Source organism: Salmo salar, chromosome 01 (genome assembly GCF_965601325.2).
Source record: "Salmo salar chromosome 01, fSalSal1, whole genome shotgun sequence".
Classification (NCBI taxonomy): domain Eukaryota; kingdom Metazoa; phylum Chordata; class Actinopteri; order Salmoniformes; family Salmonidae; genus Salmo; species Salmo salar.
The window spans coordinates 46,205,709-46,494,066 of NC_138291.1; the positions used below are offsets into that span (position 1 = coordinate 46,205,709).

General features: G+C 43.7%; 2 protein-coding genes across 7 annotated transcripts; both read left to right on the forward strand.

The window, feature by feature from the left end:
* The first annotated feature begins 32,501 nt into the window (after window positions 1-32,501).
* Window positions 32,502-155,932, forward strand: foxn3 (forkhead box N3). 3 transcript variants are annotated; one of them, XM_014196326.3, is made up of 6 exons: window positions 32,502-32,740; window positions 68,872-69,518; window positions 97,338-97,474; window positions 118,681-118,748; window positions 149,479-149,587; window positions 151,231-155,932. In XM_014196326.3, the coding sequence occupies exons 2-6, from the start codon at window positions 68,892-68,894 to the stop codon at window positions 151,769-151,771; spliced, it is 1,482 nt and encodes a 493-aa protein (XP_014051801.2). In that variant the 5' UTR covers window positions 32,502-32,740; window positions 68,872-68,891; the 3' UTR covers window positions 151,772-155,932. The 3 variants fall into 3 exon arrangements, with proteins under 3 accessions (XP_014051801.2, XP_014051846.2, XP_014051810.2); XM_014196371.3 differs by lacking the exon at window positions 32,502-32,740 and adding an exon at window positions 45,535-45,706; XM_014196335.3 differs by lacking the exon at window positions 32,502-32,740 and adding an exon at window positions 66,223-66,486.
* Window positions 155,933-176,784: 20,852 nt separating this feature from the next.
* On the forward strand, window positions 176,785-229,965 carry ston2 (stonin 2). 4 transcript variants are annotated; one of them, XM_014196283.3, is made up of 9 exons: window positions 176,785-176,889; window positions 183,230-183,423; window positions 187,846-187,989; window positions 191,237-191,446; window positions 219,124-220,571; window positions 222,613-222,945; window positions 223,046-223,268; window positions 225,142-225,344; window positions 226,523-229,965. In XM_014196283.3, the coding sequence occupies exons 2-9, from the start codon at window positions 183,333-183,335 to the stop codon at window positions 226,610-226,612; spliced, it is 2,742 nt and encodes a 913-aa protein (XP_014051758.1). In that variant the 5' UTR covers window positions 176,785-176,889; window positions 183,230-183,332; the 3' UTR covers window positions 226,613-229,965. The 4 variants fall into 4 exon arrangements, with proteins under 4 accessions (XP_014051758.1, XP_014051767.1, XP_045574402.1 ...); XM_014196292.3 differs by lacking the exon at window positions 187,846-187,989; XM_045718446.2 differs by lacking the exon at window positions 176,785-176,889 and having other exon boundaries at window positions 187,846-187,982.
* The last annotated feature ends 58,393 nt before the right edge of the window (window positions 229,966-288,358 follow it).

Below are 288,358 nucleotides of genomic sequence, written 5' to 3' on the forward strand. Positions count from 1 at the left end.
TGGAACTGATACAGAGACATGAACGGGGAGAGAGGAAAAGATGGAGAGAGGAACAGATCTAGCTACAGAAATGGGGAGAAATCGAAAAAGAGACAGAGATGATAGTAGCAGAGGTTGTCCAGTAGCAGAGGTTTGGCATGGGTAGGAGGCAGGGAAGGATGCATGCTGGTTTATTGTGCTGCTGTTGCAGGACACTGACTTGGCTGAAACCACAGCACAGACCGGCTCTGGCTGGGTTAGGGGTCTTTGTGTCTTTTTATTTGGCCATTCCTCAAAACTCTTTCCATCCATCCCTCTCTCCTCTTGTCTACTGCCCATGCCAACCCACTGTTGGATAAACTGGGGCTTTGTGCTGTTTTCTGTGCTTTTCCCATCCAACAGAACCTGTTAGCCTAGCCTAGCCACCAACAACCAAACAGCAGGCCAAACACATTTCAGCTGGGCTCAAGGCCAGGCCAGGGAGGTGGGGCTCTAAAGTGGGACAAATGTGGTTGCATATGTGACAGTATTTTGCTGTGTGACCTGGAGTTTTATTTTGGGAGCACCAGTGTGACTAAAAACCCAATTTAAAAAAAAGAGTAGTGGTCTATTCAGCTTGATAAATGTCCATCGGTGTGGTTGGGGGGGGGGGGGGGGGGGGGGGTAGGACGTCTGGGGGGTAGGATGGGACAGGGGGAGCAGGTAGCTGAGTAGTGGTGTCTTCAGCAGCCTGATGGTCTTGGGGTCGACGCTATTGGCCAGTCTTAGTTTTAGCCATGATGCTCCTGTCCTGCCGGCGTCTGAGGGATGGAAGCGGGGAGAACAGGCCGTGGCTCGGGTGGCTGAGGTCCCTGATGATCTTCTTGGCCTTCCTGTGACACCTGGTGTTGTATGTGTCCTGGAGGAAAGGCAGTGTGCGTTCGGCTGAGCATACCATCCTCTGTATTGCCCTGTGGTCAGCGGTGGTAGAGTTGCCATACCAGGCTGATGCAGCCCAACAGTATGTGCTCGATAGTGATCCGGTAGATATATGTCTATCTCAATCAATTGAAAAAAATCTACTTTTCTGGTGCTCCTACATTTTGTACTTTTCTAAGTTAGGACCACCAGTGCTACCAGTGATTTTTTTGTTTGTTTTTGTTTAGAGACCTGGCTGTGGGTTCTATATTTGAATGGAGAATGTGAATAAGCAAAGTCCGTTTCATCTAGTGGCTGATTTAAAACATTATACACTTGTTAAATATGTTATAATGTTATGTTATAGTACATCTCTTAAATAATTATGAATAGATCCACCATTGAGCACAAAAACAACACTTGTTACAGAATATTTTACATAGAAATAACATCTGTCAGACAAACCATGCCTATGTGAGCCTCACACTTTCTTATTGCGGCTCTAGTTCCATTTGATTCTCTTCCCAGCCAATGTTCCCTTCCTACCTACAGTATCAATAGTCGTGAGTGCTATTGCTGCCGTAAAACCATATGCTCTAAATAAATCTATCCGATGAGTCAGCATGTTGGGCTAACACGACAGAGCCACGACACAGAGAGGGAGGGAGAGAAATACATGAATGTATGCTACTAATTGGCTGATTGGCTCTGACTGGTCGTACTTCCTGTGTGTGTGTATGTATGTGTGTGTGTGTACAACACAGTAAGCTATGTAAAGTCCCTGGAGGTGTTGAGATGAGTCAGCAGTTTGACCCGCTTGCACTTGACCCAAGCTGCTCTCTCTCTACATACAGTCCTACACACTTAGAGGGAGGTGAACAGTCACGTACGCACAAAATACACATATGAATACTCTCAAGAACTAACACAATACACACACTTTCCTTTTTTCCTTTTAAACACACAGAAAACTACTCTCATACACTCATACATGCACACTGACAATGTACTGTACAGAAGAATTCTCAGTTCGTAACACACACGTACTCTCTCACACTTGTATTGTGTGTTGTTGCGGTGTTCCTCTCTATAGGGCCCCTAAATGGAGCCATCGCTCCTGTCTGTCAGTGGTGTACCCTACCATCCATGTACTCTTCTCTTTTACTCTCTCCCACCATCCGAATGTAAATGAGGCCTGGGAGAGGAGCGGCGCGAGGGACAACTAGGAGCGGAGGGGAGGGGGGGAGAAGGAGAGAATGGGGAGAGGACGAGATCTCATTAATCAGCTGTGGCAGATACAAATGAGGGACCTTGCTCTCTCTACCTGCTAGCTGCTACAGTGTCACTGCGACTCTCTTGCTCTCCTTCTCTGCCTTCCACTCTACATATTCCTTGCTACATAGATTGCGTCCCAAATGACACCCTGTTCTTTATACAGTATAATGCCGTACTGCTTATGACCAGAGCCCTAAAGGTCCTAGTCAAAAGTAGTGCACTATATTGTCATTAGGGTGCAATATGGGATGCAGACAGTCACTGTTATTCTCTCCCTCTCTTTCTCTCTCTACCTGTATCTGCCCTACCGGCTAGCTGCTACACAGTGTCAGTGCTACCCTCTCTTCTCTGCCTTCAACACTCGTCCACCTGACGAGAAAGGGAGGGAGTGTTCCATTCCTTCTGTTAACTCCCTCAGTCTACACGAATCAGACACACTAATACCCTCACTCCACCCACACACCCACAAAATATGATTTACCTGTCTAACCAGACTCAATTCCATTCTCCACTGACTCACCTGTAGACAGGTAAAGTGCGGATCACTTCGGGGCTCACTCTATCTCTATGTCACAACCTCACACTGGGACTGAAGTTTTTTGATCAGGGGGATTTTAATTCTGCCGATAGAGGACGATGTTAGGAAACAAAATACTACCTACTGTACATATGACATCTTTACCCAATAATAACAGGTTTTCATATGATGCGTTAAAGAACTTCAAGACCATCATGAAAAGGTTAGTATGTTGCCTCTTGTCTCCTTCTTTGGCTGTGTTTAGACAGGCAGCCCAATTCTTTTGACCAATCAGATCAGCTCTGAAAAATATCTGATGTGAAAAGATCTAATGTGGTTGGTCACAAGATCAAATAGTGGAAAAACGATCAGAATTTGGCTGCCTGTGTAAACGCAGCCTATGAGGTTCTCAATCCAACCCCACTGCAGCACTAACTCATGATTTTTCCTGTTGGATAGGATTAAATGCATACAAATAGAATGCATAGAACGGACAAAACATTGACTTGAATGGGGACTCCAGGTCTATTCATTAGATTTCTATGCATTTAATCCTATCCGAGGATCAGAGGGCAGCTGGACTACAAAAGGAGGGAGGTGTCCTTCTACGACATTAAGATGAAATCCCTTTATTGGTCAATGCCACACAAGGTCCAACTGAAATTTGACCTCTTGTGACCCAACCTCTCCGAAAGACACACATATATACATCCACATATACATACAGGTTTTGGAGAGGTGCAGGGGACCTGTTGTCGCGGGGAATTAAGTGCCTTGCTTAAAAGCACAACGGCAGGCGATGGCATATAGGATTAGATACCAGCAACCCGCCAGAGTTTTCCTGTCGGACCCGGGATTCGAACTGACAACCCTCCGGTCGCTGGCTCGCCTCTAGGCTAGGTTACCTTCCTTTGGGCATGACACTCACCTTCACCCATAAAGGCACGTTTACTGAGAGACGTAGGATATTGGATCTGCTGGTCATGCTAACAACACATCAACACATCTGTGAGAGAACAACTAGGCTAATACTGTAATAATGATTAAACCATGAATGGTGACATGTAGCAGTGGGTGGATTTATAAATCTGAATATACTATTATTCATATTATTTACAAACCATGTGCAATTTATTGAACAATTTACTCAGATTGAACAACGAAGCAACACTTCCACAGTATGTGCAGTGATACAAGTGCTTAGGAGATTCATTTATGATTGCTATGTGTAATATTTCTCATATTATACTGAATAACCTACAACATTATGGTTAATATTCTCTTGTGAGTTGAATATGATGTGCTGAGTTTCCAAAGCTAAATATATTGTAATGGCTATTGCTTGAAGTAAGCCCTCTTCAGGTAACTCAAGAAACAAGTAATTACTTGTGTTGTCAGATTTCCATGTTCCACCCTTGATTCAAAAAATGTTTTACTTCATATGATGTTGACGCTGCTATTGGATGAAGGGATATATCCAGAGGTGGGAGAGAAAACAAAACTGGTTGTTTTTCCTGATTCTCAATTTCAAAGGTTTCTATTGTTCACGTGTTGTTCACTCAGTAGTGGTGCGTGGGTAAAATCACTGAGGAAGCCAAGCCAAGTAAGTACAAAATCCATATTACAACCTATGTTTTGATAATTGCGTTGTTTGCTCTACGACCCATTGGTTTATACCCCAGGGTGATATACGATAAGGCCGTAACAACAAAAAGTCAAGTCACACAGTGGTGGAATAAATTCAACTACATATTTCAGCACCATTTCAACTTAAACATTTAAACATAATCAAATCAACAAGGCTATATATGCTTAGATTAATACACTGAAAACAAACTTAAAGTTATCCAAAACAATTTAGTCCAATGTTGCTAAATATCCTTTGGCTGTCCATGGTACGGAATTCTGTCTGTGTGTGTGTGCGTGCATGCAAGTATTTAAATTTTTTGGACTCCCCATACTTGTTGAATGCCAATGCCATCCTCCTCTCTTTCCTGTTGGCAAAACGGTTTATGGCTCTGTCATACAGTACGCTTTAATGTTTGTTGTCATAGGCTACCTGGCTAAAATGCTTGTATGGACAAATATGAACCAGCTACGTTAGATAAATCAAATCAAAGTTTCTTTGTCACGTGCGCCAAATACAACAGGTGTAGGTAGACCTTACAGTGAAATGCTTACTTACAGGCTCTTACCAATAGTGCAAAAAAGGTATTGGGTGAACAATAGGTAATTAAAGAAATAAAAACAACAGTTGAAAAACAGTAGCGAGAATATATACAGTAGCGATGCTATAAAAGTAGCGAGGCTACATACAGACACCGGTTAGTCGGGCTGATTGAGGTAGTATGTACATGTAGATATGGTTAAAGTGACTATGCATATATGATAAACAGAGAGTAGCAGTAGCGTAAAGAGGGGTTGGCGGGTGGCGGGACACACTGAATAACCTACAACATTATGGTTAATATTATCTTGTGAGCTGAATATTGTAATGGCTATTGCTTGAAGTAAGCCCTCTTCAGTTAACTCAAGAAACAAGAAATAAGTAATTACTTGCGTTGTCAGATTTCCCTATTCCAGCCTTGATTAAAAAAATGTTTTACTTCATATGATGTTGACGCTGCTATTGGATGAAGGGATATATCCAGAGGTGGGAGAGAAAACAAAACTGAATGGTTGTTTTTCCTGATTCTCAATTTCAAAGGTTTCTATTGTTCACGTGTTGTTCACTCAGTAGTGGTGCGTGGGTAAAATCACTGAGGAAGCCAAGCCAAGTAAGTAAATAGCTCGTTAACGTGAGCTTAAACGGGCTAGGCTACATATTGAACTTCAATCGTCTCAGGCAAGTGGCACAACATATTAATTTACGGTTAGATCAGAATCGCCATCATAATCATTGGCCTGTGCAGATATTGAAATCAAAACCAAATCCCCATCTCCATCTATGGCTTAGGAAGGGCCAATTTACTAAACTAGCTACTGCAGCACATCAACACAAGCAGACCAGAAACGAAAATGACGTTTTGCTTAGGATGTGATTGGATTGGGGTGAAGCCAAATCCAAACTGGCCTCACTTGGTGGGTGTTTTGTTGCACCAGCCCAGCTCAACGTTGATTGGCCAATTATTTTATAATTTTTTTTTATCAAGGGAGGCCAAATGATTGCTGGACTCCACAGCTGGGCTCAGTGAGCGCTGATAGACATGGCCAAATACCTGGGCAACCTGCAGTTCAGAGTCTGGGAGAAGATGCAGGGGATTGTCTAACATAGTGAGTACAATGGAGCATATTGTAGCCCCGAGCGGGACTAGCAACTGTCAAGCCAACACCTTAACCGTTACGCCAAGAGGGCCAAACCTCTTGACCGGTACAATATTGATGAATGGCGTTAATTGATAGGCCAATATCATGAGACATACATGCATACAATATACCGTTTTCTATTTTGACCCCAACACCGCACATTCCTGTCGCTCACTGTCTGATGATCTGACCTGTGTGAGATGCTCAGACCAAAGGCAGCAGCTCCCTGACAACCCAGAGCGGTGTATGTTCGATGCAGATGTTCTGGGCTCTGAGGGGTTCAGCTCAGGGAAGCATGACTGGGAGGTGGGAAGAGAGAGAGAAATGTTGCATTACATCTGGTGAAAAATGTGGCTAATACTGTACCAATGATTCAACCATTAATAGTGACATACACTACTGGTCAAAAGTTTTAGAACACCTACTCATCGAAGATGGCGTAGCAGTCGGACGTGTGTTTGTCTTGTCCCATGTAAATAGTCGGTCTCATCGTTTTTTTTCATCTCACTTTCCACCTACGATCTAAATATACTTTCCTGCAACCCGCCTCACCCAATGTGGTACAAATCTGCTATTTTTATATGTTTTATTTATTTGACCTTTATTTAGCTAGGCAAGACAGTTAAGAACAAATTCTTATTTTCAATGACGGCCTAGGAACAGTGGGTTAACTGCCTTGTTCAGGGGCAGACCGACAGATTTGTACCTTGTCAGCTCAAGGATTTGAACTTGCAACCTTTTGGTTACTAGCCCAACGCTCTAACCACTAGGCTACCCTGATGGAACCTCCATCAGCAGCTAGCCAGCTAACTAGCTACTAGCTAGTAGTCACTGTTAGCCACGGCTAGCGGTCTTCACCTTTAGCTCGGTCACCAGCCAGCTTTAGCTCGGTCAATACCTGCCAGTCTGCACAGCGCGATATCAACCCAGAGCATATCGGACTGCTTTTCTCCATCACATCACCAGGTTCCTGTCGCAAGCTCTGGGCCATTACACCGGATCATCGCAGCTAGCTGCAATCGAGTGGCTGCTGCTGTCCCGAAGCAAACACCAGTTAGCCTTGAGCTAGCCTCAAGCTAGGCCCATCTCCCGGCTAGCCGAAGAGTATACCCGCTAATTCATGGGCTTCAATACCTCTCTTGCCAATTGGCCTGGACCCTTTATTGCCGACACGGAGCCCCGCTGATCCATCATGACTGGTCTGCCAACGTAATCGTCCGATGGGGTTTCAACAAGCTTTTCCGTTGCAATGTCACCGAAGACCCATCTGCTAGCGCGGCCCGCTAGCTTTCTGACAGTGAGAGAATGACAACCCGAACGGCTCCCGGGCTCACCTATTACTGCTCATTGGACACGATGATCACTCGGCTACACATGCCTCTCTCTAATGTCAATATGCCTCGTCTTCTGCTGTTTCAGTTAGTTATTGTTTTATTTCACTGTAGAGCCCCTAGGCCAGCTCAACATGCCTTAGCTCTTTTGTCACACACCCCACACATAGGGAGACCTCACCTGGCTTAGCTGGTGTCTCCAGAGATGCAAGCTCTCTCATCGTCACTCAATGCCTAGGTTTACCCCACTGTACTCACATCCTACCATACCCTTGTCTGTACATTATGCCCTGAATCTATTCTACCACGCCCATAAATCTGCCCCTTTTATTCTCTGTTCCCAACGCACTAGACGACCAGTTCTTATAGCCTTGAGCTGTACCCTTATCCTACTCCTCCTCTGTTCCTCTGGGGATGTAGAGGTTAACCCAGGCCCTGTTGCCCCCAGCATCACACCTACTCCCCAGGCGCTCTCATTTGTTGACTTCTGTAACCATAAAAGCCTTGGTTTCATTCATGTTAACATCAGAAGCCTCCTCCCTAATGTCTTAGCTGTGTCTGAACCCTGGCTTAGGAAGACCACCAAAAATTCAGAGATTTCCAACTACAACATTTTCCGTCAAGATAGAACCGCCAAAGGGGGCGGAGTTGCAATCTACTGCAGAGATAGCATGCAGAGTTCTGTCATACTATCCAGGTCTGTGCCAAAACAGTTCGAGCTTCTACTTTTAAAAATCCACCTTTCCAGAAATAAGTCTCTCACTGTTGCCGCTTGTTATAGACCCCCCTCAGCCCCCAGCCTTGCCCTGGACACCATATGTGAATTGATTGCCCCCCATCTATCTTCAGAGTTTGTACTGTTAGGTGACCTAAACTGGGATATGTTTAGCACCCCGGCCATCCTACAATCTAAGATAAACTCAGCAAAAAAAGAAACGTCCTCTCACTGTCAACTGCATTCATTTTGTGTAAATATATAAATATATTGTATGTACATAACAAGATTAAACAACTGAGACATAAACTGAACAAGTTCCACAGACATGTGACTAACAGAAATTTAATAATGTGTCCCTGAACAAAGGGGGTTCAAAATCAAAAGTAAAAGTCAGTATCTGGTGTGGCCACCAGCTGCATTAAGTACTGCAGTGCATCTCCTCCTCATTGACTGCACCAGATTTTCCGGTTCTTGCTGTGAGATGTTACCCCACTCTTCCACCAAGGCACCTGCAAGTTCCTGGACATTTCTGGGGGGAATGGCCCTAGTCCTCACCTTTCGATCCAACTGGTCCCAGACATGCTCAATGGGATTGAGATCCGGGCTCTTCGCTGGCCATTGCAGAACACTGACATTCCTGTCTTGCAGGAAATCATGCACAAAATGAGCAGTATGGCTGGTGGCATTGTCATGCTGGAAGGTCATGTCAGGATGAGCCTACAGGAAGGGTACCACATGAGGGAGGAGGATGTCTTCCCTGTAATGCACAGCGTTGAGATTGCCTGCAATGACAACAAGCTCAGACCGATGATGCTGTGACACACCGCCCCAGACCATGATGGACCCTCCACCTCCAAATCGATCCTGCTCCAGAGTACAGGTCTCGGTGTAACGCTCATTCCTTCGACGATAAACGCGAATCCGACCATCACCCCTTGTGAGACAAAACCGCGACTCGTCAGTGGAGAGCACTTTTTGCCAGTCCTGTCTGGTCCAGCGACAGTGGGTTGGTGTCCATAGGCAACATTGTTGCTAGTGATGTCTGGTGAGGATCTGCCTTACTGGGGCAGTAGGTAGCCTAGTGGTTAGAGCGTTGGCCTTGTAACCGAAAGGTTGCAAGATCGAATCCCTGAGCTGACTAGGTATCTATCGTTCTGCCCCTGAACAAGGCAGTTAAACCTAGGCCGTCATTGAAAATAAGAATTTGTTCTTAACTGACTTGCAGAATAAAATAAATGACAACAAGCCCTCAGTCCAGCCTCCCTGTCTATTGCGGACAGTCTGAGCCCTGATGGAGGGATTGTGTGTTCCTGGTGTAACTCGGGTAGTAGTTGTTGCCATCCTGTACCTGTCCCACAGGTGTGATGTTCTGATGTACTGATCCTGTGCAGGTGTTGTTACACGTGGTCTGCCCCTGCGAGGATGATCAGCTGTCTGTTCTGTCTCCCTGTAGCGCTGTCTTAAGTGTCTCACAGTACGGACATTGCAATTTATTGCCCCGGCCACATCTGCAGTCCTTATGCCTCCTTGCAGCATGCCTAAGGCACATTCACACAGATGAGCGGGGACCCTGGGCATTTTCTTTTGGTGTTTTTCAGAGTCAGTAGATAGGTCTCTTTAGTGTCCTACATTTTCATAACTCTGACCTTAATTGCCGACTGTCTGTAAGCTGTTAGTGTCTTAACGACTGTTCCACAGGTGCATGTTCGTTAATTGTTTATGGTTCATTGAACAAGTATGGGAAACAGTGTTTAAACACTTTGCAATGAAGATCTGTGAAGTTATTTGCATTTTTAAGATTTGTTTTTTCAAAGACAGTGTCCTGAAAAGGGGACATTTATTTTTTATGCTGAGTTTAGATGCCCTCAATCTCACACAAATTATCAAGGAACCTACCAGGTCCAACCCTAAACCTGTAAACATGGGCACCTTCTTAGATATCATCCTGACCAACTTTCCCTCTAAATACACCTCTGCTGTCTTCAACCAGGATCTCAGCGATCACTGTACGTTTGTTTATCCCGTGTGTAACTCTGTGTTGTTGTTTTTATCACACTGCTTTGCTTTATTTTGGCCATGTCGCAGTTGTAAATGAGAACTTGTTCTCAACTGGCCTACCTGGTTAAATAAAGGCAAAATAAAAAATATATAAAACATGTTTTTTCTTTATTTTTACTATTTTCTACATTGTAGAATAATAGTGAAGACATCAACACTATGAACTAACACATATGGAATCATATAGTAACCCAAAAAGTGTTAAACATAAATATATTTTACATTTGAGATTCTTCAAATAGCCGCTCTTTGCCTTGAAGACCGCTTTGCACACTCTTGGCATTCTCTCAACCAGCTTCATTAGGTAGTCACCTGGAATGCATTTCAATTAACAGGTGTGCTTTGTTAACCTCTCTAGGGGAGGTGGGACGAAATCGTCCCACGCTATTCAACAGCCAGTGACAAATCAGAGCGCCAAATTTAAAACCACAAAATGTCATAATTCAAAGTTCTCAAACATAGGACTATTTTACACCATTTTATAGATACACTTCTCCTGAATCGAACCACGTTGTCCGATTTCCAAAAGGCTTTACAGCGAAAGCAAAACATTAGATTATGTTAGGAGAGTACATAGACACAAAAAAAACACACAGCCATTTCCAAGCAACTAGCATGCATCACAAATACCCAAAACACAGCTAAATGCAGCATTAACCTTTGATGATCTTCATCAGATAACACTCCTAGGACATTATGTTATACAATACATGCATATACCACAACAGGTTAAAGGTTTGTGGAATTTATTTCCTTCTTAATGTGTTTGAGCCAATCAGTTGTGTTGGTACAAGGTGCATGTGGGGGGTAATACAGAAGATAGCTTTATTTGGTAAAAGACCAAGTCCATATTATGGCAAGAACAACTCAAATAAGCAAAGAGAAACGAAAGTCCATCATTACTTTAAGACATGAATGTCAGTCAATTCAGAAAATTTCTCTGAACTTTGAACGTTTCTTCAAGTGCAGTCGCAAAAACCATCAAACGCTATGATGAAACTGGTTCTCATGAGGACCATCACTGGAAAGGAGACCCAGAGTTACCTCTGCTGCAGAGGAAAAGTTCATGCAGAGGATACGTTCATTAGAGTTACCAGCCTCAGAAATTGCAGCCCAAATAAATGCTTCACGGAGTTCAAGTAACAGACACATCTCAACATCAACTGTTCAGAGGAGACTGTGTGAATCAGGCCTTCATGGTAATTGCTGCAAAGAAGCCACTACTAAAGGACACCAATAAGAATAACAGACTTGCTTGGGCCAAGAAACCCGAGCAATGAACATTAGACCGGTGGAAATCTGTCCTTTGATCTGGTGTCCAAATTTGAGGAATTTGGTTCCTTCCGCCGTGTCTTTGTGAGACGCGGTGTGGATGAACGGATGATCTCTGCATGTGTATTTCCCACCGTAAAGCATGGAGGAGGTGGCGTTATGGTGTGGGGGTGCTTTGCTGGTGACACTGTGATTTATTTAGAATTCAAGGCACACTTAGCCAGCATGGCTACCACAGCATTCTGCAGCGATACGCCATCACATCTGGTTTGCTCTTAGTGGGACTATCATTTGTTTTTCAACAGGACTCCTCCAGGCTGTGTAAGGGCTATTTGACCAAGAAGGAGAGTGATGGAGTGTTCCGTCAGATGACCTGGCCTCCACAATCCCCCGACCTCAACCAAATTCAGATGGTTTGGGATGAGTCAGACCGCAGAGTGAAGGAAAAGCAGCTAACAAGTGCTCAGCATATGTGGGAAGTCCTTCAAGACCGTTGGAAAAGCGTTGTGTCAGTACGTAACACGCCAGTTTGGCATGGAGGAAAAGGAGGAGTAGGGAGATCCGGCTTTCCTATGTCACTGCCTGTCACTGACGTTTCCCATTGTTGTCCTAAGTGAACATCCCCACGGATAGAACTGACCTGCTAGCTAGCTAACTTTATACACTGTTTAAGTGAATTACATGTTATCAGCTTCCTATCGGCTAGCCATCTTGATGTAATCATTGTAAATTAAAAACAGTCTCCAAATGCATAGAAAACAGCCATTGAAGAGGGTGAAATTGCAGCTACAGTTGTCAGTAAAGGGAGAGTGTAGGCTACTGGATAGGGCAGGTAATATTGTGGGAGAACATTATGAAAAGATTCTCCAGTCCCTAGAGGAGAAAACTTTGAGGACAAAGAGATAATAGCAACATAATATTCAGTGCTGTCCAATTTGAGTAGAATAAAGCCTGTTTCTTTGTAGTAATTTCAGATGTGGAAAGCTGTGAAAGTCTGTTCGCAGATGAAGAGAGAGGTCCCAATGAATGTCCCAAGAGACTAAGGATATATACTATATGCCATGGGTTATATGTTAACGTTACACACAATGTATAGACCTATTACAACTAGAGGAGGCCAACCCTGATGGAGGTCTGCTGGGTGTGCAGGGTTCTGTTTCAGCCCAGCAATAACACATCTGATTCAACTTAATAATCAAGTGTGCTATTGCTGGGCTGGAAAATATGTCTGCTCACCCAGTACATCGGGGATCAGTGGAGCAAGGTTGGCCATTGCTGGTGTGGACTTTTACTTGTTCACCTGAAATGATACTTTAGTAATAATAGCCTACTTGTTACTACTCCATGATCTATTGTTGTTTAGACTTATCTAATCTTTCCATATGAGTTAGCTTATTTGTACATTTTGAAGTGATGAAGTGGTGGTTCTTTGAAGTGAAAATCATTATTTAAAATGAACTAGTGTCAATGTTGATTAATCACAGATCACACTCCTGCAATAAAGAGGGGAAGGGGTTCTGTCTCTGTCTGTGTTTCTGTGGGTGTATTGTCTGGTTGTAAGATCTCCAATCTGTTTAATTTGATTGTCACTTTCTCAGCGTATCAGCCATGTGTATCCATTTAGCAGTTTATCATATGGCATGCATCACCAATGCAGCCATAGGCCTATAGTATGAATGCATTATTGGCCTTATTGGTCATATGCAACGCACATTGTTTACATGTTGAGCTATGGTCCCCCCCAAAAAATATTCCAATGCCCCAGGGCAGTGACCGGGGACATTGTCCTGTGCAAAGTGCTGTCTTTCGGATGGGACATTTAACAGGTCCCATGGCACTTATTGCAAGAGTAGGGGTGTTAACCCCGGTGTCCTGGCTAAATTCCCAAACTGGTCCTCATACCATCATGGCCACGGAATCATCCCCAGATTCTAATTGTCTCATTCACGCCACGTCCTCTCCCCTGCAACTTTTCCCCAGGTCGTTGCTGTAAATGAGAATGTGTTCTCAGTCAACTTACCTAGTAAAATAAGGGTTAAATAAATGGTTTTTTTTACCCATTTTCATGGTATCCAATTGGTAGTTACAGTCTTGTCTCTTAGCTGCAACTCCCGTACGGACTCAGGGGAGGCGAAGGTCGAGAGCCATGCATCCTCTGAAACACAACCCAACCAAGCCGCACTGCTTCTTGACACAATGTCCACTTTCCCCGGAATCCAGCCACACCAATGTGTCGGAGGAAACGCCATGCACCTGGCGACTGTGTCAGTATGCACTGCACCTGGCCCGCCACAGGGGTTGCTAGTGCACGATGTGACAAGGACATCCCTGCCAGCCAGCCAAACCCTCCTTGTTGTGGCTAGCTACGTCTTGTCCCTCAAGCTAGCCTGCACACAAATATCACTCCAAAACGACAAATAAAAAATATTGATATGGCCAGCATTGTAGACAATTTCTCCCCTCTTGCTGTGGATTTATAACAATGAAATGCCGTGAAAACCAGCGTGCTGCACCACAATGCAATGAGGAAATAGCCTTCTAAAACAATGCATAGTGGAGACCAACGAGGGCAATAGTGCCGGGATTGAGGAGGACAATGAAGAAGGAGTGAGAAGATGGTGGGGCAGCGGATATGGAGCTTGAGATAAAACTGAAAAAAGGACACAAACTTGTGGAGATGGAGGTGAGCCTAGCTGTCTGCGATGCTTTCCACTAGCTTATAGCCACAAAGTCAGATTCCACAGCCACCTGGCCAAAATTAGCAAAAAATAAATCGGTTTTTTTGTCTTAATTTAAGGTTATTGTTAGGCATAAGGTTAGCATTGTGGTTAAGGTTAGGTTTAAAATCACATTTGAAGGGTTATGACTTTGTGGCTAAAGAAGCGAGTGACGACCATCTGAGTTCAGGATTGGGTCCGACTTGCGCCTTTTCTTGTTTGGGCACAAGTCTGTCCTCCGTCCTCTCTCCTCCGTCTTCTCTCCTCCGTGCCCCCGAAACCGATAACTTGTCGAGTAGTGTGTCAATTCTTTAGTAGGCAAACGGAAGACGGTCCTCTCCGCCTCAATAGCCTCCTTTTGGCGAGGAAGCACAAGTGCATCCTAAAGCGGAAGTTTTGATATCTGCCACCACACCCCCTTTGAATTAGATGTTGTATTGCCAGAGTAGTAAAGCAGCACACATTTAAAAACGATATGCCGTGCACAATTAACTTAATTCATTTTTACCACATTTATTTGGGGATCCACCCCTATAAACACAATTTGCATGATGGCGCATGAGTGGAGAAGGAGCTTCTCTTTTCATACAAGCACATTTTCGTCCCCGTTCACTCTCCTTGCAGCCTCTCCTCGATTACCTTTTGGTCTTTTTCAAAAGGAGGCGAGAGAGGACGGAGGAGAGAGGATGCGGGAGTTGAGAAAATCTAATTGAGAAAAGGCCTCTCATGTTTCAGAGGGGAGGATTTTTCGTGAGCACGAGTTCCCGTTTTCATTTTAAGCCCTGCCTTCCCACACTGGGGCGGCAGGGTAGCCTAATGGTTAGAGCGTTGGGCTAGTAACCGAAAGTTTGCAAGTTCAAATCCCCAAGCTGACAAGGTACAAATCTGTCGTTCTGCCCTTGAACAAGGCAATTAACCCACTGTTCCTAGGCCGTCATTGAAAATAAGAAATTGTTCTTAACTGACTTGCCTAGTTAAATAAAGGTAAAATAAATAAAACTTGTGATTTGTTGGAAGAGTTGTCTGTCACAATTTTTTTGTCCCTTGTTGAAATTGCCCAAATAATCTGTCATTGAAACAGGACCTTAATCACTGTTGCCTAGGGTCTGGTTTTCGAGACTATTCATAATGTCCATGTGTTGTTCCATGCAATAATTGAGTAATAATTGAGTAATGGATGATGAAAAAGGTTGTTTAATGAATATCTTGCCGGTTGGCGCTTGTAATGATATATTTGATAGGTTGATAATGATATATTGTTGATAGATATGTGTGATAAAGTGTGATTACAGAGTCCACAATAAGTGAGAAAAACAAGGTGCAATGCAGAGCTATCACTGGTTTATCAGGCAGAAAGATATCGTAATAGAGGCAAAGGGAGACACGCACACACCCAGTGAACAGTCTAATTCTATAACTTATAGGCCTCCCGTGTGGCGCAGCGGTCTAAGGCACTGCATCGCAGTGCTTGAGGCGTCACTACAGACCCGGGTTTGATCTCCAGGCTGACCGGGAGTCCCATAGGGCGGTGCACAATTGGCTCAGTGTCTCCGGGTTAGGGTGAGGTTTGGCCGGGGAGGCTTTACTTGGCTCATTGCGCTCTAGCGACTCCTTGTGGCGGGCCAAGTGCCTTCGGTAGTCAGTTGCACAGTGTTTCCTCCATTGGTGCGCCTGGCTTCCGGGTTAAGCAGGCCGCTGTTATGAAGCGTGGTTTGGCAGGTCTTGTTTCGAAGGACGCGTGACTCGAACTTCGCCTCTAAAGAGCCTGTTGGGGAGTTGCAGCAATGAGACAAGATCATAATTGGATCACAATTGGATATCACGAAATTGGGGAGAAAAAGGGGGTAAAATACAAAATAATGAAAAAATTATAATAATAATTACTTTTTTTATGTGTAAACAGAGAGTGACCTGTTGAGCTTTAAATGACTAATAGTGTGTGTGTGTGTGTGTTGTGTAGGTGTGTGAGTCTGCTCTGTCTGCTCTGCCTCTATCTCCAGCTCGGTAATGCATTCCCACATCCATTCCCATTTCCCTTGGCAGAAAACACACACACATACACAGTCTGTGCTTTCTGGCGGGACTCCAGTCAAATGGGTTTGGCTCCCACTATGATTAAGTGATTTATTTTGTACCTATCCTGCAGGAGGGAGATGGTTCGGTTGTTGGCAGCATCATGTTTAAATAATGACAGCAACGTTATATTCCTGAGATGAGGATCATTGACACATTGGCAGCCTGTATTTACCTGCTCCATAGCTGTCTAGCTGGTTCATGGCTTTAAGATTAGGGTTGGGATAATAATGGGACTTTATATAATGATAACTCAGTGATGACAATAATATTATGATGATTGACCTTATCACGATAAATGATGCTGACTTTATTTGATTTAATCAGTAAAAATGAATATGAGAGGACAATAAATGAAAGTTGTTATCTGACTGAGCCTGAATCTAAAGTAATTTTGTCACAGATTTAGAAAACATGCCATTGTTCTGCAAGTTGTCTATCCCCTCTAATCATTACATGACCAATCATCCTTCTATATTTAATCCCCAAATATTGAATCTGGAAATCCCTTAGATTGTGTGTGTGTGTGTGTGTGTGTGAGAGAGTTTGTGTTTGTGTGTGTGTGTTTTTGTGTGTGTGTGCACGCACACATGGTGTGTGTGTGGTACTAGTAGGATGTTGAAAAGGCGTGAAAGATGTAATCTTCGTTCTAAGCTGTTAGTGGGTCTCGTGAGAGCGTGTAGGGGGGCCATTGCCAGTCAATCATTTGTCACAAGTGAAAGGTAAAGAGAGATGTAGAGTGAATGGGGGAGGGACTAGAGGCAGGGTGAAACCAGTGATTAATCAAATGGTCAAATCATTCAACTACATCAATCAATGATGTACATCAATCAATCACATTTTACAAGGTGTTTTCCGAAATGCTGACAAAATAAAGGGTGGAGTGTGAACTCCTCTCCTCCTCTGCATGTGTGCCTGTGTTTGTGTGTGTCCCTTATTTGGCCCACTTCTAAAGGCAGGCTGGTTGCGCTGTCTGTGGCTCGAGGAAGCACTGAATCACAAATCTGGAGAGTTAAAGAACTGGAGGAGCTATTGTCATGCCAACGGCTGACTGAGAGAGATGTCTGTTACTCACAGATAGTGCCATAGTAGATGTATAATATTCAAGCAGAAAGATACCCTGGGTAAATGGTTAATACATAAACTAGACTACAGCTTATCTTTTCTTCAGCCAGTTCTGGCAGATTTGACGAAGGTCCAACAATGATCGCTTTTTATTATACAAGCAGAATTGGAGGCTAGCCTGTGTTAACTCTGATCATCATGCCGGTTGGCTCCAAATGGAAACCATAAAACCAGCGACAGTGCCAGAGGGTAGAGTGTGGCTCTTTATTCTTTATACACTGTTATGATAGAAGTAAAAAGGTCTCTTTCTGTCTCTCTCTCTTTGTAAAAGCGTAACAGCATTCAGGAGATGTAGCAGATACACCCAACGAGAGACGGACTCAACGAAAAACATCTTCAGTTATGGGGAGTTTAAAACTGAATAAGACCCTGATAAAGAAACAGACCCTAAGACATGGGCCGGCGCGCGTGCAGAGTTTGGTTGCCATAGAGACAGATTCTTCTGGCATCTGCGTATTCTTTTTTTTTTTTTTTTACACAGCGAAAGAGATCCCAAGGGAGGCTGGCGCTCTTTGGAACTCTCACAAAAACACCTCCATCTAATTATAAACACACATGGTTACCGTGCCGGCCAAGAGAGAGGCCGAGATTAAATGGGGAATGGAGCGTGTTGGTTTTGTATTGCTTCTCTATGTGTATGTGTTTGGGACCTTTAGGGCACAGGAAGTAGTGCACCTGAAACCGCAGGGTCAGTGGTTCATGTCCTGTTACAGATGGGCTATTCCACAATCAATCACAACACATCTTTTTTTGGGGTGTGGGAGGGGACATTGCATGGTTCTCCTGACTTCCCCTGTAATCTTGACCATGGATGACCTTGTCTTGAACAGTTTTCTGTAAACAATATGGCTATTCCACTGCATCCTGTGCAAGTAACCCAGACACTCCCAAACTTCCCCCACGCTTTCACAACCCCAAAAATCCACAAACTTTTACAGTGAGCATTCCACATCGTCAGACAGTGTATGGGCGGGACTACCTCGTTGACCAGAACATACTGGCAGCATGGGCGTTATTATCCGCTTCGTTAGCATCCGTAATATTAATTAAAGAGGAACTCCTCCAGATGTATCGCTCCAGGTTCACTGCTCCTCTCAGCCCCACTCAGTGTGTGTTCAGTGATGAGAGAGCTGAGTTTTAATACGGCGATGTGTTGAATGAGCACAACTACTGGATGAATTTATGTCCAGTACATTTGAGATGTATGATCTATGATGAATGCATGCAAAGGCATTTTTAGTTCAGCATAACCGTATGCATTTTCGACTCTGGAGCATCATTACACATGCATGCATTGCTCCAGTTTGTAACTCTATCTAAGTTGTGTTTTCATTTCAGGAGTCTTCCACTTTTGTGTTTGATTTGATTGGTCCTGCCCACGAGACATTTGGAACTCAATTATTGATTGGCAGATATTATGCTAATAATTAGTCTATGCCAATGATGAGTTTGTAATGAACAAGCTGCTTACTAATTACCTCGAATAAGAACATGGAGCTTTTGAAACTTCTTCAAATCTAATCAGACATTTTTCCACATCGGTTGACATGTCCATGAGGGATTCAGTTCATTAGACTTTGAACGTTTGAGTTGAAAAAGACATGATGCATCTAACTTACCTTTTCTGCTCTACCTTCTTTGTCAGTGGTATGAAGTACACAGTACAGACAGGACATGCATATATAACTATATACTGTGTCGCACTCCACAATATAGACTATAACGAAGGTTTCCCTTTTGTTGATATTTTCATTTATATAAACAAATTCATACTTTCTCAACTTTTGGTTGCTAGAAACGCCACCCAGTCATTCGTTCGATTAGCTAGATATTTATGGACGCGACCCAGTCTTTTGTTCTTTATATTCCGTTGCCATGCTCACTGGCAACGTTCCTATCCCTTGCTTGCCAGATAACCAGCTAGCTACGGCTAACACAACCATGACCTCTGCAGCCAGAATAACAGCAAAGTAGCTGTTTTCTATTGACATTCATTTGGATACACCCATAACAATGAGCTAATGATGTCCGATTGTGCCTATCATAGCTAGGAAAGTTTGCTTTCTCGTCAGGACACTCGTCAACACTGACTGTTAATTACCAGGAGATCGCATTGCATATCAAACACTAGGCTAGTGTCACGCCCTAATCTGTTTCACATTCTGTCCTTGTACCTGTCTCCACCCCCTCCAGGTGTCGCCCATCTTCCCCACTTATCCCCTGGGTATTTATACCTGCGTTTTCTCTCTGTCTGTGCCAGTTTGTCTTGTTTGTCAAGCTTACCAGGGTTTGTCCTTTCAGCTCCTGTCTTTTCCCAGCCTCTCTTTTTCCTCTTCCTTCTGGTTTTTGACCCTTGCCTGTCCTGACCCTGTACCCGCCTGCCTGACCACTCTGCCTGACCCTGAGCCTGCCTGCTGTCCTGTTCCTTTGCTCCACCTCTGGGTTACTGAACTCTGCCTGACCCTGAGCCTGCCTGCCGTCCTGTACCTTTGCTCCTACTCTGGATTATCGACCCTTGCCTGCCTTGACCTGTCGTTTGCCTGTCCCGGTTGTTACAATAAACATTGTTACTTCACACAGTCTGCACTTGGGTCTTACATTGATACCTGATAGGCTAGAAGCTAGCTAAATAGTTTGTTGCTAGCAAACCTGCCAATATGACAACCAAAAAAATAGAAATACCATTGCTGAAAACAGCTGGTCAAACTAGAAACATGTGGTGATGATTTTGACAACGACATGACTGCAACAGTAGGGACCAGAGAAATCCATGTTCATCACTCACCATGTTAGGTCATGAGAGGCTTAAAAAAATATGTCTCTGCAAAAACGAATCATCTAGCTAGCTACGTTTTCCCTCGTTGCACCTGAGTTTACAATGTATCTAATTTCAGATTGTGTGGTTATTGGTTTAGTTTTCTTTAACTTTCTAGTAAGTACGGTCTGCATGTGTAGGCGCTTATTGCGTCATGATTGCAACGTGTCCCGATATTGTTTCCAACTGTCCCGTTACCTGGTTTTAATGTCCATTCTAGAATGCCCTTCAAACCAATCAGAAACGAGTATTCAACAATGCTGTGGTATAAGTATTAATATGTTCCTGCTACCAGTCACTTTTCAGCCCTATTTACATGTATATCCGCCTATCACGCCTAAACTGACACTCACACTAACACCCACACACTTACACTTACAGTACATGCACACACTCACCACCACACACCCACCCACCACTTATGCTGCTGCCATACTGTTTACTATTGTTATTATTATTTATCCTGCCACCAGACACTTTCTCCTAATCCCTTTCTACCTCAGATACTCCAGTATCCCTGCACACTGTAAATGTACATAGTTGTATATAGCTTCCTCTCTTATTTCATATTTCTCGTGTTTTTTAAATATTTTTGTTAGTTATACTTTTATAATATTGAATACTGCATTGTTGGGTAGGGCTCGCAAGTTAAGCATTTCACTGTACTTGTGCAAAAACTTGAAACTTGGAACATGTTGGTGTAAGTGTGTGCCTGTCGGCCCTGTCTGCTATCTACTGTATATATGGTGTTTCTTCCTTCCCCTCCTGTCCCCTTCCTCTGTCTCTAGTCTACAACGTCTTGGTCACACCTCACAAAGCCTGATGCTCTCCATTCATTAAGTAGCCTAACGTCCTTGTGCTCAGTGTCGCTCACAGGGGGAAGTGACAGTACCGTGTAAAGGCCTGTCGCCTGGGACCATGTAGGACGGATGAAGAGAGAGAGACAGAGAGAAAGAGATTGTGTGTGTGTGGCCTGTGTGTGTGTGTGTGTGCGTGAGCATACATGTGTGTGTGTGTGTAGAACTGATGGATAGAGAGAGAAGGAGCATGCCGTATCCTCCTTAGACCTCCAGCATCCCATGATACCTCATTCTAAACGACCCTCCAGGGCCCGGGGCCATTAGTGATGAGAGGAAATGAATGAATGACTCCATCTGTGCCTGCACTTGACCCTGCCACTGCCAGAGTCTGTGTGTGTCTGTGTGTGTGCATAACTGCATGTGTGTGAATGTGCCTGCATATGTGTGTACGTGCACATGCGTACCTGAGTGTGTATGTGTGTGAATGTGCACATGCCACTGTGTCACACAGCCTCTCTGGTTTTGCCACAGCACAACACTCCATAATAATATGGGTTCATAGTCACTCCAGCGATGTGTGTCATTATCGCAGAGAACGGCTCAATCTATCTGACTCTAACATACCAGTCCCTCCCTCTGCTCACTAGAGAGAGAGAGAGAGAGAGAGAGAGAGAGAGAGAGAGAGAGAGAGAGAGAGAGAGAGAGAGAGAGAGAGAGAGAGGAGAGAGAGAGAGAGAGAGAGAGAGAGAGAGAGAGAGAGAGAGAGAGAGAGAGAGAGAGAGAGATGGTCCATGGATCTGATAGTGCTAGACAAAGTGAATGAGAGAGAGTGGTATTCGTCACATGAGGTTTGGCATGACTAGTAATTCTAGAGAAAGAAAGAGATGGAAAGAGTGTGAGAAGCAGAGAGAGAGAGACAGAGGGATACATTGAAATATGGTAATATTACTTCCCTCTACAAGCTGTATTTATGGTGTGAAAAGTGCCTGCACGCTTTTATTGAAAGAGAATCACGCTTGCCTTTTATTGCCTATCGCATTAAGCCGGCATCAAATCAAATCAAATTGTATTGGTCACCTACACAATATTTAGCAGATGTTATTGCGGGTGTAGCGAAATTCTGGTGTTCCTAGCTCAGTGCAGGAATATCAAACAATTCACAACAATACACACAAATCGAAAGAAAAATAATGGAGTTGAGAAATATTTGGGTTTGTGCCCATAGGCCACGTTGTTGCCGGTGATGTCTGGTGAGGACCTGCCTTGCAACAAGCTTACAAGCCCTCAGTCCAGCCTCTCTCAGTGGACAGTTTGAGCACTGATGGAGGGATTGTGCGTTCCTGGTGTAACTCGGGCAGTTGTTGTTGCCATCCTGTACCTGTCCCGCAGGTGTGATGTTCGGATGTACCGATCCTGTGCAGGTGTTGTTACACGTCGTCTGCCACTGCGAGGACGATCAGCTATCCATACTGTCTCCCTGTAGTGCTGTCTTAGGCGGCTCACAGTACGGACATTGCAATTTATTGCCCCGGCCACATCTGCAGTCCTCATGCCTCCTTGCAGCATGCCTAAGGCACGTTCACGCAGATGAGCAGGGACCCTGGGCATTTTTCTTTTGGTGTTTTTCAGAGTCAGTAGAAAGGCCTCTTTAGTGGCCTATGTGTTCATAACTGTGACCTTAATTGCCTACCGTCTGTAAGCTGTTAGTGTCTTAACGACCGTTCCACAGGTGCATGTTCATTTATTGTTTATGGTTCATTGAACAAATATGGGAAACAGTGCTTAAACCCTTTGCAATGAAGATCTGTGAAGTTATTTGGATTTTTAAGTTTTGTCTTTGAAAGACAGGGTCCTGAGTTTATATAGGGAAGCTTAGATGCCCTCAATCTCACACAAATTATCAAGGAACCTATCAGGTACAACCCTAAATCCGTAAACATGGGCACCCTTATAGATATTATCCTGACCAACTTGCCCTCTAAATACACCTCTGCAGTCTTCAACCAGGATCTCAGCGATCACTGCCTCATTGCCTGCGTCCGTAATGGGCCTGCTGTCAAACGACCACCCCTCATCATTGTCAAACGCTCCCTTTACAATGAAGATTTGTGAAGTTATTTGGATTTTTACAAATTATCTTTGAAAGACAGGGTCCTGCATAAGGGACATTTCTTTTTTTTGCTGAGTTTATATAGGGAAGCGGCCTCTAAGGTGCAGGGTTGAGTAACCGGGTGGTAGCCGGCTAGTGATGGCTATTTAACCGTCTGATGGCCTTGAGAGAGAAGCTGTTTTCAGTCTCTCGGTCCCAGCTTTGATGCACCTGTACAGACCTCGCCTTCTGGATGGAAGTGGGGTGAACAGGCATTAGCTCGGGTGGTTGATCTTTTTGGCCTTCCTGTGACATCAGGTGCTGTAGGTGTCCTGGAGGGCAGGCAGTGTGCCCCTGGTGATGCGTTGGGCAGACCACACCACCCTCTGGAGAGCCCTGTGGTTGCGGGCAGTGCAGTTGCCGTACCAGGCCGTGATACAGCCCGACAGGACGCTCTCAATTGTGCATCTGTAAAAGTTTGTGAGAGTCTTAGGGGCCAAGCCAAATTTCTTCAGCCTCCTGAGGTTGAAGAGACGCTGTAGCGCCTTCTTCACCAGACTGTATGTGTGGGTGGACCATTTCAGATTGTCAGTGATGTGTACGCCGAGGAACTTGAAGCTTTTCACCTTTTCCACTGTGGTCCGATCGATGTGAATAGGGTCAAGCTCTCGCTGCGGTTTCCTGAAGTCCACAAACAGCTCCTTTGTTTTGTTGACATTGAGGGAGAGGTTATTTTTCTGGCACCACTCTGCCAGGGCCCTCACCTCCTCCCTGTAGGCTGTCTCGTCATTGTTGGTAATCAGACCTACAACTGTTTTGTAATCTGCAAACTTCATGATTGAGTTGGAGGCATGCATGGCCACGCAGTCATGGATGAACAGAAGGTACCGGAGGGGGCAGAGCATGCACCCTTGTGGGGCCCCTGGGTTGAGGATCAGCGAAATGGAGGTGTTTTTACCTACCTTCACCACCTGGGGGTGCCCGTCAGGAAGTCCAGGATCATGTTGCACAGGGTGTTGTTCAGACCCAGGGCCCGAGCTTAATGATGAGCTTGGAGGGTACTATGGTGTTGAATGCTGAGCTATAGTCAATGAACAGCATTCTTACATAGGCATTCCTCTTGTCCAGATGGGATAGGGTAGTGTTCAGTGCGAGGCAATTGGGGACAGCAGACTGGGATAGAGGGGATTGAATATGTCCGTAAACACTCCAGCCAGCTGGTCTGCGAATGCTCTAAGGACGCGGCTAGGGATGCTGTCTGGGCCGGCAGCCTTGTGAGGGTTAACACATTTAAATGTCTTACTCACGTCGGCCACAGAGAAGGAGAGCCCACAGTCCTTGGGAGCGGGCCACGTTGGTGGCACTATGTTATCCTCACAGCAGGCGAAGAAGGTGTTCAGCTTGTTCGGGAGCAAGGCGTCGATGTCCTCGACGTGGCTGGTTTTCCCTTTGTAATCCGTGATTGTCTGTAGACCCTGCCACATACGTCTCATGTCTGAGCCATTGAATTGTGACTCCACTTAGTCTCTGTACTGACGTTTTGCCTGTTTGATTGCCTTACAGAGGGAATAACTACACTGTTTGTATTCAACCATATTTCCAGTCACCTTGTCATGGTTAAATGTGGTGGTTTGCGTGAATGCTGTGTGAATGCTGCCATCAGTGGGAACAACATCCGCTATACACTTCCTGATTAACTCAGTCACCATGTCCTGATTAACTCAGTCACCATGTCAGTGTATACGTCAATGTTGTTCTCAGAGGCTACCCGGAACATATCCCAGTCCGCGTGATCAAAACAATCTTGAAGCATGGATTCCAATTGGTCATACCAGTGTTACATTTAACATTTACATTTAAGTCATTTAGCAGACGCTCTTATCCAGAGCGACTTACAAATTGGTGCATTCACCTTATAATATCCAGTGGAACAACCACTTTACAATAGTGCATCTGTGCTAAGGTCTATGTTGAATAGACCTTAGCACAGATACTTCCTGTTTGAGTAGGAAGGGATGAGCAAAATAGAGTCATGATCTGATTTGCCGAAGGGAGGGCAGGAGGCCTCCCAGAAGTTGGAGTAGCAGTGGTAGAGTGTTTTAGCAGCGCGAGAACTGCAGTCATGTGTTGATAGAAGTTCGGTAGAGTTTTCCTCAAATTTGCTTTGTTAAATCTCCAGCTACAATAAATGTGGCCTCAGATTATGTGGTTTCCAATTTGCATGAAATCCACTGTAGTTACGTAAAGGCCGTCGTTGTATCGGCTTGAGGGGGATATACACAGCTGTGACTATAACCGAAGAGAATTCTCTTGCGAGGTAATACTGTCGGCTTTTGATTGTGAGGTATTCTAGGTCGGGTGAAGAAAAGGACTTGAGTTTCTGTACATTATCACAATCACACCATGAGTCGTTAATCATGAAACATACACCCCCGCCTTTCTTCTTCCTGGAGAGTTTTTTATTCCTGTCTGCACAATGTACTGAGAACCCAGCCGGCTGTATGGACGGGGACAGTATATCCGGAAAGAGCCATGATTCCGTAGAACAGAGTATGTTACAGTCCCTGACGTCTCTCTGGAAGGAGATCCTCGCCCTGAGCTCATCTACTTTATTGTCCAGAGACTGAACATTAGCGAGTAATATACAGTTGAAGTTGTAAGTTTGCATACACCTTAGCCAAATACATTTAAACTCAGTTTTTCACAATTCCTGACATTTAATCCTCGTAAGAATTTGCTGTCTTAGGTCAGTTAGGATCACCTCTTTATTTTAAGAATGTGACATTTCAGAATAATAGATAATAAATAATTCTCTCCGTCCTGAGCGAAATGACGGCTGTGTGGTCCCATGGTGTTTATACTTGCGTACTATTGTTTGTACAGATGAACGTGGTACATTCAGGCGTTTGGAAATTGCTCCCAAGGATGAACCAGACTTGTGGAGGTCTACAATTTTTTTTCTGAGGTCTTGGCTGATTTCTTTTGATTTTCCCATGATGTCAAGCAAAGAGGCACTGAGTTTGAAGGTAGGCCTTGAAATACATCCACAGGTACACCTCCAATTGACTCAAATTATGTCAATTAGCCTATCAGAAGCTTCTAAAGCCATGACATAATTTTCTGGAATTTTCCAAGCTGTTAACCTCTGGGCGGGCTCCGTCCCGTATGCGGTGAAAAATCCTATCGCCATTAGTATAACGAAATGTAATATTTTTTTTTCCAAATATAGGACTATGTTATATCGTTTTATAGATACACCTCTCCTGAATCGAACCACGTTGTCCTATTTCAAAAAGGCTTTACAGCAAAAGCAAAACATTAGATTATGTTAGAGGAGTATATCGTAAAAGTAGCCACATAGCCATTTTCCGACCAACCACATGCATCACAAATAACCAAAAAACAGCTAAATGCAGCACTAACCTTTGACAATCTTCATCAGATGACACTCCTAGGACATCATGTTACACAATACATGCATTATTTTGTTCGATAAAGTTCATATTTATATATAAAAACAGCATTTTACATCGGCGCGTGACGTTGACTAACTATTTTCCCTCAAATGCATCCGGTGAAACAGCGCTACAATTTACTAAATTACTATTCGAAAACATTTTTAAAATGTAATATTGTCATTCTAAGATTTATAGATGAATACCTCTTGAAAGCACCTGTAATGCCAGATTTAAAAATAACTTTACTGGGTAATCACACTTTGCGATAAAAGGGGATGCGATACTCAGAAAAATAGGCTACCGTTACAGGTCAGCGCCATCTTGGAACAATCGCATATCAAATCTACTCTTGTATACTATTGTCAATAATCCCTTACCTTTGATTATCTTCATCAGAAAGCACTTCCAGGTATCCCAGGTCCACAAAAAAATGTATTTTCGTTCGAAAAAGTTAATACTTTACGTCCCAATAGCTTGTTCTTGTTAGCGCGTTCTGAAGGCTGTTCCAAAAGTTCCGTCGGCCGCGGGACTCCTCTTTCAATAAAATGCATTTTATTTTTATTTAGGTTCGTTCAAACATGTCAAACGTTGTATAACATAAATCTTTAGGGCCTTTTTCAACCACCTTTGTCTTTCTAAACGTTTCGAAAGGGGATGGCGCCGGCGTCATAATGGTGATGGCCCTCCTCATGTGACCACTTTCCACAGCCTCTCATTCTGTCAGTTTTCACAGTAGGAGACTCAAACCACTTTGTAAAGACTGGGGACATCTAGTGGAAGCAATAGGAAGTGCTCAATGAACCATTGCTCACAGTCTGATTTATAGGCAAAGTGATGAAGTTGAGTCCGCAATTCAGAATTCCACATCCTGTTACGATCGGTCTCGGGGTTTTGACTGCCATATGAGTTCTGTTATACTCACAGACACCATTCAAACAGTTTTAGAAACTTTAGGGTGTTTTCTATCCACAAGTATTAATTAAATGCATATCCTAGCTTCTGAGTTTGAGTGGGAGGCCGTTTAAAATGGGCACAATTTTTTTTCAAAAATCGCTGTAGCGCCCCCTATCCTAGGCGACCGTCAAGAGGTTAAAAGGCACAGTCAACTTAGTGTATGTAAACTTCTGACCCACTGGAATTGTGATACAGTGAATTATAAGTGAAATAATCTGTCTGTAAACAATTGTTGGAAAAATTACTTGTGCCATGCACAAAGTAGATGTCCTAACCGACTTGCTAAAACTATAGTTTGTTAACAAGGAATTTGTGAAGTGGTTGAAAAACTAGTTTTATTGACTCCAACCTAAGTGTATGTAAACTTCCGACTTCAACTGTATCTGGTCTCCATAGTACATTATATATTGCTCAAACAACAGACCATACTAAAAGACACTCAACAGACAAACAGGCAGATAGAGAGGGAGAGAGAGAGAGATAAAGAGGGGATGAGAGAGTGAGAGACGAAAGGGAGAGAGAAAGAGAGAAAGACAGGGGAGATAGAAAAAGTGGGTGAGAGGAAGCTATAGTTGAAGGACATTTTAAAATCAACGATTGTCCTCCTGAGGGTTGTCTTGACAAGTGTCACACCTCTGGCCAAGTCGTGGTCAAACACATGGTAAGACTGATCACAGATCATCACACACACGCACACACACACACACCCACAGTAAGTGATGATCATACACACTTGTGATGAGGCCACAGGGACCTTTTACATTCATTACTATCTATTACAGCCTGTGGGCTTCACACTTCTACATAGAAAGGAGGAAAAGAGAGGGATGGCGAAAGAGAGAGACAGAGAGGGGAGAGGGAGAGAGAGGATGGGATGAGACTAAGAGAGGGGGGCATGAAGAGAAGTAGATTGGAGAGAAGGGGGCGAGGGGTAGAAACAGGGCTGGTTTGTTTGCCGATACAGAGATGATTTTGTGGTTATTATTGATGGTGTTGTTGTCGTTGTTTTCTTCTTTTCATACCCTTCACAAACATGAGCGCCAACAAAAGCAAAGAGGGGGGTAAAGGGGAGAAGAAGGTGAATGAGTGGTAAGAATACGGGGAAGAGAGAAGAGGGAGAAGAGAGTGAAAAGGGGAGACCGGAGGGTAGGGGTTGGATTTCACATCGTCATTCATCCCCCTGGCAACAATCAATCATATTAATGAGCAGCCAGGGCTCCCGTATCCACTTCCCTGATGGAACGCCAAATGCCGGAATACAAAACACGGAATATGGAATGCTTCGCAAGATGGCGCAGACAGGCATTGCAGCTCTGCTTCTAGCTCCTAAGAAAATTTGCAGTATTTTGTTTTATTTTGTTATTTCTTACATTATTAGCCCAGAAAGTTTTTTGTATTATTACATACAGCAGTAAAGAACTTTTGGATTTTAGAGCGGCAGTAACTCCCCAGCATTACGACCAAGAATACAACTTTTCCGAATTGGATCCTTTGTTCGTACCCACCAGGGTAATTGAACTTATGCCAGAGGCTGCTCCAAGACGCCGCCGGCGGAGAAGAATTATTCGGAGTGGACTTCTAGTATACTGAGTACAGTTGAAGTCGGAAGTTTACATACACTTACGTTGGAGTCATTAAAATTTGTCATTAAAATCTACTTTGTGCATGACACAAGTCATTTTTCCAACAATTGTTTACAGACAGATTATATCACTTATAATTCACTGTAGCACAATTCCAGTGGGTCAGAAGTTTACATACACTAAGTTGACTGTGCCTTTAAACAGCTTGGAAAATTCCAGAAAATGATGTCATGGCTTTAGAAGCTTCTGATAGGCTAATTGACATCATTTGAGTCAATTGGAGGTATACCTGTGGATGTATTTCAAGGCCTACCTTCAAACTCAGTGCCACATGGGAAAATCAAAAGAAATCAGCCAAGACATCGGAAAAATAATTGTAGACCTGTCACGTTCTGACCAGTAAAGGGGTTATTTGTTATTGTAGTTTGGTCGGGACGTGGCAGGGGGTGTTTGTTTTATGTGGTTTGGGGTTTGTTGGGTTATGTTCTATGTTAGTATATTTCTATGTTTATCTAGTATGTCTAGTTCTATGTTTAGTTTATGGGGTTGACCTTCAATTGGAAGCAGCTGCTCCTAGTTGCTTCTAATTGAAGGTTATATTTAAGAGGGGTGGTTTTTCTATGGGATTTGTGGGTAGTTGTCTCCTGTTTTGTGTCTGTACACCTGACAGGACTGTTTAGTGTTGTTTATTGTTTTTGTATACGTGATTTGTTTGTTTGTTTTCCTTCTTCAACATTAAAAAGAAGTATACACATTCCCGCTGCGTTTTGGTCTGATCATTACGACACCCGTTACAAGACCTCCACAAGTCTGGTTCAATTTCCAAACACCTGAAGGTACCACGTTCATCTGTACAAACGATAGTACGCAATTATTAACACCACGGGACCATGCAGCCGTCATACCGCTGAGGAAGGAGACGCGTTCTGTCTCCCAGAGATTAACGTACTTTGGTGCGAAAAGTGCGAATCAATCCCAGAACAACAGCAAAGGACCTTGTGAAGATGCTGGAGGAAACGGGTTCAAAAGTATCTATATCCACAGTCAAACAAGTCCTATATCGACATAACCTGAAAGGCCGCTCAGCAAGGAAGAAGCCACTGCTCCAAAACCTCCATAAAAAAGACAGACTACGGTTTGCAACTACACATGGGGACAAAGATCGTACTTTTTGGAGAAATGTCTTCTGGTCTGAGGAAACAAAAATAAAACTGTTTGGCCATAATGACCATCGTTATGTTTGGAGGAAAAAGGGGGAGGCTTGCAAGCCGAAGGACACCATCCCAACCGTGAAGCCCGGGGGTGGCAGCATCATGTTGTGGGGGTGCTTTGCTGCAGGAGGGACTGGTGCACTTCACAAAATAGATGGCATCATGAGGAAGCAAAATGATGTGGATATATTGAAGCAACATCTCAAGACATCAGTCATGAAGTTAAAGCTTGGTCGCAAACGGGTCTTCCAAATGGACAATGACCCCAAGCATACTTCCAAAGTTGTGGCAAAATGGCTTAAGGACAACAAAGTCAAGGTATTGGAGTGGCCATCACAAAGCCCTGACCTCAATCCTATAGAAAATTTGTGGACAGAACTGAAAAAGCGTGTGCGAGCAAGGAGGCCTCTGACACCGCCTGTATATACCAGGCGGTGTCAGAGGAAGGCCCAAGAAATTGCCAAGGACTCCAGACACCCTAGTCATAGACTGTTCTCACTGCTACCGCACGGCAAGCGGTACCGGAGCGTCAAGTCTATGTCAAAAATGCTTATTAACAGCTTCTACCCCCAAGCCATAAGACTCTTGAACAGTTAATCAAATGGCTACCCGGACTATTTGTATTGTCCCAACCCCTCATTTTTACGCTGCTGCTGCTACTCTCTGTTTATTATCAATGCATAGTCACTTTACCTCTACCTACATGTACATATTACCTCAATTACCTCAACTAACCTGTGCCCCCGCACATTGACTCTGTAGCGGAACCCCCTGTATATAGCCTCGCTACTGTTATTTTGATGTTGCTCCTTAATTATTTGTTATATTTTTTTAAACTGCATTGTTGGTTTAGGGCTTGTAAGTAAGCATTTCACTGTAAGGTCTACACACCTGTTGTATTCGGCGCATGTGACAAATACATTTTGATTTGATTTGATAGCGAGGAGATGGCCCTCTTTATCATTGATGATTATGCCACTATTTTATTTTTATTTAAACAGTAGACCACATAATGAAATAGAAACTGTTTTAACTCTGTGGAGAAGAGCATGTAGCTATATTCTATTGTGATGTAGAGCCTGGGAAACCGACTGTACATACTGTATGGAATCGACCTCTTACCCTTCCATGGCTTTGAATGAGCACTCTACATACTGTATGTGCTGTGTATGCTACATAGTATGCTATATAGTTCATGTATGCTATATAGTTAATGCCATTACCTCCCTAGTTCACCCTCCCCTCCCCCTACACACATACATGCACACACACACACACACACACACACACACACACACACACACACACACACACACACACACACACACACACACACACACGAATCAAGGTTTACCACCTATTCCCTGAAAGCTGAAAGGATGTTGTACTCCCTTTTGCGTGACTGTTTGTCTCCTGTGTGTGTGTGCGTGTGTGTGCGTGCGTGTGTGTGTGTGTGTGTGTGACTCCAGGCGATGCACTGCCTACGTGTTGTAGCTATAAAGCTTGCTCCACTTCATCACATTATATGGGTCATTGTTCTATTGGTTCTCTCTTTGTTACGTCTCCTAACAGACAGTAATGCTGTCTTTTGGATGAAGAGACGTTGTTGTATCTCTTTCTCTCCATATTTTTCTCTCTCTGTTTCCTTTGCTCCCTCTCTTTTCTCACTCTCCTCTCTCTCCGCTTGCACTCAGCACACATTCATTGCTACAAATTCAGTTGTAACTGATAATCACCAGGTATTATTTGTTAAATCGAGTAAACCAAAAACCCATACCTGGAAAAATGATCCATGTTGTATTGAAGGTAGACTCAGCAAGATGATATTGCCACGAGCAATACCACAGATATTGAGATGAGCATAATGCAAGACTTTGCTTTCAGACAGTCACATGGGCTTTGACGCATGAACACACACACAAACACATTTTGTGATTTTTCCTTATTCTAAAATCCTGCACACGTTGAGTCATTATTCTTGTGCTCTTAAGGATTTTCCCTGTAAGGCGTGTCTCTTTCTCTGTCTGGAAACATTACATTTTAATTATGGCTGTCAGATCACTAACTGCTTTTCTAATTGGTGGAGAAAAAATGACCTAGAGACTTAAGCTCACTTTGTTCTGTGTGACGTTGACTAGTGTGTGTGTGTGTGTGTGTGTGTGTGTGTGTGTGTGTGTGTGTGCGTGCGTGCGTGCGTGCGTGCAAGCCACCGAGCAAGGCGACAAGGAACAATGACATTCTTTCAGTCAACCCAGGAGACACTAGGACCCAGAGAGTTACTGACTCCTGTGTTGGACTGCCTCCTCTGTTCCAGCACAGAGAGAGAGAGACAGAGAGAGAGAGGAAGAGAGCAGGACCCAGAAAGACAGACATATAGAGAGAGCGAGGAAGAGAAGTGAGTGTGGTCATCTCAATGGTCTCTGCTGTGGTCTCTGCTGTAACACTGAATCTGAACGGAATGGAGGGATTAAACGGAGGGATTTAAACCTTTTTGGAGGAAGAAGAAGAACGAGTGACAAAAGAAGGAGTATTTCAGGATCGGGAGAGCAGCAGGATTGAAAGGTTACTATACGCCTTATCTAATCTGACTTGTTCTTGTCAGGGGTCGTGTGTGTGAACAGGTCACGCTCCTGTCCCTGTGAGGGGGTATGTGTGGTAGCTAACAGTTCACACACACACTGTGCGACACTGTGTGAAGTGTGCCTATGGGTCTTTTCCTCTTCTGAATCTTCCATTCTGTCTCCCTCCTCTTTTTTATCGCTGTCACCCACCTCTACTCTCTCTCTCCTTCACCCGTTCGCAATCTCTCATTCTCCTTCCTCCTCTCCCTCCTTCTCGACCCTCTCTCTCCCCCTTTCTCCCTCTCTCTCTGTTGCTTTCCCTCGCTCACGTTCATTGTAGCTGGGGAGTGCTTGTTAAAAGTGTGTTCAAGGTCAGCGTTTGACTCACACTGTAGAACAATTTTCCTCGTAGTAAACTACTGGCTCAACTAAACTATACAGCCTGCCAGTGACAGACCAAACTAGAGTCACACTTACACTGAGAGAGGAGAGATGAGGGAGGCAGGGAGGGAGGAGGGAGGGAGGGAGAGGGAGAGGGAGAGGGGGAGAGAGAGAGAGAGAGAGAGAGAGAGAGAGAGAGAGAGAGGAGAGAGAGAGAGAGAGAGAGAGAGAGAGAGAGAATGAGTTGGGTGAAAGGAAAATACGGAGAGAGTTTGACTCTAACAAACTTTCATCTGAGACCAGGGAAAAGAGAATGAGAGAAATGGAGCGAGTGACAACAAGGAAGGAGAGAGAGACGAGAGGATAAAACACGGCAGCCAGAGCCATGTGAATCCAGCATAGCAGCCAACAAGCCATTGATAGCCTCTCTGTCTTTATGAATGCAGCTCACAGTGGTTAACACACATCTATACGGAGTATACCAAACATTAGGAACACCTTCCTAATATTGAGTTGCACGCCCCATTTGCCCTTAGAACAGCCTCAATTTGTTGGGGCATAGACTGTACAAGTTGTCGAAAGCATTCCACAGCGATGCTGGCCCATCTTGACTCCAATGCGCTCCACAGTTGTGTCAAGTTGGCTAGATGTCCTTTGGGTGGTGGACCATTGTTGATACACACAGGAAACTATTGAGAGTGAAAAACCCAGCTGTGTTTGCCGTTCTTGACACAAACCGGTGCGCTTGGCACCTACTACCATACCCTGTTCCCAAAAGGAACTTAAGTATTTTGTCTTGCCCATTCACCCTCTGAATGGCACACATACACAATTCACGCCGGCAGGTAGCCTAGTGGTTAGAGCGTTGGGCCAGTAACCGAAAGTTTGCTGGATTGAATCCCCGAGCTGACAACGTCAAAATCTGTCATTCTTCCCCTGAACAAGGCAGTTAACCCACTGTTCCCCAGTAGGCTGCCATTGTAAATAAGAATTTGTTCTTAACTGACTTGCCTAGTTAAGTAAAGGTTACATTTAAAACAATGTCTCAAGGCTTAAAAATTCTTATTTAACCTGTCTCCTATCCTTCATCTACACTGATTGAAGTGGATTTAACAGGTGACATCAATAAGGGATCAAAGCTTTCACCTGGATTCACCTGGTCAGTGTGTGTCATGGAAAGAGCGGGTGTTCCTTATGTTTTGTATACTCAGTGTAAGCTCGGCTATCTATGAACACATTGAGACAAGGCTAACTTTCTGTCTGTTTATCTTGGCTTGTTAGTACTGGTACACACCACTTACCATGCTCAACTATACAATAGAGAGATCTACTGTGCCTTCGGAAAGTATTCAGACCCCTTGACTTGTTCCACATTTTGTTACGTTACAGCCTTATTCTAAAATGGATTAAATAAAACAATTTCCTCAGCAATCTCAACACACAATACTCAATAATGACAAAGCGAAAACAGGTTTTTGGAAATGTATTAAAAACAAAAAGCAGAAATACCCTATTTACATTAATATTCAGACCCCTTGCTATGAGACTCGGAATTGAGCTCAGGTGCATCCTGTTTCTGTTGATCATTCTTGAGATGTTTCCAAAACTTGATTGGAGTCCATCTGTGGTAAATTCAATTGATTGAACACGATTGTCTATATAAGGTCTCACAGTTGACAGTGCATATCAGCGCAAAAACCAAGCCATGAGGTTGATGGAATTGTCCATAGAGCTCCGAGACAGGATTGTGTCGAGGCACAGATCTGGGGAAGGTTACAAAAACATTTCTGCAGCATTGAATGTCCCCAAGAACACAGTGGCCTCCATCATTCTTAAATGGAAGAAGTTTGGAACCACCAAGACTCTTCCTAGAGCTGGCAGCCCTGCCAAACTGAGCAATTGGGGGAGAAGGGCCTTGGTCAGGGAGGTGACCAAGAATCCGACGGTCACTCTGACAGAGCTCCAGAGTTCCTCTGTGGAGATGGGAGAAACTTCCAAAAGGACAGCCATCTCTGCAGCACTCCACCAATTAGACCTTTATGGTAGAGTGGCCAGATGGAAGCCACAACAAACTACTGACTGAAGGGTCTGAATAGTTATATAAATGTGATATTTCCGTTTTGTTATATACATTTGCAATTTTAAAAAAAAACAGTTTTTGCTTTGTCATTATGGGGTGTTGTGTTTAGATTGATTAAATAGAATTTAATACATTTTTAGAGTAAGGCTGTAACGTAACAAAATGGAAAAAGTCAAGGGGTCTGAATACTTTCTGAATGCGCTGTAGATGCTGTTGGTCAATGCAATTTAGATGTCCATGTGACTGGGTTTCCCAACCCAGCCAGTTCATATAGTATTTGATCTATTCTGATATTTCATGTGGTGTAAGTGGAGGCATTCTTGAGCTTAGCAGATTCTCTCCCCAGTAACTACAGAGACAGGAATAGCCTTGCTCTGTTCACTGCTTCTGTGAGTGTGTATGTATGTATGTATGTATGTATGTATGTATGTATGTATGTATGTATGTATGTATGTATGTATGTATGTATGTATGTATGTACAGTTGAAGTCGGAAGTTTACATACACTTAGGTTGGAGTCATTAAAACTTGTTTTTCAACTACTCCACAAATTAGTCGGTTAGGACATCTACTTGTGCATGAAACAAGTCATTTTTCCAACAATTGTTTACAGACAGATTATTTCACAATTCCAGTGGGTCAGAAGTTTACATACACTAAGTTGACTGTGCCTTTAAACAGCTTGGGAAATTCCAGAAAATTATGTAATGGCTTTAGAAGCTTCTGATAGGCTAATTGACATAATTTGAGTCAATTGGAGGTGTACTGTGGATGTATTTCAAGGCCTACCTTCAAACTCAGTGTCTCTTTGATTGACATCATGGGGAAATCTAAAGAAATCAGCCAAGACCTCAAACAAATTGTAGACCTCCACAAGTCTGGTTCATCCTTGGGAGAAATTTCCAAACGCCTGAAGGTACCACATTCATCTGTTCAAACAATAGTATGCAAGTATAAACACCATGGGACCACGCAGCCGTCATATCGCTCAGGAAGGAGACGAGTTTTGTCTCCCAGAGATGAACGTACCTTGGTGCGAAAAGTGCAAATCAATCCCAGAGCAACAGCAAAGGACCTTGTGAAGATGCTGGAGGAAACAGGTACAAAAGTATCTATATCCACAATAAAACGAGTCCTGTATCGACATAACCTGAAAGGCCGCTCAGCAAGGAAGAAGCCACTGCTCCAAAACCGCCATAGAAAAGACAGACTACGGTTTGCAACTGCACATGGGGACAAAGATGGTACTTTTTGGAGAAATGTCCTCTGGTCTGATGAAACAAAAATAGATCTGTTTGGCCATAATGACCATCTTTATGTTTGGAGGAAAAAGGGGGAGGCTTGCAAGCCGAAGAACACCATCCCAACCGTGAAGAACGGGGGTGTCAGCATCATGTTGTGGGGTGCTTTGCTGTAGGAGGGACTGGTGCATTTCACAAAATAGATGGCATCATGAGCTAAATGATGTGGATATATTGAAGCATCATCTCAAGACATCAGTCAGGAAGTTAAAGCTTGGTCGCAAACAGGTCTTCCAAATGGACAATGACCCCAAGCGTACTTCCAAAGTTGTGGCAAAATGGCTTAAGGACAACAAAGTCAAGGTATTGGAGTGGCCATCATAAAGCCCTGACCTCAATCCTATAGAAAAATGTGGGCAGAACTGAAAAAGCGTGTGCAAGCAAGGAGGTCTACAAACCTGACTCAGGTATACCAGCTCTGTCAGGAGGAATGGGCCAAAATTCACCCAACTTATTGTGGGAGGCTTGTGGAAGGCTACCCAAAACGTTTGACCCAAGTTAAACAATGTAAAGGCAATGCTACCAAGTACTAATTGAGTGTATGTAAACTTCTGACCCACTGGGAATGTGATGAAAGAAATAAAAGCTTAAATAAATAATTCTCTCTACTGTTATTCTGACATTTCACATTCTTAAAATAAAGTGGTGATTCTAACTGACCTAAGACAGTGAATTTTTACGAGGATTAAATGTCAGGAATTGTGAAAAATGTAGATTAAATGTATTTGGCCAAGGTGTATATAAACTTCCGACTTCAACTGTATGTGACCAGAGGCTCTGTTTGATTTACATATTATTATTTTTTTTGCTTTAGTACCATTTTCGCAAGCATGTGGTAAGTTTTCACAACCCTTAGTACAAAACACAGAACTGGTCACACATGTAACGCAGCCAGTCTTTCATTCAAAACCTGTCATTGTGTATTCATTTGGATTGTAAACATCTCTCAAGTTTTTTGTGAAATGTAATGAGAACATCGGTTTAATCACCAAAACACAACAAGTAGATCTTTTCAATTTAGCTGTTTAACAACCAGTTAATCCAATAGCAAACAATGCAAGATATGCGTTTCAAATCGCCCTTAGATGTGCTGAAAGTAATATGCTATAGCACTAACTTACAGTACATTACACAGTTCACATTAGGCAATACACTTACATTACCCAACAAAATTGACAAAATCTATAATTTCCATATTATCTATCAAATGTGTAATCAAAGGTGTGATTAATGAAGACATCCTCTACAATCATTCATGCAACAAACAAAATGTGTACTGTCTGTAATCAAATGTAAGAAATTAAAGGAAACAAATGAAATGAACGCATTCATTTGCGTCATGCCTGTCTTGAGCATTTGGCCATAAATTCTCATCCATATCACAGTGAATGTCCTCATTGTTCATGCGCCGCGGGAAAAACCTTTTGGAATGGCTATTCCAAGCTTGACATTGATGTCGTCACATGCCTCATCCATGGCCAGAAGGAGGGTGGCACGTCACGGGATCGCGAACGTACACCTTCCACCTCCATGCTGAAGGAAAAGGAGTGTATAAGAGCAGGTATAGGGTCAGAAATCAGGGATTGCCCCAAAACCATGCCTGAACCACCTCTGCATGGTTGAACTTGACATTGTCCCAAACAATGACATAGGTGACCCCTTCACCTTGACAGGCCTGCTCAATTTCATTGAGAAACACAATGAGGTGTGTAGAGTTGTAGGATCCAAGTAATGACTTACTTCCTACCACAGCATCTTCAGAGATAGCTGCGCACATGGAGATATTTGCCCCACGTTGTCCAGGCACTTAGACGGTCGATGAGTTTCCACCCACAGAGCTGAGTTTTGGCCAGATTGCAGCCCACTTCATCAACAAAGATATATACCTGTGATGGTTCACAGCAGCGTCAAGCACCATCATGATCAGAACATATATTTTGGTTAGTTATTTTTTACAGTATAGTTACAATATGATATTGTGAAGTAACATGTGCATTAATAGTAACAATAATACAGTATATAGTGCTGTACCTGAACATACTTGGCCCGTAGTTGTTTCACCTGGTCGTTGTTTCTCTCCAAAGGCACCAGGTAAATGTGTTTCATAGATACCTGGTGCCTCTTCAAAAGGCGGGCGATTGTTGGAAGGCTGACGGATGCCAAACTGGCAAATGTGTCATCATTCTCCTCAATGGTCTGCTTTATTTCAGACAGCCATATGTCATTCCTGGCCCTCACCATTTCCACCAATGCCCACTCCTGCTGGTCGGTCACCACCATGAGGTCTTCTGTCAATTCTGAGGGTAGAACAGTTTACTGTCAATAGATCATACTGGAAGAATACTGTAACATTTTGTGCATTGACATGCATTACAATATGTAATTTACTGTAAATGTAATGGTAAAGCACAGTGCATACCCTGCAGACTTACCGGCCTAGACTTCATTAGACTCAACAGTTCCCTGCCGTCTGCCTCCCCCTCACTCTCTCTCTGATGCCCACCTCCCTGATGGGCCGCTTGTCCACGAGCTCTTTGATTTCTTCCTCTCCCTTGCTGTCTATCCTGCTCCATGTTAAAAGAAATTGCAAGTGTTCACATACCCCCTTTTATATGGTCACCAATTGTGGTTACCACTATCTGAAATCAATTAGCAATAACGAGTAGTCATTATGTATGGTTATCAAGCATCATACATGTCATTTAGATATTTATACTTTACCAACACATTTTATTTACGTAGTTCTCAAAATCCATATATAGTAGACAAACCAGTTTAAATTCTATAGGTTTGCCAAACTGTTAAGTGATTAACCATTAAGCGCAGTTGGATTAAGTGATGGCCAAACGTATTTAAACAAATGAGAAGAGAATCATATGAAAAGTATTGTGAGCAATGCATTGTGTAAGGCAATTACTTTATATTAAAGGTATTTCTAGAAAAAGTTTCTGTGTGATTTTGTGTTGTACTTAGTCAATTAAAAATGTGCTACAAGTTTTGAAAAAACAGCCTTTTTGACGATCTGTTTTGAGTTTTGTACTAAGAGTTGTGAAATTTTACCACGTACTTGTGAAAATAGTACCAAAGCAATAAAAACAACAGTAGTATTTGCATTATGAACTAAGCGTTGGTGTGCTGAAGGACACATACACACATTGGTCTCCCTCCATAAGAACGTTCCCTTTGTAGCGAGACAAAGCTTCCTCACTCAGGAATTCTGGTAGTGTTGGGTGTGCTGACTGAGAGGAACTGTGTGTGTGTGTGTGTGTGTGTGTGCCTGTGCACTGTACACTTGTGTGTGTGATTGCCAGTCTGCTGTTCTTGCTTTTAAAGGGATCTCAGAAGCTGAGCACTGTTTTCCATCACAGTTCCCATCAAATTTAGGAAATCCAAATGCTGCCCAGGAAAATGTGAGCACTTAGTCTCAGGTTTGGAAAACTAGTATTCGACAATCACGGTCATTATCCAGGGATGTGTCTGGGACAGTTTGGAATTGTTAGCCATCCAGGAAAACAAAATGTACAGGTACAAAATGTGAGGGATTCAAAGGGTTGTGCTGTGTTACAGCAACAAATGGAATTAAAACCACAACTATAAACGTAACTCATACTCTAACTGTAGCCAAACCCTAATGCTACAGTATAACAAGACCCAAAAGCTCCTGCACTTGATGGTCATAGTTCTGATGCTATCGCCACTCCTGTCCTTTCTAGCGTGGCCATTAAGTGGTTACCTGACTGTGTAGCAAAGCACAGTACTAACTAGATAGTGCATGACTGTCTCTCTCTCTGTCTCTCTCTCTCTCTCTCTCTCTCTCTCTCTCTCTCTCTCTCTCTCTCTCTCTCTCTCTCTCTCTCTCTCTCTCTCTCTCTCTCTCTCTCTCCAGGGAGTCTGGGGTTGTATCCCAAAGGGCACCCTATTCCCTATATAGTGCACTACTTTTGTCCAGAGCCCAATGGGCCCAAAAGAAGTGCACCAGGGTGTCTTTTGGGGACTCAGGCGTAGCCAGCATGCTCCATAGAGTGGTACTCCTCTATGTGTCCCGGTGAGGTGTTCTTACAAATGGAAAGTGAATAGGCTTTATATCTCTGCTCTCTCAATATAATGCTTTACTAAAAGACCGTTTCTCATCTTCTCAACACCTTCTTTTATTTCCCTCCCTCTGTTTATCTTGTTCTCCTCACTTTCACTCTTTTTTCATATTTTCTTTCATCATGTCTATCTCTAACCTCTCTTCTCTTTCTCCTGCTCCCCCTTCTCTCTCTCTCTCTCTCTCTCTCTCTCTCTCTCTCTCTCTCTCTCTCTATCTGTGTCCATGGCCCCTTGTGGTGATTGAGCTCTGCCTATATAGGACACACTAACCCCACACCTGAAATCTCTGGCTCCTGATTGGATGCTGCCTCCCAAGCAAACAGGAAGTTCAGGGTTTCTACTAAATACCCAGAGGCTCGGTTACCATAGAGACAAAGATAAGTGGGAGAGTGAACAGTGCTCTCTTTATTTCTGCTTTATGAAGGTAATCTCAGGTTCTCTCTTCTCTCCCATCTCTCCTTTATGTTTCTCTTTTGTGTTTCACTGAACCACCTCCATCCATCACACATTCTCCAGTCTAGTGCGTGCCTCTGTGTATGAACGTCCTGGGCTATTCTCCCAGAGACTAACGTTGACGCTGTAAAAACGATGACTGAAAAAAGCTGACGCCCAAACCAATATTTCATTTCAGAATGGATAAAAAGTTGGTTAAGGTTAAGGTTAGGGTAAGGGTTAGGTCAAGGTTAAGGGGTTTGGTTAAGGTTAGGGTTAAGGTAAGGGTTAGGGTTAGGTCATGGTTAAGGTGTTTGGTTGGGGTTAGGGTTAAGGTAAGGGTTAGGTCATGGCTAAGGGGTTTGGTTGGGGTTAGGGTTAAGGTAAGGGTTAGAGTTAGGTCATGGTTAAGGTGTTTGGTTGGGGTTAAGGTTAAGGTTAGGGTAAGGGTTAGGTCATGGTTAAGGTGTTTGGTTGGGGTTAGGGTTAAGGTAAGGGTCAGTTTTAGGTTTTGGCTAGTCGGTTTAAGCGTCAGCTATGTCCTTATAGTCTCTCCCGTTGACCCTGTCCCTGTATGGTTGGTTCACTGACCATGTCCTACTCAGCTCCTCTCCTCTAAAGTCACTGTGTGTGTGTGTGTGTGGTGTGTGTGTGTGTGGTGTGTGTGTGTGTGTGTGTGTGTGTGTGTGTGTGTGTGTGTGTGTGTGTGTTTACTTGCGTATGCGTGTGAATGAATGACATGAACTAATGAATTACATTTTATTTTTGAGTCAAATCTCCAGTTGGCAACCCATCCCTTACGGGATTAATTGACACATAAACAAACATTACAATAGTTCACAGTGATAATTCAGTGATAATTCAATGATAATTCTTCTGGTGCACACCGCATAAAGAATTAAAAATAAATCAATACACAATAGTAAATAAGGTTATTCAAACAGTAATAATAACCCTAGAGCAGTAAAAAATAATACAAATAAATAAATTACAGAAAAACTATGCTGTGATGTCAGGATGGTGTGTGTGTGTGTGTTTTGTGTGTCTGAAACAGTGATACGGCTGGCGGGTCGTTAATTGATTTCATGAGTATTGTGTCCCACAGGCTCTCAAACTGCCTCTCCATTCAATAACGTTTCAAGGTCCCTTTCTCCCTCTCTCCCGCTCTCTTGCTTTCTCTCTCTTTTTCTCAATCTTTCTCGCTTTCTCTCTCTGTAACTACTGGAGTTGGGCAGCATTATCGTTGTTACTGCAGTGCTTCCTGTTGACGTTGTGTTAACGGGGAAAGGCTTCTCGGCAGGAAACCTGTCAGGCACTGTTACATGCGCGTGTATGTGTGTGGCACATCTCTTAGTTAGTCAAAGATAGGTTGGAATGGAGACAAGCCGCATCTCTCTCCTTCTTCCTCTCTATCTTCCCTTTCCCTCTTTCTCTTAACTTCAAGAAATCTCTTCAGTGTTGATGTGGCAATTTTCCCTCTCAGTTGACACACTGTTGTTGCTATGCAGTTTTGTGAGAACAGTTCAGATCTTCCTTCTCTATAAGTTCTAGTGTCTCTCCCCTGGATGTCATGCCATACTCTCAGACACACTTCTACATTCCCTTCATACTAATACCACACTAGCTCGCAAGCTGAAAAGGGGCCATTATAGCTCTGATATGGTTGTCAGTTGCATCCTGCTCCACTGGGAGAGAATGGGAAGAGATGCAACTGCATGCTCAGAGCCACAACACGAGGACCACAGCCTACTGACACAGCATTTGTTTTTTAACCATCAGGCTGTGGTGGGATTTGTTGACTAATTTGACTAGTCCATTCGTTGTTTTTTGTAAAACACACAGATTTAATCAATTTGAATAAGAGTTGACAGATTTGTCCCATCCTCTTTGTCTGATGAGCCTAACCTTGTAAAAACAGCCAATAGCTTGTGAACATACCTTGTCGCCACGCGCCCTTATGAATAGGAAATAAGGAAAGGAATCTGAGGAAAAGAGTGTGTCTGTGCGTGCATGTGTGGGTGTGTGTGTGGGTGTGCGTGCCTGAGTGAGTGTGTGTATGCAGGCACACGCTGGGAGGTTAAACCCATCAATGAAAACTCTTCAGACCATTCACTGCTCTCCTCCTTCGTCCCTCCCTGAGTGTGTGTTCATTCACAGTTACTCCCCGGAGAGACACCACCCTGATTGTCTACGGAAACTGGTAGGCAGACCCTGTCATTGACACACTTAAATGGAGATGCACACACACACACACACACACACACACACACACACACACACACACACACACACACACACACACACACACACACACACACACACACACACACACACACTCCTTACCTCCATCTCATCTGAAGGACTCTGGAGGATCAAGTCAATTCCATCCCCAGTGCAGAGAGCATTGCAGAGCAGACAGCCTATCATCAGTGTCATATTTCACCGGTAGTGCTTTCATTTGGGCTCTGTCACCTAGGAGACAGCTCCACCGAGGAGTGGATAAACAACTCTATTTTACCGCCTGCTCCTCCTCTATCTCACCCAACGCTGAGGGAAGCCGTGAGGGAGGGACTGAGTTAGGGCATATATGATCTCTTCCTGACTGATAGGAGGAATGGCCACATACATGCACGCAGGCACGCACACACGTCACACACACACACACACACACACACACACACACACACACACACACACACACACACACACACACACACACACACCTAACACTGCATCCATCACCATACCCACTCGTGCCACTATATCCTCCCTCCCATTTCTAACCGTTCCCATCTCTCATTCCCTCCTGTTCCTAACCATTCCCATCTCCTCCATACATTCCCGGTGAGACACTCCAGTCTTAACATATCCCAGGCATTGTTTCATATCCGGGATGGGAGGTGCATTGATTCAGCGCTCCAGGAGGTGGTTTGGAAGACTAGTGTTTTATCCTGCCGTGCACTAGCTTCCCATCAGGCAGCGTTATTTATTCAGAAAGGAGAATATCTTGCTGTTGGCGTTGTCAAAGCAGCTCTGCCTTCTTTCCTTTTCATGTGCAAATCACCCTGCAACGATACGGTACAGACGCATTCACAGCATTCATGACATACAGAATAGAACACACACCCAGACACTACAAAGCTCTGTGTCTCTGTGTCTCTGTGTCTCTGTGTCTTCAACATTCCTTTACAACATGTGGTTACACTGCCCTCCTCTCCTTCAACTGCTTTCTGTTTGAGACAGTAAACCTGATACTACACCCCCACCTTTTTGTCTCCTTTCTTCTCCTCTTGTCCCCTCCCCTCTCCCCTCCACTTTCCTGACCTCTCCTTTCCTCTCCTCTCCTCCCCTTTCCTGACCTCTCCCCTCCCCTCTCCCCTCCACTTTCCTGACCTCTCCTCTCCTCCCCTCCACTTTCCTGACCTCTCCTCTCCTCCCCTTTCCTGACCTCTCCTCTCCTTTCCTCTCATCCCCTACCCTTTCCCCTCCACTTTCCTGACCTCTCCTCTCCTTTCCTCTCCTCCTGTAATACCTTTTTCATGTCACAGTGGAGTGTTCACTGCTCCTCTTGACCTGCTCTCAGCTCAATGAGCTCCATCTGGAGAGGAGGGCTGGAGGTTAGGAGGCATTCTTCAAACAGACATAAGCCCAGTCTCGAGCACCCTTGATGGGCTAATCAGATGTCGGAGAGGGCCCTAGGAGTGGTTCTAGACATAAAAGAACCTGCCCAGCTCAGTACAGTATAGTGTAGTGACCTTGGCCCTGTTCAAATAGCTTCCTTTCTTCCTTCCTTCCTTGCCTCTTTCCCTCCTCAGTGATTTTTCTTCAAGAAAAAGAGAAAGGGTACATTTCAGAACTATTAGTACAGGGCCCAAAGCTATTTTGATCGGAAGGAGATACAGTAGGCTGGCCTTGTTCAGAGTATTGTGTCATTGAAGGACTAGACTGAATCTTAGTTACTTGGTCGCTTTCAGAGTGCTGTCTCATTGAGGGCTATTCTTCACTGTGGCTGAGTGGCCATTGTACATAGCTACTGCCTTTCTTCCTTCCGTAGGTAATCGAGAGGCTATCCTGTCACGATGATTATACTATTCAGATGATCTGAGTGAGTCTGCAGAGACTGAGATGATGGGTGGGAGGGACTGAAGAGGAACTAAAGGGTCTAGAGTGGTGATAGAGCTTCCTTGTCAGTCCTCTCTACTTATAATAATATGGGATATGTACACAGCGCTTTTCAAGGACCTCAAAGTCGCTGTTCAGTTGCAGAAACGGCAAGACAAGAAATCAAAATCAAAACAGCAAATCACCAGAATAAACAGGAGGAGTAGGGAGTAGGGTTCAAGGAAGGGAAAGGGTATGATATGTCAGTGGATGAGTGAGCGAGCAGGTGTGTGTGTGTGCGTGTGTGTGTGTGTGTGTGTGTGTGTGTGTGTGTGTGTGTGTGTGTGTGTGTGTGTGTGTGTGTGTGTGTGTGTGTGTGGTGTGTGTGTGTGTGTGTGTGTGTGTGTGTGTGTGTGTGTGTGTGTGTGTGTGAGAGAGAAGACCTTTAGGTGGGACTGAAAGAAGGGGATGGACTCACGGATGACTGAAGGGAGGGAGTCCCAGAGCCTCGGCGCAACCCTGGAGAAGCTCTGGAGCTTGGACCTGGGGATGACAAGGTGGCCTGCTGTGGTAGAACAGAGTGAGTGTGTGGGTTGGTAGGGGACAAGACGGTCTGATAGGTAGGGGTGGACAAGGTGGTGAAGAGCTTTTTAGGCTAGGAGGATGATATTGTAGTCAAGTTTGTGCACGCGTGTATGTGTCTGCTCAGATTTCTCTCCTCATCTCTTTTATTCCCACTTTCTCTCTTTCTCTCTCTCTCTACACCCCTGTCCATCCCTCTATGCCTCTCCTGCCTACCTCTGGGCCTGTACTGTCCACTGCTCCGTATTGCTCTGACTAGGCTGTGCTGTAGCTGGCGTGCTGAGGCTAATGTGATCTGAAATGTAATCATGTTTGCGAGGGAGCTGATTAGTGACTGAATGTTTTCGCAGGCTACCGGTGACCCACACTGTCTGTCGGTCGTTGGCTGATGGATAAATTGTCATCTGACACAAAGATTAACCACCGATAGGTGCTCTGTGATTTACTGTGGCTGCAACTGGATGCCGAGAGATAGAGAGGGAGAGAGAGAGAGCGCTCTTCGCTCATTACACACCGCTTCATACAGGGTTAATTCATCGAAATAGAATGGGATCGCGCCTTCCGTGACACACTGTCCAAATCAAATCAAGCTTTGTCACATGCGCCAAATGCAACAAATGTTATAAAACACACAAAGCGTTGAAAAACGAAGGAACGCCAGCATGCACGTCAGCAAATGAAGATTTGAAGGAAGGAACGTGTCATCCTAAATGTTTTGTAACGCGCTTTATTCCAGAACACCTTTCCAAGATGTCCGCTATAGAATCTATGGTTTCCATTCTATACTGATGAATGAAAAAGCTCTATCTAGTATCTCTATGTGTGATGGGAGCCCTGTAAAGAATCCTGGCAGATCACCAGGCCAAGGTTACAGCTGAGGGGTAATGTAGAGTGAAGTCCCCTGAACATGGCTTAGTGCTGGCCCAGCAGTAATGTTGAACACACACACACACACACACACACACACACACACACACACACACACACACACACACACACACACACTTGTATGCACACACACATACACACACTAACGATCAGGTGGAGGGATCTGCAGTTCTTCGGCGCGTGCGTATGACATTAACCTCTGTGGTGATTGGCTGTGTCAGCGAGAGGAGAGAAAGAGAGAGAGAGAGAGAGAGAGAGAGAGAGAGAGAGAGAGAGAGAGAGAGAGAGAGAGAGAGAGAGAGAGAGAGGAAGAGAGAGAGGAAGAGGGACAGGGAGAGAAAAGAGAGAGAGAAAGAGAGAGAGGGGAGAGAGTTTTATTAGTCTATGTACGGGATACGCATGGTATACAGTACATCGTCTAAGGAAGTGCTTACTTAGATGCTTGCTTATTTTAGAGAGAGACAGGGTGCCTTGATAACTCAATACTGCTCTGATGCTGAAATGATCTCGCCTGCTGACTCTTAAAACCAATTTTCTCCCCATCTTCTCTCTCCATCCCTCCCACCCTCCCACTCTCTCCTCAAGCTCTCCCTAACTCCCTGGACACCGACACAGAAATACAAACAAGATGCCTGTTCTGCAAGTTTATTTTTGTCCATTCTAAATTATTGTTGATGTTGCTGCTGAGTAATTCCAAGAGAGTACTTCTCCTGGGGCCTGTGTCATTGCTTTTTGATTAGGTATTGAATGAATGCGCTTTCTAGTTTTCTACACAGAAGGAATATTATGTGAAATGTGTGGGTGGATATGTGTGTGTGTGTGTTTGCATTGTGCGTGTAGATACTGTAATTGCAGGTAGTTAGAGACCTGAGACAGCCAACAGCTGTCAGTCCTCACGGCTCTTCCTGTCTCGTCTCCAATCCTTGTTTATCCGGCACTAGGCGACAGCAGATGTGTGTTTGTGTGTGTCTGGGCAGAGGTGTCGGCGTCGAGTACACACACCTGTCCTCTTCTCCTCTCATCCCTCCTCTCCTACTCTGATTCACCAATCAGAGGATACGGTGCACTGTAATTAAAGCCACAATGTCTAATCAATGCTGGGATAACTCCTGGACTGTCACATCATTACACCATACGCATCATCACCTGGCGCCCTCCTCAAAATCAGCATCATCAACCTGTGCCTCTGCCAACCCTCACACTTCAATCAAGATGTGCCACTAATCCCTATTCAGCTAGTGTTCCCCTGACCTCGAGTGAACAGCGGGTGGTGAGAGCTGTGTGTGTACACACACTTGCACACACGCACGCGCACACACACACACGATCTCTCTCTCTCTCTCTCTCTCTCTCTCTCTCTACAGTGGGTCCCAGTGGACCCTTTACTTCAAACACACCCAGAGCGTTAAAGACAAAGCAGCTCACTCAGCATCACTGACTGGCTGTGCTCAAATGAAACACACAACCATGAATAAACAGACTGAATGGAAGGATCTTTCTCATCCTCTGGAAGTTGTAGGGCTGTTGGGTATTTAAGTAGCCTAGTGGTTAACAGCATTGGGCCAGTATCCCTGAGCTGACTAAGTGAAAAAACTGCCGATGTGCCCTTGAGCAAGGCACTTAACGCTAATTCCACCTGTAAGTCGCTCTGGATAAGAGCGTCTGCTAATTGATTAAAACGTAAGTCCTTTGCTGTAACTTGTGTTTTGAGGTTGTGAATTGCCTATATCAGTGTCTTGCAGGTTGGCTGAATAAACTACAGTAGGCTATAAATTGTGTTTTGTACAATGTCCTGTTTTGAATCTACTATGTTAGGAAGCAGTGTCTTAGGGTTACAGTCAGTGTCTTGGGGTTATAAATTGACTGTATGAGTAGACTACCGTAGATTAGGCTTTTGAATGGAGTGTTGTGTTAAAAGGACAGTGTCTCCAGTATGTTCCTATTCATTAGTGTGTGTCTCTGGGATCTGGGTGCCCATGGATCCTCTCTAACCATGTTTACATCCCCAGCCGACCCTCTGTTACACAGCCTTATTCAATTTACCTTCCTCAGGGCACGCAGCAAGCCCTGTTTGTGTGTGAGTGAGTGTGTGAGTGAGTGAGTGAGTGTGTGAGTGTGTGAGTGTGTGAGTGTGTGTGTGTGGGGGGGGGGGGAGACTTTATGCATACAACAAGGTGTTTTTCCATCATGTTGCCGTTGTAAACACTGACTAAATGACTTGCTGTATTTCAAATGGTACTGTAATTCCATCCCGCAGAATACAGCAATGTACTGTTTTTGAAGCTCCAAAAACCTTTTGACCACTAGTGGGTGCCTGGTATTGTTATTTCTGACTCATGAACATATTTTGAGGTATTTTGAGGCTATATTTGCTGCACCCGTTAGGTGTGAATGCTGTACCAATTTAACTGGACCTGGTTTCCCAATATGCATCTTAAGGCTAAGCTCATCGTTAGAACTTTTGTAGGCGCATCGTTAAATCTTTTTTTGCCCTTCCGCTTCACTTTAAACACAGAATCAAAATGTTTATCTCTCGCTCTCTGTGACCGATGATAACTTCAGAATTAAGTTGACTACAAATACAAAGTTGCCAATGTCTTTACAATTGTTTTAAACCGAGGATAAAAGTATGCTTCAAATTAAAACTGAGAAGACTGTAGATAAATAGTCCTAAGGTATAGGCTTCATGCCTATATATTTCAATCATTTTAAAATAATTTCATGTTAATTCAATTGAGTTCTATTTTCAAATTGTAGGCTACTGTCTGTAATTTTTGCCTCAATATATTCCATGATGTGTAACATGTGCACAATGATCTTGATTTAGAGCATTTTTATAGGGGAATTATAGGTTAATGCTTATAAGCATTAGAATAAGCCTGCCTCAATATTTGTGGCCATAGGTGATTTCTCTCTAGAAGTTGATCCGTCATCAGTATTATGGAATAATTCTAATGTTAAGGTAATATTTGAATGGAGAAAGCTGATCTGAGAGCATGTAACGCCCGGGCCATAGAGAGGGTTTTTTGTTCTCTATTTTTGGTTAGGCCAGGGTGTGACATGGGTGGGCGTTCTATGTTCCGTTTTGTATGTTGGTGTATTTCTTTGTTTCGGCCGTGTATGGCTCTCAATCAGGAACAGCTGTAGATCGTTGTTGCTGATTGAGAGTCATACATAGGCAGCCTGTTTTTCCTTTGGGGTTTGTGGGTGAATGTTTTCTGTTTTGTACTTTGTGTGACCTAACAGAACTGTAGGCTGTCGTTCATTTTGGTGTTTTGTTTAAGTGTTTCGTTCTATTAAATATTGAATATGAACACTCACCACGCTGCGCTTTGGTCCCCTACTTCCACAGACGACAGTCGTTACAGAGCAACGCTGCGATTCTTTCGATCCTATCAGTATCAACACGTGCTTCAATAATGCACTTGGCGAACGTTCTTTCTGCATGGTGTTTTAGGAAAAGCATGTTACATCTCTGGTTGTTGTAGGAACGATGCATCGTTAAAACACTCGTAAGCCTAAGTTCCATCGCTGTTGGGAAATTGGGCCCTGGTATGTGGTAGTAGTGCCCCATCAATTTAAAATGCATAGAGGACAGATTGGAGTGGCAGCAAGTCTTAAACCTTTATTGGTTGAGCATTTAGCCATGTCCTTTTGGTCTGTTTTGCCTTGTTGTCGCTGCCAGTTTGGAAGCCGTTGCTAAGGCCTTGAGAAGTGCAAGTGATATAAAACAAATCAAATCAAAATCAAATCAAATGTATTTATATAGCCCTTCTTACATCAGCTGATATCTCAAAGTGCTGTACAGAAACCCAGCCTAAAACCCCAAACAGCAAGCAATGCAGGTGTAGAAGCACAATATCAAATACTCATTGATATGCTGTAATGTGTAAACACATTACCTTCCAGCAAACCCGCTTACACCAATCCCATGTAATTACAGTTAAATACTGTGAAATAAAAACCGCATCTCCACTCAGTGAATTTAATGAATCATCCATTCATACATTACAATTACAGTATTTACTTTTTTTTTACAGTATAATCCAGTAAATTCTACATTATTATACTGTGCTTCATTAGACAGTACTTGCTTTGATACTGTATTTTGATTACAGTAGTTGTACCGCAATATACAGTAACTTAATTACCAACAGCTGCCTGTACGTTACTGTTAAACTCACGGCAACCCTTTTACAGTGTAGCTCTGTCTATGAATTTAAAAGTGGTTGCCTTTCTCAAGCCTCATCTCTCAGCTTTTTATCAAAACAATGGTGGGGTGTGGCTTTGTTATTGTTTGAACTGCTGATTGCCCCTTTAACTAACTCCTCTCATGCCTGGATGGTTCTCACTATTAGCGTAGCGAACGCTGGGCACTGGCATTTACGCATGGATGACGAGTGTGTGAATATGTGAGTGCTTGTGCTTTGGTGAGAGAGAGAGAGAGAGTGTGTGTGTGTGTGTGTGTGTGTGTGTGTGTGTGTGTGTGTGTGTGTGTGTGTGTGTGTGTGTGTGTGTGTGTGTGTGTGTGTGTGTGTGTGTGAGAGTGAGCAAGCGCGTGTACGTGTATGAATGTGTGTGTGTGTGTGTGTGTGTGTGTGCATGTGTATGAGCAAGAAAGTGTGTGCGTCTGTATGACCATGTGTGTGTGTGTGTGTGGGTGAGCATGTGTGTGTCTGCATCAGCATGTGTTTCTGTGTGTGTGAGTGTCTATCCATGTGTATATATCTGTACGCACATGTGTGCATGTTGTTTGCGTGCACACATGTCTGTGTCTGTATGAGGTTGTAACAGTAAAGCCCGCAGCCTTTCCCATCTCATTGTGGTCAGTGACCTTCTGTTAAATGTTACAGATGCTCCAAGTGTGCCCAAGTCCTATCCATGTTTCCATCCCATAAGAAGTACATCACTGTCCCCGTACCGCTATCATTTATGTCCCTCTCCTCCCATTGTGAGACAACACGTTCTGTCACAAATTACACCCTATTACACCTATTGTAATATAAATAAGGTGTATATATATAAGGTGTATATATATATATATATGGTAAATACGGTAATGCACATAGTACAATACTGTAAAATTGACTTCATTAAACTTTTTTTTATGCTACTGTAATCGGAATGAATGAATGGATGAGTGAGTGAATGAATGGATGACTGAATTTCATTGAGGGGAGGGGTTTATATTTCACAGAATCTTACTGTAATTACAATGGATTGGTGCAAGTAGGTTAGCTGATAGGTAACGTGTTTACACATAACAGCATATTAATTCATATTTGGTGTTTTATATCACTTAACAAAGGCTTCCAAACTGGCATCAACCAGGGCGAAACAGACCAAGAGGACATGGCAAAATGCTCAACCATTTAAAACTTTCTGCCAATCAAATCTGTCCCCTATACAATTTAAATTGATGGATCACTATAAACACATAGGAGTTAAATTGGTACAGCATTTTCCTCTTAACGGGTGCAACAAATATAGCCTCTTACAAGGTAAGCCTCAAAATATGTTAATGAGCCTGAAACAACAATACAACTAGTGGTCAAAAGGATTTTTGGCACTCAGACTGTGGGATGGAATTACAGTACCATTCGAAATACAGCAATTATCTTTCCCTGCCCACAACATTGCACCATAATATACAGTATATTGCCGCAAAACATTTTAGAGTATTTCAATGTTGATAATACCCAAAATTACTTTATAAATTAAAGTTGGCCGTTACAGTGTTTGTAGTACACTACTTTTGCCCAGGGCGTGATCAAAACGAGTGTACAATAAAGTGAAAAGCGTGCCATTTGGGACACATGTTCAGGTCTGTGTTATTGGGGATATGTACCACTCTGCTGGGCTGTAGGGAGATGTAGAGATCTATATCTGGTCTGGAGAGATGGACATATGGTTGTATAACTAGAGGGGTGAGTGGGCTGGAAGTAAAGGGAAAGAACAAGTACATCTTCACCTTTGATCTTACGGAAGTTGGGAGGAAAGGGGGAGGGAGAAAGAGAGAGAGAGAGAGAGATGGAGCAAGAGAGGAAGGGATTCAAAACAGCTAATATATTAGCAGCGTAAAGGAAATTTGAAGTCTCTACCATTCAAGACTACTAATACAACACACACACACACACACACACACACACACACACACACACACACACACACACACACACACACACACACACACACACGCACAGGCAAAGGAGAGAGGGAGAGAGAGAATGCGTAAAAAAGAGAGCGATGAGTGCATTTAGCCAGACAACTGTGGTTGAATGATATAGTTAATGCATTGGCTGTGGCATACAGACAGCGATCTGACGATGTGTGTGTGTGTGTGTGTGTATGTGTGCGATGAAGACGAATGCCTGCGGTCCCGTGGGGTTCATGGGTGATGGAATTAACACGGCTTGTCACTCGCTGCCCAGCCGCCTCCCGTTGCCCTGGCAACAGACACCTTGGTGTTCCAGAGTAACCATGGTGACACAGTTGCAGAGAGAGGAAGAGAGAGAGAGGGAAAGAAAGAGAGAGGGACAGCTGGAGAGAGATTCAGAGACAGAGAGAGAGGAAGACAGAGAAAGCGGGGGGGGGGGGGGCAGCAGGAGAGAGATACAGAGACACCAAGAGAGAGAGAAAGGAAGAGGCTGCCTGTTGTCCTTAGAGGCACTAATACAGCCAGTGAGGACACACAGAGAAAGAGGGGAGAGGTAGAGTATAGATTAAGGGTAGTGGGGATTTAAATACTGAATCACAAGCAGCAACTCAACACAGATCATTTAATGATCCCTGTTTGGGAGGCGTGTGTGTGCCCCTCTCCGTGTGCTAGCTGGTTGATGCTAACACTGTTGGTCAACTCCTGTAAACTTTTCAACAACATTACGCTGCAGGCGTGATTTTGAGAGAGAGAGAGAGAGAGAGAGAGAGAGAGAGAGAGAGAGAGAGAGAGAGGAGAGAGAGAGAGAGAGAGAGAGAGAGAGAGAGAGAGAGAGAGAGAGAGAGAGAGAGAGAGAGAGAGAGAGAGAGATGGAAAAAGAGCGAAAGATCAATTCTGTGTTGAAAGCAATATTGTTGATGAATGAGAAAGATGCATGAGCCTCCAGGCGAGATGTTTCTGAACAGTTTGAGACAGTAGTGGGAGGGTCCAACTGGGCAGTTTGTTTAACAACCACTTAACTCCCTCACTGGAGCTGGGATCCATGTTATGAGGCATATGCTATCTATCTATATGTGAGTGTGTGCTTGCCTGTCCACATGCAAGCACAGGCAGATTGCTCAAGAGAAATTGGACATCTATCCATGTCCTGAGGACGTCGGGACTGTACGCACATATCCCAACCAGAAGCCACGGATTACAGGCAACATCCGTACTAAGCTCAAGGCTAGAGCTGCCGCTTTCAAGGAGCGGGACACTAATCCAGATGCTTATACGAAATCATTCTATGCCCTCAGACGAACCATCAGACAGGCAAAGCGGCAATACAGGACCAAGAGCGAATCCTACACACCAGCTCTGATGCTCGTCGGATGTGGCAGGGCTTACAAACTGTAACAGATTACAAAGAGAAAGCCAGCTGTGAGCAGTCCAATGATGTGAGCCTACCAGATAAGCTAAATAACCTTCTATGCTCACTTCGAGGCTAGCAACATTGAACCATGCATGAGAACACCAGCTGTTCCGGACGACTGTGTGATCACGCTTTTGGTAGCCGAATGTGAGTAAGATATTTAAACTGTTTAATATTCACCATGCCGCAGGGCCAGACTGATGAGACAGCCTACAGGGAGGAGGTCAGAGAACTGGCAGTGGGGTGCCAGGACAACAACCTCTCCTTCAACGTCAACAAGACAAAGGAGCTGATCGTGGACTACAGGAAATGGAGGGCTGAGCACATCCAGATCGACAGGGCTGTAGTGGAACAGGTCGAGAACGTCAAATTTCTCGGTACCCCCATTATTAAGGAATTAATCTTGGTCCAAACATACCAACAGTAATGGAGATGGAACACTCCCTCAGGAGGCTGAAGAAATTTTGGCTTGGCCCCTAAGACCCTCACAAACTTTTACAGATGCACCATTGAGAGCATCCAGTCAGGCTGTTTCACTGCCCGGTACGGCAACTGCACTGTCTACAACTGCAAGGCTCTCCAGAGGGTCTGCCCAATACCTCACTGGGGGCACACTGCTTAACCTCCAGGACATCTACCGCACCCGGTGTCACAGGGAGAAATCATCAAGGACCTCAGCAGTGTATGCCAAATGCTTGGCATCCGACCGCAAGTCGCGACAGAGTGTAGTGTGTACAGCCCAGTACATCACTGGGGCCGAGCTCCCTGCCATCCATAACCTCTACACCAGGTGGTGTCAGAGGAAGGCTCTAAAAATGTTGTGTTTGGACCATGACAGTTTGTTTGGTGATGTGAACACCAAGTAACTTGAAACTCTCAACCCATTCCACTACAGCCCCGTCGATGTGAATGGGGGCGTGTTCAGCACTTCTTTTCCTGTAGTCCACGATCATCTCCTTTGTCTTGCTCACGTATAGGGAGAGGTTGTTGTCCTGGCACCACATGGCCAGGTTTCTGACCTCCTCCCTATAGGCTGTCTCGTTGTTGTCGGTGATCTGGCCTACCACCGATGTGTTGTCAGCAAACTTAATGATGGTGTTGGAGTCATGCTTGGCCACGCAGTCGTGGGTGAACAGGGAGTTCAGGAGGGGACTAGGCTCGCAGCCCTGAGGGGCCCCCATGTTGAGGATCAGCATGGCAGATGTGTTGTTGCCTACCCTTACCACCTGGGGGGCGGCCCGTCAGGAAGTCCAGGATCCATTTGTAGAGGGAGGTGTTTAGTCCCAGGGTCCTTAGCTTAGTGATGAGCTTTGTGGGCACAATGGTGTTGAACGCTGAGCTGTAGTCAATGAATAGCATTCTCACATAGGTGTTCCTTTTGTCCAGGTGGGAGAGGGCAGTGTGGAGTGCAATTGAGATTGCGTCATCTGTGGATCTGTTGGGAAGGAATGCAAATTGGATTGGGTCTAAGGTTTCCGGCATGATGGTGTTGATGTGAGCCACGACCAGCCTTTAAAAGCACTTAATGGCTACCGATGTGTGCTACGGGGCGGTAGTCGTTTAGGCATGTTATCTTCGCTTTCTTGAGAACAGGCACTATGGTGGTCTGCTTGAAACATGTAGGTATTACAGACTCGGTCATGGAGAGGTTGAAAATGTCAGTGAAGACACTTGCCAGTTGGTCCACGCATGCTCTGAGTACACGTCCTGGTAATCCGTCTGGCCCGAGGCCTTGTGAATGTTGACCTGTTTAAACCTCTTACATCTAGACGTTCCGCTAGCGGAACACCTGCTCCAATATCCAATGATAGGCGTGGCGCGAATTACAAATTCCTCAAAAATACTAAAACTTCAATTTTTCAAACATATGACTATTTCACAGCATTTTAAAGACAAGACTCTCCTTTATCTAACCACACTGTCCGATTTCAAAAAGGCTTTACAGCGAAAGCAAAACATTAGATTATGTCAGCAGAGTACCCAGCCAGAAATAATCAGACACCCATTTTTCAAGCTAGCATATAATGTCACAAAAACCCAGAAGACAGCTAAATGCAGCACTAACCTTTGATGATCTTCATCAGATGACACACCTAGGACATTATGTTATACAATACATGCATGTTTTGTTCAATCAAGTTCATATTTATATCAAAAAACAGCTTTTTACATTAGCATGTGATGTTCAGAACTAGCATACCCCCCGCAAACTTCCGGGGAATTTACTAACAATTTACTAAATTACTCACGATAAACGTTCACAAAAAGCATAACAATTATTTTAAGAATTATAGATACAGAACTCCTCTATGCACTCGATATGTCCGATTTTAAAATAGCTTTTTGGTGAAAGCACATTTTGCAATATTCTAAGTACATAGCCCAGCCATCACGGGCTAGCTATTTAGACACCCGGCAAGTTTAGCCTTCACCAAAATCAGATTTACTATAACAAAAATGTTATTACCTTTGTTGTCTTCGTCAGAATGCACTCCCAGGACTGCTACTTCAATAACAAATGTTGGTTTGGTCCCAAATAATCCATCGTTATATCCGAATAGCGGCGTTTTGTTCGTGCGTTCCAGAAACTATCCGAAATGGTAAATCAGGGTCGCGCGCATGGCGCAATTCGTGACAAAAAAAATCGAAATATTCCATTACCGTACTTCGAAGCATGTCAACCGCTGTTTAAAATCAATTTTTATGCAATTTAGCTCGTAAAAAAGCGATAATATTCCGACCGGGAATCTCCTTTTCGGCAAACAGAGGAAAAATCACAAAGACGGGGGCGGCCAGGGCACGCGCCTAAGCCCACAGTCCCTTGATCGGCCACTTGAGAAAGGCGATAATGTGTTTCAGCCTGGGGCTGGGATGACGACATTCCGGTTTTTCCCGGGCTCTGAGCGCCCATGGAAGACGTAGGAAGTGTCACGTTAGAGCAGAGATCCTTTGTAAAAGATAGAGATGGCAAAGAAGTTCAAGAAATGGTCAGACAGGCCACTTCTTGTAAAGGAATCTATCAGGTTTTGACCTGCCATTTGAGTTCTGTTATACTCACAGACACCATTCAAACAGTTTTAGAAACTTTGGAGTGTTTTCTATCCAAAGCCAATAATTATATGCATATTCTAGTTACTGGGCAGGAGTAGTAACCAGATTAAATCGGGTACGTTTTTTATCCAGCCGTGAAAATACTGCCCCCTAGCCATAACAGGTTAAAGGTCTTGTTCACATCGGCTATGAAGAGCGTGATCACACAGTCATCCAGAACAGCTGGTGCTCTCATGCATGCTTCAGTGTTGCTTGCCTCGATGCGAGCATAAAGAGGCATTTAGCTCATTTGGTAGGCTCGCATCACTGGGCAGCTCGCGGCTGGGTTTCCCTTTGTAGTCTGTTATAGTTTGCAAGCCTTGCCACATCCGACGAGCATCAGAGCCGGTGTAGTAGGATTCAATCTTAGTCCTGTATTGACGCTTTGCCTGTTTGATGGTTCGTCTGAGGGCATAACGTGATTTCTTATGAGTCCGGATTAGTGTCCCGCTCCTTGAAAGCGGCAGCTCTAGCCTTTAGCTCGGTGCGGATGTTTCCTGTAATCCATGGTTTCTGGTTTGGATATGTACGTATGGTCACTGTGGGGATGACATCATTGATGCACTTATTGACTCAAACATATTCCAGTCTGTGCTTGCAAAACAGTCCAGTAGCGTAAAACCTTAACCCTTAACCTTGTAAATTTGAAGTTTTGAGCAACTTTGAAATTTGATGTTTGGAGAAAATGAACAATACTGAGCAGGAGGAGTCAACCCATGGTGTCAAAAACACCTTGAAATTTGTAGAAACGTAGAAAAACATCTTATTCTGCTGTGAGACTGGGTTTTTGTGTGTGTTTGTGAATGTGTTTGTGAATGTGTATGTTTGTGAAAGTGGGCAAGTATGAGTAATGTACGTATGTGTATGTGTATGTGTGTATGTGTTTAAAAGTGGTCAATGCTCTGAGCTATAGCCTATCTCTCTGTCCTGCTCAGATAAGGAGAGTGGATAAAAGATAGCCGTGCATTCAGCAAATTACTACCTCTTCCACTTCAGCTGCACAGCCAATGACCTTCGGCCTCTAGCTCACCCCTCTCCCCTCCGTCCCTCTCCTCCCTCCCCCTCCCTTATCTCACTCCTTCCCTCCCTGCCTTTGTGGAGGACTAGCAAAGCTCCAGTTTGTTGTTGTTGCTCAGACAAAGACACTGTAGCAGCTCTTTTGATTCAAACACAAACACAGACGGCGTGAGTGAGTAAATGCAAGGTGTTGAGAGAGAGAGGCAAGAAGAGTGGAAGATCAAAAAGATAAAACAAAGTGAACTCCTCTCTTTTCTCTTCTCTCTTCCCTTCTGTTTGTTTTCCCCATGTAAACATGTGATGTCATCACAGGGTGCTTTTACGGAGAGTTACTGGTGTGTGTTTGTGTCAGGCCGCTGGACCTGCACCAATCAAACGAGCAAAGGGTTGGCACTCGTCAGACAGGTTACTGGGGCAAGACATGTGACACCTACTCAAGGGGCAGTTACAGAAAAGCACACACACTGGCTCCACACTCCTCTGTCAGGTAAACATAGGGCAGATGAGTCAAGACTTGTCTGAGGTTGAAGCAGGTTTCACAGTGTGTGTGTGCTTTCACTCAGTCACATTGCTATGAGGTTACAGGGTGTTTTGATGAGCTTGTTGTGGGTGTTGATTTCACAGCAGTAGAAAGAAAATCAGGACGTGTTACCAGGACAGGTACTCAGAGCATGCGCTGACTAACTGGCAAGTGTCTTCACTGACATTTTCAACCTCTCCCTGACCCAGTCTGTAATACCTACTTGTTTCAAGCAGACCACCATAGTCCCTGTGCCCAAGAACACCAAGGTAACCTGCCTAAATAACTACCAACCCGTAGCACTCGCGTCTGTAGGTATGAAGTGCTTAGAAAGGCTGGTCATGGCTCACATCAACACCATCATCCCAGAAACCCTAGACCTACTCCAATTTGCATTCCGCCCCAACAGATCCACAGAGTGTATATGAGCAAGGAAAGAAGCCCAAACTCATGTCCAGGTAGGGACTGTTACAGTCTGACTTTTCAGATGTTTTCTAAATGATGATAATAGGTACTGTAGTCAAGCTCTGGAAGTCTATCTGGTTTATAATGACTGCTGTAAAAGGACATTTACTGTAAGTAAAGTACAGTGTGGTTGTTTTTTCTCTCACTGACTACAGTGGGTTAGTCATAGGAGTGAACTAGTGTGCCTCTCAACAGCTGAAAACAAATACATTTAGACCGTGTGTGTGTGTGTGTGTGTGTGTGTGTGTGTGTGTGTGTGTGTGTGTGTGTGTGTGTGTGTGTGTGTGTGTGTGTGTGTGTGTGTGTGTGTGTGTGTGTGTGTGTGTGTGTCAGACCTGGGATAACGATAGTTCAATCGAGTTCAGGCTTAACTGAATGAACAACAGAGACAGAATGCAATGTGGAATTTTATTAAATAGTTTGGGGTATGGCCTTGTCTCTGAGGAAGGGTCCTCGGCGCCAGATGCTGATGACAGGTAGCCCTTTGCTGGGCAACTGGCATCGAAACCCCCCCACTAGGGGAAAGGTATTGGGGGGAATGTGCATTATTGTGCCATGCTTATAGGCCAAAGGTAAACATAACATTCCGCGCATGGCTAATAGGAAGAGGAGGAGAACGAGACACTGTGCTGAGGATGATACATTTGTATTCATTCCCACTATGCCCGTAGAATAGGAAACAGAATGAATTATGTTATGCTGCTAAGTTAAATGAGCATTCAGACCAGCCTTCCTGTTTGAACTTTCGTAAACAAAAATGTTAACTATGCTTTGTGGAAAGTAACTACTTTGGGGGTGATTACAACTATTCCACCCAAAAAATTGAACTTTTAAAAACTATTTCAATACAAATCTCAGAAAGTGACTACTTTTCAAAACTATTTGAATACAGATATGAGAAAGCAATTACTTAAAAAACATATGTGAATATAGATCTCAGGAAGTGACTACTTTTCTGAAACTCTTGAATTTGCTGCCTTCAAGTAATGGCAGGGCTGTATCTGGAACTGTATGTTGCTGTTAGAAATAGAATGAATAGCGTTACTATTCCAATCTATCTGACAGTCATATTTGATCTACACAATACATTTCTATCTGAACATGTTGTAAATGTCCCTTTTCCTGAATGTCTATTGCCACAGGTGTACATAACCAAGTTAAATCAATTAACCAATGATATTTTATTGATAAGTATAAATAAGTTGTGACGCTCAACTGCTGTATGACTCTTTCAACATGCTACTGAAAAGATTGAAAGCTGATATGAAATTAATGATACCTGAAAATACTGCAGAGTAATTCAAAGCCATTTGCAAAAATTGCTAACAGCTAGTTGGATGCTTAGCAAAAACAACTTTGAACCTCTTTGTCCATCTGAGGGTAAGTGTTCTTGTTTCAAACACACACTATACCATCTTTAAAGGGATGGTTTGCTCAGAATACAAACTAACATGATTTTCATCCTACCTTTTCTGTAGTTGATTCAAGGCGGCAGTTTTCGGATATGTAGTTTCCTTTCAACACTTAATAGCCATATTTTGTTAGTGCTAGCATTCTCAGTAACACTTAACATTACACTGTTCTTGTGCCTGTGTAATTGGAGCATCATTTTATTAGCATGTTGTTACATAATACCATGCTAATTCCACTTATGTAATAACTCCATTATTATTGATGGAAAGATCGCATGATCCAAAGAATAGGAGTGTTAACGCTGGTGTCCTGGCTAAATTCCCAGTCATTGCCCTCATACCATCATGGCAACCTAATCATACCCAGCTTCCAAATTGGCTCATTTATCCCCCTTCATCTCTCCTGTAACTATTTCGCAGGTCGTAGTTGTAAATGACAATGTGTTCTCAGTCGACTTACCTGGTAAAATAAGGGTAAAATAAAACATTTCAATAAATATCATGCAATTATATAGCAATTTCCAAAGTTCTATGTAACAACAATGTTGCTATTATAATAAGCAAAGTAACTACACATGTAAAATAACTTAATGTTAAGTCTTACCTTGTATCTCACTCATTATAAAAATATATTTGTTAGTAATTTCGAAGCTGAAAAAGTGCTCTACTCTAATGTTGAGGTGATGTCCCTCGTGTATTTAATTCTTGGCTACAGGCTATATTCAAATTCATATCTAAGAGCCCTCCAAACCATATGCTTATGATCATATTTTTAGACCAATTCAACTAATTGTTGTAGATTTTGGTTCTTCATCAAATACAGTTGAAGTCGGAAGTTTACATACATTTAGGTTGGAGTCATTAAAACTCATTTTTTTTTAACCACTCTACAAATTTCTTGTTAACAAACTATAGTTTTGGCAAGTCGGTTAGGACATCTACTTTGTGCATGACACAAGTAATTCTTCCAACAATTGTTTACAGACAGATTATTTCACATATAATTCACTGTATCACAGTTCCAGTGGGTCAGAAGTTTACATACACTAAGTTGACTGTGCCTTTAAACAGCTTGGGAAATTCCAGAAAAGGATGTCATGGCTTTAGAAGCTTCTGATAGGCTAATTGACATCATTTGAGTCAATTAGAGGTGTACCTGTGGATATATTGTAAGGCCTACCTTCAAACTCAGTGCCTTGACATCATGGGAAAATCAAAAGAAATCAGCCAAGACCTCAGAAAAAAATTGTAGACCTCCACAAGTCTGGTTCATCCTTGGGAGCAATTTCCAAACGCTTGAAGGTACCACATTCATCTGTACAAACAATAGTACGCAAGTATAAACATCATGGGACCATGCAGCGGTCATATCGCTCAGGAAGGAGACGCGTTCTGTCTCCTAGAGATGAACGTACTTTGGTGCGAAAAGTGCAAAATCAATCCCAGAACAACATTACATTTACATTTAAGTCATTTAGCAGACGCTCTTATCCAGAGCGACTTACAAATTGGTGCATTCACCTTATGATATCCAGTGGAACAACCACTTTACAATAGTGCATCTAAATCTTTTAAGGGGGGGAGGGGGGGGGGGGGTTAGAAGGATTACTTTATCCTATCCCAGGTATTCCTTAAAGGATGGGGTTTCAGGTGTCTCCGGAAGGTGGTGATTGACTCCGCTGTCCTGGCATCGTGAGGGAGCTTGTTCCACCATTGGGGTGCCAGAGCAGCGAACAGTTTTGACTGGGCTGAGCGGGAACTGTGCTTCCTCAGAGGTAGGGAGGCGAGCAGGCCAGAGGTGGATGAACGCAGTGCCCTTGTTTGGGTGTAGGGCCTGATCAGAGCCTGAAGGTACGGAGGTGCCGTTCCCCTCACAGCTCCGTAGGCAAGCACCATGGTCTTGTAGCGGATGCGAGCTTCAACTGGAAGCCAGTGGAGAGAGCGGAGGAGCGGGGTGACGTGAGAGAACTTGGGAAGGTTGAACACCAGACAGGCTGCGGCGTTCTGGATGAGTTGTAGGGGTTTAATGGCACAGGCAGGGAGCCCAGCCAACAGCGAGTTGCAGTAATCCAGACGGGACCTTGTGAAGATGCTGGAGGAAACAGGTACAAAAGTATCTATATCCATAGTAAAACAAGTCCTATATCAACATAACCTGAAAGGACGCTCAGCAAGGAAGAAGCCACTGCTCCAAAACCACCATAAAAAAGCCAGACTACGGTTTGCATCTGCACATAAGGACAAAGATCATACTTTTTGGAGAAATGTCCTCTGGTCTGATGAAACAAAATAGAACTGTTTGGCCATAATGACCATCATTATGTTTGGAGGAAAAAGGGGGAGGCTTGCAAGCCGAAGAACACCATCCCAACCATGAAGCCCGGGGGTGGCAGCATCATGTTGCGGGGGTGCTTTGCTGCAGGAGGGACTGGTGCACTTCACAAAATAGATGGCATCATGAGGAAGCAAAATGATGTGGATATATTGAAGCAACATCTCAAGACATCAGTCAGGAAGTTAAAGCTTGGTTGCAAATGGGTCTTTCAAATGGACAATGACCCCAAGCATACTTCCAAAGTTGTGGCAAAATGGCTTAAGGACAACAAAGTCAAGGTATTGGAGTGGCCATCACAAAGCCCTGACCTCAATCCTATAGAAAATGTGTGGGCAGAACTGAAAAAGTGTGTGCCAGCAAGGAGGCCTACAAACCTGACTCAGTTACACCAGCTCTGTCAGGAGGAATGGGTCAAAATTCACCCAACTTATTGTGGGAAGCTTGTGAAAGGCCACCCGAAACATTTGACCCAAGGTAAACAATGTAAAGGCAATGCTACCAAATACTAATTGAGTGTATATAAACTTCTGACCTACTGGGAATGTGATGAAATAAATAAAATCTGAAATAAATCATTCTCTGTACTATTATTCTTACATTTCACATTCTTAAAATAAAGTGGTGATCCTAACTGACATAATACAGGGAATCTTTACTAGGATGAAATGTCAGGAATTGTGAAAAACTGAGTTTAAATGTATTTGGCTAAGGTGTATGTAAACTTCCGACTTCAACTGTATTTGGCAGCCATTTATTATAATTTCTTTTCAAATAACTTTTCAGAGAGGTATTCAAAATGCTTTCAAATATTATTTGTTTTTCTGAGACCTGTATTTGAATATCAAAATAATAGTTGCCTTTTAGTTGAAACTATATAAACTGTATTTGACTACTATACCTCTAGTTTTTTTTAAAGTTGGTCTTTTCAAATAAAGTACAAAATACAAGTATTTTCTGCCCAGGTCTGGTGTGTAGAGTATGTTTTATGTCAAAGGGTCAACTAAAAAGGTGCTGGTTGTTCTTGTCAATGCAAAACATACACCGCTTGAATACATTAGAAGTAAATATCTTGCTGTTTAAATTAGCTGGAGGCCTGCTTACTGGTAGTAGTATTTCTGAGTTGTCTTTACTAATTCTCGTAAACAGCTCCAAAGCCTCCAACGAGCTTCAGAAGTTTGCATTGATTGACGTAGTGTTTTATTAATTAGGGGTTAAAGGTAAACTCAGCAAAATGACGTTGCATGAGCAGCACCGCAGATATTGCAGAGAGCAAGATTCAAAGACTTCAAAGAGTATCTGCATGAGCGTGGGTTCACTTCACGCTCTTACAACGTGGTAGCCACTGGACCAAAACAGTTAAGCCTCGCACTCCAACGCTATTAGTAGTTGCGGAAATTGACCCACTATGCTGTTTACTTTGAGCATCTATGTTGTATTCTGACTCTATCTTTAAGACAAAATAGAGAATAGAGTAATAACGCATCATAAAAAAAACATATTTCCAATGTGGTCCTCACGTGTGCATGTTTGTGTATGTGCGTGTGTGTGTTATATACAAACGTGTCCATGTACTTCTGAAGTACTATCAGTAGCTGAGTTGAGTATTTATTTAGTACTGGCATGAATAGCCTCCTTACACCCCCCCACACACACACACTTATAATTAGTAATGTGGTTGAGTGTGTGTGTGTGTGTGTGTGTGTGTGTGTGTGTGTGTGTGTGTGTGTGTGTGTGTGTGTGTGTGTGTGTGTGTGTGGTGTGTGTGTGTGTGTGTGTGTGACAGTTTGGCAGTTGGTTGGGGGTATGAGAGGGGCAGGCTTGGTCTATTCAGAGGGGATTGGTCCTTTGTATTTGGCTAGGGGCCTGACCTGCAGGAGAGTGGTCTGCCATACTCAAAGAGACACAGAATGGAGGGAGGGAGAGAGAGAGAAAGGGTGAGAGAAAGAGAGAGAGAGAAGGGGAGAGAGAGGTCATGTACTTTAGGTCATGTACTATAGTATAGTTTGCTCTCCCTTTAATGTTTTTTTTGGAATGAGTCAAAAATTAGTGATGCAGTTATTTCTTGTGTAAACTGTTGGTGGTGCGTGTGTGAGCGGATGAGTTGAGTGTGGAGGAGTGTGTGTGCAAATGTAAACAAGTGAGATGAGGAGTGTGGTTGATTAGGAATGTTCAAATGACTTCCCCCGTCATGCTTCTTGATCTAATAACAATCACGTGTCACTATTTCAACCTAAATTACCCACAGGTCTAGTATCAGCTAGTCCTCAAATCCTAACCTTCACTTCATTAGGCGGTAAAACTCCAAACTGACTTTAGGTCAGTTGGACCTGAGCTGCAACAAGCTCTCAGTCTCATGTCAGAATTAGACGTTCATCCATGTTTCTCAAACTTCAAATTTCAATGTTGTTCCAAACGTTACATTTGGAAGTGTTTAAGGTTAAGTTTAGGCATTAGCTCTGAATTATTAAGGTTAGGTTTAAGTTTAGACGTTCATTCCAAAATCTTAAGGGTAGGCATTAACTCCGAATGGTTAAGGTAACGTTTAAGGTTTGGGATAGGCTTAAACATTTTTTCTCAAAAACAACTTTCTATCACTGGATTTGAACATTCAACATTTTGCACCAGAAGTGAACTCTGAATGGTTAAGGTAAGGGTTAAAGTTTGGGATAAGCTTAGAACAAAAATCGCAAAAACTACTTTTTAGCACTGGATTCAAACATGCAACCTTTTGCAGGTGAAGGGAACAGCCACTGTTGCTCCTAGTGGCCGGGTTTCCACATCATCCCAAAGTCCTCAGACATGGATCGTGGTCTAATACTGACTTGTAATCACAGGTGACCTGGCTGCTGAACACATAGACCTACAGTATGAGTGAGGAGATGGTTGTAGCCTACTGGTATGATTGATGAACATGTCAGTATTTAATAACCTACTATTATAAAATAAACCCTGTCTTAATTTAAGTCACTTTTAGACTGATTGAAAATGCTAAATGTAATAACAGAATGAGCCTATAATGTGTTTTCTTTGGCAAAAACAAATGAAAGGCACTCTCGATTTGCAAAAATTGGTTTATTAAAATGATCCAGGGGGCATGACTCCCACGGCACATTTTCGCATGGTCTCCACCTCCTCTCCAAAACAAATGTTGATGTATTTGTACAGCTGCTATTTGTGCCCTAAAACACACTCGACTTCATTATGTTCACTTCTTTACTTTCGAGCTCAACACCACGCTTTGTGTGTGTGTGTACTGCCAGCCCCAAGCTTTGCCACGCGGTCATGTGTGGACTTCTAATTTGCTGACGAGCGACTCTGTTCTCCTCTCTTCACTTGCATGAGCCGACGAAACACACGCTCTCTCTCTCTCACACACACAGTATGCATTGGGGACGGGGAAGAGCTCAAATAACCGCCGAGGACCATGATTTCTGACGGGACTCGGTTCGATTTATCTCTGTAAACCTCGGTGTTTGATTCTGGGTGAGGATTACAATGCAGGATTGTAAAGTAATTTACGCAGAAGCGGCGGTTCCAAAGTCGTGCACTATCTATGCCTCGCAATTCGTATATCGCCAGGTTGCCCAATGAGAGGAAACAGAGCTTGGCATCCTCGTCGGAAATCGGACATTCGTTTTGCTGTTACAATGTGTTGTTGGTGGGATCATTGTGGGATGGATGATTCGAGTTGACGAGTTAATATTTTACGGACCAATTAAATAGGCTCCATATCGCTTCGTCTATGTATTCTATCAATCACAGTCGTAGGGTACATTCCTCAAAATACCCTAAATCGAATATACTTGTATTAAAAACGAGTATAAATGTACACTATATTGTAGCTTATTTACTATAGGGATGACAGTAGACTGGGGCTATAGCGTTGGTTACGGCCTATCGTTCTCCCAAAGTCACTGTTAGAAAATAACGTTATAGGCTTACTGTTTACAACGGTGCTTTGAAGCGTTTGTGTTACACGAGGTCGCAGCGGGCTATGCTCGGCACCCACGGTTGGTTTTGAACTTTTCAACTATAGTCTAGCTCTACAGTCAACGTTTAACAGTTAAATGGCGTAGCGTATTCCTAGTTGAAGTGTTGACGTGCGTACACGAAGATACGCAATGAATAAGACTGCCAGAATATTAACTTTTGTGCGCCTGTCATGTTAGCCAACTGGTTTAGATGGACCGTTGACATAAGGTTTTGCTGTGAACTACCGTGTGGCATCAATGACATGACTTCGCTGCACTCACCTGTGCGCAGTCAGGGGAAAGGCGAGTTTTACAAATGCATATTTTTTTATTTTTTTTAATGAGACAGTCTTTGGAAAAAAGGTGATTTTTCTCGCGGGGTTGTGGTAGATATACAATTCTGATAATTATCTGGCCCCAAAACCGAGTTGTCAAGGCAACCCAGCACAATGAAATGACCTCGACGGTGTGTCAGCTGCTGTAACGTCGTTTATTTTCCCCGTAGAAGAGGCTCCTGGGATTGCTCTTCCAACAGTTCCAAATTGGAAACGGTTGTCCTCATCACTTCTCTCATGTGCCATACTAGTCTATGACTAAAGAGTTAGTGAGTAAGCTATATCGTTTATTTTTTTCACTTCTAAAAGTGATTAAGAGTGCAATAGGCTGCAATCTGTGAGACTGCTACCTGAATAATTACATTGCATGTGTAGTGTAGTGTCGGCCTAGCTGATTATCAATGTTCTTACGCGGGACATGACATTCCCCGCAGCGCCTAGCCTAGTTCAATACACGATGAGCGTGGTGTGCAGCTCAACCACTGTCTTTTAGAAACCATTTCAAGTGAAAACGGTATGGCGTTCAACCATTGCATCCGCAAGACGAACGCGTTTTCTTGCGTCTCTTACATAGCCTATTTTTAGGAAGAAGAAATCAGCTCGCTGTAATTAAAGGGAGCGCAGGGTCCAATCTGGGTGCTGCGTGTTTACCGTGGCGTGTAACTGTTAAACCGGCCCGGGTTTCATCTGCCTCTGGTGGAGCATGACTAGTTTTATAACAGGGGGAATGAGTGTTTTTTTTTCAGAGACTGCTGTGGTTAAACAAATCCTCAGATACCGGCGGATTAAGCCATATAAACATGACTGTTACCTCAATTAAATACGCAGTGGTGAGAGGGAAAGGGAGGGAGAGAGAGAGAGAGAGGGACAGATAGTATAGGGAATTTGAGAAAGGGAGAACGAACGGAGGGGAGAAAGATAGATAGAGAAAGAGTGAGGGAAAAGAGTGGGGAGAGAGTCACTCACTCACTTGATGTACAGTGTTTAGTGACAGCTGTGGGTAAATCAATCATAGAGACACAGGATTTGAAAGGTTGTCTGGTTATTTGAAGGTTAGGGCTACAATGGCCTGGTTATGTGAAGGTTGCAGTTTAGTTATATGATGGTTATGACCTGTGTGTGTGTGTGTGTGTGTGTGTGTGTCATAGAGAAAGGGATCTGCAGTACTTGATTGCATGGTGTCTGTTTTCCACAGACCTCACTGCCTGAAATACTCTACATACCTCCACTGACAAGAGACAGAGAGAGAAAGACAGAGAGATGGGGTTGGGGAACAGAGAGCAGTCATGGACTTAAGTATAGTTTTCAGTATAGGACGGTAGTGTGTAAAGTATGTCAGTGTGAGTGTGTGGGATAAATGTGGAGTGTTTAGAGGAGTCGGGTTACATGAGGTATGTGTGTGTAACATTGTGTTCTCCAGCTAGTTTTGTGCTGTTATGATAGAATGATAATGACAACGATTCTAACAATAGTAACACAAAAATATTTTTTTAAGTCTCTCTCTTTCTCCCTCCATTACCTGACTGTCTAACACTAACCCCCCCTCTCTCTCTGTCCTCCAGGAGTCTAGGTGGTGGTGTCCATGGGTCCCGTCATGCCCCCCAGTAAGAAGCCTGAGGTGTCTGGCATCAGTGTAGCCAGCGCCAGCATGTCCCACCTCTACCAGACCGGCTCGCTGTCCCGCGCCCTGCAGGAGGCTGAGGAACTTGACCTGGTCCTCCCCGTCCACTTGGCCCTCCCCTTGGCACCCCTCCCCGGTGGGGCCGCCAAACCAGAGAAAGGCACCGCCACCCCGGGTATGGAGGACGAGGAGTTGACCAACCTCAACTGGCTCCACGAGAGCAAGAACCTGCTCAACAGCTTCGGAGACCCCGTGCTGCGCAGCGTCAGCCCCGTGGGCGGCGAGGGGGGTGGTACCCGCGACGGGGACCACGACGACACCCCGCCGTCGCCGTCGATGGTGGGCGGGGACCTTCCATACGACGCCCAGCGTAACCCCAACTGTAAGCCGCCCTATTCATTCAGCTGTCTGATTTTCATGGCGATTGAGGACGCTCCGTCCAAGAGGCTGCCGGTGAAGGAGATATACAACTGGATCCTGGAACACTTCCCCTACTTCGCTAACGCTCCCACGGGCTGGAAGAACTCTGTCAGGCACAACCTGTCCCTCAATAAGTGCTTCAAGAAGGTGGAAAAGGACAGGAGCCAGGTAAGAAGTAGGAGGATCACACACAGAAATTAATGTAGCACGCAAGCACACACGCGGGCACACACACGTGCACAAATGCATACATACACATTCACATGATTCACGCACATACAGTTGAAGTCGGAAGTTTATATACACCTTAGCCAAATACATTTAAACTCAGTTTTTCACAATTCCTGACATTTAATCCTTGTAAAAAATTCCCTGTCTTTGGTCAGTTAGGATCACCACTTTATTTGAAGAATGTGAAATGTAAGAATAATAGTACAGAGAATGATTTATTTCAGCTTGTATTTCTTAAATCACATTCCCAGTGGGTCAGAAGTTTACATACACTCAAATAGTATTTGGTAGCATTGCCTTTACATTGTTTAACTTGGGTCAAACGTTTCGGGTAGCCTTCCACAAGCTTCCCATAATAAGTTGGGTGAATTTTGGCCCATTCCACCTGACAGAGCTGGTGTAACTGAGTCAGGTTTGTAAGCCTCCTTGCTCGCACATGCTTTTTCAGTTCTCTCCACACATTTTCTATAGGATTGAGGTCAGGGCTTTGTGATGGCCACTCCAATACCTTGACTTTGTTGGCCTTAAGCCATTTTGCCACAACTTTGGAAGTATGCTTGGGGTCATTGTCCATTTGGAAGACCCATTTGCGACCAAGCTTTAACTTCCTGACTGATGTCTTGAGATGTTGCTTCAATATATCCACATCATTTTGCTTCCTCATGATGCCATCTATTTTGTGAAGTGCACCAGTCCCTCCTGCAGCAAAGCACCCCCACAACATGATGCTGCCACCCCCGTGCTTCACGGTTGGGATGGTGTCCTTCAGCTTGCAAGCCTCCCCCTTTTTCCTCCAAACATAACGATGGTCAATATGGCCAAACAGTTCTATTTTTGTTTCATCAGACCAGAGGACATTTCTCCAAAAAGTACGATCTTTGTCCCCATGTGCAGTTGCAAACCGTAGTCTGGCTTTTTTTATGGCGGTTTTGGAGCAGTGGCTTCTTCCTTGCTGAGCGGCCTTTCAGGTTATGTCGATATAGGACTCATTTTATTGTGGATATAGATACTTTTGTACCTGTTTCCTCCAGTATCTTCACAAGGTCCATTGCTGTTGTTCTGGGATTGATTTGCACTTTTCGCACCAAAGTACGTTCATCTCTAGGAGACAGAACGCGTCTCCTTCCTGAGCGGTATGACAGCTGCGTGGTCCCATGGTGTTTATACTTGCGTACTAGTGTTTGTACAGATGAATGTGGTACCTTCAGGCATTTGGAAATTGCTCCTAAGGATGAACCAGACTTGTGGAGGTCTACAATTTTCTTTCTGAGGTCTTGGCTGATTTATTTTGATTTTCCCATGATGTCAAGCAAAGAGAGGCACTAAGTTTGAAGGTAGGCCTTGAAATACATCCACAGGTACACCTCCAATTGACTCAAATGATGTCAATTAGCCTATCAGAAGCTTCTAAAGCCATGACTTCATTTTCTGGAATTTTCCAAGCTGTTTATAGGCACAGTCAACTTAGTGTATGTAAACTTCTGGCCCACTGGAATTGTGATACAGTGAATTATAAGTGAAATAATCTGTCTGTAAACAAGTGTTGGAAAAATGACTTGTGTCATGCACAAAGTAGATGTCCTAACCGACTTGACAAAACTATAGTTTGTGAACAAGAAATGTGTGGAGTGGTTGATAAATGAGTTTTAATGACTCTAACCTAGGCTACCTCAGATGCCAATCTACTGTCAGTAGGCTAAATGATGAAGCCTTCAATAGAGCAATTGCCACGTCTTGTTTCAGCCAAGGACCCTTCAATAACATTAACATTAGAGCCAACGAAAGAGTGATGTTTTAGGAATTTGATGGTGTTTTCTTTAACAATGAAGGAACCGATTACAGTTTTGTAAAAAAAAAAAAAAAATGCTGCTGTTTAATCAAATGGGCTACCAATCTGATAGCGGGACAAGTGGCCGGAAGTGGCATAGCTGCTCTACTCCCAACAACTGTACCATCCAGCCCAATTGTTTGCATATTTAACTAAACCTGTGCCATCTGAGGTGAAGAGTGAAATAAAAATAGATTGACTTATACAGTACTACCTCTTAGTAAAAAATACATAACAAAATGTTAGTTTTGTTCATGTGTTGTACATGTTCATACAGTATGTGCGCAGTGCTCAGCTGCAGGCTACAGCTTTATGCCGGCGCTGTGCTGAGCAGACCATCCTGCTGGGGTCTAGGTCCTCATCCTCCGGCTTAATCTATCTACATTTAGGTCATTTAGAATACGCTCTTATCCTTAGCGACTTGTTCTCCAGTCAGTGCGTTTAACTAAGATGGGTAAGACAACCACATGTCAGTCGCATATTGCGTTGCTGAAATAATCATTTTCAATACTTCCTGAACAAACACAATAACCTACATATTTCTGTGTGCAGAAATGAGCACGGGACGGGAAGGGAGTGAATTTTATCGGAAAGGGACAGGATGTTCCATTGTTGTAGAACTGTTGCGGGATCAGGACAGTACAGGAAAGTAATTGACAGGACAAGACAGGACAGGAATTCATTTTCACTCCTCAGCCTCTAATACGCACCTGCATGCGAATGCAAACACACACATGCGCACACACACACAGACGCACACACACACACTTGCCATAGTCAAGTACAGACAAAACACTATCCTGGTATCGCTGTGACATGCCTGGTTTTTAAATGTCATTGATGTTTTGTTTGAATTGTAAATTCCTGCACTGCAGCCAAACCTTTATTGAATAATGGACAAGTGTGTTTTCAGATAATTGCTTGATAAATTCATTGCTAATCACTTGTAGAGAGTAAAGTCCCATCTATGTGTCTTTGTTCTTCAAGAGAGATAAATCTGGTACATTGAAAACAAAGGAAACATTCTGTATGATGCAATCCTGCTCTGTGTGCATACATGCATGTGTGTGAACAGTGGCTGACACATTAAGTTAATATGCTTCTGGGAAGTATCACATTTTCTTATGCTAATGGTAAATTCCACTACTTTGACCAATTTCCACAGAACATTTTTCAAAACACATTTACTTGAAGAACATTGCAGATGCAAAGTTTGGTAACAGAATGATGGTATGTGTTTGTTCCGTCATTCGGTTACCAAACTTTGCATTGGTACTGTTCTTCAACTAAATGTGCTTTTGTAACATTTTCAGTGGACGTTGTTTAAAAGTCGTCCTTGTGCATAGTGTTTTATGGTTTGTTTAACTTTGCAATCATTTGTTTATGTTTGAAATACGTTTTAAAGTGAAAAATCTGTCTCAGCATCATTCTGTTAACGTGCAATTGCCCCATATACAGATATTTACTATGACGCCACAATCATCAGTCATTGACTGGAACTGGTTTAATAGATTTACTTGAGTACATTACGTGTGTGTGAGTTTGTGTGTGTGTAGGCATGTGCTTGCATACATGCACGTGATCTTGCATGCATGTGATTTCTTGTGTGTGTGTGTGTGTGTGTGTGTGTGTGTGTGTGTGGAACAGAAAAGCCCTTCCATGTGACTCACAGTCCGCTGCCATCTGCTTAGGGCTGTATACCTGTCTCCATGGCAACACCACTGCCATTGTCATGGAAAGCCAGCAGTTGCTGTAGCAACAGAGAAACGTATATGTGTGTGTGTGTGCAATACTTGTTCTTTTGTTCAGGCATGTTTTTATAAAGTTCATATTTTATGAATAATATTGCATGGATGTGTGTGTTTTGATTTGTTTGTGTGTCTGTGCACTTGTGCGTGCTTGTGTGCATACTAGGCATGCATTCACGCACGCACGCACACAGGTGTAGCATGCATAATACATTCCCTTATCATGCTAGACTGGAAAAATCTGGAAACCAAACATTGAAGGGAAATTGGATGTTGAAACCACTATCGACCAATCAGATTCAATGATAAAAATCCTGTAAGCTTTTACCGCATATACTACTTGGTTTTCTCTTTCGTTGTTCCAATCTTTGTTAATGAGTCATTAACGATGCTAACAGGACTTGTGTGTGTCAATAGGCCACTTTTCAGAGTGGAGTGTTTGAATTGTGTCATTCGCAGAGCTATTCCATCCATACTATTTTTTTATTATTTTTTTATTTCCCCTTTATTTAACCAGGTAGGCTAGTTGAGAACAAGTTCTCATTTGCAACTGTGACCTGGCCAAGATACAGCATAGCAATTTGACACATACAACAACACAGAGTTACACATGGAATAAACAAAACATAGTTAATAATACAGTAGAACAAAAGAAAACAAAAAGTCTATATACAGAGAGTGCAAATGAGGTAAGATAAGGGAGTTAAGGCAATAAATAGGCCATGGTGGCGAAGTAATTACAATATAGCAATTAAACACTGGAATGGTAGATGTGCAGAAGATGAATGAGCAAGTAGGGATACTGGGGCGCAAAGGAGCAAGATAAATAAATAAATACAGTATGGGGATGAGGTAGGTAGATAGATGGGCTGTTTACAGATGGACTATGTGCAGTGATCTGTGAGCTACTCTGACAGCTGGTGCTTAAAGCTAGTGAGGGAGATATGAGTCTCCAGCTTCAGTGATTTTTGCAGTTCGTTCCAGTCATTGGCAGCAGAGAACTGGAAGGAAAGGCGACCAAAGGAGGAATTGGCTTTGGGGGTGACCAGTGAGATATACCTGCTGGAGCGCATGCTACGAGTGGGTGCTGCTATGGTGACCAGTGAGCTGAGATAAGGCGGGGCTTTACCTAGCAGAGACTTGTAGATAACCTGTAGCCAGTGGGTTTCGCGACGAATATGAAGCGAGGGCAAACCAACGAGAGCGTACAGGTCGCAGTGGTGGGTAGTGTATGGGGCTTTGGTGACAAAATGGATGGCACTGTGATAGACTGCATCCAATTTGTTGAGTAGAGTGTTGGAGGCTATTTTGTAAATGACATCACCGAAGTGGAGGATCGGTAGGATGGTCAGTTTTACGAGGATATGTTTGGCAGCATGAGTGAAGGATCCTTTGTTGCGATATAGGAAGCCGATTCTAGATTTAATTTTGGATTGGAGATGCTTAATGTGAGTCTGGAAGGAGAGCTTACAGTCTAACCAGACACCTAGGTATTTGTAGTTGTCCACGTATTCTAAGTCAGAGCCGTCCAGAGTAGTGATGCTGGACGGGCGAGCAGGTGCGGGCAGTGATCGATTGAATAGCATGCATTTAGTTTTACTTGCGTTTAAGAGCAGTTGGAGGCCACGGAAGGAGAGTTGTATGGCATTGAAGCTCGTCTGGAGGTTAGTTAACCTCTTGGGGCTAGGTGGGACGCTAGCGTGCCACCTGTGGTGCACTCCATCAACAGCAGGTGCATTTCAAGAGCGGCAAATTTGAATCCAAATAAATGTCAAAATTCAAATTTTTCAAAAATACAACTATGTTACACCATTTGAAAGATAAACATCTCCTTAATCTAACCACGTTTTACGATTTCAAAAAGGTTTTACGGGGAAAGCATAAATTTAGAGTATGTTAGGACAGTACATTTACAAGAGTTGTGTGTAATGTTTTGTCAAGTCAAAGACAGGGTCACCAAAACCATAAAACCAGCTAAAATGATACACTAACCTTTTACAATCTCCATCAGATGACACTCCTAGGACATTATGTTAGACAATGCATGCATTTTTAGTTCTATCAAGTTCATATTTATATACAAAAACAGCGTTTTACTATGGCATTGATGTTGAGGAAATCGTTTCCCTCCAATAACCGGCAGTCAAGTCAGCGTCACAAATTAAATAATTAAAATTAGAAAACATTGGTAAAATATTATATTGTCATTTAAAGAATTATAGATTTACATCTTTTGAACGCAATCAACTTGCCAGATTTAAAAATAACCTTACTGGGAAATCACACTTTGCAATAATCTGAGCACTGTGCCCAGAAAAATACGCGTTGCGATACAGACTAGACGTCATGTTGGGGAGATCTAAAATCGAAAATACTATGTAAATAATCCATTACCTTTGATTCTCTTCATCAGATGTCACTTCCAGGTATCACAGGTCCATAACGAATGTAGTTTTGTTCAAAAAAGCTCATCATTTATGTCCAAAAATCTCCGTCTCGTTAGCACATGATGTAAGCCAGCCGGACTTCTCGTCATGAACGAGGGGAAAAAATATATTTCCGTTCGTTCAAACATGTCAAACGTTGTATAGCATAAATCATTAGGGCCTTTTTTAACCAGAACATGAATAATATTCAAGGTGGACGAATGCATAGCCTTTTATAACGTATTGGAACGAGGGTACCCAACATGAAGTAGCGCGCCAGGTGTCTAATGGGACATCACCGTTCCATGGCTCTTGTTCGGTCAGATCTCCCTCCAGAAGACTCAAAACACTTTGTAAAGGCTGGTGACATCTAGTGGAAGCAATAGGAAGTGCCAAAATATTCCTAAACCCCTGTGTTTTTCAATGGGATAGGTTTAAAATCAATACAACACATCAGGTATCCACTTCCTGTCAGAAAATGTCTCAGGGTTTTGCCTGCCAAATGAGTTCTGTTATACTCACAGACACCATTCAAACAGTTTTGGAAACTTTAGAGTGTTTTCTATCCATATATAATAAGTATATGCATATTCTAGTTACTGGGTAGGATTAGTAACCAGATTAAATCGGGTACATTTTTTTTATCCAGACGTGCAAATGCTGCCCCCTAGACCCAACAGGTTAACACAGTGTCCAAAGAGGGGCCAGAAGTATACAGAATGTAGAGGTGGATCAGAGAATCACCAGCAGCAAGAGCAACATCATTGATGTATACAGAGAAGAGAGTCGGCCCGAGAATTGAACCCTGTGGCACCGCCATAGAGACTGCCAGAGGTCCGGACAACATGCCCTCCGATTTGACACACTGAACTCTATCAGAGAAGTAGTTGGATTTGGGTGAAGGAGAAATGGTGGGGGCTTTGGCGGGTTGCTGTGGAGGGTGCCGGGCAGTTGACCGGGGTAGGGGTAGATAGGTGGAAAGCATGGCCAGCCGTAGAGAAATGCTTATTGAAATTCTCAATTATAGTGGATTTATCGGTGGTAACAGTGTTTCCTAGCCTCAGAGCAGTAGGCAGCTGGGAGGAGGTGCTCTTATTCTCCATGGACTTTACAGTGTCCCAGAACTTTTTTGAGTTAGACTACAGGATGCAAATTTCTGTTTGAAAAAGCTAGCCTTAGCTTTCCTAACTGCCTGTGTATATTTGTTCCTAACTTCCCTGAAAAGTTGCATATCACGGGGGCTATTCGATGCTAATGCAGAATGCCACAGGATGTTTTTGTGCTGGTCAAGGGCAGACAGGTCTGGAGTGAACCAAGGACTATGTCTATTCCTAGTTCTACATTTTTTGAATGGGGTATGCTTATTTAAGATGGTCAGGAAGGCACTTTTAAAGAATAGCCATGCATCATCTACTGGCGGGATGAGGTCAATGTCATTTCAGGATACCCCGGCAAGGTCGATTACAAAGGCCTGCTAGCAGAAGTGTTTTAGGGAGTGTTTGATAATGATGAGGGGTGGTCGTTTGGTCGCAGACCCATTACGGATGCAGGCAATGAGGCAGTGATTGCTGAGATCTTGATGGAAAACAGCAAAGGTGTATTTGGAGGGCGACTTAGTTAGGATGACATCTATGAGGGTGCCCGTGTTTACGGATTTGGGGTTGTACCTGGTAGGTTCATTGATAATGTGTGTAAGATTGAGGGCATCAAGCTTAGATTGTAGGTTGGCCGGGGTGTTAAGCATGTCCCAGTTTAGGTCACCTAGTAGCACGAGCTCAGAAGATAGATGGTGGGCAATCAATTCACATATGGTATCGAGGGCACAGCTGGGGGCAGAGGGAGGTCTAGCAAGCGGCAACAGTGAGAGACTTGTTTCTGGAAACGGTTACAGGCTTTTACGGTTACAGAAGTCAACAAATGAGAGCACCTGGGGAGTGGGAGTGGAGCTAGGCACTGCAGGACCTGGATTAACCTCTACATCACCAGAGGAACAGAGGAGAAGTAGGATAAGGGTACGGCTAAAGGCTATCAGGACTTGCCGTCTAGCACGTTCGGAACAGAGAGTAAAAGGAGCAGGTTTCTGGGCACGATAGCATAGATTCAAGGCATAGTGTACAGACAAAGGTAAGGTAGGATGTGAGTACATTGGAGGTAAACCTAGGCATTGAGTAATGAGGAGAGAGATATAGTCTCTAGAGACGTTTAAACCAGGTGATGTCATCGCATATGTAGGAGGTGGAACAACATGGTTGGTTAAGGCATATTGAGCAGGGCTAGAGGCTCTACAGTAAAATAAGACAATAATCACTAACCAGGACTGTAATGGACGAGGCATATTGATATTAGAGAGAGGCATGCGTAGCCAAGTGAACATATGGGTCCAGTGAGTGGTTGGGCTGACTGGGGACACGGCGATTCAGACAGTTAGCAGGCCATTGCTAACAAGCTAACAGTTAGTAGGCCGGGGCTAAACAAGCTAGCAGTTAGCAGACCGGGTTAGCAAGCAAGCAGTTAGTAGACCTGGGCTAGCAGTTAGTAGACCTGGGCTAGCAGTTAGCAGACCGATGCAGGCAAGCTAGCAGTTAGCAGACCGGGGCAAGCAGGCTAGCAGTTAGCCTTTGGGGGACGTCGCGATGGGGGTAAGTCTGTTTTTGCCTCTTCATGCGGTGGCGTCGATACGATGGTGGTAGACCAGTCGTGGAATTAGTAGGGTTCCAAGTAGCTCTAGGTAGGTCGTGGTTAGCAGAATGGGCCTTCAGCGGACGTCACACCTGAGGGGCCTGTTGGAATCCTCAGGCAGATTATGTCGGTATTCCAATCGTAGAGGATCGGCGGGGTTCCGTCCCCCGTACCGGCAGTAGAACGGGTCCGGATATTGTTGCCCAGGAGTGGGCTTCCGTGGTAGCACAGGAGCCCTGGCCGGGCTAGCTTCAGGCTAATTGGTGCTTGCTCCGGGATGGAAACGCTAGCCAGGAGTAGTCACCCGGGATTGCGGTTAGTTAGTTGTGAAGATCCAGATGAAAATGTTCAGAGTTTGCGGTGGGAATCTGGGGATATGGAAAAAAATATATATATGTTCTGATTTGAGTCACGTTGTTCGAACTGGCGAGAGGTTAGCTGATGACCGCTAGCAATGGTTTGCTGACTGATAGCTGGTAGGTAGTTAGCTGGCTAGCTTCAGTTGAGGGATTCCAGATCCGAAGTAAATAGAAATACTTTAGAAAAAAAAAACAGATCCACGCCACATTGGGTGAGGCTGGTTGCAGGAGAGTATTTAGAAGTTGAGGTTTAGGAAAATATTTCAAAAAGATATGCGAAGAAAAATATGTAAAAAGATGTATACAAGGGACACGACAGGACAAAGACGTCTGACTGCTTCGCCATCTTGGACTTTTTCTGTTTAATGAATGGCGCTTGTAAACGTTTTCCATGTTTGTGTGTGTGTTATACTGTTTAATGAATGAGTGGGATGATTGTGTCTGTTGTCATTAGACATTCAGTGAAAATGCATGAATCTATTACCTACGTTATAGAGAAGAGGACAGGAAAGGACAGGAGAGGAAGTGTGGATTGGATGAAGATGTGAGGTTTTGTCACTGGTTAAAGTGGTAGTGTGATTGTGGTATGTAGAGGATGTGTTATGTAGAGGTCTTTATGTTGCCTACTGTAAGGGATGTCCTTGTATGGGGTGATGTGATGGTTCAAACTGTGTGTGTATCAGCAGGATTCCTGCAGATGCCTGCTGTGTGCGTGTGTTTGTGTGCGCATGCGCATTTGTGTGTATGTGGCAGTCAAAGTGTCCTTGGTTTCCATGACGCTGTTTATGAACACAATGTTTCAGTTTGACACCTCATGACCGTGTACACACACACACACACACACACACACACACACACACACACACACACACACACACACACACACACACACACACACACACACACACACACACACACACACAGAGTTTTGTATTGCTATCCTTGTGGGAACCAAATAATTTATTTCCATCCAAAATCTCATTTTCCCTAACCCTAAATCTAACCCGAACTTAACCATAAGCCTAACCTTAACCCCAAACCTTTAACCCTAAAACTATACCTAACTCTTAACCCTAACCCTAAACCTAACCGTAACCCCTAACCTTAATTCTAACTCTAACCGTAAACCTAAGCCTAAAATGGGGACCAGCTCGTGGGTCCAGCTAAATGTCCCCACTTGTCCAAATTTTCATTGTTTTACTATCCTTATGGAGAGTTCTGGTACCCACACGGATAGTTACACACACACACACACACCCCACACACACACACACACACACACCACACACACACACACACAGTTTCATGTTTTATTAGTCATATGTACGGGATACACATGGTATACACCGTCGAAATGCTTACTTGCAGGTTCCTTCTTGACAATGCGACAACAATAAGAAATAATAAAAGATAAGAATATGAACATAAAGTAAATGGCTCAATAGAATAGAATAAACATTTTAGCATAAATATAATACAGGAAGGCACAACTATTTACATGTGTATTGGGGAAGGGGCAAGTGTTTAAATTGTGCAGTATTTAGCAAGCAGCATTTTTGATGTGTGTAGCATGAATGTATATGTGTGTGTGTGTGTGGATCAGTGTGTGGGTGTGCTTGTGCGTGAGTGAGTGCATATGGGCTAAGGTGCAGGTGGTCAGTCCAGTTCTGGGGCGGCAGGTAGCCTAGTGGTTAGAGCGTCAATCTGGTATCCCTGAACCAGGCAGTTAACCCACTGTTCCTATGCCGTCATTGAAAATAAGAATTTGTTCTTAACTGACTTGCCTAGTTAAATAAAGGTAAAAAAATGAATAAAAAAAGTGTTCAGCTGTCTGATGGCTTGTAGATAGAAACTGTCTCTGAGCCTGTTGGTATCAGACCTCATGCGCCGATACCTTCTGCCCGACACACACAGTCCTATATCTAAGTGCAAATGCCACTTTAGTGCTCTCTCTCTCGCTCTCTCTCTCTCTCTCTCTCTCTCTCTCTCTCTCTCTCTCTCTCTCTCTCTCTCTCTCTCTCTCTCTCTCTCGTGGTAAATATTGATTTAAACCTTGATTAATGCCACTGTTTTTTCTTGTGTTTCTGTGGTGACCATGGCAACATGCAGATGGAATGTGCTGAGTGCCAGGCCGTAAAGATCAACCAGATAAGATTATCAAAACCAAAACCAACATTTCATCTGCATTGAAATAGAACCTGTAATTTACAAATAGAAGAGTTGGTCTATATTGACCAGTATTTAGAGGTTACCTTGACAATCTGTTTATTGCTGAGTGAGTGCATGTAAATCTCTCTCTGTGTGTTTTTGTGAGTGTGTGTGTGTGTGTGTGTGTGTGTGTGTGTGTGTCATTGAGATGAATGTGTGTAATGCTTGCTAATGGGGCAGGCTTATTACTGTTGTAAAAAGGTGTGGCCTTTTAGCTCTGTCAGTCTGTGAGGTTCAGCTGTGTGTGTGTTTGCGTCCTGTTAGCTGTTTGGTTCAGCGGTTTAATTATTTACACAGGGAACATGGTCGACACAGAGGGATGAGACACCGGGGCAAGAGCATCTGCAATCTCTCTCTCTATCTCAATTAATTACATTGAAAGGGCTTTATTGGCATGGGAAACATGTTTACATTGCCAAAGCAAGTTAAATAAATAATAGATAAAAGTGAAATAAATAATCAAAAATTAACAGTAAACATTACACTCACAAAAGTTTCAAAGGAATAGAGACATTTCAAATGTCATATTATGGCTATGTACAGTGTTGTAACGATGTACAAATAGCTAAAGCACAAAGGGAAAATAAATCAACATAAATATTCCCTGGTTGCCCTTTTCTTGTGGCAACAGGTCACACATCTTGCAGTAGTGATGGCACACTGAGGGATTTCACCTAATAGATATGGAAGGTTACCAAAATTTGATTTGTTTTCGAATTCTTTGTGAGTCTGTGTAATTTGAGGGAAATATGTGTCTCTAACATGGTCATACATTTGGCAGGAGGTTAGGAGGTGCAGCTCAGTTTCTACCTCATTTTGCGGGCAGTGTGCACATAGCCTGTGTTCTCTTGAGAGCCATGTCTGCCTACGGCGGCCTCTCTCAATAGCAAGGCTACGCTTACTGAGTTTGTACATTAGTCAAATCTTTCCTTAAGTTTGGGTCAGTCACAGTGGTCAGGCATTCTGCCACTGTGTACTCTCTGTTTAGGGCCAAATATCATTCTAGTTTGCTCAGTTTTTTTGTTAATTCTTTCCAATGTGTCAAGTCATTATCTTTTTGTTTTCTCATGATTTGGTTGGGTCTAATTGTGTTGCTGTCCTGGGGCTCTTCGGGGTCTAATTGTGTTTGTGAACAGAGCCCCGGGACCAGCTTGCTTAGGGGACGCTTCTCTAGGTTAATCTCTCTGTAGGTGATTTCTCTCGCTCCCTCTCGCATAGTGGGTGTATTACCAGTAGAAGTCATTGAGGTTATGCTGATGCTACTAACAGACATGTACTGCGGCTGTAAACTGCTTAATAATGCAGCAGCAGGTCAGGACCGATCCTGTGGTCGCTCTGCCCATAGTCATCACCCCACCAGGGATCCTCTGCCACTATCCTTGGCCTGCCCTGCTCTCTCACTGATTCCCCTGAGCTACCTGTCCCTCTGCCTCCAGTCCCCTGTCCTCCAGCCTCACACTCTGCCCATCTGTGTACTCTTGGGCTATGTGCCTGCTGATGTGTGCCCAGTCCCTATACCCCCTGTCTCCTGTCCCCTACCCCCAGCCCCCTATTCTCAGTCCCCAGTTCATGGTCTGGGGACTGATCCTGTCTCTTGTCCCCTACCCCCAACCCCCTATTCTCAGTCCCCAGTTCATGGTCTCTCGCTACCACCTCTGCCCACTTGGCTCCCCCCGCCCCCCCGCTTGATGATGTGTGCCCTGGCCAGATGTTATCCTCTGTGTAGACAGATGTTAGCCTGCCAGGGTTCGCTGGTGTTAGCACGCACATCCTCTGCTACGCACCCAACCTCTGTCGTTCTCGCTCCCTCTCGCTCTCCAATGGACATAGATCTGTTACAGGAATATTTCAGATCTTCAAACACTAAAGGGGCAGAACACTCTTCCATTGTTTTGTAGATATTGTTGGTGGAAGGAGGGGTAATGTGATGTGGGTTTTCATTGCCAAAAATACCCTGCAATCAGTCAGTCTGCTCATCACACACATACACACAGATAGGGACTAATTCAATTGGGATGTTTTTAATAGGTCAATTTGAAGGGTGAGACTGTAAAATAGCTGTAGTTAAGAGATCCCCCTCTGTTCTCTGTGTTGTGACTCATAGGCCAAGGGAACTCATGTTAGACTAGGAAAGTCCTTCAGTCTGCTGGTTTATAGACCTCCTTTTATAGAGAGAGGGGGGGTAGAGTGAGAGAGGGTGTAGAGAAAGAGGGAGAGGGATGTTTTTTATTTAAATACCTTTATTGGCCCAATAGTTACATCATTAAAAGCACTAACTTTACTGCATTTTAACGGACCTAGAAAGTTAGAACCAAGCCCCATCCCGTCCAGGAGAGAGAGAGAGAAGGGGAGAGGGATACCCCCGGCAAACACCATCCGACCAGCCTTTTACTCTCTCTCTCTCTCTCAGGAGGAGAGGAGGAGGAGAATGTTGTTGTGACAAGTAAAGATAACTGTGGTGGAATGTCATAGCAGACAATGACAGGGGATGAGATCACCATGCTCCGGGGGGGGGGGGTGTGTGTGTGTGTGTGTGTGTGTGTGTGTGTGTGTGTGTGTGTGTGTGTGTGTGTGTGTGTGTGTGTGTGTGTGTGTGTGTGTGTGTGTGTGTGTGTGTGTGTGTGTGTGCGTACACTCCTATGCTAGGGGAGCCCATGGTATGAAGCCTTTTCTAGCATGGTAACACTGAGTGAGCACTAGTCTGGACAGACTGAAACAGAGGGAGAGAGGATGGGAGAACTAGAGTGACGTTCTAACAGTTGAATTAATGCTAACGAGAGGGGTGATCTCAGTGAAATGTTCACTGTTAATCCTGGCAGCGCGTGCTCAAAGGGGAAAAACTGAAGTGTTGTCATACTGGAGTGAATCTTAATGCTTCATGCTTTCTTCACTTTTGAGTGGATTTCCTTAATGCAAAGACAAGGGAATTGATCCCACAGTACCTTAATACAGCAGAGATTTTAGTGGCTGTGCCAATGTGACAAAATGGAGAATGTATTCCTAGAAATAAACCGTGTGTATGTGTTTGTATGTGTGTGTAGGTCCTCTGTGATCTATCCTCTACCACTACCACTCTTTGAAAGGTGATCTTCACTAATTAGGATGATATAGCTAATTAAATGCAGCTAATAATCCTCAATCTCTCTCCATATCTTTCCCTCTCCTCATTTTCCCATCTCTCTCTTTCTCTGTCAATCTTTCTCCCTGTCTTCCGATTGCCCTCTCGCTCGCTCGCTCTCTCTCTCTCTCCTGGCCCTCCACTGGTTCTAATAGAGGGTGGAAGTCAGACTGGATTCAGGATAGGGTTGGTGTTTCAGAGTTCTTTAGTCTGTCGTTTGCTTTAGGTTTGTTTAGTTTGACCTTCACTTGTACAGTTCAAAGTACCCTGTTAGTTGCTAGTTCACATGGAAAAGTGTTAGGCTGTGTTTTTTAGTTTGGGGAAGCATGGGACTCAGTGACTTTATAATAACATTGTAGAAGGACACTAGACATTAATTAAAGTGATGCACCAGTAAACGTGAAATAAAAAATAAAATAAATAAATAAAAGTAGGGTCACGAGCCAAAGCGGGTCCTTGAAAATTGTGTACTATGTCATCCATTTCGTATTATACAGTATGTTACGTCCTGCAAAAAGATAAATCGTACAATATGTTACGAATTTGTAAGTGCTTAAGATCCCGGACTGCTTCTTTAAGTTAATGATACTTTTGGAAAGTCAACTGCGCAACTAACGCTGTAAGACGCACTAACCGTATACAATTTGATAGAGGCTTGGAGAGATGCTGTTTGGGGTGAGCTATTTGTGCAGATTATTTTGGATGGGCTGTGAAGTTAGTTGAGCTGTCTCTGCTTTTTTTCCCATTGACTCTCTCTCTCACACACTTTTGTTCCACTGTGAAATGGAGGAGATAAAGGTTGTAATTAAGGAATTTAAATATAGGAAGTCGTCAGTGCTCCATAAATGTATTTCACCTTTATCTAGCTAGGCAAGTCAGTTAAGAACAAATTCTTATTTACAATGACGGCCTAGGAACAGTGGGTTAACTGCCTTGTTCAGGGGCAGAACGACAGATTTTTACCTTGTCAGCTCGGGGATTCGATCTAGCAACCTTTCGGTTACTGGCCCAACGCTCTAACCCAGGGGTTCTTAACCTTTTTCAGCCTGAGACCCAAATGAGAAATTCTGTGTTTTTCTGGGACCCAAGCTTAGGAAAATATGCAGCTATACGGAAATATTGGTACATTTCATTGCCCTTTTTATCTGTACTGTTACTTAGGGTTGCACGATCAAAAAGCCTGTGTGTGTGTGTGTGTGTTCTGTTATACATCTCTGTGATGTGATCAATCTGTTCATTCCAGTTCAGAATGAAGTTATTTATTGTATTTTAACAGCAACAGTTCCAACCTAGACCTGTATGTAAGAGTGTTTTTAACTCTCTAGGGTAGGGGGCAGTATTGACACGGCCGGATAAAAAACGTACCCGATTTAATCTGGTTACCAAAACTGCCCAGTAACTAGAATATGCATATAGTTATTGGCTTTGGATAGAAAACACCCTAAAGTTTCTAAAACTGTTTGAATGGTGTCTGTGAGTATAACAGAACTCAAATGGCAGGCCAAAACCTGAGAAGATTCCATGCAGGAAGTGGCCTGTCTGACAAGTTGTGTTTCATCTTGGCTCTTTTTATTGAAGACTGAGGATCTTTGCTCTAACGTGACACTTCCTACGGCTCCCATAGGCTCTCAGAGCCCGGGAAAATCCTGAACGATATCGAGGCAGCCTCTGGTTGAAACACATTATCGCTTTTGGCAAGTGGCCGATCAGAGTACTATGGGCTTAGGCGCGTGCCCGAGTCGACCCCATGCTTTATTTTCTTTCGTCTGTTTACCTAAACGCAGATTCCCGGTCGGAATATTATCGCTTTTTTATGAGAAAAATGGCATAAAAATTGATTTTAAACAGCGGTTGAAATGCCCTCGAAGTACGGTAATGGAATATTTAGATTTTTTTTTGTCACGAATTGCGCCATGCTCGTCACCCTTATTTACCCTTTCGGATAGTGTCTTGAACGCACGAACAAAACGCCGCTGTTTGGATACAACTATGGATTATTTTGAACCAAACCAACATTTGTTATTGAAGTAGAAGTCCTGGGAGTGCATTCTGACGAAGACAGCAAAGGTAATAACATTTTTCTTATAGTAAATCTGACTTTGGTGAGTGCTAAACTTGCTGGGTGTCTAAATAGCTAGCCCTGTGATGCCGGGCTATCTACTGAGAATATTGCAAAATGTGCTTTCACCGAAAAGCTATTTTAAAATCGGACATATCGAGTGCATAGAGGAGTTCTGTATCTATAATTCTTAAAATAATTATTATGCTTTTTGTGAACAATTATCGTGAGTAATTTAGTAAATTCACCGGCAGTGTTCGGTGGGAATGCTAGTCACATGCTAGTCACATGCTAATGTAAAAAGCTGGTTTTTGATATAAATATGAACTTGATTGAACAAAACATGCATGTATTGTATAACATAATGTCCTAGGGTTGTCATCTGATGAAGATCATCAAAGGTTAGTGCTGCATTTAGCTGTGGTTTGGGTTTATGTGACATTATATGCTAGCTTGAAAAATGGGTGTCTGATTATTTCTGGCTGGGTACTCTGCTGACATAATCTAATGTTTTGCTTTCGTTGTAAAGCCTTTTTGAAATTGGACAGTGTGGTTAGATTAACGAGAGTCTTGTCTTTAAAATGGTGTAAAATAGTCATATGTTTGAGAAATTGAAGTAATAGCATTTCTAAGGTATTTGAAAAACGCGCCACAGGATTCCACTGGCTGTTACGTAGGTGGGACGATTTGGTGCCACCTGCCCTAGAGAGGTTAAGTGTGAGAACAGAATAAATGGAATAGAGGAGGGAGGAGGAGAGGAGAGAGGGATAGAGAAGCAGGAGTAAGAGAGGAGGGTGAAAGGAATAGAGTAAGAGAGGAGGAAAATGATAGTGAGCTGTGTTTTTCTTTGCGTGAGAAAAGGAGGAATTCAGGGGTAGGAGGGAGGAGGAGGAGGAGAGGAGGAGGAGGAGGATGATAATAGAGGGCTGTGTTATTTAGCGCGGGGGGCTGATAGGATTAACTGGATGGGCTGTGAGATGGAGGGATGAATCATCAGAGGGAGAGAGGGAGGGAAAGAGAGGGAGAGAGGGCGAAAGAGCCTTCTGCCAGGACCATCAAACACCCGCTTTCACACGCGCACACACACACACAAACGCCACACACTCCGCGCAGCACGCCTGTTGCCTAGGATACCACTGTAATCCAACCGCCTCCTCCCTACATCCTCCATTCATTTCTCTGTCTCTCAGTCTCCCTCCTTTCTTTCTCTCTCAGAAGGGGACGACCGCTGTAATGCAACCAAGCCCCACTTCTTCTTTCTCCACTCTCCCTCACACCTCTCTCTCATTTGCTCTCCCTCTTCATCTCTCTCTCCCTTCTCTCCTTCTCTCCCTTTCTCCGCCTCCTCCCTCAACTGTCTCTCTACCTTTTTCTTTTTCTCTCCTCTCTCTGTCTCTCCATCTGTTTTTTCCCTCTGAAGGGGGTTGTATTGAGTGTACTGTCTCAGAGCAGAGAGTTGTGCGAGGGAAAGAAATGCGAGGGAAAGTGCTCTAAAGCCCATCGATTCTTTCCTGATTACTGAACGTTTGGAATTCCAGCTGGCACAGCCCCTTCTTTCTCTGAGAGACGGATAGAAATAATCCCACAACTCAAGAGGAAACACACACATGCACGCATACACACACACACGTTTGTGTCTTTATGTCTTGTGCATAACTTTCTGGTAGACCTGATTGATATTAAATTGTGGTAGCTTTTCATTTAAGCATCAGACAATAAACATATTTCCACCTAAAGCTGTCACTAAGTTAATGACCCTGTGTGAAATAGGCATTAAAACCTGCCGTCACACTAGCTTTCTCTCAATGCCCCTCCTTTCCTGCGATTAATTACTGGCTGGTAATTAGAGTTGATTATCTTTGTTTAAAGGTAGCACAATAACTTATTTCACATTCAGACACAAACCTGGGCTGGTTGATAATTACAGTAGGGTAGAAAATATGTTGGTTTGAAATGAGAAATGTTTTGTTTGGCTTTGTTTGTATGGTTTATGGTCTGATGTACAATTACTTACCAAAAGTATGTGGACATCTACTCATCAAACATCTCATTCCAAAATCATGGGCATTAATATGGAGTTGGTCCCCCCTTTACTGCTATAACAGACTCCACTCTTCTGGGAAGGCTTTCCACTAGATGTTGAAACATTGCTGCGGGGACTTGTTTCCATTCAGCCACAAAAGCATTAGTGAGGTCAGGCACTGATGTTGGGCGATTAGGCCTGGCTCGCAGTTGGCGTTCCAATTCATCCCAAAGGTCAGGGCTCTGTGCAGGCCAGTCAAGTTTTTACACCCCCGATCGTAACAAATCATTTCTCTATGGACCTCACTTTGTGCACGTGGGCATTGTCATGCTGAAACAGGGAAGGGCCTGCCCCAAACTGTTGTCACAAAGTTGGAGACACATAATCGTCTAGAATGTCATTGTATGCTGTAGCGTTAAGATTTCCCTTCACTGGAACTAAGGCGTTGAGCCCGAAACATGGAAAAACAGCCCCAGACCATTATTCCTCCTCCACCAAACTTTATAGTTGGCACTATGCATTCGGGCAGGTATCGTTCTCCTGGCATCCGCAAAACCCAGATTCGTCCGTCGGACTGCCAGATGGTGAAGTGTGATGCATCAATCCAGAGAACGCATTTCCACTGCTCCAGAGTCCAATGGCGGCAAGCTTTACACCACTCCAGCCGACGCTTGGCATTGCGCATGGTGATCTTAGGCTTGCGTGTGACTGCTCGGCCATGAAAACCCACTTCATGAAGCCCCTGATGAAATGTTATTGTGCTGATGTTGCTTCCAGAGGCAGTTTGGAACTTGGTAGTGAGTGTTGCAACCGAGCATAGATGATTTTTAAGTGCTATGCGCTTCAGCACTCGGCAGTCCCGTTATGAGAGCTTGTGTGGCCTACCACTTCTCAGCTGAGTCGTTGCACCTAGACGTTTCCACTTCACAATAACAGCACTTACAGTTGACCATGGCAGCTCTAGAAGGGCAGAAATTTGACAAACTGACTTGTTGGAAAGGTGGCATCCTAGGATGGTGCCATGTTGAAAGTCACTGAGCTCTTCAGTAAGGCCATTCTACTGCCAATGTTTGTCTATAGAGATTGCATGGCTGTGTGCTCGATTGTCTACACCTGTCAGCAATGGGTGTGGCTGAAATAGCCTAATTGTCACATCTACGGCTGCTCCTCCCCTCCGGCACGCGACGTCGCCGGAATACTAACCTCCTGTCCTGGGATTCATCATTACGCACACCTGGCCTCCTTCATTACGCACCTGCAGATCATCATGATTCACACCTGGACTCCATTACCTCCCCTTTATATGTCCCTCCCAAGAAGGACGGAGGGTTATGCCCATGCACTGACTACAGAGGGTTCAATGAACTTACCACAAGGTATCGGTACCCTCTCCCTCTGGTGCCGGCAGCCATCGAACAGCTTCGCGGGGCCCGGTTCTTCACCAAACTGGATCTGCGGAGTGCTTACAATCTCATCCGCATCCAGGAGGGGCATGAGTGGAAGATGGCATTCAGCACGATGTCTGGCCACTATGAGTACTTGGTGATGCCATTTGACTTAGCCAATGCTCCGTCAGTGTTCCAGTTATTCGTGAATGAGGTGTTCAGGGACATACTCGGACGCCAGGTGGTCATGTATAATGATGACATCCTGGTCTACTCGGCGACCTTGGAGGATCACATCATTCACGTTCGAGCAGTCCTGGAACACCTCCTGGCTAACAACCTGTTTGTTAAGGCTGAGAAGTGCCAATTCTATCAGAATGTTGTCTCCTTCCTAGGGTACCAAATCAGCCCGCAGGGAGTAAGGATGGACGACAAGAAAGTAGATGCGGTTAGGTCATGGCCAGTCCCAACTACCTTAACCTGTTAGGGCTAGGGGGCAGCATTTGCACGTCTGGATAAAAAAAATGTACCCGATTTAATCTGGTTACTAATCCTACCCAGTAACTAGAATATGCATATACTTATTATATATGGATAGAAAACACTCTAAAGTTTCTAAAACTGTTTGAATGGTGTCTGTGAGTATAACAGAACTCATTTGGCAGGCAAAACCCTGAGACATTTTCTGACAGGAAGTGGATACCTGATGTGTTGTATTGACTTTAAACCTATCCCATTGAAAAACACAGGGGCTGAGGAATATTTTGGCACTTCCTATTGCTTCCACTAGATGTCACCAGCCTTTACAAAGTGTTTTGAGTCTTCTGGAGGGAGATCTGACCGAACAAGAGCCATGGAACGATGATGTCCCATTAGACACCTGGCGCGCGAGTTCATGTTGGGTACCCTCGTTCCAATACGTTATAAAAGAGTATGCATTCGTCCACCTTGAATATTATTCATGTTCTGGTTAAAAAAGGCCCTAATGATTTATGCTATACAACGTTTGACATGTTTGAACGAACGGAAATATATTTTTTCCCCTCGTTCATGACGAGAAGTCCGGCTGGCTTAGATCATGTGCTAACAAGATGGAGATTTTTGGACATATATGATAAGCTTTTTTGAACAAAACTACATTCGTTATGGACCTGTGATACCTGGAAGTGACATCTGATGAAGAGAATCAAAGGTAATGGATTATTTACATAGTATTTTCGATTTTAGATCTCCCCAACATGACGTCTAGTCTGTATCGCAACGCGTATTTTTCTGGGCGCAGTGCTCAGATTATTGCAAAGTGTGATTTCCCAGTAAGGTTATTTTTAAATCTGGCAAGTTGATTGCGTTCAAGAGATGTAAATCTATAATTCTTTAAATGACAATATAATATTTTAGCAATGTTTTCTAATTTTAATTATTTAATTTGTGACGCTGACTTGACTGCCGGTTATTGGAGGGAAACGATTTCCTCAACATCAATGCCATAGTAAAACGCTGTTTTTGGATATAAATATGAACTTGATAGAACTAAAAATGCATGCATTGTCTAACATAATGTCCTAGGAGTGTCATCTGATGGAGATTGTAAAAGGTTAGTGCATCATTTTAGCTGGTTTTATGGTTTTGGTGACCCTGTCTTTGACTTGACAAAACATTACACACAACTCTTGTAAATGTACTGTCCTAACATACTCTAAATTTATGCTTTCGCCGTAAAACCTTTTTGAAATCGTAAAACGTGGTTAGATTAAGGAGATGTTTATCTTTCAAATGGTGTAAAATAGTTGTATTTTTGAAAAATTTGAATTTTGACATTTATTTGGATTCAAAATTGCCGCTCTTGAAATGCATCTGCTGTTGATGGAGTGCACCACGGGTGGCACACTAGCGTCCCACCTAGCCAATAGAGGTTAAAGGGGTTACAACAGTTTTTGGGGTTTGCCAACTTCTACCGCCGCTCATCAGGAACTTCAGCTCTGTCGCCGTCCCTCTCTCCTCAAAGGTGGGCCTCGTAGGTTGGTGTGGAGCCCAGCAGCCGACGAGGCCTTTCGTCTCAAGGGACATTTCACCTCCGCCCCATTGCTCAAACACCCAGATCCTATTTTATCCTTTGTGGTTGAGGTGGACACGTCAGAGGTGGGCATGGGGGCAGTTTTGTCTCAACGACAGGGTATCCCATTGAAATTGTATCCATGTGCGTTCTTCTCTAAGAAACTGTCCCCCGCAGAGAGGAATTACGATGTCGGCGATCGTGAGCACTTGGTGGTGAAGTTGGCATTAGAGGAGTGGAGACACTGGCTGGAGGGCGCCAAGGAACCTTTTGTCCTTCTCACCGACCATCGGAAGCTGGAGTACACACGGACAGCGAGGAGACTGAATCCGCGCCAAGCCAGGTGGGCGCTATTCTTCGCCAGTTTCAACATCACGCTGACCTACTGCCCAGGTTCGAAGAACATCAAGGCCGATGCCCTGTCCCATATCTACGATTCGGGAGAGGGTCCTGTCCAGAGTGCCTCTATAATCCCATCCTCCCAAGTTGTAGCTCCAGTGGCCTGAGACGTAGATGTGGACATCCGCCAGGCTTCAGAGAGGGAGCCCACACCCCTGAACTGTCCTCCTGAGCGCATCTATGTTCCCACAGGGATCAGCTACTGACCTGGGCTGTCGTCGCTGGACATCCAGGTATTTCTCACGCTATCAACACCATCGCTGAGAATTACTGGTGGCCCACCTTGGCATAGGATGTAACTTATGTCAACTCCTGTTCTGTATGTGCCCAAACCAAGTCCCCCCAGAATGCACCAGCAGGGAAGCTCCTGCCACTTCCCGTGCCTCAGCGACCCTGGTCTCATCTATCCATTGACTTTGTAACCGATCTCCCCTCTGACGGTTTCACCACCATTCTGATGGTTGTGGATAGATTCTCCAAGTCATGTCGTTTAATCCCTCTTCCTGGTCTCCCCGCTGCTCTCCAAGTCGCTGAGGCACTCTTCCAGCAGGTCTTTTGGCATTATGGCCTTGCGGAGGACATCGTCTCCGACCGTGGCCCCCAATTCACATCACGAGTATGGAGGGCATTCATGGAGAAGCTCAGGGTCACGGTCAGCCTCACTTCTGGGTACCGGCCTCAGTCCAAAGGGCAGGTGGAGAGGATGAACCAGGAGCTTGGGAGGTTCCTGAGGAGTCACTGTCAGGACCGGCAGGGTAAGTGAGCACGATTCCTTCCATGGGCAGAGTATGCTCAGAACTCGCTGCGTCACTCCTCCACTGAGTTGACCCCCTTCCAGTGTATTCTGGGTTTTCAGCCGGCCCTGGCCCCATGGACCCCGGGCTAGACCGAAGCTTCAGCTGTTGATGAGAGACTCCAGCGCACCGTCCATCATAAAAAGGAACAGGCAGACCGCCACCTCAGTGAGACCCCTATGTTCCACCTTGGGGATCGCGTCGGGTTCTCTACCAGGAACCTTCCACTCCGCCTGCCCTGCAAGAAACTGAGCCCCCGGTTTGTGGCGCCATTCAAGGTTCTTCGGAGGGTCAACGAGGTGACGTATAGGTTACAGTTGCCCAGTCACTATCCTATCTCACCCTGGTTTCATGTCTCTCTTCTCAGGCCGGTGGTTCCTGGTCCCCTAGCTGATGCTGTCGCCTATGACACCCCACCACCTCCCCTGGGTGTCGAGGGGAGTCCAGCGTATGCTGTCAGATCCCTACTGGACTCCCGGCGTTGTGGGGGTCGGCTCCAGTATCTGGTGGACTGGGAGGGGTATGGCCCAGAGGAGCAGTGTTGGGTTCCGGTGGAGGACATTCTGGATCCCAACATGATCCGTGATTTCCACCTTCGCCGCCTGGACCGACCCGCCACCTCGACCCTCGAGGTCGACCTCCACTGGTTGCCGCATGTCAGAGGGGGCGTACTTCCCTCTGGCGCGTGACGTCGCTAGTATACTAACCACCGGTCCTGGGATTCATCATTACGTACATCTGGCATCCTTCATTACGCACCTGCAGATCATCATGATTCACACCTGGACTCCATTACCTCCCCTTTATATGACCCTCCCTTATGTTCATTTCTCAGCCGGTATTGTTTCCTGTTCTCAAGCTATCTCGCCACTGTTACACTGTCTTGTTTCATGTTTGTTGTTTTAGTAATTATACAGTGCATTCGGAAAATATTCAGACCCCTTGACTATTTTGTTACGTAACAGACTTATTCTAAAATTGATTAAATAGTTTTTTTCCCTCATCAATCTACACACAATACCCCTTAATGACAAAGCAAAAACAGGTATTTAGACCCTTTACTCAGTACTTTGTTGAAGCACCTTTGGCAGCGATTACAGACTCAGGTCTTTTTGGGTACTACGCTACAAGCTTGGCACACCTGTATTTGGGGAGTTTCTCACATTCTTATCTGCAGATCCTCTCAAGCTCTGTCAGTTTGGATGGGGAGCGTCGCTGCACAGCTATTGTCAGGTCTCTCCAGAGGTGTTCGATTGGGTTCAAGTCCGTGCTCTGGCTGGGCCACTCAAGGACATGTAAGCCACTCCTGCATTGTCTTGGCTGTGTGCTTAGGGTCATTGTCCTGTTGGAAGGTAAACCTTCGCCCCAGTCTGAGGTCCTGAGTGCTCTAGAGCAGGTTTTCATCAAGGATCTCTGTACTTTGCTCCATTCATCTTTGCCTCGATCCTGACTAGTCTCCCAGTCCCTTCCGCTGAAAAACATCCCCACAGCATGATGCTGCCACCAGCATGCTTCACCGTAGGGATGGTGCCAGGTTTCCTCCAGACGTGACGCTTGGCATTCAGGCCAAAGAGTTCAATCTAGGTTTCATCAGACCAGAGAATCTTGTTTCTCATGGTCTGAGTCTTTGGGTGCCTTTTGACAAACTTCAAGCGGGCTGTCATATGCCTTTTACTGAGGAGTGGCTTCTGTCTGGCCACTCTACCATAAAGGCCAGACTGGTGGAGTGCTGCAGAGATGATTGTCCTTCTGGAATGTTCTCCAATCTCAACAGAGTACTCTGGAGCTCTGTCAGAGTGACAATCGGGTTCTTGGTCACCTCCCTTACCAAGGCCCTTCTCCCCCGATTACTTAGTTTGGCTGGGCGGCCAGCTCTAGGAAGGGTCTTGGTGGTTGCAAACTTCTTCCATTTAAGTATGATGGAGGCCACTGTGTTCTTGGGGACCTTCAATACTGCAGAAATATTTTGGTACCCTTCCTCAGATCTGTGCCTCGACCCAAGCCTTTCTCAGAGCTCTACGAGCCTCATGGCTTGGTTTTTGATCTGACGTCCACTGTCCACTGTGGGACCTTATATAGACAAGTGTGTGCCTTTCCAAATCATGTCCAATCAATAAAATGTATCACAGAACTTACTACAATCAAGTTGTAGAAACATCTCAAGGATGATCCATTTAAAAAAATATATATTTCCCCTTTATTTAACCAGGTAGGCTGGTTGAGAACAAGTTCTCATTTACAACTGCGACCTGGCCAAGATAAAGCAAAGCAGTGCGACACAAACAAACAACACAGAGTTACACATGAAATAAACAAGCGTACAGTCAATAACACAATAGAAAAAAGAAAGTCTACATACAGAGTGCAAATGGCTTGCAATGAAAACAGGATGCACCTGAGGTCAATTTTGAGTCTCATAGTATCTGATTCTCATAGTCTCGTTACTTCTCATAGTCTGATTACTTATGTAGATAAGTTATTTCTGTTTATTTTTTTATACATTTGCAAAAAAAAATCTAAATGTCCTGTTTTCACTTTTTCATTATGGGGTATTGTGTGTTGATTGCTGAGGAAAATGTTTTATTTAATCTATTTTAGAAAACGGCTGTAACGTAACAAACTGTGTAAAAAGTCAAGGGGTCTGAATACTTTCCGAAGGCATGATGGCTGAAATGGAGTCAATGAAATGGAATCAAACCATTCCATTGACTCCATTCCAGCCATTATTATGAGCCATCGTCCCCTCAGCAGCCTCCACTGAAGTGTCACACACACACACACACACTTACAGGAGCTGTCAGTAGGATGGTAGCATCATCAGGCTGTCTATACTGCAGCATTTATAAGTATTGCATTTCATGGCCTGATAGAGTTTGTGACAATCTGAGTCATGGCCTTAAAGAAGAAGCCCCACTGATGGAAAGCTGACAGAATAATTAGGGTGTGTGTGTGTGTGTGTGTGTGTGTGTGTGTGTGTCTGAACCTAAAATTACCGCCTGCATCGCTTCTGGCGGAATTGGATCTTTACTCTAAACTTCCTTCAAACAAACAAGTACTCTCCATGGTGAAAAAACTGTTTACCAGTAGAGGCTACTGAGGGGAGGATGTCTCATAATAGTGGCTGGAACGGACCGAATGGAATGGCATCGTGGTATTTCATACCATTCCACATATTCTGCTCCAGCCATTACCATCAGCTCGTCCTCCCCAATTAAGGTGCCACCAACCTCCTATGCTGTTTACATACTGTTGCTGTGATTCTAAGCATATAGCCCTGCAGGCAGATACTGCATATTGTCCATAAATTAGCATATCTATAACAACACATAACAAGTTCAGGTGATTGTCATGACATAATTGATATGAGATGTTAGGAAAGAACCTTCAACAGAAATGTAAGTGTGTGCGTGCAGGCGTGTGTGTATGTGTGGCTGTGCGCACATGCATAATAGCCACCTCTGGCCAGGGAAGGGACATCATATCCCATAATCCCAGTGTTTACCTAGCTAGCGCTGGAACAAATCATTTAGCTTTAGCTTAGCTCCCTGGAGCCCTGGAGCCTAGAGAGAAGAGTAAATATTAGCGGTTATCCGCGTAGCCTAGCACTGTCTTTAAGATCAATAGGGTAGATTTCTGTATTTAGCACCTGATATAACCTGTCCCTCTGTGCAGACTAGTCGCTTCAGTAGATAGGGGCAGAGGTAGTCAGTCACAAGCTCACATACACCCGAGTACACAAACTCTCACAATCTCTCTTTCAATTGGCCTCGCACACACACGGCTGTCTGATATCAAGTCACTGAGCCCAAGGTCATGACTATTGATCTAACTAGAACACAGAGCAGTGCACATTCTGACACACACACACACACACACACACACACACACACACACAGACAGAGAGAGAGGGAGAGAGAGGTTTGGGCGACTATATCATCTGTTGAAGTGACAGACTTTTGACATTGTGAATTTTTTTCCCCAACCGGTCTGGTTGCTTTGAGATGACCTGGCCCTCTCATTGGGTATTCTTCACTATATGTTACTGGAAATTAGAAATCCTCTCCCTGTAGCAAAGTGCTGATGCTGTCATATGGGGACCATTAAAAACAAAACACACATTTGTCCGGGTTCTTTATTTCTTTCTGGCCTGGTTTTTACAAGAGGCAGGTTTATCGCTTTACTTTTTTCTCATAATCAAATCCTGCTGGAGGTGAGGTGCGCACACACACACACACACACACACACACACACAAAGGTGAAGCACCTCTCCCAGAGGTATATAGAGCTTAGAGCGAAATAGGGTAGAATCGGTCTTATCTGACCTCCGTGCACCTCAATAACCAAACCTAGAACAAAAGGAAAGAGAGATGGAGCGAAAGTGGAAAGAAAGAGAGGCTGGTTATTTCACCTGGTGCTAATGCTGTGACAAACACACGTACAGGTGGCTGTCACGGAAAGAGGATAAGAAGGGGGAGGCGAGGGGAAGGAAGGGGTGTGTGCCGTATCGGTAAGTGTCTGTGGGACTCAGTGATCTCTTGTGGATATGTACTGTACAATAATGCGCTATGAAAGTAAATACATCATTTATTGACCTCACGTCGCCAAACAACTGTTCATTCCAACAATTTTCTCTCTCTCCTCCCTCTCCTCTTCCCCCCCCCCCATCTCTCTCTACAGAGCATTGGGAAGGGGTCCTTGTGGTGTGTAGACCCTGAGTACAGGCAGAATTTGATTCAGGCGTTGAAGAAGACACCTTACCACCCTCACGCCCAGGTCTTCTCTACTCCCCCCACCTCTCCTCAGGCATATCAGAGGTAAGACACGCATGCGCACACACCCACACACACAACACCCCAGGCATAACAGAAGTACGGCATAAAAGGCAGACGGACATGGTAACTAGTGATCCACTCCCTCGTGTCAACCTCCTGCCTGGTCTCTCCCTCCCCTCACATGACACCCCGTCGTGGACAGGTTGGCAACGCTGCCCCAGGACACATCAGGCCAGACCAGAGAGAGAGAGGAGGGAGGAGTGTTCATGTCAAACAGTCAGGAGAGAGAGAGGAGGGATAATGTCAAACAGTAGAGCGAGAGAGAGAGATCAGTGTTATACGCCCTGCCGTCTCTCTCCTCTGATCAGTGGTGTGTCCACTGATGTGTGTGTCCAGTCCACTGTAGAACAGAGCAGAGTGGTGTTGGGCCAGCGCCCAGGGTAGCGGAGTCAGCCGAGTGTGCAGGACACAGTAATGGCTTCACTGTAAAACCCATCATCCTTAACAGGATGTGGAACAAATGGGTGGTCAGGGAGGGATACGGAGAGAGACGAGGGGAGAGAGAGAAGAAGAAGAGATGAGAATAGAAGAGATGTTCTCCCAAATGCTTCAACGCTTGAGGCCACCTTATCAAGGTTATAAGTTCTACTCTTCCAAAGACGGAGGAATTTGAATAACACGGCCATTGTTACGCACAGTGGGAAATTCATTCTGTAGCAGTTTAAACTGGAATACATGTACTGCAATAATTGCTTGAATATCTGTCGCAATTGTTTACTTTGTAGAAGGAGTGAGAGAGAGAGTCTTACTAGAGGATGTTTATGTGTGGAAGAGAAAGCTTGTTTGACAACATGACCGAGCGGCGCAGATTACTGTTTGATTTGAGAAGGGCGCTCATCCCTCTCCACTTTCGTGTAATAGAACTCGCTCACTCCCTCCTCAATCTCTCTCTCTCGCTCTCTCTCTCTCTCTGTCCAAATGGTATATTTCTGTGGTAGAGGCTGTAGTAAAGTGTTTCTGGCCACTGGGGCTCAGAGCAGAATGCTGCATTTTGTAGCTGCTTTTTACTCAGCACGGTTACACACGCTGACACAAACGCACACAAACACACGAATGCGCGCACATGCGTCCACGCTCGCACACAAAACAGTTTGCGTTTGTTTACGTATGTGTGTGTGTATCAAGAAGGGTTAGTACAGCAGCTTAGAGCATGCCAGCAATGACTGAAAGGGAGAGAAGAAGAAGAGTCCCCTCTGTACTGCTACTCCAAACGGGCCCTGACCAGGCTGATCACTAGAAATAGACTTTGATTTCGGACGTTTGAAAAGGTCCCCAGAACGTCTACATGTGCCTTACTCGGCTCCTACCCCAAAAATGATTGCCCAGCACTGGCGCGAACTCATGATGCTCAGAGGCGAAGCGTGCTGCTCAGACCACTGCACCACGGCAGGTCACAAAGCTCTAGCAAACCGGGAGGATACTTGATGGTTATTTTGTTTAAGCCTTCCCCAAACCACAGCCCTAACCTTAACCACTCGGGAAATACTACCTAAACTTAAACCTTTGAGTTGTTTCTGTTTTAACCCTGTAACCACGTGGAATTAACCCTGTAACCATGTGGAATGAATGCGTCAAAAATAGACATGAATCCATAATACGTCTAATTTCAAAGTGAAATTATGAGATCTTGTTGGCCTTGACAGAGCTGCATTCCTCCTCTCTCTCTCACTCACTCACTCACTCACTCACTCACTCACTCACTCACTCACTCACTCACTCACTCACTCACTCACTCACTCACTCTTTCGCCGTACTGAACAGCTGGTCTGGCCGAGGCTCTCTGCTGAGTGTTTGCCCTTGCCGGGTGATTATAGCTGCCGTTGCTGCGGCAACAGCGACACCTCCATGGCAACGCGTAACCGAGGGAGAGGCAGGTGCGGTTGCATCACTGTGGCAATTTGTTGCCTGGCAAAAAGGACAGGCCATTAGCGTGCAAAATAAGCCATCGTCAAGGCAACACATGGGCTCACCATGGCAACAGCAGATGGCTTTGAGCCTATTCTGGGGTTGTGTGTGTGTCTGTGTCAGTCGTTAGCTACCTACTTTTGTGCATGTTCATGAGAAGCCATAAAAGCGTGAATTATGGGAGATGACAAGTGGAGGGCGAATCGCTGGAGGAGATACATTTTAGATGGAGAGAAAGAGGGAGGAGAGGAGAGCTATACGCAAGCCCGTACGCATGCGCACACACACACACACACATACACACACACTGCCGAGAGCTAACAGTTAACCAGACCTTCTGCTTCTGTGAACAAGGTGTGTTCAGCCCTGAGATGGGAAAAACAAAGCACACAAACAAGGAGAGAGGAGGACCTACACTGGGTGTGTCGTGCTGCTTTGCTTGTTTTCTCTGGTTACTGTGGTTTGTGTATGTTAAGTCTTCTTTCATTCCACAACTACTGTTTTCTTGACATGTACCTCCAGAAGTTAAAAATCAATTTTTTAAATTGTTTTGATCTTTTTTATGTTTCATGGTTTTCTATTTCCGCTTAGGTCTTTCATTGTCATACTCCCAAAGGAGAGGAACTTTTCCATCGCATTTGCAACAGGTCTTTCAATGTGTGTGTGTGTTAGTTAATGGTTATGTTAGTGTCATGTAAAGGTTAGCGGCGGTCATGTCTGGTGTGTGTGACATGTTGTTTTGGTCTTGATTGATGGTTTAGTTCGAATGTACCAGTCTCCCCTGTTGGTAGCCTGACAACACTACACCATAGTGTTAGGTAATAGGAGGTGACAGCTCAATGGAAAATGTTCTCTGGAGTTTCCCCAATGTGTCACTCCTCTGTGTGAGGTGTGTGTGCGTGCGCGAGCATGCGTGTCTGAAATGAATCAAGTCAGAGATGACGGTTCACTGTCTATCAAAATAGGCACTTCACTATATGACTATATGGAGTTTCTCCTCACTCTCTCTGGCAACCCCCCCCCCCCCCCCCCCTGAAATTCCTTTCTCTGATTGTCCATAAGAAATAAGAATGGCTCCATTGTGACCAGAGCGGTGAGGCTGGAGGTGTGGGCATCCTTGCTAGTTTGCCAGATGAGAAATGAAACGTGATTAAAGGAGTGTTGCAGGAGTCCCTGGCACCAGCGGGTCCTTAGATTAGCTAAAGAGGATTGTGTCTGCTGCCCGTAGGGCGCAGGGCAGCGAGGGAAAGTGGTGGGCAATAGGATTGGAAATTAGATTATGGGAATTAAGAAAAAGGCCTGTTGCCTTCACGTGGGCGGGGTGGAGTGGAGCACTTACAGTCAAGATGAGGACACAATCTGTTTTCCTCAAAGTGTGTGTGTTACTGACCACATGGAGCGAAGAGTTAAAGATAGGCTGGGGCATGGAGAGAGGGAGAGCGAGGGGAATAGAGAGAGAAAGTGGGGGAGATGGAGAGAAAGAGAAAAGAGTAGAGAAGGACAGAAAGATAGACATGGGGAGAAGTAAGAGTTACAGAGAGAGGTATTTAGAAGAGAGAGTTAGAGACAGTGGTGTAAGGTACATAAGTAAAAATACTTTAAAGTACTACTTAAGTCGTTTTTGGGGTATCTGAACTTTACTTTACTATTAATATTTTTGGCAACGTTTACTTTTACTTCACTACATTCCTAAAGAAAATAATGTACTTTTTATTCCATACATTTTCCCTGAAACCCAAAAGTACTCATTACATTTTGAATGCTTATTAGCAGGACAGGAAAATGGTCTAATTTACACACTTATCAAGAGAACATCCCTGGTCATCCCTACTGCCTCTGATCTGGTGGACTCACTAAACACACGTTTCATTTGTAAATGATGTCCGAGTGTTGGAGATAGCCCCTGGCTATCCGTATATTTAAAATATAAGTATATTTTAGCAATTACATTTACTTTTGATCCTTAAGTATATTTACAATCAAATACTTTTAGACTTTTACTCAAGTAGTATTTTACTGGGTGACTTTCATTTTTACTTGAGTCATTTTCTATTAAGGTATCTTTACTTTTACTCAAGTATGACAATTGGGTGCTTTTTCCACCACTGGTTAGAGAGGAGGACAGAAAACGAGGGACGGAGAGAGAGAGAATGAAGGAGAGGATTGTGCCAGAAGCCCATGTGTTTCTCATAAAAACACAAACAAAGAATGCTGTGCTTGCTGGCCTCCTGTGGTGTACACAAATGTTAGCGCTGCGCTCTCTAGTTCCACTCTGCTCTGCTCTACTGCATCCAACCCCCCCCCCCCCCCCCCCCCCCCCTCTCCTCATCCCAGACCTAGTACTTACTGACGCACACAACAACACACTCATTGTGTCAAATCAAATAACATTTTTTGTCACAATGCGCCAAATACAGCAGGTGTAGACTTTACCGTGAAATGCTTACTTACAAGCCCTTTCCCAACAATGCACAGTTAAAAAATGTATGAAAATGTGCAAATAAAAATAGAAAATAGTAATACAATAAATAACAGACCACTTTTTCTTACATTACAGCCTTACATGAAAATGGATTAAATCTGTTTTTTTTTTCTCATCAATCTACATATAATACCCCATAATGACAAAGCAAAAGAGTTTTAGACATTTTTGCAAATGTATTACAAATAATAAACTGAAAAATCACAAGTATTCAGACCCTTTACTCAGTACTTTGTTGAAACACCTTTGGCAGCGATTACAGCCTTGAGTCATCTTGGGTATGACGCTACAAGCTTGGAACACCTGTATTTGGGGAGTTTCTCACATTCTTCTCTACAGATCATCTCAAGCTCTGTCAGGTTGGATGGGGAGTGTCGCTGCACAGCTATTTTCAGGTCTCTTCAGAGATGTTCGATCGTGTTCAAGTCCAGGCTCTGGCTGGGCCACTCAAGGACATTCAGAGACTTGTCCCGAAGCCACTCCTGCATTGTCTTGGCTGTGTGCTTAGGGTCGTTGTCCTGTTGGAAGGTGAACCTTTGCCCCAGTCTGAGGTCCTGAGCGCTCTGGAGCAGGTTTTCATCAAGGATCTCTCTGTATTTTGCTCCATTTATCTTTCCCTCGATCCTGACTAGTCTCCCAGTCCTTGCCGCTGAAAAACATCCCCACAGCATGATGTTGCCACCACCATGATTCACCGTAGGGATGGTGCCAGGTTTCCTCCAGACGTGACGCTTGGCATGCAGGCCAAAGAGTTCAATCTTGGTTTCATCAGACCAGAGAATCTTGTTTCTTTGACAGTCCTTTAGGTGCCTTTTGGCAAATTCCAAGCTGTCTGTCATATGCCTTTTACTGCGGAGTGGCTTCCGTCTGGCCACTCTACCATAAAGGCCTGCTTGGTGGAGTGCTGCAGAGATGGTTGTCCTTCTGGAAGGTTCTCCCATCTCCACAGAGGAACTCTGGAGCTCTGTCAGAGTGACAATCGGGTTCTTGGTCACCTCCCTGGTGGCCAGCTCTAGGAAGAGTCTTGGTGGTTCCAAACTTCTTCTATTTAAGAATGATGGAGGCCACTGTGTTCTTGGGGACCTTCAATGCTGCAGATGTTTTTAGTATCCTTCTCCAGATCTGTGCCTCGACACAATCCTCCAGAACTCTACAGATAATTCCTTCAACCTCATGGCTTGGTTTTTGCTCTGACATGCACTGTCAACTGTGGGACCTTATATAGACAGGTGTGTGCCTTTCCAAATTATGTCCAATCAATTGAATTTACCACAGGTGAACTCCAAGTTGTAGAAACATCTCAAGGATGATCAATGGAAACAGGATGCACCTGAGATCTGAATACTTCTGAGGTCTGAGTATTTCTGTTTTTTGTTTGAAATAAATTTGCTAAAATGTATAAAAATGTGTTTTCGCTTTGACATTTTGGGGTATTGTGTGTAGATTGATGAGGGAAAATGTTTTATTTAATCCATTTTAGAACAAGGCTGTATTGTAACAACATTTTTAAAAAGTCAAGGGGTCTGAAAACTTTCCGAATGCATTGTATATACAAGGAGTACCAGTACTGTGTAAATGTTTAGGGGTATGAGGTAGTTAAGGTAATATGTACATGTAGGTAGGGGTAAAAGTGACTGGCAATCAGGATAGATAATTAACAGAGTAGGAGTAGTGTAAGTGGAGAGTGTGAAAGTGTGTGTGTGTGTGTGTGTGTATGATAATATTCGTGTGTGTGTGTGTGTGTGTGTGTGTGTGTGTGTGTGTGTGTGTGTGTGTGTGTGTGTGTGTGTGGCGTGTCAGTGTAAGTATGTGTGAGTCTGTGGGTAGAGTCCAGTGAGTGTGCATAGAGTCAGTGCAAAAAAGGGTCAATGCAGTAGTCCGGTTAGCCATCTGATGAACTGTTCAGCAGTCTTATGGCTAGGGGGGAATAAGCTGTTCAGGTGCCTTTTGGTCCCAGACTTGGCGATCCGGTACATCTTTCCATGCAGAAGCAGTCTGTGGCTTGGGTCTGTGGCTTAACTGTCTGTGGCTTGGGTCTGAACATTTTCCAGATCTTCCTCTGACACCGCCTGGTATAGAGGTCCTGGATGGCAGAGAGCTCGGCCCCAGTGATGTTCTGGGGCGTCCGCACCATCCTCAGGAGCTCCTTGCGATTGAGGGCAGTGCAGTTGCCATACCAAGAGTCTTGATGCAGTCAAGATGCTCTCAGTGGTGCAGCTGTGGAATGTCTCAACGTCGTCTGTGATGTGGTAAACTCCTTAATGTTATCGGATGAATCCCTGAACATATTCCAGGCCGTGTTAGCGAAGCAGTCTTGTAGCTTAGTGTCCGCTTTGTCGGACCACTTCCGTACTGGGCTTCCTGTTTAGAGTTTTTGCTTGTAAACAGGAAGCAGGAGGATGGAGTCATGGTCTGATTTGTCAAAGGGATGGCGAGGGAGGACCATGTATGTGTTTCTGTGGTTAGGGTAAAAGTGTGTCTGCCAGTTTCACTTCTCTACAACAGTGTGTCTGTAGACTTAAGGATGGATCCTGAGTGGTGGCACTAAGCTCCGTCTTTTGTGTGAATCAGGCATTCTTGTCAAAGGGAGATTTGGAAGGAATCAAATCAAATGTATTTGTCACATGCTTCGTAAAACAACAGGAGAGAGAAACGATGCAGAGATAAACAATAACACAAGGAATAAATACACAATGAGTAACGATAACTTGGCCATATACACAGGGTACCAGTACTTTTATTTTATTTATTCATCCTTTATTTATATAGGAAAGTCAGTTAAGAACAAATTCTTATTTACAATGACGGCCTAGGAACAGTGGGTTAACTGCCTTGTTCAGGGGCAGAACGACAGATTTTTACCTTGTCAGTTCGGTGATTCGATCTAGCGACCTTTCGGTTACTGGCCCAACACTCTAACCACTAGGCTACCTGCCTCCCCAGTACTGAGTCGATGTGCTAGGGTACAAAGTAATTGAGGAAGATATGTACATATAGTTAGGGATAACGTAACTAGGCAACAGGATAGATAATAAACAGTAACAGCAGCGTATTTGATGAGTCAAAAAAAGTTAGTGCAGAAAGGGTCAGTTGTGAGTTCCACGTACATGTTTGAAGACAGGATTCTGCCTTTAGTTAACGCGCGTGTGCACGCACACACAAACACACACAGATCCACTTCTTAGAGGGGCTTCAAATCTGTATAGGGTCACTTCTGTCAAAACAGTAACAGCTGTTTCCATGGTACTGTGAAGCTCCTGGTTCAAGACTATCTCATGTCACTTTTTACCTTTGAAACTCAGCTCTCTGTTGATGTTGCCTTACAGAAGAAAATCCAAACTTCATAGCCTGAACCCAGATGTGTTTGCGCTGTCTTGTCAACTCCTATGGTCATTGTCACTCCAAACAATACAGAGCTATTTTTATTTTACCTTTATTTAACTAGGCAAGTCAGAACAAATTCTTATTTACAATGACAGCCTACCCCGGCCAAACCCGGACGATGCTGGGCCAATTGTGCACCGCCCTATGGGACTCTCAATCACAGCCGGATGTGATGCAGCCTGGATTTGAACCAGGGACTGCAGTGACACCTCTTGCACTGAGATGCAGTGCCTAAGACCGCTGCGCCACTCGGGAGCAGACTACAAGCTTTAGTGTTACTAACATCAGTTCCTCATCAGTTCCTCTGCTGAAAAACAGTTATTGATAAAGCTACGGCCGTAGCTCTCACACAAGTTCTTTCTTTGTTCTAAATTACCATCGGACCTAACCTGCAACCAAGCAAAACTCTTTCTTAAAGGTGAATTCTAAGTTATGGTCAACTCGGGGCTTATTTCTTGATGTGTACAGGAAATCTAAATTACAGACCACAGATACTATTTCTGTCTATCTTGTTGATGCTAACTGCAGTATGAGTTTATATAGCGAGGGAGGAAAAAGAGAGCAGATTGAAAAAGGAGATGTCAAAAGCCCGTCCATGTTTGCATTATTCTGTCCGTACAGCTGAATTGAACGAAACGCTGGGCTCGACTGATACCGCCAGTCATGCTGTTACCATGGCAACAGATACCTGGGTGGTAACCCGACGCCAAGCATATGTGGACTGGGACTATGAACACTGGGCTGGCCCCTGGTGAACTAACCTAAGAACAGACCTGAGCCATGGCTATTGTATCCCTCCACATACTGTACTTTACACTGGGTCCAATTGATATTGTGACTTTAATTACAGTCTCAAAGAAAGTTTATAACTTGCAACTTAATAATAAGTCTGTAGATTTTGTGGAGCAATGGTTAAGTCAGTGCAAACTTTAGGTCACATACACACACACACACTTTTCAACAGAGCCCTCTCTATTTCAGGCGCAGGGGAAAGTAGGGCGCTGTGACTGTGAGAGAGACTCGGCTCTGTAGGAAAACAAAGAGTCTTTTTAAACTTGTGGCAAAGCGGTTGGACCTAGTACAGTCATGTACTAATGGCTCTGTATAATGTAGGCTTTTACTACACTATGTCACTGTATAATGTAGGCTTTTACTACACTATGTCACTATATAATGTAGGCTTATACTACACTATGTCACTGTATAATGCAGGCTTTAACTACACTATGTCACTATATAATGTAGGATTATACTACACTATGTCACTGTATAATGTAGGCTTATACTACGCTATGGTACTGTATAATGTAGGCTTATACTACGCTATGGTACTGTATAATGTAGGCTTTTACTACACTATGTCACTGTATAATGTAGGCTTTTACTACACTATGTCACTGTATAATGTAGGCTTATACTACACTATGTCACTGTATAATGTAGGCTTATACTACACTATGTCACTGTATAATGTAGACTTATACTACGCTATGTCACTGTATAATGTAGGCTTATACTACGCTATGGTACTGTATAATGTAGGCTTATACTACTCTGTCACTGTATAATGTAGGCTTATACTACACTGTCACTGTATAATGTAGGCTTATACTACACTGTCACTGTATAATGTAGGCTTATACTACGCTATGTCACTGTATAATGTAGGCTTATACTACGCTATGGTACTGTATAATGTAGGCTTATACTACGCTATGTCACTGTATAATGTAGGCTTATACAACACTGTCACTGTATAATGTAGGCTTATACTACGCTATGTCACTGTATAATGTAGGCTTATACTACGCTATGTCACTGTATAATGTAGGCTTATACTACGCTATGTCACTGTATAATGTAGGCTTATACTACACTATGTCACTGTATAATGTAGGCTTATACTACGCTATGTCACTGTATAATGTAGGCTTATACTACACTATGTCACTATATAATGTAGGCTTATACTACACTATGTCACTATATAATGTAGGCTTATACTACACTATGTCACTATATAATGTAGGCTTATACTACACTATGTCACTATATAATGTAGGCTTATACTACACTATGTCACTATATAATGTAGGCCTATACTACACTATGTCACTGTATAATGTAGGCTTATACTACGCTATGTCACTGTATAATGTAGGCTTATACAACACTGTCACTGTATAATGTAGGCTTATACTACGCTATGTCACTGTATAATGTAGGCTTATACTACGCTATGTCACTGTATAATGTAGGCTTATACTACGCTATGTCACTGTATAATGTAGGCTTATACTACACTATGTCACTGTATAATGTAGGCTTATACTACGCTATGGTACTGTATAATGTAGGCTTATACTACGCTATGTCACTGTATAATGTAGGCTTATACTACACTATGTCACTATATAATGTAGGCTTATACTACACTATGTCACTATATAATGTAGGCTTATACTACACTATGGTACTGTATAATGTAGGCTTATACTACGCTATGGTACTGTATAATGTAGGCTTTTACTACACTATGTCACTGTATAATGTAGGCTTATACTACACTGTCACTGTATAATGTAGGCTTATACTACACTATGTCACTGTATAATAGACCTATCTGCTGCCTTTGATACTGTGAACCATCAGATCCTCCTCTCCACCCTCTCCGAGTTGGGCATCTCCGGCGCGGCCCACGCTTGGATTGCGTCCTACCTGACAGGTCGCTCCTACCAGGTGGCGTGGCGAGAATCTGTCTCCGCACCATGCGCTCTCACCACTGGTGTCCCCCAGGGCTCTGTTCTAGGCCCTCTCCTATTCTCGCTATACACCAAGTCACTTGGCTCTGTCATATCCTGACATGGTCTCTCCTATCATTACTACACTATGTCACTGTATAATGTAGGCTTATACTACGCTATGGTACTGTATAATGTAGGCTTATACTACACTATGTCACTGTATAATGTAGGCTTATACTACACTATGTCACTGTATAATGTAGGCTTTTACTACACTATGTCACTGTATAATGTAGGCTTATACTACACAGTGGCAGACGGTGCCGTTTAAGATTAGGGAGGATACTTTTTTTTTAATGAACATGGCCTTATTTCTATTACAGCATATTGGATGACTGTCATTCATATTCCATTCAATGTAACATCAATAGGTTTAGGCTACAATGACACTCCAATTTTCCCTATATCCATCATGATGTTGCTACGAATTAAAGTTTATAACGCAGGTGCACAGGTCGAGAGACAAATTGGATCCTACCTTTTTATGTGAGTAAAAAATGTCATGACAGGCCTGATGGAAACAGATTTTTGGGGGGTAAACTTTCCAAATGTCTAGAAAACAAAATACACTATACAAGGTGGGATCTTTTTGTGTCTGTAAAATGAATAATGGGAAAAATGTTGGTGGAAACATTTTTATGCGCAAATATTGACATAATAATCATCATATGGAAGTAAACTTGGAGGCACGCGATGACATGTTGTGTGGTCCTCCCACTACGACTCGTTGGTAAAGCATGCAGTTTATTAGTCTACAGATGAAATAAGTTATGATGAACGTCACAGGGTGGTGAAAGTGCACAGTGATAAGCTTGATGCTCCTTTCCAATAAATATCGAGGGTCTTATTCTGGTGACAGGATGATCAATGCTTGACTGCCATTTGACAAATACAAAGAATCTCTCTCTTTTGTCCATAATAGTCATCTAATCCTGTAGGCTATACAGACGCTTTAGCCAACAGCATGCAGATAGCGCTGTGGGCACACTCACTATATAATGGCACATTTTTGGTGAGAAAACCATCAATAGAGTTTAACTTGTATTTTTTAATTAGGTACATGGGAATTTAACCGCAACAGGTATTTTTATGTGCGCTACATCATCACTCACAGACTTTTATCTGCAACAGTTTGATTTGATGGACACACATTTCTGGTGGGAGTATGTACATGTTTTTATGTGGATTTTAGAGTATTCGCATGAAAATCTGTCGCCAATTGGATGGAAACGTAGCTAGTGACACTTTCAATACCACCTTGCACACTTTTGCCTGCATCTAGTTTACCTAGGGTGTAATCATTAGTCAAAACAGTTGCAAACAAGTTTCTATTGGTTTAACCCCATTTTGTTGCATTTGAGAAATGTTTTTCAACAGAATCGGCTGAATGAATACACCCCTGATCCTCTGCACACACAGTTCACTTTCATAGCAGCCACATACACACATCATCATCACTCTGCTCATTGTATAATTCCTTCTCTCATCTACGTGCTCTCCTCCTCTCACATTTTCCCTTTGCTTGTGGACTTCAGTGCACAACACAACAGCTGCGAAAAAAACATTCCAAGCCAAACATTCATACCATAACCGCTACACACAGCCTACATCGTTGTCACCATATTAGCTAACATCATAGTCAACATAGCTACTAGGACTAACACGTCAGTGAACCCACTACAATCACGTAGTACAGTGTATAGTAATCAGTTTAGCAGTTACACCTGTGGTCCCATCGCTGCAACTCCCGTATGGACTAGGAGAAGGCGAAGGTCAAGAGTCATGCGTCCTCCGAAACACAACCCCACCAAGCTGCACTACTTCTTGACACACTGCTGGCTTAACCCGGAAGCCAGCCGCACCAATGTTTCAGAGGAAACACCGTACAGCTGGCGACCGAAGTCTGCATGTATGTGCTCGGCTGCCACGAGTAGTTGCTAGAGCGTGATGGGACAAGGACATCCCAGCCAGCCAAACCATTTCCTAACCCGGACGACAGTGGGCCAATTGTGTGCCGCCTCATGGGTCTCCCAGTCGCGGCCGGCTGCGACACAGCCCGGGATCGAACCCGGATCTGTAGTGATGCCTCTAGCACTGAAATGCAGTGTCTTAGACCACTGCGCCACTCTGGAGGCCCCTCACTATTAATTTTTTTAAATGAAATTCACTGAGTAGGATGGTCCTGCACTTCCTCCTCCGAGGAGCCTCTACTGACACTATAGTATGTCACTGTATAATGTAGGTTTATACTACACAATGGCACTGTGTAATGTAGGCTTATAATACACTGTGTCACTGTATAATGTAGGTGTATACTACAGTATGCACATACATTAATGGCATTGATGTCTGTACTCCAGATAGAGAGGGAATCAAAGCCCTAATTATTTCAACTTAATGACGAATTGCACTTGTCTGCTTCCCTACAACTGTCTGCTATCACTGCTATTTATTTAATATTTTCTAGCATGTAGAGTTGGTTATATACTGTATCTTTTAGAGTCAAAACAAACTTGTAATATCTCAATAAATTACTCAGTGAGCTCTCATCCCTTTAAATGGTAAACATGATATCACATACAAGACTGTTGGCTGGTGTTGATTTGACCTGGATCCATACACTCTTAAAAAAAAAGATATTATCTAGAACCTAAAAGTGTTCTTGGGCTGTCCCCATAGAATAATCATTTTTGGTTCCAGGAAGAACCATTGTCTCACATCAAATGGTGTCACTCCTCCGCGACACTCGTCCCTCAACCAATCCAAAGACAGTACAGTATGAAGATAGGCAAAAATTGCTTCTCCAATAGAAATCCCCGATCACACTTATAGGCAATGTCATGGTGACGTTGGCTTGCTAAGCTCATGTGTAGAAACGCGTCATCTGGTGTCATGGTTGTCTCGCGCTGAACTGCGCATGTGCAGGCCATCAAATCAAAGGCACTCCTTCGATATGAAATTATTTTGACGAAAATGGAAACGTGTCAGTTTATCACATTCACGAGGTTGGAGTTATAACATGTTAAACTACTTAAGCCATTGGCTCGATTCTAAGTTGTAGATTTTCTCAAAATCTAAAAGGCACAACTAAGGAAGAATCTTTCCCTTCTCTCAAACACCAAACCCCCTGCCTGCTCTGTTTGGTCTGTTTCGCAAGCGTTCCCAGAAGTCTCGCGATGTTGTGCCTCTGGGTTTAGAAACTCTGTGACCGATCTGCCTTGTAGGATGTGGAACTCTTATTCAAATTTGAATATTGAGCATCCGCCATTCAAAAAATGAAAACATAGTTCCTAATTTTGGACATCACTGCACTCTTGTATAACTCTCCATGAAATATGCAGAATAAATAGCTAGCTAAATTCTTAAAATGTTGTGACAGATTTAATAGTTTGTAAATTTGAGAAAATAAAAACAAACCGGTGGCTATCTCCTGCACAAATTCTGTGCAAGGATGTTGGTCGCCAGTGCAGTGACTTGGTCAGCTGTGTAGCTAACAGTTTATTTTCAAATGTTCAGAGGAGACTGTGTAAATCAGGCTTTCATGGTCGAATTGCTGCAAAGAAACCACTACTAAAGGACACCAATAATAAGAGACTTGCTTGGGCCAAGAAACACGAGCAATGGACATTAGACCGGTGGAAATCTGTCCTTTTGGTATTGTACAGTTGAAGTCGGAAGTTTACATACACCTTAGCCAAATACATTTAAACCCAGTTTTTCACAAGTCCTGACATTTAATCCTAGTAAAAATTTCCTGTTTTAGGTTAGTTAGGATCAGCACTTTATTTTAAGAATGTGAAATGTCAGAATAATAGAGAGAATGATTTATTTCAGCTTTTAATTATTTCATCACATTCCCAGTGGGTCAGAAGTTTACATGCACTCAATTAGTATTTGGTAGAATTGCCTTTAAATTGTTGAACTTGGGTCAAATGTTTCGGGTAGCCTTCCACAAGCTTCCCCCAATAAGTTGGGTGAATTTTGTCCCATTCCTCCTGACAGAGCTGGTGTAACTGAGTCAGGTTTGTAGGCGTCCTTGCTCGCACACGCCTTTTCAGTTCTGCCCACACATTTTCTATAGGATTGAGGTCAGGGCTTTGTGATGGCCACTCCAATACCTTGACTTTGTTGTCCTTAAGCCATTTTGCCACAACTTTAGAAGTATGCTTGGGGTCATTGTCCATTTGGAAGACTCATTTGCGACCAAGCTTTACCTTCCTGACTGATGTCTTGAGATGTTGCTTCAATATATCCACATAATTTTGCTTCCTCATGGTGCCATCTATTTTATGAAGTGCACCAGTCCCTCCTGCAACAAAGCACCCCCACAACATGATGCTGCCATCCCTGGGCTTCACGGTTGGAATGGTGTTCTTTGGCTTGCAAGCATCCCCCTTTTCCTCCAAACATAATGATGGTCATTATTGCCAAACAGTTCTATTTTTGTTTCATCAGACCAGAGGACATTTCTCCAAAAAGTACGATCTTTGTCCCCATGTGCAGTTGCAAACCGTAGTCTGGCTTTTTTATGGGGGTTTTGGAGCAGTGGCTTCTTCCTTGCTGAGCGGCCTTTCAGGTTATGTCGATATAGGACTCATTTTTACTGTGGATATAGATACTTTTGTACCTGTTTCCTCCAGCATCTTCACAAGGGCTTTTGCTGTTGTTTTGGGATTGATTTGCACTTTTCGCACCAAAGTACGTTCATCTCTAGGAGACAGAACGCGTCTCCTTCTGTGTGTATGACGGCTGCGTGGTCCCATGGTGTTTATACTTGCGTACTATTGTTTGTACAGATGAACGTGGTACCTTCCGGCGTTTGGAAAATGCTCCCAAGGATGAACCAGACTTGTGGAGGTCTACAATTTTCTTTCTGAGGTCTTGGCTGATTTCTTTTGATTTTCCCATGATGTCAAGCAAAGAGGCACTGAGTTTGAAGGTAGGCCTTGAAATACATCCACAGGTACACCTCCAATTGACTCAAATGATGTCAATTAGCTTATCAGAAGCTTCTAAAGCCATGACGTATTTTTCTGGAATTTTCCAAGCTGTTTAAAGGCACAGTCAACTTAGTGTTTGTAAACTTCTGACCCACTGGAATTGTGATACAGTGAATTATCAGTGATATAATCTGTCTGTAAACAATTGTTGGAAAAATGCACAAAGTAGATGTCCTAACCGACTTGCCAAAACTATAGTTTGTTAACAAGAAATGTGTGGAGTGGTTGAAAAGCGAGTTTTAATTACTCCAACCTAAGTGTATGTGAACTTCTGACTTCAACTGTATATAGGTAACTGTAAAGTAATGAGTGGGACATATAGTGTTTCGTTGCATACTATTTTATGTCAATCATATTGCTGCTTGTAGCCTGTAACTGATGCTTCGTGGTCTTATACTTCAAATCAAATTGTATTGGTGTAACGTTCGTTGTATTGAGTGGACCAAAACGCAGCGGGAACGTGTATACTCATGTTCTTTTATTTAGAAGGAATGGTGAACACTAAACAAAATAACAAACACCGACGAAAAACAGTCCTGTCAGGTGCAACCTACCCAACAGAAACAACTACCCACAAAAACCCAAAGGAAAACAGGCTGCCTAAGTATGGCTCCCAATCAGCGACAACGATGTACAGCTGTCCCTGATTGAGAGCCATACCAGGCCAAAACAAAGAAATACAAAAACATAGAAAAAAGGACATAGAATGCCCACCCTAGTCTCACCCTGGCCTAACTAAAATAGAGAATAAAACCCTCTCTATGGCCAGGGCGTGACAATTGGTCACATACTCATGGTTAGCAGATGTTATTGCGAGTGTAGCGAAATGCTTATGCTTCTAGATCCGACAGTGCAGCAGTATCTAACAGGTAATATCTAACAATTCCACAACAAAATCTAATATCTAACAAATTCCACAACAAAACCTAATACACACAATCTAGTAAAGGAATGGGATAAGAATATATAAATATAAAATATATGGATGAGCAGTGACAGAGCGACTAAGATGCAATAGATAGTATATAATAGATGGTGTAGTGTACTATACATATGAGATAAGTAATGTGAGATATGTAAACATTCTTAAAGTGGCATTATTAAAGTGACTAGTGTTCCATTTATTAAAGTGGCCAATGATATCAAGTCTGTAGGTAGGCAGCCGCCTGTCTGTGCTAGTGCCTTGAGAAAGTGGCTTTGAGTGCTAGTGGCCTTGAGACAATCTGATGGCCTTGAGAAATAATATTTTTTTCAGTCTCTCTGTCCCAGCTTTGATGCACCTGTACTGACCTCGCCTTCTGGATGGAAGCGGGGTGAACAGGCTGTGGCTCGAGTGGTTATTGTCCTTGATGATCTTTTTGGCCTTCCTGTGACATCGGGTGTCGTCGGTGTCCTGAAGGGCAGGTAGTTTGCCCCCGGTGATGCGTTGTGCAGACCACATCACCCTCTGGAGAGCCCTTTGGTTGTGGGCGGTGCAGTTGCCGTACCAAGTGGTCATACAGCCTGACAGGATGATCTCGATTGTGCACCTGTAAAAGTTAGTTAGGGTTTTCGGTGACAAGCCACATTTTTTTTAGCCTCCTGAGGTTGAAGAGGCGCTGTTGTGCCTTCTTCACCACACTGTCTGTGTGAGTGGACCATTTCAGTTTGTCCCTGATATGTACACCGAGGAACTTAAAACTTTCCACCTTCTCCACTGCTGTCCCGTCGATGTGGATAGGGGGGGTACGCCCTTTGCTGTTTCCTGAAGGTTGTTTTCCTGACACCACACTCCGAGTGCCCTCACCTCCTCCCTATAGGCTGCCTCGTCATTGTTGGTCATCAAGCCCACTACTGTTGTGTCGTCTGCAAACTTGATGATTGAGTTGGAGGCGTGCTTGGCCTCACAGTCGTGGGTGAACAAGGAGTACTGGAGGGGGCTGAGAACGCACCCTTGTGGGGCCCCAGTGTTGAGGATCAGCAGAGTGGAGATGCTGTTTCCTACCTTCACCACCTGGGGATGGCCCGTCAGGAAGTCCAGGACCCAGTTCCACGGGGTGGGGTTGAGACCCAGGTTCTCAAGCTTCATGATGAGTTTGGAGGGTACTATGGTGTTGAACGCTGAGCTGTAGTCAATGAACAGCATTCTTACATAGGTATTCCTCTTGTCCAGATGGGATAGGGCAGTGTGATGGCGAATGCATCGTCTGTGGATCTATTGGGGCGGTAAGCAAATTGAAGTGGGTCTAGGGTGACAGGTAGGGTGGAGATGATATGATCCTTGACAAGTCTCTCAAAGCACTTCATGATGACAGGAGTGCTACGGGGCGATAGTCATTTAGTTCAGTTACCTTAGCTTTCTTGGGAACAGGAACAATGGTGGCCATCTTGAAGCATGTGGGGACAGCAGACTGGCATAGGGAGAGATTGAAAATGTCTGTAAACACACCAACCAGCTGGTCTGCGCATGCTCTGAGGACGTGGCTAGTGATGCCATCTGGGCTGGCAGCCTTGCAAGGGTTAACACGTTTAAATGTTTTACTCACGTCGGCCACGGAGAAGGAGAGCCCACAGTCTTTGGTAGTGGTTCGCGTCGGTGGCACTGTATTGTCCTCAAAGCGCGCATAGAAGTTATTTAATTTGTCTGGAAGCAAGACGTCGATGTCCGCGACTGGGCTGGTTTTCTTTTTGTAATCCGTGACTGTCTGTAGAATGTGGCTTGTTTATCAAGTGTTCTGCCTTGCAATAATAAATACCATAAATGAAGAAATAATGGGGAAAAAAACAGCAAATACCTAGAGGTTTTAACTTAAAAAAACAAAACAATGAAAATGCTATTTAGTACTATAATGGTATTAACTAACATAATATTATTACGAAAATACTTTATAAAAATGTTCTAGGCTATCCTACCATTGAATTTAGGTTGTGGCTAGGGTTACTATCTGTTCAGGGTTAGGGTTATTGCAAAATAGTTTATACCTAGGGTTAGGGTTAGGGTTAGGCAAAAAACTGAATGGGTTTATAGTTCACTTTCTCCTCCCCGTGTCCACCTGTGGGTACTACATACCTTTCTGGGCTCACAATCTGAGGTGTCAGATCTACAAATCAACGAGGTAGACCCATCCATTTGGTTGCAACTCAGTGAACCAGCGCAGCATACACTCAATTCGATGCCTACTAATGAACAGATTTCGACGCATATCAAATTACCCAGCAACCATTTATAAACAACAAAACTGGTCCAAAAATCGTTTCGTTTTTCATTCAAATTTTTCTGCCGGTTTCAATTGGCAAAATCTTGAAAAAGAGAACACGGACACGTGTTTTGTTTTAGGTTTTACACCTTTTTCTGGAAAGAATTTGGTAAACCATGACCAGAATTAAAAAAAAACATTTAATCGCTTGGCGTCAGCCATCTCTTCACCGTGGGCCACCGCAACGTGTACTCAGCCGAACAGTGAGATCGCACATCAAGTAGCCGTTACCTGAGGTAAATGTTTAAGGTTTACGTGGGTAAATCTCATTGCTAACAATTGCGAAGCTGGCATTTTGATGGAGAACAGTAGGCTAGGAATAGAAAGTTTGGAAGGTGAGTTGGTGCTACGTGCTCAGTGAACTAATTGGAGCTGGCAGGGTGAAAAATGCCCTAAAATAAGCCCTGTTTTTTTGCGATTACTTCAAAACCATGCCAAGCAGCTGGGACATATGGTAAAATTATGAAACTGGGCTCCATGGCGGATGCAATTAACTAGTTTTTATCAGAACATTTCAGTGACTGGCTCATCTGTTGCCGGACAAATCTATGCTAGCTTTCGTGCCCATAGTCAAGCTTCAGAAATACTGCTCATTGAAGGACAATTATCTTTAGCTAGATGTAAAATGGGGTGACTAAGACTTCCTCACCAAAAGAACATCAACATTATTGACATTTATTGTTCTAGCTTAGATTAATTCAGACATTTTTGAGGCAGAAATGGGATTCAGCAGACGATGTCGCCTAGGTAATATTTTCAAATGTTGTGGCAACACCTTGTAGCCGGACTACTTTTGATCTATCCCATGATCCTTTGCGAGGTACGAGACAGATCAGTGCAGGTGGAACCAACGCACTAGCTGATGTAAGACAATGGGTAGAAGAGCCCTTTTGAGTTCCACCAAAAAGGGGTCTCCTATGGGGACAGCCGAAGAACCCTTTTTTCTAAGTGTGTAGTGGTGTTTAGTAGCTGGTCTCCAAACAAAATACATGAATACCAATAAAGGAAAAAGGAAGTTGACGATGTTGTTTCGGTTGCCAGGCAACACATATGCTAATGAGGCTGTCAGTCAGTCAGAAGGCTTCTGTGTGTGTTTGCCTGTGTGTTTGTATGCGTGTGGCTCAGTGAGTGTGTGTGTGTGTGTGTTCGTGTGTGCACGTCTCAGCATTCAGTGTCTCAGCATTCCGACACAGCTATAATTGAAAGTATCCGTTCTCTGTATGAAGAGTGGAGATGTGATGGCCCTCTCCTCTCCACAGCTAAATTATCCCAAATTGTCAGGTCAGACCTAGCCATCTGTCATCGGCGTAGTGCCCTGCTTATCAGGAGATGGAGATGGAGAAACAGGTCGCTCTGTGCTTGATTAAGGTGCCTGTTGAACACGTTTTTTTTCTCTTCTCCTTCGCTCTCCGTCGTTTAATTGAGACGTGTCTCTCTTTCTGAGGCAACTCATCAAGTGTGTGTCTTAAGCTGGTGGCACACACACACACACACACACACACACACACACACACACACACACACACACACACACACCGTTTTGGGGCTATAATGTGCTGTGCCTTCCTGCTCCACTGTTTGTTCTACAGCTCAATTAGTTAATATGGAGTAAGCAGATTAACATGGAGCATAGCAGTAGACGGCCTGGCTGTGGCTCTGCTATCTGCTGTGTTACAGGGGTGTGTGTGTGTGTGTGTGTGTGTGTGTGTGTGTGTGTGTGTGTGTGTGTGTGTGTGTGTGTGTGTGTGTGTGTGTGTGTGTGTGTGTGTGTGTGTGTGTGTGTGTGTGTGTGTGTGTGCGCCTCCCTATCTATGTGAGAGGATGAAGGACTCAGATGGAGCTCAGTGGAAGATCAGACTACCATCTGATTAGATCGGGGATAGCTCTGTCTGGTCTGAGAGAGAGGTAGAGGGAGGGAGAGCCAAAGAGAGACAACGGGGAGAGAGGATTAAGAGACAACGGGGAGAGAGTGACAGACAGACAAAGAGAGAAAAGTGATAAAGGGAGTAGGAGAGAGAGAGAGTTGTGTCCAGTCCTTATCCCCTCGACTGCAGAGATAAAGGTATTAGGAGTCTGTTAACCCTTTGAACTCTTATCATACACACACATCGACCCCACACACAACCTCTGTGTGTTAGCGTGCGTGTGTGTGCGTGGGCGCTTCGATGACTGCTCATGTGGTTACAACTAAAAGGCCATGGTCTGTTTCTAGTGTGTAAGGGACTGGTTGAAACAACCTTGCTGTGTTTTGCATAGAGATTGAAGAAGTGCTGCTCCAGTGGAATATTTTACAGGGCTGTCATTTGAGCGAATTCAGTCCGAGGCTCTTCCTTACTCATGCTCTCCCTTCTTTCTCTCTCTCTCTCTTTTTCTGCAGCATGTCCAGTCCTCCTATATGGCCAGGGAGTCCCTTCTTCCGAAAAAATGGAGGGGTCCTCCTGCAAGGTACCGTCACATAGACTTTTAATATTATACCTTCTCTTCTCACTCCCTCTCTCTCCCGTATCTCCTCCTCACCCCCACGGTGCACGGTAGGATGGACTTGAAACCCCCATCCTTCACTTTCTGATACACTTCAAAGCTGCCGAAGTGAAGTTGGTTCATTTGCATATGCTCTTTAGATATCATTAACCCAGTCTAACTCTCTCCTTCCTTCCTCTCTCTCTCTCTCTCTCTCTCCCCCTCTCTTTCTCTCTCTCTGTCGATCACCCTCCCTCCATGCAGGCACCTGGCTAGATCACAATAGCCTTAACTCACACTGTATAGATCCGGCATTGGTTCTGCTTTTATAAAAAGGAGCGTCTCTAAGTCTCGAGGTGGCTGCCTTTTTGTGTCTGCTCCTCTCCCCTCCTCTTTCTCTCATTCAGACGTCATTTTTTTTGGCAGGGGGGTATATAGAGATTCTGGCAACATCTCTTCAGCTGCTTCTTCCCTCTCTTGTTTTTCCTGCTGTACTGTAATCCGATGGAATGTCTTTTTCTCCTTTCTTTCTCCTCCTCCCCCGCGGTGCTGGGCATTGAGAAGGGGTTTGGTGCATAAGTCGCCATTGTTCCTTTGTCTCTTGACCAGTTGATCAGTATTCCAAGCTCCTGCTAATATGATACTGCAGATGGTAATGGTAATGCATAGAGAACAGACCTTAATATGGCTATTGTGGAGCAACAGAAAAAGAGAGGGAGGGAAATCCCTTTTCCTGAGGACAATGCTGCAGTTTTTGAAACAGGGGAAGATGGAAGAGGAGTTTTGGAAAGGAGGCATACGGCTTCTAACGTATTGTTTTATCCCGAAGAGGATAAATATATCTATCTTTCCAGGAGTGTTTGAGGAAGAAAAGTAAAAAAGTGTTACAAAGAATGGGCAAATTATTCTACTGAAGTGGTCCAGTGTTGCATTGAGTGTGTGGCTATTGTACAGTGATGTAGAATATCAGAAGGAAGGACACATCTGAAATTGGACCCTATTCCCTATAGGGCTCTGGCCAAAAGTAGTGCACTACATAGGGAACAGGGTGCCATTTTGGATGAAACCCATTGTCTTTGTGTTGAACTTTATTGTCAGTTAATCCCCTAGTCAGTTAGGAAGACATGGAGATTCACCTTCTGAAAGTTGCCATGGTAATGGTTAGAGCTGGCCACCTAAAGTATTGTTGCCATGGCTGCGATACGTCGGTAGACATCTTCCCCAAGCTTTTGTGTCTGTGGGAGAGGGCGTTGAGACTGTCAGGGTTTTTACTATGGGGAGTTTCATCTTCTAGATCAGACAGTGAATTGAGGAGATGAGAACGTAAAGGTATATAGAAGACATAATTGCCTGTTTTGGGTCTTCCCTCTTTCTCCTTTTATTTTGGTCAATTATATTCCTCTCTCTCAATTATTCTGCCTCTCATACTTCCTCTAATCCCTCTCCATCTATTTATCCCCCCCCCCTCTCTCTGCCCCCGCATCTCTCGGATTCTCTTGCATTTAAATGCAGAAGATGCATTCAGTTGATACATTTAATTAAATAAGTTTATAAAAATAAATAAACAACAAAATGTACATGGATGATGGTTACACTATGTATTACTTGTAAGTGATGTACAATGTATATACTTCAGGGAACTAAAGGTCATGGGATGTCCCTCAGGCTATGGAAATCACCCAGAATCATTCCCAGCTTTATGTCATTATTAAAAGCACAGACGTTGGGAATTGATGGATCTTATTTGGGAGGATTTCTTACAGTAGAAGAGAAAGTGCATCTCTGTCTGTACCTCCCCTGTAGTGCAGTGACCACATAGTGTTCCTCTTTGGGAAGCCATGTCTTTTTGTATGGCCCTTTTCTAAAACCTACTGGTGGTCGCTGAGCCTGTGTTTGGTCACTGTTCTGTTTTGGATCTCTGACAGAGTAGAGACATTCTGACAATTTGTATTCTCTTTTGAGGGCCAAACAGCAGTTTAGTTTATTCTTTGTTTTTGTTTAGGAGGTTTTAATTTCTGTAACAATTTGATTGATTTCCTTGTGTGTTTTGGGTAATAGGGTTGTTTAGTGTTTTTAACAGCTGACATAGGGGATTCTTTTCAGGGTTTCACTGTTGGCTTTCCAGTGCTTTGAATAGTAAGGATGTTGGGGCTTAATTTCAGATGGTGCAAAAATGTTTGTGTCCTTTTCTTTATATTTACAATTAAAGGGAATCTTCAGAGTCCTGCTCTGCATACATGATTTGGTATTTAAAAAATATATATGTTAAGGATAATTCTGTATGTTGATTTTCTTTTGGGTTTTTAGCCCAGTGCTTATAATCATAATTACAGATTGGACTCCAAACCTCGCTTCCATATAGTGCAATTGGTAAAATTACACTATTGACTTTTTTGTACCATATTTGGATAGGAAATATTCATTTTTGAAAATGTACTTTTTAAGAAGTAAAATGCTTTGCAGGCTTTTTATGTGAGTGGATTCACTGCCAGACCAAATCTACCAGAGGCACATATTTTTTGTCCTAGGTAGTTGTACCATTGGGCATGTTCAACCATGGTATTTCCTCATTTGAACGAGTGTCTGCTGCTCTGATTCCTGGCCTTTTTCTGGAAAATTACAATTTGGGATTTCTGAAACTTGTGTGTTTTGTCCTATATTTTTATTGTGTTTTTAATTTTTAGTCTCAGCCCCCATCCCCACAGGAGGCCTTTTGGTAGGCCATCATTATAAATAACAATTTGTTCTTAACTGACTTGCCTAGTTAAATAAAGGTAAAAAAAAGAGAAATTATGCTTTATTCCCAAATAATGTTAAGTTGTTCCTGTAGTTGCTCTGTCGGTGACAGTGGGCCAAGGTCATCTGCATAGAGCAGGAATCTGAGTCCAGAGGCTGCAGATGTAGACGTTGAACAGAGTTGGACTTAAACTGCACCCTTGTCTCACCCCTCGCCCTTGTGCAAAAAAACTCTGTTATTTTATTGTTCAGTTTAATACTACTTGTGTTGTTAGAGTAAATAGATTTAATGATGTCGTATACTTTACCCCCTCTCTCTCCCAACCCCGCACCTCTCTGATTCAGAGGGGTTGGGTTAAATGCGGAAGACACATTTTGGTTGAATGCATTCCGTTTTGCAACTGACTAGGTATCCCCCTTTCCTCTCTCTCTCTCTCTCTCCCCCCCCCCTCTTCTCAGTTAGAGATAGCAGGACTATTACGGACAGAGTACAAAAAGTACCCTGCACCTGCAAGTTACTGGATGTTCATAGTACACTCCTTAGACATGTGGAGACCTACTCTACTGTGTCCCTCGTTCTGTCTCCCAGCTGACAGACAGACACACCACTGATACTGGCAGTTAGAGGGAGGAGTGTTTAGTATCAACTCTGCTGCTGTGGAGCCTGGTATTACCTGGAGCGTGAGGGAGGGAGGGAGGGAGAGGGAGGGGAAGGGGGGGTGTAGTGTGTGTGTTGGAGGAACATCTGTTGAGAGCAGCGACCGAAACACGATCTGAACTGCTAGCTAACATATACACTCACACAGATAAGTAGAAAGTTGTGCACGTACGCATGCTGTGGCAGATTCCAGTGTGTGTGTGTGTGTGTGTGTGTGTGTGATTGTATATGTATGTGTGTCTCGCAGCCCATGGCGCAGGCCTTGAGAGAGTTGTTGAGAGGCTGGAGATTTCCAGACAAACTAGCGCTATATTATTGAGCCACTAGTACCATGACACACACACACACACACACACACACACACACACACACACACACACACACACAAACTCAGGTACCCCCCCCCCCCCCCCCCCCACACACACTCCTCCCTCAGCTGTGTGATCCAGCTCCCGTTCTGAAGCCTCTCACACCTGTCCCAGTCTCATGCACAGGTCACTATTGATTTATGGATTTAGGAGCTTCCCCTGACTCCCTGCCAAAAGCCCTCCAAATACACCCTCTCTTTCTTCTCCTCCATCCTGTCTCTCTCACTCTCTCTCTCTCCCCTCCCCTCCTCTCTCCTGAGGAGAGACTCTTGTTGAGTTGTGCCTCTTCAGTTCAAAGTTCTGTGGTGAGGCGTGTCTAGCTTAGGAATGGCTCAGAGAGCTGGAGTCTAGCGCTATACCCATCACTTTCAAACTGAAGAGAGGGGATAGAGGGAGGACAGGAGAGGGGATAGAGGGAGGACAGGAGAGGGGGTAGAGGGAGGACATGAGAGGGGATAGAGGGAGGACAGGAGAGGGGATAGAGGGAGGACAGGAGAGGGGATAGAGGGAGGACAGGAGAGGGGATAGAGGGAGGACAGGAGAGGGGATAGAGGGAGTACAGGAGAGGGGATAGAGGGAGTACAGGAGAGGGGATAGAGGGAGTACAGGAGAGGGGATAGAGGGAGTACAGGAGAGGGGATAGAGGGAGTACAGGAGAGGGGATAGAGGGAGTACAGGAGAGGGGATAGAGGGAGTACAGGAGAGGGGATAGAGGGAGTACAGGAGAGGGGATAGAGGGAGTACAGGAGAGGGGATAGAGGGAGTACAGGAGAGGGGATAGAGGGAGGACAGGAGAAGGGATAGAGGGAGTAGAGGAATATAGAGGGAGGACAGGAGAGGGGATAGAGGGAGGTGAGGAGAGGGGATACAGGGAGGAGAGGAGAGGGGATAGAGGGAGGAGAGAGAATATAGAGGGAGTACAGGAGAGGGGATAGAGGGAGGTGAGGAGAGGGGATAGAGGGAGGAGAGGGGATAGAGGGAGGAGAGGGGATAGAGGGAGGAGAGGGGATAGAGGGAGGAGAGGAGATGGGATAGAGGGAGGAGAGAGAATATAGAGCAGAGAGGAGAGGGAATAGAGGGAGGAGAGGAGAGGGGATAGCGGGAGGAGAGAGAATATAGAACGGAGATGGGATATAAGGAGGAGAGAGAATATAGAGGAGAAGGGATAGAGGGAGGAGAGAGAATATAGAGCAGAGAGGAGAAGGGATAGCGGGAGGAGAGAGAGAATATAGAGCAGAGAGAAGGGATTGGGGTCCAGTAATCCAGACTAGTAATATGACAGCTGTGATACCTAATAGTACAGATTTTACTAACTAAAAATTGTATAGTCCCGTTAAATCATCATCATTGAACTGTATTATTCCCTGTTGTACTCCTGGGTATGATGTCATGCGTGCCTCTAACCCTGTGTGTCTGTGTCTGTGTGTGTGTGTGTGTGTGATACAGGAAGGGTCTCCAGCTGACCATTGAGCCGGGACATTGATTGACATGTGATATCATTGTGTGAGCCGGGACGTTGACGTCATAGCTGTGTGGGTGGGAGTGTGTCATGTGACCACATTATTATTTTTTCAAGAGTGTCCAACGTCTTGGTGTGTGTGTGAGAGACAGTTCCTCTAAGCCCCTAAACCTATATTCCATTCAGGTGGTCTTCTGTATGTTTTTACATATATTGAATGATGCAGGACCAGTTAGAGCAGAAGGCGACAGAGCTGTGTGTGTGTGTGTGTGTGTGTGTGTGTGTGTGTGTGTGTGTGGTGTGTGTGTGTGTGTGTGTGTGTGTGTGTGTGTGTGTGTGTGTGTGTGTGTGTGTGTGTGTGTGTGTCAGTGTGTGTGTGTCAGGTGTGTGTGTGTCAGTGTGTCGCGTGCCTCTGCTGTCTCACAAGTTAGGAGTGAGTCAGAGGAAAAGTCTTTGAAGTATTCCACCCACCACACTGCTCTCAGCAATGAATACATACAATGGACACACACACACACACACATTTCAGCTCTGAGCAATGGCAGAATAAGCCGGGGGATATTTAACTTGCTGATACCGGAGAGAGAAGAATGAAGAGAGGAGTACTGGAGTACTGATGAACAGTTGGAGGAATGGCAGTGGACTGAAGACACAGAATATCACAGTGGAACCACTTTCCACACTACACCCTCTCCTATGGGGACACAGAATATATTGTGAATCCATTTCCACACTACACCCTCTCCTATGGGGACACAGAATATATTGTGAACCCATTTCCACACCACCTTCCACTCCACCTCTGCATGAAACTCACCGTTACCGTTATGTGGGAACTTAGACCGTTGTCGCCTGTTTCAAGACATTCTGGCAGAACCAGTTTTCTCATCACACTTCAATGCTTTTTGAGTTTTCTTATGCAGACAGTTGGACAAGTGAGATAAGAGAGTGTTTAAGATGCTTGCTGGTGTAGTTATAAATAGATGTCATATTTTATACGTAAAGCTTTATTATAGGTATGTATAATATGTGTAATACCGACGTGTCAAACGGGAATGCTGTCTGTCCCTAAACAGAGTAAACAGAGAGCATGAGCATAAACAGGTATCTTTATATTTTTGAAACCTTTATGAGTGCAATGTTTACTGTTCATTTTCAATCGTTTTTTTGTTGTTGTTTTTGGTTTCTTCTTGTTGGTTTATTACAGTTGCTTTGGCAATGTAAACATGTTTCCCATGCCAATAAAGCCCCTCTCTCCGTCATCCTTCTCCTCCTCTCCCCGTAACTTCTAAGAGTTAGTCACTCGTTCTTCTCTTCGCTTCTTCCACAATTAGATATTCAGGAGATGACGGGGGGGGGGGGGGGGGGGGTGAAAGAGAGAGAGAGAGAACAGAGTTTGTAGAAGTGTGTGTGTGTGTGTGTGTGTGTGTGTGTGTTTTCTCATTATTCAACAAAGGAACCCAGTGTGTACTCTGAACGGGGGAATGCCTCCTCCTCTCCTCCCTCCTTTTCCCCTCTCATATTCTCATCCTCCTCTCACTCACTCCTCCTTTTATCTCCTCTTTGTTCCACGAGAGTTGCATCAAAGACTATGGGACTGAAGACTCCCGTGTTTGGAATCCCCCCCCCCCCCCCCCCCCACCTTGTCTTGTTGTTCTGCTCCTTGCTCTCCTCCTATCATAATCTCCTAGCGTGAATGGATTAGGTGGTGTAGTGTGTCCGGTCCAGTTTAAGCCGGAGCAGTTGTCACGTTAGCTACTATTACTGACTTCTCCTACTCTCACACACACTCATCATACACTTGCTCATTAGTAACTACACACACACACACCACTCTGTTATGTCAGAATACCCTGGGGATAAAAGGAAGTGCGAGAGAGGCTGTCGTCACAGCGATCAGTTGGTTACATCACCCCTCCTCTCCTGTCTCTTTCTCTCTCTCTGTGGGTGGTGCTGTCAGGTAGCGTTTCCTGCTTGAAAGCATCTCACTCTCTCTTCCTTTTCTCTCATCCTTTTCCCTCTTTTTACCTTCAGAGTGTCACAGTGACTCAGAGGTGTGTGTGTGTGTCTCCACTAACAGCCTTGACCATGTCTCCTGGGTCTGTTTGTCTGTCTGGGGGATGAAAAGGTGTCGTCACGTCTAGGGGAAATGACACGGCACCGGCAACCCATGTGACAGATCCAGCTGATGGGAGGGAAAGGGGTTGACTGGTTGTCTGGTGTCCTCACACTTATACACCCAGTCAGCATGTCCACAATAAGTACAATTCCACCGCTGCCACCAATGAACCATTGAAAGGCTCTCTGATGCTGCAGGATCTTTATGTAAAGTGGGATGTCATCACACTCGTCTGATGTACAGGGCTTTCCTGTTTCAGACTATGAAATTCTATGCAGTCCTTGGTTCACCTCGAAGTGTGGGGAGGTCTACATTCTGGTTTTAGTTGACTTAGAACACCAGTCTGCTATTGGTCACTCCCACTTAGAACACCAGTCTGCTATTGGTCACTCCCACTTAGAACACCAGTCTGCTATTGGTCACTCCCACTTAGAACACTAGTCTGCTATTGGTCACTCCCACTTAGAACACCAGTCTGCTATTGGTCACTCCCACTTAGAACACCAGTCTGCTATTGGTCACTCCCACTTAGAACACCAGTCTGCTATTGGTCACTCCCACTTAGAACACCAGTCTGCTATTGGTCACTCCCACTTAGAACACCAGTCTGCTATTGGTCACTCCCACTTAGAACACTAGTCTGCTATTGGTCACTCCCACTTAGAACACCAGTCTGCTATTGGTCACTCCCACTTAGAACACTAGTCTGCTATTGGTCACTCCCACTTAGAACACTAGTCTGCTATTGGTCACTCCCACTTAGAACACTAGTCTGCTATTGGTCACTCCCACTTAGAACACTAGTCTGCTATTGGTCACTCCCACTTAGAACACTAGTCTGCTATTGGTCACTCCCACTTAGAACACTAGTCTGCTATTGGTCACTCCCACTTAGAACACCAGTCTGCTATTGGTCACTCCCACTTAGAACACTAGTCTGCTATTGGTCACTCCCACTTAGAACACTAGTCTGCTATTGGTCACTCCCACTTAGAACACTAGTCTGCTATTGGTCACTCCCACTTAGAACACTAGTCTGCTATTGGTCACTCCCACTTAGAACACTAGTCTGCTATTGGTCACTCCCACTTAGAACACCAGTCTGCTATTGGTCACTCCCACTTAGAACACTAGTCTGCTATTGGTCACTCCCACTTAGAACACTAGTCTGCTATTGGTCACTCCCACTTAGAACACTAGTCTGCTATTGGTCACTCCCACTTAGAACACTAGTCTGCTATTGGTCACTCCCACTTAGAACACTAGTCTGCTATTGGTCACTCCCACTTAGAACACTAGTCTGCTATTGGTCACTCCCACTTAGAACACTAGTCTGCTATTGGTCACTCCCACTTAGAACACTAGTCTGCTATTGGTCACTCCCACTTAGAACACTAGTCTGCTATTGGTCACTCCCACTTAGAACACTAGTCTGCTATTGGTCACTCCCACTTAGAACACTAGTCTGCTATTGGTCACTCCCACTTAGAACACTAGTCTGCTATTGGTCACTCCCACTTAGAACACTAGTCTGCTATTCTTCACTGGTACTTGTGTTCTATATTCAGATCTATGGAGGAACATCTGCTATCTTTATTGATCGTTTTTCCTCCCTCTCTCTCTCTCTCTCGTTCGTTATCGGGGTGATTTATTATGTGGGTGTAGCGTCTGCTTTTATGACTGAACAGATATGATCCATAGCTGTTGTGTCTCTTTCTGTTTCTGTCATCAAGTGTGAATTGATGAGAGGGCTGAGTGTTGCGTCATCTCGTTGAGTCTGTGATCTGAGTGAACAGATATGGGTTGTGGGTGTTGTGTCTTTTGTTGTGCCTGGTAAATCTGAAGCTTATTTCCTGGGTGTTGTGTCATAGTTAGGCCTGTTATATGCATGATCATATGAAGTTTGTGGGTGTTTTGACTTGTGATGATGATGATGCCTCTTTCCCTATTCCCCCCCCCCCCCCCTGCTCTCCCTCTCCTTCCCTCTCTCTTCCTCTTTCTTACCCAGTTACTTCTATAAATAGGTTTTGAAGTCAGGGGCTGTGCATTGTAACACTACACTGCCTTCCTTTACACAGAGGGAGAGAGCGGGAGAGGGAGGAAGGATGAGAGAGGGAGTGAGATAGAAAGAGAGAGGGACAGAGATAAAAGGGGGGGTGGAGGGTAAAGTGGAACGCATAGCAGCGTTGAAAGATATATAGAGTAAGAATGACTTTGCTTATAGTCACCACTCGACTGGTTTCAATTATGGACTGTAAACATTGATTATGTCTCCCTCTCTATTTTCACCTATCCTTCTTTCTCTCTTTCTTCCCTACTCCCTCTCTGCATGTCTGTCTCCTCATTTTCTTTTCTCTCTCTCTCTCTCTCTCTCTGGTATTTCCTGTTCTTGGTCATGTGGTGTGTGTGATCCACTCGGGCTCTGAAGTGAAGTATGTGAAATGTGATCGGTTGCCTTGGCGACAGCAATGCCCCAGCCAGAGAGAGTGGCAGGAAGGAAGCAGCAACCCACAGGAAAAAACATTACAGTACATACTACAATGCGCAAAACACTACATTATTTACTATAGTATATTCTACAGTTTTATTTGACTACAGTATACTACAGTTCACTGTAGTGTTTTTGCGGACTTGGACTTTAGTGTATAGTGTAGAATACAGTTAACTATAGTATAAATACTGTAGTATATACAATAGTAAACAATGTAGTGTTTTGCGCATTGTAGTATGTACTGTAGTGTTTTTGCAGACTGTACCATACTGTAGTATTTACTGTGGTATTTTTGCTGACATTTCTGTAATATTTCCTATGGTGTTTTTGTTTTATTATTCTCCTTCAGGAAACCTTCTGGATAAATACTGAAAGAGCACAGTTTCCATAACCTGTAAGTAGGTTGGTCTGGGTTCTGAAGGGATAGTTCAGAGCTTCTGCTCTTTTTCTATAACCTGTAGGGAACACAATATATGGTCTATACTTGGCATGTTGGTTTCTCACTTATGGGTGGCACAAATGTGGATTATGGGGGAGGGGAATGGGCAGGGCAGGGTATATGTAAATTCAATGCTGTAGTATTTACTATAGTTAAAAAAGTGTTGTGTTTTTGCGGACTATAATGTTTTTGCAGACTTTACTGTAGTGTTCACTACAGTATTTAAAAAAAAGTTAATACTGTAGTATTTGCAATAATATTCGACAGTATGCTACAACATTCTAGAATAAGTACTACACATGATTGAGTGATACTACAGTGTGTATTATAGTATACTACAGTTTACTTTAGAATTCTATATTTTTTTCATGTGGGAATCCACATAGACATTCCTTTAGAGGAGGGAGAGGGAAGGAGAGAGAAAAAGATGGAGAGAGAGGGAGATAAAAGGGAAACAATGAAAGAATTGAAGGATTCTGCCCTTTTTTAAGACCCCTTGAATAATTCAGCCACTCTACTTGAAGTAAAAATCCTTGTTTAGAACCTCTCCTCTTTCTAAAAAGGACTTTCTTATTTCTGACAGCTTGTTTCCCAGACCTCTGCTCCTCTATTTCTGTTACACAAGCCTGACAGCTCCCTGTGTGTCTGTTGCTTTGCATGACAGAGGTTGTGGACTCAGAACAGGCCATGGACCCAAGTGGAAAGGAACATCACATTTCTGCTTTAAATGGATAGTGCAGCCTAAAATCTGAGTTAATCAGTTACCTCAATATCCTGTCCATATTCTGTATACTGTTGACAGAGTCCTGGGATTTCATCAAGGGAGATTTGTACAGCAGATGCCACATTTGAGTGAGTGAGTGAGTGAGTGAGTGAGTGAGTGAGTGAGTGAGTGAGTGAGTGAGTGAGTGAGTGAGTGAGTGAGACTCATATGGGAAGTATATGTTAACATTGCCAAAGCACGTGAAGTAAATAATAAACAACAAAAATGAACAGTAAACATTACCCTCAAATGTCATATTATGGCTATGTACAGTGTTGTAGCGATGTGCAATTAGTTAAAGTACAAAAAGGAAAAAATAAATAAACATAAATATGGGTTGTATTTACAATTGTGTTTGTTCTTCACTTGTTGCCCTTTTCTTGTGGCAATAGGTCTTTCACTCACTAGATATGGGAGTTTATCAAAATTGGGTTTGTTTTCGGTTTGTGGATCTGTGTAATCTGAGGGAAATATGTGTCTCTAATATGGTCATACATTTGGCAGGAGGTTAGGAAGTGCAACTCATTTCCACCTCATTTTGTGGGCAGTGTGCATATAGCCTGTCTTCTCTTGAGAGCCAGGTCTGCCTACGGCGGCCTTTCTCAATAGCAAGGCTGTGCTCACTGAGTCTGTACATTAGTCAAAGCTTTCCTTAGTTTGGGTCAGTCATAGTGGTCAGGTATTCTGCCACTTTGTACTCTCTGTTTAGGCCCAAATATCATTCTTGTTTGCTCAGTTTTTTGTTAATTCTTTCCAGTGTGTCAAGTAATTATCTTTTTGTTTTCTCATGATTTGGTTGGGTCTAATTGTGTTGCTGTCCAGCTTGCTTAGGGGCCTCTTCTCCAGGTTCATCTCTCTGTAGGTGCACTAGCGGTTCTGGGTGGGGGCCTCTAACAGTACAACTGGCCCCAGCTTGGCTCCCCCAGTTGAAATGGTCTAGAACCGCCACTGTGTAGGTGATGGCTTTGTTATGGAAGGTTTGGGAATCACTTCCTTTTAGGTGGCTGTAGAATTTAATGTCTCTTTTCTGGATTTTGATAATTAGCAGGTATCGTCCTAATTCTGCTCTGCATGCATTATTTGGTGTTTTACGTTGTACACACAGGATATTTTTTGCAGAATTCTGCATGCATTCTCAAATTGGTGTTTGTCACATTTTGCGAATTCTTGGTTAGTGAGCGGATCCCAGACCTCACAACGATAAAGGGCAATGGGTTCTATAACTGATTCAAGTATTTTTTGCCAGATCCTAATTGGTATGTTGAATTTTATGTTCCTTTTGATGGCATAGAAGGCCTTTCTTGCCTTGTCTCTCAGCTCATTCGCAGCTTTGTGGAAGTTACCTGTGGCGCTGATGTTTAGGCCGAGGTATGTATAGTTTTGTGTGTGGTCTAGGGCAACGGTGTCTAGATGGAATTTGTATTCGTGGTCCTGGCAACTGGACCTTTTTTTGGAACACCATTATTTTTGTCTTACTGAGATTTACTGTCAGTGCCTAGGTCTGACAGAATTTGTGCAGAAGATCTAGGTGCTGCTGTAGGCCGTCCTTGGTTGGGGACAGAACAACCAGATTATCAGCAAACAGTAGACATTTGACTTCAGATTCTAGTAGGGTGAGGCCGGAAGCTGCAGACTGTTCTAGTGCCCTCGCCAGTTCCTTGATATATATGTTGAAGAGGGTGGGGCTTAAGCTGCATCCCTGTCTCACCCCACGGCCCTGCGGAATAAATGTGTGTTTTTTGCCAAATTTAACCGCGCACTTGTTGTTTGTGTACATGGATTTTATAATGTCGTAGGTTTTTCCCCTAACACTACTTTCCATCAATTTGTATAGCAGACCCTCATGCCAAATTTAGTAAAATTATTTTGGGAAATCAACAAAGCATGAAGACTTTGCCTTTGTTTTGGATTTGTCAATTAGGGTGTGCAGGGTGAATACGTGGTCTGTCGTACGGTAATTTGGTAAAAAGCCAATTTGACATTTGCTCTGTACATTGTTTTCACTGAGGAAATGTACGAGTCTGCTGTTAATGATAATGCGGAGGATTTTCACAAGGTTGCTGTTGACGCATATCACACGGTAGTTATTGGGGTCAAATTTGTCTCTACTTTTGTGGATTGGGGTGATCAGTCCTTGCTTCCAAATATTGGGGAAGATGCCAGAGCTAAGGAGGATGTTAAAGAGTTTAAGTATAGCCAATTGGAATTTGTTGTCTGTATATTTTATCATTTGATCATGTATATGTTTTTGCTGTTTGTTCTTTGTTATAGGGCCAAAAAGATTGGAGAAGATTGGAGAAGTGGTTTACCCATACATACAATGGGGGGAAAAAGTATTTGATCCCCTGCTGATTTTGTACGTTTGCCCACTGACAAAGAAAGGATCAGTCTATAATTTTAATGGTAGGTTTATTTGAACAGTGAGAGACAGAATAACAACAAAAATATCCAGAAAAACGCATGTCAGAAATGTTATAAATTGATTTGCATTTTAATGAGGGAAATAAGTATTTGACCCCCTCTCAATCAGAAAGATTTCTGGCTCCCAGGTGTCTTTTATACAGGTAACGAGCTGAGATTAGGAGCACACTCTTAAAGGGAGTGCTCCTAATCTCAGCTTGTTACCTGTAAAAAAGACACCTGTCCACAGAAGCAATCAATCAATCAATCAGATTACAAACTCTCCACCATGGCCAAGACCAAAGAGCTCTCCAAAGATGTCAGGGACAAGATTGTAGACCTACACAAGGCTGGAATGGGCTACAAGACCATCGCCAAGCAGCTTGGTGAGAAGGTGACAACATTTGTGCGATTATTCGCAAATGGAAGAAACCCAAAAGATCTGTCAATATCCCTCGGCCTGGGGCTCCATGCAAGATCTCACCTCGTGGAGTTGCAATGATCATGAGAACGGTGAGGAATCAGCCCAGAACTACACGGGAGGATCTTGTCAATGATCTCAAGGCAGCTGGGACCATAGTCACCAAGAAAACAATTGGTAACACACTACGCCGTGAAGGACTAAAATCCTGCAGCACCTGCAAGGTCCCCCTGCTCAAGAATACATATACATGCCCTTCTGAAGTTTGCCAATGAACATCTGAATGACTCAGAGGACAACTGGTGAAAGTGTTGTGGTCAGATGAGACCAAAATGGAGGTCTTTGACATCAACTCAACTCGCCGTGTTTGGAGGAGGAGGAATGCTGCCTATGACCCCAAGAACACCATCTCCACCGTCAAACATGGAGGTGGAAACATTATGCTTTGGGGTTTTTTTTCTGCTAAGGGGACAGGACAACTTCACCGCATCAAAGGGATGATGGACGGGGCCATGTACCGTCAAATCTTGGGTGAGAACCTCCTTCCCTCAGCCAGGGCATTGAAAATGGGTCGTGGATGGGTATTCCGGCATGACAATGCAAAACACACGGCCAAGGCAACAAAGGAGTGGCTCAAGAAGAAGCACATTAAGGTCCTGGAGTGGCCTAGCCAGTCTCCAGACCTTAATCCCATAGAAAATCTGTGGAGGGAGCTGAAGGTTCGAGTTGCCAAACGTCAGCCTCGAAACCTTAACGACTTGGAGAAGATCTGCAAAGAGGAGTGGGACAAAATCCCTCCTGCGATGTGTGCAAACCTGGTGGCCAACTACAAGAAACGTCTGACCTCTGTGATTGAAAAACAAGGGTTTTGCCACCAAGTACTAAGTCATGTTTTGCAGAGGGGTCAAATACTTATTTCCCTCATTAAAATGCAAATCATTTTATAACATTTTTTACATGCATTTTTCTGGATTTTTTGTTGTTGTTATTCTGTCTCTCACTGTTCAAATAAACCTACCATTAAAATTATAGACGGATCATTTCTTTGTCAGTGGGCAAACGTACAAAATCAGCAGGGGATCAAATACTTTTTTCCCCCACTGTACATATGTCTCTCTCTCTCTCTCTCAATTGAAAGGGCTTTATTGGCATGGGAAACATACGTTTCTTCTGTCTGTTTGTCTGCGTCTCTGTCTCTGTCTCTGTCTCTCTCTCTCTCTCTCTCTCTCTCTCTCTCTCTCTCTCTCTCTCTCTGTGTGTGTCAGTGACAGCAGTAGTTCTGAGTGACTGTGTGTGTGTTTACTCTGTTGAATACGTGTGGTGTTCCTGAATGTAGCTCTTAGAAGGTGGAGAGCTGTTGGTGTGCCTTTAATGTGAAGTGTTGCTAATTTTATTCTCTTGAACACAGCGCTAAAAGGCTGCTTCAGTCAGATTTCGTCTTGATAGCTGGAAGCCGGGTTGTAACACTTAGTGAATAATAGAACGACTCGAACACAGTTTATCATCACTTGATGGGGGGGGGTGGAAGAAAGAGAAATTGGAGTGAGAGGAGAGGTGTCTGCACCTCAAGTCAGTCTGGATGGAGTATTTGGGATGCTTCTGTAATCAGGAGGGGGAAGGGAGGAGGGGAGAGGAGGGAGAGGAGAGAAGAGAGTAGAGCAGAGGAGAGCCAGGTCACATGTATCAACCATAATGTCCTCAACTACAACCTCTTCACTCTGACCTCAAACACCCTGATTCCTGACCACAATGTCTCTGAGCACACTGTGTTTGACCGTATAATTTGTGACCCACACACACACACACACACACACACACACACACACACACACACACACACACACACACACACACACACACACACACACATCCCTGCTCTGACCCAGGAGAAGCCATTCCATTAGTGATAAACACACTCTGTTACCTGGCAACAACATGGATGGCCTATTTTGAACGCTTCAACATCTACATGTCTGAATCTGTCTGCTACTCCCACAAATATATTCTCCTTTTTCCTGGATGAGAGAGATGTGTTTTTTTTGTTGTGTGTGTGTGTGTGTGTGTGTGTGTGATGTGTGTGTGTGTGTGTGTGTGTGTGTGTGTGTGTGTGTGTGTGTGTGTGTGTGTGTGTGTGTGTGTGTGTGTGTGTGTGTGTGTGTGTGTGTGTGTGTGTGTGTGTGTGTGTGTGTGTGTGTATGGACCGCTAAATGGCTACAATGGCTTTGGTATAGAAAGGTTGCAGGTTCGAGTCCCGCTTTGACTGTCCCCCAAATTCACCATGTCTTGGTTAGGAAAAATAGCTTGAGCACTCCTCTTCAGAAGCCTTACCTAAAGTAAGGATCAGGGGAATTGGAGAAGACATGATACATTTAGTCAAACCTCCAATGAATTAAAGACTATTCTGTTAATTTTGTATTTGTGATGTTCACTCAGTAACCATTAAAGAATCATCATGTTTCTCCTCCTAATCGGCCCGAGCAGTGAAATGTGATATTAAAGCTGTTTGTTTGTGTGTGTGTGTGTGTGTGTGTGTGTGTGTGTGTGTGTGTGTGTGTGTGTGTGTGTGTGTACTCCAGAGAGTCGCTGTGTTCTTCAAGGAAGTGCTTTTGTGTGATGTACTAAGATTAAATAATTGAACAGGCTTCAAGACATCCTCTTTCTTTATACATGTCTATTCTTTCACTCTATACATGGCCACAATCAGTACTACTGTATATAGTAATTCTATTGCATTACAGTGGGCTAAACAATTACAGTTACTGCAGTGGGTTAAATCAGGGTCACAGAGTGTTTTCTTGGTAGTTTTAAAGAAATCTACTTTGAAACAAAAGTATACACCTCACACACATGGTTATGGGCTTAAAAAAAGAAGACACCTGTACCATGTCAGAAATAGAGTTGAAATGTATTACATTTTGAGTTTGCATCCCAATATTGCAGAAGACTGAACTATGACATAGAAACCCTGGGGCATCCCGAGTGGCGCAGTGGTCTAATGCACTGCATCGCAGTGCTAGCTGTGCCACTCGAGATTCTGGGTTCGAGTCCAGGCTCTGTCGTAGCCAGCCAAGACCGGGAGACCCATGGGCCGGTGCACAATTGGCTCAGCGCCGTCTGGGTTACGGGAGGTTTTGGATGGCCTTGTCCCATTGCGCACTAGCGACTCCTGTGGCGTGCTGGGCACAGTGCACGCAGACACGGTCGCTAGGTGTACGGTGTTTCCTCTGACACATTGGTGCGGCTGGCTTTTGGGTTTAGTGGGCTTGAAGCAGCACGGCTTGGCTCTTGGCCCGGCACGCACAGCTCTTGGCCTTCCCGAGTCCGTACGGGAGTTGCAGCAATGAGACAAGACTGTAACTACCAATTGGATACCATGAAATTGGGGGTAAAAAAAATACATAAAAACCTTGTATTTTCTGCAAAAATGATGTAATTGTGAAAAATATTAATAACATTCCACCCATGAGGCCTCTAGAGGGAGATTTGGTCATTTGACTGCAGGAAATGAATGGTTAATGTGTCTGTCTGTGCATTCTGTGCATGTGAGCGTTTGTTAGCTTTACATATTTGTGTTTGTGACTCTCTTGATACTGTCGTTACCTAGGAAGTCAATTATCTTCCTAAGAAAGTGCCTGACTGCCTGTCTGTCTGTCTGCTCTGTCTGTGTTTGCCACTGCTTGTCTTTGTGAGTAAAAAAACGTCCTCCCTTGATGTAAAGACCAACTGGAGCGTAGCATAGACCACAGTTTACAAACTCCTCCAGCCCTCTATCTCTCCCTCCACCCCTCCGTCCCTCTCTCTGTGTTTACTCTCTCACTCCATCCAGGTTATTGTGTTGACACAAAGACCCACAGCACTCCCCTGCCTGGACCAGCTTCTCCTTTCCTCTCCTTTTTCCTCTCCTCATCTCTCTCTTCTCCATACCAATAGATAGAGACATTCTAAAGGACAGAGACAGGGCTTTTCAATACAAGGCCAGTCAGCAGTTTGTTTCTATGAATAATCTGTGATTTCTGGGTACAAGGCACTAGGCGAGTCTGTATTGACTGTATTGTGTTAGGTACTAGGGAAAGTGCCTCCTCTACTGCCTACCCTAAAGGTCCATGAAAGAGTTTGTGACGCTCTCTGACTCTGTTGTTGTACTGGTCGTTGTCGATAAAAGCCGAGGTATTCTTGACATGAATGAGGCCAAGGTCCTCATGATGACGGTCTATAGGTCAGTGCATTGACATTACTGTACACCAACAACAGTCAAATGTACAATTATTAATATACTGTTCCTCTCTCCTGCAACTCTTCCCCTTAATTTCCATGATTTGCTTGTAAATAGAATGTGTTTTCTTGGTCAAAATATGAATGCATAGGTTAGATAAAATAGAGAATTCCCATGCTGGTGAAAGCTCCAGTCTTGTATAGAGGATGGACGTGAAAGCTGAATGCTGAAGGTAAATGTGTTACATTGAAGTCTGTGGTGTGAACTGAGGGTTGTCGTGTGTAACCACAGCAACGCCAGCATGGTGTGTGCAACGCCAGGGTTGTGGGTTCGATTCCCACGGGGGGCCAGTACAAAAAAATGCATGATATGAAATGTATGCATTCACTACTGTAAGTCGCTCTGGATAAGAGCGTCTGCTAAATGACTAAAATGTAAAATGTAAATATATAAAGCATCTCCCACCATACCTCAATAGTACTGAAGGTGAAATTACCCTCAACCACAGATCTACAGTCGTGGCCAAAAGTTTTGAGATTGACACAAATATTAATTTCCACAATGTTTGCTGCTTCAGTGTCTTTAGATATGTTTGTCAGATGTTACTATGGAATACTGAAGTATAATTACAAGCATTTCATAAGTGTCAAAGGCTTTTATTCACAATTACATGACGTTGATGCAAAGAGTCAATATTTGCAGTGTTGACCCTTCTTTTTCAAGACCTCTGCAATCTGCCCTGGCATGCTGTCAATTAACTTCTGGGCCACATCCTGACTGATGGCAGCCCATTCTTGCATAATCAATGCTTGGAGTTTGTCAGAATTTGTGGGTTTTTGTTTGTCCACCCGCCTCTTGAGGATTGACCACAAGTTCTCAATGGGATTAGGGTCTGGGGAGTTTCCTGGCCATGGACCCAAAATATCTATGTTTTTTTCCCCGAGCCACTTAGTTATCACTTTTGTCTTATGGCAAGGTGCTCCATCATGCTGGAAAAGGCATTGTTCGTCACCAAACTGTTCCTGGATGGTTGGGAGAAGTTGCTCTCGGAGGATGTGTTGGTACCATTCTTTATTCATGGCTGTGTTCTTAGGCAAAATTGTGAGCGAGCCCACTCCCTTGGCTGAGAAGCAACCCCACACATGAATGGTCTCAGGATACTTTACTGTTGGCATGACACAGGACTGATGGTAGCGCTCACCTTGTCTTCTCTGGACAAGCTTTTTTCCGGATGCCCCAAACAATCAGAAAAGGGATTCATCAGAGAAAATGACTTTACCCCAGCCCTCAGCAGTCCAATCCCTGTACCTTTAGCAGAATATCAGTCTGTCCCTGATGTTTTTCCTGGAGAGAAGTGGCTTCTTTGCTGCCCTTCTTGACACCAGGCCATCCTCCAAAAGTCTTCGCCTCACTGTGCATGCAGATTCACTCACACCTGCCTGCTGCCATTCCTGAGCAAGCTCTGTACTGGTGGTGCCCCAATCCCGCAGCTGAATCAACTTTAGGAGACGGTCCTGGTGCTTGCTGGACTTTCTTGGGCGCCCTGAAGCCTTCTTCACAACAATTGAACCGCTCTCCTTGAAGTTCTTGATGATCCGATAAATGGTTGATTTAGGTGCAATCTTACTGGCAACAATATCCTTGCCTGTGAAGCCCTTTTTGTGCAAAGCAATGATGATGGCACGTGTTTCCTTGCAGTTAACCATGATTGACAGAGGAAGAACAATGATTCCAAGCACCACCCTCCTTTTGAAGCTTCCAGTTTGTTATTCGAACTCAATCAGCATGACAGAGTGATCTCCAGCCTTGTCCTTGTCCACACGTGTGTTAACGAGAGAATCACTGACATGATGTCAGCGGTCCTTTTGTGGCAGTGCTGAAATGCAGTGGAAATGTTTTTGGGGGATTCAGTTCATTTGCATGGCAAAGAGGGACTTTGCAATTAATTGCAATTCATCTGATCACTCTTCATAACATTCTGGAGAATATGCAAATTGCCATCATACAAACTGAGGCAGCAGACTTTGTGAAAATGAATATTTGTGTCATTCTCAAAACTTTTGGCCACGACTGTAGGATCAGATTACCCTATAACCAGTCTCTCCCCCTAGTGGTGAGAGTCTGTAACACATGTTAGTTGGTCAGTTAGACCTGTCAGGATTGTCCAGTCTACCAGCTCTATTTCTACACTCCTCTGTCTGTCATGGAGGGGAAGCATGAAGTGCGCTGCATTGATCGTGAGGTCAAAGTTCAGAGCAGTATTCCATTCCAGTGAGTGTGTATGGATCTAGTTAGGAGCTGTCTGCCAATGTCCCTGGGTCTCAGATTGGCCTTTGACATCTGGCCTCTCTGAGAGCTTCAGTGTTTACCCACATGAGGAAATCCATCCACCATCAGAATGGAAGTAGAGAGCAGACTGCAGGCATAACACAGTCTGTCTCCCAAATCGCAACCGATTCCCTATTTAGTACACTACTTTTGACCAGGGCCCATGGATCTTTGGTCAAAAGTAGTGCACTATATAGGGAATAGGGTGCCAGTTGGGACAAAGAGAGAGATTATTAGAGATGGAGTGAGAAATTGAGATGGGTTGAACGAGAGTGCTGGATGTAGGAGATATAGAAACAGATGGAGTTGTTGAGAGGTTTAGTTCTAGAAGCCTAGACATTAATGTGTGCACACAGACACTCAGTAATATCCGTAACACAGGTCTGATACTATTTGAAACTATACGACTTGATACTACTCTCTACCATTCGATTTGACGCTACTTTATAGCACCATTTCCTATCAACTGTGGCATTCCAGTCATTCTTGTATCTGAGCTTAGATACTCTCGAGTTTAGATACTTTCTCTATAAAGGTCTTTGGCCCATCCCCTGATGCCCCTGTGTGTGAATGGACTGCCCCATTGTGTAACATGGACCCAGCTACAATGGAACTACAAAGGGGATCTCCCACTATCCTTTCACCCTGCTAGCCCAACCACACTAATGCCCTTCCCTCTCCGCGTCTCTCTGTCACTTCACATCCTATCACCACGATAGATGGGCAGTGTGTGTGTTGGGGCGTGGGGTCAGGGTACCTCCTGTCTGAGGGCACCCCTTGTGCCCCTCTCTTTTCGAGTGGTGGGCGATAAAAGAGAAAAGAGGGCATTTTCAGCCCAGCTGTTCTATTTAGCCTTCTTCTGGTTGGTTAGCTAGCTTAGCAACTGTCACTATAGCAACCGCAGGTGTATACGGTTGTCATGGCAGTTCGGGGAGAGGGGGTTGCCAAGACAACAATTCCGACTTGCTTGCTTAATGGGCAGGAAGGTGAGCATGATTCTAAACTGATAATATTTTCCCCCCCTCTTTTCTTCCCCCCTCTCACTCTTATTTTGTTTCTCTCTCTCTACAGTCTGCCATCTGCTTTAGATTAGTTCATCCCTCCATCTTTCTTTTTCCCCATTGTGGGGAGGTTGTGTCTCACGTACACCAACGCTGTCGTGTCGCTGGCCAACCGTCCGCCAGAGAGTGGCAGGTGTGCCTGTCAATGCCCTAGCTGTCCCCAATTTCGCGGTCTGCCTCGTCATCACTGTGCCCTCTCTATTGTACTCAAATATCATTCAAAAGAAAATAATCCAAAGATTATAATCTCACCTAATCCATAAAGTGTCTGGTTCATAGAGGAATACTCGCAGAGATCTGGATCTGTTTGACTAACATGGCTCTTAAATGTAACGTGTTATGCCAGAGGTGAATGGAGTCCAAATCCCCAGACATTGAGGACTGTAATTTGCGGAGACACGATTGACCTGACCCGGTCATGACGGTTTAACAGTCAATTGAACCCCCTCCTTTCTTTTTTCAATAGCATTCTGTCGGGCTCTGTGTGCGCATGTGTGTGTTGAGTCTTGACAGGGGTCTAACTCAGGTCTAACTAATTGAAGCAGTGTGTGAGGGATTGTGCTAGATAGCCACTCGCTGATCGTGTTCGGCTGTCCCTCCTTTCTCTCACTCTTTTAGTTTGTTGTCCAGTCATATCTTTCCACTGGGTTAACTGTGGTTATTGGAAAGTGCCTGGGAAAGAAAGAAACGCACTGTCCCACATCCTTCTTTTCTGTTTACAATCTGTCTCTCTCTCTCTCTCTCTCTCTCTCTCTCTCTCTCTCTCTCCATGGTGTTCTGTGTGTTTACAAGCCGTCTCCGTCTGACCAAACTTAATAAAGCCTTTTATAGATGGAGGGAGGGCCTGGGCCAGGGAGAATCGAGAGTGCATGTTTCCCTGTACGTTTCACTCTGAGCTACAGTACAATGTGTAGTAGAGTCATCCTACTTTGGATTTTCTCTTTTATTTAGACACTATTGATGGTAGGTAGATATAGGGGTGTCGATGTAGTTGGGAGAAAGTCAGAAAATGTCTTGGGTGGGATTGGATCTCATGTCGCTGCTGGGCAATATGTGCTGGGTAGACTGCAGCACCTCAGCTCCGCCAAGCTGCTGCGCGGTCATGGTATAGCATTGTCTGGGCCTGGATTGTCTGGATCTCTGAGTTGGTTGCTTTGCAGTCATTTTCCTTCTTCCCTCTCTATCATCTGTATCCCTCCTTCCCTCTGTTGATGATGAGATTTTGTTTATTTTCCTTCACATGATCTGCAATCTGCTTGGTTATTTGTCATTTGGAGTTTCTATGTGTGAACTGTATCATAAAATAAGAGGGGAAATTTTATTGCACCAGCCAATACATACATTACCAATAAATACGCCATAAAAAATCACAACAAGGACACACAGACACTAAAAGCAGCATCATCATCTAAAAAATGGCTACCCCAGGAATTCTTAAGTCTTATTACATACAGCTGGGAAGAACTATTGGATATAAGAGCGACGTCAACTTACCAACATTACGACCAGGAATACGACTTTCCCGAAGCGAATCCTCTGTTTGAACCACCACCAAGGACAATGGATCTCAGAAGCCGACTCAAAACAACGGCGCTGCAGAAGGGGAAGACGGAGTGGCATCCTGGTCAGGCTCCATAGACGTGCATATCGCCCACCGCTCCCGAGTATACTACTCGTCAATGTCCAGTCTCTTCACAACAAGGTAGACGAAATTCGAGCAAGGGTTGCTTTCCAGAGAGACATCAGAGATTGTAACATTCTCTGTTTCACGGAAACATGGCTCTCTTGGGATATGTTGTCGGAATCGGTTCAGCCACCGGGCTTCTCCATGCATCACGCCGACAGCAGGTGTGTATGCTTTATGATTAATGACTCATGGTGTAATCATAAAGAACATAAGGAACTCAAGTCCTTCTGCTCACCCGACCTACAATTCCTTACGATCAAATGCCAGCCATAATACCTCACAAGAGAATTGTTATCGTCACAGCTATGTACATTCCCCCTCAAGCAGACACCATGACGTCCCTCAAGGAACTCCACGGGACTATGTAAACTGGAAACCATATAGCCTAAGGCTGCATTTACTGTAGCTGGGGATTTTATCAAAGCAAATTTGAGAACAAGGCTACCTAAATTCTATCAGAATATTGATTGCAGTACTCGCGGGGGTAATGCACTCGATCACTGCTACTCTAACTTCCGCGATGTATACAAAGCCCTCCCCCGCCTTCCCTTCGGCAAATCCGACCACGACGCCATCTTGCTCCTACCGTCTCATAGGCAGAAACTCAAACAGAATGTACCAGTGACTAAAACCATTCAATGCTGGTCTGACCAATCGGAATCCACACTTCAAGATTGTTTTGATCACGCGGACTGGGATATGTTCCGGTCAGCCTCAGAGAACAACATGGATCTATACGCTGACTCGGTGAGTGAGTTTATAAGGAAGTGCATTGGAGATGTTGTACCCACTTGTAACGCTTTCCTTTACCGTGGTTGGAGTCGGCCAATTACGCACGGCTGAAATGCGGTCATTCTCCATCTCCACCCCTGACGCGGAAAAACGGTACCCTAGGAAGGAGACGGACTGTTGAAAGAACAGACATTTCTCCGCCTTGACGTAAATGTCATGCTCCAACAGTCGACCAAGCACCATGCGTACAAGGGACACATGTTCAGCTCGGGTAGTGGAGTATATTAGAATGTCATCTATATACACCACTACACCCCGCCCGTGCAGGTCCCTGAAGATCTCATCCACAAAGGATTAGAAGACGGATGGAGCATTCATTAACCCATACGGCATGACGAGGTACTCATAGTGCCCAGAAGTGGTGCTAAATGCCGTCTTCCACTCATCCCCTCCCCGGATAAGCACCAGGTTGTACGCGCTCCTGAGGTCCAATTTTGTGAAGAAGCGCGCCCCGTGCAATGACTCTGTCATACTAGCGATGAGAGGCAGCGGGTGACTGTATTTTACCGTAATCTGGTTCAAACCTCGATAGTCAATGCACGGGCATAAACCTCCATCCTTCTTCTTCACAAAAAAGAAACTCGAGGAGACAGGTGAAGTGGAAGGCCGAATGTATCCTTGTCCCAGAGATTCGGTGACATATGTCTCCATAACCGCCGTCTCCTCCTGTGACAGAGGATACATGTGACTCCTGGGAGGTGCAGCGCCCACCCGGAGATTTATCGCACAATCCCCCGGTCGATGGGGTGGTAATTGTGTCGCCTTCTTTTTACAGATTGCCAAATCGGCATATTCGGGGGGAATGTGCATGGTGGAAACCTGGTTTGGACTTTCCACCGTAGTGGCACCTAAGGAAACACCTACACACCTCCCTGAACACTGACAGGACCATCCCTTGAGAGCCCTCTGTTGCCCCGAAATAGTAGGATCATGAGAAGCCAACCAGGGAAGACCCAACACAATGGGAAACGCAGGAGAGTCGATCAGAAAGAGACTAATTCTCTCCTCATGAGTTTGAGTTTATTTTATTTTATGTATTATTATTTTTTTTTACAGGGACAGTGCACATTAATCAACGTTTCAGTAAAAGCCAGCCGGCTAATTTTCAACCGCAGTCCCCTGCGTTACCATAGCAATGGGAGCTGTGACCTCCCTAATTAGCCCCGACCCTAAAGGACGACTATCTAGGGCACGTACAGGGAAGGGAACATCAACGGGAACAATAGGAATCCCTAATCTATGGGCCAAGGAACGATCAATAAAGTTCCCAGCTGCGCCTGAATCTACTAGCGCCTTATGCTGGGAATGCGGGGAAAACCCCGGAAATCCTATAACCACATGTGAGCAACAGGGGGGTCTGGGTGAGTCGTGTGCCTACTCACCTGAGATGAACCACCAGTGTGCCGCCTGCCGCCTCGACTTCCTGGAGAACCTCCCCAGCACCGACCAGCAGTGTGCCCTCTGCGGCCACAGCAAGTGCAGGGTATGGTCCCCCCTCCGGTCCCCCTCGTCGCAGCCCCTCCCAACTCCATAGGTGTTGGGTCTAAGGGGCTGGGGGATGGAACTAACGGACCCCGATCCGGACATCCGCGGGAGGCCAACAGGTTATCCAGCCGGATAGATAAGTCCACCAGCTGATCCAGGTTGAGGGTGGTGTCCCTGCAGGCTAGCTCCCTACGAACGTCCTCTCGCAAACTACACCTGTAGTGGTCGATCAGGGCCCGCTCATTCCATCCTGCGCCCGCCGCCAGAGTTCTAAAGTCCAGCGCAAACTCCTGAGCGCTCCTCATCCCGTCTTAAATGGAACAAGCGCTCCCCCGCCGCTCTCCCTTCAGGTGGATGATCAAATACTGCCCGAAAGCGGCGGGAGAAGTCCTCGTAGTCATCCAGAGTCAGGCCTTCCCTTCCCCAGATGGCGTTGGCCCACTCCAGGGCTTTACCAGTCAGACAGGAGATGAGGGCGCTCACTCTCTCGCGTCCCGAAGGGGCCGGCTGGACAGCTGCTAGGTAGAGCTCCAGCTGGAGTAGGAACCCCTGGCACCCGGCAGCTGTTCCGTCATACGCTCCCGGGAGCGAGAGCCGAATCCCACTGGATCCTGACAACGGATGGGTGGGCATGGGTGTAGGTAGAGGTGCGGGTGGCGGTGGTGTGGCTGGGTCAAAGGGAAATCCTCTTCTCTCCCATCTTTCCATGGTCTGCAGCATGCGATCCATGGCTGTCTCGAGACTCTGTAACATGTTTGCGTGCTGCTGGACGCGCTCCTCTACTGGGATAGGAGGGCTGGCTGCTCCTGCTGACTCCATTAAAAAGGTCTGGGATTCTGTAACGCTTTTGTTTGGAGAAGTAGCAGAGTCAGGCGCAGGACACAGGGATAAGTGCAAACAAACGTGTTTACTCAAAAAACCACAATCAAAAATTCTCCCACAGCAAAATAACAGGGTTGGGAGAAACACCTCCAACAACCACTAAACATGAACAATCACGGACAAGACAGAAAGGGAAGACAGAGGGTTAAATAAGGAACATAATCAGGGAATTGAAAACAGGTGTGTATAATTAAGACAAAACAAAACGAACAGGGAAACATAGATCGGTGGTGACTAGTAAGCCGGTGACGTCGACCGCCGAACGCCACCCGAACAAGGAGAGGGGCCAACTTCGGCGGAAGTCGTGACACCACTGTGACTATTAAAACCTACCCTAACCAGAAACCGTGGATGGATGGCGGCATTCGCGTAAAACTGAAAGTGCGAACCACCGCATTTAACCATGGAAAGAGGTCTGGGAATATGGCTGAATATAAACAGTGTAGTTCCCTCCGCAAGGCACTCAAACAAGCGAAATGCTGGTACAGGGACAAAGTGGAGTCGCAATTCAATGGCTCAGACACAAGACGTATGTGGCAGGGTCTACAGGAAATCACGGACTACAAAAAGAAAACAAGCCACGTCACGGACACCAACGTCACGCTTCCAGGCAATTTAAACACCTTCTTTACCCGCTTTGAGGATAATACAGTGCCACCGTCGCGTACCGCTAACAAGGACTGCGCCCCCCTCCCCCTTCTTCTCCATGGCCAACGTGAGTAAAACATTTAAACGTGTTAACCGTCACAAGGCTGCTGGCCCAGACGACATCCCTAGCCGCGGCCTCAGAGCGCAGACCAGCTGTCTGGTGTGTTTACGGACATATTCAATCGCTCCTTATCCCAGTCTGCTGTCCCCACATGCTTCAAGATGGCCACCATTGTTCCTGTACCCAAGAAGGCAAAGGTAACTGAACTAAATGACTACCGCCACGTAGCACTTACTTCTGTCATCATGAAGTGCTTTGAGAGACTAGTCAAGGATCATATCACCTCCGTCTTACCGGCCACCCTAGACCCACTTCAGTTTGCATACTGCCCCAACAGGTCCACAGACGATGCAATCACCATCACACTGCACACTACCCTATCCCATCTGGACAAGAGGAATACCTATGTAAGAATGCTGTTCATTGACTACAGCTCAGCGTTCAACACTATAGTATCCTCCAAGCTCATCATCAAGCTGGATGCCCTGGGTCTTAACCCTGCCCTGTGCAATTGGGTCCTGGACTTTCTAACAGGCCGTCCCCAGGTGGTGAAGGTAGGAAACAACATCTTCACTTCACTGACCCTCAACACCCCACAAGGTTGCATGCTCAGACCCTCCTGTACTCCCTTTTCACCCACGACTGCGTGGCCATGCATGCCTCCAACTCAATCATCAAGTTTGCAGACGACACAACAGTAGTGGGCTTGATTACCAACAACGACGAGATAGCCTACAGGGAGGAGGTGAGGAGTGTGGTGTCAGGAAAACAACCTCTCACTCAATGTCAACAAAACAAAGGAGATGATCGTGGACTTCAGGAAACAGCAGAGGGAGCACCCCCCTATCCACATCGAAGGGACAGCAGTGGAGAAGGTGGAAAGTTTGAAGTTCCTTGGTGTACACATCACAGACAAACTGAAATGGTCCACCCACACAGACAGTGTGGTGAAGAAGGCGCAACAGCGCCTAATTTGGCTTGTCACCCAAAACCCTAACATACTTTTACAGATTTGCACAATCGAGAGCATCCTGTCGGGCTGTATCACAGCCTGGTACGGTAACTGCACCGACCTCAACCGTAAGGCTCTCCAGAGGGTAGTGCGGTCTGCACAACGCATCACCGGGGGAAAACTACCTGCCCTCCATGACACCTACAGCACCCGATGTCACAGGAAGGCCAAAAAGATCATCAAGGACAACAACCGAACCACTGCCTGTTCACACTTCTACCATCCAGAAGGTGAGGTCAGTACAGGTGCATCAAAGCTGGGACTGAGAGACTGAAAAACAGCTTCTATCTCAAGGCCATCAGACTGCTAATCAGCAATCACTAACTCAGAGAGGCTGCTGCCTACATTGAGACCCAATCACTGGCCACTTTAATAAATGGAACAATGCCACTTTAAATAATGCCACATCAATAATGTTTACATATCTTACGTTACTCATACACTATGTATATACTGTATTTTATACCATCTATTACACATTGCCTATGCTGCTCGGGCCATCACTCATCCATATATTTATATGTACATATTCTCATTCACCCCTTTAGATGTGTGTGTGTTAGGTAGTTGTTGGGGAATTGTTAGATTACTTGTTTGATATTACTGCACTGTCGGAACTAGAAGCACAAGCATTTTGCTACACCTGCATTAACATCTACTAACCATGTGTATGTGACCAATACAATTTGATTTGATAAAAAACTAAGTGTTCGTGTTAAAAAGCCTCATAGCACATGGTAAAAAAAAATATATATATATGTTTTGGACCTGGGTAAACTAAATCTGTCTGCCATCGCACTGCGATGCTCCAGGCTGAGACTGTGGAGGGGTTGGTAAGTTTTGGCCTCTATACTCCTGAGGTTTTGAGGGTCCGCTTATCCAGGATGGGGTCTAGTTTGTCCTGGTGGGTGCCGATGGTAGATCCAGCCTCCTTGATGATTTAGTTTAGCCTGTATGCATCCACCTTAGTGATGTTACCCTTTGGAGCATTTTTTAGCAGACATCAAAGGATCTGAGCTTCCTTAAAAGGAGTAGCTTTTGTTGAGCCTTTTTAAAAACCATGGAGGTGTTCTCTCTCCACTGCAGCTTATCGTCAATCACCACCCCCAGGTATTTGGTAAATGAAGTCTTTAACCAGCTCATACGTACACTGCATTTGGAAAGTATTCAGACCCCTTCACTTTTTCCGCATTTTGTTACGTTACAGCCTTAATCTAAAATGTATTCAATTGTTTTTTCCCCCTTATCAATCTACACACGATACCCCATAATGACAAAGCAAAAACTGGTTTTTAGAATTTTTTGCTAAAATATTAAAAATAAAAAACAGAAATATTATATTTACTTAAGTATTCACACACTTTACTCAGTACTTTGTTGAAGCACCTTTGGCAGCGATTACAGCCTCGAGTCTTCTTGGTTATGACTCTACAAGCTTGGCACACCTGTATTTGGGTAGTTTTTCCCCTTCCTCTTTGCAGATCCTCTCAAGCTCTGTCAGGTTGGATGGGGAGCGTCATTGCACAACTATTTTCATGTCTCCAGAGATGTTCGATTGGGTTCAATTCCGGGCTCTGGCTGGGCCACTCAAGGACATTCAGAGACTTGTCCTGAAGCCACTCCTGCGTTATCTTGGCTGTCTGCTTAGGGTTGTTGTCCTGTTGGAAGGTGAACCTTTGCCCCAGTCTGAGGTCCTGAGCGCTCTGGAGCAGGTTTTCATCAAGGATCTCTCTGTACTTTGCTCTGTTCATCTTTCCCCTTAATCCTGACTACTCTCACAGTCTCTGCCGCTGAAAATAAACCCCACAACATGATGCTGCTACCACCACGCTTCACAGTAGGGATGGTGCCAGGTTTCCTCCAGACATGACGCTTGGCATTCAGGCCAAAGAGTTACATTTTGGTTTCATCAGACCAGAGAATCTTGTTTGAGTCTTTAGGTTCCTTTTGGCAAACTCCAAGCTGGTTGTCATGTGCCTTTTACTGAGGAATAGCTTCCGTCTGGCCACTCTACCGTTAAGGCCCGATTGGTGGAGTGCTGCAGAGATGGTTGTCCTTCTGGAAGGTTCTCCCATCTCCACAGAGGAACTCTGGAGCTCTGTCAGAGTGACCATGGTTACCTCCTTGACAAACCCCTTTTCCCCTGATTGCTGGGCGGCCAGCTCTAGGAAGATTCTTGGTGGTTCCAAACTTCTTCCATTTAAAAATGATGTGTTGTTGGGGACATTCAATGCTGGAGACATTTTTTGGTACTCTTCCCCAGATCTGTACCTCGACACAATCCTGTCTCGGAGCTCTACAGAAAATTCCTTCAACCTCATGGCTTGGCTTTTGAACTGTCAACTGTGGTACCTTATATAGGCAGGTGTGTGCCTTTCCAAATCAATTGACTTTACCTCCAATCAAGTTGTAGAAACATCTCAAGGATGATCAATGGAAACAGGATCCACCTGAGATCAATTTCGAGTCTTATAGCAAAGGTTCTGAATACTAATGTACATAAGGTATTTATTTGTCTAAAAACCTGTTTTCGCTTCGTCATTATAGGGTATTGTGTGTAGATTTTAGAATAAGGCTGTAACATAACAAAATGTGAAAAAGTCAAGGGGTCTGAATACTTTCTGAATGCACTGTTTGTGTGTGTGTGTGTTACTGACCCTCTCTCTCGCCTCTCTCTTCCCTTTATCTTTAGTCCCTCAGGGAGTGATCCGGAACGGAGCCAGGATGATGAGTCAGGGCCTTTACCCAGGAATACGACCACTGCCCATCAACCCCTTAGAAAGCAGGACAGCCGCAGTCAGGTTGGTATACCTGCCATAGAGAGAGACACACATATATGCACAGTCGCACACACACAGACACACACACTCATGCAAGGGATGGCGTGGAAGCGTTAGGGACAGACATTTAGGAGGGGTGAAAGCTGCATGTTCAGACAGGACACACAGATGCTCATATGCTATTATACACTCTCACACACAGAATGTTCTGGCCTGAGGCGGTGACAGCCTCACGTGGAAACACAGTGATTCCAGCTGAGCTCTGTCTAGCTCGGTGTTATAGATCAAACTGTATTCTGGGATAAGTGGTAGGTAGGGACACAACTGACAGCTGCACACAAACGATAACATTATAGCTCAGCATTTCGCTTCACCCGCAATAACATCTGTTAAATATGTGTATGTGACCAATAAAATTTGATTTGAAAGACTGTGGTACCACAGCAGTGTAGTTTGACATAGTATATACACAGAGAGACAGAATCCACACATAAACAGGTGCCTTTCCCCATCCGTTCTTTGTGTCTTTCATGCAGGCACACAGACGAACACACTCAGTCAGAGCAGAGAGAGAGGGTGAGTGACTGACTGACTGACATGAATAATAGATAGGATTTGTCTTAGACTGCTGTGCTCCTCCTATAATTCATGAGGTTTAAATGCACAGAGCAGCCAGGATGGCCAGATACACTCAGAGCTGGGCTTTTAACAACATGCACACTTGCCAGAGTTAGTTGGGAAGCTGCATGACATGATGCAGAGTGATGGAGGGAACATCTTTGACTTAACTTAGCTGGTTGGGCTGTAATAGCTATAGGAGAATGGAAAAGCATCAAGGGATCGTTCACTTTTGTTGAAGTTTTAGTTCATTTACAACATACCTATTCCTTTATAGGAAAGAACGGAATTGCCTTAACGAAAATAGTATGATAACGTTTATAATAATTAATGACACCACTTCACTGTTAACCCACCTCAGCGCTCTAGCACACAGTATTCATACAACAGTTATAACACTTCATAAAGTTGTTACGACACCAACAAGGTGACATGACATTATGATGATCACCAATGTAGGATATATAGTGCTAACAGCCAGCTACACCGCTGAATTGAATTGAATTAAAGTGAATCGACTCAAATCGAATGTTACTTCATTAATCCCGAGACGGTGATTGATTTGTCACAGGTTTTATTTTGAAATCACAGCTGTTCCAAAAATGCACAGCAAATAGAGCTACTTTGCATTACACGATTCCCACATCTACCTGATGGCAGAGTGTAGGGATAAATCCATTAGAATAATCATCCACGTAGCATTAGCTCTTTAGCTCTGTACTCCGGTCTCTGAAGTGGCCACTCGGAGATGAGCCCAGTCTAATTGAATTAGCTGATGACTCGCTGATTAGCGGTCACAGCTAGCATTGCTCTGTGTGTCTGATGTACTCACTGAAGCTTGTGTGCGTGTGTGTGTGTGTGTGTGTGTGTGTGTGTGTGTGTGTGTGTGTGTGTGTGTGTGTGTGTGCGTGTGCGTGTGTGTGTATGTGTATGTGTGTGACATAAGTCAAACGCAGGTAGCTGTGAAGTGTGTCTAATGTTGACATCAGTGTATCTACGGTTGGCTTCAGTGTATTTATGTGCATTTCATCTCTGTCTCTCTCCAGATCTGTGCTGTCCGGAGGCTGTCGGAAGCATAGCATCAGCCATCCCGCCTGCGACTCCCCGTTGGTCAGCAGCGACCCCAAGGAGGACCACACCTACAGCACCAACCAATCGGATGACGGCAGCGACTACACCAGCGACTCCAGTCTCCGCAGCAACGGCCCCGTCGCCCGGGATGTCGCCAACGATTCAGACTTCGACGACGAGGATGATGAAGATGACAAGAGCAAGATTCAGCTGGAGATCAAGAAGGAAGAGCCGCGCGATTGGCCCATAGACACGATAGACTCCGCCCTTTCCAGCCAGCAGCACAACAAGAAGCGGCATCACTTCCTGAAAGCCAAGCAGCGGATGGGTGTGGCTAGTGATACGCTCCCGCTGAAAAAGCGGCGCACGGAAAAGCCGCCAGAGAGCGATGACGAGGAGATGAAGGAGGCAGCGGGTTCGCTGCTCCACCTGGCGGGCGTCCGCGCCTGCTTAAACAATATCACTAACAGAACCGCCAAGGGCCAGAAAGAGCAGAAAGAACCCACGAAAAACTGACCCCTGAGACTTGAGAGAGAAAGAGAGACTTAGCTGAGAGAGTGAAGATTTTCAAAGAAAAAAAAGGAGATAGAGAGAACGGAAATACAAAACATCACTTTTAATATAGAAATGTATGCTTTCTTTTTTTCAGGATATCAGGTGAATTCTGAATGATTTGTGGCAATATAAAAAACAATCACTTTGTTTTCCTGTATTTAAAGTTACTGTCTATAGGGTTGATTTTCTTTTCTTTTCTTTTCTTTACGTTTTTTAAAAATAATTGTTTATTTGTTTAAAGGAGATTAAAGCCATAGATGAACCTTTTTCTGATATTCAGCTAAGTTAGCAGGTTTCCGTTGGCTGAAAGTAAAGTGAGCGAGAGAAAAAAATTAGCTTTTTGAAAAACTGCCCCATCGTGGATTGGCTTGGATGTATGAATAGGGGATCACCTTGTTAATGTCAAAATGTACCCATTCTGCAGCTATTGCCCTTTACAGTCTCATCAGATGCAGCTAACACTAAGTACATTTCTACAGGCTCATAACTTGTTACTTCAGTAGAATTTACAGGTAAAACGTTATTATGAGGTGCTTATCACGGACTATTTTGTTTTTACAGTGATATACATCAATCAAATGAAATAAAGTTAGTATTCAGGGTCAGATCTTAACTTGATCTGCATTGATGTCTATGGGCTGCATATTTCAGTGATGTGACCATATACATAAATGTCACAATAACCAAGCACAAATCCACATGCTATACTACTGGCTAAAGCAATGTTTATATTAGTCAACTATTCCACTGAAGTAACACAGGTATATGCTGACATGGATAGGAGTGCCACAGATAAACATAGTTTGGCAAACTATCCCCTGTGTTGGGTACCAAACTTTCAAAAACAATGGCATTCTAATTTGCCTTGGAACTTCCGGTGCTAAAAAGGCGGCTATAAAAAAATATATATATATATATAAAACCCAGTTTGCCAACTCTGTCTTGTCTGTGTGCAAGGAAGCTGCCACAGAAAAAATGTTGCATGAAATTCCGGGAAGTTGTTAGCTTTAGTGACTATTAGCCTAGCCAACCCCATAGAAGAGACACTCATCAGTAGCGTAGCCAAGCTCATAGAAGAGACACTAGGTAGTCAGTTTATGTGTGTCAGTGTTGGGACAGTGCCAAAGAGAATCTCTTGGTCAGCCCAGTGATGATGGTAGCACTTGCTTAGCTAACTGTCCTTCTGACCGCTAATCACATTTAGCCACCAGCGCTAGCTAGCGTGCCAATGCGAAGGGGACAGTTATGTTTTCACCTTAATGGTTGACTGTAGGACTGTAGTGGGATGAAGGACACTGGTACAAGTTAGATGTAGGAAAGGCTTGTTTTATTTTGACAGGGTGTTCTCTAAATGTAAACTAATTTAGTTCGCTAAAAGCCATAAGCTAATAGTCTAGCAAGCGCTTATCAGAGAGGGAAATAACTGATAATATGTCAAGATAACCTCAAAACTGCCTGTGTCCTTTTATGAAAGCAATCAACGTGAATCATTGCGTTATAATCCAGTGACATGATGTAGTGATATTTTTCCTGTGGCACAAACACCTGAATACCTTCATTGGTTGGAAAGGAAATGATGCTATGGAACCTGCCAATTATATTTTGTGTGAGAAGAATAATGATATGACTGTGGAGTTGTTAATTTTTGTGTTTGTTTTTTTTTGTTTGTGTTTACTTACCCACTCTCATGACGTAATAAAGCAATTTCATCCAGTCAGGATAACACTGTATAAAAAGTAAAACTAGATTTTGATTTTTTTTTTAAGCAATGTAGCCAGCAGGATTTTTCCAAATCGTGTTGCATGGGTTCTGTAAAGAAAAAGAGAAAAAACTGTTTTCTATTCAGACAAAGTTCATGTTAGGTAAATAATGTATTTAGCATGAAGCATGAATTATTTTCATATAAGTATCCTAGCGAACAAAAAGGTTCTGCCTCGAAGTTCTGCGCCCATAGGTGTAGAATCCTTCTCTGCTGTTTTGTCTTCTTCTTTTTGACTTGATGATTTGTTTCCTGTCGTCCTTACTCATCTTTGTTTTAACGTGGGCTTTGAAAAAATACAGTAATAACATCTTGTTCAGGGACAAAAAGACGGTCTGTGGGGCAAATCTCTTTCTGCAATATGAGGATAACTCGCTCCACCCGTGGATACAGGGATAGATAGCAACTCCCTTCATCCATAGTTGACAAAACCAGAATGTCCCAGTGTTTGTATGTAGTCGCTAGATGGCCATGCTAGAAAAGACAACATTTTAAAAACTTCTTGGCATGAAGATCAGTTATTTGTGGACTGAAAGCACCAAACTTTCAGCGTACCTCTGTCCTCCAGCATGGCTGTATAGTGACTACTGTGTCTGATGGGTTCTCCCTGACGGCAGAATGTTGGAGCCCATGTGATAAAAGAGAGGTTAGGTAGTGAGTGTCAGTCTTCTGTTCCCCATACCCCCCCCCCCCCCCCCCCCTTCTCTGTGCCTGTTCTTCCATCACTTATTTATTTTCTAAGATTTTAGACGTCTTTGATATTTCAGGGTCTTCCATTTTTCAATGACACAAGAGTTTAACCGAGTAAGTGTTTTTATGTCGTTGTTGTTTTGGGTTTATTTTATGTCTCGCTGTGTTTTTGCCATTTCTACTCTAGCAACTCTTCAGGTCTTGTCAGTATTATTAGGCAGGCTACCATAGACTCGTTGCACATGAAAATAACATAAAGTAAATTACACAGTACGATGGCAAGATAAATACAAACTCTATAGTGCATATTTTCACATTATCTCGCCAGATTGCACTAAGATATTAAAATAAAGATATTGTCTAAGTTCAGTGCCAAAGCCTGTAATAATTCCTTATCTACCTGAAATTGATGACACACATATTTGATCTGTATGTCAAGACAAAAAATGACCAGTGAGCTGTAGCATTTCTGTCAGATACCCTTTCTGCGTTATGTGCTACTGATTTTTGTTGAAACCTACCACATTATTTGGATTTTTTTTGCTACCGATCATTGCTCATTGGGATGATTTTCATTTTTAGTTGAATATAACACCCTATATCCCATAGTGCACTACTCTTGACCTGAGCTAACCCAGAGCTAACTAACCCAATGTGGCTCTGGTCAAAAGTAGAGCGCTATATGGGAAATAAGGTATCATTTGATACCTGTGATGAGCTTCTGTCTACTAGACTGCTTCGTATGTCAATGTATCTTCAACTGATAAATATATTATATGATTTATTCCCATTGTTTGTTACGTTATCCTTTGAGGAATACAGCCTTCCTTGGACGATAACAGTCACTAGATAACTCTTCCTCCAATCACAATCCTTCAGGTGCCACAATGTTGGAGGAGGAAGACGTGTTCTCAAAATATTGAATATGAATTATTATTAATGAACTGTCAAAATTAGCCTGGCAAATAATGATATATTGATGAGTCAAAAAAAAATGTTTATTTGTTTCATTGTGTTTTTTGTTGATATTTTGTTTGGTTTATGTCTGTTCAACTGCCATTTTTCAGTTTATTGTTTGGAGGGGTTTTCTGAGGAGGAGGAGAAGAAAGAGCAATGGATCGTCAGTTTCAAGTTATTTGTAGTACACTTCACCTGGTAATCATGGAAACTGCATGGTACCTTATGGCACTTATGGCACAAATTCCAAAAGAATCGGCTACTATTTGGTTTCAAAGGATCCGTAGTTGTGCTAATCGCTGAAATGACTGCCACTGTTATTGGTAACAAAGAAACAAAATACCAAAAAGTCACCATGTAGTTTCTATGTAAATACCAGGTAGGTGGTGTTCTGTAAAAACATGCTACCGATCGTTTCTGTGTCCTGTTTTTGAACCATGTAGTCTTGATGGCATGACCTTACATCTGATCTGTTAATATGGAGACCGACTTCCGTAGGTGCGTTCTGTATTTCCTTGACGTGTATTCATATTGCCAAAGACAAACTACTTCATCAATTCATGTAAATATCACCTTGTCCATTACTATGACGAAAGTATGTTTGTTTAAAAAAAAAATGGTTTTGTTTTTACGAAGAAAACAAAAAGCTAACATAAAGTTTCTGTGTTGTATTGTCTTCCAGTTGCAATAAAAGAAAACCGCATTGCAAAAAGTTACTCCTGTGATCATGTTTCTTTAATAAGTCCACAGCAAATTCTCCACTATTAAATCAACACTGTTCCAGTGTCTATGCGGCTCCACACTTTTCAGTGTTAAATTGACAGTGTAAAGCATAATTATTAGCATAATTCCCGGTGTGCTTTGCCTTTTGAGTGAATTGTAGATGCCACCCATTGTTAGGAGTGTGTATCAGAGGTGAAGTCAGGTGCAGGAAAGCAGAGTGTAGTGAACAGGCGCACTTTTTATTCCGGTCAAAATGACATAAAATGTGCCCAAAATAACATAAAATGTGCCCAAAACACGGAACATAGACAAAAAGTAATGCGCGTAACAATATCCACAATATCAAAATACACGTAACACAAACAATCCTACACAAAGACATGATGGGGAACAGAGGAATAAATACATAAGAATTTATTGGGGAATGAAAACCAGTTGTGCAGGGAACAAGACAAAACAAATGGATACATGAAAAATGGAGTGGCGATGGCTAGAAAGCCGGTGACGTCGACTGCTGAACGCCGCCCGAACAAGGAGAGGAGCCGACTTCGGCGGAAGTCATGACACCCATGACTGTATTTGTTAGTGACATATGTTCTTACAAATATTTATGTTCATACAAATATTTACACATGTTCATTTTGCTGAAAATAAATGCAGTTGACAATGAGAGGACATTTCTTTTTTTGCCAAGTTTACATGGATGTTGCATTTATTCATTTCCAGTCCTATGGCGTTCACCAAGTGCGAGCCTACGCGAATATGATATCATTAAGATACATTATTTAAGATGATACAATACATACAGTCAGATGCGGTCAGGACAGGTGGGGCAGAGCAATTTATAGAAAAACTCAGCAAAAAAAGAAATGTCCTCTCACTGTCAACTGTTTATTTTCAGCAAACTTAACGTGTAAATATTTGTATGAACATAACAAGATTCAACAACTGAGACATAAACTGAACAAGTTCCACAGACATGTGACTAACAGAAATGGAATAATGTGTCCCTGAACAAAAAAGGGGGGGGGGGGGGGGTCAAAATCAAAAGTAAAAGTCAGTATCTGGTGTGTCCACCAGCTGCATTAAATACTTCAGTGCATCTCCACCTCATGGACTGCACCAGATTAGCCAGTTCTTGCTGTGAGATGTGACCCCACTCTTCCACCAAGGCACCTGCACGTTCCCGGACATTTCTGGGGGTAATGGCCCTAGCCCTCACCCTCCGATCCAACTGGTCCCAGACGTGCTCAATGGGATTGAGATCTGGGCTCTTCACTGGCCATTGCAGAATACTGACATTCCTGTCTTGCAGGAAATCATGCACGGAACGAGTAGTATGGCTGGTGCCATTGTCATGCTGGAGGGTCAAGTCAGGATGAGCCTACAGGAAGGGTACCACATGAGGGAGGAGGATGTCTTCCCTGTAATGCACAGCGTTGAAATTGCCTGCAATGACAACAAGCTCAGACCGATGATGCTGTGACACACCGCCCCAGACCATGACGGACCCTCCACCTCCAAATCGATCCCGCTCCAGAGTACAGGCCTCGGTGTAACGCTCATTCCTTCGACGATAAATGCAAATCCGACCATCACCCCTGGTGAGACAAAACTGCGAGTCATCAGTGATGAGCACTTTTTGCCAGTACTGTCTGGTCCAGCGACAGTGGGTTTGTGCCCATAGGCAACGTCGTTGCCGGTGATGTCTGGTGAGGACCTGCCTTACAACAGGCCTACAAGCCCTCAGTCCAGCCTCTCTCAGCTTATTGCGGACAGTCTGAGCACTGATGGAGGGATTGTGCGTTCCTGGTGTAACTCGGACAGTTGTTGTTGCCATCCTGTACCTGTCCCACAGTTGTGATGTTCGGATGTACCGATCCTGTGCAGGTGTTGTTACATGTGGTCTGCCACTGCGAGGACGATCAGCTATCCGTCCTGTCTCCCTGTAGCACTGTCTTAGGCGTCTCACAGTACGGACATTGCAATTTATTGCCCTGGACACATCTACAGTCCTCATGCCTCCTTGCAGCACGCCTAAGGCATGTTCACGCAGATGAGCGGGGACCCTGGGCATCTTTCTTTCATTTTTTTCAGAGTCAGTAGAAAGGCCTCTTTAGTGTCCTAAGTTTTCATAACTGTGACCATAATTGCCTACCGTCTGCAAGCTGTTAGTGCCTTAACGACCGTTCCACAGGTGCATGTTCATTAATTATTTATGGTTCATTGAACAAGCATGGGAAACAGTGTTTAAACCCTTTACAATGAAGATCTGTGAAGTTATTTGGATTTTTTTTAATTATCTTTGAAAGACAGGGTCTTGAAAAAGGGATGTTTCTTTTTTGCTGAGTTTATATAATTGTTTGGCTGTGTGCTTATGGTCATTGTCCTGTTGGGAGGTGAACCTTCGCCCCAATCTGAGGTCCTGAGCGCTCTGGAGCAGGTTTTTATCAAGGGTCTCTCTTTCCCTCAATCCTGACTAGTCCCCCAGTCTCTGCCGCTGAAAAACATCACCACAGCATGATGCTGCCACCACCATGCTTCACCTTAGGGAAGGTGTCAGGTTTCCTTCAGACGTGATGCTTGGCATTCAGGCCAAAGAATTCAATCTTGGTTTCATCAGGTCTCAGAGTCCTTTAGGTGCCTTTTGGCAAACTCCAATCGGGCTCTGATGTGCCTTTTACTGAGGAGTGGCTTCCGTCTGGCCACTCTACCATAAAGGCTTGATTGGTGGAGTGCTGCAGAGATGGTTGTCCTTCTGGAAGGTTCTCCCATCTCCACAGAGGAACTCTGGAGCTCTGTCAGAGTGACCATCGGGTTCTTGGTCACCTCCTAGACCAAGGCCCTTCTCCTCCGATTGTTCAGTTTAGCTATGCAGGCAGCTCTAGGGAAGAGTCGGTGGTTCCAAACTTCTTTCATTTAAGAATGATCGATGCCACTGTCTTCTTGGGGACCTTCAATGCTGAAGGAATTTTTTGGGATCCTTCCCCAGATCTGTGCCTCGACACAATCCTGTTTCGGAGCACTACAGACAATTCCTTCGACCTTATGGCTTGGTTTTTGCTCTGACATGCACTGTCAACTGTGGGACCCCATATAGATAGGTGTGCACCTTTCCAAATCATGTCCAATCAATTGAATTTACCACAGGTGGACTACAATCAAGTTGTAGAAACATCTCAAGGATGATCAATGGAAACAGGATGCACCTGAGCTCAATTTCGAGTCTCATAGCAAAGGGTCTGAATACTTACGTAAATAAGGTATTTATGTTTACTTGTTTGTAATAAATTTGCAAAAATTGCTAAAAAAATATGTTTTCACTTTGTCATTCTGGGGTATTGTGTGTTGAGATTGATGAGGATTTAAAAAAAATTTAATCCATTTTACATTAAGGCTGTAATTTAACAAAATGTGGACAAAGTCAAGGGGTCTGAATACTTTCTGAATGCACTGTTTTCATAAGGCCTTATTTTGAGGGCCTAGTTTACCTTTATAAAGTGGCCTGAAATTCATGATTTTACAGGCCACATGAGCCCTGCAAGTCACATGCTGGCTTGCAAAGTGATGTGTAATTCCTATTGAAATCCAACCAGAGTTAGGATATCCAACATTTGGCATTTTTATTCACCTTCATTCATGATTGTCTACCAGGGTTGGGAAGGCTAAGATTTTAGACTACCTAAAGCATCTAAACTGGATGTAACGGGTGAAATAAGTCCAAGTAACAGAAAAATGTATGTTATTTATATTAGAGTAGCATAAGATTAATTAATCAATGTACATGCAAAAACAGACCTTGAAACAAACAATTTAAAAAATCTACCTGCAATAGAGCATGCTGGGAAATATGATAGTTGTCCTTTTGGTTCAAGTCTGATTTTTAACACTGGCATTCTTTTACACCAATGATTGTTAATTTAACACTTACAGAGTTCATTTAACTCCTGGATAAACACTAGAGTATTAATGGCAAAAACACAGCGAGAGACATAAAATAAACCCAAAACAACAGCGACATGAAAACACTCGGTTAAACTCTTGCATCATCAATCAACACTAGGTAACACTGGCCAATTGGCTGTGCCTTTATGTGTTTTCCACCCTTCAGTCCTACATTTTAGTGCCAGTTTCCCAGACTGTGGAAAGAAAAGATGGGAAGAGGAAAGAAGAACAAGGACAGGAGGAAGAGCGGAGAAGAGGAAGGGATAGATAAGAGGAGAAGGGGTTTGTATGTACTCATTGTCTGATACACTGGGTATCACACAGTGTGCTATGGACCTGTTCCTGTAGAGGAAGAGAGGGAAAGGACAGAGAGGGAAGAGGATAAAAAGAGTATGTTTCTGTGTACACATGTTTTGCGACACAGTGGGTCTCTCACACTGTGTGACATGTTTTCTCCAGCCCCATAACTCACAGCCTGTTTGTGATGCACTGCACACTGTGGACACACTAATTAAAGACCAACAGTCCTAGTCATAGACCACTATAATTCTCTCTCTCTTTCTCTCTCACTCTCTTTCTCTCGCTTACTATCTCTCCTTTTTTCTCACTTTACCTCCCCCTCTTACCCATGCGCCACACCCTCTACCAACCTCCTTAAGCAACAGCCAGCAATAAAGGAAGGAAAGGAAGTGCATTTAACCAGTCGCTGTTCCACCACTCTCTTGTATTTGTCTCCATGCATGGATCTCCACCATGGTAGCCTGACCTATCATCCAACCTGGTTGTTGACTGTTTGTTCTGTCTGTTGTGCTCTTTTTACGTGTTGTGTGGGAAAAATCTTTACAAATGTTCATGTTAAACAAGTAAACTAGACTAGACATTTCTTTTTCAACCATTTTTTTGCCAGTTGATTGGGAATTAATTCTCATTGAGAATTAATTTTCTTTTACAATAGCAACCTAGGTTTACAATAGACCTGCAAACAGAATATTTTGAATATGCCATTCATGTTTTTTGTTAAGGGATCATCTGTCCACTTTCTGACAGTCAACCTCTGTGTGTCACGGGCTGGCTCAAAAAAAGCAGGAGAGGTAGAGTCAGGCGCAGGAGACAGAGAATTCTTGACCACACTTCTTTATTCAAGAAAATGGATGTGGTCGCCAAAAATATAGGGGCGCAGCCCTTAAATACTTCTGCGGTGGTGTACACAATGAAACCAACCACAGGCAGAGGAAAACCAGCACACGTTCCTATAGCACATAAACCGGACAAGAAACACAATCACGCACAAACACAGACATCCTACGCTAAACTAAATAACCCCCCCCTACTAATAACTAACCCAAAACAGGTGCGTGCCTACCTAGACCTAACCAACAGAAGGTGAAACAAAAAAGGATCGATGGCAGCTAGTAGGCCGGCGACGACGACCGCCGAGCTCCGCCCGGCCGAGGAGGGGCGCCACCATCCGTCGGTGTCGTGACACTGTGTCCGAAATCGCACCCTATTCCCTTTGTACTGCACTACTTTTGACCAGACCTCTATGTGGCTAACCAAATGAGGCGCTGGTGAAAAGCAGTGCACTATACACTGAATAGGATGCGATTTCAGTATTCCAGACGAGCCGCTGACCAGTGTAATACTTCCTGCGTGGTGATGTCATCCCATAGGCCCTGTCCTTCCGAGAACGCTTGATTGGACACAGGTCACCGCCACCGACATGCTACCTGACACCAGTCCAATCGCTAATGACGTGTTGCTTGACTTTGATGCCAGGGAAAGAAACAAGAGGTGGCGATCATTTGAGCTTATGTCTTACTTTCTTCCTGGTGCTCTGCTTGGCCTGGCTCTGCTCAGTTGTCATGGATACAAAACACTCGTTTCTGAGAAGGGTGGGGAAAGGTGATAACTGGTGAACATTACTCAAACACTCAGCTATCACTGTTAACTCCTACCTGAAATGCCATGTTGACATTAAAGGGGTATGTTATGGTTTGAGTTAGTATCATCTCAGATGTCATCTTTATTGCTGCTCCCTACACAGATGAGGATTGGGTTTTAAGTGGATACGTGTGTCTGTGTGTGCGTGTGTGCGTGTGTGTGTGTGTGTGTGTGTGTGTGTGTGTGTGTGTGTGTGTGTGTGTGTGTGTGTGTGTGTGTGTGTGTGTGTGTGTGTGTGTGTGTGTGTGTGTGTGTGTGTGTGTGTGTGTGTGTGTGTGATGCCAGATGTCTCATTGTTCACGCCAACACCCCACAATCCTTCACTAGGAGAACCCACACGGAAGTCACCCCACTGCTTTCTCCCGTTGTTGCCAAGGTAGCATAGAAATGGAGGTGTTCATTACATCAACGAATCAATAACCCCCTTCAGAAAGAAACACATACACACCCCAATCCGCAGACACCAGATAATAACCTGACAAATCCGTGCCCGTCCCCCTAATGCGTCCCAGGGTCCCTGTAACTCAGACACAAATACAGCAGTATTACATGAAAGCCCCAGTATTAGGCTGCCTGTGTTTGAATACATTTGCAAGTCTCCCTATCTATGGGAAGAGGGCTTGATTTGCATGGGGCTGCGGGCTAGGGGGATTTGAGAAAAGATTGAAGGCTTTGGTGGCAGCCTTGAGGAACGTGCCATGACTTCATGTAAGGACACCGACTGGAGTCTGGGAGGGAAGGGAGGGTGTGTAATGGATGCTTCAGTACTGGCACTGTGTCACTGTAACTAGACAAGAGGCTTGTAGTGCAAAACAGGGGTGGGCAACTCTGGTCCTGGGGGGCTAAAGAAGGTACTGGCTTTTGTTTCAATAAATCAAAGTGTCATGGTCTTCACTTCGGGTGTGTTAGAGCAAGGCCTGCATACAAAAGCCTGAATACATTGAGCTGTGACTCCAGTCTACCCCTAAGGTTATAAAAAGACAGTTGGTGTCTTCACATTGTGCCCTAAAAACATCACAACACACTATCTATGTTTGTTTACAGTTTGTTTTGGGCTGCCCATGGCCTGGCCTTGAATGCTTTTCTTTTTGTGTGCGCGTATGTGTGTGTTTGTGTGTGTGTGTGTGTGTGTGTGTGTGTGTGTGTGTGTGTGTGTGTGTGTGTGTGTGTGTGTGTGTGTGTGTGTGTGTGTGTGTGTGTGTGTGTGTGTGTGTGTGTGTGTGTGCGAGTGTGGTGCTTGCATCTCTCTGTGTGTGTAAGTGTCTGTGTGTCTGTGCATGTGTGTGTGTACGTGCATGTGTGTGTGGGTGTGTATGGTGTGAATCACGTTGAGGAATGTGACCGTAAGGAGACAGAAGGTAATGAAGCTGGCATTCCAAGCAGCCACTGCTGACAAAGCACCTGCAAATGCCAACCTATGTTACTCCCATTCCCTGCTCTCTCTCTCTCTCTCTCACTCGCTCTCTCTCTCTCTCTCTCTCTCTCTCTCTCTCTCTCTCTCTCTCTCTCTCTCTCTTCCTCTCTTTGCCTCACGCTCTTTCTCTCTCTCTTTCTCTTTCTCTTTCTCTCCCTCTTGCTCTCTGTCTCTCTCCCCCTCCATTACAAATGAGGCTGCAGTAAAGTTAATGTTCTGTGTCGGAGCGTCTAACTGCAGGTAACCCACTTAGCTTTCCGCTGAGCTAATGCCCTTGATCTTTCATTAGGAGTCTACCTACGGCACCTAGGGGGGAGAGGGGCAGCCGAGCGAGGGATGAGACAGAGAGAGAGAGAAAGAAAGAGGGGAGGGGAGGGGGGGAGAGCCCTTCCGTACTCCTCTGCATTTATTTTTCTACACCCTAGTAATACTCAATACTTTAGCTTTCACTGTACCTATCTATATGTGTTGTACGGTCAAGAGATGTGTGTGTTGACAGGGAGAAACTTCCTGTTGAAATAGACTGGTGTTAAGGATTGTTTGTACGACTACACACTTTGTTTTGGTAGCAACCAATGTCCTGAAACCTGTTCAGTGGGCATGAAAGCTGTGTACCGGTAAAGGTGCCAACGATGTCCCCGTGTGTTCTCGTTGGTTACATAAACGGGAATGTTCTTATAACACAGTTGCTACTACATAACAGTTATACTACTGTAATGATCCCTGTGACATCTGGATATGTGTGTGTGTACAGGCTTGGGGAGTAACTGATAACATGTAATCAGTTACATGTAATCTGATTACTATTTTTTTAACTGTAATCAGTTACTAAAATTTGGTCATCAGATTACTAAATACTTTTGAAAAACTTGATGATTACTTCTTGAATGACTTTTAAATTCAGAAAGGATGTTTGCGGAAAAAAATCATGATGTCACCTTTCTGCTTTCTCAATGACATTCATTTCAGCATTAGGTACAAGTTTAAGTTTGTTCCATTTGAGCGAGTCTGACTACAAGTCAGAGACAGGTTTGGGTAGGTTACTTTCTAAATGTAATCCATTAGAGTTACTAATTACCTGTCCAAAATTGTAATCAGTAACGTAATTTTTGGATGACCCAAATTTAGTCAGGTAATTTGTTACTTTTGGATTACTTTCCCCTACAGAGGCATTAAAAGAAGACAAAAGGATTCATCAAACGCAATTGATGTATCATTATAGTGGTCTCTGACACTCAAGAAATTAAACTTGCACCTTTTTTCATTGCTGAAATTAATGTAATTGAGAAAACAGAAAAGTTTCTTTTTTTAACGTGGCATGTCAGTTAAGAACAAATTCTTATTTACAATGACGGCCTACCCCGCCCAAACCTTAACCCGGACGACGCTGGGCCAATTGTGCGCCGCCCTATGTGACTCCCAATCACGGCTGGTTGTGATACAGCCTGGAATCAAACCAGGGTCTGTAGTGACGCCTCTAGCACTGAGATGCAGAGCCTTAGACCGCTGCGCCCCTTGGGAGTCAATGTATTTTTGTTGTTGTTGCAAACATCCTTTATCATTTAAAAAATAATCCAAGGCATAATCATCTAGTTTTTCAAACGTATCTGTAATCTGATTACAATATTTTTGCTGGTAACGTAGCTGAATACTGTGACAGTTTTTACATGTAACTGAGCAGGGTTACTCCCCAACCCTGCTCAGAGACCACTATGATGACACACCAAACGCGTTTGATGGATCCTTTTTGTCTTCTTGTAATGCCAAAGGGAAAAGTAATCCAAAAGTAACAGAAAGTAATCACATTACGCTACTGAGGCTAGGTAATTCAAAAGTAATCCCGGTAACTAGTAACTGTAACCGATTACATTTAGAAAGTACCCTTTACCCAACCCTGTGTGTGTGTGTGTGTGTGTGTGTGTGTGTGTGTGTGTGTGTGTGTGGTGCGTGCGTGCGTGCGTGCGTGCGTGCGTGCGTGCGTGCGTGCGTGCGTGGGAAAGGATAAACTTAATCGGAAAATTACACATTCAACATAATATAGCACTTTATCCACATACACACTACGGACTTCTCACACAGCTACATAGACAATACAGATTGCACATTCCCTTACATTCAGTCAGTGGCGAACTAACGCAGCTCAGCTTTACTTATTGTCGTTCAGGTATTTGATGGACATGGGAATGAAAGAGTGTTTATAACTGTTCAGCTTACACGTATGGACCCTATAGAGTCTGTCTGAGGGGAGGGACCCTATAGCGTCTGCCTGTGGGGGAGGAGGGACCCTATAGTGTCTGCCTGAGGGGAGGAGGGAACCTATAGTGTCTGCCTGAGGGGATGAGGGACCCTATAGCGTCTGCCTGAGGGGATGAGGGACCCTATAGCGTCTGCCTGTGGGGAGGAGGGACCCTATAGTGTCTGCCTGAGGGGATGAGGGACCCTATAGCGTCTGCCTGTGGGGAGGAGGGACCCTATAGCGTCTGCCTGAGGGGATGAGGGACCCTATAGCGTCTGTATGAGGGGATGAGGGACCCTATAGTGTCTGTATGAGGGGATGAGGGACCCTATAGCGTCTGTATGAGGGGATGAGGGACCCTATAGTGTCTGTATGAGGGGATGAGGGACCCTATAGTGTCTGCCTGAGGGGAGGAGGGACCCTATAGCGTCTGCCTGAGGGGATGAGGGACCCTATAGTGTCTGCCTGAGAGGATGAGGGACCCTATAGCGCCTGCCTGAGGGGATGAGGGACCCTATAGCGTCTGCCTGTGGGGAGGAGGGACCCTATAGTGTCTGCCTGAGGGGATGAGGGACCCTATAGCGTCTGCCTGAGGGGATGAGGGACCCTATAGTGTCTGCCTGAGGGGATGAGGGACCCTATAGTGTGCCTGAGGGGATGAGGGACCCTATAGCGTCTGCCTGAGGGGATGAGGGACCCTATAGTGTCTGCCTGAGGCGATGAGGGACCCTATAGCGTCTGCCTGAGGGGATGAGGGACCCTATAGCGTCTGTATGAGGGGATGAGGGACCCTATAGCGTCTGTATGAGGGGATGAGGGACCCTATAGTGTCTGCCTGAGGGGATGAGGGACCCTATAGCGTCTGCCTGAGGGGATGAGGGACCCTATAGCGTCTGTATGAGGGGATGAGGGACCCTATAGTGTCTGTATGAGGGGAGGAGGGACCCTATAGTGTCTGCCTGAGGGGAGGAGGGACCTATAGCGTCTGCCTGGGGGAGAGGGACCCTATAGCGTCTGCCTGAGGGGATGAGGGACCCTATAGCGTCTGTATGAGGGGATGAGGGACCCTATAGTGTCTGCCTGAGGGGAGGAGGGACCCTATAGCGTCTGCCTGAGGGGAGGAGGGACTCTATAGCGTCTGCCTGTGGGGAGGAGGGACCCTATAGCGCCTGCCTGAGGGGATGAGGGACCCTATAGTGTCTGCCTGAGGGGATGAGGGACCCTATAGCGTCTGTATGAGGGGATGAGGGACCCTATAGCGTCTGTATGAGGGGATGAGGGACCCTATAGTGTCTGTATGAGGGGATGAGGGACCCTATAGTGTCTGCCTGAGGGGAGGAGGGACTCTATAGCGTCTGCCTGTGGGGAGGAGGGACCCTATAGTGTCTGCCTGAGGGGAGGAGGGAACCTATAGCGTCTGCCTGAGGGGATGAGGGACCCTATAGCGTCTGTATGAGGGGATGAGGGACCCTATAGTGTCTGCCTGAGGGGAGTCCTGATACTTAATTTTATTTCACCTTTATTTAACCAGGTAGGCCAGTTGAGAACAAGTTCTCATTTACAATTGCGACCTGGCCAAGAGAAAGCAAAGCAGTGCGACAAAAACAACAACACAGAGTTACACATGGGATAAACAAACGTATAGTCAATAACGCAATAGAAAAATCTATATACAGTGTGTGCAAATGTCGTAAGATTAGGGAGGTAAGGCAATAAATAGGCCATCGTGGCACAATAATTGCAATTTAGCATTAACACAGGAGTGATAGATGTGCAGATGATGATGTGCAAATAGAGATATGGGTGCAAAAGAGCAAAAATAAATAACAATATGGGGATGAGGGAGTTGGATGGGCTATTTACAGATGGGCTGTGTACAGGTGCAGTGATCGGTAAGCTGCTCTGACAGCTGATGCTTAAAGTTAGTGAGGGAGATATAAGTCTCCAGCTTCAGTGATTTTTGCAATTTGTTCCAGACACTGGCAGCAGAAAATTGGAAGGAAAGGCGGTCAAAGGGGGTGTTAGCTTTGGGGATGACCAGTGAAATATACCTGCTGGAGCGCGTGCTACAGGTGGGTGTTGCTATGGTAACCAGTGAGCTGAGATAAGGCGGGGCTTTACCTAGCAAGGACTTATAGATGAACTGGAGCCAGTGGGTTTGGCAACGAATATGAAGCGAGGGCCAGCCAACGAGAGCGTACAGGTCACAGTGGTGGGAGGAATATGGGGCTTTGGTGACAAACGGATGGCACTGTGATAGACTACATCCAATTTGCTGAGTAGAGTGTTGGAGGCTATTTTGTAAATGACATCGCCGAAGTCAAGGATCGGTAGGACAGTCAGTTTTACGAGGGTATGTTTAGCAGCATGAGTGAAGGAGGCTTTGTTGCGAAATAGGAAGCCGATTCTAGATCAAATTTGGGATTGGAGATGCTTAATGTGAGTCTGGAAGGAGAGGATACTCAGAGTGAAGTACATGGGAGTCTGTTCAGAAATAGTCTGCAGGGAGGGATGCTGCCTCACACCCATGACCTTCAGGACAGTTTGTATCAGGCAGGCCATTTGAGATTTTAGTTGAACTGATAAACTGCCAAACCAGATACTCTCTCTGACCATATGGGAGATCAGGAGCATCATTTTCTTGTCACCTCCGAAAACTCAGAGTCTACGTAGGAAATAGAGGCATTGTTGGACCTGCAGCAGACACTCTCTACTTGGACATTCCTGCTAAGCACGTTGTCCATATGTACATTCATGTACTTGTATGAACTAACCTATATATGTGTACCACAGGAGGCTGGTGGGAGGAGCTATAGGAGGACGGGCTCATTGTAATGGCTGGGATGGAATCAATGGAACGGTGTCAACCACATCAAACATATGTTTGACTCTGTTTCATTTGTTTCGTTCCAGCCATTACACTGAACCCATCCTCCTATAACTCCTCCCACCAGCCTCCGTGTGTGTGTGTGTGTCACGACTTCTGCCGAAGTCGATGCCTCTCCTTGTTCGGGCGGTGCTCGGTGGTCGACGTCACCGGTCTTCTAGCCATCATTGATCTATTTTTCATTTTCCATTGGTTTTGTCTTGTCTTCCTACACACCTGGTTCCAATCTCATTCATTACATGTTGTGTATTTAACCCTCTGTTTCCCCTCATGTCCTTGTCAGAGATTGTTTTGTTTGTATGCTCGTGTATTATGGATTGGTGCGCGACGGGTTCTTGTACCCACTTTTATTTATTATGTACTTTGGTTTTGGAGTTTTGTTAAACGCTATTAAACTACTCCATTTATACCAAGTTCGATTCTCCTGCGCCTGACTTCCCTGCCACCTACACACACGACATTACAGTGTGATTGGCTGTTTAACTTAATCCAGAGCAGCCACCTGCAGCCCAGGCCTGTGAGGCCCATTGATTGACCGGTGATTTTAATAGTGGTGAATCAGTGTGTCTCAGTGGACAGCTGCAGACACTGGAATCCCCTGTCAACACTTATCAAATCAGGGACTCATCAGACACTGTTTACCAATGCAATGCTGCGGCTCCAATCTCAGCTGTGTGTGTGTGTGTGTGTGTGTGTGTGTGTGTGTGTGTGTGTGTGTGTGTGTGTGTGTGTGTGTGTGTGTGTGTGTGTGTGTGTGTGTGTGTGTCTGTGTGTGTGTGTGTGTGTGTGAGAGAGAGAGAGAGATTCAACTACAATTCCAACTAAGGCAACAGATTTATTATCCCTCAGCAGCCAACCACATTGAGTGTGTACGTTTATATGTGCATGCCTGCATGCGTCCATGCATGTGTGTGCGTATGCATGCATATGTGTGTGTAGTGGAGAACGGGTATGGGGAAGAGATGAGCATGTTTGGACATAGAGTATGTACTTGCCCGCTTGTACAGTTCCTGGTACGGGTATGGGAGCGTGGCTCAGCAACTGTTACTGCATCTTCTCCTGTTCTCCATTCCGTTTCAGAGATGAACACAGGCCTTGTTAGATCAGCCTGTTTATTGACCCTCTCAGGATAGTAAAGGTAAAAGTAGGTGTAAGTTCTCTCTCTCACCTGCTACAATGCTGCACAGTATTGTGTTTTGTGTGTGTGTGTGTGTGTGTGTGTGTGTGTGTGTGTGTGTGTGTGTGTGTGTGTGTGTGTGTGTGTGTGTGTGTGTGTGTGTGTGTGTGTGTGTGTGTGTGTACGGACCTATACAGGCTATAATGTGTGGCTCATCCATACAAATTGGAGGTAATTTAATAAAAAGTTCCCACTGATGTCTCCTTTGATAGTTAGACAGTGTATCAGCGCCTCGCTTGTCCCTAATGTCCTCCTCCTGTTTCATCTATTACACTGGAGAGAACGAGAGAGGGAGAGAGAGGCGAGGGGAGTAGAGGAGAGGAGAGGAGAGGAGAGGAGAGGAGAGGAGAGGAGGAGAAGGGAGGGGAAGGGGAGAGGGAGAGGAGAGGAGAGGAGAGGAGAGGAGAGGAGAGGAGAGGAGAGGAGAGGAGAGGAGAGGAGAGGAGAGGAGAGGAGAGGAGAGGAGAGGGGAAGGGAGGGGAGAGGGGAGGGGAGGGGAAGGGAGAGATGGAAGAAGGAGAGAGGGGGTGAGAGGAAGATGGAAAATGAGATAGATAGAAAGAGGGAAGGAGAGACTAGTGCACAAAGAAAGAGAAGAAATATAGACAAATTGAAAAAGGTTGTGAGAGAGAAAGAGAGAAGGATTGGAGAGAGTGACTGAGATGTCGTAGTGTTGTGTTTTGTGTGCTGTGTTGTTCTGTTCATTTGCATCATTTACATATTGTACTGTACTGGGTATTGAATTGACAACGTTTAGATTTCAACCTACTCCCCATGCCAATAAAGCATGTTTGAATTAGAATTAGATGGGGATATGGAAGGAGAGGTGGAGACAGAGTAAGAGAGATGGAGAAGAGATGGATAGAGAGAGAGAAAGAGTGCCTTGGGCATTTTAATTGCTTTGAAAGTAGGTTAACCAGAGGGATGAATTAGCTGCATGTGGAGTGAATGAAGTACAGAGGAGGAGTGGTAGAGAGGAGGGGAGGAAAGGAGAAGAGAGGAGAGGAGAGGAGCTTGAGAGAAGAGGAAAAGAGAGGAGCTGGAAAGGAGATGAGAAGGGAAGTGAGGAGAGGTGGAGAAGAATGGAGAGCAGAAGTGAGGGGAAGAGAGGAGAGGACAGGAGAGGTAGAGAAAGGAGAGGACAAGCGATGAGAGATAGGAGAAGGGGAGGAAAGGTAGGGCTGGAGAGGAGAGGAGGTTGACAGTATTGTGTGTGTGTGTGTCTGTGTGCACGTGTGCATGAGTCTGTGCATGCCCGCGCACGTGTGAGTTTGTGTGAGGATAAAGGTATATGATAAGACAATAGTGGTCACATCTAACACAACTTTAACTGTAAAGATGGCAGGCAGCTGGTATCCCTCGTAGGCAGCGGCAATGTCACTTTACAGGATTTTGAGCAACGACCTAGTCTCACCAGCTGTCCATAGGTTACATAGTAAGCGTCCCAAATGGCACCCTATTCCCTTATATAGCACACTACTTTTGAACAGGGCCCATGAGGCCGGCCAGGGCCCATAGAGCACTGGTGAAAAGTAGAGCACTACACAGGAAATAGGTTGCCACTGTACAGCAGTGGAGGCTGGTGGGAGGAGCTATAGGAGTACGGGCTCATTCTAATGGCTGTTATGGAATAAATGGAACAGAGTTAAACACGTGGTTTCCGTATGTTTGATGTGTTTGATACCTTTCCATTGATTCCATTCCAGCCATTACAAAGAACCAATCCTCCTGTAGCTTCTCCCATCAGCCTCCACTGGTGTACAGTATGTACAGTACATTTACAAATGCATGTCGAGCAATGAGCTAACCAAGCAGCAACTTGGTAGATGTTGCCCTCAGGCATAGATGGACTTTAGGATCTCAGATCAGCCTGTACTGCACCAATTTAAACATCAGAAACCAGGAGGAGAAAACAGAAATCTGACCATAGATCAGTATGAAGGGAAATTCATTCTACTGCTCCCGCGGATGCTAACCATTCAGGCACTAGATATCTAGCTTTGCCAGAGCAACTTTATCTTATTTAGTGTCGTCTAAGGAGCCAAAACGTATCTTAGCAGGTGGTCTCTTCCATTGAGTGTGTGTCTCTGTGTGCGTGTCTCTGTCCCCCTCCCTCCCTCCCTCTCTCGCTCTCTGTGTGTGTGTGTGTGTGTGTGTGTGTGTGTGTGTGTGTGTGTGTGTGTGTGTGTGTGTGTGTGTGTGTGTGTGTGTGTGTGTGTGTGTGTGTGTGTGTGTGTGTGTGTGTGTGTGTGTGTGTGTGTGTGTGTGTGTGTGTGTGTACTTGTTTGACAGTGAGAGAAGGGGAAGTCACCCCTGAGCTCTTGCCTCTGCTCATGGTGGTAAATGTAGATTGCGTCTTCCGGCAGATAGGCTAACCTTGAGGGGCTCACCTGGGAGGCACAACACAGACAGAGAGGAGATTTAGTGTGTGTGTGCATGCATGTGCGTATGTGCGTGTGTATCCAGGACTGTCATTTTCTCCACCAGTTTAAAGGCTGAGGGTGGAAAGCGGTTTGCTTTCCCTTTCATGTGGATAGATAGATAGTAAGTGGTTCCCTGTAGACGTAAATCAAGTTCAAGTAAAGGAGGTCATTTTATCTCTCTCTCTCTCTCTCTCTCTCTCTCTCTCTCTCTCTCTCTCTCTCTCTCTCTCACACACACACACTTTCTCTCTATGATACCTGATACATGCTTTTATCTGCCTCCTCCCTCCTACCTTCATGAGTCTCCATCCCATTTTCTCTGTACCTCCCTCCCTTTTTCCTTATTTAACCCTCTTTGCCCATGCACAGGATCTATATCCACTTCCTCTCAAACGATAGTCTTGCAATATGGCTTTATTCAGTGGGGGGAAGGGGCAAGTGTCAATCGACATACAATTAATACATAACGGGAAAGATTTCCATGACTCTGGCGCTATCTACTGGCAAATGAGGAATGCACTCAATATTGTTGTTGATAAAGAGTCCTTAATTTCAAACCCACCAGGTGCCGCTAAATATCTACTGAATATGTCAGTAGACCTATCCTACTAGTTTATGAAAAACACATCTAACAGCCTTTTTGCACTGTCAATTGTGGCTAGGTGAAATACATACAAAATACATTTTGACAAAGGAAAAATGGATGTTTAAAATATTTTTACATAGGGCAAAGTACACGAGGTCTGGGAATTTAACAAAAAGAAACATTGGCCTATAGGCTACATTTTAATCAGTAACTCACTTTATTGCAAAATAAAGACTCCACAGTGACACTGAAACAGTGCGATAATACACTACATGGCCAAAAGTATGTGGACACCTGCTCGAATATCTCATTCCGAAATCATGGACATTAATATAGAGTTGGTCCCCCTTTGCTGCATCCTTTCTTCTGGCAAGGCTTTCCACTAGATGTTGGAACATTGCTGCGGGGACTTGCTTTCATTCAGCCACAAGAGCATTAGTGAGGTCGGGCACCAATATTTACCGATTAGACCTGGTTTGCAGTTGGCGTTCCAATTATTCTCAAAGGTGTTCGATGGGGTTGAGGTCAGGCCTCTGTGCAGGCCAGTCAAGTTCTTCCAAACTGATCTTGACAAACCATTTCTGTATGGACCTCACTTTGTGCACGGGGGCATTGTCATGCTGAAAATGGACGGAGCTTTCCCCAAACTGTTGCCACAAAGTTGGAAGCACAGAATCGTCTAGAATGTCATTGTATGCTGTAGCTTAAGATTTCCCTTCACTGGAACTCAGGGGCCTAGCCCGAACCATGAAAAACAGCCCCAGACCATTATTTCTCCTCCACCAAACATTACAGTTGGCATTATGCATTCGGGCAGGTATCGTTCTCCTGGCATCCGCCAAACCCAGATTCGTCTGTCGGACTGCCAGATGGTGAAGCGTGATTCATTACTCCAGAGATCGTGTTTCCACTGCTCCAGAGTCCAATAACATCGAGCTTTACACCCCTCCAGCCGACGCTTTCCATTGCGCATGGTGATTTTAGGCTTGTGTGCGGAAGCTCGGCCATGGAAACCCATTTCATGAAGCTCCCAACGAACTGTTATCAAATCAAATCAAATCGTACTGGTCACATACACATGGTTAGCAGATGTTAATGCAAGTGTGGGTGAAATGCTTGTGCTTCTAGTTCCGACAGTGCAGTAATATCTAACAAGTAATCTAACAATTCCCCAACAACTACCTAATACACACAAATCTAAAGGGGTGAATGAGAATATGTACATATAAATATATGGATGAGCGATGGCCGAGCGGCATAGGCAAGGTGCAATAAATCAAATCAAAGTTTATTTGTCACGTGCGCAGAATACAACAGGAGTAGACCTTACAGTGAAATGCTTACTTATAGGCTCTAACCAACAGTGCAATTAAAAAAGTATTAGGTGAACAATAGGTAAGTAAAGAAATAAAAACAACAGTAAAAAGACAGTGAAAAATAACAGTATCGAGGCTATATACAGTAGCGAGGCTATGACAGTAGTGAGGCTACATACAGGTACCGGTTAGTCGGGCTGATTGAGGTAGTATGTACATGTAGATATGGTTAAAGTGACTATGCATATATGATAAACAGAGAGTAGCAGTAGCATAAAAGAGGGGTTGGCGGGTGGTGGGTGGCGGGACACAATGCAGATAGCCCGGTTAGCCAATGTGCGGGGGAACTGGTTGGTCAGGCTAATTGAGGTAGTATGTATATATAGCATACATAGTTAAAGTGACTATGCATATATGATAAAAAGAGAGTAGCAGTAGCATAAAAGAGGGGTTGGGGGGGCCACACAATGCAAATAGCCCAGGTAGCCATTTGATTACCTGTTCAGGAGTCTTAAGGCTTGGGGGTAAAAACTGTTGAGAAGCCTTTTCGTCCTAGACTTGGCACTCCGGTACCGCTTGCCATGCGGTAGTAGAGAGAACAGTCTATGACTGGAGAGGCTGGGGTCTTTGACAATTTTTAGGGCCTTCCTCCGACACCGCCAGGTATAGAGGTCCTGGATGGCAGGCAGCTTAGCCCCAGTGATGTTCTGGGCCGTTCGCACTACCCTCTGTAGTGCCTTGCGGTCGGAGACCGAGCAGTTGCCATACCAGGCAGTGATGCAACCAGTCAGGATGCTCTCGATGTTGCAGCTGCAGAACCTTTTGAGGATCTGAGGACCCATGCCAAATCTTTTCAGTCTCCTAAGGGGGAATAGGCTTTGTCGTGCCCGCTTCACGACTGTCTTTGTGTGTTTGGACCATTCAAGTTTGTTGGTGATGTGGACACCAAGGAACTTGAAGCTCTCAACCTGCTTCACTACAGCCCCGTCGATGAGAATGGGGGCATGCTCTGTCATCCTTTTCCTCTAGTCCACAATCATCTCCTTAGTCTTGATCACGTTGAGGGATAGGTTGTTATGTTGCACCACCTGGCCAGGTCTCTGACGTCCTCCCTATAGGCTGTCTCGTCGTTGTCGGTGATCATTCCTACCACTGTTGCATCATCTGCACACTTAATGATGGTGTTGGAGTTGTGCCTGCCATGCAGTCGTGGGTAAACAGGGAGTACAGGAGGGGACTGAGCACGCACCCTTGAGGGGCTCCTGTGTTGAGGATCAGCATGGCAGATGTGTTGTTACCTATCCTCACCACCTGTGGGCGGCCCGTCAGGAAGTCCAGGATCCAGTTGCAGAGGGAGGTGTTTAGTCCCAGGATTCTTAGCTTAGTGGTGAGGTTTGAGTGTGGTGTTGAATGCTGAGCTGTAGTTAATGAATAGCTTTCTCACGTAGGTGTTCCTTTTGTCCAGGTGGGAAAGGGCAGAGTGGAGTGCAATAGAGATTGCATCATCTGTGGAATTGTTTGGGCGGTATGCAAATTGGAGTGGGTGTAGGGTTTCTGGGATAATGGTGTTGATGTGAGCCATTACTAACCTTTCAGAGCACTTAATGGCTACGGACGTGAGTGCTACGGGTCTGTAGTCATTTAGGCAGGTTGCCTTCGTGTTCTTGGGCACAGGGACTATGGTGGTCTGCTTGAAACATGTTGGTATTACAGACTCAATCAGGGACATGTTGAAAATGTCAGTGATAGATGGCAAAAAAATACAGTATACACATATGATATGAGTGATGTAAGATATGTAAACATTATTAAAGTGGCATTATTTAAAGTGGCATTGTTTAAAGTGACTAGTGATCCATTTATTGAAGTGGCCAGTGATTGGGTCTCAATGTAGGCAGCAGCCTCTCTGAGTTAGTGATTGCTGTTTAGCAGTCTGATGGCCTTGAGATAGAAGCTGTTTTTCAGTCTCTCGGTCCCAGCTTTGATGCACCCTGTACTGACCTAGCCTTCTGGATGGTAGCGGTGTGAACATGCTGTGGCTCGGGTGGTTGTTGTCCTTGATGATCTTGTTGGCCTTCCCGTGACATCGGGTGCTGTAGCTGTCATGGAGGGCAGGTAGTTGTGTACGCCGAGGAACTTAAAACTTTCCACCTTCTCCACTGCTGTCCCTATGATGTGGATAGGGGGTGCGCCCTCTGCTGTTTCCTGAAGTCCACGATCATCTCCTTTGTTTTGTTGACGTTGAGTGAGAGGTTGTTGGTAATCAAGCACACTACTGTTGTGTCGTCTGCAAACTTGATGATTGAGTTGGAGGCGTGCATGGCCACGCAGTCGTGGGTTAACAGGGAGTACAGGAGGGGGCTGAGCACGCACCTTTGTGGAGCCCCAGTGTTGCGGGTCAAGTTCTTGTGCTAACGTTGCTTCCAGTGGCAATTTGGAACTCACATTGGTTCCAGAGGCAGTTTGGAACTCAGTAGTGTTGCAATAGTGTCTGTAGTGTTGCAACCGAGGACAGACACCCTACGCACTTCAGCACTTGGCTATCGCGTTCTGTGGGCTTGTGTGGCCTACCACTTCCTAGCCAAGCTGTTGTTGCTCCTAGACGTTTTCACTTCCCAATAACAGCACTTGCAGTTGACCAGCCAGCTCTAGCCGGGCATAAATGTTTGTCTATGGAGATTGCATGGTGGTGTTCTCAATTTTATATACATGTCAGCAACGTGTGCTGCAATAGCCGAATCCACTCATTTGAATAGGTGTCCACATACTTTTCGCCATGAAGTGTATAATAATGACCTCCTCCTCACACAGATAAAAAAATAAAAGAGTTGTTTTTATTGTTCACGTCGACGTGTTAGTAGTTCACGTTTAGCGATTGGCCAATCACAAGCCGCGAGGGCAGCGCATGGTGCGTGCCCAATCCTTCCGCGTCACCGGTCTCACTCTCCGCGTCTCGTTCTGGTCGACAGTCTGGCTCAGTGTGAACACGGAGAGACTCCAGCGCTTATAACACCAAACAATATCGGTACGTAACATTGAATTATTTGTTTATCCCAAACCATTTTATATCACCTTTCCCTGTAAGGCTACACAGGGCTACATTGTTGCCAAGTGTTGCTATTTCTCGAAGTTAGTAGAGGCTCTGATTTCGTTGTGTGTGTGTGTGTGTGTGTGTGATACAATGTTGCGTGCAAGTGCGACAGGGCAAATCAGGTCGGTCAGTTGATCAACAGGTTGTTGTAGAGAAAGCAAACTGCAGCGAGTGTCGATGGAGAATCGGTCCGTAACCTGGTTGGCGATTGAGAGGAAGTTATTATTCTGTACCAAGACTGTGGGCAAACTTGAGTCTCTTGATCAATGCTTGCAGGATTCTGTCAACAGTTGCAGAGGAGTAGCCTAAAGCGTGTTTTGGTATTGGGTTATGGCCGCGTAATACATCCCACACTAACTGGTCTATATAGTCAATGGAATACACTAGACTACTTAGCCTACAGTTTAAATTGTGGAGTAGTAGACAACGGTGATAAATTGTGATAGCTCTCCTAGTTTGTACCCTATATGCCAACACAGGCGGAAAGTAGTCTGAAGCAAAGTAAACAGACTCACATACAGACCAACTGCAGTAGTGCTAGTTATTTAGCATGTCCCTGTGACTTTGTCAACATTATGCCAGCAGTATGTTTACATAGTGGAGGTAGGGTGCATGCCACAGCAGAGATGATGATGATGAGGAGGGGGGGTCGGGGTCACTGCCGAATGCTATCACAACTATGTGACAGACTTACTGTTGGAAGTGTGTGTGTGTGTGTTTAGACACTACCCCCACACAAACGCATGGTTGACAGTGCTTGTCTGGACCCTTAGCCTGGCAGTGGTGTGTGTGTCTAGGCTGGGCGCTGAGTCAGGGTTTGGAGTGCGCCCAGGGTTAGAACAATCCACCCGTCTGTTCTCCTCCTTCATTTACTCCCTCTATCCCTCTCTCCTTACCTATCCCTTCATACTCTCACCCCTCTATCCCTACTTTCACTCACATCTCTATCCCTTACACTCTATATCATCTGTGTTATCACTCCTTCCCCGTATCCCTTCATTTACCCATTCCTTTCATTGCATATTAAAATAAAGAAGACCCACCGCATCCAGCCATTTATACTGCATTCATTTCAATGGCTGTGTAGGAACACAGAGCACAGGAGAGGAATCACTGAAGACAATTCAACCATAGCCATCCATTGGATTACATGGTTGTTTTGGTTAGGGTTCATGTCTACTTGCAAAATATGTAGCCTACCCCCTTTTGGCAAACAGATTTGAAGAGGCTTCCCAAGGAGAGACAGTCTTGTAGACCGTCAGATTTGTTCAAGAATCAAAGTTCAGTCTAACCTTGTGTGGTCATTGTGTAGTCATTCATTGCGTAATTATTTTGGGTCAGAGACAGAATAGTAGAGTAGGATATGAGTTGACATGAGTGCAGTTTTGAACGCTTCACTACCTGCCCAATGAGCTGAGAGAGCTTCCGAAGAGCAGTGGGCTAGTCTCTCACAATCACCTTGATCTCTTCAGGGGGGGGGTGTGTGTGTGTGTGTGTGTGTGTGTGTGTGTGTGTGTGTGTGTGTGTGTGTGTGTGTGTGTGTGTGTGTGTGTGTGTGTGTGTGTGTGTGTGTGTGCGTGCGCGTGCGCGTGTACAATTGTTACTGTTAGGCTACTACTCAGTTTCTCAGATATGACACCTTCTTTGTCACATCGAAATCATGCAAATAAGCATGTCAAATGTGTATTGTGGTGGATTTGGAACCATAGTGTCTTTTTGGAGTACGTGTGAGGGTGTGGGCTTGATTGAAACCAAGCCTGGATGTTTGGTCTAGGCCAATACACTGTCAGTTATCATTAGTGACAGGGTGTGTACTTGGTCTGTGTAGCAGACTGTTGGAGGGAGAGAGAATCCACCAGAGAGAGGAAGGAGGGAGCTGGAGAAGTGTCTCTCTCTGTGAGAAAGAGGAGAGACATTGGCAGAACAGATGTGCATGGAGGGATACAGCCAGCCATCCTCCAGAGAAAACGAGCGAGAGCGAGACGGGGAAAAAAAAGAAAATAGAAATGGAATGAGTCAGTAATGTTTATCGGGCAGTTACAGAGGCTGTGTGTTTCCTTTTAACGTTTCCTGTCACTGTCGTCCCGTCCCCCCTCTCTTTACCCCCCCCTCTTCCGCCCAGTATCTTTCTCCTACTCTCTTGCTTTGTTTCTCTCCACCTTGCTCACGTGTATTTCTGCTGCCTCTCCCTGTCTTCTCCCCCCCCCTTTCTCCTCTCACTTTTCTCTCCTTCGGAGTGTAATATGGAATAACTGAATGTGATGGTTTTCGGCCGAATATGTATTTTCCTCTCTCCTGACCTTTCCTGACATTTTGAAGACTTATCTGTGACCTTTGCGGTGCATAGCCGATGTGAATCCTCTGTTACACACACTGTGACTGTGCCCTGGTACAAGAAATATGTATCCTCACTATCCCCAGTATTACAGTGGGAACTCAGTGGGCTTCTAGTATTTAAAGAGCAGGAAAACTCCCATGCTCTTGTTAATGAGGATTTTGATTTGGGATTCTCAGCAAAACATTCTTTTATATTCTGTGAAAGTGTTTCCTGGGGGAGTGGGGGGGGGGGGGGCAGGACAAACAGGTTGATTGTGTCCTACTCAAACTGGGTTAGGGATATTTCATTTGAAAGCTTGTAGGTGGTTCACATCAGTAATGGTTAGGGAGCCACTGCTCCAGCGGACACACTGCGTATTTGTATTCATTATGGATCCCCATTTAGTTCTTGTCAAGGCAGCAGCTACTGTTCCTGGAGTGCAGCAACATTAAGGCATTTATATACAATTAAAATAACATTACATGAGATTAGATTAGATAACAGATTTCATAACGCATTAAGTGTGCCCTCAGGCCACCACTCTACTACCACATACAGTATCTATAACACAACATCTGTGCGTATGTTATTGTATGTGTGTGTATGCGTGTGTGTCTTCACAGTGCCCGCTGTTGCGTAAGGTGTATTTTTATCTGATTTGACTGCTTACATGAGTTACTTAATGTGGAACAGCATTCCATGAAGTCATTGCTCTATATAGTGCTTCCCATAGTTTGTTCTGGACTTAGGGCCTGTGAAGAGACCTCTGGTGGCATGTCTTGTGGGTTATGCAAGGGTGTCTGAGCTGTGTGTTAGTAGTTTTAAACAGACAGCTCGGTGCATTCAACATGTCAATACTTCTCACAAATAGTAATGAAGTCAATCTCTCCTCTACTTTGAGCCAGGAGAGATTGACATCCATATTATTCATGTTAGTTCTCTGTGGACATTTAAGAGCCAGCCTTGCTGCCCTGGGAACCACACATGCGGAGATCATCCGTTCACCTCCTCTGCGTCTCACAAGACTTGTCAGTTGGAATCAAAAATCTCAAATTAGGACTCATCAGACCAAAGGACAGATTTCCACCAGTCTAATGTCCATTGCTTGTGTTTCTTGGCCAAAGCAAGTCTCTTCTTCTTATTGGTGTCCATTAGTTGTGGTTTCTTTACAGCAATTTGACCATGAAGGCCTGATTCACGCAGTCCCCTCTGAACAGTTGATGTTGAGATGTGTCTGTTACTTGAACTCTGTGAAGCATTTATTTTGGCTGCAATTTCTGAGGCTGGTAACTCTAATGAACTTATCCTCTGCAGCAGAGGTAACTCTGGGTCTTCCATTCCTGTGGCGGTCCTCATGAGAGCCAGTTTCATCGTAGCGCTTGATGGTTTTTGCGACTGCACTTTGAAAGTTCTTGACATTTTCTGCATTGACTGACCTTCATGTCTTAAAGTAATGATGGACTGTCGTTTCTCTTTGCTTATTTGAACTGTTCATAGCTGTAATATGGACTTGGTCTTTTACCAAATAGATCTTCTGTATCCCACACTTACCTTGTCACAATTGCTTGGATCAAACGTATTAAGAAGGAAATAAATTCCACAAATTAACTTTTAACAAGGTACACCTGTTAATTGAAATCCATTCCTGGTGACTACCTCATGAAGCTGGTTGAGAGAATGCCAAGAGTGTGCAAAGCTGTCATCAAGGCATCTGAAATATAAAATATATTTCTATTTGTTTAACACTTTTTTGGTTACTACATGATTCCATATGTGTTATTGTCTTCACTATTATTCTACAATTAAGAAAATAGTAAAAATAAAGAAAAACTCTAATGAGTAGGTGTGTCCAAACTTTTGACTGGTTACTATACGTTTTTCCACCAGCAGATTATGATTGATAATCTAAAATGCTCCACTTAACTCAAACAAAACATCTCCCACAATCTCTTTATTATCAATTTGTCTCAGCCAATCATCAGTCATTTGTGGTGATTGTTGAATGCCCTTCTCTATAAGTGTGCTGAAAATATGTGTTTACTTTGAAATAGCATTGTATCTGGTCATTCTTGGGTAGTGGAATTACTCTTTATTCCTTCCAGGCCTGAGGACACACACTTTCTTGTAGGTTTAGATTGAATAGTTGGCCATTAGGAGTGGCAATATCGTCTGATCTCCTCCTCAATAATTTTCCATCCAAATTGTCATACCCAGGTGGCTTGTCATTGTTGATAGACAGCCATATGTTTTTCACCTCTTCCACACTAATTTTACAGAATTCAAAATTGCTATTCTTGTATTTCATAATTTGGTCACTTATGCATGGATGTATAGGTAGTTGGCAATATCAGTGGGGTTTGTGATGAGTAAGCCATCTGATTCAATGAATGATGCAGCCGAGTTCGCCTTTTTGCCCAAAATTTCATTTAAGGTGCTCCAAAACTCAAAACTTTTACTATCATTCTTTATATCATTTATCTTTGTTTCATAGTACAGTTTCTTCTTATTTTGTTCTGTTTAGTCACATGATTTCACATTTTACAGTATGTTTGCCAATCGGCTGTGCAGCCTGACTTATTTCCCATTCCTTTGGCCTCATCCTTCTCAACCATACCATCTTTCCATTCCTCATCAATCCACAGGGATTTAACGTTTTTTTTAACCCGAATAAGCAATTTCATAAATGTGTCAAGTGCAGCGTCTGGTTGCTGTTCATTACACAAATATTCTTTACATCTTCAACATAGAAAATGTTTTGTTGTGATTCCTATGACCTCTTATACGCTATGTTAGGCCCAGGCTTTGGAACTTTGGTTTTCCTAGATATAACTACTATATTATGATCAATACATCCAATGGATTTTGATACTGGTTTAGAGCAGATTTCTGCAACATTAGTAAAGATGGGATCAATACATGTGGATGATTTCATTCCTGTGCTGTTTGTAAATACCCTGGTAGGTTGACTGACAACCTGATCCAGGTTGCAGGCACTGGTTACAGTTTGAAGCTTTTTCTTCCAGATACTGACTGTTCGCATTTGGTGGTCTATAGCAGCTTCCCAAAAGAATGGGCTTTAGGTGAGGCAGCGTTAACCTGTAGCCATATTACTTCAACAGCATTAGAAGTTAAGAACTTAACTCAATGGGAACTGAAGTGGTTAAGTACTCATAAGAGCAGGAAACAACCACTTTAGAAGGTTTTGTATCGAGGATTCTGTGGAAACCAAGTTATTTCATAGCCAGCATCATGGTCACGTCAGATCTGTAGGCTCAGGGTCTGGTAGACTAGGGTTGAGGTCTAGGACTGGCAGGCAGGGGTTGGAGAGCTGAGGCTTCCCGGATTTCAAAAGTTCCTGACACGGACACACTGACAGTGTCTTCCTGTCCTGAAGAGCACGACCCCCCCATAAATAGAATGGACATGTATTGTCAACAGCTCGATGCCGACTTTTGTTACGGCGAACTGAATGCTCATTCTCTCTCTGCTGGTTAGTCAACAGAGAGTCAGTCTATAGCATGCATCCCAAATGGCACCCTCTTCCCTATATAGTGCACTATGTAGGGAGGATGCTACCATGGACTTCCAGAAAGTGTCTGTGTTGTGTTTGAATGCAACACATGGGAAGGGAAGTTTGCTCTCTTGTGGGTGAGACCAACGTCGAATCTTTACCAAGAGTAGCTTATCTAACCAATATGCTTGTTGTCCTGTAGTTAGTGTCTAAGCAACTTTATTACAGGACTGCCTCTGGTACACACACTTCAAACGCTTTAACAGCCTCTCTGACTCCTAGGTGTCACACCTGATGTTGCCCTGGACTGAGGGTTTCTTGCTTCTCAAACAAACCTTGGTCTTCAGACCTATGTCTCAGCAGCAGGTCTATGGCTGCCAAGATTGTGCTTCAGTTTATCATTCCTCCATGTTAACTCTCTCTGTCTCTCTCCGTCTCCTCCTCAGCGTCTCCAGTTGTGCATGGATGCAGACAGGTGTGAGGGCAGGAACTAGTGGAATCTAGTGGAGTGTACACACACACACACACACAAACACACAAACACAAACCATGGCCACTGCCAGCAGAGTGGGCTCGGGAAGAGCTGGTTGGGTGGCGTTCGCAGATGAAGCTTTCGGGACGAGCACAGAGCATCAAGCAGGTACGAGTCATATTGTGAAAATCATTTAAATCCTATACTGTAGGATGAAGTTCAGGAGTAGATGTGTTTTTGTAATGTGATAATTTTATGCCTATATACAATTAAGCACATATCTACCTGGCAAGGAGATCCCTGAACACAATACTGGACCATGAAGCCAGTTCCACTGCATTTTTTCATTGTTCCCCTCCAATCAGGGACTTATTTAGACCTTTGACACCAGGTGGGTGCAATTAATTATCAGGTAGAACAGAAAACCAGCAGGCTCCGGACCTCGTAAGGTAAGAGTTGAGTACCCCTGCTTTAGATTCCCCTGAGGACCTTTGCCTGTGTGTATGGATGTGTGGTAGGGTTGGGCAGTATTCAGATTTCCATACCTTCATACCGGGATATACGGTATTACAGCAGTGCACACAAGGGACCCTATTTCTTTCTTATGCTATCAAAGTACTAGCAAATTCACATTGTGGATGCTAGCTAGCAAGCGCAAGCAAGCATAAACTAATTGCAAGGTCTAGTTGCAACCTAGCTGAAAACGTTATACAACTATTTTAAAAGGCTACTCACAGTTGATCCAGGAGGGAATTGATTGTCTCTGCTCTAACCAAGAAGCGTGATCTTGCAAGCTAGCCACCTATAGCTAGCAAGTTAGCAAACCAAATTAATAGCTGGAGCCCTGAGCTGGAGAAAATATGTTTGACACATCTTAAATAGTTAACTTAGTTATAAGATATTTAGCTGGTAAACATTTAATAGGGAATTTCAAGTGTAACTTGTCCACCTCTCTTGTGGATCCTCACGAAACCTCCGTTTGCTCCATGTGCTCTTCGAAGTGCATCTTTCCCTTTCAAGAGGATTCAACATGTAGCTCGATCGATACGATACAGGTACGATAACTTTTAGTTTGAAACGATTCAGTGCGATTTGGTTTGATTAGAGAACGACTCAATGCGATTTGGTTCAATGCGATTCGATGCACTAACTTTTGTTGCATAAACACATTCATTTTCCATTCTAAATTCAAATCTGCTGCTTATGATTCTCTTGAGCTGGGCCTTTCTGTGCTGGATCTATCTGAGCTGACTTCTCTCTCTCTCTCTCTCTCATGTGTCTGTGTGCCTGCCTCCCTCCCTCCCATATGGGAGACTAGGCGTCTAACACCCCACTAGACCAGGCATCTAACACCCCACTACCAATATCAGATTAGGGGGCGGGGGGAAATTTCACCCCATCTCCAAATCAAAAATGTTTTTTTCCTCTCGCTTCGGCCATGCAGTGCGCCTCACAAAAGTGACTGCTGTCCCCGTTCTGAAATTATTAACTTTACCCTCTATATCAAAAAATCTGTAAACTATTGCTGATGGTGAACCTGAACAATCAAAGTAAAATATGTTGTAAGCCCTGTTCAGCAGGTACTGTACACCCAGGTGAGTTGTCTCTGATCGCTTGTTTTATTCCAGTAAAACAACATTTTCAACAGCGCATAGAGTGCCTTCAGAAAGTTTTCAAACCCCTTGTCTGGTTCCACACTTTGTGTTACAGCTTGATTTTTAAAATGGATTACATTTAGATTTTGTGTCACTACGCACAATACCCTATAATGTCTAAGTGGAATTGCGTTTTGACACATTTTTTCAAATTAATAAAAAATGAAAAGCTGAAATGTCTTGAGTTAATAAGTATTCAACTACAAAGACCAGGGACGGTTTTCCATGCCTCATATAAAAAAAACAGACATTGAATATCCCTTTGAGCATGGTGAAGCTGTTAATTACACTTTGAATGGTTTATCAATCTACCCAGTCACTACAAAGATACAGGCATCCTTCTTAACTCAGTTGCTGGAGAGGAAGGAAACCGCTCAGGGATTTCACCTTGAGGCCAAATTAAAACAGAGTTTAATGGCTGTGATAGGATAAAACTGAGGATGGATCAGCAACATTCTAGTTACTCCACAATACTAACCTAAATGACAGAGTGAAAAGAAGGAACCATGTACAGAATAAAAATATTCCAAAACATGCATCCTGTTTTGCAATAAGGCGCTGAAGTAAAACTGCAACAAATGTGGCAAAGAAATGTACTTTATACACTGAATACAAAGCTGTATGTTTGGGGCAAATCCAACACGTCACTGAGTACCACTCTTCATATTTTCAAGCATGGTAGTGGCTGCATCGTGTTATGGGTATGCTAGAGTTTTTTTGGGGGGAGGGATAAAAAGAAACTGATAGAGCTAAGCACAGTCAAAATCCTAGTGGAAAACCTGGTTCAGTCTGCTTTTCAACAGACACTGGGAGACATTTACCTTTCAGCAGGACAATAATCCAAATATACACTGGAGTTGTTTACAAAGACTACACTGAATGTTCCTGAGTGGCCAAGTTACAGTTTTGACTTAAATCAGCTTGAAAATATATGGCAAGACTAGAAAATGGGTGTGTAGCAATAATCAACAACCAACTTGACAGAGCTTGAAGAATCTGGAAAAAATTATGTGCAAATATTGTACAATCCAGGTGTGCAAAGCTCTTAGACTTACCCAGAAAGACTCACAGCTGTAATCGCTGCCAAAGGTGATTCTAACATGTATTGACTCAGGGGTGTGAATACTTATGTAAATTAGATATTTCTGTATTTAATCTGTAATAAATTAGCAAATTTTTCTAATAACCTGTTTTCACTTTGTCATTATGGGGTATTGTGTGTAGAATGATGAGAGAAAAAAACGATTGAATCCATTTTTAATTCAAGGCAGTAACAGTGGAAAAAGGAAAGGGGTCTGAATATTTTCCGAATGCACAGTATACGGTATATCGCCCAAGCCTAGTGTGATGAGTATACATTTGTGTGTGTGTGTGTGTGTGTGTGTGTGTGTGTGTGTGTGGTTTGGAACATTAGTGTGTGTTATCGCCATGCTGCTACTGTACATTCTCACAATTTTATTGTCCACTCAGCTCTGGAGTCAGAAAGGGCAAGCTAGAGTGAGTTAACCCTTTACATTTGTGGGAATTGGCCTAAATAGATAAGGCTACATTGAAATGTTTCTAACAGAAGAAATATGAAAAGCATATGCATAACCATGGTAGCCATTAAAAGGGAACTGTTTGGAGATAATGGGAAAATGATTAGACTAAAGGTGAGGACACAACAGCTCACATGACAAAAGATTGAATCTTGAATATTCTGTGAATTTTACATTGACTGTACTTTTCGACTAATTTTGTTGATAAGAAATCTGAAAATACTCTGGAGACATTCAGTAACACGATAAAAATATTATTGGAAAATGTAGGGTAGGTGCAACGTGAGACAAATGTGTTAAAGGGTTTGAGTGAGAGGTCTAACTGGTGCCTCCAGGTGGACACCTCCTCTGAAGTCCATTCAATGCACTTTTATGACTCAATGAAGCAGGGGTTGGAACCAGGAGGTTGGAAATGGAAACAGGATGCATCTGAAGTCAATTTTCGAGTCTCATTTTGAGTCTGAAAACGTATGTAAATAAGGTATTTCTGTTTTTTTTATTTCACATTTATTTTTAAATCCTATAAAATCTGTTTTCGCTTTTTCATTATGGGGGTGTTGTTGATGAGGGAAAAAAATAAATAATACATTTTAGTATAAGACTGTAACAAAATGTGGAAAAACTCAAGGGTTCTGAATACTTTTCGAATGAACTGTATACCATGGCTATAATTTAACTAATTTGCTGGTTGAAATGTGTTCAACATCCACTGAAGTAGCTAGCAAGTTTACTAGATAGGACAAGTTGCCTTCCTAACCAAACAAACAGACTTGCTAGTTTAGCTAACCAAACCATCAGTCCAAGCTTTCTGTTATGAAAATCGAAATCAACAATGCCAATAATGTTTTCAATGTGACATTTACTTGCAAAAGCAGCTCAAACATAGAACATGTAAGAATAAACTACATCCATACATTTTTCTACCTGGACTCACAGGTGTTTGGCTTGCTTGTATGACATCAACACAATATTTCTTGTAATCCTCAATGTCTCATCTTTCAAGATGCATCAAGTCCTCTTAAGTTACAGCATTTCCCTCAATCAGACGACAAAACATTTGCAAAAGTTGCCCAATTAGCGGGAGGATGGGGGCAACTTCTTGTAACGAGCGCTGCTCAAGTTCAGAAGACTGTCAGTCAAAACCCATACAGAGCTGTGAAGCGGAGGCCCTGAGCTCTGACATTATGTATAGCATGCTACTGGTACAGCCACCACATTCCAATTTAGGTGCTTATCAGTGTCCAAACCTGCCATTTTCAACCCGCATACGGGTATGAGTTTAAAGGGTTAAACGAGGGATAGGGCAGAAATGTTATCATAGAAAGACATTCCCTTGGTTCATTCTGTGTGTGTGTGTGTGTGTGTGTGTGTGTGTGTGTGTGTGTGTGACACATTAGATGTGGACAGCAGCTTGCAGAGGCCTAGCCCCGCCCCTTCTGAGAACTCTTCCAGTGTTGAGCTGTTAGCCCCTCCCCCTCAGCAGAACGCATGGGTCTTATTCGAAGAGAAGCCCTGGCCCTCGCCCAATCCGCAGGTAAAAGGTAATTACTCACTCACTAGCGCTTTTCTAGCTCTGTAGAATTCTGTACATTGTGAAAGGGACTCTCACGTACTTTTGGTCACAGGTTCCCCCTGTCATGATGATTTGGTCACCTCCTATTTCTCCTTCTGTTCTTCCTCTTCCCTACCGTCCCTCTTCTCTCCGTCCATGCTTTGATCTCCTCCACTGTTGTCTTCTCCTCTGTTGTTTTTGCTTTGTTTCTCCCTGTCATCTTCATCTTAACACGAATGTCTCCCTCCTCTTCGCTCTCCTTCATCTCCACCTCCCTCTGTGTTCACTCGTCCTACTCCTTGGTATTTATCGCTGCCTTCCTTCTTCTCCACCCTCCTCTACTCTCTCCTCCTCTTCACCTCTGGCGTCTCCCTTGAAAACGACAGACCGAGATAGGCGTCTGTTGTCTATTCAGTGCAGTAGAGTATGCTGGGTAATGGCACCCTGCTCGATGGCTGCCACCCAGGAGTGTACAGTATGTGTTGCTCTCTCTGCTGGTCTCTGAAGTGATGCACTAACACACACGACACAGTCAGCACCAACACACACCAAGGCTGAAAAGTAGCCATTGTACCACACATACCCACATGGGGGGGAGGAGGAAAGGGTCAATCAGGGAAATTGACATCTCCAAATATTTGATCTTTAGAAAATTGAAAAACATGTATTTTTGTATAGTGTACACGACCAACGTTAAAAATCACAGAATCGTAATTCCAACAAAACATTTAACATTTTCACCAAAGTTTCTTTTTTTTGTGTGGTTGTTTATGGAAGTCATTCTTGATGACCAAAACTGCATTTAAACTAGCAGACAATCGTCATTGGTATTGGGGGTATCTATGCCCCATACTCATTTGTAAAAGTCTTGGTTAACAAACTAACAGTAGATACTCCCATTGAGTCATTAGAACACTAGCTAACTACATGTAACTTCCAAAATAAAGGAAACGCCAACAAAAACTGTGTTAATGGAGGTCTGAACATTTTCATGGGGGCTTGGTCATTACCTAATGCAGCGGCTATGACTGAAGCCAAATGAGCGCCGTCTTGGGGGTTGGTTTAATGTGGGTGTCTCTTGTGTGTGTTCGCACATGGAAAGCATTTATACATTCAGTACACTCACCCTTCTACACTGAACAAAAATATAAACGCAACACGCAACAATTTCAAAGATTTTACAGATTTACAGTTCAGGAACTCAGTCAATTGAAATAAATTCATTAGGCCCTAATATATGGATTTCACATGACTGGGAATACAGATATGCATCTGTTGGTCACAGATACCTTAAAAAAACAAAAATAGGGGCGTGGGTCAGAAAACCAGTCAGTGTCTGGTGTGACCACCATTTGCCTCATGCAGTGCAACACATCTCCTTCGCATAGGGTTGATCAGGCTGTTGATTATTGCCTGTGGAATGTTGTCCCACTCCTCTTTAATGTCTGTGTGAAGTTGCTGGATATTGATGGGAACTGGAACACGCTGTCGCACATGTCGATCCAGAGCTTCCCACAATTGCTCAATGGGTGACATGTCTGGTGAGTATACAGGCCATGGAAGAACTGAGACATTTTCAGCTTCCAGGAATTGTGTACCTCTGCTTGCAACATGAGGCTGTGCATTATCATGCTGATACGTGAGGTGATGGCGGCGGATGAATGGCACGACAATGGGCCTCAGGATGTCGTTACGGTATGTGTGTGCATTCAATATGCCATTGATAAAATGCAATTGTGTTCGTTGTCCCTAGCTTATGCCTGCCCATACCATAACCCCACCGCCAACATGGGGCACTCTGTTCACAACGTTGACATCAGCAATCCGCGCGCCCACAAGACGCCATGCATGCCGTCTAGTCGGTACTGTTGAAACCTGACATTCATCCGTGAAGAGCACACTTCTCCAGTGTGCCAGTGGCCAGCGAAGGTGAGCATTTGCCCACTGAAGTCAGTTATGACGGCAAACTACAGTCCGGTCATGACCCTGGTGAAGTTGACGAGTTCGCAGATGAGCTTCCCTGAGACGGTTTTTGACAGTTGTGCAGACATTCCTTGGTTGTGCAAACCCACAGTTGTCCGGGGGGCTGGTCTCAGATGATCACGCCGGTGAAGAAGCTGGATGTGGAGGTCCTGGGCTGGCGTGGTTACACTTGGTTTGCGATTGTCAGTCCGGTTGGACGTACTGCCAAATTCTCTAAAAGGACGTTGTAGGCAGCTTATGGTCAAGAAATTTCAATGAATTTCTCTGGCAACAGCTCTGGTGAACATTCCTGCAGTCAGCATGTCAATTGCACGGCCCCTCAAGACTTGATATGCCACACCTGTCAGGTGGATGGATTATCTTGGCAAAGGAGAAATGCTCACTAACAGGGATGTAAACAAATTGTGCACAACATTTGAGAGAAATACGCTTTTTGTGCATATGGAACATTTCTGGGATCTTTTATTTCAGCTCATGAAACGTGGGACCAACACTTTACATATTGCGTTTATATTTTTGTTCATTATAGAATCGTTCCATACTCCAAGTCGATATTTACGTCATAAGAAGGGATGCCCCTCTTATGATATAACCTGGTCAAAAATCCCAATCTACGGTTCGCAATGCTTCCACGTAGGGAAATGGGGCCTGGAAGAAGAGCCCTAGTGGCTTCAGGCTACTCGGCGTGTGAAATGTGGGGAACCGGTGTCCAAGTACGCTACACGTAGCTATGTGTGTGGAAAACATTTCATCACAGGTAAGACATTAGCTGTATAGTCTGTTTGTGTTGTTGGTCTTGGCTAGCTCAATGTTCCGGTCGGTAGCTAGCTAGCACTCACTCGTGGCAGCTAGCACCGTCATAAATGGGGCATAAGGGAAGCCCTACAATATTATGTTTGTCTAAGTAGTGCGAAGGCTCGGGAGCAGGCAGTGTTGAAAGGTCATCTTTAGACATGTACTTTTCTTACATTTTGAAATTGACTAAACAAGCAGACAATGTTTTTCTGTTATGAGAAATCTCCTTTATATGAATCCGTATTTATAAGGCATGCTGGTAGATTGAGTTATTATTATTGTAGGTTCAGTAAGTACAGATAAATGCATGGCCCTCCCATGGCCCTCTCAACAGCAAAGGGGGTTGAATGACTCTCGTATACATTAATTGACTTATGTGGTTTAAAAAAAAGAAGTTTAGTGTTTGCGTGTTTCTGATAGTGTGTGTGTGTAACCATGTGTCTCTGCCTCTTTGTCAGGTACTTCTAGACACAGTGTCTGTTCCACAGCCAGTTTCTGGAGCGCCGTCCCGCCCTCAGAGAGCAGCTGGACCCAATCAGAACCAGGCTCAGTCTGGACCACACAATCAGGGAAGAGCTCTGTGAGCATGGGGGCGTCATCTTGTGATCTTCCCTCCCTAAACGCAGAGGAACGGCACAATGAGTCGTCATCCCGACCCCAGTCACCCAGTGAGTACACATACACACACACAGTCATTGTGTGTATGGTTTGTTGGGAAGTAGTTAGTTATTGGGAAAGAGTACTTGGTCTCTAAGCCCCTCAGGTGTGCTACAGAAAGGAAGTGGGCTGTGGTAGTCATAGATTGCTGCCTACTTAAATGATTAGATAAGGCGCACACACACACACACATTGCGCTTACAAGACCACTCCTTCCTCTGACTCTCTCCCTGTCTGTGACTCAACTCAATTGCTTTCAGCCACTCCCTCCATCAGAAACAGAGAAGATGAAGGGGGAGAAGAGGTAAGGAGAGGGGAAGGAATTTAGATGAGAGCAGAGTCCAGCGGCCTGCTCCCTGAGGATGAGGGGGCTTAGAAGGGAGTTTGGTAGGGATGAGGAGGACATGACTTATACTGGGTGGGACAGAGAGAAGCTGCCTTTAGATATAAATGTTTTTCTATCCATGTTGAATTGATTTGCTACAGCAAGTCAAACAGAAAAGTGAAGTAAAGCATGCGTTGGAACCGATAGGAATAGTGTTTGAGGAAATGTTCTGTGTGTTTAGGGATGTGGTCTGTTGTTGCTGTTTCCCTGCATATTTCAACAGAAAAGAGAGAGACTAAGGGAGAAATCTCAGGCTGATAGGACACACACACACACACGTGTGCAAGTTTCCATAGAGACAGGGTTAGAGGGGACAGAGTCTTGGCGAGTTGAATATTTCTCTTGATGAGATAAATGGGCTTGTCCTCAGAGCCGGTCTCTCACTCACACACACACACACACGAGAATGCTGTTAATTGAATGCAACTAGATCCTGGACTTCCTGACAGGCCGCCCCCAGCTGGTAAGGGTAGGCAACAGCATATCTGCCACGCTGACCCTCAACTCAGGGGGCCCCTGAGGGGTGTGTGCTTAGTCCTCTCCTGTACTCCCTGATCACAGACTACAATGAGACAGCCTACAGGCAGGAGGTCAGAGACCTGGCAATATCGTGCCAGGACAACAACCTCTCCCTTAACGTCAGCAAGACAAAGGAGCTGATTGTGGACTACAGGAAATGGAGAGCCGAGCAATATTTGCTATTTATTTTATATTTTTCTTACTTTTTAACTCTGCATTGTTTGGAAAGGGCTTGTATGAGGCCAATGGTGATTTTAAAACAGAGTTGTAGTAGGAGAAAACTGAGGATAGATCAACAACATTGTAGTTACTCCACAATACTAACCTAAATGACAGAGTGAAAAGAAGGAACCATGTACAGAATAAAAATATTCCAAAACATGTATCCATTTTTGCAGTAAGACGCTGAAGTAAAACTGAAACAAATGTGGCAAAGAAATTAACTTAATGTCCTGAATACAAAGCATTATTTTGGGGGCAAATCCAACACATCACTGAGTACCACTTTTTCATATTTTCAAGCATGGTGGTGGCATTTTATGGGTATCCTTGTCATTGGGGTGGACTAGGGAGTTTTTTAGGATAAAAATAAACGGAATAACACTAAGCACAGGCAAAATCCTAGAGGAATACCTGATTCAGTCTGCTTTCCAACAGACACTGGGAGACAAATTCCCATTTCAGCAGGACAATAGTGTAAAAAAACAAGGCCAAATCTACACTGGACTTGCTTACCAAGATGTTCTTGGGTGGCCTAGTTACAGTTTTGACTTAAATCGGCTTGAAAATCTATGGCATGCCTTCAAAATGGCTGTCTCGCAATGATCAACAACCAACTTGACAGAGGTTGAAGAATTTTAGAAAGAATAATGTGCAAATATTGTACCATCCAGGTGTACAAAGCTCTTAGACTTACCCAGAAAGACTCACAGCTGTAATCACTGCCAAGTGTGATTCTAACATGTATTGACTCAGGAGTGTGAATACTTATGTAAATTAGATATTTATGTATTTAATTTTCAATAAATTTGCACACAAAAATAATACATGTTTTCACTTTGTCAATATGGGTTATTGTGTGTAGATTGGTGAGAGATACTTAATACATTTTGAATTCAAGGCTGTAACAACAAAATGTGGAATAAGTCAAGGGGTATGGATACTTTCTGAAGCCACTAAGTATTCAATCTTTCTCTCACTCATCCTCTTTCGCTCTCTTTTTCATGATATGCTCATTTTCTCTTCCCGGTCCCCCTCTATCACTCCCTTTTTCTCTCTCTCTCTTTCATTAATCCTTCCATAACTAAGCAGTAGTGTTAACAGGAAGTGGATTTGACTGTTGATATGATTATTGTGTATACCCGTCTGGAGTACTAGAGACCCCCAACGTGGGGCTGGCTGGCTGCGTCTCAATAGTCTCCTCTCATGGTCTCCTTTCCTTTTTATAGACTGAGATGAGGAGAGAAAAACACTTTTGATTATTGAGATACAACTTCAATGTTGACTGAGACGTTCTATATTATATGGGACAGACTGCCTTATCTTCTGTCTCTTCTCTGGAGTAACCTAGTCCTAGTATTCGAGACAAGGGAAAGACACACACACACACACACACACACACACACACACACTCCCAGCAAGAGGGGAAGGAAGCGTTGAAATGGCTGCTTCTTCTTTCTTAATGAGGGGTTGTGACAGAACTTCTGTTGTTTTGGAGGGAAGGGTGGAAATTAACCCTATGTTTATGGTGGAAATTGGACAGTGGGAGGTGTGTGTGGTGTGTGTGTGTGTGTGTGTGTGTGTGTGTGTGTGTGTGTGTGTGTGTGTGTGTGTGTGTGTGTGTGTGTGTGTGTGTGTGTGTGTGTGTGTGTGTGTGTGTGTGTGTGTGTGTGTGTGTGTGTGTGTGTGTGTGTGTGTGTGTGTGTGTGTGTGTGTATCTCTGTCATTCCAAAACGCGCTACACTAGTAATGATCCTCTGACAGATGTGTGAGGTTCGGGGCAGAAGTTTGTGTGTGTGTCAATGAATGATGTACTGTGTGTGTGTTCAGCTGTGCTTGTCAGTTCAGCTAGGAAGGCAGCCTTAACAGGGAGAGACATAGTAGAGGAGAATAGAGATGCACAGTCTGGCTCACACTTACTCAATCACTTACTCACTACTACAATGGTTTGGGGCGAGTTCCAACATGAAAATATAGGTTGTCCCGTTACACCGAATCTTCCACCCCTCCCCTGTAATTACCTTTTCCCTAGAGCACGAATTCTATTTTATTTAACCAGGAAGGGCACATTGAGATTTGAAATCTCATTTTCAAGAGCGTCCTGGCCAAGATAGGCAGCACCAAGTCATTACACAATTACAGACAGACAACATGAAATACTACAAGTAATCCAGTAAGAACAATAGAATTCACAAGAGTATAACAAAATCATAAAACAGCAAATTAAAAACATTGACCGGTAAGGGAATCAGCCTCAAAATCCTTCATCAGTGATTTTAAAAGCACCAAGTATTTTGTAAGGCATTCCAAGCCGATGTCGCGGAGTACATAAAAGTCCTTTTACCAAATTCAGTTCGGACATTTGGAATAGTTAGCAGGATAAAGTCCTGCGAACAAAGAGAGTACCCATCACATTTCTGAACAATACAAATGCCCAAATAAAGTGGTATTTAACCCAAAATGGCTTTGTAAATAAAAGTACACCAGTGACTGAGCCTACGAGTGACTAGAGAAGGCCAGCCAACCCTGGTATATAAAGTGCAGTGGTGCGTAAGGGTTTTGCAGTTTAATATAAATCTCAATGTGCCATGGTAAAGGGTGTCAATTGATCTTAAACACTGAGCGGAAGCGTTCATATATAAAATATCCCCATAGTCTAGTAAAGGCATACATGTAGCTGATACTAGCCTCCTCCTGGCTTCAAAAGAAAAACAGGTCTTATTCCTAAAATAAAATCCCAACTTCAGCTTCAATTTTGTTGTAAGTTGTTGAATATGCAATTTAAAGAGAGGCCATCATCAATTAAAATTCCAAGATATTTATGAGGTTACAGTCTCAATCTCATTGCCCTGACAGGCAGTAATAGGTGAAAGGTTCAGAGGTCTATTTCTTTCTTTAGAAAACACCATTACTTTAGTTTTGTCAGTATTGAGTATAAGCTTCAATTGACACAAGGTATGTTGGACAGTATAAAAAGCAGTTTGCAAGTTCTGGAAAGCTTTTGTGAGAGACGAGGCACAACAATAAATAACAGTATCATCAGCATAAAAGTGAAGTTGCGCATTTTGCTAATTTTTGTCTAAATTATTATGTAAATAGTGAATACGAGGGGACCAAGTACAGAGCCCTGGGGCACACCATTACAGACAGAACATTTAACAGACATGAGCCCATCAAATTGAGTGCACTGAGTTCTATCAGACAGACAGTTAGCAAACCATGCAACTGCATGCGCCGAAAGACCTACACTCGACAATCTCTGCCTCAGTATAGCATGAGCAACTGTATCAAAAGCCTTAGAGAGATCAATAAAAAGTTAGACACAGTGCTGTTTTTTGTCAAGGGCTTCAGTGATATCATTTAAAACCTTCATGGCTGCTGTAATTGTGCTATGCTTCTTCCTGAAGCCCGATTGGTACATTGATAAAATAGAGTTAGTGTATAAAAACTCTTTTAGCTGTTCACTCACAAGGGTTTCAAGTATTTTCACCAGGGGTGACAGCTTTGAGATTGGACTATAATTATTTAAAGAGTTGGATCTCCCCCTTTTTAAAAGTGGTAGGTTAGATTGAACAGATATGTAAGTGGTTCAGCTATGAAACCAGCTGCCAGATTTAAAAAGCAGGGATCCAAAAGATCAGGACCTGCAGGCTTTCTCTAATTTAAGGATTTCAGGGCTACGTGTACCTCCTACGTGTACCTCCTGCACTGAGAATGGCAAAAAGCTATATATCAGTGCAACAATCAGAACGGTCTCTCATTGTGTGTGATGGCAAATGTTCTCTGTGCTGTAATAAACACCTAACCTAACGCTTCCTTTTGACTAGAGCTCGGCCCCTACCTCAGTGCCACTCGTTTTGGTTTGGCACCTCTGTCTGTCACACATTCAGTGAGGCACCGCACTGTGGAACGTTCAGAAATATATTGAGCAGAACAGACATGCCTCTCTTGACATGTAGAGTTAAGGAATCATGTCAGTTCTATTCATGACATGTCTATGCAACAGTCAGTATACAGTTGAAGTCGGAAATGTACATACACCTTAGCCAAATACATTTAAACTCAGTTTTTCACAATTCCTGACATTTAATCCTAGTAAAAAATTCCCTGTCTTAAGTCAGTTAGGATCACCACTTTATTTTAAGAATGTGAAATAGTAGAGAGAATGATTTATTTCAGCTTTTATTTATTTCATCACATTCCCAGTGGCTCAGAAGTTTACATACACTCAATTAGTATTTGGTAGCATTGCCTTTAAATTGTTTAACTTGGGTAAAACGTTTTGGGTAGCCTTCCACAAGCTTCCCACAATAAGTTGGGTGAATTTTGGCCCATTCCTCTTGACAGAGCTGGTGTAACTGAGTCAGGTTTGTAGGCCTCCTTGCTCGCACACACTTTTTCAGTTCTGCCCACAAATTTTCTATAGGATTGAGGTCAGGGCTTTGCGATGGCCACTCCAATACCTTGACTTTGTTGTCCTTAAGCCATTTTGCCACAACTTTGGAAGTATGCTTGGGGTCATTGTCCATTTGGAAGACCCATTTGCGACCAAGCTTTAACTTCCTGACTGATGTCTTGAGATGTTGCTTCAATATATCCACATAATTTTGCTTCCTCATGATGCCATCTATTTTGTGAATTGCACCAGTCCATCCTGCAGCAAAGCACCCCCACAACATGATGCTGCCACCCCTGTGGTTCAAGGTCGGGATGGTGTTCTTCGGCTTGCAAGCCTCCCCCTTTTTCCTCCAAACATAACGATGGTCATTATGACCAAACAGTTCAGACTTGAGGACATTTCTCCAAAAAGTACAATCTTTGTCCCCATGTGCAGTTGCAAACCGTAGTCTGTCTTTTTTATAGCGGTTTTGGAGCAGTGGCTTCTTCCATGCTGAGCGTCCTTTCAGGTTATGTCGATATAGGACTCGTTTTACTGTGGATGTAGATACTTTTGTACCTGTTTCCTCCAGCATCTTCACAATGTCCTATGCTGTTGTTCTGGGATTGATTTGCACTTTTCGCACCAAAGTATGTTCATCTCTAGGACACCGGACACATCTCCTTCCTGAGCAGTATGACGGCTGCATGGTCCCATGGTGTTTATACTTGTGTACTATTGTTTGTACAGATGAACGTGGTACCTTCAGGCGTTTGGAAATTTCTCCCAAGGATGAACCAGACTTGTGGAGGTCTACACATTTTTTTCTGAGGTCTTGGCTGATTTATTTACATTTTCCCATGATGTCAAACAAAGAGAGGCACTGAGTTTGAAGGTAGGCCTTGAAATACATCCACAGGTACACCTCCAATTGACTCAAATGATGTCAATTAGCCAATCAGAAGCTTCTAAAGCCATGACATCATTTTCTGGCATTTTCCAAGCTGATTAACCTGTTTAGGATAGGGGGCAGTATTTTCACGGCCGGATAAAAACGTACCTGATTTAATCTAGTTATTACTCCTGCCCAGAAACTAGAATATGCATATAATTATTTCATTTTGATAGAAAACACCCTAAAGTTTCTAAAACTGTTTGAATGGTGTCTGTGAGTACAACAGAACTCATATGGCAGGCCAAAACCTAAGATTCTATATGGGAAGTACCCTGTCTGACCATTTCTTGTCCTTCTATAGCCTCTTTATCGAAAATAGAGGATCTCTGCTGTAACGTGACATTTTCTAAGGCTCCCATAGGCTCTCAGAAGGCGCCAGAACGGGGAATGATGACTCTGCAGTCCCTGGGCGAATAACAGTAGGGGTTTTGGAAAGTGGTCGTTCTGAGAACAATGACACTGGTGCGCGCGTGCATGTGAAAACTCAATTTTCTATTTTCAGTGTTTGAACGAAAACAAGGTCTCCCGGTCGGAATATTATTGCTATTTTACGAGAAAAATCGCATAAAAATTTATTTTAAACAGCGTTTGACATGCTTCGAAGTACGGTAATGGAATATTTGGAATTTTTTTGTCACGATATGCGCATGCGTGTCACCCTTCGGATAGTGTCTTGAACGCAAAAACAAAACGCAGCTATTTGGATATAACTATGGATTATTTGGAACCAAAACAACATTGGGTGTTGAAGTAGAAGACCTGGGAGTGCATTCTGATGAAGAACAGCAAAGGTAATCCAATTTTTCTTATAGTAAATCTGAGTTTGGTGAGTGCCAAACTTGGTGGGTGTCAAAATAGCTAGCCATGATGGCCGGGCTATCTACTCAGAATATTGCAAAATGTGCTTTCACCGAAAAGCTATTTTAAAATCGGACACTGCGATTGCATAAAGGAGTTCTGTATCTATAATTGTTAAAATAATTATGTTTTTTGTGAACGTTTATCGTGAGTAATTTAGTAAATTCACCGGAAGTTTTCGGTGGGTATGCTAGTTCTGAACGTCACATGCTAATGTAAAAATCTGGTTTTTGATATAAATATGAACTTGATTGAACAAAACATGCATGTATTGTATAACATAATGTCCTAGGAGTGTCATCTGATGAAGGTCATCAAAGGTTAGTGCTGCATTTAGCTGTGGTTTTGGTTTTTGTGACATTATATGCTAGCTTGAAAAATGGGTGTGTGATTATTTCTGGTTCGGTACTCTCCTGACATAATCTAATGTTTTGCTTTCGTTGTAAAGCCTTTTTGAAATCGGACAATGTGGTTAGATAAAGGAGAGTCTTGTCTTTTAAAATTGTGTAAAATAGTCATATGTTTGAAAAATTTAAGTTTTGGGATTTTTGAGGTGTTTGTAATTCGCGCCACGTTCTATCATTGGATATTGGCAAGGCGTTCCGCTAGCGGAACATCTAGATGTAAGAGGTTTTAAAGGCACAGTCAACTTACTGTATGTTAACTTCTGACCCACTGGAATTGTGATAGAGTGAATGATAAGTGAAATAATCGGTCTGTAAACAATTGTTGCAAAAATTACTTTTCATGCACAAAGTAGATGTCCTAACCGACTTTCCAAAACTATAGTTTGTTAACAAGAAATTTGTGGAGTGGTTAAAACACTTAGGTTGGAGTCATTAACTTTTTTATGTAAACTTCCGACTTCAACTGAATGTAGCACCCACCTGAACGGAACAGTTTGTGTGTGTGAAGGGTGTGTGTGTGTGTGTGTGTGCGTGTGTGTGAAGGGTGTGTGTGTGTGTGTGTGTGTGTGTGTGTGAAGGGTGTGTGTGTGTGTGTGAAGGGTGTGTGTGTGTGTGACATAATTATAGTGGGGAACTACTGAGTAAATACTACTCAAAATTATAGTGAGAACAGATTAGCCATGGGATGTCCTGAGGTTCTCAGAGTCCCTATAGATCCCTGCAGGGGGCCACTACCAACGTTTTAAAGACTGACCTTTGACCTCAGGTTTGACCTTTGACATTCAGGTTCACTTTAAAATGAGTTTGCGGGTGGGGGTAGTGCAAATATTTTCGATGGATACAGTATGGGCACAATTTTTACTTTGACATTTTAGTCATTTAGCAGACACTCTTATCCAGAGTGACTTACAGGAGAAATTAGGGGAGGGTTTCCCAAACTTGGTCCTGTGAACCCCAAGTGGTGCACATTTAGTTCAGCTGTGTAGTGCTAGGGTAAAAAAGTAAATGTACACTCCTTGGGGTCCCCAGGACTGAGTTTGGGAAATGCTTAATTATGGTTAAGTGCCTTGCTCAAGGGCACATCAACAGATTTTTCACCTCGTCGGCTCGGGGATTCGAACCACCAACCTTACGGTTATTGGCCCCAAGCTCTTAACCGCTAGGCTACCTGTCGCATTCACACACCAATAGCGTTAGCTGGCCCGAGAGTTCTTAGCAACTCTGAACGTAATTTGCGAACTGAGTGCCCACCGATTTTACAAATGGACGCGTGAAAAATGTTGGCTCTCAGACGTCTACAGCAGGTGGTCCCTAAAAGACAGCGTGCTGAACGATCGGCAGGTGAACGCTAGATCCACATTCAGCGCGATATGTGCGAGCCTTAAGTCCTTGTTGCTGACTGTACTGCTCAAGAATGGAGCGCATGGTTAACGCCTGCTAAGGTACACACACTTGTGCACGCACACACACACACGTAATATGCATGTGTAGACCCATGCACATAGATCAACTACTACACAGGTAAGCAACCAGCGGAGGCGTAGATTAAAAGGCTGACAGGCTGTTTAACTGATGAATGTAAGTAGTGAGCGAAAGGGAGAAAAGGGAAGGTAAATAGTGAAGAAAAGTAGTTTGACCGAGAGAAAGCGAATTAGAAAGAGACATGGACAGAGTGTGGGGGAAAATGTGAAAAGAGAGAGGGGCAGAGATTTGAGGTAAATATTCCTGAAGAGAGAAAAGGTACGAGAGAGAGGACCTGAACAAAGTAAACAGAAAGAGGGAGAAGTAGGCAGGGTTCTACCCGCTTCTACATGCCCCTGTTGAACTATGCTGGGTGGCTGCTGAGTCACATGACCTGACCTACAGCCAGCACTATGGAACAGCAGGGAACTCCTCTCCCTAGTCAGCCTTTCATCCAGCTCACACGCACACACCCGACAGACCACACACTCCTTTGCTGTGATACTACTTGGTGAGCGACACTTCATTTTCTTTTGTCTTCACTCCTTTAGTTACATCTTTGTGTGGTGTGGTGTGTATGTGTTTTGGAGGGGGTAGTGTGAAGTGTAGTGCAAGTGTGTAATGTTTGGGTGGAGTGGTTTGCTGTCTTTGTTAGCAGTGTGTGAGTGAATGATCCTGCAGGGTAGCCTTTCCTGTGTAAATGTCCTTGACTTGAGAGTTTGAGAATAGAAGGCAAATCAATTGTGAAAAGCCTTATTGTTGTCTGTCTTTGCTCTGCCACGTTAGTTGCTGATATAACTGAAACATCTCTGCTGACTTCTGAGAAAGCTAAACCGGAGGGAGAGAACAGGGTAGACGGAGTGAGTGAATGAGAGAGAACTGCTGAGAGAGAGTGAGTGGGTGCATGCGTGCGTGTGTTTCTAAATTCCCACTCTGTTAAGTCCTGATGAAGTTTTAGAGGGGTGTTCTCTCTCGCGCCACTGAGTCTTCATTGTGGTCTCTACTTGGCAAGACAGCCTGATCATCTGGCGCTTAGCAACAGGAGCCGGTCTTTTCACAGGGTCTTAGTCCACTGTTGATGAATACTGACACCCTCCCTCCCCTCTCTCTTGCTGTCTCGCGGCTGGTCGCTGATGCAAGAGGTGTGTGCGTGTGTTTGTGCGCATGTGTGTGTACACTTTGCAGTCAATACAAAGTAAATGAAACTAAAACTAGTTAAAGGGATGTTATATCAGTTATTCAGCAACATGTTAGTAAACTGTGTGTGTGTGTTATGTGCCCAAGTTTTATTAGCCGTATGTACAGGGTACGCATGGTATACGTCATCCAACAAAGTACTTATGTGAAGGATCCTTCTCAAGAATGCAACAACAATAAGAAATAATAAAAGATAAGAATATGAACATAAAGTAAATGGCTCAGTAGAATAGAATAAACATTTTAGCATAAATATAATACAGGAAGGCACAACTTATAGTCCAATATTTACACGTGTATTGGGGAAGGGGAGGATGGGGGCAGTGTATAAACTGAGCATTATAAGAGTCTGGTAGCAGCAGTTAAGATATGTGTGTGTGTAGCATGAATGTATGTGTCTGTATATTGTGTTCTGTTGGCTATATTCAATGGCAGTGGATAATGTATGTGTGTGTGTGTGTTAGTAGACTACCATTTGGCAGCCGGTCAGGTGCTGTAAATTTCCACTTTCCCAGTAATCCTCTCCTCTCCCCCAGTCTGGCTAGTTACCGCAATCTTTCTTTCCTTCTGTTTCTTTCTCTGTCTCAACATGAAGAGACTTGTCCTCCAGAGCTCCCGACTGCCACAGAAGTAGCCACAGTAGTTCACATACTTCTTAGGTGGTGTCGGCGGCACTCAAATATTGTATCCCTCTTCCCTGTCCTCCCTTTATCTCCTCCTCCTCTCTCCAGCCCACAGTTACCCGATAAGTCATCACGACTCAGCAGCTCACCCATTTGCTTTGTTTATCCAAAGAAGTTTAAAGCCCCATTTATACCTGGTCCTAACATGTCCTTTGTCTTGATCTTGTCCACATTCTGATTGTGGCCACATTTTTAGACCGGTGTAGAGGATTAAAAGATGCATTGTGATCTGATTGTGGTCAGATCTTCCTGACCACATCCGGAGGTAGTCGTGCACGCGTTGTCTGGATATCTTACATGTGTAGACAGATCTGGACAGTGAAACAATTTAAATGATAATTATCCTGCCTTCTAAAATCATCAATATTTATACAGGTAGACCAGAAGCCACACCCCTTATTGGCAGTTGAGTGGCAACCCTGATTAGAAGCAGCTGCTGGTCATCGGTTGTTCACCTGTGTTCCCTGTAAATGTTGTTTTGAATTAAAGAGTTGTACCTACACATTGAAGAAGGCTGGAAAGCTAAAACATCTGTGTATGCTATCCCTCCTGCAATGAAAAAATATACAGTTGAAGTCAGAAGTTTACATACACTTAGGTTGAAGTCATTAAACAACTTGTTTTTCAACCACTCCACACATTTCTTGTTAACAAGCTATAGTTTTGGCAAGTCGGTTAAGACGTCTACTTTGTTGATGACACAAGTAATTTTTCCAACAATTGTTTACAAACAGATTCATTCACTTATAATGTCAGCAATTGTGAAAGCCAAATACATTAAAATCTGGTTAAGGCGTATGTAAACTTCCAACTTCAACTGTGTATCTATACAGTTGAAGTCGGAAGTTTACATACACCTTAGCCAAATACATTTAAACTCAGTTTTTCACAATTCCTGACATTTAACCCTTGTTGAACTTGGGTCAACATTTTCAGGTAGCCTTCCACAAGCTTCCCACAATAAGTTGGGTGAATTTTGGCCCATTCCTCCTGACAGAGCTGGTGTAACTTAGTCAGGTTTGTAGGCCTCCTTGCTCGCACACACTTGTTCAGTTCTGGCCACACATTTTCTATAGGATTGAGGTCAGGGCTTTGTGATGGCCACTCCAATACCTTGACTTTGTTGTCCTTAAGCCATTTTGCCACAACTTTGGAAGTATGCTTGGGGTCATTGTCCATTTGGAAGACCCATTTGCGACCAAGCTTTAACTTTCTGACTGATGTCTTGAGATGCTGCTTCAATATATCCACATACTTGTCCTTCCTCATGATGCCATCTATTTTGTGAGTTGCACCAGTCCCTCCTGCAGCAAAGCACCCCCACAACATGATGCTGCCACCCCCGTGCTTCACTTTTGGGATGGTGTTCTTCGGCTTGCAAGACTCCCCCTTTTTCCTCCAAACATAACGATGATCATTATGGCTAAACAGTTCTATTTTTGTTTCATCAGACCAAAAAGTATGATCTTTGTTCCCATGTACCGTAGTCTGGCTTTTTTATGGCAGTTTTGGAGCAGTGGCTTCTTCCTTGCTGAGCGGCCTTTCAGGTTATGTCGATATAGGACTCGTTTTACTGTGGATATAGATACTTTTGTACCTGTTTCCTCCAGCATCTTCACAGGGTCCTTTTCTGTTGTTCTGGGATTGATTTGCACTTTTCGCATTAAAGTCTCTAGGAGACAGAAGGCGTCTCCTTCCTGAGCGGTATGACAGCTGTGTGGTCCCATTCAGGCGTTTGGAAATTGCTCCTAAGGATGAACCAGACTTGTGGAGGTCTACAATTTTTTTCTGAGCTCTTGGCTGATTTCTTTGGATTTTTCCATGATATCAAGCAAAGAGGCACTAAGTTTGAAGATAGACCTTGAAATACATCCACAGGTACACCTCCAATTGACTCAAATGATGTCAATTAGCCTATCAGAATCTTCAAAAGCCATGACATAATTTTCCGGAATTTTCCAAGCTGTTTAAAGGCACAGTTAACTTATTGTATGTAAACTTCTGACCCACTGGAATTGTGATACAGTGAATTATAAGTGAAATAATCTGTCTGTAAACAATTGTTGGAAAAATTCCTCTGTCACGCACAAAGTAGATGACTTGACAAAACTGTAGTTTGTTAACTAGAAATTTGTGGAGTGGCTGAAAAACTAGTTTTAATGACTCCAACCTAAGTGTATGTAAACTTCCGACTTCAACTGTATATATACAGTACCAGTGAAAAGTTTGGACACACCTATTCATTCAAGGGTTTTTCTTTATTTTGCTATTTTCTACATTGTAGAATAATAGTGAAGACATCAAAACTCTGACATAACACACATGGAATCATTTACAGTGGGGGAAAAAAGTATTTGATCCCCTGCTGATTTTGTACGTTTGCCCACTGATAAAGAAAGGATCAGTCTATCATTTTAATGGTAGGTTTATGTGAACAGTGAGAGACAGAATAACAACAAAAATATCCAGAAAAACGCATGTAAAAAATGATATAAATTGATTTGCATTTTAATGATGGAAGTAAGTATTTGACCCCCTCCCAATCAGAAAGATTTCTGGCTCCCAGGTGTCTTTTATACAGGTAACGAGCTGAGATTAGGAGCACACTCTTAAAGGGAGTGATCCTAACCGCAGCTTTTTACCTATAAAAAAGACACCTGTCCACAGAAGCAATCAATCAATCAGATTCCAAACTCTCCACCATGGCCAAGACCAAAGAGCTCTCCAAGGATGTCAGAGACAAGATTGTAGACCTACACAAGGCTGGAATGGGCTACAAGACCATCGCCAAGCAGCTTGGTGAGAAGGTGACAACATTTGGTGCGATTATTCGCAAATGGAAGAAACACAAAAGAACTGGGGCTCTATGCAAGATCTCACCTCGAGGGGTAGCAATGATCATGAGAACAGTGAGGAATCAGCCCAGAACTACACGGGAGGATCTTGTCAATGATCTCAAGGCAGCTGGGACCATAGTCACCAAGAAAACAATTGGTAACACACTACGCTGTGAAGGACTGAAATCTTGCAGCGCCCGCAAGGTCCCCCTGCTCAAGAATACATATACATGCCTGTCTGAAGTTTGCCAATGAACATCTGAATGATTCAGAGGACAACTGGGTGAAAGTGTTGTGGTCAGATGAGACCAAAATGGAGCTCTTTGGCATCAACTCAACTCGCCGTGTTTGGAGGAGGAGGAATGCTGCCTATGACCCCAAGAACACCATCTCCACCATCAAACATGGAGGTGGAAACATTATGCTTTGGGGGTGTTTTTCTGCTAAGGGGACAGGACAACTTCACCCTATCAAAGGGACGATGGACGGGGCCATGTACCGTCAAATCTTAGGTGAAAACACATGGCCAAGGCAACAAAGGAGTGGCTCAAGAAGAAGCACATTAAGGTCCTGGAGTGGCCTAGCCAGTCTCCAGACCTTAATCCCATAGAAAATCTGTGGAGGAAGCTGAAGGTTCGAGTTGCCAAACGTTAGCCTTGAAACCCTAAAGACTTGGAGAAGATCTGCAAAGAGGAGTGGGACAAAATCCCTCCTGAGATGTGTGCAAACCTGGTGGCCAACTACAAGAAACGTCTGACCTCTGTGATTGAAAAACAAGGGTTTTGCCACCAAGTACTAAGTCATGTTTTGCAGAGGGGTCAAATACTTATTTCCCTCATTAAAATGCAAATGTTTTTATAACATTTTTGACATGTGTTTTTCTGGATTTTTTTTGTTATTCTGTCTCTCACTGTTCAAATAAACCTACCATTAAAATTATAGACTGATCATTTCCTTGTAAGTGGGCAAACGTACAAAATCAGCAGGGGATCAAATACTTTTTTCCCCCCACTGTAGTAACCAAAAAAGTGTTAAACAAATCAAAATATGTTTTATGTTTGAGGTTCTTCAAAGTAGCCACCCTTTGCCTTGATGACAGCTTTGCACGCTCTTGGCATAAAATTAATTCTGAAACTCACTGGCAGCCAGTGCAGAGACCTTAAAACCGGTGTAATGTGTGCTCTCCATCTGGTCTTGGTCAGTACCCGTGCTGCTGCAACATTCTGTATGTTTTGCAGTTGACCAATGTCTTTCTTGGGTAGACCAGACAGGAGAGCATTACAGTAGTCAAGCCTGCTTGTAATAAAAGCATTGATGTGTCTCTCTGTATCAACCTGAGAGAGAAATGCAACTTGGCAATGTTCCTCAGGTGGTAAAAAGCTATTTTGTTCACATTCCTAATGTGCGATTTGAAATTTAGGTCAGAATCTAAAGTAACACCTTGTTTTTTTACCTGGTGTTTTATCTTTATTGTATGTGAATTAAGATGTGTGGCCAGATTCTCTCTGTGCTTTGGCTCCAACAATAAGTACCTTGGTCTTGATTTAGCTAGAGGAAGTTGTGTGCCATCCAAGTATTTAAATCACTAATACAGTCTAATTTATCCGTGAAGCTAAAATCCTGTAGTGACACAGAATTGTGAAGTTGTGTATCGTCTGCGTAGCAGTAAAAATCAATGCTGTGCGTTCTGATAACGATGTCAAGGGGTTATATATATATATACTGCTCAAAAAAATAAAGGGAACACTTAAACAACACATCCTAGATCTGAATGAAAGAAATAATCGTATTAAATACTTTTTTCTTTACATAGTTGAATGTGCTGACAACAAAATCACACAAAAATAATCAATGGAAATCCAATTGATCAACCCATGGAGGTCTGGATTTGGAGTCACACTCAAAATGAAAGTGGAAAACCATACTACAGGCTGATCCAACTTTGATGTAATGTCCTTAAAACAAGTCAAAATGAGGCTCAGTAGTGTGTGTGGCCTCCACGTGCCTGTATGACCTCCCTACAACGCCTGGGCATGCTCCTGATGAGGTGGCGGATGGTCTCCTGAGGGATCTCCTCCCAGACCTGGACTAAAGCATCCGCCAACTCCTGGACAGTCTGTGGTGCAACGTGGCGTTGGTGGATGGAGCGAGACATGATGTCCCAGATGTGCTCAATTGGATTCAGGTCTAGGGAACGGGCGGGCCAGTCCGTAGCGTCAATGCCTTCCTCTTGCAGGAACTGCTGACACACTCCAGCCACATGAGGTCTAGCATTGTCTTGCATTAGGAGGAACCCAGGGCCAACCGCACCAGCATATGGTCTCACAAGGGGTCTGAGGATCTCATCTCGGTACCTAATGGCAGTCAGGCTACCTCTGGCGAGCACATGGAGGGCTGTGCGGCCCCCCAAAGAAATGCCACCCCACACCATGACTGACCCACCGCCAAACCGGTCATGCTGGAGGATGTTGCAGGCAGCAGAACGTTCTCCATGGTGTCTCCAGACTTTGTCATGTGCTCAGTGTGAACCTGCTTTCATCTGTGAAGAGCACAGGGCGCCAGTGGCGAATTTGCCAATCTTGGTGTTCTCTGGCAAATGCCAAACGTCCTGCACGGTGTTGGGCTGTAAGCACAACCCCCACCTGTGGACGTCGGGCCCTCATACCACCCTCATGGAGTCTGTTTCTGACCGTTTGAGCAGACACATGCACATTTGTGGCCTGCTGGAGGTCATTTTGCAGGGCTCTGGCAGTGCATCTCCTGCTCCTCCTTGCACAAAGGCGGAGGTAGCGGTCCTGCTGCTGGGTTGTTGCCCTCCTACGGCCTCCTCCACGTCTCCTGATGTACTGGCCTGTCTCCTGGTAGCGCCTCCATGCTCTGGACACTACGCTGACAGACACAGCAAACCTTCTTGCCACAGCTCGCATTGATGTGCCATCCTGGATGAGCTGCACTACCTGAGCCACTTGTGTGGGTTGTAGACTCTGTCTCATGCTACCACTAGAGTGAAAGCACCGCCAGCATTCAAAAGTGACCAAAACATCAGCCAGGAAGCATAGGAACTGAGAAGTGGTCTGTGGTCCCCACCTGCAGAACCACTCCTTTATTGGGGGTATCTTGCTAATTGCCTATAATTTCCACCTGCTGTCTATTCCATTTGCACAACAGCATGTGAAATTATATATATATATATATATATATATATATATATACACATACACACACACACACACACACACACACACACACACACACACACACACACACACACACTGCTCAAAAAAATAAAGGGAACACTTAAACAACACAATGTAACTCCAAGTCAATCACACTTCTGTGAAATCAAACTGTCCACTTAGGAAGCAACACTGATTGACAATAAATTTCACATGCTGAACAGTACCAGACCCAAAATGTAACCTTGTGGAACGCCACATGTGATTTGTATTTTCTCTGAGTTATGTTCACTAAGGGTGACAAACTCTCAACCGGTTAAATAGGTCCTGAACCAATTTAGAAATGGACCCACCTGTCCAGAAGGACATCATGGTCAAGTGTCGAATGCAGCACTTAAATCCAAGAGTACAAGATCAGAGAGCTGTTTGGCATCTGTGTTGGCGCACTTTAAGTAAGGTCGAGAGTTTGTCTATGTTTGTCTATGCTGTGGTGTGCCAGATTGGAATTTTTCAAAAATACAGTTGGCACTTAGGCAAAATTATGGAGAAATTATTTTTTAAGAATGGACGTTTGGATATTGCTAAAAGCTGAAGAATCAAGATTACTTTTCTTCAGAAGGGGTTTCACCATAGCAGTTTTTAATGCAGTGGGGAAAGTGCCTGTGAACAGGGAGTGATTTAACAAAAGCTTGTACTTCATCAGATATGCAATTAACGACTGTTTTGAAGAAGGTGGTGGAAGTAGGATCTCAAGAAGGGAGATAGAAGGCTTAAGTTGTGATGTCACTTTCCTGAGCATTTCTGTGTCAACCAGCGAAAATAACTCCATAGTGCCTTCATGTGATAGGCTAGGGCACATACCATCAAACTTCTCATAATGTCTTGCTTGACTGATACCCATCTTAATGTTTTTTTATATTATCTCTGAAATATGCCTCAAACTCATCACATTTAGATGTCGTGGAAAGTTCACATAGGTTTGCAGAGGTAGGATTTATCAGGCCATTAATGATCGAAGCACACACTCAGATTATTCTGATTTATTAGCGATCAACTTGAGCCCGTCTGGCATTTCTAATGGCCTTGTTATATATGCCAAGTTGCTTTCTCAGAATATCCTAATGGACCTGCAACTTTGACTTTCTCCACTTCCGCTCTGCCTTTCTGCAATTTCTCCTCGATCATCCAAGGGGTTCTCTGTTTGGATGTGGCCCTTTTCAGCTTTACTGGAGCTGTGGCATCAATGGTTACCCTTAATTTGCTATTAATGTTATCAACTAAATCATCACGAAGAAGGCATAATAGGTGGTGGAGTATTGTTCACACACGCAATAAAATCTGTAGCAACTTCAGAGGTAAGGTAGTGTTTCTTAATAATGCGTTCAGTATTACCCTGTACAAGGTAGTAAAAAACACACAGTGGTGATTACATTTACATTTACGTCATTTAGCAGACGCTCTTATCCAGAGCGTCTTACAAATTGGTGCATTCACCGTATGATATCCAGTGGAACAACCACTTTACAATAGTACATCTATATCTTTTTTTTTTGGGGGGGGGGGGGGGGGGTTAGAAGGATTACTTTATCCTATCCCAGGTATTCCTTAAAGAGGTGGGGTTTCAGGTGTCTACGGAAGGTGGTGATTGACTCTGCTGTCCTGGCGTCGTGAGGGAGCTTGTTCCACCATTGGGGTGCCAGAGCTGCGAACAGTTTTGACTGGGCTGAGCGGGAACTGTGCTTTCGCAGAGGTAGGGGGGCCAGCAGGCCAGAGGTGGATGAACGCAGTGCCCTTGTTTGGGTGTAGGGCCTGATCAGAGCCTGAAGGTACGGAGGTGCCGTTCCCCTCACAGCTCCGTAGGCAAGCACCATGGTCTTGTAGCAGATGCGAGCTTCAACTGGAAGCCAGTGGAGTGTGCGGAGGAGCGGGGTGACGTGAGAGAACTTGGGAAGGTTGAACACCAGACGGGCTGCGGCGTTCTGGATTAGTTGTAGGGGTTTAATGGCACAGGCAGGGAGCCCCGCCAACAGGGAGTTGCAGTAATCTAGATGTGAGATGACAAGTGCCTGGATTAGGACCTGCGCCGCTTCCTGTGTAAGGCAGGGTCGTACTCTGCGAATGTTGTATAGCATGAACCTACAGGATCGGGTCACCGCCTTGATGTTAGCGGAGAACGACGCTGTTGTCCAGGGTCACGCCGAGGCTCTTAGCACTCTGGGAGGAGGACACAATGGAGTTGTCCACCATGATGGCGAGATCATGGAAAGGGCAGTCCTTCCCCGGGAGGAAGAGCAGCTCCGTCTTGCCGAGGTTCAGCTTGAGGTGGTGATACGTCATCCACACTGATATGTCTACCAGACATGCAGAGATGCGATTCGCCACCTGGTTATCAGAAGGGGGAAAGGAGAAGATTAATTGTGTGTCGTCTGCGTAGCAATGATAGGAGAGACCATGTGAGGATATGACAGAGCCAAGTGACTTGGTGTATAGCGAGAATAGGAGAGGGCCTAGAACTGAGCCCTGGGGGACACCAGTGGTGAGAGCACATGGTGCGGAGACGGATTCTCGCCACGCCACCTGGTAGGAGCGACCTGTCAGGTAGGACGCAATCCAAGAGTGAGCCGCGCCGGAGATACCCAACTCGGAGAGGGTGGAGAGGAGGATCTGATGGTTCACAGTATCAAAGGCAGCAGATAGGTCTAGAAGGATGAGAGCAGAGGAGAGAGAGTTAGCTTTAGCAGTGCGGAGAGCCTCCGTGACACAGAGAAGAGCAGTCTCAGTTGAATGACCAGCCTTGAAACCTGACTGATTTGGATCAAGAAGGTCATTCTGAGAGAGATAGCAGGAGAGCTGGCCAAGGACGGCACGTTCAAGAGTTTTGGTGAGAAAAGAAAGAAGGGATACTGGTCTGTAGTTGTTGACATCGGAGGGATCGAGTGTAGGTTTTTTGAGAAGGGGTGCAACTCTCGCTCTCTTGAAGACGGAAGGGACGTAGCCAGCGGTCAAGGATGAGTTGATGAGCGAGGTAAGGTAAGGGAGAAGGTCTCCGGAAATGGTCTGGAGAAGAGAGGAGGGGATAGGGTCAAGCGGGCAGGTTGTTGGGCGGCCGGCCGTCACAAGACGCAAGATTTAATCTGGAGAGAGAGGGGAGAAAGAGGTCAAAGCATAGGGTAGGGCAATGTGAGCAGGACCAGCGGTGTCACGTGACTTAACAAAGATAAAGCAACATCAACAATAGAGGATATGTCAATAGAAAGCCCTTTGGTAATATCCAGGTCCAGAGTATGGCCGCGGTTATGGGTGGGTCCAGTAACATGGGATTAGAATGTGCAGAGTGAGTAGTACAAGAAGGGATTCCTGTAGAGAGCCCAACAGCAGTGAATCATGGGTAATGTAGTGTGAATGGGGGTGAATAGACTACAAAGGCAGCAGCTAGTTGAAAGCCCAGCGGATTAGTATTGTGTTGGTTTGAATGGAACCTTGTTGTACTGTAGGGTTAGTTTGCTTGCCTGGGGGAACTGTGAATTGTGAGCTTGTCAGGTATGTATCTCTATGTCAACATGACCTTGGAGCCTCAACAGCCTTGCATGGCCTTATGTGTGTCTATGTGTGTCCCTCTGCTTGGCAAATTAGTTTGCCACACTCGTACAGCAGAGTTCGGCCTGTATTGTCTGTGCTCAGAGGCCGAACATTTATCCACTGTCTGTCTGTCTGTCTGTCTGTCTGTCTGTCTGTCTGTCTGTCTGTCTGTCTGTCTGTCTGTCTGTCTGTCTGTCTGTCTGTCTGTCTGTCTGTCTGTCTGTCTGTCTGTCTGTCTGTCTGTCTGTCTGTCTGTCTGTCTGTCTGTCTGTCTGTCTGTCTGTCTGTCTGTCTGTCTGTCTGTCTGTCTGTCTGTCTGTCTGTCCCCTCCCTATTTCTCCCTCCCGCTCTTCTCCTTATCTGTCCCTCCCTCTCTTCCTCAATCTCTTATCCTCTCTCACGCTCTCCCTCTCTATTAGAACAGAGTGTGGAAGACTGATACATTCTGAGTGGAGGAATGGAGGGGAAAGAGAGAAAGGAGAAGACATTCAGTTCATTCACAAGGAGCCTTGATACTAATCTATAGGAAGAGAAAGACGGACTGACAGACAGAAAACCTATGCCACACTGAGATATCTCACTTTGTACTAATTGGTATATATGTTCAACTTTTAGTAATGGTCTAAAGGAATTCCTTAGCAATTTTACAACAGTTGGTTTCCTTCAGTTCAAGTGTGATTTTCCTCCGCTTTTCCTTTTGAATGTCTGTAATCTATAGTATGTAGTAGAAGTTTAGAGAGCGGTATGGGGAAGACCTGTGGCTGCTGACACAGAAGGATTCAACCAAACACAACTTCCCGAGTCAGCGATCCTATTGTGATTGTACAATATGCACACACGCATGCATACATGCGCGCAATCACTCACACACACACACGCACAGTATAAACACTCAACCCCCTCCTGTACTCCCTGTTCACCCATGACTGCGTGGCCACAGGTCAAGCTCAGTCATCAAGTTTTCTGATGACATAACAGTGGTAGGCCTGATTACCATCAATGAAGAGATAGCGAGAGCCCTGGCGGAGTGGTGCCAGGAAAATAACCTCTCCCTCAATGTCAACAAAATGAAGGAGATGATTGTGGGCGACAGGAGACAGCAGAGAGAGCACGCCCCTATCCACATCAACAGGGCTGCAGTGGAGAGTGTGAAAAGCTTCAAGTTCCTCGGAGTGTATGTCACTGACGACTTGAAATGGTCCATTCACACAAACAGTATGGTGAAAAAGGCGCAACAGCGCCTTTTCAACCTCATTAGGCGGAAGAAATTTGGCTTGGCCCATAAGACCCTCACAAACTTCTACAGATGTACCATTGAGAGCATCCTGTCGGGCTGCATCACCCGGGTTATATCATCATACTGTTTTAACCACTTCATATGTAAATACTGTATTCTAGTCATGGTCATCCTATATAACTACTGCTGTACACACCTTTTCTATTCATATACTGTCTAAACACACCATTATATTATACAAAACATTAAGGACACCTACTCTTTCCATGACATGGACTGACCAGGTGAATCTAGGTGAAAGCTTTGGTCCCTTATTGACGTCACTTGTTAAATTAACTTCAATCGGTGTAGATGAAGGGGAGGAGACAGGTTAAAGAAGGGTTTTTTTAAGCCTTGAGACATTTGGGACGTGGATTGTGTATGTGTGCCATTCAGAGGGTGAATGGACAAGACAAAAGCGCTGCTGGGTTTTTCACTCAACAGTTTCCCTTGTGTACAAAGAATGGTCCACCGCCCAAAGGACATCCATCCCTGACCTCAACCCCATCGAACATTTTTGGTATGAATTGGAACACCGACTGCATGCCAGGCCTAATCGCCCAACATCAGTGTCTGACCTCACTAATGCTCTTGTGGCTGAATGAAAGCAAGTCCCGCAGCAAAGTAGGGGGAGTAAATAAAATACTCCTTCTACAATGTTAAAACATTCTACATTGTGACATCCTTAAAATACTCCTACTACAGAATACTCCTACTAGACACTGATGTTGGGCGATTAGGCCTGGCATGCAGTCGGCGTTCCAATTCATCCCAAAAATGTTCGATGGGGTTGAGGTCAGGGATGGATGGATGTCCTTTGGGCTGTGGACCATTCTTCGTACACACAGGAAACTGTTGAGTGTGAAAAACCCAGCAGCACTTTTGTCTTGTCCATTCACCCTCTGAATGGCACACATACACAATCCACATCCCAAATGTCTCAAGGCTTAAAAAAACCCTTCTTTAACCTGTCTCCTCCCCTTCATCTACACCGATTGAAGTTAATTTAACAAGTAACGTCAATAAGGGACCAAAGCTTTCACATTGATTCACCTGGTCAGTCTATGTCATGGAAAGAGTAGGTGTCCTTAATGTTTTGTATAATATAATGGTGTTCGACAAGCAGGTGTCCATATACTTTTGGTCATGTAGTGCATATGTATACAGCGAATTTCGGAAAGTATTCAGAACCCTTGACTTTTTACACATTTTGTTATATTACAGCCTTATTCTAAAATGGATTAAATTATTTGTTTCCTCGTCAATCTACGCACAATACCCCATAATGACAAAGCAGAAACAGGTTTGTAGAAATATTAGCTAATTTATTAAAAATAAAAACTGAAATATCATATTTACATAAGTATTCAGACTCTTTACTCAGTACTTTGTTGAAGCACCTTAGGCAGTAATTACAGCCTTGAGTCTTCTTGGGTATGACGCTACAAGCTTGGCACCTCTGTATTTGGAGAGTTTCTCCCATTCTTTTCTGCAGATCTTCTCAAGCTCTGTCAGGTTGGTCGGGGAGCGTTGCTGCACAGCTATTTTCAGGTCTCCAGAGATTTTCGATTGGGTTCAAGTCCGGGCTCTGTACTTTGCTCCGTACTTCTTTGTCTCGATCCCGACTAGTCTCCCAGTTCCTGCCTCTGAAAAACATTCCCACAGCATGCTGCTGCCACCACCATGCTTCACTGTAGGGATGGTGCCAGGTTTCTTCCAGACGTGACGCTTGGCATTCAGACCAAAGAGTTCAATCTTGGTTTAATCATATGAGAGAATCTTGTTTCTCATGGTCTGAGAGTCTTTAGGTGCCTTTTGGCAAACTCTAAGTGCGCTATCATGTGCCTTTTACTGAGGAGTGTCTTCCGTCTGGCTACTCTACCAAAAAGGCCTGATTGGTGGAGTACTGCAGAGATGGTTGTCCTTCTGGAAGATTCTCCCATCTCCACAGAGGAACTTTAAAGCTCTGTCAGGGTGATCATCGGGTTCTTGGTCACCTCACTGACCAAGGCCCTTCTCCCCCGATTGCTCAGTTTGTAATGTGACAAAATGTTGAAAAAGTCAAGGGGTCTGAATATTTTACGAATGCACTGTATGTATGTCTCTCTCTCTCTCAATTCAATTACAATTGAAGGGCTTTATTGGCATGGGAAACATATCTTTACATTGCCAAAGCAAGTGAAATAGATAATAAACAAATTTGAAATAAACAATGAATAAAAAAATAACAGCAAACATTACACTCACAAAAGTTCCAAAACTATAAAGACATTTCAAATGTCATATTATGTGCAAATAGTTAAAGTACAAAAGGGAAATAAACATAAATAATGGTGGTATTTACAGTGGTGTTTGTTCTTCACTGGTTGCCCTTTTCTTGTGGCAACAGGTCAGAAATCTTGCTGCTGTGATGGCACACTGGTATTTCACCCAATAGATATGGGAGTTTATCAAAATTGGGTTTGTTTTCGAATTCGTTTTGGATCGGTGTAATCTGAGGGAAATATTTGTCTCTAATATGGTCATACATTTGGCAGGAGGTTGGGAAGTGCAGCCCAGTTTCCACCTCATTTTGTGGGCAGTGTGCACATAGCCTGTCTTCTCTTGAGAGCCAGGTCTGCCTACGGCGGCCTTTCTCAATAGCAAGGCTATGCTCACTGAGTCTGTACATTAGTCAAAGCTTTCCTTAAGTTTGGGTCAGTCACAGTGGTCAGGTATTGTGTGTGTGTCTCTCTCTCTCTCTCTCTCTCTCTCTCTCTCTCTCTCTCTCTCTCTCTCTCGCTCTCTCTCTCTCTCTCTCGCTCTCTCTCTGACATTGCTCGTTTTGCTAGTTCTTTATTTTTTGGATGTGTGCGTATTGTTTTGTATTGCTAGGTATTTCTGCACTGTTGGAAGTAGAAACACAAGCATTTTGGTGCACCGGCGATAACATCTTCAAATATGTGTATACGACCAATAAACGTTTTATTGGATTTGAACACACAATCCAGGCCTCTCTGTCCATTTAAAGGCACAATATGTAGCTTTGGGCACAACTTTGTGTATTGGAATCTGCCAGTATTCCTTTGAATCCTCCTAGTAGTTGTTTTCAATCAATCAAATTAATTTCTAAAGCCATTTTTACATTAGCAGATGTCAGAAAGTGCTACACAGAAACCCAGCCTAAAACCCCAAACAGCAAGCAATGCAGAAGCACGGTGGCTAGGAAAAACTCCCTAGAAAGGAAGGAACCTAGGAAGAAACCTAGAGAGGAACCAGGCTCTGAGGGGTGGTTAGTCCTCTTCTGGCTGTGCCAGGTGGAGATTCTAAGTGTAAGTACATGACCATTAAAGCCAGATTGTTATTCAAGATTTTCATAGGTGTCCAGCTGGGTCAAATAATAATCACAGTGGTTGTAGAGGGTGCAACAGGTCAGTACCTCAGGAGTAAATGTTAGTTGGCTTTTCATAGCCAAGCAGTCAGAGGTCGAGACAGCAGGTGCGGTAGAGAGAGAGAGAGAGAGTAAGTCGAAAACAGCTGGTCCGGGAAAAGGTAGCATGTCCGGTGAACAGGTCAGGGTTTCATAGCCGCAGGCTGGGTCAGCAGTACGACAAGGTGGACTGGGGACAGCCAGGAGTCATCAGGCCAGGTAGTCCTGAGGCATGGTCCCGGGGCTCAGGTTCTCCGCGAGGGGCGGGAGAGAGGGAGAATTAGAGGAAGCATACTTTAATTCACACAGGACACCAGATAAGATGGGAGAATTACACCAGCTATAACAGCCTAAACCTATCCCCCCGGCACATGTGACTATTGCAGCATAGATACCGGAGGCTGAGAGGGGGAAGTCTGGGACGATTGATTGATTGTGGTTGTATTCTCTTGGATTGGGAAGTGTGTTTTTGTATGTTTGTGTGTGTCATACTTTAAATACCAGGGTATAAGGGTGACCGTGCAGCAGCAGTTAGCCTTCATCGTATCTGTTGCCTTCATCACATGAGCTGACTCATACAATACGAGGTCATGTGGTATAAATAAAGTTGCCCACTTATTTTTGGATTGTTCGGTTTAAATAAAGAGGTCTCACTCACCTAATCATTCTTTTACTAATCTCTCATGGACAGACTACTAGATACGTCATGATGGGATGCACGAGATAATGAGCCGCATTAGTCACTCAGTTTCAAGAAATGGTTTCATACTATGTACAGTCGTGGCCAAAAGTTTTGAGAATGACACAAATATTAATTTTCACAAAGTTTGCTGCTTCAGTGTCTTTAGATATTTTTGTCAGATGTTACTATGTAATACTGAAGTATAATTATAAGCATTTCATAAGTGTCGAAGGCTTTTATTGACAATTACATGAAATTGATGCAAGAGTCAATATTTACAGTGTTGACCCTTCTTTTTCAAGACCTCTGCAATCCGCCCTCGCATGCTGTCAATTAACTTCTGGGCCACATCCTGACTGATTGCAGCTCATTCTTGCATAATCAATGCTTGGAGTTTGTCAGAATTTGTAGGTTTTTGTTTGTCTACCCGCCTCTTGAGGATTGACCACAAGTTCTCAATGGGATAAAGGTCTGGGGAGTTTCCTGGCCATGGACCCAAAATATTGATGTTTTGTTCCCCGAGCCACTTAGTTATCACTTTTGCCTTATGGCAAGGTGCTCCATCATGCTGGAAAAGGCATTATTCGTCACCAAACTGTTCCTGGATGGTTGGGAGAAGTTGCTCTCGGAGGATGTGTTGGTACCATTCTTTATTCATGGCTGTGTTCTTAGGCAACATTGTGAGTGGGCCCAGTCCCTTGGCTGAGAAGCAACCCCACACATGAATGGTTTCAGAATGCTTTACTGTTGGCATGACACAGGACTGATGGTAGCGCTCACCTTGTCTTCTCCAGACAAGCTTTTTCCGGATGCCCCAAACAATTGGAAAGGGGATTCATCAGAGAAAATTACTTTACCCCAGTCCTCAGCAGTCCAATCCCTGTACCTTTTGCAGAATATCAGTCTGTCCCTGATGTTTTTCCTCCAAAAGTCTTCGCCTCACTGTGCGTGCAGATGCACTCACACCTGCCTGCTGCCATTCCTGAGCAAGCTCTGTACTGGTGGTGCCCCGATCCCGCAGCTGAATCAACTTTAGGAGATGGTACTGGCGCTTGCTGGACATTCTTGGGGGCTCTGAAGCCTTCTTCACAACAATTGAACCGCTCTCCTTGAAGTTCTTGATGATCCGATAAATGGTTGATTTAGGTGCAATCTTACTGGCAACAATATCCTTGCCTGTGAAGCCTTTTTTGTGCAAAGCAATGATGATGGCACGTGTTTCCTTGCAGATAACCATGATTGACAGAGTAAGAACAATGATTCCAAGCACCACCCTCCTTTTGAAGCTTCCAGTCTGTTATTCAAACTCAATCAGCATGACAGAGTGATCTCCAGCCTTGTCCTCGTCAATACTCACACCTGTGTTAACGAGAGAATCACTGACATGATGTCAGCTGGTCCTTTTGTGGCAGGGCTGAAATGCAGTGGAAATGTTTTTTGGGGATTCAGTTCATTTGCATGGCAAAGAGGGACTTTGCAATTAATTGCAATTCATCTGATCACTCTTCATAACATTCTGGAGTATATGCAAATTGCCATCATACAAACTGAGGCAGCAGTGTGTCATTCTCAAAACTTTTGGCCATGACTGTATATTATGCATATGATATGGTTTTATAATGTAATATGAATTTATATATTTTAAATATCTGTTTGTTTTTGTGTAGATTCGTCAGTGTTCCAAGAGGATGAAGGTATAGAGATGGATTCAGTCAGCTGGACTTCCAACACTAAACTCCCCGGCACCCAATCAGAGACCCCCATTTCCTCTGGACGCTTCTCATCCTGGGTGACCTTCGACGATGACGAGGAGGACAAGCCCCACCTCCACCACCGGGAGCAGCCATCCCACATACGATTTGATGATCTCAGCCACTTCCAGGATGCCAACAGTAACCTGATTGGTTCTCCTCCCAACATTTGGAAGCAGAACGGGAACCAGCAGAACCAGAACCGCCACCTCCTGGACCTGACGCCGGATGGAAACCCTCCTAGAACCCTTCTGACTCAACCTAGAACCGCTCCCCTGCTCCCCGGTAGGACTAAACCTTACACCAAGAAGAACCCTTTCCTGTGTGAAGAGTTCAATGACATCCAGCCCTCTCCCATCAACCCCTTTAGTTCCTACTTTGACTGTAAACAGGAAGTGGCATCACAGACGATCCAGAGTAATGGCTCCGCCAACCACCTGGAGAGCTCTCCCTGTGCCTTCTCCTTTAGCTCTCCTTTCTTCCAGTCTTTCAGCTCTCACAGCCAAGAGGCCAAACGAGAGTCCATTCTAGTCTTCTCCTCCGAGTTTGAGCCCACCGGAGGAGGAGGGGAAGAGACAGTCAGCCATGTCACTCCTCCCTTAGACAGACTAGACCTGGATCAGCTGAGAAACCTCCAGATCACAGACCCAGACGATCCAGGCAGCCCAACTCTGCCTGATGACTTAGTGGAGGATACGGAGGAGGCGAAGGAAGATGGGTTGGAGGGAGAGGATGAGAGCGCCCCCTACCTCCCAGATCATATGACCCCCCAAGATGGCTGGGCCATGCTGCTCCGTATACCAGAGAAGAAGAACATCATGTCGTCACGCCACTGGGGGCCTATCTATGTCCGTCTGTCTGACGACGGCGTGCTCCAGATGTTCTACGAGAAAGGTCTGGAAAAACCCTTCAGGACCCTGAAACTGGACCCTCGCTACGAGGCAGCTGAACACCGCCTGCAGAACTACGAAGAAGCCGGCCGCGTCCACACGCTCAGTGTGGACCTCGTCCAATACCGCGAGAGGAGGCGAATCCAGCCGAAGTCACCCGTCACCCACCAGCCAATCCGTGAGCAGCTGGTGAAGCTGGGCACCACCTGTTACCACGACTTCCTGAGTTTTCGTCATGCGCTGGTGGAGGTGCTGAGGCGGTTGCCGGCAGTGACGGGTGGGGCGTTGACGGGGTCGCCCATAGGGGCGGGGCTGACAGAGGAGGAGGTTCAGGTGGAGGTGAGGGACGAGTTCTACGGGACGGTCGCTGCGGGAGATGGGAGGATTCTGAAGCAGCTTGTGATGACTCGTGTGCACGTGCTGGCCTTCCTCTCTGGGTCGGCAGGCTGCCGCCTCGGACTCAATGATGTGCAGGTAAAAGAGAAGGAGAGCGTGTTAAAATAGACGTCCAGTTACGAGTGAAAGGGGAGGGTGGTTCATGTTGGGTAGCTTATAGGTGTGTGAAAGATGGATTTTTGTAGGGATCAAATTGGGATCCATTGCTGAGTGGGAGACAGCTCATAATATTGGCTGGAATGGAGTCAATGGAATGTTATTACACGCATCAAACACGTGGTTTCCATGCGTTTGATGCCATTCCGTTGACTCCATTCCAGCCATTATTATGAGCCGTCCTCCCCTCAGCAGCTTCCACTGAATCATTGGTATGAGAGGAGGATTTGGATGGTGAGATGTGTACACATCAGAATATTGGCCCTGGAGTTCTGCAGACACTTATTCAGACAATGGTACAAACATTGAAATGCATGTACAGTTGAAGTCGGAAGTTTACATTCAACTTAGCCAAATAAATTTAAACTCAGTTTTTCACAATTCCTGACATTTCATCCTAGTAAAAATTCCCTGTCTTAGGTCAGTTAGGATCACCACTTTATTTTAAGAATGTGAAATGTCAGAATAATAGTAGAGAGAATTATTTATTTTAGCTTTCATTTCTTTTATCACATTCCCAGTAGGTCAGAAGTTTACATACACTCAGTAAGTATTTGGTAGCATTGCCTTTAAATTGTTGAACTTTGGTCAAACGTTTCGGGTAGTCTTCAACAAGCTTCCCACAATAAGTTGGGTGAATTATGTCCCATTCCTCCTGACAGAGCTGGCGTAACTGAGTCAGGTTTGTAGGCCTCCTTGCTCGCACACGCCTTTTCAGTTCTGCCCTCAGGGCTTTGTGATGGCCACTCCAATACCTTGACTTTGTTGTCCTTAAGCCATTTTCCACAACTTTGGAAGTATGCTTGGGGTCATTGTCCATTTGGAAGACCCATTTGCGACCAAGCTTTAACTTCCTGACTGATGTCTTGAGATGTTGCTTCAATATATCCACATAAATGTTCCTTTCTCATGATGCCATCTATTCTGTGAAGTGCACCAGTCCCTCCTGCAGCAAAGCACCCCGACAACATGATGCTGCCACCCCCGTGCTTCACGGTTGGGATGGTGTTCTTCGGCTTGCAAGCCTCCCCCTTTTTCCTCCAAACATAACCATGGTCATTATGGCCAAACAGTTCTATTTTTGTTTCATCAGACCAGAGGACATTTCTCCAAAAAGTAGCATCTTTGTCCCCATGTGCAGTGGCAAACCGTAGTCTGGCTTTTTTTATGGCGGTTTTGGAGCAGTGGCTTCTTCCTTGCTGAGCGGCCTTTCAGGTTATGTCGATATAGGACTCATTTTTACTGTGGATATAGATACTTTTGTACCTGTTTTCTCCAGCATCTTCAGAAGGTCCTTTGCTGTTGTTCTGGGATTGATTTGCAGTTTTTGCACCAAAGTACGTTCATCTCTAGGAGACAGAACCTTCCTGAGCGGTATGACAGCTGCGTGGTCCCATGGTGTTTATACTTGCGTACTATTGTATTGTTTGTACAAATGAATGTGGTACTTTCAGGCGTTTTGAAATTCCCCCCCATTTTGAACCAGTCATGTGGAGGTCTACAATTTCTGAGGTCTTGGCCGATTTCTTTTGATTTTCCCATGGTGTCAAGCAAAGAGGCACTGAGTTTGAAGGTAGGCCTTGAAATACATCCACAAGTACTCCTCCAATTGACTCAAATGATGTCAATTAGCCAATCAGAAGCTTCCAAAGCCATGACATTATTTTCTGGAATTTTCCAAGCTGTTTAAAGGCACAGTCTATTTAGTGTATGTAAACTTCTGATCCACTGGAATTGTGATACAGTGAAATAATCTGTCTGTAAACAATTGTTGCAAAAATTACTTTTGTCATGCACAAGTAGATGTCCTAACCGACTTGCCAAAACTATAGTTTGTAAATAAGAAATTTGTGGAGTGGTTGAAAAACGAGTTTTAATGACTCCAACCTAAGTGTATGTAAACTTCTGACTTCAACTGTATACATGAAAGTATTAAACCCCCTTCCCGATGTTGTTCCTCTAGGTCAAAGGTAAGGAGGTGGTCTCCAGACATGACATCATCCCCAACACCACCACACGCTGGATCCGCTTGCGTGACTGCGAGCTTCATGACGAACACGCAGATGAACTAGAGTTCCTGTCGTCACGCCAAGTTGTCTTCACACCGCCGCCCTGCCGCCGCTTCCAGCTGCTGGCCTTCCGCACGGCCTTCGCTGAGAAGACCCTCCCCTTCACGCTGCGCACTGTTGCCTCCGTCCGCGGTGCCGAGGTCACCCTGCAGTCCTGGCTGCTGATGTCACAGGGGTTCTCGTCCAATCGGGACACGTTGAACCTCATCCCCTGCGAGAATGTGGCGGTAAAATAATAATAGAATATTGTGTCTCTTGCAGTTTTTTATTATTGAACTTCACTTCCCTCAGTCATTTGCTAACATTGATTATCATGCCTACCCCTAGATCCGCTACCCCATTCCTGAGATTTGGGCCAAGAACTTCCGTCGGGACGGGGTGATGGGGGAGAGGTCACTGAAGGCGAGGTTCAACAAGGGTGCCAGCTTCGGCACGGCGAGTACTTCCGGGTCAGAGCCAGTGATGAGGGTGACCCTTGGCACGGCCAAGTATGAACAGGCTTTTAAAGCTGTGGTGTGGAGGCTCAGCCGCCTGCCTGACAAAAACTCTGGTAAGAAGTTGTTGGAGTCATATTCAGTAAGAGAACTATTTCTATTCTCACTGTATAAATGCAAAAATACACTGCTATTTCACTAGCGGTGCACAAGCCTTTGTTAAGGAGGGAAGGAGTTTGAGGTGATACCCTGCTATTGTCACTGTGAAAAGGGCTAGGTCTATAGTTGTTTTACCAGTCATACCTGACAGCGGATGGCTCATTTCAGACACTATGGGTAGGTTTCACGGACACAGATAAAGCCTGGTCTAAAAACGAATGTTCAATGGAGAATCTCTATTGAAATAGCTCTTTAGCTATTTCACTAGGCGTAATCTGTGTCTACATGTGTGGAGGATCAGGGCCATTCCCTTGTATTCTCATTCTTCTGACGATCCATTTGAGGTTTCATCACAGTGCCAGTCAGTATTAGTGGAGCTGGTTTATATTTCACCCAGCTCAGAGGGACAGGACATGGGGGATGTCTCTATTTCACCCGGCATTGAGAGATTATGAACATTGATCTGTTTCTGCTGTCATTACACTGTGCAGACTGTCAATAGTCCTTACTCCAGGCACTGTCAATATCCTAGTGTGCGTATGTGTTGTAGAGTTGTTTGTGTGTGTACATGCAGGCATGTATCCGTGAATGATTGCGTGCATCTGCGCCTCTGCGTGTGTGTATGCGCCCGTGTGTGTGTGCACCCATGCACGTGTCTGTGCGTGTGCATGAGTTCGCCCTTGTGTGTGTTCTCCCTGGCCCCAGTCCAGTGTTGGTATGTCTCTGTCAGAATGCGGCCCCCTTCAGGCCTTTCAATAGGCTGTCAGCATGGCTGCCTGTCCTGAGTACTGATTGGCCAGTCAAAGCCCTGGCTGTCACCATGCATTACCTCACAAACCCACAGGCCACAGGCTTCTATTGTAAATACATGCTCTGCCACGGGCTGCCCCCTCCCCCCCACCCCCCTTCTATTGTGGGCCCCTCTTTTTTTCTCTCCCCTCATTCTCTCCCCCTTTCTTCTTTCTCTCTTTACCCTCTGCCTCTCGTCCCCCTCTCTCACTTTTCGTCCCTCTCTCACTTTTCTTCCCCTTTCCCCTCTCTTTAGCCCTTGCTTCAGCTCCTCTCCCTCCTCCTCATCTCCCCCTCTCTACTTAACTGGGCCAAGCCTGCCCTGCATTTTCTGTCTCTCTTTCTTTTGTTTGCACCGTCTTTTGTCATTCTGTCTGCCTTGCTTTTTCTTTCTCTCTCCTTCTTTGTGTTCCTTCTTCTTTCTTCATGCTCATTCGTCCCATCGTTCTATGTGTGCTACAGTCCACACAGTGATGCCAACTCTGGGGCTGTAATTCCCTGCACCAGAAATGAGAGAAACATGGTGGTATGCTGGTTAACATTTCACTGCTACAGTCCTCTTCTCCAAAAACAGTGTGTACAACAGAGGATATTCTCTCTGACCTCACGGCACTTCCTGTTTTGACCCCTCTTGGTGGCCCGTCCCGTCCGTGCTCAGTGTTGTGATGTTCTTGGCACAACTCTCACCCTCTCTGTGGCCCTGTCCAGAGACAACTGCTAGCCCCTTCCCCTAAGCACTTCATGAAGACCTGAACAAATTGGATAGGCATAGCAATAGTTGTGTTGTCACCTGATAAGTTTGATGTAGATTTCAATATTGCTTACAACTATCCAATCTACACGTGTTTAAGGGAAAGGATTTGCTCTCCCTTTCTGTGCTCTGTGTGTGTGTGCGTGTCTGCGTGTGCGGACCCACCGGGAGGACAATCCTACTCGACCCAGAGTGATCGCTGATGATGAACATGTATGTTTGCGTGCGTGGTGTGTGTTGTGTTCGTCTGCATGTGTGTTTAAATGTACGTTTGTGTCTCCCCCTGGCAGCGTTGGGTCACCCCCACACCTTCTTCTGTCGTCTGGAGCTTGGTTCGGACCGGGAAGTGCCAGCCTCGCTGCAGAGCCACCTAGAGGTAGAGTTTGACATGCCTGCCGCCTCTGCCTCCAAAGCCACCGTCCGCTCCCTCTCTGTAGAGGACAGGGCAGACGCCAAGAAGTGGATCAACTACAAATCACACTACTCCTACCAGGTAATAGACCAGGGTGTTTGTGCGTGGAGTTGTAGCCTTTTGTGAATGGGCTGACATGGTAAAATTACATACACACACGTTGGTTGTCCTCCATAACCTGAGCTGTTTTCTGTGTGTGTTTGCCCGTCCAAACATGTAATTAGGCACAATGAGCAACCCCCTCTGGCTCCCACTAACAGTAGCTAACACAGTAGTCCACACAGTTGCTGCAGATCAACACAAACAACAATTTAACGCAGGGCCTGTATCCACAAAGCATCTCAAGAGTTGGAGTGCTGATCTAGGATCTGTCCTTATAGTCTTATTCATAATGATCTAAAATGCTAAACTGATTGTAGGTTAGCGCTCGTACTCTGAGACGCTTTATGGATACGGTCCCAGGCCACACGTATAGTACAGTAAGAAAGCCCTGTTATCATACAGTACAACAGTAGGATAGCCCTGTTATTATACAGTGAGCTAACACTATAGTAGTAATTATAGCAGTGGTTCGGTTCTCCTAGAAGTACTTTAGGTGAGTCACAAGGACCATTCAAATGAACGATTTTTAAACAAGGTCAATGTCCTTCACATTGGTTAATATAAGGTATATTGTAAAGACTGTGTGTACAGGTTAATTCCCACGTGTACAATTAGTAGAATGCTTCAGGAGCACAGTGAGCGTTAGACAGATGACAGCTGGCAAGGATCAGCTACTAGTGGTCCTATAACTGGCGTGGCTAGCCAGAGCCGAGTCCAACCCAGGGGTCTATATCTATATCCAAGGCATCAGCCAGGGTAGACACCTCACCAGAACAACCTGGTTTACGTGGTAGGCAGCGCTACGACACCAACCTCTGCTCAGACCTTCCGCAACCTCCGACTTCTCTCTTCTCTAAACGGAGACTGCCTCGATTGTGTGTGGGATGTAGCATATTATTTATCTATCTCATGACTGATCTCACTGTATGGGCTATGATCACCATCTTGTGGCCAAAGACAATCACACCTTCATTTAAGTAGGCCGTGTCTCTCACTGACGTTCTTATACAATACAACTTTATGTCCATTTAGTTACAGCAAACAACAGCACACATCCACAACAGATCTATAGAGATTTTTTAGTGCTTATAAGCAGTAGGCCTCCATAGGTGTCCTTGTGTTTGCCTTTCTGACCGTTGTCCCTCCTGTTCCCCCAGGTGCCTATAGAACAGAAGACAGGCAGCCTCTCAGAGAGCAGCAGCCCTGCACTGGACCAGGACCAGCCTGGAGAATGTGCTCAGCAGTGAACACACACACACAGACAGACGGATGTTGGGAGGGAGGATTTGATGACTGCTTTTTTAACAGGAGAAGGGAGAAAAGTCACTTTTTGCACTTTGAAGAACTGTACCGGAGGACTAGTTGGCCGATGTTTGTGCATAGATTGGATGTAGACTGAATGTACACTGGACATAACTGATTCTCGATAGGACATCAACTTGACATAGAATGGGTCTAGACTGGAAGTACAGTGGTCGTAGACTGGACATAGACTAGATCTACACTAGACCAACTGGTTATAGAAGGGTCGTAGACTGGTATGACTAGATGTACTACCACCGGACAGTTTATTAGGTACACCACCCCGTTCACGAAAATGGATCGCTCCTACAGACAGTGAGTCACATGGCCGTGGCTTGCTATATAAAGCAGGCAGGCAGGCATCGAGGCATTCAGTTACTGTTCAGTTGAATGTTAGAATGGGCAAAACAAGTGACCTAAGCAACTTTGATTGTGTTATGATCGACTGTGTCAGGAGCGCCAGTTCCAGTATCTCAGAAACAGCCGGCCTACTGGGCTTTTCACGCATAACAGTATCTAGGGTTTACAGATTATGGTGCAACAAACAAAAAACATCCAGTCAGCAGCAGTCCTGTGGGCAAAAACAGCTTGTTGATCAGAGAGTTTGAAGGAATCAGCAAGAGTCGTGCAAGCTATCATGCGGGCCACAATCAGGCAAATAACGGCTCAGTACTACAGTGGTTTGCAGAACGGCATCTCGGAAGGCACAACACGTCGGTCCTTGTCATGGATGGTTCTATTGCAGCAGACGACCACACCGGGTTCCACTCCTATCAGCTAAAAACAAGAAGAAGTGGCTCCAGTGGGCACACGATCACCAACACTGGACAATTGAGGAGTGGAAAAACATTACCTGGAATATGACAGTGAGTTCAGTTTACTTGAGTGGCCTGGTCAGTCCCTGGACCTGGACAGTCCCCAGACCTCAACCCAATATAACATCTTTGTGATGAGATGGAATGGGCTGTTCACAGCATGAATATACCGCCATCCAATCTGCAGCAACTGCGTGATGCCATCGCGTCCACATGGACCAGCATCCCTGTGGAATGTTTCCGACACCTTGTAGAATGCCCCAAATAATCCAGGCTGTTCTGGAGGCAAAGGGGGGTCCGACACCGATACTAGATGGGTGTACCTAATAAACTGGTCGGTGAGTGTAGACTGGACTTTTTTGTAGACTAGATATAAACTGGACTAAACTTGTTGTAGAATGGATATGACTAGATGTAAACTGGATATAGACTAGTTGTAGACTAGGGAAACTCAGCAGACTGGAGGCTAGTTAATGATCTTGCTTTATTAATTTGTTTGTTTTCTTAAAAATGCTGATTTGGCCAGACTAGTCTTACTGAGAGAGAGCTATTAGTTTTATATGATGATTCGTTTATTGTGAGTGGATCGGCTTGGCCTTGTGGCCTTACCCCATTGGGATACAGCGTACAGCAAGGGCAACATTACAGATCGTTCAGATAGAAATGTATTGTGTAGAACAGATGATTGTCTGTGAGAGTCAAATATCGTGGTATGATGGGGATTAGTTTGACATTGTAAATCCTGGCATTTCAGTAAACCAGGACTTTGAGATAAGTGAAATAAGTGCCCTTATTTCAGTACAGTCATTACAGTCTTAGTGGATTTCATGCACTCTGAGACTAATCGAAGCACCAACTAATGTGCTTCTACAGTACGTGTTTGCTTCAGTGTTCATTGACCTTCCACACAATTCTCAATCAATAGATTTAAGAGGCTTACATTAGTTTACATAGTAGAGACAAAATGGCTCTTCAGTATGCCACCTAGATAAAAAAATATCCTTTCATGCAGTGTAGACCTTGAAACTTACTAGTTCTATGTATTTTCAACAGTTCTTTTTTTCCCCCCCAGTGTCAGTGTTGGTTCACTATTCAGTATTCGACGGAATGCTCTTGTGTTCAGTCAGGTGTTAGGTAAGCATAAAAGCTTTCTGTTTTTCTCTCTCGCAAAGTTGAATGTTCTTCCAAAAGGTCTTATAGGTACTTCGGTCCTGTCATTTCACATAGTAGTCTTAACCAGTCTATACGTGAGTTAACAACAGTCAATACTGCTATTGGTGATGATGATGATGCAGAGTTCTAATACGCTAATGACAACATACTGTAGTTTGGCTATTTTGGCTGTACTTGGTAATATAATGAAAATTGCAGCATTTTTTAAATAAATGTTTTGGTTTTTATAAATGTGCTTTACATGTACAATGTGCATCCGTACTACTAACATTGACTCAATGTGAACAAGATACTGTATGTACAAAATATAAATATATTCTGCAATGGACATCATCTGCAGGTCTAAACACTGATGTACACTTTTTCTAGCTGCTCCATTGTGTAGTTGGTCACAATTGTAGGTTACTGTTGTTGTTCAGTTGGTACATTTTGTGCAAAAAAATGCTTCTTTATGAAAATTGCCCTACTGGAAGCTTCTCAAAACATCTTCTTAGCAGAGGGAATTTTGTTCTCAACAGCGCAATAAATCATCTCAACAAATGTACTGATAAGGGGGCTTGTTGTTTAGGACAATGCACAATGTGTTCTTGTCGCGAGGGAACATAAAATAATGAATTGTATTTATATAGAGAGTGAATAGTTTATCTTTTTTTTCTAGATGATTAACAGGTATTTCACGTGAAATTTTGTCAAGTGAGTGGAATGTTAGAAAATAGGTCTTAACGGGATCTGGGTTACCTAGTTTACCATCTCTGAGAAAAAATGAAGAAAAAAAAAAACATGGAAATGGGTAAATCCAGATCTGAATGGGAAACTAGTCCAGAAAATCAAATACAATAGAACATTTGAATCATTTTAAAAGATTTTCAAGCTCAAGATATCTAGACCTCTTTTGAGACATCAGTTGATTTTCGAAGAAAAGTCTGTTGTATAAGCCCAGTACATTTCAATGGTTTTCCAAGAAAAATTGAACTCGTTAGGAAAAAAAATAACTGATGCAGTCTGACAACATTGTCATTTTTATTCTTTATGAAAAAACATAATATGACTGTGCTCTGCTTCTGTGTACCTAAAAAGATGCATTGTGGGTCATGGGATTAGTCTGTTTTGGTAACATGGTTTTGTGTTCCGTACATGGCGACGGTTTATCGTTAACTGCAACCTGTAAATAATCCATTCTGCAACACTAGACGGATAAGATCGGTTCCTTTGACAGATCCAATTGGAGTACTCAAGAATGCTAGAGGTATATTTGCTGAAAATGATACTTTTTAAACTGGAAAAAGGAATTAAATATATTTTTCTCTTGAGTATTGCTTTTTTTCAGCTTTTTTTAACTACATCCAGGAGGCCCTGCAAAACAATATATCACTAACACACAAGAGAGTTAGACAATCCTAGAATACACACTGCTACATACGAGCTGTTCTTGCGAATTCCTTTTTCTGCTGCTTTGTTCTCTGTTGCATTGTTCCTCAACCAAGCTGTGAGTAGCACCTCTTCTTCTTATTATTTACAATGACGGCCTACCGGGGAACAGTGGGTTAACTGCCTTGTTCAGAGACAGATTTTTACCTTGTCAGCTCGGGGGGGGGGGGGGGGGGGGGGGGATTCGATCAAGCAGCATTTCGGTTACTGGCCCAATGCTCTAACCACTAGGCTACCTGCCGCTCCACTAGGCTACCTGCTTCAGTTCCATTCTAGTCCAGTTCCAGTCAACTCAGAAATTCTATATGCAACATGAATAAAACAAATTACACAAGATATAAATTAAAGAGCCATTTCCATTGTCCAATCTGATTCCTCAATTCAACATTTACAAACTGGTTGGTCATCATAAAAAAAAAAAAAAAGTATTCTCACACCGGCTAGATGCAGTGAAATATGTTGTTTTACAGGGTCATCCATAGTACGAGGTTCGGGAACCACTGCCCCAATCAACTGGAGAACCAATAGAATCCAGCCTCTCTCGGCTGTGGTTCTCATTCTCCCTGGTATGTGGCAACACCTTGGATTCCTCCAGTTTGATGACCTGCTCCTTTGTGTGTCTACGTTCTCTGCTTCTGAGGAGCGCCAGCATTTGGGTTGCAGGACGGAGGACGCCTTTGCTCCTCTTGCCCCCAGCGGAGCTGCCCATGACGCTCTGTACTCCTCGTTAGAGCTGGGCCTGGTGTTAACACAGACCCACACGGCTCAGCAGCATCAGGACATCCCCGTGGAAGGCCCGCGTCAGGATACCATACAGGAATGGGTTGGCACACGAGTTCCATGGGTAGAACAGCAGCAGCAGCACCTAGAAAGGATAGACGGAAGAAAAGATAAGCAGGTGTCAAGATGAGGATGAGCAGATGAAGAAAGATTTTTTAAGATGAGACGATGAATGAAGGTAAAACATAGGAGGATGAAGGATTTGAATTAAAGTCATTCCATTCGATCAACCAATTAGATGAAATTGGATAAGAATGAATAAAGGAGTGATGTGGAGAACTATTGTGGAGAACTAACAGACACAAGAAGTTGAAGATGTCCATGGCCATTCGTTTGGCCATGCTGGCATCCCCTCGGCTCGACAGATGCTGCTGGTTGTGCACCATACAGTAGATGTGCACGTAGTGCACACCACAAACGCCAACACATTCTGCGCAAGCAGGGCTACCACGTAGACCATGGCGGGCGGTCGAGTCTGTGTCCATGAGCAGACAGATAACTCTCTTGTAGCTAACACCAGGCACAGCAGCCAGCCCGCTAGCATTAGCACCGCTACATGGCAGCCAGCGTGTAGACTGACAGCTCGCTGGTGAACACTGTGAGAACCCCGGCCAATTGGCAGCTGGCGCCAGTCTGCCAGTCGATGGCGTAGTGGTGGGACTGGGAGCGCATGTAGAGGTCCACAGATGTGGTGAGCAGGAGGTACATGCCCATGTAGAGGTCTGCCTAGGCAAGGTTGCATAGGAGGAAGCGGATGACTGTCAGTTTGTTGTGGCTGGTCAGCAGGATGAACAGGACCAGGAGGTTAGCAAGGACAGCTAGCAGGCTGACCAGCCACACGACACCTGCATGAACCCTAGGCTCATCACGACCTCACAGGGGTTGAAGGTGTCCCAAAGGACCTCCTTGGATCGCTGACTTTTGGCAGAGCTGGTCAGGTTGCAAATTATAGACTCCACGTGTCTAGAAGATTTAAGACCCACATGAGCATTGTCCCATACAAATACACTAATATGTTAAATACAGTCGCTAGTGAAAGTCTACACACCCCTTGCACAATCTCCACGTTTTGCAGCCTTAAAATTGTATCTAAAAAGGATTACATTTTTCCTACTGATCTATAGAAAAATGTCCTAATTAATATAAAATAAAACATGAATACTTATTGATTGCGTATGTCTTCACACCCAGAGTTAATATTTGGTGGAACACCTTTGGCGACCATTACAGCTGTGAATATTTTTTCTACCAATCTTGCACAACTCTTAACCCCTGTAAGTCTAGGAGGTTGGGGGAGGGAATATTGAATTGGGCCTTTACTACGATAGCCCAGAGAAACGCATTGAATAACACATTCATAAATGGCAAAAAATGTATCATATGAAGTGTCTGTCTTATATCTAGGAGATATAGGAAAGCTCTGGAAATACACTACATGACAAAAAGTATGTGGACACCTGCTTGTCGAACATCTCATTCCAAAATCATGGCCATTAATATGGAGTTGGTCCCCCCTTTGCTGCTATTACAGACTCCACTTTTCTGGGAAGGCTTTCCACTAGATGTTGGAACATTGCTGCAGGAACTTGCTTCCATTTAGCCATGAGCATTAGTTAGGTTGGGCAATTAGGCCTGGCTCGCATTCGGCGTTCCAATTCATCCCAAAGGTTGCCACAAAGTTGGAAGCACAGAATAATCTAGAATGTCATTGTATGTTGTAGCGTTAAAATGTCCCTTCACTGGAACTAAGGGGCCTAGCCTGAATCATGAAAAACAGCCCCAGACCATTATTCCTCCTCCATCAAACTTTACAGTTGGCACTATGCATTGGGGAGGGTAGCGTTCTCCAGGCATCCGCCACACCCAGATTTGTCCATTGGATTGCCAGATGGTGTGATTCATGACTTCAGAGAACCTGTCTCCACTGCTCTAGAGTCCAATGGCGACCGAGCTTTACACCACTCCAGCCGACGCTTGGCATTGCGCAGTGGTGATTTTAGGCTTGTGTGCGGCTGCTCGGCCATGGAAACCCATTTCATAAAGGTCCCAATGAACAGTTCTTGTACTGACGTTGCTTCCAGAGTCAGTTTGGAACACGGTAGTGAGTGTTGGAACCGAGGACTGGCGCTTTAGCACTCAGCGATCCGTTCTGTGAGATTGTGTGGCCTACCACTTCGCGGCTGAGCCGTTTTTGCTCCTAGACATTTCACAATAACAGCGCTTACAGATGACCAGGGCAGAAATTTGACAGTGCCATGTTGAAAGTCACTGAGCTCTTCAGTAAGACCATTCTACTGTCAATGTTTGTCTATGGAGATTGCATGGCTGTGTGCTTGATTTTATACACCTGTCAGCAACAGGTGTCACTGAAATTGCCGAATCCACTAATTTGAAGGGGTGTCTACATACTTTTGTATATATTGTGTATGTGGAAGGGGTTGTCTAAACCTCAACTCGAACGTTTCCTGACTTGATCAAGGAGAGTTGTTGTCCACACACCTCGTCTGGTGTAAAATCGAAAGCATTCAAAGCATAACCATGCAAGAAGTCTGAGTTATCAATAGCCAATGCTTGATCCTTTAAGTGTTTCCTTGAAGCCAAGGCCAATTGTTAAAATTAAATCACTGATGATCCTAAACCATAATCTGTCTGGAATGGTTTGCTTCAAAACTGTTGTCCGTCTACATACATAGCCATGAATTCCAAATGATAATGTTTCAAGTTCAAAGGATTCTTATTATATGAACCTGTAAAACTATCATTGTCCACCAGACCGATAACTATGCATTTTGATAGTGGTCCTAGAAACCAATTATCTTGATTACGCACGCGGTTACCTGAAGCTTAACTAATTGTCTTCATACACCAATTGGTTACTTTGCAGTTGTTGACAATAGAGCTTGGGCATGTCCAAGTTTCACGACTGGAGATAGTTACTTTCTTGACAAAAAGTGACGCCGATACTATGTGAATACGGTAACGTACATCCCCAAGCACCCATCAGGTAAAACTCATATATTTACAACGCACCAGGCGAATTTTAACGTCCAAACCATTCAACATGAGTTTCTCTTCAAATAAAATGCCACTGTATTTAGGTCCGAAGATTTCAAATATTGCACTATCCGATGAATTTGCAGCCCCTTTAGTCAGTCCGCTGTTAGCCCTTGCAGGGTCGGTCACGTTAATTTGCCCCGCTGTGTCCTAGGAAAACAAACCCGCTGAAAATTGCGTCTCCAGAGTGTCAGCGCTATAACTCAAAATGCTTTCTATAATGGCTCGATATGGTCGTGTAACGTTACTACTTCTCTGACTGATTAAACGATTACTCAAGGAAACATCCACCTGTGTGAAAACATGTTTATTATTGGATAATTGATAAGACCTACAGGTGTTCCGGAGTCAATATTTGTTCCATTAGGTTTAGTGACTGTTTTCACTTAGGTATAGCAAGGTATTATTCAGATCAACATAATCTTCACCATTGTCAGCTATGAAGAACTCCAAATGTGCTGTATCCGAGATTGCTGAGAGGCTGTATTTGAATGTATGTATTTTTCTCAGTAGATGTTGTGTAAATGGAAGGATGAATAAATCGAACTCTGATTTGGTGCACTCCCCCAGACATACTATGTTATAAAGCCATCACACCTTTAAAATATGTTTTAAACAACCTTGCTGTGTTTGCTCTGAGGCCTCCATGCTGCTCGATTCCTTTTATGTGGGGACTGTCAAACTGCCATGGATAGATGTTACTAAACAGTGTTTTAGGCAAAATAAGTAACTTAATGACATGGTCTAATCATGACTGTAAAGAACCACTATCGCTAATACGTACAAATGTGAGCTCTCATCTGAACATGAATAAATAGGTAACTTAAATTGGGCCTACAAGCAACAGTGTGAGATAAACAATATACTGTATATTTAGTCTGGCAGTTTCGCCAGTCATGGCAGGGCCTGGCCACTAGAGGGAACTACCAGCAAGCAAACGGTCAGTCATTTGAGGAACTCATCAAGCCCAATCTTGTATTTTATGGGGAGCGTTCATCTGCCCAGGCGTTGCTGACACATGCCTGGGGCGTATTCATTACGCCAATTCTGTTGAAAAATGTTTCTTAAACGGAAGCAAATGGAAGTAAATGAAGAGGGACCTACCTGAATTTGTCCAATAGAAACTATTGTTTTGCTCGGTTTTCTTCCGTTTGGTTATTAAACTGTAAACGGTTTCCACAATGATTACACCCCAGATCTTTCAACACTTGGATTGTTATTTTAGCAAAGGAGGCTGGTGGGAGGAGCTATAGGAGGACGGGGTCATTGGAATGGTATGAATGGAACGGAGTCTAACTTTATTTGTCACATGCGCCGAATACGTGTAGACCTTACAGTGAAATGCTTACTTACAAACCCTAAACCAACAGTGCAGTTCAAGAAAGAGTTAAGAAAATATTTACCAAATAAAATAAAGTATAAAAAGTAACATCATAAAATTACAATAACGAGGCTAAATACAGGGGGTACTGGTACCGAGTCAATGTGCGGGGGTACAGGTTAGTCGAGATAATTTGTACATGTAGGTAGGGGTGAAGTGACTATGCATAGATAATAAACGGTGAGTAGCAGCAGTGTAAAAACAAATGGGGGGTGTCAATGTGAATAATTCAGGGGCCATTTGGTTAATTGTTCAGCAGTCTTATGGCTTAGGGTTAGAAGCTGTTAAGAAGCCTTTTTGTCCTAGACTTGGTGCTCCGGTACCGCTTGCCATGCGGTAGCAGAGAAAACAGTCTATGACTTTGGTGACTGGAGTCTTTTACAATTTTTTGAGCTTTCCTCTGATGCCGCCTAGTCTATAGATCCTGGATGACAGGAAGCTTGGCTCCAGTGATGTACTGGGCCGTACGCGCTACCCTCTGTAGCACCTAATGGTCAGATAACGAGCAGTTACCATACCAGGCGGTGATGCAACCGGTCAGGATGCTCTAGATGGTGCAGCTGTAGAACTTTTTGAGGATCTGGGGACCCATACAAAATCTTTTCAGTCTCCTGAGGGGGAAAAGGTGTTGTCGTGCCCTCTTCACGACTGTCTTGGACCATTATAGTTTATTGGTGATGTGGACACCAAGGAACTTGAAACTCTCGACCTGATCCACTACAGCCCCGTTGATGTTAATGGGGCCGGTTTGGCACCCCTTTTCTTGTAGTCCATAATCAGCTCCTTTGTCTTGCTCACATTGAGGGAGAGGTTGTTGTCCTAGCACCACACTGCCAGTTCTCTGACCTCCTCCCTATAGGCTGTCTCATCGTTGTCGGTGATCAGGCCTACCACTGTTGTGTTGTCAATAAACTTAATGATAGTGTTTGGAGTCGTGTTTGGCGACGCAGTCGTGGGTGAACAGGGAGTACAGGAGGGGACTAAGCACACACCCCAGAGGGGCCCCAGTGTTGGGGATCAGTGTTGCAGACTTGTTGTTACCTACCCTTACCACCTGGGGGAGGCACGTCAGGAAGTCCAGGATCCAGTTGCAGAAGGTGTTTAGTCCCAGGGTCCTTAGCTTAGTAATGAGCTTTGTGGGCACTATATGGTGTCGAATGTCAATGAATAGCATTCTCACATACAGTTGAAGTCGGAAGTTTACATACAATTAGGTTGGAGTCATTAAAACTCATTTTTCAACCACTCCACGAATTTCTTGTTGACAAACTATAGTTTTGGCAAGTCGGTTAGGACATCTACTTTGTGCATGACACAAGTCATTTTTCCAGCAATTGTTTACAGACAGATTATTTCACTTATAATGTATCACAATTCCAGTGGGTCAGAAGTTTACATACACTAAATTGACTGTGCCTTTAAACAGCTTGGAAAATTCCAGAAAATTATGTCATGGCTTTAGAAGCTTCTGATAGGCTAATTGACATAATTTGAGTCAATTGGAGGTGTACCTGTGGATGTATTTCAAGGCCTACCTTCAAACTCAGTGCCTCTTTGCTTGACATCATGGGAAAATCAAAAGAAATCAGCCAAGACCTCAGAAAAAATAATTGTAGACCTCCACAAGTCTGGTTCATCCTTGGGAGCAATTTCCAAGCGCCTGAAGGTACCACGTTCATCTGTACAAACAATAGTACGCAAGTATAAACACCATGGGACCACGCAGCCGTCATACCGCTTAGGAAGGAGATGCATTCTGTCTCCTAGAGATTAACATACTTTGGTGTGAAAAGTGCAAATCAATCCCAGAACAACAGCAAAGGACATTGTGAAGATGCTGGAGGAAACCGGAACAAAGGTATCTATATCCACAGTAAAACAAGTCCTATATCGACATAACCTGAAAGGCCGCTCAGCAAGGAAGAAGCCACTGCTCCAAAACCGCCATAAAAAAGCCAGACTACGGTTTGCAACTGCACATGGGGACAAAGATCGTAAGTTTTGGAGAAATGTCCTCTGGTCTGATGAAACAAAAATAGAACTGTTTGGCCATAATGACCATCGTTATGTTTGGAGGAAAAAGGGGGAGGCTTGCAAGCCGAAGAACACCATCCCAACCGTGAAGCACGGGGTGGAAGCATCATGTTGGGGGGGGGGGTGCTTTGCTGCAGGAGGGACTGTTGCACTTCACAAAATAGATGCCGTCATGAGGAAGGAAAAGTATGTGGATATATTGAAGCAACATCTCAAGACATCAGTCAGGAAGTTAAAGCTTGGTCACAAATGGGTCTTCCAAATGGACAATGACCCCAAGCATAGTCGTGGCCAAAGGTTTTGAGAATGACACAAATATTAATATCCACAAAGTTTGCTGCTTCAGTGTCTTTAGATATATTTTGGTGAGATGTTATTATGGAATACTGAAGTATAATTGCAAGCATTTCATAAGTGTCAAAGGCTTTTATTCACAATTACATGAAGTTGATGCAAAGAGTCAATATTTGCAGTGTTGACCCTTCTTTTTCAAGACCTCTGCAATCCGCCCTGGCATGCTGTCAATTAACTTCTGGGCCACATCCTGACTGATGGCAGCCTATTCTTGCATAATCAATGCTTGGAGTTTGTCAGAATTTGTGGATTTTTGTTTGTCCACTCACCTCTTGAGGATTGACCACAAGTTCTCAATGGGATTAAGGTCTGGGGAGTTTCCTGGCCATGGACCCAAAATATTGATGTTTTGTTCCCCGAGCCACTTAGTTATCACTTTTGCCTTATGGCAAGGTGCTCCATCATGCTGGAAAAGGCATTGTTCGTCACCAAACTGTTCCTGGATGGTTGGGAGAAGTTGCTCTCGGAGGATGTGTTGGTAACATTCTTTATTCATGGCTGTGTTCTTAGGCAAAATTGTGAGTGAGCCCACTCCCTTGGCTAAGAAGCAACCCCACACATGATTGGTCTCAGGATGCTTTACTGTTGTCATGACACAGGACTGATGGTAGCGCTCACTTTGTCTTCTCCGGACAAGCTTTTTTCCAGATGCCCCAAACAATTGGAAAGGGGATTCATCAGAGAGAAAATGACTTTACCCCAGTCCTCAGCAGTCCAATCCCTGTACCTTTCGCAGAATATCAGTCTGTCCCTGATGTTTTTCCTGGAGAGAAGTGACTTCTTTGCTGCCCTTCTTGACACCAGGCCATCCTCCAAAAGTCTTCGCCTCACTGTGCGTGCAGATGCACTCACACCTGCTTGCTGCCATTCCTGAGCAAGCTCTTTACTGGTGGTGCCCCGATCCCGCAGCTGAATCAACTTTACGAGACGGTCCAGGACCTTGCTGGACTTTCTTCGCTCTGAAGCCTTCTTCACAACAATTGAACCGCTCTCCTTGAAGGTCTTCATGATCTGATAAATGGTTGATTTAGATGCAATCTTACTGGCAGCAATATCCTTGCCTGTGAAGCCCTTTTTGTGCAAAGCAATGATGATGGCACGTGTTTCCTTGCAGGTAACAATGGTTGACAGAGGAAGAACAATGATTCCAAGCACCACCCTCCTTTTGAAGCTGGCAAAGAGGGACTTTGCAATTCATTGCAATTAATCTGATCACTCTTCACAACATTCTGGAGTATATGCAAATTGCCATCATACAAACTGAGGCAGCAGACTGTGAAAATGTATAGTTGTGTCATTTTCGAAACTTTTGGCCACGACGGTACTTCCAAAGTTGTGGCAAAATGGCTTAAGGACAACAAAGTAAAGGTATTGGAGTGGCCATCACAAAGCGCTGACCTGCTTCTACACCTGCATTGCTTGCTGTTTGGGGTTTTAGGCTGGGTTTCTGTACAGCGCTTTGTGACATCAGCTGATGTAAGAAGGGCTTTATAAATACATTTGATTGATTGATTTACCTCAATCCTATAGAAAATTTGTGAGCAGAACTGAAAAAGCGTGTGCGAGTAAGGAGGCCTACAAACCTGACTCAGTTACACCAGCTCTGTCAGGAGGAATGGGCCAAAATTCATCCAACTTACTGTGGGACGCTTGTGGAAGGCTTCCTGAAACGTTTGACCCAAGTTAAACAATTTAAAGGCAATGCTACCACATACTAATTGAGTGTATGTAAACTTCTGACCCACTGGGAATGTGATGAAAGAAATACAAGCTGAAATAAATCATTCTCTCTACTATTATTCTGACATTTCATATTCTTAAAATAAAGTGGTGATCCTAACTGACCTAAAACAGGGAATTTTTACAAGGGTTAAATATCAGGAATTGTGAAAAACTGAGTTTAAATGTATTTGGCTAAGGTGTATGTAAACTTCTGACTTCAACTGTATATAAATCATAAAGATGTGGTACTGGTGATTTTAAACACTTCTCCAATCCTTGTTGAGAGCTGACATTTGCTCAGCACAAGACGAGACATAGGCCAATGTCATAGGCCCTATTGTCAACCAATCACATTTCTCAAAATCCTTTCTGGCTTAATTCCAGCTATACCTGGAGAGGACAGGTAAGCAATATGGCCCGAGGGGGTGTCGTATATGGCCAATATACTACAGCTAAGGCCTGTTCTTATTCACGATGCAACGCGGAGTGCCTGGATACAGCCCTTAGCCGTGGTATATTGGCCATGTACCAACAACCCCCGAGGTGCCTTATTGCTATTATAAACTGGTTAGCATTGTAATTAGAGCAGTAAAAATAAATGCTTTGTCATACCCGTGGTATACAGTCTGATATACAATGCCTGTCAGCCAATCAGCATTCAGGGCCCGAACCACCCAGTTTATAATTATGAATAACTACTTACAAAAAGTGTGCTTCTGACAAAGAGCGACAAAAGGAAGTAAATAGCTGTACTAGACAAAGATACATGGTCATTTCGTCAAACTTGTGTGGCTCTCCATGCTCAATAGTTGCTCATTCAACATATTTGCTGCTGCTTCACCCAATCCCGTGTTAAGTCTTCCTTCCTAAATGTTTAACATTCTCTGTAAAGAAAAAAAAAAGACCAACGTTTCCTTGGCCATATTTTCAGAAAACAGCCACGTGGTCTCACGTTTCTGCATCTTGGAATTTTGCACGAGGCATGCTATAGTCGACTTGGTGCGCTTTTGTTCTGTGCAGTGTGAGCAGGGGTGTAGTGTCACGAAGCCACCTCACAATGGTGCTCACAACGGTGCTTGTTTAGTAAACATAACGATGAATTAGTCATCTACATAACAGAACCAAATATACTGTTGACCAAAAACACCACCTCATTACTTCTGAGATTTTAGGGTGGTTCGCTGAATACTCACTTTTTTTTCCTGCAGCCAAAACCGAACAAAGCATGCTTGAATTAAAACAGAATACAGAAGGCTATATAGTTTAACACCATCTGCTCTAATTTGCTCAGGAAACAGTAATTCAAGAAGATCTCAATACATATTCCCATGAAACTGATTGAGATCAAATGACAGGCTTGCAGATGCAGTTTGGCATTTCACTGGTTAAACTTGAAGAACTAACTTTCAGGCTCAACAGTGATGATGGCCTATTTTGAAAATAGGTATGTGTAATTTAGCGTTTGAGGGTATTAAAAATGTAATTGAGACAATGTGTGGGCATAGATAGATGATGCATTTTATGCATATTCTATAATGACATTCAATAGGCTACATCTGCTCCCAAAACTGTTTCATGTAGGCTATAGTGTCCTTCAAAATGTCCCACGGCAAAAATCACCCTGTTGTCTGAAATGTGGGTATTTTAAATGTGGTCAACCTACCACCAGCCTCCTCTGTATTTTACATATCAGTTCACCACATCATATGTCATAGAAATCTGGTGCCTGACGGCAGAGTCAATGACGTGGCACACAACCACTGGTTGATGCATGCAACGTCTGAGCAGGGAAACGCGACCATGATCTCCCAAACCTGACCACAGAAAAAAGTTGTCCATTACCTCCATATCACAGAGGGGCTTCTTTAGACTCATTCAAATGTTTATCGTAAAACCCCCTAGACCATTTTGAATAGTGTAGTAATCAGTGGCGATTTTAGCATGTAAATCTTGGTGGGGAAAAACAATTAATAATGTGGGATGCATGCCAACAACACAACACTAAATAATACATGAATTGTACTATAACGGTGACAAACGGTGCCCACAAACTGTTAGGACCTACATAAAGCTGTCCCAACAGCAGTGTCCCAACAGCAGTCCCAACACCTTACCACTGCTACACCTGGCTATCAGCGGCGCCTTGTCTGGCAGCGAAACAGTTCATTCAGCCTCATTTACTGCCTTTAAAAAAACATAGCTGATATGGCTGACTTGCATAAACAAATGTGGTTTCTACTGACAATTGAGATAGTCAAACTATGGCAAGCGGATAAGAGGCTATCCGAAATTTCGATTAAGACATTAATGAGCGAGCTAGGACAGACGTAGTCAATATAACTATTTGTTCAGCACTTTTGAAAAGTACAGCGACATAATTCAGGACATGGGCCGTTCTTAGTGTTCTCCCTGTACACCAAGTCAGAATCGTAGGATAAATAAAGGGGACACATAAGCAGACAATGAAAGCTCTTACAATATTCAATGATTACATTTCTCTAAAACAGGTTATAGGCTACATGTGCACCACCAAGTCAGAACAGAAGGCCAAATTAAGAGGTGCAAACAGACCAAATTATTAGGGTGAGGCACATGGGCTACTAACAGCTTACTACACAACATACACTTCGCATTACTTTCTTAGCTACACTATACATAACTCCCTGGCATATTACATCATTTATGCAGCAGCATACAATACATTTTTGTGATGTGCTCACTTGAACAGGAAGGTGGCGGGGCGGTCCTTCGGGGGCAAATTTTGTCATCAAACTTTGTGATCAAAGTCTGGCATGCTCTGGATTGATGGTGCTTTCAAGACAACTGGGAACTCAGGGAAAAAAAAGGTTGAATCATGATGACGTCATTGATCTTCAGGTCATAGCTCTAGAAATAGGACATATTTACAATTCTGAGTTGGATGACCGTTCAAAATGTATTTTCCCAGTCGGAGCTTGTTTATTCCCGACTTCCCAGTTGTCTTGAACTCACTGAAATCAAGTTTCCGCTGTTCCGAGTTAACAGTTGTTTTGAGCATGGCACAAATCATGCTTCATTGACAGCATGGCCAATGTTGAATGTTTATCATTTTAAACTTGGAAAAGAGACCCTTAATCTTAGACTTGGGACGACACATCCACTCCAATGAATAGCAGGCAAATTATTGTTTTGCAATGCTTGCACATAGCCACTGATTCCTTCCAAACCACTCATTGTTGAATTTGCGATTTACAACTTGTTGTGTAATGTTTATGGCCGATGAGCACTGATACGTTTTATCTATAATTTCTCTTCATTATTTCTCCTCATATGACAAGGATCAAAAATGATTTGTCAGTAGATTGTCGACTTGATCCATGATGATAACTGCTAGCGAAGATTTTGAAAGTATGATGTTGACATGATCAGTCCAATCAAAGCTACTGTAGATATAATGTGATTTGACGTCATGATCTGTGGCCAATGACCTTGAGCCTTCTTGGATGGCAGAACCCAAGGGGCTTGGTGTTGTAGCTCTATCCTTAGAATTGGCCGGTGACATAGTGTCCCCATGAGTGACAGAACACTGAGCAACACTTCGTATTTTCTGCTGGCTTGCCCCACCACCACAGAAAGCACTGAGCTAGGCAGAAAAACCTGCATTTTGGAGCTGCCTTACTCAAGAAAACAAAAAAGAGACCATGTTTGTATGTGGCTTTATTAACTCAGTTATATCTATACTGCTCAAAAAAATAAAGGGAACACTTAAACAACACATCCTAGATCTGAATGAAAGAAATAATCTTATTAAATACTTTTTTCTTTACATAGTTGAATGTGCTGACAATAAAATCACACAAAAATAATCAATGGAAATCCAATTTATCAACCCATGGAGGTCTGGATTTGGAGTCACACTCAAAATTAAAGTGGAAAACCACACTACAGGCTGATCCAACTTTGATGTAATGTCCTTAAAACAAGTCGAAATGAGGCTCAGTAGTGTGTGTGGCCTCCACGTGCCTGTATGATCTCCCTACAACGCCTGGGCATGCTCCTGATGAGGTGGCGGATGGTCTCCTGAGGGATCTCCTCCCAGACCTGGACTAAAGCATCCGCCAACTCCTGGACAGTCTGTGGTGCAACGTGGCGTTGGTGGATGGAGCGAGACATGATGTCCCAGATGTGCTCAGTTGGATTCAGGTCTGGGGAATGGGCGGACCAGTCCATAGCATCAATGCCTTCCTCTTGCAGGAACTGCTGACACACTCCAGCCACATGAGGTCTAGCATTGTCTTGCATTAGGAGGAACCCAGGGCCAACCGCACCAGCATATGGTCTCACAAGGGGTCTGAGGATCTCATCTCGGTACCTAATGGCAGTCAGGCTACCTCTGGCGAGCACATGGAGGGCTGTGCTGCCCCCCAAAGAAATGCCACCCCACACCATGACTGACCCACTGCCAAACCGCTCATGCTGGAGGATGTTGCAGATAGCAGAACGTTCTCCGCGGCGTCTCCAGACTGTGTCACGTCTGTCACGTGCTCAGTGTGAACCTGCTTTCATCTGTGAAGAGCACAGGGTGGCGAATTTGCCAATCTTGGTGTTCTCTGGCAAATGCCAAACGTCCTGCACGGTGTTGGGCTGTAAACACAACCCCCACCTGTGGACGTCGGGCCCTCATACCACCCTCATGGAGTCTGTTTCTGACCGTTTGAGCAGACATGCACATTTGTGGCCTGCTGGAGGTCATTTTGCAGGGCTCTGGCAGTGCTTCTCCTGCTCCTCCTTGCACAAAGGCGGAGGTAGCGGTCCTGCTGCTGGGTTGTTGCCCTCCTACGGCCTCCTCCACGTCTCCTGATGTACTGGCCTGTCTCCTGGTAGCGCCTCCATGCTCTGGACACTACGCTGACAGACACAGCAAACCTTTTTGCCACAGCTCGCATTGATGTGCCATCCTGTATGAGCTGCACTATCTGAGCCACTTGTGTGGGTTGTAGACTCCGTCTCATGCTACCACTAGAGTGAAAGCACCGCCAGCATTCAAAAGTGACCAAAACATCAGCCAGGAAGCATAGGAACTGAGAAGTGGTCTGTGGTCCCCACCTGCAGAACCACTCCTTTATTGGGGGTGTCTTGCTAATTGCCTACAATTTCCACCTGTTGACTATTCCATTTGCACAACAACATGTGAAATGTATTGTCAGTCAGTGTTGCTTCCTAAGTGGACAGTTTGATTTCACAGAAGTGTGATTGACTTGGAGTTACATTGTGTTGTTTAAGTGTTCCCTTTATTTTTTTGAGCAGTATATATTTTTTTTACATTGTTTGCAAACTGATATGTGACACGTATTAATGCCAAAATAACATGCAAAACAGGAAAGCCCCACCTGCCCTGAATAACGGTTTTCCACTGGTAGTAATGATAATATATTGTAGCTCTCCCCATTCCAATGGATTCTAGGTAGGATTTACTCTCCGCTTTTGTCATCATTACAATTTGGTTGAGCTGGAGAAACACAAACTGATCTTAGATCAGCATTAATGTCTGAAGGCAACTTCATCATCCTCCCTCCAATCATATGACTCAGTGCTCTTCCTATGAGAAGAGTTACCTACACTAACATAGACCACCACTAGGGACAACATACTCCACTCACTCACCGGCCCAATCCCAAAAGGCCAGCATCCCGGATTCGCCTCTTCACTGTTGACCTTGAGACTGGTGTTTTGCGGGTACTATTTAATGAAGCTGCCAGTGGAGGACTTGTGAGGCGTCTGTTTCTCAAACTAGACACTCTAATGTACTTGTCCTCTTGCTCAGTTGTGCACCGGGGCCTCCCACTCCTCTTTCTATTCTGGTTGAGAGACAGTTTGTGCTGTTCTGTGAAAGGAGTAGTGCGCAGCGTTGTACGAGATCTTCAGGTTCTTGGCAATTTCTCGCATGGAATAGCCTTCATTTCTCAGAACAAGAATAGACTGACGAATTTCAGAAGAAAGTTCTTTGTTTCTGGCCATTTTGAGCCTGTAATCGAACCCACAAATGATGATGCTCCAGACACTCAACTAGTCTAAAGAAGACCAGTTTTATTGTAAGGGGTGCGTAACCGGTGGTAGGGAAGTCAGACGCAGGAGAGCAGAACTAGGTAATAGCCGAAGCAGTTTAAAAGCAAAACCAATGGCATAAAGAGTAACAAGACGTGTACAAAACCCGTCGCACACCACTCAACAATGTGCACTTACAATAAACAATCCCACACAAAGACATGGGGGGAACAGAGGGTTAAATACACAAGAAGTAATTGAGGGAATTGAAACCAGGTGTGAGGAAAAACAAGACAAAACACATGGAAAATGAAAAGTGGATCGATGATGGCTAGAAGACCGGCGATGCCGAGCGCCGCCCGAATAAGGAGTGGACCCGACTTCGGCGGAAGTCATGACATTTATTGCTTCTTTAATCAGAACTACAGTTTTCAGCTGTGCTAACATAATTGCAAAAGGGTTTTGTAATGATAAATTAGCCTTTTAAAATTATAAACTTGGATTAGCTAACACAACATGCCATTGGAACACAGTAGTGATGGTTGCTGATAATGGGCCTCTGTACACCTGCAGTATGTAGATATTCCATAAAAAAATCTGTCGTTTCCAGCAACAATAGTCATTTACAACATTAACAATGTCTACACTGTATTTCTGATCAATATGATGTTATTTTAATGGGTAAAAAATGTGCTTTTCATTCAAAAACAAGGACATTTCTAAGTGACCCCAAACTTTTGAACGGAAGTGTATATTAAAAAATAATCTTCATATTTTCAAACCGTAAATGTATATTTTCCAATGTATACATTTGGGTGAGGTTTTTTTCTCGCCTGAGTAGCCTCGTTTCACTGGGAAAAATAAAATTAATTAATAACACAATGTCAAATACAGGTAGCCTAGTCAAATAATTAACATCCAATCACATTAACCATTACTCTCTTGCGGAAAACCTTCACTCTTGCGCAGACATTTAGAAACGAAACGTGACAATTTCAAAAATAAGCCACCAGAGTTTTTGAGTGAGAATTAAGACGACTTTCGAGTAGTAAGATATGTATAAAAGCAACAGATACCATTAATAAGAAGGGGCTAGAAGAGTCTTATATGGTGAGCTACCGAGTGGCTAGGACAGGCAAGCCCCATACTATTGTGGATGACTTAATTCTTCCTGCTGCCACGGATATGGCTGGGACAATGCTGGGGGAAAAAGCCCCAAAAAAGTATACAGACAAACACTGTTTCACGATGCATCAGTGACATGGCAGGAGATGTTTTGAAACAATTACTGCTTCGCATACAAGCCAGTGAATTCTATGAGTTACAGCTGGATGAGTCAACAGACGTGGCGGCCTTGGCACAGCTCAAGGTATATGCCCGTTACGTTTATGGGGGGTCAATTAAGGAAGCCATCTTCTTCTGCAAACCACTGGAAACCAGGACAACATGAGAGGATATTTTTTTAAGTACTGGACAGCTTTGTGACATCAAATGGACTTTGGTGGCCAAGATGTGTTGGTATCTGTACTGATGGTGTAAAAGCCATGACAGGGAGACAGTGGAGTGGTAACGCACGCACCCAACGCCACTTGGGTACACTGCAGTATCCACCGAGAGGCTCTTGCTGCCAAGGGAATGCCTGCCAGCTTGATAGATGTTTTGGACACTACAGTGAAAATGGTTAACTTTGTTAACCTCTTACATCTAGATGTTCCGCTAGCAGAACACCTGCTCCAATATCCAATGATGGGCGTGGCGCGAAATACAAATTCCTCTAAAATCCTAAAACTTCAATTTCTCAAACATATGACTATTTTACAGCATTTTAAAGACAAGACTCTCGTTAATCTAACCACACTGTCCGATTTCAAAAAGGCTTTACAGCGAAAGCAAATCATTAGATTATGTCAGCAGAGTACCCAGCCAGAAATAATCAGACTACCCATTTTTCAAGCTAGCATATAATGTCACAAAAAACAAAACCACAGCTAAATGCAGCACTAACCTTTGATGATCTTCATCAGATGACAACCCTGGGACATTATGTTATACAATGCATGCATGTTTTGTTCAATCAAGTTCATATTTATATCAAAAACCAGCTTTTTTACATTAGCATGTGACGTTCAGAAGTAGCATACCCCCCGCAAACCTCCGGTGAATTTACTAAATTACTCACGATAAACGTTCACAAAAAACATAACAATTATTTTAAGAATTATAGATACAGAACTCCTCTATGCACTCGATATGTCCGATTTTAAAATAGCTTTTCGGTGAAAGCACATTTTACAATATTCTCAGTAGATAGCCCGGCATCACAGGGCTAGCTATTTAGACACCCACCAAGTTTAGCACTCACCAATATCAGATTTACTATTAAAAAAGTTTGATTACCTTTCCTGTTCTTCGTCAGAATGCACTCCCAGGACTTCTACTTCAATAACAAATGTTGGTTTGGTCCAAAATAATCCATCGTTATATCCAAATAGCGGCGTTTTGTTCGTGCGTTCTAGACACTATCCGAATGGTAAATAAGGGTCGTGCGCATGGCGCATTTCGTGACAAAAGATTTCTAAATATTTCATTACCGTACTTCGAAGCATGTCAACCGCTGTTTAAAATCAATTTTTATGCCATTTTTCTCGTAAAAAAGCGATAATATTCCGACCGGGAATCTGTGTTTCGGTAAATACAGGGAAAAACAGAAAGACGGGGGTGGCCAGTGCACGAGCGTAAGCCCTTTGTCCTCTGATAGACCACTTAGCAAAAGCGCTCGTGTGTTTCAGCCAGGGCTTTGAATTACATCATTCAGCTTTTTCCCGGGCTCTGAGAGACCATGTGAGCCGTAGGAAGTGTCACGTTAGAGCAGAGATCCTTTGTAATGGATAGAGATGGCAAAGAAGTTCAAGAAATGGTCAGACAGGGTACTTCCTGTACAGAATCTTCTCACGTTTTGGCCTGCCAAATGAGTTCTGTTATACTCACAGACACCATTCAAACAGTTTTATAAACTTTGGAGTGTTTTCTCTCCAAAGCTAATAACTATATGCATATTCTAGTTTCTGGGCAGGACTAATAATCAGATTAAATCGGGTACGTTTTTTATCCAGCCGTGAAAATACTGCCCCCTAGCCATAACAGGTTAATGCAAGGTCCCTGAACTCTCGTGTATTTTCTGCATTTTGCAATGATATGGGCAGCGACCATGTAACACTTTTAGAACATACAGAAGTGTGCTGGTTAAAAGTATTGACACGTTTTTTTGAGTTGAGAGACGAGCTAAAAGTTTTCTTTACTGACCGTCATTTTCACTTGTCCGACTGCTTGCATGATGACGAGTATCTCGCACAACTGGCCTATCTGGGTGATTTGTTTTTTCTCGCCTGAATGATCTGAATCTGGGATTACTGGGACTCGCCACAACTATATTCAATGTGCTGGACAAAATTGAGGCTATGATTAAGGAGTTGGAGCTCTTCTCTGTCTACATTAACAAGGACAACACATAGGTCTTTCCATCATTGTATGATTTTTTGTGTGCAAATGAACTCAAGCTTACAGACAATGTCAAATCTGATATAGCGAAGCACCTGAATGAGTTGGGTGCGCAATTACGCAGGTACATTCCCGAAACTGACGCCCCCTACAACTAGATTTGTTATCCCTTTCATGCCCTGCCTCCAGTCCACTTACCGATATCTGAACAAGAGAGCCTCATCAAAATTGCAACAAGTGGTTCTATGAAAATTGAATTTAATCAGAAGCCACTGCCAAATTTCTGGATAGGGCTGTGCTCAGAGTTTCTTGCCTTGGCAAATCGCGCTGTTAAGACACTGATGCCCTTTGCAACCACGTACCTATGTGAGAGTGGATTCTCGGCCCTCACTAGCATGAAAACTAAACACAGGCACAGACTGTGTGTGGAAAATGATTTAAGACAGACTCTCTCCAATACAACCCAATATTGCAGAGTTATGTGCATCCTTTCAAGCACACCTTTCTCATTAACCTGTGGTGAGTTATTCACAATTTTTGATGAACAAATACGGTTTTATATGTAAGATGGCTAAATAAAGAGCTAAATTATTGATTATTATTATATTATTTGTGCCCTGGTCCTATAAGAGCTCTTTGTCACTTTCCACGAGCCGGGTTATGACAAAAACTCACACTCATTCTTATGTTTAATAAATGTATCGTATAGTGTGTGTGTGGGAGGCTTACAATGATGGCAAAAAACAACACTTGAGAGAGCGCTGACCCTGGTGCTAGAGGGGGGTACGCAGCTGGAGGTTGAATGTTTGAAGGGGTACGGGACTATAAAAAGTTTGGGAACCATTGATCTAGCTTACATTAGCAATGATCAGATAATGTAGCCCAATCTAGTAGTGGTTCTAGCAAATATACAACCAACTCCTCTTCATCTTTGGTTCTAGCTTGATTTGCCTACAGTGTGTGATGAGAGTGTGTTTTTGCAGAAAATGAAGGCGAAACAATGTTGATTTAACCAGTGTGTGCCAGGTAGGGGGCATTTCCATCTAAAATGACCCATGAGCACCAACATGTGAAGTTCATAGGAACATGTCAAATGAAATGAGTCTTTTTTTTTTTTTTTTTTTACTAAGGCATATATACATTTTAAAACTTTTTAACATCCTAAAAATTAGGAATAAGCAAAAGCTTTAATTTCTGGTCAAACATAATACCTAGTCTTAAAAGGTATTAGAAATACATCAAAACACAATAATGTTGACATAAAGACCCCTGCCAGCTAATATCAACACTTATATTTCGTTTTGGTGAAATGATTTGCCTTCTGTAAGTTTAAGAAACATTGCCTTCTGCCTTGTAATTCCGTTACCAAAAACCCACATATCTTTAAGATATTTTCTCATTTCTCTCCCTCATAAGGAGGAAGGATAATGAAAGCTCACAAGTAAAGGTAAACCTACCAATTAGTTGTTTTTACTGATATCAAGTTTGTTTATGTATTAAGTGATTCAAACTCATAAGTCTGTTACCAAATCAATAACAGAATTAACAGAATTACAAAAAAGTCTAACGCAATTACTGCAATTGAATTTGCTACAGTAGGAAATCATAGTAGTTACAAACCAGACAAAATTGTTTCAGACAGAATTATGCGCTATAGCTGTATTTTGGAATTTTTGTGCCAGGAGAGTTCAATCAATGACGTCATTGGTTGATTGAGCCTGCTGTCTGACCTAAAAATGAATGGAGTCATGTTTTGTAGCAATTATTGTGGCCTTTTTGTTTTGCCGGTTGTACGATCACGCTAGCAGCCAGTAGATATGGTTGTCCTTGTTCAATAGAACCATTGGACTTGTCTCAACGATGATCCTATCTGCCAGTGCATTGCAGGATTTCTAGGTTGACTAATTTCCTTTGGCTTTATAAAGACTACAGCCTGATGTGAACATGTGAACATACAGCATTATTTACAGTGCATTTGGAAAGTATTCAGACCCCTTAACTTTTTCCACATTTTGTTACGTTACAGACGTATTCTAAAATGGATGACATTTCTTTTCTTCTTATCAATCTACATACAATACCCCATAATGGCAAAGAGAAACATTTTTTAGAAATTTAAGTGTCAGACCTTTTGCTATGAGACTCAAAATTGAGCTCAGGTGCATCCTGTTTCCATTGATCATCCTTGAGATGTTTCTACAACTTGATTGGAGTCCACCTGTGGTAAATTCAATTGATTGGACATGATTTGGAAAGGCACACACTTGTCTATATAAGGTCCCACAGCTGACAGTGCATGTCAGATAAAAAACCAAGCCATGAGGTCGAAGGAATTGTCTGTAGAGATCCGAGACAGGATTGTGTCAAGACAGATTTGGGGAAGGGTACCAAAAAATGTCTGCAGCATTGAAGGTCCCCAAGAACAAAGTGGCCTCCATCATTCTTAAATACATTTACATTTTAGTCATTTAGCAGATGCTCTTATCCAGAGCGACTTACAGTAATGAATGCATACATTTTTATTTATTTTTAATATTATTATTTATTTTATTTATTTTTTGTACTGGCCCCCCGTGGGAATCAAACCCACAATCCTGGCATGGCACACATCATGCTGGCGTTGCAAACACCATGCTCTACCAACTGAGCCACAGGGAAGACTGAAATTAAAGAGGTTTGGAACCACCAAGACTCTTCATAGAGCTGGCCGCCCTGTCAAACTGAGCAATCGGGAGAAGGGCCTTGGTAAAGGTAGTGACCAAGAACCCAATGGTCAATCTGACAGAGCTCCTCTGTGGTGAAGGGAGAACCTTCCAGAAGGACAACTATCTCTGCAGGTGGAGTGCTGCAGAGATGGTTGTTAGCCAGACTGAAGCCCCTCCCCAGTAAAAGGCACATGACAGCCCACTTGGAGTTTGCCAAAAGGCACCTAAAGGACTCTCAGACCATGAGAAACAAGATTCTCTGGTCTGATGAACCCAAGATTGAACTCTTTGGCCTGAATGCCAATCGTCATGTCTGGAGGTAACTTGGCACCATCCCTACGGTGAAGCTCGGTGGGGGCAGCATCATGCTGTGGGGATGTTTTTCAGCGGCAGCGACTGGAAGACCAGTCAGGATCGAGGGAAAAATGAACGGAGCAAAGTACAGAGAGATCCTTGATGAAAACCTGCTCCAGAGCGCTCAGGACCTCGGACTGGGGTGAAGGTTCACTTTCCAACAGGACAACGACCCTAAGCACACAGCCAAGACAACGCAGGAGTGGCTTTGGGACAAGTCTCTGAATGTCCTTGAGTGGCCCAGCCAGAGCCCGGACTTGAACCCGATCGAACATCTCTGGCGAGACCTGAAAATAGCTGTGCAGCGACGCTCCCGATCCAACTTGACAGAGCTTAAGAAGAAAGGGACAAACTCCCCAAATACACGTGTTCTGAGCTTGTTGTCATACCCAAGAAGGCTTGAGGCTGTAATCGCTGCCAAAGGTGCTTCAACAAAGTACTGAGTAAAGGGTCTGAATACTTATGTAAATGTGATTTTTTATTTATTTTTTATAAATTAGCAACCACTTCTAGAACCCTGTTTTTGCTTCGCCATTATGGGGTATTGTGTGTAGATTGACGACGGGAAAAAAAACAATTTAATCCATTTTAGAATAAGGCTGTAACATAACAAAATGTGGAAAAGTCAAGGGGTCTGAATACTTTCTGAATGCATTGTATTTGAGACGAAATACTGAAAAGACTCAGGAGGCCAAATGACAAACGAGAAAGTTGCTTTGCTATCGGTAGATGGCTAGCATTATAACCTCTCTTTTTACACGAGGCAGTGTTGTTCAGTACAGTACAATTTGGTGATCGAGTCGGCCATAACGGGGCTTGCTAACACCACTACAAGCCAAGTTCAGCTAGCCAGTAGTGCTTGCTATACCTACTGTAGTCTAACGTTATAGCTAGTTAACCAACTAGCCTAGCTCGCCTCAGTGCCTCTCATTTATCCAGTAAAACTGGATAAATGTGTTGATGATGGTGGAGAGTAAAGGAATGACTTTGGCTTCATGACTCATCTTAGTCTTTGAGTAACTATACCTGTGTGTTGTAGCTAGCTAGAATGTGTCTGTCAGATGTTTCATATTCTAACACAATGCTGCTATAGTAGGAATACAGACAGTACACAATGATTTCCCATGAATTTCTAATAGCGTTTTCATCTTTCTCTCACAGACTATAGAGTATCTCTTGGATACAAATAAGTTGATGACTCTCAAGAGATGTGATTGTTGTTATGGGAACTATCTCCCCTTGTATCAAAGTGACTCGGAACACCTCACTGCACCACAGCATATGCAAGTATTCCCTTTGTAGAACTGTTGTATTTATAAGCATTAGTAGTATAGTTTTCTTCTACTGTATGCACACTGAGTATACAAAACATGTAGAACATGCTCTTTCTATGATATTTATATAAAAAAGTAACCTTTATTTAACTAGGCAAGTCAGTTAAGAACAAATTCTTAGTTACAATGATGGCCTCCTGCAGGGACAGGAGCTGGGAGTAAAAAAAAAGAAAAGTTGGTCAAAAGACACATCACAACACTACATAAAGAGAGACCTAAGATGACAACACAGCGTGGCAGCAATACATGACAACACGGTAGCGACACAACATGGCAGCAACACAAACATGGTACAAACGTTGTTGGGCACAGACAACAGCACAAAGGGCAAAAAGGTAGAGACAACAGTACATCACGCGAAGTCACAACAAGTGTCAGTAAGACTGACTAGGTGAATCCAGATGAAAACTATCATCCACTTCAATCAGTGTAGATGAAGGGGAGGAGACAGGTTAAAGAAGGATTTCTAAGCCTTGAGACAATTGAGACGGATTGTTTGTGTGCCATTCACAAACTTTCACCAACAACCTGCATCATTTGTTTTAGCAGTAAGATTTAAGCTAGTTTATCTAAATACAAGTCATTAATATCACAATGAATTCATCCAGAAGTTGAAGTCAACACTTCATTGGTTTCTGATGCAGCTGCAATCATTTAGTCACTTGTAAATATACTTGTAAAAAATATGATATAAAACACCATTAACTGCAGTACATATGTACAACAGCTAGCAATATCTATACGACAATACAGTTGTGACCATATTAGCTATTCTACTGTATATAATACTACAACATCAGTTCAATTGAATGTGGATGTAGTCTTGGTTGAATGTTCTTCAGCAGGTGATTCTCTTGTGTTGGGTAGTAGCAGCTGGTTTAGCAGGCTTTTGTGCTATGGCGATGTTCTTCACAACCCACTTCTTCGACCTCTTGCAGAAGATTTATGCACTGCAGGTCTCCTGGTAAGACATGAAGATTGATAATGAGGCTGTGCAATAAACCATGTTCATCTGTAAACAAAAAAGGGTACAGTAGACTGGTATGTGTTTTGTTACACTCAGAGTCAATAATGGGGCATTGATATAGGCTGTTAGCAAAGATGTGAACAGTGTGAGGGGGGCTTGACTTGTAGACAGTGTATTGTTGTGTATGAGCATCTACAGTTGTGCTGTTGATAAGACAAGCACTGTCAACGATGGAGTGCATAGGTTAGAAGAGTATACTAACAGCCCCTCTCCTCCATGCCAAAGAGCTGACTGCAGTGCTGCGAAACGTTGGTGGAGCACTTGTCTTGTAGACAGTTTAGTGTATCAGATGATGTTGAGCTTATTCCAGGCTGAAAGCTTTCATCCAATGGGTTTACAGGCTCAGTACTACTACACAGTGCCGGTTCTAGACCATTTCAACTGGGGGGGCCAATCTGAGGCCAGTTGTACTGTTAGAGGGGCCAGTTACATTAGACGTTATTGTTGTCATATCGTTTTCTTCACTGCATTGCAGGCATTAGCAGGCAAAATACCATGTTCATAATGCAGATGCATGTGGTACGATGCTGTTCTGTTCTGCCTAAAGCCGTCCCTCTAGAAAATGTGTGGTTTAAATTAGTATTCCGCGTTGCCACTGTCTAATAACGGATGTAAAAAAAGAACGATAGCAAAAATTTGTTATGTAAAAATTATTTCATACTCCACATTTAGAGGGGCCACAAGGGGGTCCAAAATTGTTGTCACAGGGGCACTGGCCCCCCCTGCCCCCCCCCCCCCCCCAGAACCGCTAGTGCTACTACATCTGGTGTCAAGGTCATCATCATCATCATCCTCGTCATCAGCAGCAGGATTAGTCTGTAGGACACAAAGTAGTCAGCGATTAGCCAACATTTTACTACAGTACACACCTAAACAAGCTACCAGGGCCGGCGCCAGAACGATTCCGTTGGATCCGGGACCTCCTATGTGGATATATGTATAAAAAATAAATAAATAAAGGGTTCAATAAATTGTATTTACGGAGTGCCTGTTACAACTATGAAACAGAAAGCATTGGTGTTAGAACCCGGTCAGCAAGATGCATGGTCAACTTCCGAAAACATCAGTAGCCTAAACATCATTACAAGCGCCAAGTGTGCTTGATAATAGTGACAATCATCACGAAAGCAATAAAGGCATTATGAATATGTGTTGATATGACAGCAGTCAAAAAGTCAGTTATCAGTTGGAGCATGTCCATGTCACATAGGCTGAACAACGAAAGCTGCTGAGTGCGTTGCAGAATTAATTTCTTGCTCGAGATGTAGGGACTGCTCCCTCGAGTGATTACATTTTCTGCTGATAATAGCCAATAGAATTATCACTGGCTTGCTCTATTCCAAATGGTGGCATCCTCTCTCCGGTCTCACCGTTTCATTTGACGGTGGTGTGAGCACCTGCTCAGTGCACACAGTTCTGGCTTTTATGCACTTAGGCCTCAGAGGTATAGGTTCAGGTTGAGGCTCAGAATCAGAAGAATACTCATCAGAGAAGTAATCATGATTCATTTCTTCCCCACCATTGGAGTTGTTTTCTTTCAGACTTTGTAGCAACGCTAACGAGTGCATCCATTCGTCTTGGTCTTCTTACTATTGTAAATTACACACGCTCTCACTGTACTCCAAGTAGGCCAGAGTAGACTGATAGAGTACATAACATTTTGAGATTATAATTAGAATAGTGATTACGTAATTATGCATTGTTCGCTTCTCCTCGCGCATCAACTCATCCATTCTCCCATCATACTTTAGCCTACTTTGTTTATTTCATCTGTTATTATATGTGTGAAATTTGTTCCGGTATAGGTTAGGTACACTTTTGAGGCAATTATCGGAGTGATTTTCAACTGGGCAAGGCATCTTCAACTATTGGGAGAGGGAGGGGAGCAGGCCTTACTGTCGAGAGGAGGGGCAACGGGGAAAACAATATAAAAAATGACATGCCCTCCTAAAACTTTCTGTAACACCAGTTCTGTCTGCGATATTAAGATTCTAACAACTAAAGTGTGTATTATAGACTTATTTACTGTAGGAAAGGTAATGGACTGCTTTTGCAGTTCTATTGTGGGCTTTATAGTAACATGTAATTTAACAGTAAAAATGTATTAGCCTACCTTTTTGACTGTGGCATGAACACAACCAGTCATGATGCTTTCATCTGATTGTAAAACAAATCACTTCAAAAAATAGGTTACCTTCGCGTGTTAGTCCAAAATAGCATGCAATCAACTGAAAAAGCGCCCTTCTGTCTTACAATGTGTAGCCATCTGATGCGGTCTGGCAAAAAAGAAAAATGTCATGCCGTACTCTTTTAGTCCAGACAGCATCAGATACACGGGCTACACATACTGAGAGGGGGAGGCGCTGTTTCGCTTGCTCGGATGCTTTATCTGTCGGGGTGAGTCAATATTTTATTTGGATGGGAAAGGAGGTACGGTAGAGCCCGCCCATAATGCCAGGCCAGCAAGCAATGTTCCCTCAACATTTTTTCATCACTGAGCAAATTTCAGGTCTACTAAACGCAAACTTTAACATTATGAAAATTCTGTGCAACTTCCGGCGCGTGTTTACTGTGAACACTGATGTTTAACCCGCTTTAAGTTAGTTTTATTTTTTTGTTTGTTTACTTTTTACCCCTTTTTGTCCCCAATTTCGTAGTATCCAATTGGTAGTTACAGTCTTGTCTCATCGCTGCAACTCCCGTACGGACTCGGGAGAGGCGAAGGTCGAGAGCCATGCGTCCTCCGAAACATGACCTAACCAAGCCGCACTGCTTCTTGACACAATGCCCACTTACCCCGGAATCCAGCCACACCAATGTGTCGGAGGAAACGCAGTGCACCTGGCGACCGTGTCAGCGTGCATGTGCCCGGCCCACCACAGGAGTCGCAAAGCGTGATGGGACAAGGACATCCCTGCCGGCCAAACCCTCCCCTAACCCGGACGACGCTGGACCAATTGTGCGCCGCCCCATGGGTCTCCCGGTCACGGGCGGCTGCGACAGAGCTTGGACTCAAAACAGGATCTATAGTGGCACAGGTAGCAACTGCGATGCAGTGCCATAGACCACTGAGCCACTCGGGAGGCCCATTTTGAGTTAGTTTTAACAGTGGTCAAGTAGGCTACTGTGGCTATGTAGAAAATGCATCCCATAACATTTTAACAATAGCTGTTCTAATAGCTGTTCTATCGTTCCACCTCCAGTAGCAGCCAATGTATGGTGTTCAATGTAGACCTACATTCGATGAGACTTTTGAAAAATACATGCAGGGCTTGTTATTAACCTGTTTATCCACTTGTCCTTCAGATGAGGAGGTGACTGAAAATGTTGAGGTGACTGAAAATGTTGTGTTGTTTGATGCAAGAAACCACTTTACAAAATAAAGTGCATAATTATTCACATACCATTATTACAGAGAATCAGACAAATTATACTGCCCTCTGCCTACTGGCTACATAGCTTATTCAAGCCTGTCTCAAAATACAACACTGCCTTCACCTGACTGCTTTTCAAAGATGTTTAGAAATGCACAAGTTTTGTGCTCTTGTAGGAAGCAATCACTCCCCCATTACTGACTACAAATGATCTTTAACTGGGCTAATAACTCACTAACTAGCAAAGGATATGAACAAATGTACAAATGTGCACAAGTCGCTACATGTACACGCTACAAGCGCATCTACTCAAGACCACTGATGCTGTAAACACAGTCCAGGTCAAAGTGATTGGCACAGATCCATATATGGCAATAGTCTATTTGCATATAGGCCTAGTGCATCTCTGATTGCTTATGACACACCGGTCTGTGTAGAGTATGTGCCTGTCAATGCAATAGAATCCTACTCAGATGCGTTCTGCCTACAACAAAATCTCTTGCATAGTTAGTTTTATTTGGTATATTGCAATGAAAGTGGCTAATATTGCATTGATGCGATCACAATTACCACAGTAAAGGGAAATGTTGATAGTGTTATCTAACGGGGAAAACTCTAGAAAGTTCAATCTGTGATTCTCTGCATGTGCTGATATTTCTTCTGTGTGGAAGTCCCGGGGAGCTGCGCGCTCAGTTTAGAGGGAACATTGCCCTGCAAGGTACTTGTATCCACCCACCCTCCTGATGTCAATCAATATATCATGCATACTAACCTTCATACACAAAATACCAACAGGTATTGGGTGTGGGTAGTCAGTCACCCACACCATCCCCTCCTTGCTAATATCAAATGTTCTCCAATTTAGACTTCAAGCCTTGCACGAACAATCAACTATGCCTCCATAATACAGAGAACTACAGTAGAAGTGGTAGCCTACTTGTAAACACACCAACTATGACAAGACACCGGACCATGTTTATGCCTAACTCCAGTATATTTGTTTGCTCATCATGGAGTCATGGAAGGATTTAGGTGACTTACACTAGTTCCTGGTGCTGAGCGTGATGTTGATGGGATCAGACTCTAAATAAAACACATAAAATTGGTCACATTAGCCTCTGCTGTATTTAGTTAGCTAGCTAACATAACCTAACGAAGCTAACGTTAGCTTGCAAAATTACAAATCCCATCGCCAGATAGCAACTGACTTTTTATTTATTTATTTAACCTTTATTTAACTAGGTACGTCAGTTAAGAACAAATTATTATTTACAATGACGGCCTGCTTTGAATGTTGCCCAGCGTATTATAAAAGCTAGCTTGCTAGATTTTGGTTTAGATCAACAAAAGTAGTTTTCTAGTTAGCTAGGCTATGTTATCTCAGCTTGATTAATTTTCTTTTGCGCTGATGTTGGTTGATCGGATGCCTTCCTCTTAGAAGTGAAGGGGAAAATCGATGGAATAGCATCACTTTTCAACGTTCGAAAACATGGCAACCCCACCAGTTGAGACTTCAGTTCTGTTTCGAAATTCTCTGGCTTAAAGTGCTGGCTACAAATACAGACATTTTGATATTTCTTTTCTATTTATTTTTTCATTTTGATATTTCTCACAATTGGATACACCTCCACGGCGCGGTACGACGTCCTGAAATCGCTATGAATTCTGGATATTGTTGTTTGCTTACAACCAGGAAATGTAGCTCGCTCATTTCTACAGTACCAGTGAGATGCAGAAATGCTCATATTTGCGTGTAGTGAGGAAATTCAAATTTTTATGGACGTATGATAGATATGTTAACATTAATGGACATACTGTAAATAGTGAAATAGAGCAGCGGTGAAATGTATGTTTAATGTCACCTGCCATGACACCTTCTACCTACCCTCTTTCCATTTACTGTAACTAGCATCCTCACCCACTGAACGCTGACTGACACCGGATGTCCATGGACATTGATAACGAGTTGAAATCTGAACTAATCATATACGTCTATGTTTCACAAGTTTGGACAGAACAGTACAATTAAGAAATGTAGCGCACTGTACAGTACATTCGAGTTCAGTACAGCAGAGCACACTAGAGTAGAGCACAGTATAATGTATTGTACTGTACTCTACTGTATTGTGCTGTCCAAACTTCTGAAACATAGACGTCTATGATTGGTTCAGATTTGGTCTGGTTCAGACCAACCAACTGTGGTCTTGTTTTGGGGGCGGAGCTCATTACAATAATAGCCAGTGTGTAGAATAATACCCAAATATGCAAAAGTAGGATATTGCATATTTCTAACTTTGTGTACCTATTAAAGATATATCACCAAATTCAACTCAAAGTGTCATGTCATAGTTGACACCCCATTCTTTCTGCAGACATCTTTGAATCTTAATCTGGGGCAGATATTTCAATTTTTGGAAAATGTGGATGCATAAATTTTTTTGGGGTTTGTTTGGGATACATTTTAAAGTGGAAAATCTGAATCAAAGTGGAATTACATTACTGAAGAATTGCCCAGCATTGTAAACTAGGCAATGGCACAAGGTCTGGAGAGGATTTTGTCTCTCTGACATTTCGAAATAAAAATAAAAAAAATCCGGGAGGGTCCTTTTCAGACCAACAACTCTCCCAACAAATCATGAGTTGTGGTAGGTGGGGCTTAAAATGCTGGTTTTATGGTTTAGCAAGGGCAAAAAAACGTGATGCGGCGGTGACGTTACCGGTAACATTCTTCCAATTTCCGATGCATCCTTTCTGTCCCAACTGACGTGACGTCGGAATTTCTTCAGACGTGTTAAACTGGAGCATTGGTACAATTCCGGAAGTAACCCACCTGTCTAGATAGCCTACTCACTCAGCTCAAACTCACTCACTATGCCATGTGTTACATTTATTTACCTTAGCTCATAGCATGGGTGTGAGAGGTAGGAGGCATCAGCAGGTAGTGCCAGGGGAGGCTGGTGTCAGTGAACCCTGTGGCATCTGGTCTGGTGTTGCTCGGCTGGAGCACGTTGACAATCAATGTCCCAGACTTCTAGATTAGGGTTTAATATTTTCCAAAGAATCTACACATTTTCCTAACTGAGAAAATTGTAAGAAATAACCAGGCTTCCAAGGATTCCCATTCAAACTGGAAGTGGTATTTAAAAGCATATAATGGCAGCATTTATTTTTGTACATGATTATACCACTGTAAATGGAGAAATATACACATGTATGGTAATGTTTTGACAATATCGCTATATTATTTTTGCGCTAGTTGGCTGTACCTGGACCAAAACTCCAGTATTTTTCCGTTCATAGCATGTTCTGCATCTTCAATTTAAATAAGGAGACAATTTGTTTTCAGCACTTTTATTTCCATGACTGATCAAAAGTAGTTTTCTCATGGCACTCTATTGTCCCTCTGCAGCAGACAAATGGGGAGCAATATGTTTGGAAAATCGAATCACAATAAAATCATAGTATCAAATAGCATACAGTTGAAGTTTACATACAATTTAGCCAAATATATTTAAACTCAGTTTTTCATAATTCCTGACATTTAATCCTAGTAAAAATTCCCGGTTTTAGGTCAGTTAGGATCACCACTTTATTTTAAGAATGTGAAATGTCAGAATAATAGTAGAGATAATTATTTATTTCAGCTTTTATTTCTTTAGTCACATTCCCAGTGGGTCAGAAAGATTACGATCTTTGTCCCCGTGTGCAGTTGCAAACCATAGTCTGGCTTTTTTTATGGTGGTTTTGGAGCAGTGGCTTCTTCCTTGCTGAGCGGACTTTCAGGTTGTCGAGTTAGGACTCGTTTTTACTGTGGATATAGATACTTTTGTACCTGTTTCCTCCAGCATCTTCACAATGTCCTTTGCTGTTGTTCTGGGATTGATTTGCACTTTTCGCACCACGTTCATCTCTAGGAGACAGAATGTGTCTCCTTCCTGAGCGGTATGACGGCTGTGTGGTCCCATGGTGTTTATACTATTGTTTGTACAGATGAACGTGGTACCTTCAGGCGTTTGGAAATTGCTCCCAAGGATGAACCAGACTTGTGGAGGTCTACATTTTTTTCTGAGGTCTTGGCTGATTTATTTTGCTTTTCCCATGATGTCAAGCAAAGAGGCACTGCGTTTGAAGGTAGGCCTTGAAATACATCCACAGGTACACCTTCAATTGACTCAAATTATGTCAATTAGCCTATCAGAAGCTTCTAAAGCCATGACATAATTTTCTGGAATTTTCCAAGCTGTTTAAAGGCACAGTCAACTTAGTGTATGTGAACTTCTGACCCCCTGGAATTGTGATACAGTGAATTATAAGTGAAATAATCTGTCTGTAAACAATTGTTGGAAAAATTATTTGTGTCATACGCAAAGTAGATGTCCTAACCAACTTGCCAAAACTATAGTTTGTTAACAAGAAATTTGTGGAGTGGTTGAAAACGAGTTTGAATGACTCCAACCTAAGTGTATGTAAACTACCGACTTCAACTGTACATATAGAACTGTGAGAATTGTGAATTTGCAATACATGTATCGGCACCTAAGAATCATGATAATATGGTATCGTGAGGTCCCTGGCAATTCCCAGCCCTAATAGTAAGCACTGTTGGCCGGCTAGTAAAATATGAGTCTCGTGAAAATTACATTAGTTTTAGCTACCTTTGACTAAAAGATGTAGCTTGGTCCTTTTCTCTCACCTTGCACCTGGCTACCGGGAGAATTTTGGAAGGTTGTAGCTGTTTCTACTTCGCTTATTGTGGTGATTTTGTCAGAGGGAACATATCTGATTCTCCAACAATCAAACAGACAGAAACTGTGGATTATCTGTCTGTTGTTGATCAATCGCTGGGGTTGATCAATTGCCCACAAATCTAAACCCGCCGTGCCATTCTAAGGTAGGCTATATTTTACATAAAAGATAGCATTTATTACATTCGTTATCATTCGTTAACCTAAAAATCAATAGCCCTATTTTTTGCAGTAACGTAAATGATCATCTCTCATCTCATCTTTCTAATGTTTATTTAGTCACAGCATAAAATGAATGAAATGTGAGCCTTCTTGCTACACAAACATGTACAATATAATAAATGAAACAAGTCAAGACCCAGATATTTTTATTTTCCATTAATATTTTTATTCAAGACAGAAAAACAAACATTTTCATACAATTTCCTTGTTAAAATCTGACAGCCGGTTCTCGTATCATTTTTCAGCATTAGAAACAGACATGGTCAGAAACAGAGTAACTATAATTGTAGCTGACTGATTCTCATGACCCAGACAAACAAATGTAGAATAACATTCTACACAAACGTAGGCTATAGGCTACGTAAAATAACCTGGTAGGCCTACTCTAGCAAGCAAACAAACAAACAAAATGATTTGCATAGGCTATAGGCTGTAACTGTTTAAATAAAAATTACATTATGTTAGGACACCACCTAAACAAGAAAAGCCACACAGCCATTTTCCTAGCAAGGAGAGGCGTCACAAAAACCTGAAATACAGCTAAAATTAAGCACTTCTCTTTGACAATCTTCATCAGATGACACTCATTAGACATCATGTTACACAATACATGTATGTTTTGTTCGATCAAGTTCATATTTATATCCAAAAACAGCATTTTACATTGGCGCGTGATGTTCAGAAAATGTTCAGAAAATGTTTAGCCTCCAAAACCTCCGCTGAATGAGCACAATGAGCACACATATTACAGAAATACTCATAAATGTTGACAAATTATATAACAATTATTTAAAGAACTATAGATATACTACTTTTTAATGCAACCGCTGTGTCAGATTTCAAAATAACTTTACGGAGAAAGCACATTGTTCAATATTCTGAGTACATAGCTCACCCATCAATGCAAGCTATACAGTTAGCCACGAAGTCACAGCGTCAACAAAACCCTAAAATAGTGTTATAAATCTTTTCTTTCCTTTGCTGATCTTCGGCGGAATGCACTCGCATGATTCCCACTTCCACAAGAAATGTTCATTTGTTCGATAAAGTCCATCATTTATGTCCAAATACCTCAGTTTTGTTGGCGCGTCCAGAACACTATTCCAAAGGCACGAGCGCAAATAAATACACGACAAGCTCAAAAGTTCCATTACTGTTTGTAGAAACATGTCAAACAATGTTTACAATCAATCTTTAAGGTATTTTTAACGTAAAAATGCGATAATTTTCCAACCGGACAATAGCGTATTCATTCCAGAAGAAAAAAAAACGAACGGCGTGCTCGCGGATCCCCAAGTCCCTTGTCCTCAGACAGGCCACTGATTGACTGAGCTCCTATTTTCTGAAGGCTGTTGACAGCCAATGGAAGCCTTAGGAAGTGCAACGTGACCCCTTAGACACTGTCGTTTCGATAGGGATTCAAAAGAAGAACTACAATTCTCAGATTTCCCACTTCCTGGTTGGATTTTTCTCAGGTTTTTGCCTGCCATGTGAGTTCTGTTATACTCACAGACATCATTCAAACAGTTTTAGAAACTTCAGAGTGTTTTCTATCCAAATCTACTAATAATATGCATATCCTACCGTCTGAGTAGGAGGCAGTTTAATTTGGGCGCGTTTTTCATCCGAACATGAAAATACTGCCCCCAATCCCTTAGAGGTTAATTCACTCCCTATATTGTGCAAAGTTAGCTGTCCTCCCTCTCCTATGAGCTATCTCCTGTAACAATATACAGTCTCTGGGGATGATACTTCTCTATCACCACAACCTTAATTCAGCAGCCCCCACAGATCTTCACTGCAGTCACGTTCCATCCCATTTAACAGCCCTATGTAAACATTCTGTCTCAAACAACTCACCTCCTGCTACAGATACATTTGCACATATATCATTCCATCTAACCCATAACACACTAGTCACTACTCCTAACGCACTTCTTCAGTTCTAAACATACTAAAACATTCTCAAATAAATTAGTGAATATACATCAGTCCCTCCTCTGGAACAATGATCACTCTTATGTTCCACAAAACCTAAAAACATATTGACTTGAAAAGGAAAGAGAGAAAAAAATGCACGTGTAATAACTTCACACCACCCATTGATGCGACTACAACTAGGGTGGAAAAAACATCCATACGTTACATTCCATGCCCATGTTATGCTGGTCTCCATGCCCTCTCCTTCGTTTTCATCCTTGGGTGTTATCGAAAACACAGACTATGTGTCTTGTATGCAATTAATTGTACCGTAACATCCAGCCATCTCTATGTATCGATGCAATTTAACATTATAATTCTGATTACATGGTAAAACAAAAGAGAAAAATATATACAGTTGAAGTCAGAAGTTTACATACACTTAGGTTGGAGTCATTAAAACTAGTTTTTCAACCACTCCACAAATTTCTTGTTAACAAACTATAGTTTTGGCAAGTCGGTTAGGACATCTACCTTGTTCATGACACAAGTAATTTTTCCAACAATTGTTTACAAACAGATTATTGATTATTTCACTTAGAATTCACTGTATCACAATTCCAGTGGGTCAGAAGTTTACAAACACTGAGGTGACTGTGCCTTTAAACAGCTTGGAAAATTCCAGAAAATTATGTCATGGCTTTAGAAGCTTCTGATAGGCTAATTGACATCATTTGAGTCAATTGGAGGTGTACCTGTGGATGTATTTCAAGGTCTACCTTCAAACTCAGTGCCTCTTTGCTTGACATCATGGGAAAATCAAAAGAAATCAGCCAAGACCTCAGAAAAAATAATTGTAGACCTCCACAAGTCTGGTTCATCCTTGGGAGCAATTTCCAAAATGCCTGAAGGTACCATGTTCATCTGTACAAACAAGAGTACGCAAATATAAACACCATGGGACCATGCAGCCGTCATACTGCTCAGGAAGGAGACGCGTTCTGTCTCCTAGAGATGAACGTACTTTGGTGCAAAAAGTGCAAATCAATCCCAGAACAACAGCAAAGGACCTTGTGAAGATGCTGGAGGAAACAGGTACAAAAGTATCTGTATCCACAGTAAAACGAGTCCTATATCGACATAACCTGAAAGGCCGCTCAGCAAGGAAGAAGCCACTGCTCCAAAACCGCCATAAAAAAGCCAGACTACGGTTTGCAACTGCACATGGGGACAAAGATCATACTTATTGGAGAAATGTCCTCTGGTCTGATGAAACAAAAATAGAACTGTTTGGCCATAATGACCATTGTTATGTTTGGAGGAAAAAGGGGGATGCTTGCAAGCCAAAGAACACCATGCGAACCGTGAAGCACGGGGGTGGCAGCATCATGTTGTGGGGGTGCTTTGCTGCAGGAGGGACTGGTGCACTTCACAAAGTGGATGGCATCATGAGGCTGGAAAAATAAGTGGATATATTGAAGCAACATCTCAAGACATCAGTCGGGAAGTTAAAGCTTGCTCGCAAATGGGTCTTCCAAATGGACAATGACCCCAAGCGTTACGGATACAGGTATCCTGAGTGTGTATCTTGTGTGTATTTATTTTCTCTCCTTCTCCCCTCACAGGTGACAATCATCATTCACCAATCAGTCATCAATCAGTCAGTAATCAGAAGACACCTGCACCTTTTCACTTACCCTATCACGGCCCCTTTCCCTTGGTTTAAAAACCCAGCCAGTTGTTTTCTCAACAGTTCAATATCTCTCTGTAAACTCATTCTCTCTGAATCTCTCTCTCTGGAGCTCAATCTCTCTGTGTGTTGATCGCTCTTTTGTTTTTGCACCTACGTGTCACTTTGTCCGGTATCCTGTGAGTATTGTATTGTTGTGGTGCATGTTTGTTTGTTTGATGGTGGGAAAAGGGGGTAACAAGGCCAGTCGCCCATGGGCCTACATTACCCGTAGGAAAACAGTGTCTAAATACACTAGTTAGAACTGGGCAGACCACCCACTGTATTTTTGGTTAGTTAGTTAGCTGTATTGAAGTAGGCTAGTCTAGTTTAGGGGTGTTTTTGGATTATTGTTTCTTTCCTTGGGTCCAGCTCAGCCCCCCTTTACCGTGTGTTTAAAAATAAACCCTAAGAGTTTAATGGTAGATTTAAGTTGTCTGTGGTTTTTGTTCTCACTGTTCCTTTTAACTATTATAATTTGCATGAGTTATGTTACGGGTCTCGTTTCCATCCCCCCTAGACTGCAGGGCCAAAGGGATTCGTAACACCAAGCATACTTCCAAAGTTGTGGCAAAATGGCTTAAAGACAACAAAGTCAAGGTATTGGATAGAGGTCGACCGATTAATTGGAATGGCTGATTAAATTAGGGCCGATTTTCAAGTTTTCATTACAATCGGAAATTGGTATTTTTGGATGCCGATTTTTGCCTACATTTTTTTATTTTATTTTTGTGAAAATTATTTAAATATATAAATACATTTTTTACACCTTTATTTAACTAGGCAAGTCAGTTAAGAATACATTCTTATTTTCAATGACGGCCTAGGAACGGTGGGTTACTGCCTTGTTCAGGGGCAGAACGACAGATTTTTACCTTGTCAGCTCGGGGATTCAATCTTGCAACCTTACGGTTAACTAGTCCAACGCTCTAACCACCTGCTTTACATTGCACTCCATGAGGAGCCTGCCTGTTACGCGAATGCAGTAAGAAGCCAAGGTAAGTTGCTAGCTAGCATTAAACTTATCTTAAAAAACAATCAATCAATCAATCATCACTAGTTAAGTACATATGGTTGATATTACTAGTTTATCTAGCCTGTCCTGCGTTGCATATAATCGCTTAGGTACACGTTGCTCCAACATGTACCTAACCATAAACATCAATGCCTTTCTTAAAATCAATACACAAGTATATATTTTTAAACCTGCATATTTAGTTAATATTGCCTGCTAACATGAATTTCTTTTAACTAGGGAAAATTTGTCACTTCTCTTGCAACAGTCAGGGTATACGCAGCAATTTGGGCCGCCTGGCTCGTTGCGAACTGTGAAGACTATTTCTTCCAAACAAAGACTGCCGACTTCGCCAAACGGGGGATGATTTAACAAAAGCGCATTTGCAAAAAAAGCACAACCGTTGCACGACTGTACCTAACCATAAACATCAATGCCTTTCTTAAAATCAATACACAGAAGTATATATTTATTTTTAAACCTGCATATTTAGCTAAAAGAAATCCAGGGTATATTAACCAGGTGAAATTGTGTCACTTCTCTTGCGTTCATTGCACGCAGAGTCAGGGTATATGCAACAGTTTGGGCCGCTTGGCTCGTTGCGAACTAATTTGCCAGAATTGTACTTAATTATGACATAACATTGAAGGTTGTGCAATGTAACAGGAATATTTAGACTTAGGGATGCCACCCGTTAGATAAAATACGGAACGGTTATATATTTCACTGAAAGGAAAAAAAATTGTTTTCGAGATGATAGTTTCCGGATTCGACCATATTAATGATCTAAGGCTCGTATTTCTGTGTGTTATTATAATTAAGTCTATGATTTGATAGAGCAGTCTGACTTAGTGGTGGTAGGCAGCAGCAGGCTCTTAAGCATTCATTCAAACAGCACTTTCGTGTGTTTTGCCAGCAGCTCTTCGCTGTGCATCAAGCATTGCGCTGTTTATGACTTCAAGCCTATCAACTCCCAAGATTAGGCTGGTGTAACCGATGTGAAATGGCTAGCTAGTTAGCGGGTGCGCGCTAATAGCGTTTCAAACGTCACTCGCTCTGAGACTTGGAGTAGTTGTTCCCCTTGCTCTGCATGGGTAACGATGCTTCGAGGGTGGCTGTTGTCGATGTGCTCCTGGTTCGAGCCCAGGTAGGAGCGAGGAGAGGGATGGAAGCTATACTGTTACACTGGCAATACTAAAGGGCCTATAAGAACATCCAATAGTCAAAGATATATGAAATACAAATCGTATTAAGAGAAATAGTCCTATAATAACTACAACCTAAAACTTCTTACCTGGGAATATTGAAGACTCATGTTAAAAGGAACCACCAGCTTTCATGTGTTCTGAGCAAGGAACTTAAACTTTAGCTTTCTTACATGACACATATTGCACTTTTACTTTCTTCTCCAACACTTTGTTTTTGCATTATTTAAACCAAATTGAACATGTTTCATTATTTATTTGAGGCTAAATTGATTTTATTGATGTATTATATTAAGTTAAAATAAGTGTTCATTTAGTATTGTTGTAATTGTCATTATTACAAAAAAGAAAATAATAATAAAAACAAAACGGCCGATTAATCAGTATCGTCTTTTTTTGGTCCTCCAATAACTGGTACCGGTATCGGCGTTGAAAAATCATAATCGGTCGACCTCTAGTATTGGAGTGGCCAACACAAAGCCCTGACCTGAATCCTATAGAAAATTTGTGGGCAGAACTGAAAAAGCGTGTGCGAGCAAGGAGGACTACAAACCTGATTTACTTACACCAGCTCTGTCAGGAGGAATGGGCCAAAATTCACCAAAATTATTGTGGGGAGCTTGTGGAAGGCTACCTGAAATGTTTGGCCCAAGTTAAACAATTTAAAGGCAATACTACCAAATACTAATTGAGTGTATGTAAACTTCTGACCCACTGGGAATGTGATGAAAGAAATAAAAGCTGAAATAAATCTATATTATTCTGACATTTCACATTCTTAAAATAAAGTGGTGATCATAACTGACCTAATTGAAATTTTAGAAATTTGCCTCCAGCTGTTTGCGTAGAAATTCTATGGACTGTAAGGAGGCCTGCATCTTGTGAGTATTGTATAGGTATGTACAGCAGGACCAAATCGGAAAGATGGGTAGGGGCAAGCCCATGTAATGCTTTGTAGGTTAGCAGTAACCAGCCCTAGCCTTAACAGGAAGCAAGTGTAGAGAGGCGAGCACTGGAGTAATATGATCACATTTTTTGGTTGTAGTCAAGATTCTAGCAGCCGTGTTTAGCGCAAACTGAAGTTTATTTAGTCCTTTATTGGGGTAGCCGGAAAGTAGAGCATTGCGGTAGTCTAACCTAGAAATAGCAAAAGCACGGATACAATTTTCTGCATTTTTGGACAGAAAGTTTCAGATTTTTGAAACGTTACGTAGATGGAAAAAAGCTGTCCTTGAAACAGTCTTGATATGTTCGTCAAAAGAGACATCAGGGTCCAGAGTAACGTCGAGGTCCTTCACAGTTTTATTTGAGACGACTGTACAACCATCAAGATTAATTGTCAGATTCAACAGAAGATCTCTGTTTCTTGGGACCTATAACTAGCATCTCCATTTTGTCCGAGTTTAAAAGTAAAACATTTTCCGCCATCCACGTCCTTATATATGAAACACAGGCTTACAGGGAGGTTACAGGTTTTTTTTAAAAGGCACAATTTGGTAAAAGCATTTCAATAGGGGGGATGTGCAGCAGGATTATAGAGTTAATCTGTGCATTCTGAGTTGAGCAAAGAGTTTGGGCAATTTTGGGGCTTCACCATGTTTCATTGAAATGTAGAGCTGTGTGTCGTCCGCATAGCAGTGAAAATTAACATTATGTTTCCGAATGACCATGAGGTAAAACAATAGTGGTCCTAAAACAGGGCCTTGAGGAACACCAACATTTACAGTTGATGTGTCAGAGGACAAACCATCTACAGAGACAAACTGATATCCTTCCGACAGATAAGATCTAAACCAGGCCAGAACTTGTCCGTGTAGACCAATTTGAGTTACCAATCTCTCCAAAAGAATGTGGTGATCGATGGTATCAAAAGCAGCACTAAGGTCTAGGAGCACGAGGACAGATGCAGAGCCTCTGGTCTGACACCATTAAAAGGTCATTTACCACCTTCACAAGTGCAGTCTCAGTGCTATGATGGGGTCTAAAACCAGACTGAAGTGTTACATATACATTGTTTGTCTTCAGGAAGACAGCTTTTTCTAAAATTCTTGAGAGGAATGGGAGATTTGATATAGGCCAATAGTTTTTTTATATTTTCTGGGGCAAGGTTTGGCTCTTTCAAGAGAGGCTTTATTACTGCCACTTTCAGTGAGTTTGGTACACATCCGGTGGATAGGGAGCCATTTATTATGTTCAACATAGGCGGGCCAAGCACAGGAAGCAGCTCTTTCAGTAGTTTAGTTGTAATAGGGTCCAGTATGCAGCTTGAAGGTTTAGAGGCATGACTATTTTCATCAGTGTCAATAGATATAGCATTAAAAAACTTGAGCGTCTCCCTTGATCCTAGGTCTTGGCAGTGTTGTGCAGACTCAGGACAACTGAGCTTTGGAGAAATACGAAGATTTAAAGAGGAGTACGTAATTTGCTTTCTAATGATCATGATCTTTTCGCCAAAGAAGTTCATGAATTTATCACTGCTGAAGTGAAAGCCATCCTCTCTTGGTGAATGCTGCTTTTTAGTTAGCTTTGCGACAGTATGAAAAATACATTTTGGATTGTTCTTATTTTCCTCAATTAAGTTGGAAAAATAGGATGATCGATCAGCAGTAAGGGCTATTCGATACTGCACGGTACTGTCTTTCCAAGCTAGTAGGAAGACTTTGAGTTTGGTGTAGCGCCATTTCCGTTCCAATTTTCTGGAAGCTTGCTTCAGAGCTCGGGTATTTTCTGTATTCCAGGGAGCTAGTTTCTTATGAATATTGTTTTTTGTTTTTAGGAAGCGACTGCATCTAGGGTATCACGCAAGGTTAAATTGAGTTCCTCAGTTAGGTGGTTAACTGATTTTTGTACTCTGACGTCCTGGGGTAGGTGGAGGGAGTCTGGAAGGGCATCAAGGAATCTTTGGGTTGTCTGAGAATTTATAGCACGGCTTTTGATGATCCCTGGTTGGGGTCTGAGCAGATTATTTGTTGCGATTGCAAATGTAATAAAATGGTGGTCCGATAGTCCAGGATTATGAGCAAAAACATTAAGATCCACAACATTTATTCCACGAGACAAAACTAGGTCCAGAGTATGACTGTGGCAGTGAGTATGTCCGGAGACATGTTGGACAACACCCACTGAGTCGATGATGGCTCCGAAAGCCTTTTGGAGTGGGTCTGTGGACTTTTCCATGTGAATATTAAAGTCACCAAAAATGTGAATATTATCTGCCATGACTACAAGATCCGATAGGAATTCAGGGAACTCAGTGAGGAACGCTGTATATGGCCCAGGAGGCCTGTAAACAATAGATATAAAAAGTGATTGAATAGACTGCATAGATTTCATGACTAGAAGCTCAAAATTGGAAAATGCAGTCTTTTTTAAAAATTTGCTATCGTAAATGTTAGCAACACCTCCGCCTTTGCGGGATGCGAGGAGGGATATGGTCACTAGCGTAACCAGGGGGAGAGGCTTCATTTAACACAGTAAATTCATCAGGCTTAAGCCATGTTTCAGTCAGGTCAATCACATCAAGATTTTGATCTGTGATTAGTTCATCGACTATAACTGCCTTGGAAGTGAGGGATCTAACATTAAGTAGCCCTATTTTGAGATGTGAGATATCACAATCTCTTTCAATAATGACAGGAATGGAGGAGGTCTTTATTTCAGTGAGATTGCTAAGGCGAACACCGCCATGTTTAGTTTTGCCTAACCTAGATCGAGGCACAGACATGGTCTCAATGGGGATAGCTGAGCTGACTACACTGACTGCTAATGGCAGACTCCACTAAGCTGGCTAACAACCGCTAACAGCCTGCTGCTGCCTATCGCATTGTGGAGCTAGGGGAGTTAGAGCCCTGTCTATGTTCGTAGATAAGATGAGAGCACCCTTCCAGCTAGGATGGAGTCCGTCACTCCTCAGCTGGTCCTTTTTTTGAGTCCCAGAAAGAGGGCCAATTATCTGCCAATTATCTACAAATTCTATCTTTTGGGAGGGGCAGAAAACAGTTTTCAACCAGTGATTGAGTTGTGAGACTGCTGTAGAGCTCATCACTCCCCCTAATTGGGATGGGGCCAGAGACAATTACTCGATGCTGACATCTTTTTAGCTGACTTACACGCTCAAGCTATGTTGTGCTTGGTGACCTCTGATTGTTTCATCCTAACATCGTTGGTGCTGACGTGGATAACAATGTCCCTATACTCTCTACACTCGTCAGTTTTAGCCTTAGCCAGCAACATCTTCAGATTAGCCTTATCTTCGGTAGCCCTGCCCCCTGATAAAACAGTGTACGATCACTGGATGATTCGTTTTAAGTCTAATACCGCTGGTAATGGAGTCGCCAATGACTTGGGTTTTCGATTTGTCAGAGCTAAATGGTGGGAGGCTTCAGTGTCTCAGACCCCGTAACAGGAAGAGGAGAGATCATGGAACGCTCGGCCTCTGACTCCGACCCATTGCTTAATGGGGAGAACCGTTTGAAAGTTTCTGTCGACTGAATGATCGACACCGGCTGAGCATTCCTACAGTATTTCCTTCCAGAAGCCATGAGAAAGTTGTCCGGCTGTGGGGAATGTGCAGGGAAATTATACTACTATCTGTACTTATTGGTGGCACAGACACTGTTTCATCCTTTCCTACACTTAAATTACCCTTGCCTAACGATTGCGTCTGAAGCAGGGCTTGCAGCACGGCTATCATCGCCATAAGGTGATCGTTCTCCTGTATATGATGAGTACAGAGACTGCAATTAGAAGGCTTAATGTTACTACTTAGCTTCGGCTGGTGGAGGTCCTGACGAACCACGTCCAGATAAAGCGTCCGGGGTGAAAAAGTTGAATGACATTTTTTTTAAATCTAAAACTGTAATTAAAAAGTAAAAATCGTAAAGTTGGCAGGTAGCAAAGTAAGGTTAGCAACAAGCAGCACGTAAACAAGTCTACAAGTTATGACCGGAAATGACGCCAAACAATGTGATGTCACCAGCCACTTAACAAGCTTACAAACTGATCACTGTCCACCAAGCATCCAAGCTAACTGGCTAAAGTTGGCTAGCAATTTTAGCTAACGCTACTTCCAGACACAAACAAGAGAATACATCTTCACTCTCCATTCTACTCACCTCGCAGAGCTGGTTAGGCTCTTTACATGTATGTTAAAAATGTTGGTGACTAACTGTGCTGCTAGCAATTATTGAAATTATGTTATTTCAATGACGTTTACTGGCACCGGCAATATTCAACCCGGCGTTGAGCATTAGTGAAATAATCAGTTATTCTACACTCTGGTACATCCAAACCAGTGCTATGAAATCCGAACAAAATAAACTCAGCGTTTTTACCAAGTACCCCATTTAACAATACCCATACTCAAATAGTGCGATTAGGCTGAAAGAACGCTAAAATAAATGCTGGTATATTGAGATTTTGATTCTGTTATGTGATTGTGCCAAATCATAATTGCTTCCCTGAATTCTTTATTTGATTTGAATTCTCTGTCAGCAGGGAAATGTTGCCCAATATTATCCAGTTTGCCCAATTCTTCCCATATCAGAGCCGAATTGGTAGAATTATTGTGCGCTTCTTTCAGCGACTCCATGGCTTTATTGAAATCCTATAGCTCCATATTACAGGGAGAAACGGGGCCGTTTGTCGACATGAATAGTTATTATTAGGGTGTTTTAGACTTCTTCACTCCCCGTCATTATTACACACCTTCTATTAACTATTTTACAAGGTAGCGCTACGCACTTCACCGGATAATAATTAATTGGTCATAGCACTTAATACCTTGCATTATAACCTATACTATAGCATCTGCGAATGTATTACTGGAGAATACGGATGACTTAATGTCCTATTCCAGTATTGCGCTTCAAATATCACTATTATTGATAACCCATATTACCAAAATTATTCACACTTGTCTTCCTATTTCCACATAATCTTTCATTTATTATCTTTCTTTTCTGTTTTAACACTTCTGATATTCTGGTTTCCGGGTTTACTTGTCTGTTTATTCCTTTAGCTTCCTGTGATATTCGTATTTATTCTTTGCTCCCTAGTTTCGTTTTATTGTGCTATTCACTTTATTAAAACCACTCTCTTGTTCTTAGATTTCTCCCTACTGGTCCAGGGCTAAATCTTCCTAACGGTTCTCTTGTTCTTAGATTTCTCCCTACTGGTCCAGGGCTAAATCTTCCCAACGGTTCTCTTTATCCCTGGATGGCTTGACCACAACCTATTCCCTCCTATTGATATCCACGTTCTTTCTCTGATTATTTGCACTCTGTCTACTGGTTATTGCCCCTGTCTCTAGGTTTTATAATTGTTCTCTCCTTTTGAGAATATTCTTACTTCAAATGGTATTACTTCTATATTTATCTGTACTGTATATTCTTCTACCTTGCAGCACAGTATGTCATTTTTAATGGCCTTACTGGGCAATCGCTGATGTCTCTTGACATTTATTACTATTTTACTATAATGTTCATGTATTTTTTTATTTATCCTAACTGTTCAGAATTCTAGTATCATATTACTTCAATGGTTATTCATGTCCATTCACACTCCCTTCCTTTAGTGTGGGACTGGTGCATGTAGAGCATAGATTCCAGTGGTGGTGTAATCATAGCAACAGTAAACATTAGGCCATAGCAATGGTACAAAAATAAACAGACATGCCTACTCCCAAGACAGGTGCATGTCTAATGGTGCCTAATGACCTAGACACACATATAGAGTGCACTTATTCTACTCTGAGATGTCACACATGTACCGGAAAATTCCCAATACGCCACACGATTGGCCCAGCATCGTCCGCTCTAGCGACTTCTTGTGGCGGGCCGGGCACCTGCAAGCGGACTTTGGTCGCCAGCTGGACGTTGTTTCCTCCAACACATTGGTGTGGCTGGCTTCCGGGTTAAGCGAGCAGTGTATCAAAAAGCAGTGCGGCTTGGCAGGGTCGTGTTTCGGAGGACGCATGGCTCTCGACCTTCGCATTTCCCAGTCCGTACGGGAGTTGCAGCGATGGGACAAGACTGTAACTACCAACTGGGGAGAAAAAGGGCTGAAAGTACAAAAAAACAACAGCATGATCATTAGGTTTTTATTAGAAGGTGCACCTTCATTAGAAGGTACACACACACCTGTGTGTGTGTGTGTGTGTGTGTCACTGGACTTCATCAGTTATTCTGCTCTCTGGCACACTCAGACAAGAGTGCTCTGAAATCGGAGGAGATAGCCAGAGCGAATTTATCAGTTACGTCTATCGACAGTTGTCGCAGTGACATCATAAACATTCTATTGAAATAGTTACTTAAATGGTGGACTCTTTTGTTTAGACCTGTTGCTAGCTAGCTAAAAAATTTACCATAATCCCAACTCATAACGTTACTACCCTGCATGAATCTGCAGCTAGATAACCAACCAGGTTCAATGTTAGCCGCGTTAGAAAGGATTACTTACACATACTGACCAGCTCATACTATAGACTACACGTGCTACATGGCAGACCACTCATTATCTCAGCCAAGGCTGCTGCCTTTTTCCTTGGCTAAACCAACTAGGCTCTTAATTTACCAATTTTATTCCTATTTACAGATGGCATACAAGTTTGTTATTAAGGCACATGAAAGTTGACATTTTCCAGAAGGCATTTCTGCCCAAAAAACGCATTTTGATAAAAAAAAAAGTTTATGTTCAAACGGCTCTCCTGTGAAGTAGTGACCCACGACGTACGCCTAGTTTCCTGAAACAAGTCACAAAGATCTACTCAAATATGACATAATTTTGTTGCCTATAATATTTTGAGTAGATTCAACAAATTATGTTTTACAGTGTACAATGTCATGGCTGTCTTGATGTCCTTTAGGGAAGACCTTCACAAAAGCAGATCTTTGAGCTCCACTGATGTCCTCTTCCCTGTGGCTCAGTTGAAAGAGCATGGTGTTTGCAACGCCAGAATGGTGTGTGCAACGCCAGGGTTATGGGTTCGATTCCCACCGGAGGCCAGTACAAAAAAATAAATAAAAATGCATGAAATGAAATGTATGCATTCACTACTGTAAGTTGATCTGGATAAGAGCGTCTGCTAAATGACTAAAATGTAAGTGTAAAAAATGCTGAGGCGGAGGAGGCCATAGTAGTCCATGGGGCTGGACCTGGGTGAAGAGCTGTACTGTGGCTTGCACTCTGAACAATTAACAGACATGTTGCAGTCTTGTGCCAGGTGAGTTGAGGAGGTGCAACACTTGAAACACATTCCATATTCCTTTAAGAAGGCCTTGCGGTTCTAAATGGTCCATCCTCTAAAACCACAGCATCTGCTGAGAGGATGTGGCTTGTTGTGAATGGGGACATTGCTTCTTGGGTTTTTCAGTTTCTCACAGTGAGGGAAAAAAGTATTTGATCCCCTGCTGATTTTGTATGTTTGCCCACTGACAAAGAAATCTATCATTTTAATGGTAGGTTTATTTGAACAGTGAGACAGAATAACAACTAAAAAATCCAGAAAAACGCATGTCAAAAATGTTATAAATTGATTTGCATTTTAATGAGGGAAATAAGTATTTGACCCCCTCTCAATCAGAAAGATTTCTGGCTCACAGGTGTCTTTTATACAGGTAACGAGCTGAGATTAGGAGCACACTTAAAGGGAGTGCTCCTAATTATGTTTCGAGATAATATAAATCAGCCACGAGGCACATCTGTTAAAAGAAGAGTATAGATTGTTAACCATTAACACATTTTATAAAGACCCTGCAACTACAAGTAGATACGAAGTGCGTGTCACAAAATTGATTCATTATTTCCATATCCATCTAGGCCAAAGACTTGGCTACATGGACCTCACATAACAAGCATTCACCATTTCGCTACATCGTTGGTTTTGTAAGCTAGCTAGCTAGATCTATACCAAAGACTGAAATGTAGACATAATAAAGAAAGCAAAGCTGCGTTTGAAAAAGTCAGACCATCACATTGGTCTTCTGCCAGCAGCAACTCGCCCAAACCTTCCCCATTTCTTGTTCTTCCAAATCCAGTCAGCTGATGTTCTGAAAGAGCTGCAAAATCTGGACCCCTACAAATCAGCCGGGCTAGACAATCTGTACCATTTCTTTCTAAAATTATCTGCCGAAATTTTTGCAACCCCTATTACTAGCCTGTTCAACCTCTCTTTCGTGTTGTCTGAGATTCCCAAAGATTGGAAAGCAGCTGCGGTCATCCCCCTCTTCAAAGGGGCGGACACTCTTGACCCAAACTGCTACAGACCTATATCTATCCTACCCTGCCTTTCTAAGCTCTTCGAAAGCCAAGTCAACAAACAGATTACCGACCATTTCGAATCCCACCGCACCTTCTCCGCTATGCAATCTGGTTTCAGAGCTGGTCATGGGTGCACCTCTGCCACGCTCAAGGTCCTAAACAATATCTTAACTGCCATCGATAAGAAACAATACTGTGCAGCCGTATTCATTGACCTGGCCAAAGCTTTCGACTCTGTCAATCACCACATCCTCATCGGCAGACTCAATAGTCTTGGTTTCTCAAATGATTGAGAAACCAACTACTTCCAACTACTTCTCTGATAGAGTTCAGTGTGTCAAATCGGAGGGCCTGTTGTCCGGGCCTCTGACAGTCTCTATGAGGGTGCCACAGGGTTCAATTCTTGGGCCGACTCTCTTCTCTGTGGCCTCCAACTGCTCTTAAATACAAGTAAAACTAAATGTATGCTCTTCAACCGACCGCTGCCTGCACCTGCCCGCCCGTCCAGCATCACTACTCTAGACGGTTCTGACTTAGAATATGTGGACAACTACAAATACGTAGGTGTCTGGTTAGACTGTAAACTCTCCTTCCAGACTCATGTCAAACATCTCCAATCCAAAGTTAAATCTAGAATTGGCTTCCTATTTCGCAAAAAAGCATCCTTCACTCATGCTGCCAATCATACCCTCGTAAAACTGACCATTCTACCGATCCTCGACTTCGGCGATGTCATTTACAAAATAGCCTCCAATACCCTACTCAATAAATTGGATGCAGTCTATCACAGTGCCATCCGTTTTGTCACCAAAGCCCCATATACTACCCACCACTGCGACCTGTATGCTCTCGTTGGCTGGCCCTCGCTTCATACTCGTCGCCAAACCCACTGGCTCCAGGTCATCTACAAGACCCTGCTAGGTAAAGTCCCCCCTTATCTCAGCTCACTGGTCACCATAGCAGCACCCACCTGTAGCACGCGCTCCAGCAGGTATATCTCTCTGGTCACCCCCAAAGCCAATTCCTCCTTCGGCCGCCTCTCCTTCCAGTTCTCTGCTGCCAATGACTGGAACGAACTACAAAAATCTCTGAAACTGGAAACACTTATCTCCCTCACTAGCTTTAAGCACCAGCTGTCAGAGCAGCTCACAGATTACTGCACCTGTACATAGCCCATCTATATTTTAGCCCAAACAACTACCTCTTCCCCTACTGTATTTATTTATTTATTTTGCTCCTTTGCACCCCATTATTTCTATTTCTACTTTGCACTTTCTTCCACTGCAAATCTACCATTCCAGTGTTTTACTTGCTATATTGTAGGTACTTCGCCACCATGGCCTTTTTTGCCTTATCCCTTATCTCACCTAATTTTCTCACATTGTATATAGACTTATTTTTCTACTGTATTATTGACTATATGTTTGTTTTACTTGTTGTATGTGTCAAACTGCTTTGCTTTATCTTGGCCAGGTCGCAATTGTAAATGAGAACTTGTTCTCAACTTGCCTACCTGGTTAAATAAAGGTGAAATAAAAAATAAAAAACACATTACCAAACGAGATAGCTAGGCAAACATGTTATCAAAAAAGTGTTTTACAATAATGCACATTTCTCCATCATAGATTTGGCTGCCAAATGCGGCAGATTTTTGGCCATCGCATCGAGCTAGTTAGAAGATGTTAGCTAGCTAGCTAACCATTCTCCGGCTAGTTAAAGAAGTAGCTATGAGAATTGTTTAGCTGGTAGTAAGCTAACGTTACATACATCGTAAACATGTATTCATTTATATTGCTATTAGCTAAACACATTCAATGCTAACTTACAATAAGCACGTGTGGAAGGCAGAGCTGATAGAACAGCGTAATTTGCAGCAGACTGGAAGTGCAGAATATTAGATGCTAATGACCCCAATTGAGTAGATTCTTCTCTCTTTGGAGTGACTTATAAATTATACTTAGATTTAAGCTGACTTCTGAAATAGGATTTAGTCTTTATGTTTTTTAATTCAATTAACGTAAATCATCACTGCACAGATATAGAAAGACTTTAATGAGTATGTTTTTCTGTTTTTGGACAAAATCTACAAGGCACCAAAAACTTATTTTACAGTGTATGCCATTATAGATGATCCAAAACAACAGATCACTAGCTAAATCTGAGTTATTTGACCACTTCAGTGTTAAAGGTAGTTTAGTGGAGATCTCAGGAAGAAGAGGCAAAGGCTGTGCAGACCATCGATAGACAGATAAGTCTGCCCCTTCTCACGAGTAACCAGGTTCCCAACAACAGGATGGAGATTCCTACACCAAAAGCAGCACTCCACAATGCCCACCTTTAACCAGTGGCAGACCAAATTCCACCACTAGCCCCTCAAGCCCCGATTCTACTCATCCTTGGCAGAGATATCCAGAAAACTAAAGCAGGAAGTACCAGTGACTCACTCAGTATAGAAGTGGTCAGATGACGCGGACGCTACGCTACAGGACTGTTTTGCTAGCACAGACTGAAATATGTTCCGGGATTCAACCAATGACATTGAGGAGTATACCACTTCAGTCACCGGCTTCATCAATAAGTGCATCGACGACATTGTCCCCACAGTGACCGTACATACATATCCCAACAAGAAGCCATGGATTACAGGCAACATCCACATCGAGCCAAAGAATAGAGCTGCTGCTTTTCAATCGGGGCGCTTATAAGAAATTCCGAAATGCCCTCAGACGAACCATCAAACAGGCAAAGCATCAATACAGGACTAAGATTGAATTCTACTACACCGGCTCTGATGCTCTTTGGATGTGGCAGGGCTTGCAAACTATGATGGACTACAAAGGGAAACCCAGCCACTAGCTGCCCAGTGACGCGAGCCTACCAGACGAGCTAAATGCCTTTTATGCTCACTTCGAGGCAAACAACACTGAAGAATGCATGAGAGCACCAGCTGTTCCAGACGACTGTGTGATCACGCTCTTCGTAGCCGATGTGCGCAAGACCTTTAAACAGGTCAACATTCACAAGGCCTCAGGCCAGGCAGATTACCAGGAAGTGTACTCAAAGCATGCGCGAATCAACTGGCAAGTGTCTTCACTGACATTTTCAACCTCTCCCTGGCTGAGTCTGTAATACCTACGTTTCAAGCAGACCACCATAGTCCCTGTACCCAAGAAAGCAAAGGTAACCTGCCTAAATGACTACCACCCCGTTGCAATCACGTTGGTAGCCATGAAAGGCTGGTCATGTGTCATATCAACACCATCATCCTGGAAACCCTAGACCCACTCCAATTCACATACCACCCCAACAGATCCACAGATGATGCAATCTCAATCACACTCCCCACTGCCTTTTCCCACCTTTTCCCACCTGGACATGTGAGAATGCTGTTCATTGACTACAGCTCAGCGTTCAACACCATAGTGCCTACAAAGCTCATCACTAAGCTAAGGACCCTGGGACTAAACACAACTGGCTCCTGGACTTCCTGATGGGCTACCCCCAGGTGGTAAGGGTAGGCAACAACACATCTGCCATGCTGATCCTCAACTTGGGATCCCCTCAGGGGTGCATGCTTAGTCCCCTCCTGTACTCCCTGTTCACCCACGACTACGTGGCCAAGCATGACTCCAACACTATTAAGTTTGCTTACGACACAACAGTGGTAGGCCTGATCACCGACATAGATGAGACAGCCAATAGGAAGGAGGTCAGAGACCTGGCAGTGTGGTGCCAGGAACACAAACTTTCCCTCTACATCAGCAAGACAAAGGAGCTGATCGTGGACTACAGGAAAAGGCGGGATGAACACGCCTCCATTTACATCGACGGGGCTGTGGTGGAGCAGGTCGAGAGTTGCAAATCCCTTGGTGTCCACATCACCAACAAACTGTTATGGTCAAACACACCAAGACAGTTGTGAAGAGGGCAAGACAACGCCTTTTCCTTTACAGGAGACTGAAAAGATTTGCATGGGTCCCCAGATCCTCAAAAAGTCTACAGCTGCACCATCGAGAGCATCCTGACCGGTTGCATCCCCGCATGTTATGGCAACTACTCGGCATCCGACCTTAAGGCACTTCAGAGAGTAGTGCATACGGCCCAGTACATCACTGGGGCTAAGCTTCCTGCCATCCAGGACCTACAGTTGCTTGCGAAAGTGTTCACCCCCCTTGACATTTTTCCTATTTTGTTGACTTACAACCTGGAATTAAAATGTATTATTTGAGGGATTGTATCATTTGATTTACACAACATGCCTACCACTTTAAAGATGCAAAATGTTTTTTTATTGTGAAACGAACAAGAAATAATAAAATTTTAAAAACTTGAGTGTTCATAACTATTCACCCCCCAGAGTTAATACTTTGAAGAGGCACCTTTTGCAGCAATTATAGCTGCAAGTCTCTTGTGGTATGTCCCTATAAACTTGGCACATCTAGCCACTGGGACATTTGCCCATTCTTAAAGGCAAAACTTCTCCAGCTCCTTCAAGTTGGATGGGTTCCGCTGGTGTACAGCAATCTTTAAGTCATACCACAGATTCTCAATTGGATTGAGGTCTGGGTTTTGACTCGGCCATTCCAAAACATTTAAATGTTTCCCCTTAAACCATTCGAGTGTGGCTTTAGCAGTATGCTTAGGGTCATTGTCCTGCTGGAAGGTGAACCTCTGTCCCAGTCTCAAATCTCTGGAAGACTGAAATCGGTTTCCCTCAAGATTTTCCCTGTATTTAGTGCCATCCATCATTCCTTAAATTCTGACCAGTTTCCCAGTCCCTGCCGATGATAAACATCCACACAGCATGATGCTGCCACCACCATGCTTCACTGTGGGGATGGTGTTCTCCGAGAGGTGTTGGGTTGGCGCCAGACATAGAGTTTTCCTTGAGGGCCAAAAAGCTCCATTTTAGTCTCATCTGACCAGAGTACCTTCTTCCATATGTTTGGGGAGTCTCCCACATGCCTTTTGGCAAACTGTTTGCTTGTTTTTTTCTTTAAGCAGTGGCTTTTTTCTGGCCACTCTTCTGTAAAGCCCAGCTCTGTGGAGTGTACGGCCTTAAAGTGGTCCTATGGACAGATACTCCAATCTCCGCTGTGGAGCTTTGCAGCTCCTTCAGGGTTATCTTTGTTGCCTCTGTCTGGTCTGTGAGTTTTGGTGGGCAACCCACTCTTGGCTGGTTTGTTGTTGTGCCATATTCTTTCCATTGTTTAATAATGGATTTAATGGTGCTCTGTGGGATGTTCAAAGTTTTTTATATTTTTTTTATAACCCAACCCTGATCTGTACTTCTCCACAACGTTGTCCCTGACCTGTTTGGAGAGCTACTTGGTCTTCATGGTGCCGCTTGCTTGGTGGTGCCCCTTGCTTGGTGGTGTTGCAGACTCTGGGGCCTTTCAGAACAGGAAGAATAGAATATTCTGAGATCATGTGACAGATCATGTGACACTTAGATTTTACACAGGTGGACTTTAACTAATTGTGTGACATCTGAAGGTAGTTGGTTGCACCAGATCTTATTTAGGGGCGTCATAGCAAAGGGGGTGAATACGTATGCACGCAGCACTTTTCCGTTTTTATTTTTTAGAATTTTTTGAAACATGTTATTGTTTTCACTTCACCAATTTGGACAATGTTGTGTATGTCCATTACATTAAATCAATTTAAATTACAGGTTGTAATGCAACAAAATAGGAAAAACTCCAAGGAGGATGAATACCTTTGCAAGGCATTGTATATACTAGGCGGTGTCAGAGGAAGGCCCCAAAAATTGTCAAAGCCTCCGGTCACCCAAATCATAGACTATTCTCTCTGCTACCGCACGGCAAGCGGTACCGGAACGCCAAGTCTAGGACCAAAAGGTTCCTTAACAGCTTCTACCCCCAAGCCATAAGACTGCTGAACAATTAATCAAATGGCCACCCAGACTATTTACATTGACCCCCCCCCCCCCCCCCCCCTTTGTTTTCTACATTGCTGCTACTCGTTGTTTATTATTTATGCATAGTCACTTTACCCCTACCTACATGAACATATTACCTTGACCAGTGACGATTTTAGCATGTAAATCTTGGTGGGGTAAAAAAAATAAGAAAGTGGGATGCATGCCAGCAAAGCCACTAGACAACACAAACAATACATTAATTGTACTATAACGTGACAAACTGTACCCACAAACTGTTAGGACCTACATAAAGCTGTCCCAACAGCAGTCCCAACATCTTACTGCTGCTACACCTGTCTATCAGCGGAGCCTTGTCTGGCAGCGAAACAGTTCATTCAGCCTCATTTACTGCCTTTAAAAAAACTTGCTGATATGGCTGAGTTGCTTAAACAAATGTGGTTTCTAATGACAATTGAGATGTACAAACTATGGCATAAGGGTAAGACAAGCGGACAAGAGGCAATCCGTCATTTCGATTAAGACATTAATGAGCGAGCTAGGACAGACGTAGTCAATATAACTAATGTTATTTGTTCAGCACTTTTTGAAATATACAGTAACAAAATTCAGAACATGGGCCGTTCTTACAGTGTTCTGCCTGTACACAAAGTCAGAATCGTAAGATAAATAAAGGGGGCATATAAGCAGACAATGAAAGCTCTTACAATATTCGATGATTACATTTCTCTAAAACAGGTTATAGGCTACATGTGTACCATCAAGTCAGAACAGTAGGCAAAATTAAGAGGGGTAAATAGACCAAATTATTAGGGTGAGACACATAGGCTACTAACATCTTACTACACAACATATACTTTGTGTTACTTTCTTAGCACAGTATACACATCTCCCTGTCACAACGTCCACAGGTGGTGCCTCTCCCCGTTCGGGCGGCGCTCAGCGGTTGTCGTCGCCGGCCTACTAGCTGCCACCGATTTCCTTTTCTGTTTCGTTTGGTTATGTCTGGTTAGGGTAGCACCTGTTTTTTGTGTTTAGTAATTAGTGGGGTATTTAGTCTGTCTGTTTTGTGTTTGGGGTTGTGCGGGATTGTTTCGTGTCTGTTGTTGTAGGTTGAGGGATTATTATTTTTGTCCCTAGAATACGTTACACGTTTTTTGGCATTAGGGTTGCTGGGCTGCGTCCCGCTACATTTTCCTAGACTGTGTTTGTCTTGTTTGGAATTATTTTTACCCTGCCTTGTCAGTTCGGTTCTTTGGACTTTCATTCTTCATTAAACGTGTTTCACATACCTGAGTCTCCTGCGCCTGACTTCACCCCTCCTGCAGAACACTCCCTGGCATATTACATCATTTAAGCAGCAGCATCAATACATTTTCAGACTCACCTTGTTGTGCTGTGCTCACTTGAACAGGAAGATGGCAAGGCGGTCCTTCGTGGGCAAATTTTTGTCATCAAAGTATGGCATTTCTGGATTTATGGTGCTTTCAAAACAACTGGGAACTCTGGAGAAAATAAAGGTTGAATCATGATGACGTCATTGATCTTCAGGTCGTAGCTATAGAATGAGGCCGGATTTACAATTCCGAATTGGATGACCGTTCAAAGCGTATTTTCCCAGTCAGAGCTCGTTTATTCCCAACTTCCCAGTTGTCTTGAACTCACTGAAGTCAAGTTTTTGCTATTCCGAGTTAACAGTTGTTTTGAGCGCGGCACAAATCATGCTTCATTGACAGCATGGCCAATGTTAAATGTTTATAATTTAAACTAGGAAAAGAGACCCTTAATCTTAGATTTGGGACCACACAGCCACTTCACTGAATAGCAGGCTAGTGATTGCTTTGCAATGCTTGCAGTTAGCCACTGATTCCTTCCAAACCACTCATTGTTGAATTTGTGATTTTAACTTCTTGTGTAATGTTTATGTCCAATGGCCGATGAGCACCGATACTTTAATCTATAATTTCTCTTCGACATTTCTCTTCATATGACCATGATTAAAAAGGATGTGCCAGTAGATGATCAACTTGATTCATGATGATGACTGCAAGCTAAGATTTTTAAAGTATGATGTTGACATGATCAGTCCTATCAAAGCTACTGTACATATAACGTGATTTGACATTTCATCTGTGGCCAATGACCTTGAGCCTTTTTGGATGGGCACTTCTAATATAACTCTATGGCAGTACCCAAGGGGCTAGAATCATCTAGCTCTACCCTTAGACTTGGCGGTGACGTAGTGTCTCCATGAGTGACAGAACACTGAGCCAATCACGGCGCAACGCTCCGTATTTTCTGCTGGCTAGCCCCACCACCACAGAAAGCACTGAGCTAGGCTGAAACACCAATGATCCAGAAGACATGCTGCACCATGAGCAGGGCCGTCTTCTTGGCTGAGGGTAACTTGGGAAGGGGAATGAATTGGGCGGCTTTGGAAAACCTATCGAACACCGTAAGGATAGTGGTGTTGCCATCTGATGGAGGGATACCAGTGGCAAAGTCCAGGGATATATGGGACCAGGGGCGGTGAGGAGCAGGGAGTGGTTGAAGGAGGCAAGGTCTTATTCTGAGCACATACAGTGCAGGCAGTAATGAACGCGGAGACGTCAGGAACTATCGTGGGTCACCAAAAACGTTGTCGTACAAAGGCCAGGGTCCGACGGGAGCCAGGATGGCAGGCCAGTCTGGTGGAATGAGCCCATTCCAGGACCAAGGAACGGGCAGAGGGACAAGCATCCAGTTAGCCGGGCCCCTCACGGACCTGGTTCTCTATACCCCAGATGAGTGCAGCCGCTAGACAAGAGATATGGAGGATGGCCTCAGGTTCCGATGGTGTAGCAGCAGAACTAAAGAGGTGTGAGAGCACATCAGGCTTCACATTCTTGGATCCCAGGATGTAGGAGATGGTAAAGTTGTACCGAGTGAATAGCAGGGCCCATCGAGTGTGCGTATAGCTGAGGCGCTTGGCGGTGTGGAGATATTCCAGGTTCTTGTGATCAATCCACAATGTTCCTCAACACAGACATCTCTTGGTGCCCAGTCTGCGTAAGTGTTCAGCAGGAGACAATCTGGCCCTGCCCAGTTGCATGGGCTCCGGAGGAAGCGAGTCGACAGCCCTTGGTGATTCCCGAGGGAACTCGGGTGACATCGGCTTCTACTGGGGACATCCGGAATCCCTCAGAGGCGAGGTGGGCGCCGTGGGTGAGCGATTGTGACCGGGAGCAGACCTCCGCTCCCTCCTACGAACCCGTAGCCCCCATCGATCCATAAGGTCAAGGCTATGAGAGAGTTGAGATCCATGGGAAGCTCCAGTGCTGCAAGCTCGTCTTTAACCACCTCCGATAATTCATGCAGGAACGTGTCAAACAGAGCTTTCGGGTTCCAGGCACTCTCGACGGGCCAAAGGTAAGAGTCTGACAGGGACAGGATGGCAGACAGGGTCAGGGCAGGCAGAAGTTCATAAACCAGGTCAGAATCAGGCAAGTACAGAACGGCAGGAAGGCTCAGGGTCAGGGCAGGCAGAAAGGTCAAAACCGGAAAGGCTGGAAACAAAAACTAGAGAGCAGGGAAAACAGGTGTATAAGCTAATGATCCATCATGTATGACATTCCTGGGAGTGTGTAAACTTAATTTTTGTATTACCATAGCATTTTTGTATGTTCTTTATAGTTATGTACTTGAAAATGTATCAATTGACCAATTCGGTACATTTGGGCAAACTCCTGGCAGACTTGATGCAAAATATTGTGCAGTAATATAATTATTCACTGGATCAGTCTGAAACTTTGCACACACACTGCTGCCATCTGGTGGCCAAAATCTAAATACACCAAGACCACTATCTGAAAGTATGGCCTTTCTCTAATAAACTGGCCAAAGATGATTAAAAAAAGTAATTTTTTTGTTTGTATTATCTTTTACCAGATCTAATGTATTATATTCTCCTACATTCATTTCACGATTTCCACAAACTTCAAAGTGTTTCCTTTCAAATGGTATCCAATTTGTAAGTCGCTCTGGATAAGAGCGTCTGCTAAATGACGTAAATGTAAATGTAAATGTATCAATAATATGCACATCCTTGCTTCAGGTCCTAAGCTACAAGCAGTTAGATTTGGGTATGTCATTTTAGGTGAAAATTGAAAAAAAGGGTACGATCCTTAACCAACCAATAGGAAAACATAACCATTATACTACAGATTTCTGCAGTGGCAAGTGGAAAAATAATCAACCCTGTTACACATGCATGCGCACAAGTTTGAGTCTATGCGATTGCGGGTGGTGCAATTCTTGTGTGAAAAACTGTTTTTCTCATCACTTGAATGAACCCAATGACATCCCCACTGTGGTAAGGAAACAATATTTACGTTGTACAGTAGAAGGTTTGGATGGGGGCTCTGTGGGAAGACCTTGAGATGACTTCTGCTGCATCACTTACATGCTAAATCATTTTTTACTGAAACAGTCCTTAGAGGATTCCTGCTGGTGCTGCATATTGAATTTTCCTGAATTTTGCAGAGGCAGACTTTATACATGTTCACATTATGTCATACACGTGATGATCCTCCAAGACAGTGTTCTGCATGTGCTATGGTGCTGGAAAACCAAACAGGGTGTGCAGGCTTTTGTTCCAGC

Excerpts from the sequence above, each read along its gene's own strand:
- foxn3 (XM_014196326.3), top strand. The coding sequence starts at position 68,892 with ATGGGTCCCGTCATGCCCCCCAGTAAGAAGCCTGAGGTGTCTGGCATC. Across the intron at positions 69,519-97,337 it reads TGGAAAAGGACAGGAGCCAG|AGCATTGGGAAGGGGTCCTT; the intron begins GTAAGAAGTAGG and ends CTCTCTCTACAG. Across the intron at positions 97,475-118,680 it reads TCTCCTCAGGCATATCAGAG|CATGTCCAGTCCTCCTATAT; the intron begins GTAAGACACGCA and ends CTTTTTCTGCAG.
- ston2 (XM_014196283.3), top strand. The coding sequence starts at position 183,333 with ATGGCCACTGCCAGCAGAGTGGGCTCGGGAAGAGCTGGTTGGGTGGCG. Across the intron at positions 220,572-222,612 it reads TCGGACTCAATGATGTGCAG|GTCAAAGGTAAGGAGGTGGT; the intron begins GTAAAAGAGAAG and ends TTGTTCCTCTAG. Across the intron at positions 222,946-223,045 it reads TCCCCTGCGAGAATGTGGCG|ATCCGCTACCCCATTCCTGA; the intron begins GTAAAATAATAA and ends GCCTACCCCTAG.